Below are 279,038 nucleotides of genomic sequence, written 5' to 3'. Positions count from 1 at the left end.
GCTCTGTGCAATGCTGAATACACATTTTGGAGTTCCAGCAAGTTAGAACTGCAGGATGTGTTGCTTTGGGATGATAATGAGGATGTGGAGATTTAGGTTTTTAATTCATTTATTGAAAAGAGAAGCTTATCCTCTTCCATCTCTTCATTATGTACTGGTAACTATTTAGTAAGCTGTGTGTTACTTACTGTGCAGCAGAGGGATTGGCCTTAATTACCCCACTGTGCACTACCTTCGTACGATCTCAGGTCCCTGAGTGAGGCAGTATCTTGAATCATCTGTTGAAGGCTACCAACTTTGTCAGTGCTTACATGATAAAGAAATGAGCTGCTTCTGCTGCACCAGCACCTAAAATGCTTTGTTCCAGGCACAAACAAGCATTATGCATTTTCTGAACAGCATACAGTACATGTTCAACAGTTCTTTCCTACAACTGGAAGCTTGAACTGTTCTAGTGAAAAGAAGAGAGGCCAGTTCCCTTGAGTTAGTCTTCTTCAAAATTCCCATGCTCTCTATTTCAGAAAAATGAAGAATCAAAATCACAGGCTAGCATATCTGGGTCTCATGGAGTCTTCCACAGGTAACTGCCAAAAGTTGTTAAAATATTTCTATATTTGGATGAAATTATTATACAATATGTACCACAAACAAGTCAGAACTATAGCATGACCTGAAATGATTATGTTGTTTTTTTCCCTCATTTTTTAAATCCTGCTTTTGATCAAATAGTTGCGTGTTCCTTTAGGGATTTACATATCCCTGTTAGACTCAAGCAAATTTCAGTTTCTTCCCTCTGCCATAGATGCCTTATGGTTTCTGTTAAGAGCAGAGTTGCATTTTTTAGGGTTATTTTTAATTTGCTTCTGTGTCTATGGCCAAGCTAGTTTATCGAAAGTCATGCTGTCACAATTAAAAATAAATGTGTGACCTAATCCCAGAAGAGATGATTGCTACCAGTTCATCTTGGGAGCAAATTGCAACATCAGACTGCATGAGATTTGGGTTTTGTTTAGATGAGACCACCTGCCTTTGCCACACTGCTTTGCAGCTTCTTAGACCAAACCCCTCAGCTTAGCCTTCTGACCACTATTATTGCTCAAAACCCCCAAAATGATTACGGTTGCTCATTGCTCAGGAAAGGAACCAAGCAGAAGCTCCCAGACCCTCTTATGGTATGGTTGGAGGCAAAAGTCTAGCAAGTTCTAATTTTGAGTCACAGGAACCTGAATGTCTATGAAACCATTGCAGTTGGTTGCAAAAGAGCTACTGGAGCCATGCGTGAGGTTCATGCACAAGTAGATAAGGAGCATCAACCACTGCTCAGTTGCTGGTTGTGCCACAGTTCTATACTTGAGCTGAACTGGATCTTGTCAGCAGCATCAAGCTACCATCTCTATCTGATTTGGAAGCAGTTTTCCATGCCTGGGGTCAGCAACATATTGAGCTTCGAAGTTGAAGAGATTTCAGAGTCATAGCTTTGCCAGCCAGAAGCCCAGGAATTTGGCCAGAGACTAAGTCTTAGCTAGCTTGCCCCATATCAACCTGGTGGATCAATATGCAGGAAAAGAGGGTATCCAAAAATGTAACGAACCATTTTTATGTTGTCTTGGGACTGCCACTCGGGGCAGATATAAGTAAACATTCCCTCCATAAGCTGCTCCTTATCTTATGAAGAGCTCAATGGCCAAGTTGTGGGTGTGGAGGTTATCAACCTCCATCACAGCAATACTACTTGGTTCAAGCAAGGATCTTTGTGACTCCAGTCAACTTCAACATGCTGCCAGCAGCCCTGCTCTGATGGGCTACAGTTCATGTGCAAACTGAACACTGACAAGGCAGAGTTTATGCTTGAGTTGTGTTAAAGCAATGCACCTCTAGGGCTACTGGCAGATGAAGAGCAAGAAACAATTTCCATTGCCACTGGAACCACGAAGATAAATTAAAGCAGGCTTGCCTGTTCACATACATACATACCCCTGATATGTCCACATCCTTTTCCTCCACCCCCAGCACAAGGATGAATGCCAAAGCCAGTATTAACATCACCAGATCACCCTTGCAAATCATGAGCTACTGTGGCACAATTAAGGAGTCCCTTTCAAAAAGATGGCTAGCCACTCAACCCTAGGTGCTAGATTTACCAGTCAGGGGCTCCGGAGATAACTTCCTATGAACTGTGGGAAGATTAAGGCTTGATCTCTGAGACCATGGAACCAACAGACTGCTCATTATGTTTCTTGCCTTTCAAGATCCTTGTCCAAGCTAGCCAGTAGACCCTAGCATGCAACATTAGGGGGAGAGGGAACACATTTGGGGCACACCCATCCTTAGACTTATGATCTTATAGGCAGGGAAAGTACTTTTTTACATTGCTGTAAGCCTTATGAACAGGAACATCAGAAGTGGATTTCCCCATGGCTAACTGGCAATGGACTAAGCTATTGGGGTTGCCAGGTTCCTTTAAGCTGGTGCCACATGCTTCTGATCCTCATGTTGGTGATGTGCATCTGCAGCTCTGTGGCTAGCTCCACCCAGGCTTCCAGGAAAGTGGCCTTCACCCTCAAGTTCTCCCTCAACTCATCTCATCTGCAGCCCAGGGCTCTCCACACCTTTCCCATATCTGGAATCAGTGGGTCATATGCTGGACATGGTCCCAAGCAAACCATCCTCATTCATCACCTGGCTAACTTCACCTTTAAGTGCACATCTGGTATTGTGAGAGTAGGCTGCAATGATCTGTCAAATATGCAACCAAAAGGCCTCTGGTGCAGTCTGCCACAGCAAACTTTGCAGCTGCTTGTTGACATGGCTGGGTAATTGCAGTTAAGGGCACATCATGATGGGAAGATGGCTAGATTGTTGCCATCTGGCAAAGTTAGAGAGAAAGATAGGAGGCATCCATGCTGCTGTCTTTGGGAGTAGTTGCTAAGTGAATCTTTGGGCTTTTTTCACTTGACCTACAAAAATTAAATTCCTAGTATTCCTCTCCAAATGTTACACTTCACTTTGGGGGACAGAAAGCTACAAAGGACTCTGAGATACTATTGGTGCCACTTGTTGCAATCCATGTTAGTAACCTTATCAGCAGCAACAAAACCCAGCCTACTTATTCTGTGCAGCTCCCCCAGTGGCAGTTGCTCAAGATTTAATAAATTAACTGCTGCCTCATTTCTGCAGCTACATTGGTCTCAGGCTTCTTCACTGTTGATCCAAACCAGTGATGCTCAATCTTCTACTCCATGGGCTGGATGAGTGGGATCAGACTGTGGCTCAGATCCCAAAGGCCCTCAGACACAATCTCACACACCCAGGTCCAGCCATACACCAGACCAACCCCATACTGGATGAGGCTGCACAACCATCCTGACCCCACACATCTGGATCCACCATGCATTCAGAAACTTGGCAGCACCACTCCTCTTCCTGCCAGATTTCCAAACCTGTGGGGGGTCCTGTGAGGCTAATGTGACACAGCGCTGCTGGCCAGATCTACAACTCAGCACTTCCAGAATACAAACCATTGATTTGTCTAAGTTTGGATTTAGACATCAGAACATGTAGGCTCTTTCACCATGTTTTACATGCAAAGTATATTCAGAGAATGCAAAACACAAAGGATTGAACTGCAAAATTCTTTGCATTGGTAGTGCAGTCTGCTTAGGAATAAAAAGGCATAAACGGTCCATGTAAACCCACTACAGCTCTTGAAAACTTGTTTCTCCATTTCTCTAGTACATAACTGGCAAGTTATTTATTTCTATCACATGACCAATAGGGCTGGGGAGTAATCCTTGTTCATTATTCTTACCTGATCTTAAATTTGGCAATTGACTGTAATTGATGCATTGTTTTTCAATTGTTCTATTTGCATGAAGAGATTTTTTTTCTTTTATTAGCAAGTGACTGTTAGCTTTATATTCAGTTGCTTATCCTATATCCCACCATTCTCTTTCTACATCATTTGATGTTACCTTTCATGTGCTGAAGCAGTTTATTTAGGCTGTGGGGCTGAACAGGGAAACACCAGCAAGTTAATCCTGCCTACAACAAGCATACCTTGTTTTCTGTCCGAAGAGAAGTACCTTTAACACCAACAATGTATTTGAAAGAATGAATAAAGCTGCTGGCGACATGGCTTTACATAGCTATGCAACAAAGAAACCCAAAGCAGCATTAGAAGCTTCTTGACTTCTGTCTGATTAGGTATTACTGCAACTCCAGTTGTCCCATATTCTAGGACTCCGTAACACTGCATGGTCGTTCCGTTCATTTTTAAGTCTTAGAAACAGACATTCACTCTGTACACTTTTAGCCCTCTGTCATTGGGCAGGTATTAAATTACTGAAAGATTAGCTTCTGCTTGTTACAGGGCAGAGTATGCACATAAGAAGTTATCACAGCACAGCTGATGCACAACAAAATCCCTTGTTATTTTGTGGTAAGTTAATGTGTCCATACCCTTAAAATCCCCAGACATTCCAGTGCCCTTCACAGTTACCAGGTACAAGGAGTCACTTATTCCACTCCATGCAATATTCTGGCATAAATTAGCAAAATGTGTGACCAATACGTTGTTAGACTGCTTCATTCTGTGTTGGGGTAATACAGTCTGTTCTTCAGCAAATGTTGGTTACAACAGAAGCTCTGTACACAGTCTCAATAAGACTTTCTTCATAGTTTCATAGTTTCTAGGGTCCGAAGGGACCTGAGCAGATCATCAAGTCCGACTCCCTGCCATGGCAGGAAAGAGTACTGGGGTCAAACGACCCCAGCAAGGTGTACATCTAGCCTCCTCTTAAACACCCCTAGGGTAGGGGCCAGCACCACTTCTCTTGGAAGTTGGTTCCAGACCCTAGCCACCCCGACCATGAAGTTGCGCCTCCTGATATCTAACCTAAACCTACCCTCTGCCAGCTTGTGACTGTTATTCCTGGTCGCTCCTGGCGGTGCTCAGGGGAACCCAATGCCCGCTGATCCCCCCTGACAAGTTTATAACAGGCCACGAGATCCCCCCTCAGCCTTCTTTTGGAGGCTGAACAGGTTCAGGTCCCGCAGCCTGTCCTCATAGGGCCTGCCCTGTTGTCCCCTGATCATATGAGTGGCCCACCTCTGGACCCTCTCCATACTGTCGACATCCCTCTTGAAGTGCGGCGCCCAGAACTGGACGCAGTAGTCCAACTGCAGCCTGACCAGTGCCGCATAGAGGGGGAGGATCACCTCTTTGGACCTCCTCGAGATGCATCTGTGGATGCATGCCAAGGTGCAGTTGGCCTTCCTAACTGCCTCCCCACACTGCTGGCCCATGTTCATCTTGGAGTCAATTATGACTTGAAGAAGTCATAATTGTTCTTATGTTCTTGAAGAACCCTATTTACTTACATTCTGACAACTGCCACAAATTAGTGGGACAGAATATAAGTTAGTGCCAGGGTGTCTAATTTGGCTGACCAGGCTACTGACATGTCACTGGAAGTTAGGATGCAAAGCCCACCACAAAATCCAGTGCTCCAGGCCCCAGGTGACAATGCAATCAGCAACAGGACATAGTTGGTCACCCTCTGCAAGGTAGTTTTTTCCTGAAAACCAAACTGTATGTCTACTCCACTTTTACTAGAAGGGAAAGTTTGTTTACTTTGTAGTAAATGTCACGTCTCTGATTAAATAATTTAAGATGATTTTTAAACTGGGTCTCCAACATATGAAATAATGAAAGTAGGTCAAAATTTCATGCTGTAAAGTAAAACAGAATTTCTACTAAGCTTAGAACTTCCCAGTTCACTGTTTAAAAAAGAAAATCACAGCCCCCTAGATTTGTGCGGTTATATTCTAAAACCAACTTGTTTTAGGCATTGATTGCAAAACTGAATTAGAGGCTATGGCAAAGGACTAATCTTGAATACAGCATATTCAGAATATTACTCAACTATAAAAGTAAAAGCATGACCTTCACGTCCACATCATCAAGTCAGATGCAACATGTTATTTGAAGTATTTAGCTTCACAAGTTATATACTGCTCCCAACCACAGAAATATCTTCTGTGAAAGGATATTCATGTAATAGAAGTAAATCCTATTTTTAGATGAGGGAGGTCTCCCTACCCATTAAAGTTTAACTTTACTGGAATAAGATTTGATACTTACCAAATCTTAACAGATTTCAATTAAATTATTTTGGTCTCTATTTTAAAAGGGACTCCAGATCTCAAATCTTAGTTTCTCCAGTTAAGACTCAAGGTTGTTTCAATTTGCTTTGCAACACTTCACTACAATAAGGGGAAACTTTTGCCTTTGTATTTGTTGGCCTTTTGAAAATGTTAAGAATGTTCTGTTACCACATCTTGCATTCATAAAAAGATATCATGTTTAACCTTTGGACAATTACACTATTCTAAATAGGAGCTGGGTGAGTTGCCTGCTTCCTTCCCCCTATGAAAGAAGAAACGTTTTGGTACTTGATTATCAGGACTTGAAGGATGAACAGGGAAACAAAAAGCACATCTTCCCTCAAACAAGATGTTGTTTCAAGCCATTCATTTTATAGGTTTTTATCTCCAGTTCCATATCTGGCATGCCTTTTGCCAGTTAGAACTTGCCTACTTCCATTCCTGGCCAGGAAAACAAAAACTTCTCATACCCAGTCCTCATCACTTCCTTGCCCCTGCTGCAGCAGACTGTTCAAGGCAAAAATTGGGCTTACAAGTCAGCTACGTACCCATGCGACCTAGCCTCCACCCCCCACTCCTTTATTTTTCCTTTCTCATCTCTGTTTTCCCTTTTTTTTTTTTATCCTTTTCTCCTTCCCCATTCTCTCTCATTTCTTTTCTCTCTCAACCCCCACACTGCTGGATGCCGTCTCTTGGAAAGTCCATTCCAAGATCTCCAAGTTTACTCTCTCTCCCCCAAGATGACAGTACTATATCATCACGCAGCAAATAATCACGTCCCTGCCCATACAGCATTCTACATTCTTAAACATATGCAAAAGGATAACCAGAAGGATGCACTGTCAAATCAAAACACCACACTTTTGCTTCAAAGTTTTATTTTTTTTTTTTATGCAAAGCCAATCAGGAAGCAATCTGTAAAAGTGAAAAATCTCATTTTTACATCTTAAAACTTCTTTCATACTTACACTGTGGGAAGAGGATTTTTAAGCTGTCTTATTTACAGGGTCCTGCAAGCTTCTTTTTAAAAAATATAGGTACTGATATTAAGTCATTCCTATTTCCCCTAGTAACTAAGCTGTACATTATGCAGTAACTCACTTCAAAGTGCCAAAATAATCAGGGAGTTTCCACTGCATTAACTATACAAGCATTATGTGCTTAACAACAAATAAGCACCAATACAAGAATTACATTCAACTGAGAATATACTGAATGAGTATAGTAGTAAAAAACTTATATTAATATATTAGCCCCTTCACAAACACCCCATATTATTTTTCCTCATCAAAAATATTACGTTCCTTGGCCCTCCAGTTCTGCTGCTGCTATGTCTGTTTCTTCATCATTGTATATGTTTTCAGCCTAAAGACATAAAGTAGTTTATTACAGGTTCAGAAAAGTAGTGTGTGCATCTGATTAATGGTTTTCTAAACTTAGAGACAATACAGCCACAGACAGAAAGATTCAGAAATAATCCCCACCTTAAAAGCCCCCCCTGAAACACCCATCCTTCTTCCTTTACAAATGGCAAACAACTAGCTTTAAAGACTTTGTGAAATGGTTAACCTAACCACCAATACTAATTAGAGCATTATTTTACAAAATCAGATTATTCATCTAGCATACATAATCCTAACCAATTTAAACTCTTTATCCTACACTTCTCATATTTAGTTTCAGGCACTGCCCTTTTTCGGATGTTGCCACTTCCAAAATATATGGTATAACTTAAGTAAATGAAAAGGATAAATAGATGATCTGTATCTGCATTTAGTTGTCATTTAAAATCTTCTAGCTAAGATCACATTATGTGATTGTCAAGATCAAATATGAACTGTCCTGTTTATACAGGGACTCATAAGATTAGCTGTAGGATGCTGGTTGTCTTTTATTACTAGACAGGATTAACATATCAGCACATCTCACAGAACTGTCAAAATCTGCAGCTATTAGGTAAGGATGCAGCCAGAAGTTCTACAGTTTTTAAAAAAGTAAAACTTAAATTCTGGTTAATGCAGCAAATTTTAATCCAAAACACTGATGCCCATTCTTAAAGATACCAAAAATAAGTTAACACAGAATCAGACAATGTGTTCCAAAAATGGAGGGATTAGTCATTTCTAGCCTAATTTGTCCTTAATAAAAATACTCAGTGAAGTTTAAGATTTTTCAGCTTTCTTCTCCATAAGTTAGCTCTCCTGTAATGGCAAGATTACCTTTCCAGTGACACAACACAGCCTGCATCTTAAAAAGTGTGTGACTTCCTTTTCAGTCATCTAAATCTAAACACAAGAAGTTTAAAATGTTGGTACTCACCATTTGCCATACTTGCATTATGTTATCCTCAGATACAGAACAAATTACCCAAGGTTCATTAGGATTCCAACTGAAATCTGAAATCTTGGCAGTGTGTCCTCCATGAATGAACTGTTGAAAAATCTTAGCTTTAGCAATTCACATTTCAGACAACTGTCTAGAAATTATTTGAAACTTTAAATTCAGTTGACTAGCAAAAACATTAAATGCAAAAGTAAGATGTAACCAAAATAGAGTTTTAAGATGCAGCTTTAGGAAGAAAATTTGGTCACATACACCAAAACTAACTATCCATTCATTTCTCATTTGGACGGTTGATGGCATCATCTAAAACAGTACCTCTGCTCGCAGCATAACATTTATCAATAGTTTATCAATGCACGTACAATGATGATGGGTACACATAGGCTGCTTCCTGTCTTTTGAAATAGCTCCAGTGTGTTATATTTTACACCAAAACAAGATTAAGAGGTATCATTGGGCAGAGAAGCCAGGCAGTACTAACTGTTCTCACACAGTTGCACACAAAATGGAGTTTTACCATTTGCTGGAGAACCTGAATATGAATAAAAAGTATCTTTCACGTTACACTGAATTCTGCATTGTGTTCTAATCCACAGCTATACTTTTTGCACATCATCTGATCTTGAGTGGTTAACACAATGGATCTGCTAAAGCAGTCGTTGCAGAACACTTTACCCCCAAGGAACATCAGGAACCACAGCTTTACCAATCTGGTAACAGCTACTAAGGCACATGAAATGGGAGGGGAGGGGCACACAGAGGAGGAAGGTCATCTGTTCTGTTATTGTGTGGTTTATTGTAACAACATGAAATAAAAGTGATGCTTCCTAAGATGTAAAAATCTCCAAACTAAACACACCATACACATACCAAAAGTTCAGGAGGCCCGTCTTCAGCATCCTCTGCAGACTGCTCTTCTCCAATTTTACTGTAACAGGAATATATTTAAAATTAAATCTAGGAATTTGAGATAAAAAGGGGAGAGGTAGGAAATGACTTAACAAAACAGCAACAAAAAGGTAATTTTATAAGCAATGAAAAGTTAAGATTAGTCCTTTTATGTTTCCTTCTTCAATTAGGGACATTTACATCAATTTATTTCCAATTCCTCCTGCTGCTGTTTGTTCCCTGCCCTTAGTTTTATTCCTCAGGTGCAAGGCATCAATTCTTTGCTGCTACAATTATTGAAAAGAGGATCTGACTTTAACGTGACTAAGTAGCAGAACCAAGAGATCCCATAAGACAAAGCGGACTAGATGGCCCACTGAGGTCCCTTCCAACTCTATGAAAAGTTATCTTATTACTAATGAAAACAGAAAAATAATAATTGTTCAGAAAGAAAGCTTGTAACAGAGAGAAGCTTAGTAAAAAGACATTTTGGCATAATGTTTACTAGTTTCACAAAACATGAAGTCAGATGTATGTTTAAATCACTCCAAAATACAAGAGTAAGGCTGACTGAATATAATAAATTCCTATCTGCTACCTGAACTTGACTACAGATTTTAAATAAATAAAGGAAGGAATCATTGTTCACCTTAGATCCCATACATTAAGCCGACGATCAGTACCACTGGAAGCAAGAATTGTTTCATTATGAGGAGACCAGTGAACCTATTGGGAGACAGTACCTCTTGAAAATAGGACTGCAACATTACTGAGTTTCAGTACAAATTCTGTATTTTATTAGTCATTCTAGATTTGACCAATACTGCTGTTGCTAAGCAGCCAAGGAACTGATGAAAACTCAAAATATATCATTACTTCCACTTCACTGCTTCCCCCACCCACCCACCACCACCATTTAGGGCAATTTTCCAATTCAGAGGCAGCTTTTGAGGTCTTCCATTTCCACACACACAAATTAACCAACCACAAAAAATATGCAATTAAACCTCTCTAACACCATGATGTATCAAAGTCTTATTGGTTCTATTTTCTACAAAAGCAAAAACATGTCTGCTTGATTATCCACCATCTACACTCACTGAAAACGTCACTTACTTTTAAGGCAATGTTTGGCAGAAGAACTGCCTTTTGTTAGTACATTACTGTCACTCCTGAGAGTACACTACCAGTATACTTGAATCAAAACTCTCCTTTTAAAATCCATGCATCTTAACTCAGGATTGACAAATTCACTTCTCAGCATCACAATCTCTAGCTGCAGCTTCAGAACTACATTTCTACTGCTCAGCTACTGTGACAGGGTTAAAACTAATGCACTGTGTAGCAGAGGCCTATATTATTGCAATCAATCGTGCAATAAAATTTAGACAGGCCGCATATGCAAAGTAACTCTCACCATAAAAAGACTACTGAGCTACAAAGAGTCAACCAGCTACAAAGTTAGTGCTTGTAAATGTGTAACAACTTTATAGCTTTCTATCCAGCTTTAATCTGAACATGTAGCAGGGACCTAAAGGTGACCATGAAGGATACAAGTTGCCCCTCACTCCTAGGGTGAGAAGCCATGTAACAGCACCCATTAAATGCTTGTATTCCAGTGCAGAAAATCACCTTCCCTGCTTAAGACATGCACCCCCATTCTGAAGGGCTGCTTTTTGGGAAAAGGGTGCATATGGTATGCAAGCAAATAGGGTATCAAGCCTTAAAAGTTTAGGATCAATAAGGTTCACCCAGACCTGTCCCCTATTTATAGCAATCTCTGAGGTTCTTCAGTTGGAATTATCCCATACCGTCTTGAAGTTATTGTGCACAGAAAGATAAACACGGGTAGGTCATGTCTTTTTTCCACAGCTTTGTTTCTTTCTTTCTTTCTCTAAATACTTTTCTTCAGTTCATCTGAAGATATTTTGAGAAGAGTACTACTTAGACTGTTTATTTTATTCTAACCATATGGAGAAAGCATCCAGAAGAATTTCCCCACTGTTTGCCAACTTATTTAAAATATTTTGTATTTTTAAGGTTTTTTTTAATTGTAATTCTTTAGGGAGGTCAGCATACAAATCAAACATATGCCAATTTGTGTTTGCTTCTAAAAAAAACAAACAAACAAACAATGGTCTGTTTCATGGATATACTAGAAGAGAAAACCTCTACTCAGAATATGTTCAAATTAAGATTTATGTTTATATTAGTTCAGCAACTAATTCTTCAAAAGACCTCAACCAAATGTATTACACTCAAATATAATTCCAAATAATTTTCTAACCATTATACATCTTATTTTAAAATATCACTGGTTTTTAATTTTAACCCACCTGAAAGATTTCATCTTTATGAGACTCAAAAGAGTGGAGTTTTAATTTAAGGTTTCGTAGATCCCACAAAGCAACAGTCTGAAAGGGAAAAAACAGAAAAAATTTACTCTAACATCCATTGAAGTTACTGGCCAAAGTGGTGCCTAATTTTAAATGAGAATATATTGTAAGTATGTTAAAATATACATAAGCAAAAAACCTTGTCAGCAGAACCGGTTGCTAGAATGAACTCGCTGTAAGGATTGAAGGACAGGCAGTTGACCTCAGCAGTATGGGCATCTACAGAATGACTCGGCTTGGATGTAGTATTGGACCTCGTGTCCCAACTTTTTTTGGATGAAGGGTTGGGAAAGAGGGAAACATACAGAAAGAGAGACAACAATCAGATGGGAGAAGCACGTCTTATAAACATCCCTAGGCAGAGCCAATTTTTGCAGCAAGAACTCTGTTTAAGTGGTATAAGGACACTGGTCAGAGACTTAGTGATCATGTAAATAAACAACAACCACAAATGTTTTAATTTAGGTCCCAAAGTAACTTTAAGTAAAATATTTATTTCTGTCTGAAGAGTCTCACATATACTTTTTGGTGAGTTCAATTTCATACGAGCATAATTCCTTCCAACTCAAAGCTGACAGATATTCCACCTTTCAGAAAGTCATACAGGGTATATTTTCTATACTTTTATCGGTTCATTTTTAGAGGGAAAGTCTGTCAATTCTTTGTTAAAGAAACCACAATTTGATCAATCTCTGAAAAAGTGCAAGGAAATAATGAATCTTTAACTGTCAGTTCATCTGAGCCAATGTTATTTACTAGTTTGTTTTAATAAGATGTTAAGAAGGGGTCTTAGACATTAGTTTACAAATCATGTTATTTTAAATATGGCTTGTCTTCCTCAGGTAAAGGAAGAATAATAATTTTAAAACAGAAAAAAATGCAAGCCTGGAAAGCTTAACAGGAATACAATGGTTTAAGTTACACGTAAACAAACTTGGCTTCATATGCAGGTCATTTCATCTCCTTCCATCTAGAGGTATAGCCTGTATGTGGCTTTCTCCCTTACAAATACCAGAAAATTTTGAACACCTTGCCTAGGTTAGTGCATTTGTATAAAGGCACTGATAATTGCACAGAATTGTTCAGTTATTCTTCTTTTTCCACTTACATCATAAGTTTCTGATCATCAGCAACAGATCCAAATAAAGATTCATGGAGCAGATGCCATGCCACATCTTCTACTACCGCAGAATGTCCGGTAAAGACTGCTTTTGCATCAATGACTTTGCCTTCCGTTGGTCCTGCACTTATATCCCATAAGCAGACAGTCTGAAGACAAGATTCACATTTTAGCACATAATGTCATTCACACAGACTTGGAGTCCCTTTCTGACAATGTAAATAGGAACAACTAGACTATGGAGTTTTTCAAAACAAACAACAGCTTCAATATTCAGTTTTTAGAATCAGTTACATGGGGTTGTTAGGTTTGCAGTCACCATTTAACTCAATAAAATCCTAGTGTTGCTTTCTTTTCACTTTCTTGCTTTCTTTTAGCAAGAGTCAAGCTCTTTTTCACTGCTATCAAAACTGTTAAAAGAAAGAGTGCATATGACAATTTCCACTAGGGCCTCCAACCCAGGTAGTCCAGCCTCCACTCCTCAAGAAACCCAGATTTGCTGCAAAAGGCAGTAACAGGGAGCGAGAGGAAAGTATATTGTTTTTGGAAACGGTAACCCATGAATAGATTACATTATTTTTGCTGTTCATCTTTAGTCTTCAGTATAGGAGCAAGCATGTTTAGTAGCTTTCTCTGGGGAAAGCCACAACACTATTGAATACCACTCTGGCTATTGCAGGGTACATATTAACTAGCTATAAAGAAGCTGACTCCTTTAAGATAAAAATGTAGACTAAAAAAAATAGACTTCCAAGATATGCAACATTTTAAACATTAAGACATTCTGAAAGTCAACTGAACTAAACTACTGGGAAAGAAAAGATAGTCTCAGGAAGTAAACTACCAATGTTCTTTAGTATTCCATTGAAAAAAAAAAAGGAAGTTAGTTTCTTACATGGTCATCAGATGCACTGAGAAGGTGCCCACTCAAATTGGAGTTCCACGATAAGCCGTATCCTTCTTTCTGATGTCCCCTTAACCTCAGGTCAGGATTACACTCTCCACTTGGGTCTAGGAAAGAGGTTCTATTATTTCACTAGTATTCGGCTTGTGAAACTTTACATTTATCTAGCGGTGCTACTTCTGCATTACAGTCAGAGTACTTATTGTTTTGCTATTAGGAACGACAAGAAAAGTACATTTTTGCTTTTTCAGCATGACAGTTACAGGTCAGTCCACATGAGTTATTTACAGCTGCAAGTTGGTTTGTTTCACTACTTTAAACATGTATTACCAAGACAAACCTAAGATTAATTCCCAGCTAAGCCAATAACTTCTAAAGTAGTGCGCCAACACAGGAATCAAATACCCCAAGAAACTCAGAGCATCTATAAAAAACAGAACTGTACAGAGTATGAAAAAATGCTCTGCATATACTAGCTTCAGAACTGGAAGTTACCAAGTACACCCCAGGGAATTATGCATAGAAAAATTCAAAATGATGCACCGAATCCTAAAAGTTGCACAGGGCGGCAGGGAGTCAGCCTAGCCTGGCAGCACCTTCAGACCAAATTGGGCTGGCTCTGTGCCAGCATATGGGGCTTGTGGCACACAGGCAGCAGCTGCACGCCACTGGGCTGGGTGGGCTCCATGTTGCCACATGCAGCTTCCCACTGGAGTGCTAGATGCCCATATGGAGGCACGGAGCTGGCTGGCCTGGCCCAATAGCACACAGTTCCTGCCTGCAGTGCCGCAAGCCCGTGCTGGCACGGAGTCAGCCTGGCCAGGTCAAAAGTACATGTCCGTGGGCTAGCTGGGTTGGCTCCATGCCATATGCAGCCTCCAGGACTCAGCCAGAGCCATGTGCTGCTGGGGGTGGACAGGTGGGGGGTATTCAGGGGGGATGAGACTCTGCTTGCCATGGCCATGAGTACCCCAAGGACCCACCACCTGCTGCTGCAGAGGCTGTGCACCATGGGGAGGGGCCACACCCATCCACAAACCACCACAGGCAGGAGCTGTCTAGTCAAGTGCTACAATGCTCAGTGCCTCCACATGGCAGTCCCAGGAGCCCTGCAGAAGTGGAAGCACAGAGCCTGCCCAGGTTAAGTTAAGTTATGCAGAATTATGTGTAGTCATATGTTTTATGCACAAAACTGCACGGGCACATAACTGCATAATTCCCCACAGTGTAACAAAGAAACATTAGCTTGGCACTGGACTCACACTAACTAGCTCTGAACTCAAAAGCTTGCATTACAGAGTTTACAGAGCACAAAGAAATGCCACGCAGGAATATGACTGAATTAGCCCAGCTACCATACCACACTAATGCAAATATATAGCTCCTAGTCCTAGAGCTATCAAGTGTACAGCTAACTCCGGATATCTTCGCACAGCACTGTCTTGCATCTTGCAGATATACCTGCAGGTCCAGATCCTCAAAAAAGTATTTAGAGCTTGAAGACCTTTTAGAATCTGACCTTTCTGGTTTAGTATCAAAATACAATCAACCTGATGGCTATCAAAATCAGATTTCCACTTCAATCCTGGAAGAGACAACAAGTATTGCTTCAAATAGGCCAACTCACCTGGCTTAGAGGGATGTTTAGTATAATCAAAGACCAGCACATCTGCCGTTGGTGTTTTTGTAGCAATGATGCATGGGTTCTGGGGCATGTAGCGAGCACGATTTACTTCACCTTCATGGTTAATCTTTATTTCAGTTTCAATTTTGCCTGTTACTGATCCAAAACCGCCAAATTCTAGATGTTTTTCCATAACAAAGTTCATTAGTTACATCATAAATTATTCTGATATACTAAACCCATGTTCTCTAGGTTTTTGTGACGTTTACTCTTGCATGATGCTTATATTAGCACACCAAGCACAACAGACTCTTTAAAACATCCACCTCTTGAAAGTAATGCAAATTTTCAGCTGAATGTAATAAAAGGAAGGAATATTAAAGGCAGTAATTGTCCCCTGAAAAATGAGAAATCTCTTGCCCAAGCTAGCTGTGTACCAGGTTAGCCTACCAGATGATAGACCCAGTGAAAAAACCTTATTTAAATAATTCTAAAGCTACTAAACCTTGTTATCAATATAGTTAATACTTAGGTCTTGCAAGACATTTCTGCAAAATGTACTCTTTGTTTAGGTTAATACTAGATATGAATTGTTTAACATGAAAGCCATTTACAGTAAGATTTTTCTGTATAGTGTATGCTACTAAACAAGTTGCATATGTTAAAACCAGGCATTTAATTAAAAAAAATATTTCAAGTAAGAATGTAATTAAATAAGATGTGCATTATTTAATCGCTGTGGCTAGATGAACACACACTGAAAATGCCTACAAAACCTACCTCCCTTCTCACTATCATACTGAGAGACATCAAACTGATCATCATTAGGAATCTGGACTCTTGCAACCACCAAATGGTTCTGCTCATCTGAGGTGTGTGTTCCCAGCACTAGCCAGTGAAGGGCATGGTCTTTTCCTTCTGGCCTGCTCAATAAAACAATAGTCATACAAAATAATCAAAGACTTCAGGTTTTTTTAAAACTTATATTTTTTTTGCTAGCAGTCATTTGACACAAAGTTTGCCCGTGATACCCAATTGGTCTAGAAGACCAGAGATTAACTGAAAGAGTACTTTTTTTTCTGCCATATTAGGAATACTAGTATAAGAGCTTAAGCTGAACTGCAAAGGTTCACAGCACTGTAGACATGACAGATGTGTCTTTGCCAAAATTGGAACAATGCCAACATCATTTTATAATGTTTTTCAGTACTATGTGAACAGTAGAATTATGACTTTTTATTTGCACAAAAAGATCTTTTATGCTGTAACTTAAAAATGGAATCAGGAGACTTCTAGACTATTGTTTCTTCAGTAGCAAATGACAGTTAATAAACTGTGAAAGAAGGCAATGCATTAAGACTCATAGCAATTTCTGTATTCAAAAAAGCAAAGGCCCAGTACAGACCAAACAAAGCTTCTGGAGGAAAAAAAAAAACCCTAACAGTTCACAATCCTATTGCTATACCGCATCCAGTGCTCTCATCACCACTGTATGAATAAGCCTCCCATCATGGCAGGTGAAACTCAAAAGGGACCATGCTGGTTTTAAGTGACTTACATATTGTGACACTAGCTATACAATTAAAACCAGCTATTTCAAAAAAGCCAAGCCATCAATATGCGAGGTAAGCAGAAGCACTTCACACAAGGGCCTTAGTTAACCTCTCTCTCCCCTTCCCAGCCTCCTATTCTCAAGTCCTTGCAAGCCCAAATACTTTCACATGCTAAAATAACAACATACATAACACCATCATTTATACAAACTATGATTTTACAGGAAAAACAAACCCGTACCAATTCTCCAATGACCACACCCCAGTTGTACTGTAAAACACACGAGGATCTAACACACACACCTCCCCCCGCCCCCCGCAGCCTTTGACTGTGTTCTGACACCAAGTAGGTATCTTTTTCAAGATGCTACTTGGAACACCAAAATGTACAACCATTAGAGAAAATGGCACAGAGACGAGCATCCTCTTTCACAGCAGGGGAGGGCAACTGCTTTGGCAGGTGTATGGCAACATGAGTCCCAGTCCCTTTGCTAGCCCCATCAGCTGCTCCAAGATCCAACCCCTGTCTGAACAGCTGGGCTGCCATCCCTTTCCCCTTGTCCCTTCCCCAAACTAAGGGAGGCTGCCCACGTGTGGCAGGCATGGGGCAGCTAGGGTTCCCAGGCGCTCTCAGGAGTGCCCCAACTTCTTGACAGACACTTGCAAGGGGCCGAAGCCCCCTCATTACAAAGAAAGGCCAGCAGGCTTCAGCACCTGTGTCACAGCACACCTGCCATGGAGCGTCTGTCACAGACTGCCCTGGGGCACCTCTTGCCTCCTGCACGGGAGAAAGCAGTCCCATGTGGAACGGGGCGGGGCCGAGGGGCCCCCACTGGAACGTTCCCAGGCGAGGCCGTTAACTGACCTAGAACGCCCAGGGGCAAGACCGTTAATTGAGCCCTGCCTCTAGCGCCCGGGGGGTGGGGAGAGGGGCCCCGCCTCACCTGGTGACGTCAGGCAGCCATTGCACGGTGAGGCTGGGCCACTCCAGCGCGTGGGTCATGACCAGGTCGTAGAGGAAAGGCGTGTTCTTCTTCCACACGCGGTACTCCTCGCCGATCACCCGCTCCTCCGCCGGCTCCTCCGCTACTGCCGGCCCAACCGCCGCGTCAGCTCCCGGCCAATGGCCCCCCTCAGCCCGAGACCCCGTACCCTCCCCCATCCCACCTCACTTCCCCACTTACCCTCCCGGGTCGCCATCGCTCGAGAGGTGGAGGCGGGGCCGGCCTCGCGCACCCCGCCAGCCGCTGCGCAGGCGTGCCCAAGAGGCCTCGCTCTGAACTCGGCTCCCCCCCTCCCACCCGCGCGCATGCGCAGCACCCATAGCCTACTTCGACGCCAGAGCGCCGCTTGCGCATGCGCTCACCCCCCCGCCGCCGGCCTTAGCGGAACACAAGAATCCCCGCCCCCGCCGGCGGGCGGGCGAGCGTTGCCTGCGCACGCGCCAGCCTTCCACTCTCCTCCCGCCTGACGGGGCGTTAAGCCTATGCGCAGCAGAGTACACCGTCGTTGGAGGGCGGGGGGGAGCCGTTAACTGTGAACGTGGCAGCTCAGCGACCTCTAGTGAGGGGTGCTGGGCACAGCGAGTGTTGCCGAGTGTCTGAGAATTTACACTCTTTTCAACCTTTATACGATGTACAATCAATAACAGGAAAACTGTTCAAAATGTGCAATATCTTTTAAGGCAACTAATGGAGGTAGCACATGCAAAACCTGAGTCATGACTCACCGGGAGCCTTTTGGGCTTGTTGCTAGTACTCCTCAGTAACTGCTTGTCTTGAAATAAAGACATGTTTCAACTTGGACCCACACCTCACTCCCTCATCGTTGCAGCGAGCAATATAAAGTAAATAAAAAAGGCTTATCCGCATACTCGTTTGCATGTATACTTACATAATTTTCAAGTGTACAATAGTTTCTGAGCAAATACCATAATTTAGTATTTAAGAGCTGGCAATGCACATCACACTGTGGCTCCCGCTCACCTGCCCCTAAGTCACCTGGGCTCCTGCCCCCACAGGGCAGCATCACTGGGTGCTGCAGCCTGTCTCTGAGGGGGCACTTCGTTTTGTTTTGAAAGCGGTTCGTTTCTCTGGAGGCCACGAAAATCACAGACACACACTCATTAGATGGCACAAAAGGTGTATTTGCAAATAGGGTCAGAGCAGAGTCAAAAACTCAGATTACTCTGAACCCACCAAGGAATTTTGCAGGCTGTATTTATCTTTCCCTCCTGGGCACGTGTGCAGAAACAGGAACTCTTACCGCTCACTTCCGTTTCATACAAGCATACATGTGGTTACATCACTACATACATCGCATGTATAGTATAATTAACTACTTAAGTATGCAGGGCGGAGAGGTAAATATGCATCAGCTAATTAAGCATGCTCAGAGACTACTATAGGTCACCAAGAGTTCAAACCCCCCCACTTTCAAGGACACAGTCAGTTGAATTCCAGCTTCTGTAATCTGTATGAGAAAGGCTAGGGAGAAGCTGGGGGAGAGTCTGCGATTTAGTATAAGAAAAGCTGTGGCAAGGCTGGGAAAGGAAAAAAGTCCTTGGCAGTGTTTCTTTCTTATCGGGTGCAAGATGCAAGCTGTGCATTTCTAACAATACTCCATTTCTAACAATATTCCATTTCTAACATCAGGATGCTCTTTTTGTCTCTCTGGTGTTTGAAACCTTCCTGCCAAGGTTTCCCTCTTCACCACCAGGCCCAGCAGATGCTTGGCACTTCACTCCTCACCAAGCGAGGGCTGGGACTTGCCTGTCCTCCCCAATCCTTCCCAGTGTAGAGATGTGGAGCTTTCACCGAGCGCGTCCCCACTGTTGGCCATAGCACGCAGCCTGCCCCAGCCCCCTGGTTGGCCAGACTGCGCCTTGCCACCCCCAGAACCAGCTCAGCTCACACCCCAGCGGCACAAAAGCAGAGTGTGCCCCAACTCTTCTGGCCCTGCAGGCCACAGCCAGGCTGCAGAGTTTCCCTGGGCCCGGATGACCCAACTTGGCCACTTAAGGGTCTCACCAACCCTGCTGCCTTTGTTGCCGGTTTTTAGTGGCCAACAACCTCAATTTGTCAGCTGGCCAGGGGGGCAGGGGCTGTGGTGACAGCAGCATTCACCCATGCCCGGGTTGTGGAGTCACGCCAACAAGCTCTGCCGGCCACAATTTGACTGCTCCAGGCTGCCAATTACCCAGTCCTGTTCCATTGTGTGTAGATCTGGGTTTCATCATTGGTTTGTGACAAGGAAAAAAAATCAAGTTCTCTAGCACAAAGGAGCCACTACTGGTTATGTAGCCATAGCTATAGCTATAGATTAGATGTAGTCCGCAGACAAAACTACTGCTTACTTGTTTCTGATTGCATAGCCAGCTCTTCTACAGTAGAAGCAAAGCATAGGCCCCAGTTTTAGTCACTGGATGGATGAAACACTAACAGAAAATGACTGGTCTACAAAAGAGGTGATGAGCACATAGCCCTCAGGCTGCATCTGGGCTATGGAGCAACTTCATCTGGCCTGCTGGGCTACCAGAAGTGCAGGGGCATGGCCTGCTGCAGAATCCAGGGTCTTGTGCACCCCAGTAGATGTGGTCATCAGGGACAGGAGGGCAGCAAGGCTCTGTCGGCACAGTTCTTGATTGCTTACTCTGAAGGCACTGGTCCCACCACCACTTGCCTGTCCTACCTCAGTCACTGCCATCCCTGCTACTGTCTGTACTGGTCCCACTGCCCTGTACCTCAAGATGGAGCTAGTTTGTGAAGAAGCCCTCCAATCCAGATTTGACCCAGGGCATGAGGTAAATTTGATACCAGATGTCTACAGTTTCAGAATCACTACAAAACCCACATATTCTACGCACCATAGAGCACAGATTTCCCTTTTTTTTAAGTAAAAAGAAAGAGCAAACACCTTCTGATGCCACCTCCACTGTTAAAGTAAACTCTCTCTTTGCATTTGGGGAGCGAGAGGCTTACCAATGGCTCTGTAGTTCAGAGGAGGCTACAGGACATCAAGAACCAGTGGTGGCAAGCAAAGGCCAATGGAGATCCAGAGTTTAGCTGATCAACATGACATGAGAAGCTTCTTTCAAGCAATAAAAGCCATCCATGGGCCATATTCCAGTGATCCAGCCCCATTGTGATCCCAGGACAGCTCCACCCTTCTCACAGATAACATATCCATCCAACAACACTGGAACAAGAACTTCTTGATTTTACTCAACCATAAAGCTGAGGTCTCAGCTGCCACCATCAAGTCCATCCCTCAAGACCCAGTAATAGAACCTCTTGCTGATCCCCCATCCTCCAAGGAAGTCTGAAGTACCATCACTCAGACCAAGAACAGTAAGGTGCCAGGCCCAGATGGCATCCCCACAGAGGTCTTCAAAGCTGGCAGAACAGCAAAAACTTCACCAACTCCTCATTAAAATATGGGTTAATGAGGAAGCTCCACCTGACTTAAAAAACAACAACATTGTGACCATCTTCAAAAAAGGGGACAAGTCAGTATGTGGGAACTACCGAGGCATTGCTCTCCTCTCCGTTGCCAGGAAGATTCTTACTTGCATCCTTCTGAATCCCTCCTTACCCTTGCCAAAGATGTTTTTCCAGAATCCCAGTGTGACTTTAGACCATCACAGGTTACCCCCAGCATAATTTTTGTTACATGACAGATCCAGGAGAACGTAGAGAGAAATACCAGGAGCTGTTTATGGCATTCATTGGCCTAATCATAACCACCTAACCATATTGCCTTATGGAAGGTGCTGGCTAGGTGTGGTTGTCCACTGAAGTTCATCAGTGTCCTCAGGCTATTTCATGATGGGAAGACTGCCACAGTCCTTTGCAATGGATCAGAAACAGACCCATTTATCATCCATACTGATGTCAAACAGGGCTGCATCATCGCCCCAATCCTTTTCTCCATCTATCTTGCTGTGATTTTAATTCTCATTCATAACCACCTTTCTCATGGCATTGGGGTTCAGTATCAAATAGATGGTCAGTTTATCAACCTGCAGTGCTTTTCACAGCAAAATGAAAATTACCAAGACTGGCTTCACTGACCTTCAGTACACTGACGATTGTGTTATCCTTGCACACGCTGAGACTGACTTTCAGTCCACTCTTGACCTTTTTCAGGTGCCTATCATAGCCTGGGACTCTCCTTTAATATTGGGAAGACCAAGGTGCTCCATCAGCCTGGCCCAGCACAAGCTGCCCCCTTCTCCCCACAAACTACCTTTGGTGGAGAACTCCTGGAAAATGTTGAGCATTTTCGATACCTTGGCAGCCACCTCTCCCAGTCAGGCATTCTTGATGTAGAAATCAAACATAGCATTAATTGTATCAGCATACCCTTCAGAAAGCTGCTTTGTCGTGTCTTTACCAACTGAGATCTGCAGATGAAAACTAAGATCATGGTCTACAATGCAGTGGTTATCCCCATGTTCCTCTACAGATGTGAGATGTGGGAGACATACTGAAGCCATCTTAAGCACCTGGAATGGTTCCATCAGTGTTGCATCAGGAAGATCTTTCACATTAGATAGGAAAATCACTGCACCAATGACAGCCTCCTCTAGAGATAATATAACCAGTGTTGAGGCAAAGATCATGAAACATTAACTCCACTGGACTGGCCACTGTCTGCAGATGGCTGACACTCATCTCCCGAAGCAAGTCCTCTTCTCTCAACACAGTCATGGTAAGAGGAGGACACAGGAAGTGCTACAGGGATACCCTGAAAGCGTACCTTAAGAAATGCAGCATCAACCTTACAAACTGGGAAGTACTGGCTGGTAGCAGGTTTCAATGACTCTATCATACATCAAACTACAACCCACTTCAAAGAGAACCACCTTGCTCAGGAAGCTGGGAAACACCAGAGGAAGAAGGAAAGCACACAACATTTTGGCCAACAGCCCCACAAGGCACCACTGTCATACTGATGGAAAAACTTGGAGAGCACAGATTGGACTCTTCAGCCATCTTAAAACTCACCAATAATTCCCCTCCTCCCCCCTTCCCCCAGCAGACATCACCCTGATATCGAGGAATAGCCAAAAAAAAAACCTTGGCACATGCTTGGATACCCCTGAACATGCTTTCAAGGGTCACAGCCAGTGGAAATTAAAATGAGCAGCCAGGTTCTGGCCCCAGTTCTGCTGCCACTGCCACAGAGCAGCTGCCCCTATCCCCCAGATGGTGCAGCTCTGGTATGTATTACTATTTAGACAGCTAAAAAGGAATGAATGGTCTGTCAATGACCCATTGTTCTTTACAGGTATTAACAATCATCTCCCTTAGCTCCCTTAATAGTAATACCAGAGCTGCACCATGCTGCCCTGCCTCTGTCTGCGGAGCTGCACCAAGCCACCAGCACCCCACTGACAAGGGCACCCTGGGCAGTCACCCATGACACCCACCCCTAAGGCTGTCTCTGCCTCTTGGTTATAAATTCAAAAAGGAGAAACTGAAGAGTCAATGACTGGAGAAATTAAAGGGACTTTTCCAATAAAAATATCCAAAATATGAGGAAAAACTAAAAATATATTCCTTCCAATTATCAGACATAAGCATAGATTCTACACTAAAAGTTATGAGGAGACCCAAGAGATAAGTCTTAGAGAAAAAAAATGAGAAACAGACAATAACAGTAGTACTAATACTAATTAGATTAATGGAAGGAACCATAAAGGGGACTAACAAAAGAGGATGTCAAAGTGGACATGTACAAACAAGGAAAGTTTGCATTATGCATTTTGGGACTTTAGCCTCTAGGTGACACCACTTTGGTGTGCTGTGTATCAGCTGCTCAGGGAAGGAGGGAGAACAGTCAACTCAATTCCTTGTAAAAAGCGAATGTATTGGCCCAGAGTAATTTGTGTTTCTCTCCCCATTGCTCACTATATCCAGTATTGATCTTGTCTGTGCTCCACAGTGTTTGCAGCAATCTAGATTGAGATATTGGGAGTAAAGCAGAGAGTCCTGGGATATCAGAGTTCAGTTGGGCAGTTTCTCTGCACTTGAAATCATCTTCTGTTGGATAACAATGAATAATGCTTGGTACTTATGTTGTATTGTTTTAGCCAGTAAGTGCCAAATTCCTTTAAAAACAGCTATTAGACCCACTATACAAGTAAGGAATCTAAGATAAAGAGAGGTTAAAGCAGTCCCTTTTGAAATGCTAGTATTTTCTAACAGTTTTGTCATAAACGTATTGAAGATTTCACAGATTTCCCTACAATTAAAGAAATCACTGTTGAAACTGTATGTTATCTGTAATAAAGAAAGGAAAAAGATTGAGTTTTATTCTGTGGCTTCAGTCACATCTCACGGGTCAGGATTACACACTTTTAATATTTTCTGATAATTTAGTTTGGGGGTAGGCAACCTTTTCTGGTGGGGCTGGAATAACCCACCCTGGATCAGAGGTACATAGATAGGCAAGCACTAGGGTCCTGCCACCACTGCTGCTGGACCCCCTCCCGGTAGCACCGGGGGGGGGGGCATAGCATGGGGAAGGTGCCTCCAGTGAGCATTCATCCATATGTTGCATCCCCTGCCCTGCCCTGCACTGTGCTGCTGACCCCCTCCATAGCCTGGAAATAAGAACTCTTCCTCTTTCCTTCTTCCTTATTCTTTCCCCCTCCTCCTCTAGCAGCCACCTCCCTGTGTCCTTTCTCCATCCCTTCCTGGATGGCCTATGGTGCAGTGGGGTCACAAGCACCTGGCCCACAACACTAAAAATTTGAGCTTCACTGATCCAGTCAGTATTATCCATTAACTTCTGTGATGCCAGCTGTACCTTTTAAGCATAGCCAGTCCAAACTAAGCATTATTTTAGAGATTTAAAACTTTGAATTTCTGCTCTGTAAGACATTCTGAAATCTCAAAACATATTTAATTCCAAATCTAAGCAAAAATGAGTTTGTTTTTTTTTAATTTGCAAAAGAAACATTCTGGAAATTTTCATTTGGGAAAAAATAGTGTTTTTGTAATCATATTTTTATAAACCAAAGCTGACAGTCCAGCCTGCTAGGGATTCCTTGGGTTCCCCTGATTTCTCAGGATTCCTCATGCTGCCTCTGGCTAGTTAAAGCCAGCTTAGGTAGTCCAATGCCGCAAATCAGGAAACAAAAGTCCTGAGAAATCAAGCTCCAAGAAGCATTAAGAAGCCAGAAAGCCTGGAAAGACCCAATTATCAAAACAATACTCTTGGTATGCTGCAGACCTGGGAGCTGAGCCGTGGCTCAAGCTGGCTGTCTCAGGACTTCCAGGCTTCTAACCCTTCAGCAAGAACTCTGGAAGCTCTGTAGCCCCTACTACAAGATAGCTTATATGGCAAGGGTGCCCTGGAGATGTTCACCTTGGAACCACAGCCTTTGGACAGCCTGGATAACAGGGCTACCATGGATCTGGGAGGCCAGGCTCTCAAGCAGCCTGCAGTGTGAGTTGGCCAGAAACTAGGCAGGTAGAGCTCCTGAGTTTTGGTGCAAGTTCATCAAAACATTTCTGTTTTCCTGAATTAGCATTTTCCAAAACCCTGTTTCATCAGAAAATTTCTGACTAGCTCTATATAACATATACCAAGCTAACATAGCTGATTAATAATGTATAAAGTTGCCCTAGCAGCTTATAGCCTTTAGGGGTTGCTTCCTTTAGATGAAAAAACTGATAGTTGAAATCAGATTTTTTTTATACTGGTCAGTTTATTTAAAAGAAAGTAGTGTTCCCCTGAGCAGTAGCAGGAGGCATTTTCTTGCTTGAAATCCTAATGCCACCTTCCAAAGTGTGCAAAATTAACTCTGTCTCTTCACTTTCTCCATATGTAAGCAATGCATCCCCATAGAAATCCATCAGCCCATACAACTTTTCATCTCCTCAAATGTTGTCATGTTGCCCATGCCCTAAGTAATGGCTTCTTTTGTTTTTACTGTCTCTACACCAAGGGACATTTAATTGCTCCTTCCACTTAGTCTGAGTGAAGGGTGCCCAGCATATCTGTCAGCTCTCACTAGATCAGATACTGACCTCTTCAAGCACAAAAATACAGAGATAACTAGGAAAGACATATAGACACCATTACCCTGCCTGCTGGGTTCTCCACATGCCAAAGAACCTGGCAGCAGGGGAGCTGTTAGGTCTGTCTGCTTATGTCACTTGGTCTTGTGCCCAAGAGTGTATGTGTGTGTGTGTACGTGTGTGTGTGTGTGTGTGTGCGCGCGTGCAAGTTGTAGATCCTGCTATGAGTCTCTGTGCACTGTTAAGTACAGTGTCAAGCTTTTTAGTGTGACAACTTCTGAACGATGCAGAAGCATAGTAATCTGCTGAGGCATTTACTATTGCAAGTGCTATGGTTCTGAGTACTTTGAAGTTGAAAGCCTAAATGTCTAAAGGCAGCTACCCATCCAGAGACTTGACTGCTGACCTTCTGAATGTGATATTTATAGGTGATGGAATGGTCTAATGACTCCTTGGTAAGTTGGGATATGCTTATGGGAAAGGCTGTGGTTGCCTATTCTGATATTCAGTATCCTCCTGGCTCAGTGATTGTCCAGGTGGAAGTGATGATACTGATTTATTGATGCTCCCCACTGACCTCATACCTTTCAAACACTGCCCCCAACCCATGCCACTGGCCTGGAATGAAGCTGAGCTGCCAGGGTCGTTACCCGTTAGCAGTCTGTGTTACATTGAATGGGACCCTAAATCTGGTTAATTGACTGCTTTATCCCTCAGGGTTACATAGTTTTCCGAGAGAGGCCAGTGCAGAATCACTTAATGCAAATCAGAACCCAAACAGATGCTGAAAGGCACCGGAAAATTTTTTCGAGCCCCACAGCCAAGGAGTAACCAACAGTCTCAACTGATGGCTTATTTTGGTGTGCCTCATAGTACCACCACCACAGTGCCATCTGGCAGAGTACCTACATATGAACACCACTGTAAGTCACGTGCAGCAGGAACTTGAAAAATTTCCCCCTAACAAAACCTCCCTACTCTCTCCTTGCCTCCCTCTCCTCCTGGAGAACCAGAGAAGGCTCATCCCTCTGGACCCAGACACTTGGGTTCCCAGGCATCCTGGATCTCACAGCAGGGAAGTGGAACCCAGGCATCCAGGTTTTCCCAGCTGGGAGGTGGACCGCAGATGTTCCATGGCACAGTTAATTCTGGGTCATAAGCAGCTGCATGGGTTCTGGCTCCAGGCAGGGGACAGGATCTGGACAAGGGACTCATCATAGGTCCCTCAGTGTCTCCCTTGCCTGCGAACTCTGTATTTGTGTGTCAGAGGCCCAGTCACAGAGGCCAAGATGCTGGATCTAGGATAGACAGCTAGACACCCACAGAGCACACAAGACATGTGCATAGATGGTACCGGCAAAACAGGGACCAAATGGAACCCTCAACGTGGAGGGTGGGAATGGACAGGTTGGCAACTGTGCTGCTGCAGCACTTGAACAAAATGTCCAGGCCCAGGAATGTGCTGTGAAGGTCCAAGAATGAGGTCTCCAAATAGCTACCACTATCTGAGCAAGGCCACCTGTGCTGCTGTGGAGCTGAGAGAGTCATAGCACCAGGATAAGGAGTTTATGCACTGGTCAAAGATGGCTTGGGATCCAGTTACAATACCCCTGAGTCGCACCAGCACCGGCTCCTGCAGAGACAATGTAGCTCTCTTGGGCTAGAGTGTTGGGAAAAGCTGACGCCCAGCCCCCTATGGTATGGTGAGCCCTGCTCCAGGGACTCTTCGTTGAGGTGACATGACTTGGGGTCCCACGTAGGGGAGCCCTGAATGGTGCCTGAGAAGCACAGCTCCGCACTGCGCATTGCCTGGAATGCTGGGGAGCAGTGGGGCCCCAGAACAGAAGATGTGGTGCATGGGAGCTGCTAACCCATGGTGCAAGGAACAAGGAAGGTGTCCAGAAGGACCCGCTCTGGGGAACAGCAGTGGAGGAGGAGTGAGGAACTAGACTGACTGAAATCCAATGCCAGGCTCAGCAAGAACACCACCCGCCTTCCAGAGGTTCCAGACCAGTCCTGGAAGGGTACAGAAGTGCTCAGAAGGGGGGCAGCGGGGAGCTTGGCCCACTGGCTTGATGGGCCAGGCCACTCCAGGCCTGGGTCCCGCTACAGGGAAGCAGCACAGCCTCTGCAGGGATAGGCAGGCCCCTGGGCGTAGATCCAAGTTCTGGAGCAGGCAACTTTCCAGAGTTTTACTTCATTATGCTCATGAAAAATTTGGCAGCTGCAACATTTAATTAAACCAAGGGGCAGCAGTTTCACATACATTCTGCCTGCTGCTCCAAGGTTTCATGTATAAGTGAGTCCCTGCAGCTGCCCACCCTACTCCCCTACCAGTATCATAACCACCTGGCAGATCCAGGGTCTTTTACTACTCTTTCAATGTTAACTGAAAAGACTGTTTTAAGTTCCAGAGTGGGAGACGTTCCACAGTTTTTGTTTAATAAACACAGTAAAAGTTTGCCAGCTTCAACCTTTCATTAAAATGGGGCAAGTCTCTTCCTTGGGTCACATTCCCCTGCAGGCACAGCGTGTTCCCCAACCTTTGTGGGGAGGGTTGGAGAGGGAGAAGGGAAGAGGAAAAGTACCCAGCCATCCTAGGCTGTGGGCAGCACATAGCCAGAGGAGTCTGGGGCTGGAGATCCATGGGCTGGTGTCAGAGCAGGGGGACTTGAAGCCCTTTGGCTCTACTCATCTGGAGAGGGCTAGTCAGCTAGGGCTTCACAGATCTGGACAGCCTGCTGTTGTGTGGGGCCAGGGCCACTAACATTAGCAGGGGGGAATACAGGCATCTCAGACACACACATACACACACAGAAGCCAGGCATCCCACACATGCACATATGTTTGGTGGGCACAGGGCGTGTTGGGTGGCCATGCACAGGACAGCTGGCTGGTGGCTTGTGGCCTGTGGCCATGAGGGTACATGCCATGACAAGCTACTGCCATGTTAAGTCCAGGTAAGCAGCCGTGATGTCCCTTCCAGTGAATTGGGTAGCTCGGCCACTCAGCTCTACTCAGGAGACTTTGGCAACACAGAGAGCCTGCAGGGCCCTACACTGGGAGGCATGTGAGAGCTCCCACTACCTTCTGGGCTCAGCCTGTGTAGGCAGGCTCCAAGCCCTCCCCCACTGAAGGGCAAATATTTGTTATATTCGGTCCTGACCTAACCTTGGGTGCTTAAAGCAAAGCTCAAAAGTTAAAGCACTTCTGCGTCGGGCTTCTTGAACGCCTGTACTTAGCCTGAGAATCCAGCTAAGTTCTTAGTCACATTGTTAGTAATAACAGTTCTGCAGGATACATTCTGCCATTGTTATCCTGGGTATGCCAAACTGGGCCCTCAGTGACATGTACAATTCCATTTGCCTTCCTTCAGCTGTCAGCTTGACTTACACTCAATTGCTCAGCCAAATTTGGCTGTCAGTTATGTCTGTATAAATGTGTAAGTGACTCTACTGTCAAATACTTCCCTTATATTAGGATTTCCACAGCAAAGACTTTTCATGGACAGTGTAGTTATTGCCAAATGCACAACTGGACAGACTATTTATAATTCATCAGCATGGTTATATTTGTGAACACACACTTAAAACATATCTTTTGGTTCCCAGAGTTCGTAAGGAAAATATTTATTCAAGGTCATTGATCATCTGGTAGTGTGTGTATTTGGTATCTGATATCACTGTAATTGGTTCATTTACAATGGTTGCTAAATTATTTGTGAAGTACAACAGTCACTAGCCTCCAAGTTTTATTTGATTAAATTATACTTCTTTCAAACATATGCAAAGCAACTCCATTATTTTTGTTAGTAAAAAATCTACCCTTTACTTCTTTTATTGAATGCAGTGAATCATGAATCACTGTATCATATATGCAGTACTTAAAGCAGGGGTTTTCAACCGTTTGTAAGTTGAAACTTCCTTTAAAAGTTTCCTTAAAAAAGGTGCAGAGCCCTTTGGAAATGTTGAACAGAGGTCTAGACCCCTTTGAACTGTAAGTGTGTGTATTCACATACTTTTGATTGATCGTAGTCATCTTTCGCAGGCCCTTTAGACCCCCAGGGGTCCATGCACCACAGGTTGAAAACCAGTGTTGTAAATAATTATCTGCACTTGAATTTTAGTTGGAGGATATGCACTGTTTTGCTTTATTGCTCTAAGAAGAATAAGATGGCTTAGCTGAAGGTAGGCCTGTTATGCATTATGCAGGGTTGATTAATGTTCATGACTTAACTCAGCAGCTAGGCTTAGTTAAAACTGTGAATCACCATCTCCATTAAAAAGCCATGTTTAAAGAAAACTATGACTACACAAGTGCTTGAGTACAATTGTGAAAGCTGAAGTGGCTGGCATAACCTTCACCAGCCTTTTCTCTGAATGATTTCAATACATGGCCAGGTCCTATTTCTCAAGGGTAGTATTTAAATTCTCCTGTGGCCAAAACAGTGTTTTCATCACATATGCATACAAACCACACTTGGCTCAGATCAATGAACATGCAAATCTACTTAAAGCATGTTGAAACATGGGCATTTTTCACTATTCCCCCAGCTCTTTTATGCATTTATATAGCCATTTTTATCTTCTAAGTGCAAATATCACCTAATATTCCTGTATCAAGGAAGTGATTCTTCCGCTTTACTCAGCATTGGTGAGACCGCAGCTGGAGTACTTCATCCAGTTCTGGGCACTGCACTTCAACAAGGACATGGAAAAGCTTAAAAGAGTCCAGAGAAGAGCCACCCATATGATTAGTGACTTGCAAGGCAAGCCTTACGAAGAAAGGCTGTGGGACTTGGGCATTTTCAGTCCAGAAAAGAGAAGGCTGAGAGGAGACTTGTTAGCAGCTTACCGCTACATCAGGGGAATACATTAAGGGCTCAGCAAATAACTGTTCACCAGGGCACCCTTGGGAAAAATCAGGAGTAATGGCCAAAAACTCCTGGAAGACCATTTCAGGCTTAACACTAGGAAAAACTTCTTCACAGTTAAGGTGTCCAGACTGTAGAATAAACTCCCTCCAGAGCTGGTGCAATCATCTACCCTGGAAATCTTTAAGAGGACACTGGACAGTTACCTCACTGGGTTTACCTGATCCCAGTTGTCTTTCCTGCCTAGTGCAGTGGAGCTGGACCCAATGATCTTACAAAGTCCCTTCCAGCCCCTTACAATCTATGCATCTACGAATCTATTAATCAATTCCCTGTCATTGCATGGTCCTCGCACATTGGTGGCATCTTGGTATCTCCTATTCTCTGACTATGGCACACAATTTAGGGCTCATCTTCAAGCTAAGAAAATTTTTTCTAACTGGTTCACACTAACTTGTATGTCTAATCAGCAGTTCTTTCTCCACATTGGGTGTGTCAACACATTCAATAATGTGCTTTTGCTAATGTGCATTAAACATAGAAACTCCATTGTGAGGTACTAAAAAAGGTGTATTAACCTATTTCCATGTGGATTAGCAAAAGTGCAGGGTTTTTGTGACACTTTAATGCACATTAAAATGGGCTAATGCACATTAAAGCATATGTGTAGATGCACCCATTGAGTCATAACTACTACAAGGGGATTTTCCTGCCTGTGCATTATGAGTTGGAATTGCATCCTCCTTTTCACCGCTGCCAAAACCCAAGCTCATGGTGGGACATCTATCTGGAGAAAGGTGGAAGTCACTGAGTTGTGTGTGAGGGGGTGAACATTAAACCATCTTGTGATTTCTCACCTACCATCTCATAATTTGACCCTTTTAGGATATCCAGGACCCTATTCAGATTCTTTAACATACAATTATGGATGCAGCTGTGCTCCAGGAAGTGATACTGATAGTTAAGACTAAGCAATGATATTTGATGGAAAGGTACTGTTGCCAAGTATTCAGATTTGCCAATCCTCAAGACATTGGTGACATGTAGGGGGTGAAATTGGTGGTGTACCACCTGAAAAAAGCACCGCCAACACTGCCAGTAGTGCCTGCAGGCAGTCGCCACTCGCCACCCCTCCCCCTGTCAATGACAGTGCCGGCAATGTCTGCAGGCAGTCCCCGATCGCTGCTGGCCACCACCGACGCTGCTGGAGATGTCTGCGGGTGGTTGCTGACTGCTGGTTAGCCCTCGCCACCCCGCCACTGACAGCACCATGGCGACCTGTGGGAGCTCACTGCTTGCCGCTGCCATACTCCCAACACTGACAGCACTGCCACTGCCTGCAGGAGCTCACTGTGCCCCCTCAGCTTCCAGGGGCACGTGGCGTTCATACCTCAAGAGATTATAAAGCTCTCTAGTTTCATTCCCCTTTACACCTTAACCTGGAGTTCATATATGGTAAGGGGCACTTCTCTGTTAATTCTTTAGGAATTGGTGGACCATCATGGTAGATTTATCAGTGTTCATGTGGGATGTTGTGAAATTTTCGGAAACTCTTGCCACTTTTTGGTACTGAAGACAGGCAGATTTACCCACATGACCCATGTCAGTGCTCTTCATAGTCCACCTCTTATTCTGTGAGACCTTGCTTACCCTCTACTGCCATAGCTGACAAAGTCATTTACTGGCACTTGGATTGTAGGAAATAATTGTTTAATTACCACCTGCAAGCTGCGAGAAGATGGCAGCCTGTGTCTTTAGGAGACTGAAAGCTAGATAGCAGTTGCGAATTAGAAGGTTAGAGACTACTGAACAGTACTTGCCTCAAATTATTACTGCCTGCTGTGTGCTATATGGCATCCTCAAGAATAAGGGATTGAGCTTTGCAGAATGATGAGAGGAGGAAATTCAGAGACTTTCAGGACACTTTGAACAGCCCATAAGGTATTCTGTCCTAAATGACAGTTGCCAGGAGCAGGTTATCAGGGAGGTCTTGTGCACCTAGTACTATGAGGGAAGGTCATAATGTTTTGGATATATGCCCTGGGTAATTCTTTGAGCTGCTTGCCTTGGTTTGTAAGGTATAGCTGTGTTAACTCAGTACCACAAGCTACTAGGCTACCCAGGGTGTTTTTGTGATGGTTCACCTATTTTATACATTTATTAATTTTAGATAGAATGGTGGATATGAGCTCACTGGGAGGGAGGGTATATCTGTGTTCATTATACATGCTGTACACATCGTTATTAATTTTACATAAAACAGTGGTTATGGTTTCATGGGGGTGTTAAGTTCATACTGCCTAGGCCCACATCTTGCACAACAGAGCTGCCAGGAGTATGTGTTACTGTGTATTTTATTTTGTATGATTTATGCACCCTTATGAATTTCTAAACGGATGTGGAAGATGTGCTTTTACTAATGGCTTGGGGAGTCATTGTCAGCCTTCAGCCTTTGCTATACATGTTTTATAGACCTAAATGGAATTTGAAAAGAGGCTTCACTCAATGCTTTGGCTTCAGGGTGAAAATAAAAAACCTGCATCTTGCACCTTTATTTTTTTAAATGCTTAAAAACTGTAAAGAGTAGGAGCTTTAATGAATTAAAAAGGGACATTTCAGTTCAACCTTCCAGCTTTGGGTTCAGTTCAAACAAACTGTCAGTGCGGCAGGGCCCTCCGTGTACTTGGCGGTGAACCCAGAAGTGAACTGGAAGTACTTCCGATTCACTTCTGGGCCTGCTGGAGAATGTGCGGGGGGGCCCACAGAGGGACCCCAGGCCACAGGAGTCCCCCAGTTAGCCACAGGGGGACCCCGGGTGCACCTGCCCCAGACCCAAAAGGCATCAGTCACTGAGCCAAGGGGTGCAGGGGGGGCTCCCAGTACACTCTCTGGCAGACCCGGCAGTGGACCGGAAGTGCTTCTGGTCTGCTTCCAGGTCTGCTGCCAAGCATGCTGGGGAGCCCCCCATGCTTCTGTGGGACACTCTATGCTTCCCAGCATCTCAGCATTCACAGCCACCTGCTACCTAGAGGTATGTAGAAAAAAATATTTAAAGCTGTCACTATGTCCAAATCTCCGAATCTTTCCGAATCTATTTGGAGACTTCCAATTCAATTCAGAGAGATTAAAGGGTCCTCTGATTCAATTCAGATTTGGAGATTCAGCTACTGAATTGGGCTGAATCTCTGCTGAATTGAAGTGGGGACCAAAGCTTCACACAGCCTTATTTAAAAGCTATTCATATATCAAAGGAACTGAGGAATGCATAACTAAGGAAAAGGTAGAGGGTGAAACTCCTAAGTACCGCTGGCCAGTTATGTTACCAGGGCAAGAACAATTACCACTCCCAAACACGTGGCAGAAAGGGCTATTGTTGGGGTGGACATCCAAGATATTGTCTGCCTATCATGGGAAAAATCAGTCCCACAGTAATAATGGCATCTCAAGGAAATTCCAGGTGCCCCAGGAAGGAAAGAAGTTTCTGGAGAATTCTTAGACTTCTTATCAAATAAAACAGTGCTGAGGGTAGTGGGCACTTGAAGGTATTTAGACATTATCTGTGAGGTAGTGGCTGTCTTTGGATTATCCCTGGCCTTGGATGAGTCCAGGTCCCCAGCAGTTAGGACTGGCAGCATCAGCAGGAAGGCAGATCTCTGGAAATCTTGGTAAGAGTCTCAGAAGGAATAGGTTGTATCCAGATATGGGAAGGAGAAACTTTACTTGTCTTTTTGTTGTCCTCAGACTACGAGGTCATGTTTTTATGCACAATTCTTTTCTACGTAAAAAATCCTTTTGTTGTTTTTGTTACCTTATGGATTGCTTGTGGTAACGCATGATCTCAGGGCAAGTGATATTCTAAGCTAGCCCCTTCTATGGAGCAGGGGGGCTACAATTCTTTCACAACCCAAGGGGTAACCACCTGGAACTGACAAATAGTCCCTGCTGCAGCTACAGGGTCTATCAAAAGAGTAATAGAGCTAAAGCTTGAGGGAATAAAACATTGTCTCAGGGCAAACCTTGGTCTGTTCCTTGAGATAAGCAGTGGGACAGTGGAGAGAAACTTAGGGGCTCCAGGGGTACCCCCATGGTTTTTAACACCTAGCTATGCTCTCCAGAGCGTCTACAACTCTACCCGATTTGGCATCATATGCAAATCTCTTAAGTGTGCACTCAGTCCCATTGTCCAAATGATCAATGGGCCAAAGGATCTCATCCACAAACAAAAACAACAAGAAAACCCAGGTCCCAGCCCCAGAGAGTTCCTGCACTTCTCTTGTATGATAAGAGACAACAATCAATGACAAGCTATAGACCCACCACATCAGCAGCCTAACTTTTCACTGCTTTTTGTAGAGATCACACTGAAGGTTGCCTACAAAGAAAGCATTTTGAAGGAAAACAACGTAGTGGCTTTGTGGATAGTTAGAGGAGATTTTTCTCAGGTATGAGAAGAAAGCACACAAGTCTTCATTTGAAAATGTAACAAGTGAGCAAAAGATGCTTGAGCTGATCTCACAAAACTGAAGAAAATGTTAGATAGAATGAGAATAGGTCAAGAAGGAGTTTGAAATTGAGGAGAAGTAGCCTATGTCTAATATGATAGAAAAGGAGCAAATGGAAAGATATGATCAGGGCCACAGGCTAGGAAAATTTTGGAACAAGCATTCTGAATGGATGGGAGTTGGACAAAATTGCCTTTGTCAAAATGCAACTAATCGAGTCTGCTCCACATGTGAACTGATGTACACTGTGGTGCTTTGCTGTTACACAAATTGCCGATGTTCAAATCATGACAGAGACCTTATGAGGGACGGTAAGGCAAGATGCCACGTTTATTGATTGAGAGCTTAATACATACAAAGACACACACCATATTCATACCCCAATTTCTGTTCTGCACTGGTATACATTACCAGTCTTATCAGTGCTCAGATCAACTCAGTGGCCAGCCAAGTTGATCGTGAGTGGGAGCCGGGCTCCTGCCAGTCCATCTCATCAGACAAACTGATGCTCCAGGATAACATGCAGAACAAGTCCCAAAATCCATGTGTCTCAACCCATCTTTTATAGCCTTGTCAATTCACCCAGCCCTCTAGGCTTTTGGTGTTATCACTGTGTTCTTCCTTTAAAGTTGATTGATGTTGTTATCTCGCTGTTCTGGGATGGTTTCTTCTTGTTTTGGTCTTTTATCTGTCTGCATTCTTCACCCAATTTCCAGCTGATGTTTTCCTTTTCCACAGACAGACCCTCACCCATTCTCTCACACATACAGCATACAAAAGTCAAGCACTTACGTCAAGCTACAGAGCAATACAAAATGGAGTTTCTTAAGGCAATGCAAAACTCAAGAAAATACATAAGATTAAGGCAATAGGCAAAAGTCTATCTCCATGTTATTTACCTAATATAAAGCTGGTATTTATGCCATTTGCATAACATTGCATGCAGTTGTATAAGCAGCAAAATGCACATCAGTGTACAGAAAATAACAGTGGTGCAGTTTTGAACACACCTCCGATGTGTTTTAGTTCAAAAGCATGTCAGTGCCATTTTCTCAGCACTGATGTGCATTTCACCACTTACAAACCATATGTGCCATAGCACCAGGCACTTTTAAAAGTGCCCAGGGCTGTGGCACAAGCCTGTGTAGAAATACCCTAAGAGCTAGCATTTTCTGAGGAATTCCTTAAGTGTATTGGGGGTGTCTCAAATCTAAAAAAGGTTGAAAACTGCTGCTCTAAAGAATATGCCTGACCTAAAGGAATTGCTCAGGTGGCATATTGCTGCTGCAAAGGGATTTTGACACCTTCTGTTGCAGCTATGGAGTTCAGGGTGTAGAAGAAGACTGATTTACAATTCACTGCATAACAATGACTCACTGGCTAGATATGACACAGCAGGTTACCTTCCTCTGCTGTTTCCTGATGCAAAAAAAGGGAAAAGAAATCAGTATTCTCTTGAGAACAACACATCAGTTACTTCCTGGTGGTGCATGATTCCCAATGCACCAGCTGTTACAGGAGCTGTCTTAATTTTTTTTAACAGCATAGAAGTTGATAAATTCGGAAAGTTCTTTCTAGAGATTCAGTCAAATTTCAGGTTACCTAGTCTCAACTCACTTTCTCTGTCCTTTCTCAGAGACTCCTGCAAGAGCCTTTTCAGAGAAGGCATGAACTCCCACCTACAGCTGACACTCATAGAATCTGTATCCTCCTCATGGGGAAAGGGTTATATTCAAAATATTTCCCAGTTCCCAAGAAGAAAAATGGATTGGAACTCTTACTAAATTTCAGGAAACTGAATATTTTTGTTCATGATTCAAGAAGGATGTGGACAGTTTGGAAAGAGTCCAGCACAAAGCAACAAAAATGATTAGGGGCCTGGGAGGCAAGACTTATGAGGAAAGGCTAAAAGAACTAGGGTTATTTAGTCTGGAGAAGAGAAGACTGAGGGGGAAATTGATACCAGTCTTCAAATACTGAAGGGCAATTACAGACAGGATGGAGATGGGATTTTCTCTGTGGCTGTAGAACTAGCAACAATGGCCTCGAGCTGCATTGAGGAGATTTAGGCTGGAGATTGGGAGGAACTGACTATGAGAGCAGTTGGGCATTGAAACAGGCTATGTAGAGAAGTGGAATCTCCAGCCCTGGAAATTTTCAGGAGCAGGTTAGACAGACACTTAGGTGGAATAGTTTAGTCAGGGATGTTGCTGCCTTGAGCAGGAGGCTGGCCAGGATAACCTCATGAGGTCCTTTCTAGCCTTACTTTTCTATGATCTATTCACTCAATCATAGACTGGTCCAGGCAGACATAATTTTATGTGTTGATGGCTTCCTCCAAGCTATGTTCTCACAAGACAAACCTCTTTAAACTTTCTATTCTTATCAATATTAAGATGCAGATCCTACTGTTGAGCTTTGAAAAGCAAGTCTCAATTATTATGAAATTCTCACATGGAGTACCAATTCTGTGACAAAGGGTAGTTAAAAAGTTATAACTAACCAATTACTTCTACTACATTCTTTGATTTCTATTCCTCATGTAAAGTATGACTGGAGAATTATTGTGCAATTAACAAATTACATTTGCTCTCAACAGTATCTAGGGTTACCATATTTCCAGTTCCAAAAAAGAGGACACCTATCACGGGCACACTTCACTTCCCACCCACAGTCCCCTGGCCCTGCCAATGCCCATTATTCCCAACCTGCAGCCCACTGCCCTTGCTGCTGCCCCTCACCCCTGATCCACAGCTCCCTGGCCCTGCCAGTGCCCCTCACTCCCAACCCACAGCTCCCCCCTGCCCCCCCAAGCCATGCTGGTGCCTCTGACTCCCAACCCACAGCCTCTTGGCACTGCCAATGCCCCACAGTCCCCCTCCCTTCCTGTATCCTCACTCCCAAGCCACAGACCCACCCCAGCCCTGCCGGAGGGGGCTCCCATCTGCCTTTCTCCCAACTGGGCCGAAGCATAGACCCTCTCTGGCTCATGCGCACAGCAGCAGAGCAAGTCTGACCTCAGCACATGAGGGAGGGAAGGGAGGCCTGTGACACTCCCCCTGCCCTGAGCTGGGGCTCTAACACTGCACCAGGCAACCTGGCCATGCCCCGCCTTCCTCCGGGCACCGTCTCCTACCTGCCCAGCTCCTGCGAGCATGGGCACCAGCCCCTGTGCTACTAGCCCAATCTCAGAGTTCCCCCACTCCCCACTGGAGGGGCAGGCATCTCCCCCCATTTCTGCTGCCCTGCTGCAGCCCCAACCCCAGAACCACCAAGCACCTGCCCAGCCTCATACACCAATCCCTTCCATACACCCTTGTCATAGACACATGCACATGCACACACACCTGCACATACCTCCCCCAACTCCCACCAGTGGAACAAGGAAAAATTCCAGACATTCGTTCAGATTTGAAAAAAAAACCCTGCCCAGATAGAGATTGGAGGACCCAAAAAGAGGACACATCTAGAAAAATCCAGACATATGGTAACCCTAAGTATAGACAAATTCTCAAAAGTTTTCCATCTAAGATCATCACAAGTAGTTAACTTGGTAGGGCATCCTTTTTAATGCTCAGAAAATAGGATGATTAAAAATAAACTCAACAGCAAGCATTGTTTCCCAAAATCCCTCTATGCCTGGGGCCAACTAATGAATCTCCTTTCACAAAGGAACAGATGTATCCTGGAGCTTTAAACTGTTTTAACAACCAGCAAAAGAACTGGGTTTTTTTTGTTGTTGCTTTTAAGGAAATGTTTATTTAAATAAAACACATTTTCTGTCATCTAGACTGACTTTGTTTTTGAGTTTCTTCCTACATACTATTTCTTGTAGTAGCTGCTCTTCCTGCTCTAATTGTAGAGTGTGGGAGGAGTCTTTAAGAATACCATATTGTCTTGCCCTAACCTTTTTCCAAAAATCAGCTGCTCGAAATTGGGATGTATATTTTAGGTGAGGAAATATGGTAATAGCAGCAGCTTCTCCATAATTCTCTGCTTAGAGAAAAAGGAAGTAACACTGCATGTACAGCACAGGGGAATCCCTACCTGTTGTCTGTGGACACTTTGTCTTTCCACCAAGCAGAGGTTCCTGCTGCAGGCTAAAACCCAGGTGCCAGGGCAGAAGCTCCTACTGAATCAGCTGTCTCCCAGGCACTGCTGGCTGCCCGCCTAGCTTAGCTTAAGAAAAGAAGAGATCCATTCAGTTTGATTCAGCCAGCAGTACCTGTAGTATCCTGCAGCTAGATGATTAACAGAGCAGCCACAATGTTTTGCCCCCCCCACTGACAACTGCAGCTGCCTGTTGTTTTCTGGGGAAATACTGTACTTTCCAATATTTTCAAGGAAAGATTTTTTTTTCATTATGTCTTTCAAAAATAACGTGGGTGTTTGTAAGAGGGTACATGGCTCAGGAGCTGCAGCCCAGCTGCAGGTGGTTAAAAGGGAATAGCCTGCCTGCCTGGGACCTCTGGGCCAGCTGACAAGGATGATTGCCTGGCTCAGAGGAATTGACATGCTCCCAGGGAGGGGAGCTAAGGAAGAAAAGAAAAGAAAAGCTGTGGTGCCTAAGGAGAAAGCACAGAGCCGGGGTTACCCTCTCAGGTTGCATCCAGATGAGCGAGGATGTGCCTGTTGCGGCATCCCAAAGCAGTTTGAGACGCCACAGGAGGCATGCTAGGAATGAAAAAATGCAGTGCAGACTCTTAAGTTTGATACCAGGAAATCCTGGTATTAAAAAACAAAAACAAAAAACACACAGAGGAAAAAAAGCAGCAGAGGGTGCATTCCTGGAGCATGCCCTGAAGCAATCAGAATTGCATTCTCTGAAGAGACATGCTAGCACCCAGCCAGAGTGTCTCTATGCCTGCTGCATGCCCCTGCTGCTCCAGCATGCTACCTCAGCATGCTGGAGCAAATAGAAGTGGGACAAGGCTTACAGTAGTGGCCTGGACCCAGGCTCTGTCCCAGGTAAGCAGAGACATGGGAATGAGTGGTACTGTGGGGGCAGGGAGACACTGTGTGTGGGAGACTGTGTATGAGTGGGGGAATATGTGCCCCATCCACCCGCCTACACAGCACGCAGTCCCCCTCCACCCCCCGCATCAGCCAGCAGTGGGCCATTGGGGCACTTTTGGCCCACTCCTGGCAGAGATCCCTGGCAGCGTGCAGCACTGCCTGAGACCTGGGGGCTCTATGTGGCACATGGGGCTGGGTCCCTTGCCTCCCCCTTCCCCACATGGTGCACCCCCAACCCCCTGCAAGAAGCAGCAGCAACAACCACTGGGGTGCTCATGCCAACTCCTGGCAGAGACCCCTGGCAGCACAATGCCTCCTCAGACCGGCAGCTGCACATCGCACCAGTCTGGCCCATACACCCTCAGGTAGAACCAGGCTGTCTCCTGCTGGCAGGGCTGGGTCCTGCCTCCATGTGCCCCATGCACCATTAGTTGGGTTGACTCCATTCAAGCAGGACCTGGCCTGGCCCAAAGAAACATGGCTTCTGCCTGCAGTGCCAGAAACCCTAGGTGACAGCAGGAGCTGGCCCAGTTCTGCCCAAGACCACATAGGCCAGGCCAGGCGGGCGCCACGTTCAGCCACTGGTCAGGTGGTACCACACCACACTGCCAGGGGTCTCTACCAGGAGTGGGCATGAGTGCCCCAACAGCACACTGTGTGGAGGGGCAGGCAGGGGACCCACCATTTCTGAGTAGTCCCTCCCAACCACAGTTCCCCCACACCCACCCACAGTCCCTACTTACTAGGGACAGTGCCTGGATCCAATCCACTGTTGCTGCCTTGCCCCACTCCTATTTCCCCCAGAAGGCAACTTGCTGGAGCAGCAAGGATATGCAGCAGCCATAGAGACATTCTGGCTGTGTGCCAGACCATCTCTCTGGAGGACTCAGCTTCCAGTTGCTTCAGGGCACACTCCAGGAAGAGCCCTGCACCACCTTTTTTCTGGTATGTTATTTTTTGATACCAGGATTTCCCAATATCAAATTTAGAGGAACATTTTTTCATTCCCAGCACGCATCCTGCAGCATCTCAAACTGCTTTGAGACACTGCAATACGTACGTGCTCATTCATCTGGATATGGCCTAACTGTTTGTTACTTGTGCGCTTGCTTGTTTATTATTTACATTAGTTCCTGTGGGGAGCAAGTTTGCCTCAGGGAACATAAAGACTGTTTGACCAAACAATAATAGCCAGCTACAGAATTTTATTCAGGGGCATTTTGTATATAAGAAGATACAGTACATTTTTAGAGCCCTGCAACTTTTGTCATGTCAATGTCTTTTAAAGAAAGAAAGGAGTAAAAACTTTCCTTATATATCAATGTCTCTTCTCTCCACGGCTTAAAAAGAAGTAAAACTAGAGAGGTAATCTTTTCCTTGTGAAATAATCTTACATGACAGCTACTTATCATAAATTAACCAAGCCTGATGTCTTTTAATGAGGGTCCTGGCTAGACTTTTAAAGGAAATGTTTATGGTTTTCTAAATCTGTAGATTTATCAGGTCACTTAAACTAGTGTTCTGTGTCCTAAAGTAAATTCCTATCAAGCAAATTGGATTGTTTTCAAGTAGCAGTTTTTCTATGAGATGCTTTTTGCTTTTTTAAAAGAGACTTGTACTCTGTGGATCATTATTGAGGGATTTTGTACCTTATTTTCAAAACTTGTCTTTTTTGGCTGCAATTATAATTTCCTTTATCAATGTCAATGGCCTCAGATTTTCCACCAGTGAGTCAATATATAGCTTTATACTCTCTGCATTCCTTAGTAAAAGCTTTTCAAGTTTCAGCTTTACCATTTATTTGACAAGCCTTTGCTATTAGCAATTATTTTTCATACATGGTTAAATAGTATGTGACACATCTGGCTAATACAAGCGAACAGGTTGCCACATAGTGACTATCCCTGTTAGCTTTAAAAGCCATATGAATAAGAATCTTGTACTCATTAATATAATTTTCTCTATCTTTTCCCCAGTTGACTGCACACACACTGCATTGACTTAGATTTAAAATACTTTTATTTGATAGCAAAGAGAATGTCATATCAAGAAGCATTTTACTACTTTTCTTTGGAAAGAAAATCTGCAGTAGTAACATTTGTCTGTTAGATTCTCCATAGTTTTTGTACATTCACACTGTTTAAACGTCTTTATTAATGTAAATGAAGTTGCTTTTCTGATAATTCAGCAAAGCATACATGGGTTACAGATAAGTATATTTTAAAAGATCACTGTGTATGTTGTCCCCCATGTGATATTTATCTCCAATCCAAGGCACAATTATATGGCTGGTGCTGGCGCACCCACTGTTACATATCCTCCTCAAGGTCCCACAGAAGTTTCTTCAATAGGATCCGGTCAATCACTCTATCACAACTGTACTGCCCCAGGGAAGCCAATTGTTCAACACATCCATCAGGTGCTACATAAGGCTCCGAGGCCACCTTTCCTCACATGACTTATAGGCCCAAAAGGATAACCTATAATATTTAGGCATAATTTCTAGGTGGTATAAAATTTCCTCCTTTACTGTGTCAGTCACATGCCTCTTCCTTAGAGAGGGCACAGTAAGCCTCCTGTGCTTTGTCAATAACCAATGCCCTTAGCTGATGGACCCACTGGAAGCAATGCAGTGTTATCTGAAAAGCTGTTTGCTCAAATGCCTTTAGATAGGCCTCAGGGTCATCGTCTTTTGTCATGCACGGCATTTTAAACAATGATAATTTCCTCTGGAGCCACTCTTGCTGGTGAGCTCCCTGTCTCTGCTGCATTTCTAAAACTTGGCCTATGGCCTGAAGGGCCTGGCCTAGCAGGTCTGCATGCGCTATAGTTGCCGTTTGCATGGTGGCTATGCCCCAGGTGTGGACCACTGATCCGTTACCCTGTCCCTGGTCAAAGCTGCCGCTCAGCTGATAAATGATCTCATGAATACCCAAAGCAGGGACCTGCCCCAACTCTCCTGCCACATGTTGATGGTATCAAAAGAATTAAAGGAGAGGTTCAGTGATGTAATAGAGTTTCCCTTGTTGGGATTACTCACAGTTCAGATGCAGATGACTTGGGGCCCTGCCTCCCCTACAACCTGTTCATTCGCCAACCATAGGTATCATCACTTTATGACCTGTTGCAGCTGCTTCGACCTTCTGGACCCATTTGTCCATTGCTGACCGGTATTCTGTTATCTGGTTCCCCGGGTGGACTGACTCTAGACACAGTAAGATGTACCAAGTGTCCTTTCTGTTGCCTGCTTTCGCCCTACTCTCAGGGCCTCATGCTCAGCACTTTGCCTTCACTAGAAGGAATCTTAACTAGTTTTCCCAATGGGTCATACAACAGCAAATTAACGCCCCCCCCAAAAATGGAAAAGAAGATAAGGGCTGGCTATGAAAGGCTCAGCCAAACCCCTCTATTTATCTCCCTTCTAAACCTCCCTTTTATGGGGGCAATGAGAGAGCTCAGGCTGTGGCAGGGAGTCTGGCAGTGCCTCCCTAGGTTTCCCTGTCCCATCTCTAGTGGGGACCCAGAAGCTCGGGTGCCCCACAGCCCTGGTGTTCTGAGGAGTTCCCCACACCCAGGCTCAGTCTGCCTCATGTTGGGTCCCTGCCTACCCCCTTCGGAACTGCCAGTGCCTTTTAAATCCCCCATGGCAGCACCTGCAGCTGATGTCATCAGCCAGGCACCACTGAGCTTGATTGACAGTGAGCTCAACAAGCAGCATTGAGGCACCACGCATTGCACCGGTCCAGGCTTGCCCTGCTTTTCTGGTGAGTAACCACCAACCCCTGGGACCCTCTGCCCTCTCTCCACCTGGTCAGGCAGGGCTCCCAAGGGGTTGGGCAGGTGTGCACAGTCTTTGCCACTACAGATACCTAACAGATAGAACAGAATCTGGTCCAGAATGTCTTCAGATTGTTCTGGTCTTAACCAGCTTTGCTTGTATCACTTCTTCTTGGTGACACTTCTGGATGGAAATGCACTTATGTTATTTTGAGTTCTATAAACACTTGTCTTACGTGAGGGAATTTTTTGTTTAGATTTCCCTACCATATTGTTAGGTGTTTTAGCATGGAGAATACAGCCAATATAAACCTGTCAGGAGCAAGTAAAGTTTACACAATACTGAAAATGGTGTCAGTGGACAGCAGGCTCTCTACAATGATACTGGGCTATTATCACAAACTGTGTAATGCAGCTGCATGAGTATTAGGAATTGTAGGAGTCCTTCTGAAATTTCTTGACTGCAGACATGATTTAAAGTTGTTTCTTAAATGTTCAGTTTGTCTCTGGGTATCAAAACCTGATGTGACACTATGGGTACAGACAGAAGTTACATATGTTGTGTGATCAGCCCCTTGAAAGCGCTCTACAGCCATGACCTTACAGAAGCACACAGCTGCAGATTGCTTTAAAAGTGCTCAATCATGTGACAGTCTGAACTCTCATTACATGAGAGGTCAGATGAAGGCGCTCTGAAGTGGAGCACCTACATTAATTTCCATCAGTGTGTACCAGAAGCATTGGCTGCCCCCAGTGATGTCTTCAGAATGAGAGGGGGAGAAGGGAGGGGAGGGGAACTCCAGCTGGGGTTTTCCCTGCCTGTGCTGGAGGATGGGGCAGGTGGATTGGAGTCCCTTCTCCATCCAGCCCACCATCCAGCTTAAGGGGATCTAAGCCACCCATCCCATCCTCCAGTGCAGGCTGGGCAAACCCCAGCCAGAGCTCCCTACCCTCCCTTCCCACCCTCCCATTCTGAAGACAGCACTGGAGCTGGAAGGGGGCACTTAGGGGAAAGCAGCTGCTGACACACAGCTGCTCTAAACTAGAGCTCAATTCCCCAACCTCCCGGGACCAAACAGCGAATGTCTGTTGCGTCAGGGGGAATGATGCAACTCATGGCACTTCCTGCAAAGTGCCATGAGTTACAGCGGGGAGCTGTACATCTGTCAGCACCCTATGTGCACATTGAGGATCCTGCTAATTTTGATACATTTATGGTGATATCCTCTGACTTGATGCAGGGCAGAAGAGAGTATTTTTCTTTTCAAAGGTAGCTTTCCACTATTTTTTGGTTTGGAAGACTGCAAATGTATATACTGCTGAATAAGAAGTACTGCCCTTTTTTCTTTTGCTCAAGCACTACGATTTCTTAAACCTGATGCCATCTTGATTTTTTTGCATCTAGTAACATTTCATTTAAGGTACTTTGTGGCCTTTGCTTTCCTATCTATTACAGTTTATTATGCAATAGTGGGGCTTTTAAAAAAGGTTACATTTTAGTGAAGATATTAGATCATTTGTAGAATCAAAAGTGGGACCCATTAACTTTCTGGTTCACTGATCTTCTACCTTTTTCTCAGCAGACTTTTGTAATCTCAACATTTTGAATTCGAGGGCAAAGAGCAATTACCCATGTTATGGTAGCAGACTACAGTATAAGCTACAGTTCCTCAAAACCAAAAGGATTAAATGTGAAATCAAATATTGTAAATGATCATCAAATTACTTTGCCTAGATTTAAAAAACTATGGAATTTTACTAACTATCTGGTTGCAAGCTATTTTGATAAAGTTTAATCAAATAAGGCCGTCACTTACAGAGGTTGTGAAGGGGAAAACTTTCCACTTTTTGCTATGTAGTACTGCACATTTGGCTAGATTCATTTATCCTTGACTGCAGACAGAACTCTGTACTAGATGGATCCAAGCCAGCATGACAAATCCTGTTCCAGATGCAAAAAATATTTTCCAACAGGCTATAACACTGAAATCCAGAAACAGAAAAATGACTTGCTTTGTGAAATAGATCTTCCTTATACTGATAATTGCAGTCTTACTGCTAGTGTACATCAAGTTTTGAACTGAATATGGTAAAACACATATGTATTTGCAGGAATGAGGATTGTGATGGTAGGTTTGGAGGTTTATCACCTGTTTATATTTTGTAGTAACAGAAGCTACATTGTGATATAATTTTTTGATGACAGAGGAAATTAAGAAAGGAAGCAATGAACAATAAAGATAACATGCAAGCTGACTCCATGTTCTCTAGAAACAGAGTTTGTGGGGGGGTATCTTCACTAAGAAAAAAGGTAGTTTTTTTATATACTAACTAACATGTTAATATTTTGTTTTAACACCTTTTACCCCAGGGTAATAGTAGTCTAACTACATATAGCAAGGAGAAGCATCTGAGCTTGGCATTCAATACCCTTGGCATTCAAATGGCTGTTTTTAATAATCATTAAAATGTTTTTGTGTCTTTAATTACCTGCCTCTCAAAGCATTCAGAAAGACTCCAAATCCTATCCTTTGTAAATAATAGATAAAAACTGGTCTGGAAAGTAAGAATAGTAGCCCTGAATCAAAAGAGGAACATCTGGGCTCCAAATTGACCCTCAGGTTGCCCTTACTGCAGTTATTGTGAGCTAGTGATACTTGAACTGCTCCTTCCAAGTGAGCAGCCACACCAGAACTAACATGAAAGTTGCTGGGTCCCCACTAATGCTGCACTCACCCACATGTAATATCATGATTCTGAGCACTATAGTAAGATGATCTGTGCTGTGAATTATTTTGTAAAGAAATGTGGAAGGAGTGATGCTAAAGAGTAAAGAGTTTCTGAAACCTAAAACTGTCCTTTCCCAGTGAGTTGTATTCCCCCACTGCACACCAATGGCAACACAAGACAGGAACCTTAAAGACCACAGAAGAGATGGTAGCTGATATGGGCTTCCTCGCCCAGTATGCCCACCGCTGTTGAGGCAACAGCTCCTGCTTAATGCTAATGAAGACCACAGGTACAATTGGCCACGGGAACAGGTATGCAGCCCTGAACCCCCAGGAGGAGGCGGCAGAAGAACAGGTCCCCAGAGAAACAGAACCACTCGACCTACATCACTGGCTCAGAAGAGGCACACCCCAAGAAGAAGGAGACACAAAGTTCTGGTCATTGGGGACTCCCTCCTGAGGGGAACCGACGGTCCAATTCGTCGCTCGGAGCCCTGGTCACGACAGGTCTGCTGCATGCTTGGAGCAAGGATTTGCAACATCACAGAGACCATCCCTAAAATCATCAAGCCCTCTGACTACTATGCACTGGTTGTGGTCCATGTGGGTACAAGTGATGCATCCAAGGGCAAGCTGGATAACATCATGGAGGACTACAAGGCCTTGGGACACCAACTGAAGAAGACGGGAGCCCAGGTAGTATTTTCCTCCATTCTCCTGGTAAGTGGACAGGGTAGGCGTCATGAGGCCTGCATTGGCATGGTTAACCGGTGGCTTCAGAGCTGGTGCCATGAGGCAGGCTTCAGGTTTTTTGACATCGAGCCATGTTTTTGTAAGGAAGGCATGCTGGGGGGGATGGGGTTCACCTCTTCCCCTAAGGGCAGATGTATCTTTTCCTCTAGGTTGGCTGATCTCATACAGCAGTCTTTAAAACTAGCTTTGCCAGGGGAAGGGGCTGGTTCGATTGGTGAGGATGCTTCACCAGCATGCAGGGTGACAAGAGGAGGGGAAGCTCAGGTAACCATTAACGTCTGGGGAGCAGGGGGCCACAACTGTTCTGGGAGTGCGAGGGAGGCACATGCACCCTCAGGAGGCCTCAGGTGCCTCTACGTTAATGCTCATAGTATGGGGAGTAAGCAGGAGGAACTGTGCCTCCTGATTGCGAGTAAGAACCCACACTTAGTAGGGCTCACAGAAACCTGGTGGGACCCTACCTACGACTGGACGGTGAGCATTTGGGGATACACCCTATGTAAAAGAGACAGGACAGAGAGGAAGGGTGGGGGGGTTGCGCTTTATGTCAAAGAGCACCTCACATCATCAAGGATTAGCTTTGGGTTAGGGGAGGGTCGGGCAGAGACACTGTGGGTAAAACAAGGGGGGGGTGGCGAAAGGGACCTTACGATGGGGGTCTACTACAGACCACCCAACCAGGGGGAGGAGCTGGACCAGAACTTCTCCAGTCAGCTTATGGAGGTGGTTAGGTCAAGGAATATTATTGCCATGGGTGACCTAAACTACCCAGACATTTGCTGGGAGGAGCAGACAGCCAGGTCTGACCGCTCGCATAGGTTCCTGGCTGTTACAGGCCTTTCACCTTATCCAGGAAGTGCACAGCCCCACTAGGGGTAATGCCTTGCTGGACCTGGTCCTGGCCACAGGGGATGACCTGGTAAGGGGGCTGCAAGTCCTTGACCACCTGGGCAATAGCAATCATCACCTGCTGGATTTCACTATCGAACGCACGGCGTCAAGGGCTCACACCAAGGCTAAAGCCTTTGACTTCAGAAGGGCCAAGTTCAATGAGCCTAGGAGACTAGTGGAGGTGGCACTGAGGGCCGAGAAGGTAGAGAAGATGAGAGTTCACAAGGGATGGTCGTACCTTAAGGGGGCGATCCTCCAGGCCCAAAGGATAACAGTCCCTGAGAGGAGCAAGGCGGGGTAAGAGTGCTCAGAAACCCCCTTGGTTCAACAAGGGCATTCAGGAATGCCTGAGGACTAGAAGTGGGGGCGTACAACCAGTGGAAGGGAAGAGCTATCACCAAGGAGGAGTACTCCTCCTTGGCCCATGAGTATAAGAAGGCTATTAGGAAGGCCAAGGCAGAGGTGGAACTCAGGCTAGCGTCCAGGATTAAGGACAACAAAAAGTCCTTTTTCAAGTACATTGGGAGCAAGAAGAGGGCACCAGGCAATGTAGGGCCCCTGCAAGATGCAAACGGTAATCTTGTGGCTAAGCAAGACAAGAAAGATGATATTTTTAACAGTTTCTTTGCCTCTGTTTTCTTGAACAGGGACCGGGACATCCCACCTACCAGAGGTAGGGACAATCTTGGGGATTGCTCTGTCAGGACTTCAAGCAGTGTAGATGTAGTTAGGGATCTTCTGGAAGGCCTAGACATTTTTAAATCTGCAGGTCCAGATGCCCTCCACCCAAGGGTGTTGAGGGAGCTGGCAGGGGTTATCACAGAGCCCTAGGCCTAGCTGTATAAGCATTCGTGGTCATCTGGCCAGGTACCAGGGGTTCGGAAACTGGCTAATATGGTCCCAGTTTTCAAGAAAGGGAGGAAGGAGGACCCAAGTAAGTATAGGCCTGTAAGCCTCACCTCAGTGCTTGGGAAGATCTTGGAGAGAATCATCAAGGAGCACAACTGTGAGGGGCCTGCTGGGGAGATCATGCTCAGGGGCAATCAGCATGGGTTCATAAAAGGCAGGTCCTGCCTGGCCAACCTGGTTGCCTTTTATGACCAAGTAACTAAATCCCTGGACGATGGTGTCACTATAGACATAGTCTTTCTAGACTTTAAGAAGGCCTTTGACACTGTCTCTCACCCCATCCTCATCAATAAGTTAAGCAACTGTGGCATTGATGCCTGCACAGTTGGATGGGTAAAAAGTTGGCTGATGGGGCGCACCTAGAGAGTAGTGGTGGATGGGTTGTACTCAGCCTGGCAAAATGTGAGCAGTGGGGTACCCCAGGGCTCAGTCCTCAGGCCTGCACTGTTTAACATCTTCATCAGCGACTTGGACGAGGGGGTGGAAAGCACGCTGTCCAAGTTTGCTGATGACACTAAGATGTGGGGCAAGATGGACACACTTGAAGGGAGAGAGAGGCTGCAAATAGATTTAGACAGACTACAAAAGTGGGCAGACGAGAATAGGTTGGGGTTCAACATAGACAAATGCAGGGTACTGCGCCTTGGGAGAAGGAATCCACAGCATACATACAGGCTGGGGAGTTCCCCTCTTGAAAGCACAGAGGAGGAAAGCGATCTATTATTATTGACTCTAAGATGAACATGAGCCGCCAATGCCAGACTGCAGCCAGCAAGGCCAGCCATACCTTGTCATGCATCCAAAGGTGCATCACAAGCCTGTCCAGAGAGGTGATACTCCCCCTCTATGCAACTTTGGTCAGGCCACAGCTGGAGTACTGTGTCCAGTACTGGGTGCCACACTTCAAAAGGGATGTGGTCAGCCTGGAGAGGGTCCAGAGGAGGGCCACTCGCTTGGTGAGAGGGCAGCAGGACAGGCCCTACGAGGAGAGACTGAGGGACCTGAACCTGTTCAACCTCAGCTAGAGGAGGCTGAGGGGGGACCTGGTGGCTGCCTATAAACTCATCAGAGGAGATCAACAGCAAATAGGGAGAGCCCTTTTCTCCCCAGCACCACCTGGGGTGACAAGGAACAATGGTAATAAGCTGATGGAGAATAGGTTTAGGTTAGAGATCAGAAGGCAATATTTTACAGTTAGGGTGGCCAAAATCTGGAACCAACTTCCCAGGGAAGTGGTCCTCGCCCCTACCTTGGGCAAATTCAAGAGGAGGTTGGATGATCACCTGTCTGGGGTCTTGTGAACCCAGCATTCATTCCTGCCTGTGGCAGAGGGTCAGGCTAGATGATCTGTTCAGATCCTTCCTGACACTACTACTATGAAACTATAGAAACCCAGGCCCAGCTACACACTGCCTATCCTGCAAGGCCCACCCCTGGCTGCTTCCCTCTTAAAGTGACTGAGCCCACCGGCTCTCTGTCACAGTAGATAAGTTTAATTACTCCCTCTCTGCCCTGATAATCTAATATTTTCTACACAACTCTGTGTTCTGTAAAGTATACTTGGGGATCCTGGGGGGCTTATTCAGAAGAATTAGACATCCATTAAAACACACCAGGAAAACTCAGTTGCTCAAACCTCAACATTTCATCATTTTTATAATAGGTTCCATTATAATTCTTTTATTTCGTCAAACAACACTGGGCCAGATTCTATTCCATCAATTACTATTTGACTTATTAGGCATGTAAGTGGACTTATGTGCCAAAGTGCAATTCTATTCTATCCTGCTTGAATTGCTGAAAACAGTCAATACAAAAGATGGGTGGGTCCTCTTCCTCCTTGCTACTTTGTTATGAAGCTGTCTTAAGGGTCAGATGATGCTGGGATGCATTAATAGATTTTTAGGGACTTGAACAGGATCAAGTAGAATTTCACTCAAGTGCCTAAGTCCACTTAAACACATAATAGGTGTTAAACAATTAATTGAGTCCGCTCTGGTACACTGTGATTATAGCACATCAAAGCAGTCTTGCTGCATGTGTATAGGCTCCCTTACAGACTAACTGAATAAGATATATATCTAGAGCACACACCTTTGTGAACCCAAGTTCACTTTATCAGATTGTGAAAGGACAGTGTACCAGGTGGGGGCCCCTAAGGTTGCCATGCTCTCCCCTAGCGGTCCTCATTGTGTCCAGTTCGCCTATAAGGCACCCATCATTCTCACCCGCCACATCTCGATCAACAAGATGAGAGGTCTTGCTTTAATATATTTATGATCACAGTGATCCTGCTATCCAGCGTCTTGCTTCTATAATGGGGTTCCGAACACCCCAGCTTTATGGGCTATGCGTGGCTCCAACCACCCCTGTACCACGCCCCAAGCCTCACAGATATACCAGACGTTGTATGCCCTTGTCTCGCAACTGCGCTCCACAGGCACTCGGGCCCTCCGCTGACCTTGTCTCGCAGTGCTACCCCTTTTGTTCTGGGCTTCTCGCTGCCCCCTCACTCTGGGGGTTACTATGCCCACACTGGAGCTGGGGTCCACGCACCGCTATTGCTGTGCGCTCTCTGGCACCAGGGTTCCCACACTACTGTGGGTCCCCTATAAGGCCTCCTCCAACCCCTAATAGCCTCACCCAAACCACCAGTAGTAAAGCATCAACACAAAATCAAGTATAATAAGTTTGGCTATAATGTAAACCTAAGCCATCTGGCCATAATCACCTTCAAGCCTGTCACAGGGTTTCTCCATCTCTCACCCAAACAACTCCCCATGCATTCTAGCCTCTTCCTTTTTCTCACCCCAGCAGAATTCCTACACCTATAGCTACTGGCAGGCAACTGCCTGCCAAGCCTCAGCCTGGAAGTTATATAGGACCCAGGCCCTGCCCCTTCCGCTCAGCTGACTCCCACCGGTCACCCTGGCAACCTGTAGCTGGGCTCCTTACTTGCTGCTCTACAAGTAGCAGGCACCTCAGTGCCCTACTACAGACAGCATAGAGTATAGTGGAGTGAGTAAATACAATAGGTGGGAAAGCAGGAGGTGGGAAAAAAGGAAGTGCTGTAAAAGGCATACAAGCAAAAACTCCATAGGAACAAAGAGGTCACAAAAGCTAATCAGGTAATGGGGTAAGAATCAGTAGTCCCTGTCTAAACCATACTTAAGAAGTTCAGTTTGTGGATGAATTCTTGCTTCCCAGTTTCCCAGTTCATACTGGTTATTACATTTTTCTGCCTGAGAACAGCAATCCTCAGGTCAGTGATGGAGTATCTAGGGAGGCTGAAGTGTTCTGCCATAGGCTTTTTGTATCTTTCTGCAGCTGATGTCAGATCAGTGTTCATTCATTCTTACATGTAGAGATTGCCTTATCTGTCTGATGTAGACAATAGGAAGGCATTGTAAACAAGTGATGGCATATATGACACTGGCAGAGTTTCAGGTGAATGAACCTTGGTTGCCCTGTTCCTTATTATTTGGTCCAGTGATTATGTGGTCCATATTGATGGGGAGACACAGCAGGCATTTGGGGCCATTGCAAGGCCAGGAGCCTTGGTGAAGGTGGGAATTACTTAGTTTGTTGCTTGAGATAAATAAATAAGGATATACAAACAAGGAGGCAATGAGTAAGAGTAAGGAGGTAATTTTACTTTTGTACAGGCCATTGCTGAGATTGATACTAGAATATCATGTACTGTTGTTATGTCAACATATTAAAAACGTATATTAAACATTGGAAAGGATGCAGAAAAAAGCAACAAAAATGACTGAAAGGTTGGAGAAACTGTCTTTCAGTAAGAGACTTGAAGAGTTTAAATCTCCTTATTTTATCAAAAAAAGAAGATTCAGAAGTTACTTAATTGCAATGCATAAGTAGTATTATAGGGAGAAGATACCAGACACAGAAAGGCTCTTCAGTCTAGAGAAGAAAGGCATGACAGCAGACAATTCTTGGACACAAAAGCCTCACAAATTCAAATGGGAAATAAGACACAATTTTTAAAGCAAGATGGCAATTAATCATTGGAAGAAACAAACAGTGGAAGGCAAAGATTTAGCCAAGTGCAAATTATACTTCAGTTGCTTTATTAAAACACAAGTTTACTGGACTTAATAAAAGGGTGAATAGGTGTTATGGAAGAGGCCAACCTAGACAATTCAGTAGCTCCTTCTTTCCTTAAACTTTTTGAGTCTATTACAAAATCAACAGTGATCCTAAAGTAGAAAAATGTTTACTATCTTTTTTCCAAGGGGAGGAAAAAAAGCCTACTAACAATGACTATGAAAACTAACAGATATCCAGCAGCTATCCTGTATTCCAAATTACCTACAGATAACCCACATTTTTACATAAGGTTAAACAGAATGGGATATTGGTCAATACTGAAAGATAGTACATAAGTCTAGACTTTTCTTCAATGGTGTCCAAAGGAAAATCAGTCTTTAATTTATGCTCTGTCCTCATGTGTTGGTATTCACATGGAGTTATTTTAAAATAACTTCATGTGTGGGCACTCTTATTCTAGAGCAAGGGTCAGTGAGGCCCAGCCTGCAGAGCCATGGCTTTAGCACCATTTGGCAATGGGCGGGGGGCTCTGAGTGTGCTGCTTCACAGTAGCAGAGGGGGGCTTTCTCTGCATTGGGTAGCAGGGAGAAATGGCAGAGGCAAACAGGTCCTACCATCTGCCCTCCTCAGGCCTGAGTTAGGTCATTCTGGGCCCCTGCCAGAAAACATTGTTGACCTCTGTTTTAGAAGAAAGCCTTTTTCTCAACTGGTAATATTCAAATTGATCAAACTAAACTAGAAAAAGAAGGTGGCAGTTTTATTCTTAAATAAGAATGCTTACTCTGGGAGTTGTCCCAACATAGATATTCTGCTACAAATTCACATTCTACTTTAGTCTGAAAGAATTTGCATGTTTAGATAAGCACTCACAGTACTGCTGTCCCCAGGAGATGAACTCATTGTTTATTTTCTGTCATTCATGAATCACCTAGTGGCAAAGGGGCAATAATATGTGTTAGTACCAACTACAGGCAAAAGACACAATGATGTATTTTTTAAATACAGTGTAGGAATATGCAGTATTTGAAATCTAGGCAGGAAAATCCATGGTTCATTTATTATATCTGTTATAACTGTAGTCTGCAAAAAACATATTTGAGATGGTATATTTCTTCTACTTTATTTTCTTTCCAATGTATGGAACTCAAGTACTTCTCATACTTGCAACTTTGTATTATTACTATTTGGATATTTTCAAGATGACATTGGGTGACATTAATTTCCATCTTGCCACCAACTGTTATCAGCTAAAGCCTTGAGTAGTATCAATATTGTTTTCCTCCTAGAGGGTTCTCTCTGCCCTTGACAGGAGGTAATTTTATTTAATAAAGACACTGATACTTCAGTTTAAAGGTGTCAAATGCATAATTCATGAGCTGCTTTATCGCTAAAATGGTGCCATCTGCTTTTATCATACTGAAAATTGTAAAAGCAAAATTAAAGTTTTTTTTTTGTGGAAGTGCAGCTGCTGCTTTGAAAAGCATTTTGTTTACCAAGTAATATTTTAAGATGGTAACATCCTCCATTAATCCAGTCAGACACTAGCAGTAGCAACAGCATCCTGCTAGCAGCAACAACAACAGAGTATGAAAACTAGATACTTCCCTTGGTCAGAGGAAATAAGGTTGCTTTTCATTTTACCAAGTCTGAACATCAATACTGGGTGCATCTACATGAGCAATTAAGCTGACTCAACAAATTCTGGTGCAGTTTGCGCTGGAGTCAGCTGCTCTGGGTATATTATTTACATGTGCACTTGGGACCACAGCAGCCCGAGCCAGGGCACAGCAGCCCTGGGCTGGGAGGGACCCTGGGAAGTCAGCCCAGTGCTCTGGGTGGTGGAACTGGATAGCATTGAGGCTGGCTGGGGCGCAAGAGTGCTAAAGTGTGGGGGTAGGGAGCAGACGGTCCCACAGTGTAGCACCCTCATGCCCCAGACAGCCCCGGTCATCTTCTACACATGCGTTTAGGAGCAGTTATTTTTGCCACCGTAAGATAGTACTGTCCCTGACATTCCCTGATAGTACTATCATACAACAGCAAAAATTAGTTTGCTGTGGTCTAATAGTATTTCATGTGTAGACTGTGACACCACAGAAAATTTGTCTACTGCACAGTTAAGCGCATGTGTAGCTGCACTCCCTGTGTAGAAATTCATATACCAATATTTTTAAGTGCCTACATTTGCTCCTAGTGGAATAACATGGGCTTTGGATTAGATGACCTCCAGAGGTCCCTTTCAGCAACTTTTCTACGTTGGTCTGAAAGTTTGAGTATGTCACTCCTCTAATTTTCTCCTTTCATACACATATAACTTCCATTTGTTGTGACACATGTGAAGCTAGGCCTGTTCCCGCAGGGAGTAAGTGCAAGTGGAACCTTGGCTATATCATTAGGGCTCTGTAGGGGCCCAAAGGTCTGTACTCACAGGACTTAATCCTTAATCCACTCACAGGACTGGACCTTAGACCCACTTGGCTGCAATGATGCCCATACACCTATCCGGTTACAGTACTGGCACTTTAGTTCTTTATGCATCTAATAATTGAAATACATGCAAAGTAGTTGCAAAAGGGTTATGAAGTGCTATTGGTCAAGAACTGTTTTTATAATCATATTTCTTCTGCTACTACCTAACCTACATTAAAAATTGCACAAATTAACCATATGCCAGAGTGAGCAAAATGGCTGATTTGGCCAGCAGCTGGACTCCATTTCCCAGCAGCCCCTGCCTGCAAGGCTGGGGCTGGTCTCCATGGCGACCCCAGCCACATCTGCACAGGAAAGTTTAAGGTTGGGGTTGCCATGGAGACCGGTCCCCGCCATGCTGGCAGCATGCACAGCGGAGCTGGGCAGGGGCCTGCTCCAGACCTGCCTGGATCTTGCTATGGGGGCAGCTTGCACCGGAGCTAGGGCGCAGCCACAATCTGTAGCCTGTACACTCCTGGTAGGTGTGCACAAGCAGGGGATTGCGGCTCTGCCCCAGCTCCTTGCAGCAGTGACAGCTGGTCTGGAGGAGGGGCAGAGACACTTCTTGCGCATCCCTGCCCAGAGCATGCAGGCTACAGATCGTGGCGTTTGTGCATGTGTGTTTGTGACCCTGCCGGCTACAGATTGCCAGGCTCTGCCCTGACTCCAGAGCAAGCTGTCCCCCTCGCAAGATCCCAGCAGCTCCGGAGCAGCCCTCTGCTCTGCTATGCCAGGTGCGCTGCCAGCATGGCTACAGCTGGTCTCATAGCCAACCCCAGCCTTGAGCTTTCCCACCAAGCTGTGGTTGGGGTCTCCCTGGAGACTGGCCCTAGCCCTGCACAGGGGTGACTGGGAAATGGAGTCCACTGCTGACTGGATCCAGCCTGCAGGCCAGACTTTGGCCGTTCCTGCCATATGCAGTTAAATAATCAACATAATTTCTAAGTCAGACTGCAGGGCTCATGTAGCACTCCAGAGACACACTAGTCTCCTTCTCCAGCCAAATATCCTTTGTTGTTGGTAAAGATTTCTGGGTTAGAACCTGGAGCTTGTGAATTCTAGTTCCCCCTCTTTTCTTGACTAACTTTAAACATCCTCTGCACTTTACAATCTTTATTGCTAGGCATGGCCCCATACTCACTACAGAATGGGGAAAATGTATCTCTTTGTTTTGTTTTGTTTTGTTTCATTTTGTTTTAAAAGGAGGGGCTAACAAAAGCCCAGCGAGGTTATACCCATCACTGTTGAGAGAGAGAAGAAAATAACCAGGTTGCTTACATGACTAACCTGAAGCCTCTTACACCAAATAACAACGTTTGTTAAAAGGAATAGGCTTAGTGTATGCACATTGCTCTGCTGTTTATAAATTGAGACTCCACAGTGTTCAATGCTTTACATTATGTATGTCAAATGAGCTACTTTATCTAGCCCGTGAGGCTACTGGAAGTTAGGGACATGGCCTGCAAGAGAATCTGGGGCCCTTGGGGCCTGGTGGACTTGATGATTAGCAGCAGGAGGGCAACTGATGGCTGATACAACCCATGTTGACCTCCAGAGACTTTGCTTGTCACTACTGCTGCTTCCCTCCCTCCCTGGCCACTGTCCCCATGCTGGAGCTGCCACTGCTGGATGTTCCATACCAGAGTTAGAGCTGCTGGTATGGTGCAGGTTGCCCCAGATCAGAGCTGCAGCTGCTGTCATCACTACCACCGCATATCCCAGGGCTGGTTCTGGCCAGCAAGGAGACCTACAGTCCAGATCCAGCATGGGACACAAGGTGAGTTTGACACCCGATTTAGAGCTGTCCTTTTACAACCATCTTTTACTACACAATGACAAAGTTAATGTGCACCATAGAATAAGCAAATCATTCTAAATGAGAAACACCACACTAGCTCTCCTTCCCTTGACCTAACTAGGAAACTACCCTTCCTGTCCAGAGCTGAATCTAGAATCCAGGACCCTTCTTACCCAGTCTGTTTCTTCAGCTATTAGACATCACTCCTTTTTGAGGGCTGAGAATAACATCTAACAACCCTGATATCCTGTTTACTGTTAGATCATATGTTGATATGAAAATAGGAAGGGCTTGTGCCTTTTGTAGCACAGAATGTTTTGTTGCTGTCTAACAAGTAGTTTGCCCCTTATAGACCTGGGGTCAGCAACATTTTTGGGCAGAGTACCAAAAACACTGGCAACCTTTATTTTTAATTAGTGCAACTGTATTAAATGCAAATATACAAGAGGAAAGAAATAATGTTGCACCGGCTGCCTTAATTATCACTTCTTTATAACTCATTGTAACTTTTGAGTGCTTTATTTTATAATCTTAATATCTTTTGTCTGGAATAGTCATAATACACTATCAGTCATCCACAGATACCAATTTCAGTTATCAAACCTAAGAAACATTTTCAATTTTTTTTATCTCTTGAAAGGCTCAAGCATGGAGATAACAATAATCATAGAAACCATTCTCTTAGATCCAGAGCTAGATCCAGAGCTAGATTGGAGTTATTCCTAATTAACACCAGTCAAGCTGAGATCAGTATCTGGCTTCAAATCAATCACTTGACATTGAATGCAGTTTTCTCTGCACTCATAGTTAAGAAATGTATTCCCCACTTCTAAATTCACTAGTAACATTGAATTTGGCTAATAGTTGCTATGCTGATCAGTCATAGCAAATGTATGTTTTAATTTTGCTGGATATAACACACAGACTTTAGTCATAATGGGTACCTATACACATGCCAGATGTCTGCCCCGACGCATGCTAATTAGCTTGCACCAGAGCAGATTTAGTTAATTGAGTCTGCTGGAGTGTGCTAGTTAGCATGCTCCAGCAGCCTCCTCATCAAATCAGCTTTCATTAAAGTACCCCCACCGCCATTTTGAAGTGCAGGACACTGAATACACGTGATGCTGTAGCTCTAATTAAACCACCCTTCCTCCACTCCAGAGTATGTATAAAGATGCCCAATGTTTCTTAAGCTTGTTAAAATCCTTTCACATAGCTTATATAGCAGGACTTCTACATAGGAAAAAAGGAGGGGGCTGTTACATTTTTAGTTAATGCGCTTGATTGTTCACTGAGTTGTACTTTATGCAGTCATTTACACTTGGGCAAAGTGAGTGTCAAGTGCTGGTTAGTGGAGAATTACAATTTAGTTTCCACTTTGCCCAAGAGTAAATGATTTTATAATATACAAAAGAATGGAGAAGCAGGCCTAATGCCTTTGAATATCCCAGGAATAGCTTTTTGAATCAGGAACATTGACAGTTAAAGCACTTTTCATCTGTATACTCATGCTGAGTGGTCTCAAAATAAATTAATATGCTTTTTTCCACATATAAGATCCTCTGTCACAACAAGGCTTAATGGAGTTGACATTTAAACATCTGTGAAAAAATTAAAGCCTCACCCTCCCTAGAAACCCCAGTAAACCAAACATTTCTGTTACGGTGATGATTTTATAAGCACTCCAACTGGTAGACTGCATCTAGGTTGCCTTTCCCTACATTTCAGAAGGAAATTACGTGATACAGGTTTCAATTGTCTTAGCTTTGCTAAGTACTCATCCCGTACTTTTACCTTTTTACCTCTATTTTTTCCTGTGTAGACAGATTATATTAATTTAATATAAAGTTATTAAAGTCTGGCATCTTTTTAAATATTGATAGATTTAGCGGTCTTTACAATTACTCTTCCTGTTTATCTATTTCCTTAGTACCATATTTTCAGGCATAGAGTACATACATTTTCCCCAAAAATCAACCCCCCAGATTTGGTTATGTGTATTAAGTGGGGATGCTGATTTTCTGACTGGGATAAAAACACTTAGCTTTGATTCCTGCTCCACAGTGCAGCAACTGTTGTATTACTTTTAAGGCATGTGAGGGAGTCAATTGACTTAATGGCTTATTGTTCTTTATTCCAGAGGAGTAAAGATTGTCTCTCCTTTTTAATTATCTTGATGTTCTATTAATTAAACTAACTTTTCTAAGTGTTGTTTTGCTACCTGCTAGCTGCTCCTGATGTCTCACCTTCTATTTTACAGCCTTGGAGACTCTTTAGCTCTTTTCAAAATTATCCAACCATAGATATCACTCTTCAGCAGCATGTAGGGTTAGCATTAGTTAATCAGGAAATGGGGTTAAGTCAGCTGAAGATTAGGCTCTGTCCCTGCTTTATGCAGTCATAACTCTGAAAAAATCTTTATCTAAAATTCTGTTCTGCTTTTCAACAACAAGGAGTGTGTTGTATGCGTGGGGTGTGTTGTATTTGAAAAAATACAATATACTGTACAAAACATGGCTTTATAGTGTCTCTTCTGCTTGTATTTGAATTTTTTCTATAGTCTTCCCTATATCTGGAAAAGTCATTCATTCCTAGGGAAAATTAGACAATCACTCTTTTCAAATTCATATTGATATGTATTTTTTCAGTAAGGTTTCAATCATAATCCACCAAAGAAGCAAATTAAGGGTCAGATCCTATTCTAAACTACTATGCATCTAAGTCAGGGGTGGGGAAAATGTGGCCTGGGTTCCAGATGTGGCCCACCAGGCCATTCTATCTGGTCTGTGGAGCCCCTAAAAAATTTAGAAAATTAATATTTATCTGCCCTGGGCTGCCTATCATGCGGCCCCCGATGGCTTTCCAAAACTCAGTAAGCGGCCCTCTGCCCAAATTAATTGCCTGCCCCTGACCTAAGTAGATTAAGGTGCCTAAATGCAATCCTATTTCACCATGCTGAAGTCCCTGAAAAACTCTTAGTACAAAAGGTGCTTAGGTCGTCATCCTCAGTGCTTTTTTCTAACTTAAATTTAAGGCTGAGATGACAACATGTTACAAGAATAGCTGTATGCATAGATGTTAAGGACCCAAAAAGGATGGTATGGGATCACACTTAGGGGCTTATATGCTCAATAGGTAGAACAAGACCTTGTCCTATATTTTTAAAAAAGGGAAAGTACCCAATTTTTAGAGGATCTTATCTGGCGTAGTAGTATATTAAAAATATGAACTGCATAACCTATTTTTCTGGTACCATAAATCTGCATGTAAGTAACTTTTTTATAATTGTAAAGTCTCATTTAAATGAGAGGTACTACACATGGCATTCAAGTTGAGCATGTCCATATGTATTTACTATATCAGCACCTTAGAGCACAGAAATTATGTCTCCATGGGTCGGTCTGCACATGGCAATTTAAGGCGCATTAGCTCAATTTAAGACGCATTAAGAGCATGCATCTACAAATGGTAAATTTAGGCTAATCCTGCCTAAATTTGATACCTGCAAAAAGCAAGTATCAAATGTAGGTGCAACTGGTTAAAGCACATTAATGCACATGTAGACATGTTAATGCCCAATCATGTTAATGCCCAGGGCTCTTGGCTGGTTGCCTCTCCTTCTCCAGGGCTCTCTGGCAGCCCCTAGCTTCAGGCTATAAAAGCCTCCAGCCATTTTGTGCCTTGGGACACACATCACAAGGAGCCTAAAGAAGGCAGTGCCTCCAGGAGCCCATTTGGCCCTGTGTACTCCAGGCAGCCTTTGCCCATCCTGTCTTCTAACTGGAGCTGCTCTTTGGCCACAGGTGAGTGTTGCAAAAGGCTGAGGTCTGCTGTATCCCTTGCTCAGTCTTGAGATCCCGCCCCCCCAGGGATGCTGGCCCTGCTCTCTATGGAAGCAGGGCCAGCACTTGCTCCCTGCTGCCCCTCATCCCCACCTCTGTCTCTTTGCAGGCACTGTGGTGAAGCAGCTTTGCCATCCAGCTCCCCATCCCTGTCTGTTCCCCTGTCCAGGATGCTGCTGGCAGCCCTCCAGGGTCACCAACTGGACCTGCAAGGAGGCGCACAACCTCATGGTGCTCTGGTGTTGCGCTGACATCCAGAGACAGTTTGCACAGGGCAGGCACTCAAATGCCCACATTTATAAGGCCATTTGAGCTGGGATGCATGCCCAAGGCCACTCCCAGATGGCGCAGCAATGCTGTGTGCAGGCCAAGGTCTTGCAGGCACAGCGGGTAGCTGTGACAGACTTCAATCTTTGGTCTGGCTGTGCCCGTAAGACCATGCTCTTCATTCAGGAATTCACCCACATTTTGGTGCCCTGGAAGACAGCCCTCACCCCTGTGAATGCAATCAGCAGGGGGGGCCTGCCCTCACTAGCACCCCATTCTATCACCTCCAGTGACATGTCACTGAAGGAAGGGACCTTGGGCCTTTAGCACCCTGCTCTGCCCACTTCCCCAGCTGCTGCATCCACTGACAGTTTGGGAAGCCCTGCCCAGATGCTGAGTCACCCTTGGCCCAGCCCCACAACCCATCTGGAGGAATGACTGGCCATGCCACAGCCTGCTGCCAGCTTCTCCTCAGGCAGGAAACCCCTGACTGAGCACTGGCCTGCCGGTGACTGCAGGCTGTGGACACCGGGCATAAGCAGTCACCATCACTAACAAGGAGTCCCATGCTAAGCCACCAGCCTCACCAGCCCCTGACATGTGGTAAGTCCTGCACCAGGGGAGGGCCCTCCCAGTCCCTGGCAGTCCTGGCCCTGGCCCCTGCCCCTGCCCCTGCTCCCTGTATGCACTCCAGCAGTGCACCACAGACAGGACTCTCCTGCTCCAGTGGCTTGTGGTGTTGATAGAGAACTGGGTGGCGCGGGAGCAGCTGGCACAGGAGCTGGCCTGGCAGGATGAAGAAATCACCCAAGAGACCGCCCAGGAGGAGGCATGGGACCAGGTACAGTGGGTGCACTGGGCCTGGCTGGAGGATCTGGAGCAGCACTGTGTGGAGCTGCTCCACCAGCAACTGGCCAGACAGGGCCAGCCACTGGAGCCCACGTGTAGGCCCCCCCACACCTGGATGCTAGCCCCGGTCATGCAGGACCCCTAGATCCCACTTGCCACGCCGCAGCAGGCCCCTGCCTGGGCCTTGGAGTATGGCCTCTGTCACCTCCCATCAGCAGGAGTCCCTGCCATTTGCCATGGCCCCCAGACCCTCGGAGGAACTGTCTGTAGCCAGGGCCCTGGCCACCTACTTCGGCACCCTGGGTGCCCACTCCGCACGGCCACCAACTCTGGGACTCAGAGAAGGACTAAGACTGATGTATATAGTTTTCAGTTTGGGAGGAGGGTTTTTTGTTGTTGGCAAGTGGAGAGGGCGGCAGAGGGGCTCTGTGTGTTGGGGAAGCAGAGGAGAGGGGGCTCTGTTGGTTGAGGTGGGCAGGGGGAAGGGGTCATGTAGGCAGCAAGGGAGCCAGGTGTTGGTGGGGATGGCTAGGTGCTTCTCCATATCCTGGTGCTCCAGGTGGGGCCAGAGCTGGCACAGCAGGTATTCAAAGGTGGTCCGGATCATCTGGAATGTGTCAGCCCACTGGTTGTCATCCCATTCCTGCAGCATGAGCTGCTGCCACCAGTGCTGGCTGGTGCAGCGGGCCCAGAGGCAGTGGGGCTGGTGGGACAAGAGGGCCACAGTGGTCCAGTGGTGGTATCTTGGAGCCCACGGTCACTGGGCCTAGCAGGAATAGCTGCACAGAGGTGGGGCCCCTAGAAGGCCATGTACCAGTCATCCAGCAGTTGGCTGGAGTGGGTGGGGGAGTTCCACAGTGCTAGGTTGCACTGAAAGGTGGCATGAGCATAGTTTCATAGTTAGTAGGGTCAGAAGGACCTGAGGAGATCATCAAGTCTGACCCCCTGCCATGGCAGGAAACAATTCTGGGGTCAAACGACCCCAGCAAGTTGATTGTCAAGCCTTGTCTTAAAGACCCCCAGGGTAGGAGCCAGCACCACTTCACTTGGAAGTTGGTTCCAGATCCTAGCCGCCCTGACAGTGAAGTAGCGCCTCCTGATGTCTAATCTGAATTTACCCTCTGCCAGCTTGTGACCGTTATTTCTAGTCACTCCTGGTAGTGCTCGGGGAAACAGGGACTTCCCCAGTGCCTGCTGGTCCCCTCTGACTAGTTTGTAACAGGCCACGAGATCCCCCCTCAGCTTTCTCTTGTGGAGGCTGAACAGGTTCAGGTCCCGTAGCCTCTCCTTGAAGGGCCTGCCCTGCTGCCCCCTGATCGTGCGAGTGGCCTGCCTCTGGACCCTCTCCATGTTGTCCACATCCCTCTTGACGTCCGGCGCCCAGAACTGGACGCAGTACTCCAGCTGCGGCCTGACCAGTGCTGCATAGAGGGGAGTATCACCTCCCTGGACCTGCTCGAGATGCATCTGTGGATGCATGACAAGGTGCAGTTAGCCTTCCTGACTGCATTCCCACACTGCTGGCCCATGTTCATCTTGGCATCAATGATGACTCCAAGATCTTTTTCTGCCTCTGCACTGACGAGAAGGGAGTTCTCCAGCCTGTAGGTATGGTGCTGGTTCTTCCTCCCCAGGTGCATCACCTTGCATTTGTCAGTGTTGAATCCCATCCTGTTCTCATTCGCCCACCCTTATAACCTGTCTAGGTCCAATTGTAGGCTATTCCTTCCTTCTAACATGCCCACATCCCCCGGCATCTTAGTGTTGTGGCGAAATGCCGGGCTAGTGGCTCCAGCACCGCTTAGGGGAGCCGCGGGCTTTGCGGAGTTGTGCGAGCGCGCGGCTTGTGGAGCGGAATTGAGGTAGCTCTTAGCCGCCCTCGAGGTTCGCCGAGTTGGCACAAGTAGACGACTTAGAGTAAGTAGTTAGTGTCTCTTAATCTATAGGGTGTCCGTTGGTTCACGAGGTTCCAGAGCCAGCCCTTGCGTTCCAACAGTGGAACAAGTCCAAAGCTAGGTGCGGCTGCCGACTCCTTAAGTCCCAGAACTGGTCAACGGCTCATTGATATGGAATGTTAGTCATAAAAGTTATTACGGAGTAGATATAGAGTAAAATAAAAAGATTTATTCACTCACCTGGCCTCACCCTCTTACAAGTAAGAGGGGAGGCCGGTTGGAACGAAGTTGCAGTAAATACAAGTATAGCGAGCGTAGATATGCTGTCTAAGCTACGATGAGAGGCAGTCGAGAAGCGGAGTCTCCGATGTTTCTTCAGTTACAGTATGCTGGATACTAAAGGGGTCTGTTGGTTCACGGGGTTCCAGAGCCAGCAGCTGCCGACTCCGTAGTCCCAGAACTGGTCAACAGCTCATGAATGGGATATTCTATAGGGTGTCCGTTGGTTCACGAGGTTCCAGAGCCAGCCCTTGCGTTCCAACAGTGGAACAAGTCCAAAGCTAGGTGCGGCTGCCGACTCCTTAAGTCCCAGAACTGGTCAACGGCTCATAATTGGGAAACACAAAGCAATACTGTAACACAGTGAATCGTTGTCAGTTGTCGGATTTCTGAGGCCTTTATCTTCGCTGGGATACGCCCAGGCGGGGAGGCTGAGAACCGGTCTGCGGGGTGATCAGGCCCACAGAGTTTTCCAGTTGTCGTCTCTGCTGCTTCCTGCTTTTTTGCCTCTTTTATAAATGTTTGTTGGACTGCCTCTATGACACTAACTATAGTATACAGATAGGATAATTTTCTTTTACATAATTATTGCTAGGCAGATTTTCTACATAAGTTTCATTTCTGCAGAAATGACACTTTTAGATAAGAAATGAAATTTACAGAATGCGCATGTGTAGCTTAATGCCAGTGGAGAGAAGTACAAAGCGTTCATTTTGATTAACAGTCTACTTCAAGGTTACATAAATGTGAGAGTGCCGCGCGGCAGTTACACAAAAAAGGAGAAAATAATATAAAGTCTTTGCTAAAAACTATAAGACAGTTACAAGTGTCATCAGCAAATTTGAACAGGGTGCTTTTTACCCCCTCGTCCGAGTCACTGATGAAGATGTTGAACAGTGCAGGCCCGAGGACTGAGCCCTGGGGGACCCCACTGCCCACATCCCTCCAAGTTGAAAGTGACCCATCCACCACCACTCTCTGAGTGTGGCCCTCCAGCCAGTTGGTGACCCATTTGACTGTGTCGGTGTCGACACCACAGTTTTTTAATGAGAACGGGGTGAGAGACAGTGTTGAAGGCCTTCCGAAACTCCAGAAAGACTATGTCCACTGCTACCCCTAAGGACATAGTTCTTATCCATATCTAAGGATTTGGTAACCTGGTCGTAGAAGGCCACTAGGTTGGTTTGACAGGACATGCCTCTAATGAACCTGCGTTGGTTGCCCCTAATTATAACCTCCCCCGCTGGCCCCTTGTGGACATGTGCCAGAATAATTCTCTCAAATAGCTTACCCATAGTTTCCTGGGTCCTCCTTCCTCCCTTTTTTGAAGATGGGAACCACACTGTTCCTCTTCCAGTCTTCTGGCACCCCACCAGAGCACCATGAGTGCTTGTAAAGCCGTGCCAGGTGTCCTGCAATGACCTCAGCTAATTCCCTCAGCACTGGGGTGGAAATCATCAGGACCAGCTGATTTAAATACATCCAGTCCCTCCAGAAGTCTCCTAACTAGATCTTTACTGACCCTTGGCCTAGGTGCACCTCCCCTGGGGGCTGAGGGGGGCCCAGTGGGGGGGGCTGATTTGGTCTCTGCTCAGGAAAATGGAGGCAAAAAAGTCATTAAACAGGTTAGTTTTGTTGTCTGGTGTGATGACCAAATTTCCTAGCATGTCTTGCAGGGGCCCCATGTTACCCGGTACCTTCTTTTTGCCCCCTATGTATTTAAAAAAGGACTTCTTGTTGTCCTTGATCTGGGAAGCTAGTCCCAGTTCCAGCTCTGCCTTGGCCTTCCTGACTGCCCCCCTGGCTTCTTGACTCCTGCTGGCTGACACCAGCCCGGACATAGTGGGGATTACAGAAGCGTGGTGGGATGAAACGCATGATTTGGCGGTCAATGTCAAGGGCTATAGACTGTACAGGAGGGACAGGATAGGAAAGAGAGGTGGGGGCGTAGCGCTCTATATTAAGGAGGAATACACATCCTCGTTAATTAGCAAGGAGCCAGGGGAGGGACACTCTGAAGTGCTTTGGGTTAGAGTACAAGGCAGTTGAGGGGAAAGGGACTTAACAGTGGGAGTCTACTACAGACCTCCCAACCAGGGAGAAGAGCTTGACCAGGAATTCTTGGATCAGCTCACAGAGGTAGTGAAGGCTAAGGATGTGGTTGTCATGGGGGACCTGAATTTCCCGGACATCTGCTGGGAAGAGCAGTCAGCCAGGTCTGAACGCTCATGTAGGTTCTTGGCCAGAGTGCAGGACCTCCATCTAACCCAGGAGGTGCACAGCCCCACCGGGGGGACGCCTTGTTGGACCTAGTGCTGGCCATGGGTGATGAGCTGGTGAGGGGGCTGCAGGTGCTCGACCACCTGGGTGGCAGCGATCATCGCCTGCTGGAATTCACCATCCAGCACAAGCTGGCAAAGGCATGCAGTAAGGCAGCAGCCCTAGATTTTAGGAGGGCAGACTTCAATGAGCTAAGGAGGATAGTTGGAGAAGCGCTGAGGTCCCGGTGGGGAGGGGAGCCAGGTGTCCAAGGAGAGTGGTCGCTCCTTAAGGAGACGATCCGCCAAGCCCAAAGGGAGGTAATCCCAACGAGGATCAAAGGGAGCAGGAGAGCACACAAGCCTCCGTGGCTCACCAAAAGCATCCGGGAATGTCTCCTTGCTAAAAAGGAGGCTTATACCCAATGGAAAGAAGGGGTCATCACCAGGGAGGGCTATTCTGTAGTTGCTCGGGGATGTAGGGGGGCAGTTAGGAAGGCCAAGGCAGAGATGGAACTGGGGCTAGCTTCCCAGATTAAGGACAATAAGAAGTCTTTTTTTAAATACATAGGGGGTAAAAAGAAGGTCCCGGGTAATGTGGGGCCCTTGCAGGACGCCATGGGAAACTTTGTCGTCACACCAGACGGCAAAGCTAACATGTTTAAAGATTTCTTTGCCTCCATCTTCCTAAGTAGGGACCAGAACAGCCACCTCCCTGCTGGGCCCCCCTCGGGCCCCGGGGGAGGCACACTTGGGCCACGGGTTAGCGAGGATTTAGTTAGGGAGCTTGTGGAGGGGTTGGACGTATTCAAGTCAGCCAGCCCAGATGATCTCCACCCTAGAGTTCTAAAGGAACTGGCCGAGGTCATTGCAAGTCCCCTGGCACAACTTTACGAGCACTCGTGGTGCTCTGGTGAGGTACCAGAGGACTGGAAGAGGGCCAACGTGGTCCCCATCTTCAAAAAAAGCAGGAAGGAGGACCCGGGAAACTATAGGCCGGTTAGTCTCACCTCGATCCTAGGCAAGCTGTTCGAGAAAATTATGCTGGCACACATCCAGGAGGGGCCAGCAGGAGACTGCATGCTTAGGGGCAACTAACATGGGTTCATCAGTGGCAGGTCCTGTCAGACCAACCTGGTGGCCTTTTATGATCAGATCACCAGATCATTAGATGCAGGGGTAGCAGTGGACATAGTCTTCCTGGACTTCTGGAAGGCTTTTGACACTCTCTCTCACCCCGTTCTCATTAAGAAACTGGGGGGCTGTGGTGTAGACACCCACACAGTCAAATGGGTCGCCAACTGGCTGGAGGGCCACACCCAGAGGGTGGTAGTGGATGGGTCCTTCTCAACCTGGAAGGACGTGGTCAGTGGGGTCCCCCAGGGCTCGGTCCTCAGGCCCGCACTGTTCAACATCTTCATCAGCGATTTGGATGAGGGGGTAAAAAGCACCCTGTTCAAATTTGCTGATGACACTAAGATGTGGGGGGACATGGGCACATTGGAAGGATGCAACAGGCTACAATCAGACCTAGACAGGTTACAAGGGTGGGCGGACGAGAATATGATGGGTTTCAACACAGACAAGTGCAAGGTGATGCACCTCGGGAGGAACAACCGGCACCATACCTACAGGTTGGGGAACTCCCCTCTTGTCAGCACAGAGGCGGAAAGGGATCTGGGGGTCATCATTGACTTCAAGATGAACATGGGCTGGCAGTGTGGAGAGGCAGTAAGGAAGGCCAACTGCACCTTGGCATGCATCCACAGATGCATCTCGAGCAGGTCCAAGGAGGTGATCCTCCCCATCTATGTGGCACTGGTCAGGCCGCAGCTGGAGTATTGCGTCCAGTTCTGGGCGCCGTACTTCAAGAGGGATGTCGACAGCATGGAGAGGGTCCAGAGGAGGGCCACTCGTATGATCAGGGGACAACAGGGCAGGCCCTATGAGGACAGGCTGCGGGACCTGAACCTGTTCAGCCTCCACAAGAGAAGGCTGAGGGGGGGATCTTGTGGCCTGTTATAAACTAGTCAGGGGGGATCAGCAGGCATTGGGGAAGTCACTGTTTCCCCAAGCACCGCCAGGAGTGACCAGGAATAACGGTCACAAGCTGGCAGAGGGTAGGTTTAGGTTAGATATCAGGAGGTGCTACTTCACGGTCAGGACGGCTAGGGTCTGGAACCAGCTTCTAAGAGAAGTGGTGCTGGCCCCTACCCTGGGGGTCTTTAAGAGGAGGTTAGATGAACATCTTGCTGGGGTCATTTGACCCCAGTACTCTTTCCTGCCATGGCAGGGGGTCGGACTAGATGATCTGCTCAGGTCCCTTCCAACCCTAGAAACTATGAAACTATGACTGTGCCCCTGAGCAGGACAGCTGCAGTAGCCCTGAGGAGTGGAGAACCCTGTCCCTGGGCATCAGGGCCAGGAGCTGGGGCAGGATGGGAAAGGCAGCTGTGGCAGGAGCAGAGCAGGCATGTGGTGCCTGTGTCTCTGCCACGCTGCTGCTCTGACACAGGAAGCATCAGTCCAAAAAATGTGATACTTATCTGAGCTGCAGTATAGTAATTGTCAGAAGGGAACTGATTCTTTTGTAACAATAGTAATGAACATCTTTTATAAAGAATTTTCTTGCTTACCTTAAGCACATCAGACTTTAAATAACCCAAGAACCAACCTCCCCCCCAAACCTCCTTTAAATCTAGGCTTTTGGATCAATACACTTTTATGAAGGGTCTATTAAACTACAACAGATACACTTTAAGTATCCCTGCCTGTAAGTCATTGACAGTGTCTGAGAAGGGAATACTTGCCAAATGTATACAGCATGTCTGTATTATTTAAACTATGCTGAAAGCACAGCAGTATTTTTAGTTTTAAAAATGCTTGTCAACAGACTCAAAAAATATAAGTATTATAAATACAATCCATGGAATGACAATAATGAGGGCTTTATATCTTACTTTCTTCCATTTTAAAATGGTTCCTTCATGGTTTCATCAGATCTCTTGTTTCCTACAAGATTATAAGGTATAGAACTCGCAGCTTCCTAAGATAGACAACTGATGTAGAGAAGTAAAGCTCCATAAGCTCTTAGGATTCCTCACCTGGACTAACAATATTTTGGGAACAAGCCCATGGCCATATTTAAAGCTGCTAAGGACAGAGTAATAATTGTATTACAGGGTTCTTGTATCAGGAAGATAAGAGGTACAAAATTACTTATGACAATAATGTATAGCTTGCAGGTTGTGAGAGAACTGTTTTACTCAATGTGGCCTAATTTTTACCTTTTTCCTTACATCAGGGACACAGACTGTTGATGCAGCATTCCTTGAAAGGCAAAGAGTCAAGGTTGCTTCTGTTTTGCCTTTTCTGCCTTTTTCTGTAGTGATGAGAGACAGCTAGGGACATAGGTTTACACTGAAGTGTGCAGAATAGTGTACCTGAGCCAGCTTTAAATGCCAGTTTAAGTTCAGAAAGCAGTCTAGCGGCAGCAGGATGGAGAGTAGCACGGACCAGTTGAGGGGTGGGCAATTATTTGGGTTGGAGGGTCACTTAAGGAGTTTTGGTGAGCTATTGCTGGCTGGGTCAGCACTCCTCAACTATTCAGCCACTCACCTAAAGGTCACCAAAACTCCCTAAGTGGCATTGTCCCAGGGCCCAGCCCTGCACTGTCACCACCTGGAGATCCCAGCCCTGGCCCTGGGGTCTCCATGGAGACTGGTTGGGGGCTCCTGTGGGCAGGGTGTGCTCAGCTAGGCAGATGGGATGGGGCTGTGGGTGGGTGAGGCCAGGACAGGGATCTGACTATGGAACCAGTGCCTATTGCACGGCCATGTGGGCAACAGATCATAGCTCTGTCCCAGGCCCCAGCCCCGTGCTGTCACTGCCCCAAGATCCTGGCCCTGGCTCTGGCCCCTCCCACATGCCCATCATGCTTTTCCCACCCACCCACGGCCCCATCACATCTGTCCTGCCTGTACGGGGCCCAGACCAGGCTCCATGGAGACCCCACTCACCTGCTCCATCTGGGGCCCCCTGTGCTGGGTGTGGAGCAGATGGGCCCGGGTGCCCAGGTTCAGCTGTGGTGACACTAATGGAGGCAGCCAGAAGGAGCCACCACTGCCAGGGCTGCTGGGAAGCTGAGTCCTGCCGCTGTGCCATCCCAGCCCCACTGTGTGCCCAGGGGTGGCAGGACTGGCTCTACGTGCCATGGCTTGGGCTGACCCCCATGCCTGGGCCAGGTGCTATGGGCAGGTAAAATCCTTTGGCAGATTGGAATCAGCTCATGGGCCATTTTTGCCCACCCCTAGATACCCCTGTATTTAGTTTAGAACTTCCTTAATAAAGTGCGAACTAAATGTACAATACCTAAAGTTACTGCACGGTAGCACTAGAGAATCATTATTTAGTGATGTTTACTGTGCATTAGCCTAATAAAACTTTGCAGTAGGCTATTAGTACAGTTTTTGCTGTGACACATTACTTCACAGTGTTATTAGGCCAATGTGCAGTAAGCGTCTTGCATAGCCGCACTCTGCATCCTGAAGTTAGCTTTAACCACAAGACCATCTTTCTTCTGTCTGACACTGCAATGAGTTTTAATATCGGATCTCTACAGGATATAATACTGTATTTTATATATATACTCTCAGGTTCCACAAATTCTCACCTCATGTGGAAAAACTAAAGTAGCAATAAAAATGGTGACAAATTTTAAAAATTCTTTGGTCTTTATTGACGGCATTTGAAACATAAGTACACTTTTAAAAAATATATAACTTTCTTTTCGGTTTTGGCCTTTCAAACTAAAATGCAAATGCAAATACAAGCATTCCTACCAGGCTTTATAGTCATATGATTCTTTTGTTTTAAATTCTGATTTCATATGTCTTCTTGTAAAGTTACAGAAAATAAAGGCTGTGATATTTCTTCCCATTTGCACTAGTATAAACTGAGATCAATTTTTAACCCAATGTCAAAGTGATCTGTGAGAAGAGAATCAGGCCCATTCTATTTTGTAACATGTAAGCTACAGTCATATTCTTCTCTGTAGTCTATAAACAGGAAACAAATATCTTCTTAAAGCTTGAAGAAGGTCCATGAAAAATTATTTTGATCACTCAGATATAGGAGTCACTGTTTCCCCGAGCACTGCCAGGAGTGACCAGGAATAACGGTCACAAGCTGGCAGAGGGCAGGTTTAGGCTAGATATCAGGAGGCGCTACTTCACAGTCAGGGCGGCTAGGATCTGGAACCAGCTTCCAAGAGAAGTGGTGCTGGCTCCTACCCTGGGGGTCTTTAAGAGGAGGTTGGATGAACGTCTTGCTGGGGTCATTTGACCCCAGTATTATTTCCTGCCATGGCAGGGGATCGGACTAGATGATCTGCTTAGGTCCCTTCCGACCCTAGAAACTATGAAACTATGAGTAGGTTTCCTAGAATAACAGTTTCTCAGGAATGTATAAAAGCATTTTGTGCTCTAGAGTTTAGGTCAGGCTATTTATTCCATGATGAAACCCTCTGTGTTTGGCTCTTCTTCATTGTGGTCTGGGACAGACATTGCGTAAGCTGGTTTGAGCCAAATCAGTTAAGTCTGATACTACATTTAAATGGTTTATCTCAAACCAGTTTCAGCCATTTTCAAACTGGTTTATGTGCACTGAACATCTGTTCTGTTACAGGTTTAAACTAGTTTCTGATCACTTAAACTGGTTTATGTGTAATGTCTGTCCCTAGCCTGTGTGAAAGAAGGACCTTGACTGTTTCTGTGGCATTATACCCTCCCCAGTGCTCAGGTTAAGAGGCAGGAAATAAAGATTGGTGGATAAGAGAACAAACGGGTCAGCTAGAGGTCATGGTAAGTGGGATGCAATCTCCCCAGCACATGACAAAATATCATTGAGCTTTAGGCAGCATTTTTTTCTGTGGAATCTCACTATGAGTATTTCCTAAATGGAGTTCATAACTTGATTATAGGACAATTTGGAGACTTTGCTTCATTAAAAGAACAGAAATCTAAAAATAGTATTGAGGCATAGTAGTTTCCTTAAAGATACTCAAGTGTTCTGGAACTGCATTATTATACTAGAATATTTAAAGGTAACAGTGTTAGTGAAACTATGTGTTATCTTACTCTGTGAAACAAACAAACAGACAAACAAAAAATTACCAAATAGTCAGAATTTCTGTACTTTCCTAATGGAAGTCATAGCTTGTGTGTGGAAACTGAATTCAAAATTACAAAACTAAGTAAAGCTGCTGGGATTTTTCCTTTGTCTAGATATATTTCCTATGTTGATCTTTACGGCTAGGGTTATACATTATATATAAACTGGTTTAAGTAATCAGAAGCCAATTTAAACCTGTAATAGAACAGAAGTTCCGTGAACATAAACCAGTTTCAAAATGGCCCAAACTGGTTTAAGATAGACCTGAATGGATGTAGTATCAGACTTAACTGATTTAGATTAACTTCTGTCTCATATCCCCTCATGCATCAAGTTACTTTGCCGTCCTCTAGCATCCCACAATCCTTTGCATGCCTGCACTGCATACTCCATGAAGCCCGGCTGCAAAGCCTCTGCTCCCCAGCCCTGTGTCATGTCTGCACCTGCCAGTGGTGGTGCAGCGGGGAAGTGGGGAGTGTCACCCCTTCCCAAGCTGTGCTTGCTTGGGTCTGGGGTAGGCTGAGGCTGGGCTGCAAGATGGGGGCTTCTGCTTTCCACCCTTCCCCTGCTGAACCCCCAGTGCTGAGCAGTTTGGCTGACAGTCCTGGGGTGGCTCTCAGCCCCGGCTCCTGCCTGCTTGTCAGGAGTTGTGCGGAGTGCGGGGCTCTGCTTTCCCTCATCCCCTAGTGCTACCCGGCTCAGCTAACAAACAACTCACTCAGCTCAAAGTCCCGTTCCTGCCTGCCCATGTCAGCTGAGGGGGGCAGGGACAGGGGAAGGGTGGGGGAGTGCAGGCTCTCTCAGTGGTGCTTGCTCAGGTCTGAGGGGGGCTGAGCCTAGGCTTGTGGGGCAGGGGCTTCCTCTCCCCCTTCCCCCATCCCATTCCCTCTCTTCCCCTGGCACTGAGCAGTTTGGCTGACAGTCCTGGTGTGTCTCTCAGTCCCTGCTCCTGCCTGGCTGTGTCAGTCGAATTGGGCATTGGGAAGGGGCAGGGAGGAGCTGAGTCCCCACCTCACAGGCCCAGCTCCAGCCCCCCAGAACCGAGCAAGTACATCTGTGGGGAGCTCATACTCCCCTGCCTTTTCTCCCAGCCTGCCCCACATGGCTGACACCTGCAGGGAGAAGCATGGCTGAGAGCTGGTCAGGCTGTTAGCCAAACTGGGCTGCATCAGGGGAGTAGGGGAACAGAGTCTCCTTCACCCTGTGGCCTAGCCCTGGCTCCTCAACCCCTCCCCACTCCTTCCCAGAGAAAGCATAGCTGGGGGCTGCTCCCATGGGGGAAAGAGGCTGCACTGGGAGGCATGCCAGAGTGCATGGCAACTGCATGTCCCCCACCACCCAGAAGTAAACATGTGTTCTGTTCACTCCTGGTTCAATCAATGCATCTTAGAGAAACCTGGGTAGACCAAATTGGTTCCACTTCAGGCTTTTTGAATGTCTGTACTCAGCCTATATGCTGAACAATTTTTTTTCGAGTCTGAATAAAACATGTTGATGAGCATACTAGATGTAGAACATACAGCAGAGCAAACATATGATTTATGTTTTAGCTATTCTTTTAATGGAAAAGATGTTTTCTGTTTTGCGTTAATGCCCTCCTTGTAATGGTTAATGCATCTATATGGCTGTATGAAGTGTTTTGTTGTCATTAACAGCTTATTACAAGAAACAAACTAAAGAACATAAGCAAGCTAATCCCCACTGAGAAATTTAACTTAGTTATAATTTATAATCAAGTCAAAAATGAGAGAGAACTGTTAACAGGATCCTCTTTAGAGAGGCCCCTTTGGTGGTTGGGGTGCATTTCTCCCTTGGTCCACAAGAGTGCAGTTCATTAACTTTCTAGCTGTAATGCTAGGTTCATTTTTCTTCCTAGGCACTTAGGAGGATATCTGGAAAAGAGGTAAATTCTACTTTGTTACTTCTAGCTGTGTGTGGGTAGGTGGGGTGGGGGATGATGTTAAAACAGTTTTGTTATTTTATACTTTGTAAAATTGTTCAGAAAAGGCCCTGAGCTATAGGGTGACACTTTTGAATTGCTTGGGTTACTGAATGACTTCTTTGAACATGGAGAAAAATGTAAATAATGTTTCAAAATGGAAAAAAACCCAACACAACATACTGTTTTTGGAATCTCTTGTAAAACTTTTATTTAAAGAAGACAATGGTCAGGGGAAAACAAAGGCAGTGCAATTGAAACGAGGACATACTTTCTTGGAGGTCTGCCCAAAGGTTATTAAAATCATCACAATACTTTGGCCTTGTTTCTGCAAAGATGTATGCCTGAGCTTAACTTCATGCACTATGAGGAGTGTCATGGACTTCTCACAGTGTGTAAAAAAAATAAAAAAATAAAATAAGTGGATTCATAAGGTTTTGCAGGAGGAGGATCTTAGTTTGCAGCTAGCTAGGAAAATATAAAACGAAAATCTACCAAATATGAGAATATACTGAACTAATTACTGTGTAATAAAGAGGGAAACATGAAAAAAATAACTTACTGGGAAAACTGGTATGGACCACATTTTTAATGATCTTTGCTAGAAAGGGAGCTTCATCATTTAAGCTATGTCATTTTTGGAAAATGAGAAAAAAGTTAAAACAGAAATATTCTTTATACAAGAAATCCTTGCCTCTTAGGGTGATATCTGCTATTAGAAAAATGATGTTGCTGGGATAAAGTTAGACAAGTGTTCTAATACAAGACATTCTTCATCAGGTGTTTGATCACAGGAACCAGGCACAACATAACGGTGTTTTTAATAGGTGTTTTTCACGTTTAAAAAAGCAGGCAAGCTACAGTCTATGTTTTCTTAAAACCGGAAGAGGTTCATGTATGAAAATGCAAGCAACCCATATAAAGTGTTTACTCACTGAATTGATAGATACAATGATAAGCTTGTCAGTTATATTCCACGCATGCCTGATACAATGGATATAAAACCTGCTCGTCTGCTTACTTCTCTGTTGCTATTGTCTTCCTTAGCATCAGCAAAAAAAAAAAAAAGATTGTTATTATTAAGAACAATGGGTCAGATTCACTTCTGCAAGGAGATATAAAGTACAGTAATTACATTTTCCCAGCCACTAATTTCTTTGTGCCTCCAGGAATTCATCCAGTGGTAGGGAAGAAAGCAGTATCGTAACTGGTTTCATTCGGGGTTTTCTACTAAGAGGAAAAAATTTGCAGAGCCTCTCCCTTAGCAGCTACTATTTTTAAACTATGTTGGTTCTAAACTTTTTTGGGATATGATGGGTCAATGATGATGAAGGTCATATAAGAGCATAAATGGACTGTTTAAATAAATGTAAAAGTTGTATTTATTTTTTCTATTGGACTGTGCTGCATAGATGTCAAGGAATATTCTTAAGAAGCCATTACATTTTACTAGAGTGAATTGTTTATATGCTAAAATTTTTACTGCTAAAAATTAAAGATGCGTGTGCCTGTATTCAGTCATGATGATGTTATTCCTGTTAATAAATCCTGGGGAAAAGCATCTCTTTTGCTGATGCTTCCTCTCCCCACCTTTTAGCCCTGTCAAACAGTGATTTGTGGGGCTGGTATTAGCATTTTTACTTGTTTTTAGAAAAAGGCATTGAGTTATTCATTTTTAGGAAGGTGATACACTTGTGCAAAAATGGGCTTTGATAGGTCAAATTTTAGGCTGACTGATTTAATTAACATGAATTTGAACAGAAAGGGGTCAATAGATAGAAGACTTAGAAGACGTGACTTGCTGACAAATAGAATTTTAGGAAATCAGAACATAACTTCTGAACAGACAGGAAGAAATAGACAATCTACTTATGGTAATATTACCACTGAAGTTTGCGTGCCACTCAGTACTAACATAGTTATCCTTATGACCTCCTTCTGAGACACAGAATTACAATCACCATTTTACAGATGAGGAACTACGGCACAGAGAAACTAAAGTAGTATTTAGGTGCCTAGATTCAGGAGCATAATTAACAAAACCTCTGCTTAGATGCTCACTATCCCTTAAACATCTACTTTTTGGGGCAAAAACTGAAACTGAAAAGTGATTAAATGCCTAAAGTTCAGCTACTGCATGTATTCTGCATTGCCTGTATCTTGGCTGAGTTAAGCATTTAGGTGCCTGTGTCCTGTGTAAGGTCATTTGGGACACACATATTATGGCTATGTACAGACACTAAACTCAATGTTTAAGCATTCAGAAAACATTATACAGCCATAACAGAACAGATGTTCATGGCACATAAAGTGCTTTAAAAATGGTGGATCTTGCTTTAAGTTAACCCTGGATGGATTTGTACTAACCTACAGTGCTTTGGGCACAGATGGAAGTGACAATTTTCACCTGATCTGGCCACAAAAAGAGGTTTATAGCCATGACCAAACACAAGTGCATGGCTCTACACAGCTTAAGACATTTCAAAACAGAGCGTCTTCTATAACTTGTGTCTATGCTGTCTGCCAGCTTCAAGCTGTTTTCAGAATGGGAGGGGGGAAGGGAGTGGAAGGAGTTCAGTCTGTGGGTTTTTCAGCCCTCTGGAGTGTGGGGTGAGTGTATTAGACCTCCCTGAGGTTGGAGGGGCTCCAGTTCACACACCTGACCCCCCCAGCACCAACTGGGGAACCCCTTATAGGAGCTCCCTCTGCTCCTTTTCTCCCCTCCCATTCTGAAAACTTTGCAGTTTCACAGGGAAGAGGGGCCATTGCTAGGGGAAACCCGCTGCAGGCTGCAGCCAGCAACTAGCTTTCCCTCTCTCCTACAACCAATAGTGAACTTGTGTTTGGTCTGAGGGATTGTTGTAACTCAGAAAGCTACCTGCAAAGACTCCTCAGTTACAGTGTGGAGATGCACTTCTGTCTGCACCCTTTCTGTTAGACCTCTTCATCCAATGTCTGTGCCAGATCACATCAAGGGTTAACTTGAGAGATCGTTGCTATCCCAGGCAGCATTGTGCAGGGCTGTGCTCTAGCCTAGGCTGCCCTCCTCCAAAGCTGTCACTGACCAGAGTTGTGATAGCCTTTCATCTCAGCCCTGCCTGGGGCCTGGTGGGGGAAAGGAGTTTCTGTTCTTGCAGCTGCTCTAGCTTTGTGGCATGCCACAGCCTGGGTGGGGGAGGTGGTGCCGTGGGGGAAGGAGCCTGAGGTCTTTCTCTGGGCAGCCACCTGGGCTGGACTAGGCTGGGCTGAGCTGTAAGTGTGCTGGTGCTTGGCTGCAGTGGGGACTGTGGGGGAAGGGCTCTGGGGTCACTCCCCATGTAGCAGCAGTGCACCACTGCCTGGCTGGGGCTGCTGGGGGGGAATGGCTTCAGGGTCTAAGTCCCTGCAGCAGCATGCCACTGCCTGTCCAGGACTGCTGCAGGAGAAAGGCTCCAGGGTCTCTCCCCCTGCAGCAGCCCCAGCCAGGCATCAGCTGGACAGTCACCGGCTGGCAAGGGGGCAGGGCTGGGGAGAAGGGCCACTCTGGCAGCCTCCTGGGAAGTGTCGGAGCACCCACAGCAGCCATTGTGGGCAGGCTGCAAGTCCTCCCAGGGAACAGCTAATTTTTGTTTGATTGGCCTTCATTCTAACTTACAGCTCTTTATAAGTTATAGCGCTTCCTCCAGGGGCTTTATGAACGTCTGTACTTAGGCTGTATATCTGTGCGCCTAGTCAGGGCCCAATTTGTTAGCATCTCAGAACACATCAGCAATAACTGACAAAACAGAGTTCAGCACTCACAGCCACTTCTCATAAAAATGCTGGAGGACAAAGCAGCAGCAGTCCTGCCATTGCCTCCCTTCTCACGTAATAGCCTACTGATTAGAGCCCTTACTGAGTTAAGCAGAAGACCTGGGTTTAATTCCCTCTTCAGCTTGGCAGGATTCAAAGCAAGAGATCCCCCCTCCTGTAGACTGTCTCCTGTAGACAGGCTAGAGGTTCTTCTGGGCTGAAGGCCCCCTCTGCCTAGTCTGTCGAAGGTGGGTTAAGGCACAGAGTGAATTTCGGACAGAAAGTAAACATGAGGCTGCCAGAGTATGTAGCTCACTGATGAGGCCACTCACCTGATAGGGAAGGAGTCCAAGGATACAGTCTCTGTTTCCACAGCTGTTTATGCAATGAGTATTTAATGCAAAATGCATAAACAATCCTTGGAGCAGGGACTAGACCCTAGGGGAGTGCCTTCTTTACTGTGCTATAGAGCCAGAGTTCTTGTTTGCTCCATGAATCTTGCATTCCTTTCTCCATTACTTTTGAGTGGGGGTTTTTAGGGGAAGTTTGTTCTGTTACATTCTTTAAAATATTGTATTCTGGTTTTGCTTTGGGTTTTTGAATGTGTTATTAGAAGCTGTCTCAAGCCTTTTTTTAGAAAGGGTGGCCCGTACCTCTAATAAATAAATAGCGTGTCATTTTCCATGAGGCAGGTAGAAAGTGTCTTCAGCGCAGCCTTGCTTTTAACCTGGTCATTAAGACACTATTTTGGGATCTTGGGGTTTGAATACCCTCAGGGTGAAGAGGGGAATTTAACTCAGATTTCCTAACTTTTGGGCATATGTACTAACATTCTGGAGTGTTTTTTGTCATGGATTCCTTTGATATATACCTTAGCTTCTCACCACCATGGTCCTATTTGTTTCTTTGTTTTAAAGAAGATGCCATCGAAGAAATTTGCCTTGCACTTGAAACAGAAAGTGGTAAGGATCACGATTTTCAATAGTTTCCAAGTGAGTTCTTTTCTCTATCTAGGACTTGTTTCCAAGAATGTTTTTCTTCCTGCACCAGTGACCAGGTCTGTCCCTAGTGGGGGGCAAATTGGGGCCCTGGGCCCCACACCTGGGGGGACCCATGGAGCCAGGTGAAGTGATGCGATGACTCCATGCTGCCGCTGGCTTCACATCTGGCAACTCAGCACTCCCACCCCCACCGCTGCTAAATCCACTGCTGAATCTGGTGCGACTGGCTGCTCATCAAAACGCTGAATCTGCCACCAGCTTCTTTGTGTCTGGGGGCAAGGCCCCACACAGGCTGATTTGCCCTGGGCCCCGCACCCTGCTTGGATCTTCTCTACCAGTGAGATTTACATTTAGTTTAGAAAGTTTCATTGCACTAAAGGGGAAAAGTTGTCTACACAATCTTTATCTGGAGCTTTAGTTTAACTCAGGGCTGTCCAAATATGCTGCAGTCAGGGAGCACAGGTGGCACCGACATGCAGCCACTAGGCTACACAGTGTATGGGCCATGATGTGGAGGGCTCCCCTCAAGATCCTTCCCTCCTACAGGCAGTTGCTCCACCCTGGGTTGGCGAGGCAAGGCCCCCTCCACTATGTGGACTACATCTGCCACATGGACTGTACCGGGGGCGACCATAGAGGACATTCTGGTTTTCTGCTACTCTGGTCCTCTATTGATACAAAACCCTACACCTTTATGTCCTCTCTTTTTCTCTTGAAGAGATAGAGGACATAAAAGCATCCAGTTTCGTATCAGTAGAGGACAACCAAACTGTTCTCTATGATGGCCACCCTACCAGTATCACAGGCCCTTTTAGCACATCATAATGTACCTGTGCTCAGCTTCCTCAAGGCTCTCCTTTTCTGCACAGCAGTGGGAGAATCAGCTGCTGGGGCTTGTGGGCTGCATGCTGGCCTAACTCCAGGGCTTTGGTCCTAGAGTGACAGGCATATAAAAACTGAGACTTGAATTTGATTCAGTATTCTATTGGAAGCCAGTTTAAAGATTGGAGGATAGGTCCAAGATATTTAGAGCAGCCAGTATTGCTTGGGATATGTAGAGTGCAGTGTCCTGTGTTGGGTAGAGTTTTCTAAGACTTGAAGGCATTAAGCCTGTTAATATTGCATTGTTATAGACTCAAATCAAGAGATGACTAAGGCACAAAAATCCAAAGCCAGGTCATCATCAGCCAGGATGAGATGGTATCTTCTAATGTTTTTACCACCTGTAGTTGACTAGTTGTGAGACCTTGGAGTCTGTGAGGAATCCAGAGGCACTCCTATACACAACTTAAATTTGACCAATTGCAAGTATATACTTTCAATTGAAAATGATTGCATTTTGGAAAGTATTTCCCTGTCCTCACCAGCATAGCCTCCTCCATATCACTTTCTGCTTCTGTCAGGTTTTCTTCTCATGTGAGCTGAACAGTTTTGGTGCAATGATAGGTCAAAGATAAGTAGGGAGCTGTTTGTCTTCTACTGGCACTTGAGTGCATGTCCTCTGTCCATTTCTCCCACTGATTGCCTGAAGATATAGAAAAGGACCAGAGCGAGAACTGATCCTTGTCAGGGGTTTAGTTGTGGATGTGCAGTTTATCGTTACTACTTGTTTGGCGGTCATGATGAGCAGGGATCCAGGTTTTCTGTTTTCCACGGAAAAACGGAATAAACCATGAATTTTACCTTTTAACAGAGGTAAATGCAGATTTCTCACTTTACCAGAGAAACCCACGGATTTTGCAGTTCTGCAGTGAGCTCCCTGCAGGCTGGCAGAGTCCTAGCCTGCAGGGGGCTGGGGGGAGCAGGAGGAGGGTGGTCAGGCAGGGGGCACCATGTGCATATATATGCACATGGCCCCAGGCAGCCTGGAGAGCAACTCCTGCAGGTAAGTGGCTGGGGGAGGGTGGTAGGGAGGGAGTTGGGCAGGGCTAGGGCTAGGGCTAGGGCTGTTGCCCAGCTAGGCAGTTTCTGGAGCTCGGGGCCCAGGGCCACGGTGTGTGGCTGCAGGGCTCCGGCAGGGAGCAGGACAGGGCCACGGTTGGCTTGTCTAGGGGGGTAGGGGGTGAGGCTCGCTGCTGTGTGCACTCCTGGGGGGCAAAGGGGACCCACATCCTTCATATTTGTGCATGAGGTGGAAGTGGGAGCAGGCTGTGTACTGTGGGCTCCCACTCTGCTGCCCTCCCCTGGGGCCTCCACAGCCCAGTGGGCACCACCCGCTGCTGCAGGGCAGAGTATGGCTGCACAGAAAAGGTACTTGCAGCTGCTTGCTCCACGCTATCCTGGCGATGTGGCCCCTGCATGTGTGGCAGCTTTGAGGGGCACAACCCCATGCTGCTGCCCTCACTGCAGCTGTGTGTGCAGGGGCACGTTGCCAGGGCAGCATGGAGCTCATAGCAGTAAGCAGTTTTCCTGCATGGCCACATTATGCCCTGCAGCACCGGGTCGTACCTGCCAGGCTGCAGAGGCGCCAGGGAGGGCAGCAGGGCCAGGAGCCCACAGCACGCAGCCCGAGCTTGCCCCTGCCTTGCACACAGATCTGGGGAGTGTGGGTCTTCCTTGCTGCTCGGGAGTGCATGCTGCTACAGGTAACTGTCCCTCTCTCCCTGCCAAGCCTGCAGCAGGTAGCAGGGGGGAGCCAGGTTCTGCTCTGCTGCAGGAGCCACCACCTCCTGCCAGGGGCATGGGGCTGTGGATCCTGGCCCCCCTGGCTCCATAGCCCTGGGAGCTGGGGGCCCCCTTCGGCAGGGCTGGGGGAGCAGGGGCTGTGTGTGGGTCAGTGGGGGGCACCAGCAGGGCTGGGGGAACTGTGGGGGACCTTTAATTTTAATCATGGATTTTTGGGGGGGGAGGGGTGTTATGATAGAATTTGTGATTTTGTGATTTTTTTATTTTTGTTTCAATCAGAGAAAACCAGGATCCCTGGTGATGAGTCCATAAACCACAGATGAGTCCAAACCTTATTAGGGTATCATAATGGACCTGTGCCACCTTAACTCTCACTACAAAACCTGATCTGTGAAAAAGGTATTATGTTTCCTCATTTCAAAACAAAAATAATGCCACAAGCAATGATTTTTCAGACTGATATAAACCACCATCAAATACTTTCCCTAAAACAGGCAATCAATTCTATACCCTTAAATATAACTGTCAACTAAAAAACCCTATATCAACTGACAAACCATCTCACCTCAACATTAACTGAAAACATTTAGAAAACATCCAGCTGTATGCACCACATTTTAACAAGAGTTCAATGCTGTCTGGTTCATGAAGAGTAGAAGGGGCTAATTTTGTGTGAGGTGAGGTGGTTATGATAGTTTGGAAATGAAATAATTGCAAGGGTTGGGTGAGGACTTATTTAGCAGGTTTTTTAGCTTTTTATGTGCTTGTTGGTGGCAGTTATGTTAGTAATCTTAAGAGATCTTAAAATATTCAATTTGCTGGAATTTACTATGGTTTTTCCTTGATATTATGGCAACAATAGAATACACAATCTCCTGCATGCTTTTCTTAATATCACTTGTTCCCTAACCTCCTAATGATTTATGGGGAAATGAGTGGTGGTGTCCTTTTTACCTAGGATTAACATGGAATAACAAATCCTTATTTGTCTGGAAGTTTCTAAGAACAGATGAGATTGCTAACTGGAAGGCAGATCATCAACATTTGTAAAGGTTATCTAAGATGGCATCTAATTTAGGTTCATAGTTAAATACCTCATCCCCTGACTTACACCTAGAAAAACAATTGCTGGATGAAAATTACAATGCTTGTGTGTTGACATAAAAACGTCAAAGGCCTGCAGACATCCTTCCTGCTGGATTCACCATCCACCATTCCCCTGTAAGGCCTACCAAACATAGCTTAGCATTACTCCCATGATAGTCTCAGCAGTCTAATAGAAGATTAATGGAAACATGTTTGCTGTGGCTTTGCAAATAGCCTGTAGCATGACAGTTCCAGAAATATATACAACAGTGGAATTGGCTCATGATTCTGCAAATGTTTACACGTATGCTTAAGTTAAGATCTATTAGCACCCCTAAATGCTCATAGAAATAAAGGGAGTGTTGTCTGACTGAAGAGTGCAGAATGATTGTGTGTCATTGCCGGTAATACTTAACATGACCACCAAACCGGGGAATATTTTTCTGTTAAACATTCAGTGTTTAATGACTTTTCTCATGTATAGCACTCACCTGGCATGTTTGGCAATGAGCAAGACTGTTTTGAAAAGGATTTTGGCTACAATATATATCTAATGAAGAGAGAGCTTTAAAATACTGACTAAAGTAAAAATCTAGGAATGCTTTCTCCAAACAGAAACAGTGGACAGAGGAAACATCAGTTCTTTGTCAGGAACTCCCATTGGTTTTTATTTACAGTGGAGGTGATAGCTCTGCAAGGCTGTCTGGCGCAGCGCTGCCAAATGTGCCCACAAAACTGCTCTCAGCACTTGAGTGGTAGAACTGGGTAAGATTTATTAGCACTGTTAAATCAGAAGAGTTTCAGAAATGCTGAGACAGGAGGCCAATGGGAAGGATAGCTTGTCAGCCTCCTTCCGCAGATGGGCAAAGGTTAATCTTATGCTTCAAGTGTTATGTTGAGGCTGCGGGAGATCTGTTTCCAATTCCCTGTTGCAAACTTTCTTTGTCACCTTGTCTCTCCAGAGTCAGGCCCCTGCTACACGTTGTATGTATTATGGGATTGACTGGTCAATGGCACAATAAATTTAGACCAGCTACAGGAGCGAAGTGAGATTGGTCACAAATGCAAAGGAATTATCACACAATTAACGGGGCGATTGTGCAATAAATTTAGACCAGCCACACGTGCGAAGTAATCATCACACCATCCAGCTATACGAGCCAACCAGCTACAAAGTTAGTGCTTGAAAATGTGTAACAACACTATAGCTGTTTCTATCCAGATTTTACTTGAATGTGTGGGTCTCAGTCCCCCGAGGTAGAAAAGTGGGAATAGCACTGCCATACTACCTCACAGGAGTGACTGGGAGGGGTGTACAGTACAGACCCCAGGGATGCTTTGGGAATGGGAAGGAGCCACGTTGGTATCTAAGGGCATGAATGCCGTGTGTCCCCAGAGTCTGGGGGGGCACAGCAAGTTCCTGCAGGCAGCAGCGGTGCTGTCGGTGGTGGGAGTGTGGCAGCAGTGAGTGGTGAGCTCCTGCAGGTAGCTGCGGCCTGGGGGGAGTGGGTAGCTGTCAGTGTCAGCGGTGCTTTTTGCAGGAGGTTCACTGCCAGTCTCGGGGGGTGCATGTGCATCCCCTATGCATAGCCAATGCCTAAGGGCTTTTTACACATTACATTTGAAGCTTCTCAAATGTTGCATGGTGCTAGTTTGAGTGCATTCAGGCTAAAAACCTTCTCTGACTGGCACAGCTGTGACTTGACAGTAGAGGGGCTGGAGAGCAGGGCCTGGGCTAGGAGCTAAAGCTGTGAGATGTCCACACAAGAGCATGGGGGTGGCGGGGGGGGGAGGACACTGCACCCTGAAGGACTGAAACTTGGGTAGCTCATCTCTGTGGGGAGTGGCTTCACATTAGCAGCACACAAGGCAGGTAACATGGATCAATGACAAACCTGCCCTGAAGTGGCCTCACTTGTGCGGATCTGTACTCCTCGCTTGCTGTCTGCAACGTGTTTCTGTAGTTGCCATCCCCATTATGATAGTGTCCGGTGCTTGTGTGTACTGTCTGCTGTTGGTGAGTATCAAAATTGTCCTGTAAAAGTGGTAGAAATGGGCTTGGGGGTCAGTGCAGTTGAGGTCTTGGAACATATCCCTATTTGTTACATTGTAAAGTGGGTTCCCTTTATGCAAATCTGAAGTATGTACTGTTTTCCAAGGATGCACGTGTAGCAAAAAGCGAGGGAAACCTTTATTAAGACAAACCTTCTTAAGAGGAGAATAGTAAAGCACTGCAACCAGCTACGCAGGGAGGGCGGGGAATCAACATCCTTGAAGATTTTTAAGATCTGGGCCAAAGCCTTGTCTGGAGTGATCTGGTTGGGAGCAGTCTTGCTTTGAGCAGGGTGCTGGACTCAATGACATCCTGAGGTCCCCTCATTTATTTTAATTTATTTAGTTTAACTCTTTTCCACCCATATTCTAGGACTCTACGTGTGGACAGCCCAGGGGCTAGTACAGGCAGGTCCAGTGCTTGCTTTGTTCCCCCACGCCACCTTTTTTTACAGGCAAGGTGGTCTCACCCTCATGTATAAATACTGTTAGTGCTGGGTGATCTTTGGGGTTGTTGGTTGTCACCATGTGGGTCTAAAGACATAGGCAAAGTTCTAAGATGCGATATCTTTTATTACACCAACTGAATAGTTGGAAAAAAATGTTCTTTGCAAGCTTTCGGGCACAAACACCCTTCCTCAGGCAAAACATGAGTGACTGGTGCCATCTTTGTTCGGGGGGGCATGTGCCCCCCCCAGTGACCAGTCAGTGATGGAAGGGGGTGGGGGGGGTCCCTCATGGCTAATTTTGCTGACCAGGGGTTGGGGATCCTCTTGTGGCTGATGGCATGGACCAGGAAGTGGCTGTGGTGTTTCCAGAAGTGCCGCGGTCCTTCATCCAGCAGCCCTACTCCCTGGCCAATGCTTGCAAGGGGGCACCAGCACTCCCGCCTGCCCGTCACCTATGTGGCCTGTCAGGGTGCAGCGGCGCTCACGGGGGTGCACGCGCACCCCCTACACGTCACCACTGAAGCAGAGGAAGCGTCTGCCTGTGTTTTTCAACCTGTTTTGCAGGATGTGGACAGCCTAGGGGTTAAGAGCTCCTTGAAGCCCTAACAAGAGAGGAAACCAGGCAGTGGAGGGGGCAGTCGAGCTGTTCTGAAGCCCAGGGGCAGGGCTGCACCCCTGAGGGGTGCCTACAAATGCGCAGGAGACAGCGGGCAGATGTGACACCTTTGATGCGACCGGCTCATCAGCAAGCGTGGGGGCACGAGCACCCTTCCCGAGGCGGAGGCGGAGGCACCAGCCACCAGGGCAGCCGCGGCTTCCCCGTGGCGGGCCGGGCCGAGCCGCGTGCCCGGCGGGGAAGGCGGCGGCCACTGCAGAGCCGCGGGGAGGCGGGGGAGCGCCGCGGGCTGCACCTTCCCCGTTGCATCGCATCGCATCGCATTGCATTGCAGCGCCGCCGCCCTCATGGAGCCGGGCGCTGCGGCGGCCCCGGCGCTCCTGCTGCCCCTGAGCGAGGCGGAGCAGCAGTGCTACGCCGAGCTCTTCGCCCGCTGCCGGCCCGGCCCGGCCCCCGAGGCGGCGGCGGGGGGCAGCGGCGTGGCCGAGCTGTTCAGGGCATCGCAGCTGCCCGCCGACGCGCTGCACCAGGTAGGGGAGTGCGGGGGGCCGGGCTGCGAGCTCGCCCCCGCGCTGCTGCCTGCTCCTGCGCTCCTCGCCTCTCGGGCCCGGGGGGAGCAACTTGGGGAGAGAGTTGCAGAAGTTGCCTGCACTGGGGTGCCGAAGGGGGAGGCGAGGGATCTCCCCATCCCCCAGCCAAGCCGGCTCTTCCCATCTTCATAGGATCCGAGGGACGCAGGGCTGGAAGGGACCTCACCGGTGCGTCTGGCTCAAGGCAGGGTGGGCAAAGCGGGAAGGCCTCCTGTGGCCCCTCGCTCCCCGCCCCCAGCCCTTCCTTTCACAACTTAGTTCCCCCTCCCACCCTGCTGCCTGGGTGCCAGCCTTTGCTGAGCTTGAACCCATGCCACTTATTTTATGTTATTTTTTTACAGGCAAGCCTCCTGTGTATAAATACTGTTAGTGCTGGGTGATCTTTGGGGGTGTTGGTTGTCACCGTGTGGGTCTCGGGACGTAAGCAGACAAGGGGAGAGATGTGATATCTTTTATGAGATGAACTCAGTAGTTGGAAAAAATTGTTCTTTGCAAGCTTGCAGGCGCAAATGCCCTTCTTCAGGCAGAGGGAGAGGCTGCTGGTGTCGTGTGCACTCTCCTGGCTGCAATGGAAGTCAGTATGCAAAGTGGGGTTTTTTTTTTGGGGGGGGGTGTTGTTTTTGTTCTGGGTGGACGTATACTGGGTTTTTAGTATAGCAGTGTGAGAATTTGTAAAGTTTGTTGTTTCTAATTTGTGGAGATTTTGAAGACCTGGCTAGATAAAGTCTCGACTGGGGTCATCTTGTTGGGGGTGGTTCTGCTTTGAGGCGGGGGGTGGGATGAGATGACCTCCTCTGGTCCTTTCCAACCCACATTTTCTAGGATTCCGTGCAGCACTGAGCCAGGGCACTGGGGAAGACCTGCTGCAGGGACAGGTGTGTTGCGAGGCCTGAGGACTGGGAGGTTTTTATGCCATGCAGGGGCCATTTGCTGGCTTCAGTGTATTGGCTCCTTCCTCCTAGACTCTTTTACTAAGCTGGACTGTGATTGTTTTAGTATGGTGGGGGCTGAAGGTGCAGCTCTTGGGTGTTACCTGTTGTCTAACCTGATTGAAACCAAGCTATCACAATAAACTTCTTGAGGTGTGTTACAGCAATAAGTAGCAGCTTCTCTCTCTCTCTCTTTTTTCTTTCTGTTTTGGAGGGCAGGGACAGTTTTGTCTTTGAAATGTTCATGGCAGTTCATCGTTGAAACTTAAGGTGGTGGTAATGTTGCTGAAATTGTTCTGGGAGGGTTGGTGGTAATGGAGGGACTTCAATCTGAGGAGAGGCTTCAGAGGCAAGTCCTGTTCAGTTAAGGAAAGAGAGGCTGGGGCAGGGGACGGGTCAGGGACAGACACACAAACACATGCACACGTGAGATGGGTTCGCACAATATGAAATGGCAAGGAGCAAAGTCAATCATGGTTTATTCTTTACTCTCTTCTGCAGGACAAGAATGGGGTCACAAAACCAAGCTATCAGCGAGTAAGTTTAAAGTGAACACAAGGCAGTTCTTTTTTCACCCAACACATCATTCTGGTGTGGAGATCCTTGCCATCAGGTGTTAAGGAAGCTGCCAGGTTAGCTGGCTTCAAAAAGAGACTGGACAGATTCTTGGAGGAAAGGGGCATCAGGAGCTATTGAGCACAGGACTTAGGGGTACTGCCTCTGAATCGGAACCTCTTGGTCCTTAAATGCTGGAGGCTGTAAGTGAGAGAGGAACGAAAACCTGGTCATACCTTCTTCATGCTCCCATTCAGCATCCACTCTCTGCCACTGTGTGACACAGGCCTATTTTATGTGCATTAGGGAGCATGGGCTGTTGCCCACTGAGTAAAGCTAAAAGCCCACTTTAATCTGGGAGAGGGTGGCACTAAGTGCACATTTGGTGATTATGGGAGACAACTAAAGAAAACAGGGACAGAAGTGGGGGTCAAAGGTTCAAAATATGTTCACCAAGGGGAGATACCCGTGTGACAGGCCTTTTGATATGTCATTTGGGACAGTGGGCCAAGTAGAGCTATAAACCCCCCTGGGTGATATCACTGATTACTTGTGACCAGCAGAAAAACAAAACAGGGATGGGAGGGTCAAAGTTCATAACAAGTGCACCATGGGGGGAGACTTTGCTACTTTGGGGATTCGTGCCCATCGTGGGGAAACTATAAGCCCTTCTTGGAGAATAAGGTTAATGAGAAAGTAATAACTCATTGCTTGGGACAAATAGTAAAAATCAGGGATGGGAGTGAAGGTCAAAGGCTCATAACTGTACCAAGGAGGGACACCTGTGTGACATGCCTTTTTGTTGCCTTAGGGCAGGGGTTCCCAATGTTTGCAAAGAAAAAGCAGCGGGTGCCAATATGACAGTATTTTTGGTTGGAATAATGATTTTTACTGATCATGAAAATGCATGCGGGCACCTGAATAAACCTTAGGGGGTACCATGGCACCCATGGGCACCGCATTAGGAACTGCTGCCTTAGGGGACTGTGGGCCCAGGCCCACCAGGTAAACTATCAGCCTCCCAGTTTAAGAAGTCAACAGGTGATTCCTTGGGACAAATGATAAAAAAAACCAGGGACAGGAGGGATGGTCAAAGGTTAATAACTAGTGTGACAGGATACTGGACAAGATGGGCCTATTGTCTGACCCGTAAATGGCAATTCTTATGCTCTTAATAATAGTTACAACACAGTGTGCGGTAGTTGCTGGTTCATCCTCCGATTTGCATAGTAGTGGAGATGTGATCTCTCTACATATTGTTTGCATATCAGCTTACAGTCATCTGGGATCCCTTTGGGTGAATGCACTATTATCTGTAGTCCCTTGTGAGAGGCACAGGCAGTATCGTTCTTATTTACTTTTACATATTGTCTACCTTGTTAGTAAACACATCCAGGGGTATCATTAATATCGCAAGACACCTTCTTACATTGATTTGATCAGTAAATATTCTAACAATGGCTATATATTGTAAAGTTTATGGATTATACTAAGTATGTTTTATTATCATCAGCAAATTCTTGGTATTAGGACATTAACTTACATAAATATAAAGTATATGCAGTGATATAATGTGCAGATGTACATTTAGGCTGAAAATTACAAGGTTTTTTGCCATCAGTGGAATTAGGTTTTGAAAGAGCCTTCTTATGCATCTGATGAGTTTTTTATTTTTATATTTTTTTGCTCGGCTTCTAACTAGTTTTAACATGGAGTTTGATTAGTGTAGGAAGAATATGAAGTTAGTTGACTGTGACAAGATAATCTTAATGGTCACCATCACCTGCAGTCTCCATGTTGGAGGATAGAGGTAATTTGCAATGTAGTAGGTGTTTGGCAGTCACAGGCTTCAGGCCATCTGCTGAGAGCCAGGAAGGATATTTTTTGGGGGGGGGCCCCCTATCATGAAGACTGCTGGACTTGGGGTTTTTTCCCTGCTTTTCACTGATGCATTCGGATTGTCCACAGTTAAGGCTGGAATTTTTTGATCGGGGTGTGGTTATACTCCTGCTGGTACTTAGAAACCCAGTAGTTTTTGGCATGTGGGTTGTTCTCTTCTGTTTGTGGTCTTACTAGTCACCAAATTTGGGGTCAGGAAGGAATTTTTTTCCCCTGTGCACTGTGAGAGCATTGCCTTCTGTAGCGTGGGGCACGGACCTCTTCTTGAATCGTTTTAGCGTATATTAACCAACCACTTTCCTGTCGTGGTTGCGGTAGAACATTGACAGTGCCTTTGTTTCCCTTGTTTTTGCCTTTTGTGTCCGTTCTTGGTGTTTTGGGGCTTGTTGTTTGTAGATTTGTGCTGGAGTTTGTAGTAAATCAGTGACTGCAAATGCAGGGGACTGAACACTGTGGTTCAAGAAATCCCTTCCAGTTTCAGGCTCTTAAATGATGAAATTTGCCTTGGGCATGTTAAGCACATCTTAGTTCTCTTCCTTCTGTGAAACAAAACTTTTGATTAACTCATCAAAGTAACATGCTAGTAATTAATTAAACTGAGAGAAAAATACTGAACTCTTATTTTGCTCACAAGAATTTAAAAATACTGTTGTTCAGAAGTTCTTGTTTTATTTCTCAAAAAGGGTCAAGGCTAGGGTGAGGAACAGGTATAACTGGCCAAGGCATGAAGGCGCTAAAAGTCCTGTTGCCCTGGAAACGGCCAGTCCTTTTACTGAGCATATTTAGATTTACATAATATGCAGGTTGAACTAAAATAGGGGTAATTATGTGACCAAACCTTCCCCCACCTTCTGAAGATGATGTTTATCTGATATGCGGAGGGAGAATGTTGCTAGTCACTATAGTAACGCTCTTGGGAATCAAATTGTCGTCCTGATCTGCCATAATTCAGGGGGGCTCCTTATGAGCACAGGAAAGGATTCATCTGCACAGATCTTATCATAGGATGAGGGCCTTAAATTTACTAATGTTGGAAAGAGAAGGAAGAGAACTAAAAAAGTGGTTAAGGAACTTATTTAAAGGCTCCTATAGGTTGATTCATATTTGTAAATTTTTAATACTATCCATTGGGTAGTTTTATTCTATAGCTCTTATTTTGACATAATAAATTACTTTCTGGCACAATACTATTTTTACTGTAGAATGTGGCTATAACCTGATGATATTTTCTTATTTTCACTTGTTTGCCGTTTCAGGATTTCTCCCATGTCCTTATGATGCATAGGGAGACTTTATATCTACTTGAGCAGTACTGAGTATTTTGATTTGTGTTTTGTATAGCACCTCACATAATATTGTCTTTTGCGGTAGGCAGGGTTTTCAGGTGATACATTAAAATGGATAATAATATTCAGGTCATTCAACTTGCATCATGAAACTGGATCTGTGCAAATAGACCCTAAAGCCTTTGATGACCCTTCTTGAATTCAATACAATGCTTGTGTCTGTTTGCTAACTTAATGCCTGATACTGCTGCTGGAATCAAACTGTTATGACTGGTGGTCTTGTAACGGTGATTTATGCAACCAAGCTTGGAACAATTCAGACCAGTTTTATTTTAATTCCTAAGATTTCTGGGGCATTTATAGAGTTTGAAAGGAAATAAAACTACCCCAAACTTAAGAACTTAATGGGGAAGGGAGCCATCTATGTAAATGTAATTGGTTCCCTTGTCTTTATCATATTTGTTTACAACAACAACTAAAAAAGAATTAAGTAAAATAATCCCTAGTAATAACAATGTCAGCTTCATTAAGCCACAAAATTAAAATATGATGCAACTAAAAACTAAACTTGGTAATCAGTTTGGAATCAAACTTAAATGTAGCTTTTTGTGTTTTAAGGTATCTTTCCTCGGAGGTCTTCCTCACTTTCTTTTTTTTTCCTTCAGCCAATGACAATACATTCTAAATGTCAGAATCCTAAATTTCTGGACATTTTATTCTTCTTATTGTACTATCAGTTCCATCTGTGTTGGTGCTACTTGAAGCCACAAGCATCAAAAGTTTTTAACAGCAGGGTGCAACTGTAGGGAAAAAAAATATAAAGAAAAAAATGTCTACAGGTTTTGTTAGACCTTCTTCTGAAGCAGTTGGTTTTGTTCACCACTGGAAACTGGAATTCATGTCACAAGAAACCTCTCTACTGTTGTTTCTCTGAATTATTCACTTTTTAAATCATCTCTGCCACATGTAGTCTGATCAGTTTTTATCCGGAGAGTAGAATTTTAGCAATGCTTCAAATGTAAGATAACAGTGGTACACAAAATCTGCTTGCCACTGATATAGGAAATACCTGTTCCAGGAAGAGGTGGCTAGCTTGAATTTGAGATAATTTGCTTGTTTCCAGTTAGTTGTCTGAGCACAGGAGTTTTTATTTAAGGAAAAAAAAAAAGAAATGGAAGCCCTTTGTGATTAGTGCTTACTTTGCCAGAATCTCTGTGGTGCTGCCTCAGTGAGTTAGTCTGGTGGTTGTCACTGCTTGGAGTCTTGCAGAGTTGAATTCACACTGATATGGCTTACAGTTAAGCTGCACTTAGCCCAGACCACAATGGGATTGTCCAGATTTTGTAGGTAATCTTGAATGTAGAATTCCCTAGCTTGAGTTTGAACAGCCTGAGGGATTGCTCTAGTTTTTGCTGTGGTAACCTCAGAGATCTAGTCCAGACACAAAGAATAGCTAGAGCGCTATTTCCTTCCCCCTTCTCTGAGGATGCCAGTATGCTGTGGACTGTGGCAAGTGGCATTAGGGGCATTTTGGCAGCTGCATGCCACCTAGAAATCCCCTGTATGCTGAAAGCATTCCCTGCAGGAAATGCAAAACTCTGAAACTCTTGGTTCAGAGACAATGCCTTTTATTAGACCAACTAAGAAAGTGCAAAAAAAAAATGAAAATAATAGTTTTTTTGGGGTATGTGTGTGGTTTTTAGTTGATCTAATAACAAGGATCATCTCGGAGCCAAGAGTTTTAGAGTTTTGCATTTCTTTTGGTCTCAGACCAACACGGCCAAATACCAAATACATTCCCTGAAGTATGCTTTCACAGTCCCTTATATCAATGTGAGCTGCCATGGGGGTCACAGCTAAAGTACATCTGCACCTTAGTTTCTTCTTTCCAGGTCTGTGTGGGATCGTAGGGATGATCCTTTGAAGGAGAATGAAGCTTTATCTTATACAACAATGACTTTTTCTGGTTAGTCACAGAAAAAACATACATGAGTCTAAACAGAATTCTTTTCTTGCCTGGAATACTGTGATCTGTTTAACGGGAGACCAAAAAAGAGGTGTCAGATGTGTAGGGCTAAGCAAAACCAGTAGGAAAGGCATGATACATGTGCTCCAAATCATCAGGTAGGAAAGAAAAACTAGGGTAAAATGGCAGCATTCAAGTTCTCTATTTTTTTTTTTAAAAAAGAAAAAAGTAGGTAGCAGAAATGAAACGGTGCCAGAGAATGAAGTGCCAAAGAGGAAATGCTGGAATAAACTTCAGAAATCCAAGAGCAGCAAGGTCAGTATGACCAGATGGTATGCACCCAAGAGTTTGGAAGCTAGCAGTAAAATCTCTCATTAAAATCAGCTACTCTGCTGGGGAATAGGAGCACAGCAAATATTGTGCCTATTTCTTTAGCGGTTGGTAGAGATGGTCTTAGGAATGAGACCTGCAAGTCTTATTTTGTCACTAGAAAAATGGTTGACACGATAACTAAAAATAGAAAGAATCTAGCTGAACAGGATATGATGGGAACAAAACAGTGTTATTTATGCAAACTTCAATCATGCCTCTCTCATTTACTGTTAATCTTTTAAAGTATGTATGAAGTGTGGCTAAAGTATATTTTTATGCAAAAATGGAGGAATATAGTGATGGAACAGAATTTGAAGATGGAACACAAGGAGGAGGTTTAATCGAAAGGGGACACTGAAGAACATCAGCTGTCTCTAACAAAACTAAATGAACAGGGCGTATAGTGTTGAATAGAAGATATTCAGGAATTACAAATGCAAAGTAATGTTGGGAGAAATAGTACAAATTATTCCTATGTGCACATTGCTGAATTCTAATTTAATTGCTTCCACTTGAGAGAGAATCTGGGTATTATTGTAGGGAACTCAGTACAAGTCTTTCCCACCACCCGCCAAAAAAACCACAACCCCAAAACCTCCCAAATGCCCAGTGTTAGAATGGACTTACTGTGTTCAGCTCTTCTCGTTCTATCTCAAAAATGTAAAATATTAAAAAAATTATGAGACTTGTGACAAGTGATAAAAGCAAGACGAGATTTCTGTATCAGGAAAGATAAGAATTTATTTGTAGAAAGCAGCTAGAAGCATGGAAAACAGTGCATGGAACAGACAAAATTGTTTCAGCATCCTTTTTTTCTCTTGTCTCACATTAGAAGAATAAGGCATTATGTTTAATCTTGATAATTTCCCCCCCCCGCAATGTACAGTTAACCTGTGGAACTTCATTCCACAGAATTATTGAGGTCAAGTTCATAAGAAAATCCCCCAAAGGGTATTTTATAGGTGTTTTATTCAGAACATTGGTAGTTGGTGCTTGTCAACGAGAGAGAGATTATCATGCTTCTGAGCAAAAGACAGCTACTAAGTGATACCGGTTTGGGGATATTTCCACTATAGGTAGTTGGTTCCATTATTGTACTCTGTGCATTTTGCTGCATCTGCTTTTGGTAATTGGTTCTGTTCACCATTGGAAACTGATATTAGACTAAACTGCTTTTCTGGTTTGGTATGACAGTTTAAAAAAAAATGAATGATGGGGTTTTCTAAAAGTATGCATATGACTAAGTTTGTCAAAGTGTCAATAGCATTTCATCAGCTTTATCCTCTCTGAGTGTCGAAATACAGATACCATGCATATTAATTGCTGTGCAACAGGTGGCTATTACAACTGTTCTGCAGTATTTCATTCTTGACAGGTCAGTCAAGTGTGACCTGATTTTTTTATAAGTAAGCAAGTAGTGAATATGGTGTCTGCTGTTTGTATTGAGCCAAAAATGTTACTAGTTCAACATGTAAAGTAATAAGACTGTTGCATTTGCAGGGTGTTAAAAGCTATATAATTTAATAGGGGTGCACCAGTAAAGATTTTTTGGACTGATACTGATGGCACAGATCCGATTGCTGATATGCAGCCTGGCAGCTTGGAGAGCAGCATCTGGCTAATAAGTCTGTTGGGGGGAAAGGAGGGGGAAGGGGGCAGATCGAGGGCCCTGCAGTGAGGGAAGGAGTGGAGCTGGGGCAGGCACTGCCCAGCTGGGGCAGGGCAGGACATGGGATGGAGTTGCCAGTGACTCGTCCGGGGGGCATGGGGAGTGGGGGGCTGGATCCTGCTGCTATGTGCACCCTTGGGGGAGCGTTCCCTCTGATCTGTGTGTGGGGCGAGGGTGGGCTGCTGCTGTGGGCTGGGGCCAGGGGCAGGACTGGGCTTCTCCTGGTGGGGGGGAAAGGGCTTGGGCCAGGCCTGCGGGCAGTGGAGGTGGTGGGGTGCTACGGGGGGCTACAGCCATCCCAAAATTCACTGTAGCCCTTGCATGGCTCCTCCAGGGTGCACACAGTGGTGGGATCTGTCCTCGCACCCCCTGCGTCCTCCAGACAAGATGCTTACATATTCGTCCCATGCCCTGCCCTGCCCTGGGTGAGCAGCGCCTGCCCCAACCACACTTCCTTCCTCACCTCAGGAGCCTCGATCTGCCTCCCCCCCTCTCCCCCCATGCCCCGTCCACACGGCATTTATTGGCAACATTATTGGCCACATGAAAAAAAGCCATTTGCCAATAATGTCAATTTTTCTTTCATCGGTGCCAATACGATATGGACCAATGTATTGGTGCACCTCTATAATGTATACAGTGCTACATAACGAGGAGGTGTGTTTTAATAATTATCAGTATTAGTTAGTTTGAGGATTTTGATTAAACAGAGAATCTGGAAGATGGAAAGATGCGAGTCAAATATGCGTAAGAGTTGCCATGTCTGTTCCGAGAGACTCAGAGCAACTAGTGTGATTCACAGGACAGTCATAACAGCTATTGGATGTGGTTTCATTTTGGACTGGTCTGAAATTTTTATTTGATTTCTACTAATTTATACTTTTATTGTTCTACATGATAAATTAAAAATTAATTTTAAATCTAATTCATAATTTGTGAGTAGTTTTAGATGTAATCTATTTCTAATACATAGGTAATAGTTTACAAACAAAAGTCCATTTTTTCATTTCTGAATTGGCATACGGGATTATTTGAAACTCTAAGGATGTGGGTGCTGATTGTATGAAGTTGTGGCTGCGCTCGCAGTGCTTTTTTAAGTTGTCAGTGTCCTGTTTCCATATAAATAACAAAGATTTTGGACACTTCATTTTATTCTTCTTTGACTTGCCCAGTGAGTTAGCTTAGCTTTATGTTGACTTGTTGTTACAGTCACTATGAGATGTTTGACGTATTATTACAGTCGCTATGAGATGTTTGATCATGTACACTGTCACTAGCAGAAATGTGAAAAAATCTTAAAAAATATTCCTAAATTTAGTATTTCATCTGAAAAAGTATCAGTAAAGCTGAAATGCCAGCCTTAGGAATAATTTCCTAAGTGAAAATGAGTAGTGGTGTGGATGTTGGTTTTAAGACAGTTTCTTGAGAGAGAGAAAGCAGGTGTAGTGGGAACTAGAATGCAAGTATTCTGACTGGGAAAAATGAGACTTGATGTGTCTTTTAAACAAGCAGAACTACTTTCTTTTTTCTGGCCAAATTGTATCTCATACTTGATCATGAGCACTGTACACATGCATTTATAAGAAGAATATAGCTTTAGGCTTCTCTTGGCATTGAAAATATAATATAGCTAACTGGCTTTGGAACAATCAACAAACCATGTTAGTGTAGACAGTTATGTTGTTTAGAAACATGGAAAAACTGTATCCAAAACTGAAATGGTTATGTTGGTAACGTCTCCCCTGTAGATGTAATTTATATTAGCAAAAGAGTCCTTGCTGGTATAGCTTGCATTGTTACAGAAATTCAGGGAGGTGGTTTAGCTGTAGTCACAAAAGAGCTGTTATCGTAGATATTAGTGGCATCTCCACTAGGCTTTGTAAAGTTTACCAGCCCTCTGAGTAGATGCAGGATTGTACTTATGTACATGTTGTCATGTAGGAACATTGCTTACCTTTGTTTTCAGGAATCGGAAGCCTTTAGTTTGGAGGAATAGGAATATTTATGTCTTGTGGATATCTGTTCATTTTATGTCTCTGTAAATAGAACTTCCTGCTTTTCATAAAACTATTGCTGGGGAGAGTTTTCAATGAGATGTTTTGTGCCCAGGAAGTAAAAGTCTAATAAGGTGTGACACCTGAACAGTGTGTCAGGTCAAGTATTATCATTTGAATGGCATAAGTGTACTTTGTTTTGTATAAATAGGGAGGAGCAAATGCATATCTGATTAATTTAGATGATGGAGTTCAAATACGTGATAGACCAGTGTTTTTTTTCAACCAGGGTGCTTGGGCACTTTAGGGTGATGCCAGATCCTTTGAAGGTGCCTCAAGGTTTGAGGAGATAAGCACAGGCCTGGACTTACTTCTGTTCTGGATGATCCCCTGCTTCTAATGCCCAGCCCCTCTGCAAGAAGGTGATCACTGTAATTAGTTTTTGAAATTGGTGCCACTCAAAAGTTATGGAGGGGTGCTTCAAGTCCAAAAAGGTTGTGAACCACTGTGATAGATGGGTAAAGGGTGACACTTCAAATAGAGCAGTATTAAAAATGTGTTTTATAAAAACAGTCATTTGAAAGCCGTAATACACTTTAAACTAACTAACTTTTTAAACTAAGTAATTCAAAAGTGAATAATGGTTTTGGTTGTCTTAGGTGAGATGAGACATCTTAAAGCAGGGGTGGGCAAAATACAGCCTGTGGATCATATTTGGCCTGCCAGTTGATTCTGTCTTGTCTGTGGGGGACATGAGCTCTGGCTCTGGCCTCTGGCACTGCAGGGGACACTGGGCAGAAGCAGCCCTGCCTGCCTGGCAGACCCTGGACAGGCTGTGCTCAGGCCCTGGTAGCTCTGGTTCTGGCCTCTGCTGCACTTGGGCCACAGCACCCCCACTCAGGCCCAGTGAGAGCTCCTCTGGGTGCTTAAACCATCTGGTGGGCGCTCTGCATCTGTGCCTGGAGGTTGGCAGAGCTTCCCTGGTCCCGGTTCTGGCCCTGCCTCCTCCCTTGCCCCATGCAGTGCTATGAACCAGCCCAGCCACCTGGCGCCACCTGGCTGGAGTGCATCTCCTGTCAGGTGATGTTGCAGCAGAGAGCTGGGGCAGGCTGGAGGGGGTTGGTGGACTTCCCCAAGCTTTGTGGGGTCAAATGCAGATGAGGAGGGGTGGGAAGCAAGCAGGTTTTAGATGCAGGTGGCTCTTGAGAAGTGCGTTGTGGGGGATGGGCTGAAACGAGCTGCCTTGTGATTTGAGGAGTGTGGCTGGGCAGTGGCAGGGCTCTTCTGGGGCTAGGGCCTTCCTCCCATTGCAAGTATCCTGCTGGCTGGTTGTGGTTCCCTTGGGAGAGGGACTTTATTTTGAGCTATTATGCAATTGCCTGTATACGCTCTACTAAACCCCCCCCCATAAATTGGGGAAAATTTTTTTTTTAATAGAATTAAAATGTGTTACAATAGATTATGTTTGATTTTTAGCATATGAATTTTTTATCTATAATTTGTTTAACTGATATTTCCACCATTAATTTTATGTGTGCAGCCCTCAACAGCTCACTAACACTCGTTAAGTGGCCCTCCAGCTGAAGTAATTGCCCACTCCTGTATTAAAGAGATCTGATTAGTAAAAATTCACAGCACCCTGCTTCTGAAAACCTGGCTTCTTTATGGTAGCTCAGATTTTCACTCCAGAATTGAAGTCTCTGAGATCATTAATCACTTCTGCAGAATTAGGCCAATGCATTTCCAAAAATGGCATTGGGGATTGGCATAACCAGGCCAGCCATTATCCCCTTGGATAGGATAACCATTGGCTAGCCAGGGATTTAAATAGCTACATGAAAGTGCAGAAGGTCCAAGTCCATTGGGATAAGAATAAGGGAGCATCTCAAATCCTTCAACAGATGTGGTGTTAGATGCTTTCGTTACAAATATTCCTGTTTTGGATATATTTAGAAAAGTGGAGGTCAGTGTGTAATTGTGTAAAGCATTTTAGTTTTAAATGTTTATATACAGTACGATGAAAACATTGTTGGGTGTGTGTCCTTGTTCTAAAGCTGTTCCATGGATTGACCCGTGTTCTTTTTGTTAAAGCATCGTCTGTCTGTTTCCTACGGAAAATATTGTTTATCCAAACAGAATGCACTTTTACATATTGAGCACATAAAAGAAGTTGCATAAAATTTGGAAATGTATGTGGCATATAAGGGCTTATGGAAGGGGTGAACCTTGTTGATTTCTAACATACTCAACTAGCTTCTGACCACAGTAACCTTTTGAGCAAGTGCAAGGAAAATATTTATTTCAGGTTATTCAGCTGGGTCAGCTCAATGACCGCTTCCTTCACACGGAATAGTTAGGAATGGAAAAAGCAGGAAATCCTGTTTTCTTCCTCTATTTTGTGAATAATTGTGAGTTGTAAGTGGATGGAATCTGCCAGTTCTAAGAAAAAGTGTAGAACATGGTGACCAGAAACATGTCAGTTTAAATCACAGGCTATAGGTAAGTCTTCATTTATTTTAAAAAAATCTGTCAGCTGTAAATACAAACTGTATTCTCATAAGTTTATTCTTACTTATCCAGCTCACTTTTATGGTGGTTTTATTTAACTAATAAGAAACTGTTTTAAAATCTGTACCCTTTGCATTCCAAGTTCCATTCAAATGCGGCTTCATGCAAGTCACAATTGATGAGGAAATGGGGGAGGAGAGGGGTAAGAACATAACAACTGTCATTTACTGAGTCAGACCATAGGTCCATCTTGCCCAGAGTCACACAGTGGCAGAGAGTGGATGCTGAAACAGAGAGTTTTTTTTTCCCTGGGGGTTTTTTCCCCACTATTCCTCTCTCTTACTTGCAGCCTCCAGCATTTAAGGTCCAGGAAGTTCTGGTTGAGAGACTGTATCCCTAATTCCCATGCGCAATAGCTACTGATGCCCCTTTCCTCTGAGAATTGTTGAATTCCTTTTTAAATCTGGCTAATTGTCAGTTTAGGGTAACAAAAAGGGTTTCTGTAAGTGTGTCAGCAACAAGAGGAAGATCAGCGAAAGTATGGGTTCCTTATTAACTGGGGAGGCAACCTAGTGACAGATAATGAGGAAAAGGCTGAAGTACTCAATGCTTTTTTTACCTCTGTCTTCACAGGCAAGGTCAGTTCCCAGACTACTGCATATAGCAGCACAGTTTGCGGAAGACATGAACAGCCAACAGTGGTGAAAGAACAGGTTAGGGACTATTTAGCAAAGCTGGATGTGCACAAGTCAGTGGGGCCAGATGCGATGTACCCAAGGCTGCTGAGTGAATTGCTGATGTGATTGCAGAGCCAGTGGCCATCATCTTTGAAAACTCATGGGGATCAGGAGAGGTCCCAGACAATAAGAAAAGGACAAATATAGTGCCCATCTCTAAGAAAGGGAAGAAAGATCTGGGGAACTAAAGACCGTTCAGCCTCACCTCAGTCCCTAGAAAAATTATAGAACAGATCGTCAAGGAATCCATTTCTAAGCACTTGGAGGAGATGGTGATTAGAAACAGTCAGCCTGGATTCACCAAGGACAAGTCCTTCCTGACAAATCTGATTGCCTTCTATGATGAGATGACTGGCTCTGTAGATGTGGGGAGAGCAGAGGACCTTGACTTTAGCAAGGCTTTTGATATGGTCTCCCACAACGTACTTGCAAGGACACTTAGGAAGTATGGGCTGGATGAATAGACTGTAAGGTAGGTAGAAAACTGACTGGGTAGTCAGGATTAATGGCTCAATGTCCAGATGGCAGCTGGTGTCAAGTGGAGTGCCCCAGGGGTCAGTCCTGGGGCTGGGTTTTTTTCAATATCTTCACCAATGAGTGCAACCTTTAGCTAGTTTTCACTCATAGATGACACCAAGCTGGGGGAGTAGGATACGCTGGAGGCCAGGGCTAGGATTCGCAGAGATCTTAACAAATTGGTGGATTGGACCAAAAGAAATCTCATGAGGTTCAATAAGGAGAAGTGCAAAGTCCTGCACTTAGGATGGAACAGTCCCATGCATAGGTACAGGTTGGGGACTGACTGGCTAAGCAGCAGGTTTGCAGAGAAGGACCTGGGGATTACGGTGGACAACAAGGTAAATATGAGTCAACAGTGTGCCCTTGTTGCAAAGAAGGCTAACAAGCATACTGGGATGCAGTGGTGGCAGATAACAGAACAAGGAGCAATGGTCTCAAGTTGCAGCAAGGGAAATTTTGGTTAAATATTAGGAAGAATTTTCTCACTAAGAGAGTAGTAAAACACTTGAAAAGGCTACCCAGAGAGGTGGTGGAAGCTCCATCCTCCTCCTCAGGTCCCTTCCAGCCCTCATTTTCTATGATTTACATCACTTTTATTTAAGTCACTCTATCCTGTAAGGAAGAGAAAGGGAAAGTCTGATGCTTTATTCAGGAATTTGTTTATAGTCTTATTAAAGAGTTTATTTAAAAATAACTTTGAAAAGTTTACAGTAGTAGTCTTAACCAAAGTTTGTGGTTAGATTTTCATTTAGACCAATCATTCCTTAGCATGCTCACTCCACTGTAACTTCAGTTTTTTTTGTGAAGCTATACTGACCTAAAGCCACAGTAATCAAGGGGATTAATGCACTTTAACTAATGACCTTCACTTGATCCTGTATCATGTGATTTGAAAAGAAGAGGAAGATGTGGAGGTTAACCTTAACAGGGAGCAAGTGGCTGAGAGATGAGTAGTAGGAAATGGAATCTTTTTGTGTCCAGTCTGAGCCTAATATAGGTAGAAATATACTCTGTGACTGTGAAGTAGACTCTTTTGTAACTGGTTGGTATATTCACTAAAGTTCCCAGTTAGTAATTGCAACTGTAATACATTTTCTTCCCCTTCAAATAACTTAACTTTTGTCTGTCTGTAAGGAAAGTTGTAAGTTTTGAGAGCCTGGTTATTGTAATGAGATCATTCTCAGCACACTCTACTGTTACCAGCTTCTTTAATATCTGTATTTGTTATCACCACAGCTTTTTTTTTACTCTGAGCAGTCTCCAGGTTCTGAGTAAGTTGCAACTGAATTATTAACCAAAGTACTTCATTCCCTTACTATTTCTCCATCCAGTCACTTTTTTTTTTTTTTTTTTTTTTGCACTTTAGATCAGCAGTTGGCAACGTTCTCAGGCCACAGGCCGGATTGACCTCACTTGGTTTGTTGCTCCTCCCCCTGTGGCATAGGAGAAGCTCCTGCTGCCAAATGCTCCTGATACTCCGTACCTGTGGGCTGGATTGTTTATGAAGATACTGAACAAAATTGGCCCTAGGACAGACCCCTGTAGCACTCCACTTGATACGGGCTGCCAGCTAGACACTGAGCCATTGATTTCTACCTGTTGAGCCTGACAATCCAGCCAGCTTTCTATCCACCTTACAGTCCATTCATCCAACTTGTACTTCCTCAACTTGCTTGCAAGAATGCTGTGGTAGATGGCTTGAAGGTCCACAGCCCATGTCTAGCCTTGAACTCACACCCTTACATTCCCCAGGGCATCACATAACCCTTCACACCACAGAACAGAGGCTGGCATGACAAACAAGAAGTGGGTCATTTGTGTTTAAGATGCAGTTTCTTATGAATAGGGACCTACCTAAATCACAGAAGTTTGCAGCACACCAGCACCTTTAATCTCTCTCTTTTCATCAAGCAGCTTCTCCTGCTGTTGAGTGGCCAAGAGGCACAGATGGGATCTGCTAGGCTGGGCTGGCCCTGTGCCACGCCTTGCAATCCCTGGCCTTGTAGCCAGAACCATGGTGTGCCAGGCTGGGCTGTGTGCTGGCCGGGGCCAGCGGAGCTGTTTTGCTTCCCTCGCCTCCAGCTGTGGCTGCTGCTGCGGCTGTCCCTGCCCTTGCTGTGCGACATCATTCTGGGTGAGCAGGCAAGCGGGAGGCTTCAGCCAGAGGCTCTTACCCAGCGCATGGAGCTCTGGCTCCAGCTCCCAGCTGCCTTCCACCCCCTCCATCTGCCTGGCTCAACAATCAGCACCTGCAGGGAGGCGGAGCGAGTGGAAGGGGGACAGGATCTCCATGAGCTAGGCAGGAGCCTCCTGCTAAAGCTTTCCCTCAGCCACCTGCCTGGAGCGGTGAGGCACAGTGTGGTACAGCAGGAGCCACAGCTGGAGGCAAGGGGAGGAGAACTGGCTGCCATCCCTCGTCAGCATGCGCAGCTTCTGACGGGGCTCTTCCTGGTGTGGCTGCAGTCAGCCAGGTGTTGCTGTGCTCCCTTTGCCTCCAGCAGTCACTTCTCATGCTCCTGCCCCCTACTGTGCTGCCAAGGGTGGTGGTGGTGGGGGAGCTTCAGTCTGGCTGCTCCTGCTAGAGGTGAGGGGAGCAGAGGAACATCTGGCTGCCTGCAGCTGTACTGCATGTGCAACTCACAACCCACCAGAAGCTGCAAGTTGGCTGGGGCTGGGGCTGGGGGGAGTGGAGGCGTGGGCTGCCCAGGTGGGAGCAGGTGGGGCTCAACCCCATGTGGAGTATTGCAGGGGCAGCTCTGGGCTGAATCCAGCCAGTTGGTCAGCCGTATTTTGCCCGCCCCTGTATTTAGCTTTTACAATATGTTTTCTTCCATATTGTGTTAAGTAAACCACCAGAAAAGGTTGTGTTGGAAAGCCACCAAGATTATGGCACTGTAAGTCAGCTGCTGTAGTACCGCTGGCTCATTTAGTCCTGTTTGACAAAATAGCTAATAATTGATCTGGTTTTTCTCTGATAGGAACTTGCTTAGTGAGGAAGGTCAGATCCTACTGTTTTGTGCATTTGTAAGGTTTCACATCTTGGTGGTGGTGGTAAACTAGAATTCAAAGGTCTATCAGTGAATGTATTTTTGCTGTCAAAGTTAAACACAGATACATATTCGTAATGCCTTGATGGGGTTTCTTATGCATGAAGCCTATCATTCCATTTTGTAGAAGGAATGTAACTCAATTATGGTCTTGTTTATTATTGTTGAATCTCACTTCATTTTTGTGAAATTACATTCTCAAATTTGGTAGCTTCCTTGATAGAAGTAGAGAAGATGGTTAAGGATTTTTCATTTTTTAGAACTAAATTCATGTACAAGGTACGGTGATTTTTGCATCAATTGCTGCCCTTGAGTGGAAAAGAAAACACAAGGTGAGTCTTTTGTCATTTGCCCTGTGGAATTATTCTCCTTCCTGCACACTTGCAGCTGCTATTGGTTGGTTGTTCCATTTCATTCCAGCTGGCAACATCAACAATCCTAGGTAGTTATGAGTGCAGCTGTTCTCTCCATCTGCCAGGAAACAAACCAGAGGCAGGTAGAGAAATGGAAGGGATTCTGTATCTTTCCATCAACTTTGTACAGGGATTTTTATTGTGTATACTGAGAAATTTAGTGTACTAGGGTTTCCCTGAGTTCAGTGTTGCTGTTCATCTTTGCCTCAGTTTCTTTACTTTCCTTGTGCACTGGAATTGTGCTCCCCTTCCACTGTGTGGTTTATTAACGTGCAGTTATTTTTTTAAGTTAATCTTGCAGCCTCCTTCTCAAGGGTGACTATTTCTTGTCTTAAATTCTGTGAAGGGATTTCACTCCTCCCTATACAAAAATACATTAATCTAATCCATACCCCCAGCTGGGCTAAAGAATTTCTTCCTTTGTCCCACCTAGATCCCCCACAGACACATTTTGCTTCCTAAATAATCTTCCTAGGAGCTGTATAATGTGCTTGACACATACCCAACCTTCCTAACTGGTTCCTGGCACTTAGATGGGAGCTATGGAGAGCCCCTCTTTGTAGAGGTTTTTTTGGTTTGTTTCCTAAATTCAGTGTTCCAGAGGCCTAGTTCTGAGTCACTGTCCTTTGTGGGTGACTTTGGGACTCATTCCCTTCACATTAAAAGGTGAGTTGGCCCATTGTTTTTGATTGAAAATTTCATACAAGAACTCTTCGTGAAAATGAGTTTTTGGAAGGGAATGGAAAGAAAGAAGGAAGTACAAATATGGCTTAATTTTTTTTTTGTACAAATGGAACAGGGAACATGTCTTTTTCCCCATATTCATTTTTTCCCTCACAGCTGATTCAATTCATTTATCTCTAACATCTTCATGGTATCTTGAGACAGTTTCTACACCATGAGTGTTAAGAATATCTCAGCTGGAGCGTCGGCCATCTAGAACAGATTTTCTCCATCTGCATTGTATCTTCTACATTCAGATCTCACCTTTAAAAACAGAATGTCTTCATTGCCTAACATATCCCAATTTATTTTCATATACTTGAAAAAGAACATAGATGACTTTAAAAATAAATTAACAAAATACGTTTAACCTTAAAACCATTAAACTATTACAACTAAGTTGTAAATTTAAAAACATATTAAGTATCTAAATAAGCTTTGATAACTAACTCTGTTTTCATTATCATGATGACTGGTTAGACTTCAGTGCTGCAGAGAGGGACCGGGGTATTGCAGGAGTAGACTGTAAACTGCATATAAGCTAATAATACGACCTTGTTGCAAAAACCACCAGCATATTAGGCTGTATTAACAGGAGTATCTTTTGCAATTTGAAATGATTCTTCCACATGACACTAAGATGTGGGGGGACTTGGGCACACTGGAAGGATGCAACAGGCTACAATCAGACCTAGACAGGTTACAAGGGTGGGCGGATGAGAATAGGATGGGTTTCAACACAGACAAGTGCAAGGTGATGCACCTCGGGAGGAACAACCGGCACCATACCTACAGGTTAGGGAACTCCCCTCTTGTCAGCACGGTGGCGGAAAAGGATCCTGGGGTCATCATTGACTCTAAGATGAACGTAGGCCAGCAGTGTGGGGAGGCAGGAAGGCCAGCCGCCCCTTGGCACGCATCCACAGATGCATCTCGAGCAGGTCCAAGGAGGTGATCCTCCCCCTCCATGCGGCACTGGTCAGGCCCCAGCTGGAGTACTGCATCCAGTTCTGGGCGCCGCACTTCAAGAGGGATGTCGACAGCATGGAGAGGGTCCAGAGGAGGGCCACTCGTATGATCAGGGGACAACAGGGCAGGCCCTATGAGGACAGGCTGCGGGACCTGAACCTGTTCAGCCTCCAAAAGAGAAGGCTGAGGGGGGATCTTGTGGCCTGTTATAAACTAGTCAGGGGGATCAGCAGGCACTGGGGAAGTCCCTGTTCCCTCGAGCACTGCCAGGAGTGACCAGGAATAACGGTCACAAGCTGGCAGAGGGTAGGTTTAGTTTAGATATCAGGAGGTGCTACTTCACGGTCAGAGCGGCTAGGGTCTGGAACCAGCTTCCAAGAGAAGCGGTGCAGGCTCCTACCCCGGGGGTGTTTAAGAGGAGGTTAGATGAACATCTTGCTGGGGTCGTTTGACCCCAGTACTCTTTCCTGCCATGGCAGGGGGTCGGACTAGAAGATCTGCTCAGGTCCCTTCCAACCCTAGAAACTATGAAACACTGTTCAGTGCTGGTGAGTCCTCACCTCAAGTACTGTCTCCTGTTTTTGGTCCTGTACATCAAGAAAGATGTGGACAGATGGAAAATTCATTGTGTGACAATAATGATTAGAGGCTTGGGAAATGTGACTTGTAAGGAAAGGCTGAAAAAGACTAGAACTGTTTAGTCTGGAGTCTTCAAATACTTGAAGGGAGAATAGCTTTTTTCTCTTTGGCTGTAAGGGACAGGATAAGGAGTACTGGCCTCAAGTTGCAGCAGAAAAAAATAGTTTAGAGATTAGGGAGAATTTTTTTGGCTGTGGCTGCAGTTGAACATTGGATCTCCATACCTGGAAATTTTTAAGAGCAGGTTAGACTTGATTGGGATGGCTGGATCTGGCCCACCAGGAGATTTGATCTGGCCTGTAGATGCATGGCCACCATTCATTGGATCTGGCCCACAGGCAGCTGGCAGCTCTGCTTCTAGCCACCAGCTGGTGCTGGGTGGTCAGGGCTGTTTCCACTCTGCTGGGCAGGCAGGACTGCTTCTTGACATGGTGGCATCAGCTGTGGACTCAGGCAGGGCCTTCTACCACTGCAGGCAGATGGTAACATCAACCGTGGGCAGTGCTGGCAGGTTCATGACCCTTGATGCTATCCTGTAGCCATGCAGGCTACAGATCACAACTCTGCCCTGGCTCTGGAGCAAGCTGCCCCCATTGCAAAATCCAGGTGGCTCCAGAGCAGTGATCTGCCGTGCCGTGCCAGGGCAGCTGAGGCTGGTCTCTGTTGTAGCCCCAGCCTTGCTTTCACAGTGCAGCCACAGCTGGGGTCTCCATGGAGACTGACTGCAGCCATGTGGGCAGGGGCTGCTGGGAAATGCCAGCTGGATCAGCCATTTTAGCCACCCCCGCAGTAGGTATTGCTCCCATCTGAACCCTGGATGCCATGCTCTACTACCCAGCAGTAACATCACAGGTGGCCTCATCTACCTTACCATTGCCCTCTGTGGTGACTTACCAGCCTTTATAGTTTCATAGTTTCTAGGGTCAGTAGGGACCTGAGTAGATCATCTAGTCCAACCCCCCGCCATTGCAGAAAATAATACTGGGGTCAAATGACCCCAGCAAGATGTTCATCCAACCTCCTCTTAAAAACCCCCGGGGTAGGAGCCAGCACCACTTCTCTTGGAAGTTGGTTCCAGACCCTAGCCGCCTTGATATCTAACTTAAACCTACCCTCTGCCAGCTTGTGACCGTTATTCCTGGTCACTCCTGGCAGTGCACGGGGGAATAGTGATTCCCCGAATGCCTGCTGATCCCCCCTGACTAGTTTATAACAGGCCACAAGATCCCCCCTCAGCCTTCTCTTTTGGAGGCTGAACAGGTTCAGGTCCCCTAGCCTGTCCTCATAGGGCCTGTCCTGCTGTCCTCTGATCAGGGGAGTGGCCCTCCTCTGGACCCTCTCCATGCTGTCCACATCCCTCTTGAAGTGTGGCGCCCAGAACTGGATGCAGTACTCCAGCTGTGGCCTGACCAGTGCCACATAGAGGGGGAGGATCACCTCTTTGGACCTGCTTGAGATGCATTTGTGGATGCATGACAAAGTACGGTTGGCCTTCCTGACTGCCTCCCCGCACTGCCAGTCCATGTTCATCTTGGAGTCAGTGATGACCCCAGGATCCTTTTCTGCCTCCGTGCTGACAAGAGGGGAATTCCCCAACCTGTAGGTATGGTGCCGGTTGTTCCTCCCGAGGTGCATCACCTTGCATTTGTCTGTATTGAAACCCATCCTATTCTCATCCGCCCACCCTTGTAACCTGTCTAGGTCTGATTGAAGCCTGATGCTTCCTTATAGTGTGCCAACATCCCCCCACATCTTAGTGTCATCAGCAGATTTGAACAGGGTGCTTTTTACCCCCTCATCCAAATCACTGATGAAGATGTTGAACAGTGCGGGCCCAAGGACCGAGCCCTGCGGAACCCCACTGCCCACGTCCTTCCAGGTTGAGTAGGACCCATCCACTACCACTCTCTGGGTGCGGCCCTCCAGCCAGTTGGCGACCCAATTGACTGTGTGGGTGTCGACACCACAGTCCCCCAGTTTCTTAATGAGAATGGGGTGAGAGACAGTGTTGAAAGCCTTCCGGAAGTCCAGAAAGACTATATCCACTGCTACCCCTGCATCTAATGATTTGGTTATCTTATTATAGAAGGCCACCAAGTTGGTCTGACAGGACCTGCCACTGATGTTGGTTGCCCCTAAGCATGCAGTCCCCTACTGGCCCCTCATGGATATGTGCCAGCATAATTTTCTCCAACAGCTTGCCTAGGATCGAGGTAAGACTAACTGGCCTATAGTTTCCTCGATCCTCCTTCCTCCCCTTTTTGAAGATGGGAACCACGCTGGTCCTCTTGCAGTCCTCTGGGACCACACCAGAGCACCACGAGTGCTCATAAAGCCATGCCAGGGTCCTGCAATGACCTCAGCCAATTCCTTTAGGACTCTAGGGTGGATTGTCCAGGCTGGCTGACTTGAACACGTCCAGCCCCTCCAGAAGCTCCCTAACTAGTTCCACATTAACCTTTGGCCCAGGTGTGCCTCCCCTGGGGCCCGAGGGGGGGCCCAGCAGGGAGGTGGCTGTTCTGGTCCCTACTTAGGAAGACAGAGGCAAAGAAATCGTTAAACATAGCTTTGTCGTCTGGTGTGATGACCAAATTTCCCAACGCATCCTGCGAGGGCCCCACGTTACCCGGGACCTTCTTTTTGCCCCCTGTGTATTTAAAAAAGGACTTCTTATTGTCTTTAATCTGAGAAGCTAGTCCTAATTCCATCTTTGCCTTGGCCTTCCCAACTGCCCCCCTACAACCCCAAGCGACTGCAGAATAGTCATCCCTGGTGATGACCCCTTTCCATTTAGTATACGCCTCCTTTTTAGCAAGGAGACATTCCTGGATGCTTTTAGTGAGCCATGGAGGCTTGTGTGCTCTCCTGCTCCCTTTGATCCTCACTGGGATTACCTTCCTTTGGGCTTGGAGGATCGCCTCCTTAAGGAGCAACCACTCTCCTTGGACATCTGGCTCCCCTCCCCTCTGGGACCTCAGCGCATTCCCAACTATCCTCCTTAGCTCGTTGAAGTTTGCTCTCCTAAAGTCTAGGGCTGCTGCCTTACTGCATACCTTTGCCACCTTGCACTGGATGGTAAATTCCAGCAGGCGATGATCGCTGTCACCCAGGTGGTTGAGCACCTGCAGCCCTCTCACCAGGTCATCACCCGTGATTGTGGTCATCAGCTATGTGGTTGAGGTCAGTGTCAGCTTGGCTGTGAATGTGAGCCATTCTGAGGAACAGACATCGTGATCTCATGCCATGGCCCCAGTAACTGTCTACTTTCACCTGCAAGTGTGTCACCAGTTGGAACTGGGGTGAAATAGTGGACCTGAGTGCCTTCCCGGCAGAGTTGGAGAAGCAGTGGATGCTCTGTTCCAGCCACTGCAACTAGGTGGTCTCTGAATGGATTGCTGTGGAAATGGAAGCCCATGCATGACAGTCCATAGTGTTACCTAAAATGCAAGTTGCTGAGGCAGCAGTTCATGAAGGTCTTTTACATCAACCATGTGTCTTGTGTACTCAGGGCATCATGTGCCTATTGTATGAATGAATCACAGTACTATCATGTGGTACACAAGGCCTGCGTCTCCCAGGTTTCATATGTGGGCTCAGATGGCACAGCCATTGCAGGACCCACAGAACCATGTGCTCCCAGGGTGACATAAGAGATGACCATGGAACTGACTCAGGTTGAGGAATTGCAGCCTCAAAACAGTGGCACAGATGTGGAGATGGGTCTTGTAGCTGGATAGTGCTTGGCCTGAGTCTACCAGACCCCCCCACTATTGGTTTGCGGTGTACATCTGTCTGCATAAGCTCCCCACCACTGCCTGCATCACTTCCAGTGAGGGAACACAGTGGAATCCCTTCCATGCCTGCATATGGTGAGTTTACTAACATCAGGGTGGGAAGCCCAAAACTCAGGCTGTTTATTGCCCTTCCACAGGTAGCAAACAATATGGGTGATTGGCTAGGAGCTGAAAATACTCCCGGGAAAGAAGGGGGAGCCTTGCGGCAAACCAGTACCTGCTATGGGCTCTGTCCACAGTGGAGATCATGCTATCATCATATGCTATGGAATCATCTCCTTTCCCTTTCAGTTCAGTAATGTTTATGGGAGCCATCTACTTGACACGTCATGCAGTCCTTCTGTTCATTGCTCAGTGGCTTAGTGACAGGTACCGAGTGTTTCCTGACTGAACTTGGCTTCCCACCTGGAACTGGAGATGAGGGCTTTGTACCAGTGATGATGGCAGCTTGCCCAGCTCCTAATCCTGCCCTTCCAATACATGGTGCAAAGCTGTCAAGTCGCTGGATTCCCAGCCCTCACCAGCTCTTCCCACCTTCTTATTCCCACCATTGTGTGAAAGCTGACTCGATGACCTTCACTCAAATGTGAAGTACTTGTTAGGAAAGATGAGAACACTTTATTAAAAGCAGTAGCAAGTGGGTGGGCAACAAAGAAGGAGGAAATGGAGTAGGGAGATGGCTGGGGCTTTTTTTTCTCAGTGCAGACACTGGGTCACTGCAAGGACATAGTTTAAGTCCTTCAGCATTCCTGGTCTTTCTCCTCAGCAAACACAGTTCATAAGCCCAGTGTGGTAGGTGGTGATTTCCCGGAGACCCGCAGGTGAAGACCTTGAGTCGTATGTTTTTCTCTGTTGCTGCTTCTGCCTGCCCTTTGGTGCTGTTCCTGTGCACCCCCATGCACAGACGACTCGGGAGGGGAATGGGGAGCTATCTCAAGCCAGGCATTCTGAGTGGTGCTAACTAGGGGCATCTGTTTGGGTGCATGTCAGGTGAGAACCAGGCCTATGGTGGCCTTGATGGCAAGCCACATTGTAGCAGACAGGTGCCAGAAAAGCAAGTACCTCATGAGCTGTGGTCTCGCATTTTAAAGTAGGGCTATCCTCCCTAGAGCTGGCCTGACCCTTCCACATGAGTTATCTGGGACTATCGTGTCTTCCAGTAAAATGGCAGCAAAGACTGTTCAGCTTCCTTCTGTGGCAAAAAGCAACTCTTTCCTCTGCTGTGGGGTCAGCCTTATCAGGCTTCTGTTGACTGGGTGAAAGGGTACTGCAGCAACAGGGAAATGAGCATTTGGGATCCTGCTGCCACGATTATTTGCACTGTCTTCACTCCTCTCTTCTCCAGCCCACTGGCTACAGTTGGTAGCATTGTTGCAGTGCCCTGCAGTTTAGGATGGGATGGGGGACAAATTGGTGAGAGTCCAGTGGAGGACAACAAGCATAGTTAGGGGCCGAGGGCATGTGACTTTTGAGGAGAGGTTGAGGGAACCGGGCTTATTTAGCCTGAAGAAGAGAAAACAGAGCAGGGATTTAATAGCAGCCTTCAACTACCTGAAGTGTGGTTCCAAGGAGAATGGAGCTTGTCAGATGACAGAACAAGGAGCAATGGTCTCAAGTTTTAGCAAGGGAAGTTTAGGTTTGATATTAGGAAAACGTTTTCACTAGGAGGGTAGTAAATCATTTGAGCAGGTTACTTAGGTTGTGGACTTTCCATCCTTGGAGGGTTTTAAGACTTGTCTAGACAAAGCATTGGTTGGGATGATTTAGTTGCGGATGGTTCTGCTTTGAGCAGGAGGTCATCTAGACGTCTGGAGAACTAGATGTTCTAGGGGGAATCAGTTTACCAAAGTGAGAGTCACTGGGGAATGAGTAGTTCTGCAGGCAGGTTGGCCTTTAACTTAAAACATTTGGTAAAAATGTTTGTTATCTGGACACTGGGTGCTGATTGAGTTACATTGCCATTGGTTTGCAATGCGGAGATGCAAAGCTGCATGGTTAATTTGAGTTACCTGCCTTGAATTAACTCTTCTTGAGGTAATCTAATGTGGATGAGACCATCCATACTACAAAATAACACTGAAGCAGCATGGAGTGATTGTGTTATCAACAGAGGAGTTGTCCTAACTCAAGCTGTGTAGCCTATTCCCTTGCCTATGCACAGACTACTTAACTTAAAATCACTACCAGTCTTGGGCAGAGCACTTGGCCATGAGGATGGGACATGAAATAGGGGCCTCACTTAAGTTAGCTCTGAAGGGAAACATGCTTCACAGCTCTTTTTGCTATATCTGTTTCTGCTCTGAAGCATAATTAATTTTTATATGTGTTAGGGCCTAAGCTGTGAATATTTTATAATATCTGGTAGGAATCTGTCATTTGCTTTATATAGTATGACAGATCATTTTTGTTAACAATGGAATTTAAGTTATTGTTTGTGACTCCAGTATGAAAGGATGTTCACCTAACTATATATGCACAGAACTTTACCTTCCTTTTGTTTTGGGCAGCAAGTTCAGAAAATAGAATAATAAAGTCAGTAAAGCTGCTTCCATCCTGAATTTTCCTCTAGTGCAGAGGTGTTCAGCCTTTTGGCCTTGTGAGCCAGATGAGGTGTGGAGGCATCTGTGGGCTAGATCAAGTTTGCGTCCCATAACTGGACCTTGTATCCGAGGACTGCCGCTTTTCTGCCCTGTGCACCAGGATTGGGCCCCATGGGCCCAGTGCCAACCCCTCTCATCAGGAATGGGCCCAGAGGCCCTGGTGCCACTCTTGCATGTTGGAATTAGCACCCAGGGACCTGGTGCCACCTTCTCTTGGACCTTCCTGCCAAAATTGGGGCCCAGGAGCCTGGTGCCACCCTGCCTGCCCCTAATACTGAGATTGCGCTCTAGGGCCTGGTGTCACTCCTGCCTGGCTCTGTGTATACTTCAGATAGCAAGTATGCATTCATACTATTACATTGTTGGTTTATAACAATGGTGCACAAATTTCTGGTCTCAAGGGCTGGATGAGTAACACCAGGTCATTTTATGGGCTGGATCCTGCACAGAGTCAGTCCATGGTCCTGATCCCCTGCACCGCTGATCTGGCTGCATGCCACCCATGTTCCAGTTCTGGCCAATGTGATCTTATGCTTAGGGCCATGTTGTCTAGCTCGTGGGGCTCCTCATGGGTCTGTGAATTTGGCAGCAAGGGAGCAGCAATTAATGCTGCCACTACTCCCCTGCTGCCAAATTTCTGGACCACTGGGGCAGTCCTGTGGGCTGGATGACTTGGCTCCATAGGCTGGATCTAGCCTGAAGGCTGGGGTTGAGCACCTCTGATTTATAATAATAGGGGTACTAAGATGGGCTGTGCCATTAAGTTGTTTTTAGTGCTACAATGATTGTTCTGAAGAAGAAAATCTTTCCTATTCAATAAAATGGGGAGTCTTTCAAAGTAGCCCTTAAATCTAGTTAAATATTTATGGAACAATTGAAGCACAATTCATCACTGAGGATTATATTAGAAGCCATCACTTTGTAGTAAAATAATAAAAATTGTGGGGTTTAGGGGTTGGGGTTTGCTCCCAAGAAACACAGAATGGTAGTTGCAAGTGAGAAATGCTCATTGCTTTCCTTTTTGAAATGATGCATTCAAAACTTGCAAATTATGCTTGTGGTTCTGCAAAGCCTGGAATTCTGGCCCCACTGAAGTCAACAGGAATTTTGCCATTTATTTTTAGCCAGGATTTTACTTACAGTAAGGAAAGCCAGGTGTGTGTGTTGGTGTTTGCAAGTTTGGGGCCTTTGTCTCTGATCAAGTATGGCTCATCAGTTTTCCATGGAAGCATTTTAATTTCAGCCTACACAGGATTTAACTTGAAGGTCTTCCCAAATATTCAGTGTTTTAGTAGATTTGTAAGACTTGCTAGATTTGACATATTTTAATTTTTACAAGACATTAGGAAAAAAAAGACAATTTCTAATGCTTTGTCGTATGTAGTCACATATGCTCTGTTCACTCCTGAAACCAGCCTTGGTTGCAGTCCAACATGACCAACACTTATCGTAGGCTATCAAAGGAGTGTAGCTGAAAAAGTTGGCATTGCTTTGCAAAGCAATCTGTTTTGTAATGGAGTGAAGCAATACTACATTTCATCCATTGGATAAATGCAAATATTTCTTGGGCACTCTTTGGGGAGGGGGAGCCCTAAGTTTAAACTTACTGGGGAAAGCAAAGGTTAGATGATTGCCATTTCACACGCTTGTCAAGGTGTATTCTACAGAAGATGAGCAACCACTGTGAAAAATAATATGAAGACTTAAAAAAAGGTTAAATTCTTTAAATGTATTTGCTTTTTTGTTTTGTTTTAATCTTCCATTCTGTTTTCTTGGGATCCATATTCTTGAGAGCTTGATTTTTTACTCCAGTTTGTTGTCTATGTTTCCTGTACTCTGTGCTCTCCCATGTGTGTCACATTACATGTTTGGACTGAAATGGAATGTAAATATCTTACTGGCCTAAATCTGAGTGTAATCCTTTTCATAGCTTTTGTAGAAAATCAATTTCCTGTGTGCAGCGTCAAGATTTTTGAGGTCAGTAGAGTCTGGAATGCTCCCAATATTTTTTTTAATGAGTTAAAATATCGTGTTTTTGTTATGCAATTCAAATGAAGTATTCCTTTGCTACTGATCATGAGCATGATACCTCATTGCAATTTCCTTTTCTGAAAAATATGGAGGGAAATGTATGAATTCCTTCACTATTTATGCAGTTTAGGATTTTGAGTGTTGTATTTTTATGAAAGCAATTATAAGAGATTTAAAAATGATCAGGAGCAAAGCTGGAGTGCCAAATTATTGGACATTATAAAGAAAGATATATGAAGTGCAAGCATCTTCCATTAAAAACTGCATGCATTTTTTTTGACCATCCTTAACTCAGTAGAGGCTAGCCTTTTTTGGTGGGTGGGCTACAATTAGCTCTGTATCCTCCTTGAATGCCACTCTGATCCCGTTCCCTAGCCTGATTTGCTGCTTTGCTTCCTGTTTTCTGTCTTATCTGCTGCTGTGCCTTCTGTCCCCTCCACAGTCTGCCATGGGTCACACATGGAGGCTGCCTGTGCTATTTGTGGCACACATGCTGCAGGTTGGCCTCCCCCGATTTGATTTACTCATTCTGGACCAGACTTCTCTCTACCCTTACTGAAATGAGGGAGAATAAGCCAGTAAGTAAACTGGGCATGATAAGTCCTTTAAAAAGTATATTTTAGGATTCACAAAGCATTTATTAAAAAGTCATTTTGGTATCAAGCTTTTGTGGCATTTTACTTGTTCTGCTACTCAATTGAATGTTCATAATCGCTACAGCTTTTCTAATGACTATTTCCCTAGGAAGCTACAAATAAACAGATTTCCAGATTCCTCATTGTTCCTTTAACAGAAAAATGGGAACACATTCTACAGTTCAGCAGCACCAAAATCATCATATTCTTTTTCAGAGTGGAAATTGACTCTATCTCTCGCTAAACACTTTCTCTTTTTTAGTTTGCACTTTAACAATCAAATGTGGTGCATAACTCCCTTCATGTCAATAAAATATTTACAATGCAGGGACTCGATATAGAGTGAGAGAGGCAATAATCCTTTAACAATCTGGAACAGCATCCAACCTTGTATAGATTTTAAAGGTCTTTGTTTTCACTTGGACTACAGAAAAATAATAGAGCAATTCTTCTGTTTGAAAGAAATCAAAAAGTCTGCAACAAATTTGAATGTTTTTAACACTATGGATTCTTATTTGAAATATCTAGATTCATCTTGTGAATCGCATTTGCACACCTAACAGTACTCACCTTGTGTGACATCTCATGGCACCCTCGAAAGGATCTCAAGGCATCCTACGGTGCTGTGGCACCCAGTCTGAGAATCAGTGGTTTAAGGCATTGAACATGCACTAAAGGAGCTGAATTGATCCTTACTTTTCAGCATCCATTGTTTCTAGATTCTGAATCACCCAAATAGTCTAAAGAGTTCTTGTTCCAGAATAAGAAAATAATAACACTAGAGTAAAAGATTCCTGAAAGTTTTATTAAAAGGACTAACACACTGCACATCCGGTTTTAAAATTTTCAGGCTGCTTTTATATTTTGTCCCAATGAAGGAGAAACAATAAGATGCTTGTTTTAAATGCTTAGCAGCTTAACAAGTAGAGAAACAGTAAAGATTAGACAGCTTTTAGTGTGTCATGAACTCCTGCCTGCATGTAATCAATGCTGTTGAGGGGTGGGGAAAGTTCTAGTAGTGGCGAGGGGTGTCTCCGCAACTTGTTTGGCCTGTTTTGCAGGTCCATTTTTCTAAGAAGCAATAGTGGGCAAAGCCTGTGTATGACTCCTCTTTTCATTGTATCCTTGCCAAGCTCTCTCTTCCTTGATGGATCGAACCATGTGGAATATTTTTTTTAAGTGGCTGCTGGAGCTGATAGTAAATATTTTTTTCTGTCATGAAAAGCTTTATGAAGAGAAACTAAACTTATCTTTCTATGACAAAAGCAGCTTTAGGGCCCTGATTCAGCAAGATACCTTAGAGCATGTCAGTACAGCTCAAGTCTTGTGCTGGGGAAGTAAAGCACTCCTACTTGGTGTATGCTCTCCTTCAAACTGGAAGCAGTGTAGACACGTTTGTGTGTTGTTACCTACATACCATATACATGTCTGAGAGACTGAAAGGCAAATTTCAGTTCACAGGCACAAGAGTGAATTTCACAAGCTCAAAAACTGGCTGTAGATATTATTATATCCTGTAATATACTTAAATTATTTTGCCTGGGGAAGGAAATAAATTTAATCTGGCCAACATTAAAAACAGTAAAATGTTTTTGCTTTTATTGACCTTGAGAGGAAAACTTGTCACAAACCCAATTATTTTGTGGAAAGAATATTCACAATATTTGCTTCATTAATAAAACTTCAATGATTTTTTTTTTCCAGAAGTCAAAAAATATTGCCCATGATTTATTGTGATCTTTTTCCTTTATTCTCAAACACCACAGTTCACCTACTCTTCCAGTAGTGATAATCAACCTTCCCTTTTTGTACTGCATATACAGTCCTAAAAATATAATCTGCCACCCATTCTTTCATTTTGTTATTCTGTTCACAGGAAATGCATCAACATCCTTCTTCTACTCCCTGTAGAGTATTCTGCCCCATCTGCTGTTCCACTCTCAACAGTGGTTGAGTTCAAAGCTGAGTAAGAGAGATTTAGGCACACAACTCTCATTAACTCCTGCAGGAGTTGTAAAATTAAATCCTGTACGCATCTTGAAAATCTCAGCTGTCAGCTTTATCCACTCTCAGAAAAATGGCTAGAAATCCCATGGTTTCTATTCTGTTTCGCCAGACAGCTTCCTTATAAGATTCAGAAACTCCACAATCTGGGACAGACCTGTTATACTGATATGGTCTGCTTCTGTGTCGTTTTTAAACAGTGGTACTCAACCCTGGGCCTGTGGAGCCATGTCACTTGGCTCTCAGGGCTACCCACAGGTACAGAAATTTGGTGGTGAGGGAGTGGTTGGAACATGAATTAATTACTACTGCTCCCCCCGCAGTAAAATTTTCAAGCCTTGTGGGCCAGATAATATGGCCTGTGCTGAGCTGGCCTTTTTAGATTAGGCCTACAGAACAGATCCTGTGTGTGGGCCGACCCTGGACCACTAATTTGGCCCGCAGGGCCAAAATGTGAGGCATCACTGGTTTAAAATGTATAACTTAACCCTGTAATGTGGACAGTTATTGAAATCAAAGGCCTACCTGAGCTAAAAGCCGCTGGGCTAACGTGGTAAAAGTGCAACAATTTCTGTAGGTAAATGCGCAACACGCAGGGGTATTATGTGGGCAGCATTGTATTGGGCCATCCTTGAGTCCCTAACCCAAATGGCCACGTACCCTTTTCCAGATGAGTTAACTGGGGGCAGCCTTTGGCATGAGTCCAAAGTAGGGCTTGAACTCATGTCTTTGGGGTCACAGTGGGACACCTTAGATCTTCTGCAACCATTCCCCAAGATGGTTGTTGCTATCTTGATTTCAATTATACAAAAGCTGAAGCACAGCCTGGGTAAGTGCCCTATCCAAACTGATGCATAAAATCTGTTGCTTGGTTTGGGAATGCACCAACAACAATAAGACATTTCATTGTTTCCGATAGATGAGGACCTTAGCTACGACTACTCTACATAAACTAGCTGTAGACACCGGACTAGTACAGTATGCACAAGGAGGGAGAGGGTTTAAATATTAACTAATGCCTTTTTTCTTTAGATCCTTCCTTCCCATGTGTATTAGAATATATTTTGTTTATTACACTAGCTGGTTTTCATAGACGTAGCAATCCTGCTGGAGAGCCCGGCCCTGCCCCGGCTGTCACGTCAACAACCCTGCTGACCGGGGATGAGGGCAGTTTGGAGGTGGGGGAGACAGGGGTCATTAACGCCTCACCCATCTCCCAGCTCTCAGAGACGGGGGGCAAGAAGACATATGCACAATGTGTCACCTCTGGAGGTCTGACCCAGGGAGCAGCAGAAGAGTCTGCTGACCTCTTGGTCACGTCCCAGGCCGCTGAATTGGATGAGGAAGCTTGTGAGATGGAAATCCAGCTTTCTGAGTGTCGCAAACGACCTCGAGAGCAAGATGACCTCTCCCCCCGAAGGTGGGGCTTGCTCTTCAAGAGCCAGACCTCGACCTGGATGATCAGAGGAGGTTGATGGGCTTGGATATTGAGGGTGTGGATGTAGTGCTCCCAGCCAGTGTGTGCCCTCGCCACTCCTCTGTGGGAAATATGCAGCCCATGTTGGCAGACCCCCCCCGGTCGGTCCTGACTATGGGGGGCTCTTGACCTTTCTAAAGCAAGGCTGCCAGGGCTGCGGCCAAGCTCATGCAGCAAGATCTGGGCACTAGGCAGATGGCCTATCGTTTAGAGAAGCTCACCCAGCGGGTGAGAGATGAGTGGGGCCTGGCGGGGTCCCTGGACTAGAGTAGGGCACGATAGGCCTTTTCTTTTCGACCTGTCTCTGCCTTGCTCAACTTTTGGAGGCTTGCTTTTTATCTATGCCTTACCTCGCTCTTCTTCTCCCAAACTCACACCTATGGCGGCCACAACCATTGGCACCTTCAACATCAACGGCTGTCGAGATCTGGTAAAGCGAGAGGCCGTGCTGGAGCTCCTGCGCCAGAAGCGGCTGGCTGTCGCCCTCCTCCAGGAGACGCATTCCGACAGGCACAACCAGTTGGCCTGGCGCGCTGCCTGGCAAGGCCAGGTGTTCTTGAGTCACGGCACCAACCTTAGTGCCGGGGTTGCGACTCTCCTATCATCACAACTGCAGCATGACACGGCGGTGGCACGAGAGGTTGTCTCCGGCTGCCTGTTGACCGTTCGCGTCGCCCTAGCGCAACACCATCTGCTGCTTGTCAACATCTATGCAACTTCTGATGGCCAGGAGAGGGTCACTTTCTTTGCGACCTTGGCCGGCCTTTTGCGCCAGGTCGGCGAGGACGATGACCTGGTTCTTGTAGGCGGGGACTTTAATTGTACCACCGATACCCTGCTCGACCGTACGGGGCCCGAGCCTCACCTGCCCTCAGCCCGCAAGCTGCAGTCCGTCTTGGAGACTGCAGGCCTCGTCGACGTCTGGCAAGCCCTGCACCCCGACGCGCTCCAGTACACCTGGGCCAGGATGAGTGCCAGGGGTCTCACTATGGCCCGCCTCGACCGCATTTATGTCACCAGGCACCACCTGCCACTCCTAAGCAGCGGCCGCATCGTTCCCTCGGGCCTGTCAGACCATGGCCTAGCTTTTTGTGAACTGAGCCTGCCAGGGAGAACCTGTGCATGAGCGCCTTATTGGTGCTTCAACGTCAGCCTGCTTCAAGACTCTTACTTCCGGGACTGCTTTGCCAATTTTTGGCGGGGCTGGGAGGCCACAAAACCGAATTATTCCTCCTGGAAGCTGTGGTGGGATGTGGGCAAGGTACAGATTCGGGCCTTTTGCCAGCAGTACACGCAGCTGGCCACAAATGAACTGCGCCGCCGTATCAGAGAGCTGGAGGAGGACATGGTGAAGCTCGAGGCTGCCCTGCTGGGAGCCGGCAGTGATGCGGTGCTGCGTGAGAGCCTCCGGTTCCGGAAGAAGTGCCTGCGTGACTTGGCGGAGAGTGCGGCTCGTAGAGCGAGGATCCGCGCCTGCTGCCAAGAGCTGGCCGAAACGGATGCCCCGACCCTCTTCTTTTTCAACCTGAAGCGACGGCGGGCAGCGAGCAAAGTCTTAGATCACCTCAAGACCTTTGAGGGCCAGGTCATCACTGACCCAGGTGAAGTACGTGAGCATGCTGTGGCTTTCTATCGTGACCTGTTTGCGGCTGAGCCGTCCTGGCCTGACGCCGTGCGGGAACTCCATGCGGGCCTGCTGTGCCTTGGTGCCTTGGAGGCTGGCAAGCTTGAGCAGGAGTTGTCTCTGGTGGAGCTGGCGGTGGCCGCCGCTGGCCTCACCTTCGGCAAGGCCCCAGGCCTCGGCGGGCTACCTGAGGAGTTCTACAAGGCTTTCTGGCCTCTTCTCGGCCCCTGCCTCCTGCACATTTTCCAGGAGGGTCTTGCCGATCAGTTGCCGCCGTGCAGTGCTCACGCTGCTGCCCAAGAAAGGAGACCTTGGCTGCATTAAGAACTGGCGGCCGGTCTCCCTGCTGTGTGCGGATTACAAGATCCTGGCCAAGGTGCTGGCCACCCGCCTCCGCACTGTCATGGCCTCTGTCACTGGGCCTGAGCAGAGCTACTGCGTGCCGGGCAGAACCATCCAAGACAACGTGTTTCTGCTGCGTGACCTACTTACAGCCAGCAACCTCTTTGGCCTGGACGTTGGCCTTCTCTCCCTGGACCAGGAGAAAGCCTTTGACCGGGTGGACCACGCCTACCTCTTTCGGACCCTGGAGGCCTTTGGCTTTGGGCCCCTTTTCATCGGTGCCCTCCGGGTCTTGTATCGAGACACTTCCAGCCTGCTCAAGGTGAACGGCGTGCTCTGTGCCCCGTTCCCCGCACGCAGAGGCATCCGTCAGGGCTGCCCCCTGTCGGGCATGCTCTATGCCCTGGCCATTGAGCCACTGTTGCATGCGCTGCGGCACCGCCTGAGCGGTGTGGCCTTGCCACCAGTCGTGGGCCTGTCCCTTGCCCCTCTGGTGCGGCTCTCAGCATACGCAGACGATGTGACCATCTTCCTTAACACCCAGGAGGATGTGGAGGCCCTAACAGCCTGCCAGCGAGCCTATGAATGCGCCTCTTCGGCCCGTATCAACTGAGCCAAGAGTGATACCCTGCTGCTTGGAGAGTGGATCACCACAACCCCCCCAGCCTTGCCCGGGGGCCTCAGCTGGCACCGCGAGGGCCTTAAGATCCTGGGCGTGTTCCTGGGGCCACCGGCCTTCATGGCACGCAACTGGGATGGTCTCGAGGAAGGAGCGAAGGCCCGCCTACAAAGGTGGCACTGGCGCCTTCCCAGCCTCTCCTACTGTGGACGCGTCCTCATCGTGAACAACCTAGTGGCGGCAAGCCTGTGGCATCAGTGCGCCATACTCGATCCGCCGGAGGACCTGCTCGAGAGACTCCAGTGCCTCCTGGTTGACTTCTTCTGGGACAGGCGCCACTGGCTCCCACGACCTGTCCTTTACCTACCTGTGACTGAGGGGGGCCAGAGTTTGGTTGACCTGGCGAGCAGGGTGGTCTCCTTCCTCCTCCAGGCCCTCCAGCGACTCCTGCACAGCGAGGAGCGCCCACCTTGGCAACACCTGGCATGCCGGTTTCTGCAGAGGGTGGGGGCCCTCGGCTTTGACCGAGCTCTTCCTGCTGGACCTCACGCTTTTGAACTGGGCCGTGCTTCCAGCCTTTTACCGTAGCGTGGTACGAGCCTGGCAAGCCACGTTCCACCTCCAGTCCCAGGCCCGTCACCTCCAGTTCCCGCGGTTGCTGGGGGAACCCCTGGTGCACAACCCAGTGCTGAGGCACCCCGGGCCGAGCCTGGCCTCTGCCAGTCTCACGGCCGCTCTCATTCAGGCGCGTGTTCTCCGCCTGGGCCACCTCCTTGACCCCGCTCGGTCAGCCTGGCTCTTGCCTGAGGCCTTGAGCAGCCGGCTGGGCATGCGCTCTGTTCGCAGCGTCGGCCATCTCCTGTGTGACATCCGGGCTGCCCTCCCATTGGAGGCGGCAGCCGCCCTGGAGGACCATCTCCGGGCGGGCCAGGTCCCCTGCACTGAGGATGCCCAGAGCGAGGCTTTCCCTGCGTTACCACTCGCCCCAGCTGTGGCCGACGATTTGGCCGGCGGCCCTGGCACCCTGCTGACGCTCCCTGTGCCTCCTGACAGTGACACAGGTTGTCCTTTTGCTTCTCTGTCGCGTAGAGGTTTATACGCCTGGGTGATCCACGTCCGCCACGCCCAAGTGCTGGCGGGCCGCCCCGACACACCGTGGCGACGGCGCCTGGGGACACCAGGTTCCCCACCAGCCCACCTGGCGTGGCGCACATTGTATAAGCCGCCAATTGCCAAGAAGACTGGCGACCTGGAGTGGCGGTTGCTGCACGGCATCCTAGCCACTGGCACGTTTGCATCCCACTTGGACCCAGCCGCCTCGACAGCCTGCCCTTTCTGCCCGGGGGGTGTTGAGGAGACCCTTTTTCACGCTTTCCTTGACTGCCCCTGCCTGCAGCCGCTCTTTGTCACCCTCAGCCTGCTGCTGCGGGCTCTGGGCAGGAGCTTTTCGGAGACCACCTACGTGTGCTCCTGCCCATACCGGGCGGCTGAGAGGGGCCCCGTCTGCCTGGCCAACTTCGTGCTGGGTCAGGCCAAGTTGGCCGTCCTCAAGAGCTGCCGGAACCGGCTTGCCGGGACTGGCTCAGATGATGACCTGCAGCTTTTCCGCCTCCTGGTGCAGGCACGCCTCTCGCTGGAGTTTGAGCACGCTGTGCTCCGGCGGGCGGTGCCCGCCTTTGAGGTGCGCTGGGCCCTTGAGGGTGCGCTGTGCCAGGTGGAGGATGGCTGTCTCAAATACGCACTCTGATGTCATGACCGGTCTGGGCGACGGGGCTGGCTCGGTGTTGAACTGCGACTTCCAGCTCTGCCGTGTCCTGGGCCCTCGCCAGGGTGCTTTTTTGCTCTCTGTTGTGTGGAAGTTGAAGGTTGTGTGACATGTATGATGGGACGGAGCAGGGTCGGAATTGTTTAGGACTGTGTGACCGTCACGCCGACCGCGTAACATGTGAGACACGACGGGAAATGCAGTGAAGGGGTGTGTCACGGTGTGATGTGTTGGTGGTTTGGTTGTTCCGGGGATTGTTTGTGCTTTTGCTTTGCAAGCGGTCACCATTGTTGTATCCCTGAACCCCTGAATAAAGTAATTAAAAAGTCAAAAGTCAAAGTCTTTCTTTCTTTCTTTCTTTCTTGGAACACCAAAGATGCATGCTGGAGTGACTGTGCCTCTCTATATAGTTAAATCTATGTGTCTTTTTTGTGCAGAACTAGCCAAGAATTGTTTCCTATTGATACAAAGCCATTTTGTTGTAACCAAGTCGATATAATTCTTACTACCTAGTTTAAGCCTTATTAAGTTGTAAAAAGTTAAGAAGAATGTTTATGCAAAGAAATATAAATTCAGTGCTGTTAGGTATTGAAGTAAACTAAAATTCAAAACTGTATTGTGCAATAAAGCAGTGATGAAAACTGAGGGGAAGACAGGGGTTATTGTATTGAATTAGTGTTGGTTTTTTACCAACAGTGGATTGTCCTTAGGGGAAGGAGGGGATGAGTAGGTTTTGGGGACAGCCACTTTTCTGAGAGAGGGATGTATAACTTAGAAGGGACAGTAAGGCAGTGGTGACTCCCCTGGGTGAGGCAGGCGAATGGTATTGGGTAGAGAAGGAACGTGAGTGGTTGGGAATAGTTTTGTCTTATGGTGTTATTGAATGAGGGTTGGGAAGTGAGGTGGGGGGTGGGTCAGGTAGAAGGGGGAAGTAGGGACACTTTCTTTAGTCAGGGGCAGGGGAGCTGCAGGGTGTGGATTCCTTTTATATTTGGGAGGAATGCTTATTTTGTTGAGTCTTCTTATTTTTAATATTTTATTCTGTTTATATAGTCTTTTATTTTAAGTTGCCCTGAGTCTTTCGGGGGAAGGGTGGCATATAAATCTAATAAATAAGTAATTTACTTTAGTCAGCATGTTGTACTTTTGTTTTTTCAATATCAGAGCCAAAACTGTTTAAACATAGACTAATAATTAGCTAGGGTTTTTTTTGCATTTTGTCTTACAGGAAAACCTTGGTGTAGTCTGGCTGCATATAATTTGAAGTCAGGGTATGTGTAGTTCAGTTTCATGTGTCATGCCGGTATCATTGAGCTCTGCGCATTTTTTATTAATAAATTTGGTGGCTACACTCTTTGATCAGTTCAGCTGTCCATCAGTCTGTGGGATGGTTTCCATGATACTAATATTCTAGCTTTACTGAATTAAGGTAATGGTTCGTGGCTTTATACAGTGTAGTAGGAATGGAGAAAACTCTAGCTGATCTTCTGTTGCAAAACGCAGCATTTCCACGTGAGATAATGCAGATTTTTGCATTAGGTGTTAGTAGCAAAGATTTATACTCTCTTTCCAGTTCAGCATTAGAAAATGAGTTTTACAAACAGATGAACACTTCAATTAGTCTGACCTCAGAGCTTTGGCTCAATTCCAACTCGGATAATTATTTTCTTTCAATTTCAGTTGGGTGGTGAAAAGACAGGATAGTTTAGTAGCTTAGATACAAAGCTGATAATCAAGGGATCTGGATTCTATTGACAGTTATACCGCAGATGTTTCTACACTGGCCCTATCACACCATTGCAGTTAAGGGGCAGCTAACGTACTTAGAATGCCATAAGCAATATCAGCGCTACATGTTCAGCTGATTTATGACACCATAAAGTGGCAAATCAGCCTCAAAGTTATTCCACCAAAAATGTGGATATCTTTGTGGCTCCTCTATATGGCTCCTCTATAAATTGAATATGTAGCACCCTCATGCGGATGCTAATAATCAGCTAATTCTCAACATTGGCCATGACAAATGGAACTTGGCATCAAGATTGGGACAGAGCATAAAAATGACTGCTGGGAGACCTTGTGCCTTTTAGACATTCTCAGGCACAGGGACTCTGGGGTTAGGAAAGAGGCTCCCTGATCCCCAGGTCCTAGTGCCCTGGCACATTCAAATACCGTATATATAGTTGGTTTGTCCTGCGGCTGGACTGACAATCAGCTGATTGTCAGACCCAGCCCTAACAGTCCCAGATCTGGGCCTGGACCCAGAGCCAGATCCAACAGTCAACTAATTGTAAGAGCAGCCCTGATCGCTCCAGGTCTGAAACCTGCTAGGGGCAGGCTTGGGTCTGGGTCAGAGTGGCTCCCAGGCCAATCTGTAAGATTGGGCTGGGGACAGCACAGCAGCATTTTATGCCCCCTCCCAAACATCGCTCCTGGGATGCACATATTTGGGATGCGGCATAAAATTCTTTCGATCCCAATCACACCATTGTTTGAAGGTCCTTCAGGGGTCATTGTTACATATATAGATGTTTGAAAGAGTAGAAGATAATGGGGGAACTGAGCAAAAATCTTTAGGGTGATATTTAATTCATTCGGAAAACAGAACTTTTTAAACTCGCATTTTAAAAAATAAATCCTACCCGGTGTTAATGAAAATGAAATACTGCTAGCGCCAGATTTGCACCAGACAACATGGAGTGCTCTGTATAAGCCAGATGTGCGGGAAAACAGACACACATGGACGTGACTGCTTTTGATACAAACAATTGACTCTGATGCAGAACTATTCATGGTTTATTTAAGAAAAAAGCCTTTAGAAATATACTGAAGCGTTGCTTTCATTCATTCCTATGGGCTTTTCACACCATTGCAAAAGCATGTGTTAGAAAATTTAGTTCTGTGAAGACAATGGTAAATCCTCTTTTTAAAGTAAGCTTAAAATCAAGCATCAGCAACTGACATTTTTGGAAGCAGCCATGAGGGGAACCAATATTATTATGAAAATAACATCCTGTTGCTTCTGTTTAGAGACTTGCTTTCAAACAAGTTTAGTGTTGGATGAGATGGTCCCCTCAGTAGCAGACACAAATAGGAAAGAAGGATTTGTTTGTACCATGCTCCTATTTGGGAAACAAAGGGTTAAACACAGGGAACTGGGTTGCTTTTATGAACAGCTCAGTGAAAACAGCTTTAAAGATTATAATGTATTAACAGTCTTTAATGAATGTAAATTAGCATAATATTCATAGCCAACCTTGCCTAGAAATATTTGAAATCTTTTCCTCAACTCTCCTGATTCAAGTACCTGGGTAGCCACACAATTTAAATTATTTTCAATCATTATAATAATATTTTATAGCACTGTCTATATTATGCACTTGCCTATATCATGAGACCTGGATGTAATCTTTGAATGATTAATTGCAAACGTTTTTGATCTTTAAAATTATACATGGTATTTCTTCTAAGCCACTTTTTCTTGACAGCATTTTCTCTAAAAAGGTATACCTTGTAATATTTGTTATTAACATATTTTACAATGTTTGGATCTGTTCAAACACTGTACTTCTCCTAAAATTATGTAATTGTGCATGGCCTTAGCACAGTCAAATATGGATTGTAAAATGAGCACTTTCCTTCCTGAGGTATAAAAATGAAAGGGTACACAGTGCATCTGCATTGACACATGTCCATCCTGTTTTTTTACGAATAAATTCCCACTGACACTGCAGTTACTTTCAGCAGACATGCTGTAGGCAGATGTTTGTTAATTCCAAGTGTTTTCTGCCATTGTTTCGTTAAATCTGCTGAAAGTGCTTACAAGGGCCTGCAATACAACATTTAAACAACAACATCATTCTTTAAATTAAAGCTACTGATCTTGTAAAGCTTGATAAGCAAGAACATTTTGTAATTATTTCTTTGTAAGTGCACTATTTACATGTCATCATTTATTCCACAAAATAAGCCTTTTTCAATTGCTGTATAGTAGGTGCTGGTGTCGAGTTTATTCAGAATGAATGAATGAATACCCTCGATTTGCAAGACCAAAATAGATCAATCACTTGTTCTTTAAAAACACAAGGTAATTAACACAGCAAAGTCCCTAGTTAGGGAAACTATACTTATATGTTGTTTTGTCTCAAATGTAAAGAAAGATATGGCAGGGATGGATTGCTATATAGTTTGATCTCTAAGTTCAAAAATGTCCCCTTTTAATTCTTATCCTGGCAATTCCCAATCCCCCAGGATGTAGGATGTGTGGCATTTATTATTTCACTCTAAGTATTGAGCCTTACCCAGGCTCCATGCACTCTGACAATAATCCATGTAAAAAGAATTAACCACCTATGGTTACTGAGAGATGCTGTGGGACCTCCATCCTGGGGGTTTTAAAGACCTGGGTAGAGAAAGTCTTGGCTGGGATGATCTAGTTGGGTATGGTTCTGCTTTGAGCAAGGGATTGGACTAGATCAACCCATGGGAAGTGACCCAAAAGTGGGTTGCAAGAATATATGAAAGGGTATTGAACAAACTTTAAAGAATGGATCAGCAAATTTTTCAAATGGATTCTTCTTTAAAGGAGAAAATCATGGAACACCACAGGTTCCCCCTTGCAGGTTGGCAGAGTTCTAGCCTGCAACTGGCTGCTTGGGGCTAGGAGGAGTTGGGGGAGGGCAGTCAGGCAGGGGCACCATGTGCATATGCACACATGCACGTGGCAGCCAGGTAGCATGGAGAGCAGCTCCCGCAGCTCCTTGCAGATAAGTCTGTGGGGAGGGGGAAGGGCACAGACAATGCATGTGGGGGTGGGGCACAGGTGACACTTCCTGCCACCCCACCTCCCCTCTGGGGTAGAGCTGTGGCTTGAGGGGAGTGGCAGTGGTAGTTGGGCCATGGCAGTGGAATACAGCAGTGACCCAGAATGGGAGTGGCTGGTGGCAGGAGGAGGTGAGGGCAGTGCACCTTCCCATCTGTTACTTCTTGCACTCTGGCAGCATAGCTGGCATGGGGTCCTGGCAGTGACTGCAGCAGTGAGTTTTACTGCTTCACTCTGCCATCTCACACTAGATCCTGCCTACTGGGCCGCAGAGGCAGCTCCTGCCTGTGTCGGTGCAGCCAGGCTGCAGCTCCATGCTTGCTGTGGGTACAGAAATCTTGGGGGGCACATGCCCCCCCCCCCACACGAACTGGGGGGGGCACTGGGTCCGGAGTAAGGGGTACGAGCAGGGCTGGAGGGGTGGGGGGCTGTGGGTTGGGAGTAAGGGGCACTGGCAGAGTCAGGAGGCTGAGAACCGCTGGACTAGATGACCTCCTGAGGTCCCTTCCAACCCTCATTTTCTGTGATTCTGGGAATCTATAGAGTACCTATGTTACTGCTAATACTGAATTTTAGTCCATTTCAGATTACTTATGCAATGCATACTCTTGTGCAGCTAATACACAGACCGTAAAGACTGTGCTATGTTCACCAGCATGGTTAATCTTAGCCAAAAAGGCAACCAGAAGAAACAGACTTATAGGATTGCTTGTCTCTATCCTTTAATGCCAGTGCTGCCCAGGCAACAACTACTTGAAATTTTAATTGGAATTTCTTTTTCCATGCATCTTCCAGTCTATTCACTTCTCATTTCCCTCCTTTCTTAATAAAGTCCCCAAGGCCTTTATTTCTGGTGGCAAAGCGATACTGCTATCCAGTATGTCTGCACATGGTGGATAGAGAAATGACCTTCAGGGAAGGTTAGCTGTGAAATAAGAGGGTAACTGATGAATAAGCAGTCATGGACCAAGCAGCTGCAGCTCCACCAGTAAGCTTCTAGTCAGAGTGGAGGTAAACTACCAACTAGAGGGTAAGCTGTTTAATCTCAGCCAACTCTGAGCCAAAACCAAGACCACCCCACCTCAATCATTGAGTTCCAGTACGCTAATGGCAGTAGGCCTTCAGGCAATCATCTTTACCGAGGCATGCAAAAAATGGAACTGACGCTTAACATTTGGAAGACTAAGGTCTTCCATCAACAAGCTCTTAATGAGCGGTTCCCAGCTCTGGTAATTCACGTTCACAGTGAAACTCTGGAGAACGTTAGTATTTCCCGTACATCAGAAGCCACCTCTCACAGAAGGCTGACATTGACAAAGAACTCCAACATTGCCTCAGTCAAGATGGACAACATACAGGAGGTACCTCGAGACATTGTAGAAGTACCATCAGTGCTGCCTGTGGAGGATCCTTTGAATCCAGTGGGAAGATAGGCCCGCCAACATTAATACCCTCTCTCAAGCAAATGCCATGAGCATTGAGGCGATTATCAACTTTGACATCAACTTTGCTGAGCTGGCCACGTCACCCAGATGTCCGACTCCAGACTCCTCAGGTTTTCTTCTCCCAGCTCAGTCAAGGCATAACCTCAGGAGGAGGGCAGAGAAAGTACTTCAATGATGTCCTCAAGGCCAACTTCAAAAAATGCAACGTTGACATCAACTGATGGGAGACTCGCTCACACCCATCCCAAATGGGGAAAGAAGCTGCTGCAAGCAACTCAGTACTTTGAAACCTTATGATGACAACAAGAGATGGAAAAGTGGGACTGGCAGAAACTGTGTGTCATGGAGCCACCCACCCCACACAGAAACACATGCCCAAGTTGCAGCAGAGTCTCTTGATCCTGGATCAACTTTGTCAATCATCTTCGGACTGGCAGATAAGACAATCATGGAACACAATCATCCTCAACTGTGAGGGACTGCTGAAGAAGAAAATCTTTTTAGGATCACATTAGGCATGTATACACATGCTCTAGGAATTGGGAGAGGAGGGGGACACTTCTTAATTAAAACGCCCAGAGCATATCATGTATCAGTGTCCCCGCACTTAAAAATGGCGGTTGGGGCACTTTAAAGCTTGTTTGACAAGCTTTAGTTAGTCAAAGCACCCCCACTGCCATTTTTAAGCATGGGGACACTGATACATGAGACATTGGAGTCTTCTGGAGTGCGGTAATTATCATGCAACTCGATTATTGAGTCTGCTCAGATGTCCTGTAATTACAGTGCATTGGAGCAACCTTGCTGTTTGTGTATAGGTGCCCATTATAATATACAGGGGCCTTATTAAATCGAAGATTTGAATATGAATTGAGGATCTTTGAAACATTTTCTTTTTATCGTATAGCCTTGTGGTTAAGCAGAAATCTGTACTATAGCTAAATCCTCTCCATCAAGGTGCTTTCAGTAGATGGGCAGATGAAGAAAACGCTTATTCAGTGTGAAAACCAGTGAATGTTCACATTCACAAGCCACTTTTAGCAACACTGTTGGAACTTACTTATTTGCATTATGGTAGCATCTAGGAACCCCCTACAGTACTAGACCCTATAGTGCAAGATACAGGTAAAGAATACAGTCCCTCTTTCAGAGCGTTAATAGTGTGTCAGCATGCAATAGGTGGGCAAAAGAGACCCACTATTGGGTGCTGGTAAATGAGGAGGATGAAGTAACAAAACTAAGAGTTGAGTAAATAAGCAAAAATCAAAGCTTCCCACAGTGATCAGTCCTGCTCAGCCAGCCAGCCTAGTACAGTTCAGCACATGTTTTCTGTTTCTGCCTGTTCTTGCACCGGCTGGTCTCCATTTAAAAAAAAAAAAAAACAACTTCTAGGCTCTTGTTCAGTTTCTAAGATGAAGAATTGAACTAGACATGCCCAGGGTATTCAAGAGGTCAGTTCTCTTGGAGATTACAAGTTGGAAATTTGGAAGAAACAGAGGAGAGATGGAACAATTTCAGACTGTGCTGGGACAATCTGCTTCATGTGAGATATCTTCAAGGAACAATTATAGGGATAACGTTTGCTGTCAGCTGATAGGATGGAGTCAGAGCAGCAAGTGCATAATAAATCCACTTTTTTTGTTTCAGGACCTCGTGACATAATTTTTCTGTTCAAACTAAGCCTGGAGAACAGTTATTCAAACTGGCTTTTCTTTCAAGCAGTGTTAAAGCCTTCATGCAACCCATAGCTAAAATATCAATTTTATTGTTTCTATTAAGAAAATATGCAGATTCCAAAACTTACTGATTTTATTTTATTTTATTTTTTTTTTTACAACTTTAGAAATCTCTTGGCGCATGGGAACAGACTTTACATATGTTCATTTTTCTTTTCCCATTTTCATAGCTGCATGACAGAAATGTGATTCATGTACATTGTATATGTTATAAAGCCAAAGTCATCTGGCATAACTCCATTGAAATTACTGATGTTACCATAGGGTTGAATTTGGACTGACACTGTGGAATTCAACCATTCTGTGAAAAAATATTGTGTCCACATGTTGCTTGAGATAAATTTTACTTAAATAACCTAATGATTTATGGATGTTTTTGATTTCTGCCAAACTACAGAACAGTTCTAGCTTATGACTAGGGACCTACCAAATTCATGGCAGAAGTGGGCTGCGTAGCATCTCATTTCATCTTGCAGGTTCCCCTATTCCCCTGCCCCCACTGCTGATTGGCTGAGGGGCCTGGGCGGTGACCCTGTTGCTTGATGGTGACTGGCTGGGAGGTAAAAATGGCACCATATTTAAAACTGTGGTTTTTAGCTCCCTGTTGATCAGGAGTGATTGTCGGGGCTCCTTTGCCAATTGATGCATGGGGGAAAGCGCAAGCTTAAAGGAGCTGTCGCACAGCCTGCTTCAGCCATGAATTCAGTAAGTCCCGATCTATGAAGCATAACTGACTTCAGTTTGTGCATTTATTTCACTGAGGACCTATGATACCAGTTAATAGATCCTCTTTTCACAAATTTTGCTTATTATTCTGGGGCCAGGGTTGGTAAGCTACAGAAATAACTGGCCACTATGAAACATTACCTGTACCATGCCTCTGCTTAAACATTCTTTCCTCATTCAGTTCTCTCCAGAGGATTAATATTTTTTGCATAAGAGCTTCTAAAAATTATTTTTCAGGGGAAAATGATTACCATTATACCTGCATTAAGAACTCATGCTGAGAGAGACGACGCATCCTGCATTTTCATCTGTTTAGCAACAGGTGGTAAAAACTTCAACCTCTTCACTGGTTTGTTGAAAAATCACCCAAACTTTTATTCTGCTGCTTTGATAATAGGAAAAGGATAGCATTATTCCTTTTTCAACCTCACTTCAATGAAATAAAAAATGGGAAGGATTTTTCAAACCTTTCATGAGGCACAGTTACCTTTCATGAGGTAAATATATCCTAGTTCCAAAGTGCATCTTATCTGCTGAGGAGTTTATTGTGTAGCTCATTTGAGACTGAGAAATAAGCTAAGGATGCCTTTGATTCAAAAAAGTAGCAAAGACATTTTAATGTCAAGTTGTACAAGTTACAGTAAATTTGATTATGCCCAGTCTGCCCACAGGTTGGATCTGGCCAGAGATCCTGATCCTGCACTCAGAGTGGGGACACAGTGGGGCACCATTGGGCTGTGTAAAGAAGGGGGAGGAGGGTAGCCTGACCTCGATCCAGTTGCATGGAAGGGGATTTGGCCTGGTTGCAACTTGGCCCTGCAGTGGGGGAGGGAAGGGGTATGACCTGGCCACAATCCAGCTGGAACCAGGTCATATCCCCTTTGGCATGGGGAAGGAGACTTGGCCTAGTTTGACCATGTGGGGAGAGGGAGTGTGGCCTGGTCCCAGCCCAGCTGTGCAGAGGGAATGGGGTGTGGTCCAGGTCCAATCTGTTCACAGGGCTTGGGAATTTGGCATGTGGGAGGGTAGGGGTATTAATTGCCACATTCCTCTGTCCCCATACTTCCTAGCCTGTGGGGAGCCCCTTGGACTGCATGCCATGACTCCTTGGGCTAGATTTGAATTGTGGGCTGCAGGTTAAACACCCTGAATATATATGATCAAAATGAATCTGCCCACCAAGAAACCAGGAAGTGAGGAATATAGTGCCCAAATTTAAACTAGTCTAGGAATTTAGGGAGGCAACCCATGGGTATTAGTTTAATCATTTTGATAGGCTATAGAGCAGGAGAACCATGCAAAGGAGGGTTGTAATGAGGTGTGAGAAGAGAGTGCTCATCCACAAGAACAGTTGTTGAAAGCCCTTCTCTGATACTAAAGTTCTGCTGACCATGCCTGTGGCAGTATAGCAGGCTCTCACGTGTAGGTAGTTTCTAGGTCATGTAGGGCTTCAGAGGTTAATGCCTCCACCTGAGTCATTGTAGGAACTGGCCTCCAATTAGAGTAGGTTATGGACCACAGATGTTATGCTGTTAGAAAAAAGTGCTTAACAAGTGGAGTGTAGATTTCTGTATTAGCCTCAGTTTCCAAAGTAAGTTTAACATGTAGCCCATGGCTAAGTACAGACACTCAAAAATCCTGAAGCTGAATCGATTCAGTCTTTGCAGGTTAGTCTAAGCTGCGCAGATTAAAGTGAAACAAGTGAACAGACCTTTGATTCAGGAAATGCAGTGACATGCCTGCACCGGCTCAGGCCAGAAGCCGGGGGGGGGAGGCACTAGAGCACTGCTGTGTGGCATGACCCAGTAGGGGCTGTGTTCACTTCTTCCTGCTACCTGCAAGGTCTCTGGGATCTGCAGTCCAGAGCCACAGAACCAGGACTCTGCAGGGTTGCTCATCACTTCCTCTTCCTGCTTCCCAGGTGCCTTTGAGATTTGTAGTCCACATTTGCATCCAGCAGTAAGTTTGAGTGGGGGAAGGGATGTTTAACACCCCCTCCCAGGCCCCAGCTAGGGTTTGCTTGGGTGGGGGCAGCCCCTCCTCCCCCTTGGAGACTGGGCTGCATCCCCAGCTGGGCTTGCTCCCACCTCCCCCATCTCCTGTGCGGGGACTATGATTTAACCTGAAACAGGAAGGGGTCTTGGGCAGAAATGTCATAAACTAGTTTGACCCAAATCAGTTAGATACTATTCAACCAAGTTTGTCGTAAACTGGTTTCTGCCATTTTGGAGAACTGGCTTATATGCTCTGAGCTTCTGTTCTGTTATAGGTTTAAACCAGTTTCTGAACACTTAAACTTCTTTCTACCTTTGGTAGTTTCTCAGAAGAGTACATTGCTTAAATAGTGTTAGGGTACTGTTATTATTGTTCCATTATTTTGCAGTCACAATAATTATTTGAACTGTTACAGCACCAGCATAGCAATTAAGCCTTATGTATATGCGGCAACTTACAGAATGCAAGTGTTTTAATAGACTCTGTGTTTGCAGAGATCATTTCCCTTACCACTGAAATGCAGCCACAGTGTTGAAAACATGTTAATTAAATACACTCAGTGGCAGATCCAGAGTGTGGTATCATGGTTCAGTTGCACTCCAGCCAGTATGGGACCTTTGGAGTAGGCAGAAAGCCAGCAGAGAAGCAGGCGTAGGAAAGAGGAACCCATTTTCTGCCACACTTCTTTGGCTGCTTACAGACGTGTAAAAAAACAAAACAAAACAAAAAAGAACAGCACTTTACTATAAACTTGATGTGCCCCCATTCTGAGCCCAGTGCACGCCCAGAAAAGGCATAGTGTTAGTTGGACCTAGCTCGCTGAGATCGGGCACTTTAGTGGCGCTTTTTTGGAGCTTTTATCTAATAGCTAAAAAATAAATAAAAGCACCAAAAAGCCCTGCTGAAGTGCCCAATCTGCTGCAGAGCCAGATCAGACTAACGTGATGTCTCTTCTGTGCATGTTCTGGGCTTGGTGCAGGGACAACTTCTTCCAATAAAGCACTTACTGGAAGCTGCTTCTTCCAGTTAAGCCCCCTCACCCTTTTTTTTAACGTTGGTCTGCAGCCTTTGTGGCTAAGCCCGACACCCTGTGCAGCTGCTCCCTGCAGCCACACCCCCTGCCCAGCAGGTGATATGAGCAGCTATATAAGGTTCCCCATGTGCCTGGGTCAGCTGGGAACAGTGGCAGCAAGGGCCAGGTCCTCCTTCCTGTGACTGCTTCCTACCTCTGCTCCCCTGCACCCTCCACCCACCCCCGAAGGCTCCAACTGTGCCCTGCCTTCACCCCTACCATGGTCTGAGGGGGGTATTGCACACCCCGCTTTATAAATCTTCTACCTGCCCATGTTTATGCTAACACTGTGCAGCAGTGGAAGGAGTAATAAGTAATCAGGTATCTATTTTACATTAATGGGCATGTAAGTAAAGAAAATATACCTGATCAGTTTTAACAGAGAGTTGTAAACGTACCTGAGAGTTTTCAGTTCCATAAAACTTCTTCACTTCATTACTCAATGCGGATTAAGTTGTCTATAATGAACCAGTGAGACATTTTATACAAAGGCTGTGTTTCTTCTCTCCTAGATTACGGAACTGTGTGGTGCAAAACGTGTGGGTTACTTTGGTCCTGCTCAGTTTTATGTTGCTCTGAAATTAATCGCTGCAGCACAGTCTGGCCTCCCGGTACGGCTAGAGAGCATTAAGAGTGGTAAGCAGCTCATTTTGCTTAGTTTACTTACAAGGTTGTTCTTTAATTTCTTGCATGTGTACTGTATGCTGTTTGCTTTGTTTAGTTTTATCTGAACCTGCGAGTAAATCAAAATCCTGTCAGAGGCAGGGAGAGACAGGTGAAGAAGATAATTTTATTATGCACAAATTATGGATAGAGAATTATAGTGAACTCATGGAGAATAATTTGTTTCTTCCTGTAGAAAAGCAACAAGCCAACAGGGCTGTCGTGATTATGGGCTCATTTCTGCCACCATAACTCATCTTCATTTCCATACTTTAAAGTTTTTCTGCTCAGGCTGACTGATATATTTGCATGGAGTAAATATTACTAGGATTCTTGAGGAATACGGGAATTTGGCTCAACTGGCAGGACTTAAGCATTCCTTTTCAAATGGAAATAAATGGGCATTAAGCACAGTGGCAAAACCTCACCTTATTATCAAGTAATGTTAGTGTTTATGTTGAGGATAATTGAAACTGCATTTGTTTAACATTGTCTGTTGAAATAAATGTTCAGTGCACCTCTGTGTGAAAAAATGCTTGCTACAAGAAACTTAAAAAAAAAGATTCTAAGTGGTCAATTTGAAACAGTGCTTTTACCTGTAAAACTTTTAATAGCTAGTATGTGACTATAACTATATACTGCCACATGCCAGACCAGAAGCAAAAGACTCAAACTTCAGATTGTTCTGCTGGGGTGATAATGTCAGTCTGATATAGGAAAGAGAGAGTGACAGTCTAGCTAGCATAACTTCTACGGCACTCCCACTAACTAGATGGCCAACCAAAGACAACTGTAGTCAGAAGCTGATTTTAATACTTAAATGTAGAGTGCTTTAGATAGAAGATGAAGTTTTAACTTCTAGAGCCATCTTGTGCCAGTTTGTCATTTTTTAGTCATTCTATGTATGACTGAAATCCAGCAAAGGTTTCATCTATAAATCAGAATATAAAAATATTAGTGAGCATAGGTTTTCAGTTGCACTGGACATATCAGGGTATTAATACTATCCTTTGACAAAATCAGCCCAAGACAGGGAATTCTACAGTATGCCAGTACTATATTTTGAAACCTTGCTGTATGTTTTCTAACAGAATAATAGATGGGGTCCAAGAGTGTGACATGTTCTAACTCCAAACTAAAGTTTCCTATTTTTTAAATAGTTTTTAATAATTTCTTTTTTATATATATTTTCTAAACTGCACTGGATAAGGTCCCAGATTCTAACCTTTATGGCCATGACCAGACAAGTCCGGTATGTAGCTCTGCAGACCTGTCTGTGGTGCCACATACTGCATGTTCAGTTGTTCTTTGCACTCCAAGAGAAGTTTTTTGACCCTCGGATATACAGGGGTCAAAAAAACCCATAGGAAAAAAAAAAGCAGAGCACCGCATATGGGGGCAGCATGCAATGCTCAGAAGCAGAGCTGGGCTGCCTGGAGCTGCACTGCGGCTACTGGCCAGGCTCTGCAGAGCAGAATCTCTACTGGTGCAGTCCAGGAGGCCCCCAGAACCCCAGGTAAGGCTGCTGGGTAACTTGGCATGTGCCAGAGCACATGGCACAGGCATTCCCCGGGGAATAGTTGTCCCCGGGGAACCAAATGTCCACACAACGTTTCTGAAAGCATCTAAGAACAGGATCATAGATAGATTTGATCATCAAGCTCAAGTGCAGCGGCAGAGAGCTCCTTTACACATGCAGGCAAACGCAATGGGATCTAATGCATGGTCCCACAGTTGTGCCTCCTGCCATGCACGTGTGGCATAGCAGGAGGTACAATTGTGTGGATCAGGCATTAGGTCCAATTGGGTATTATTGCTGGCTCAGGGGGAGCCTGGGAACACCATCCTAGGCTCCCCCTGCTGTGAGCCCCACAGCTGACGGGACTTGGTGGGGCTCACAGTGGGGGGCAGCATTCCCTGCACTGCCCACACTGCGAGCCCTGCTGCTAGTGTGGGCTGCGGGACTTGCAGTGGGAACAGCACTGGGAATGCTGCCCACACTGTGAACCCCTAACCTCACAAGGTTTGCAGCCTTCTCCCCACTGTGAGCTCTGCAGCTGAAGACACTGTCCCTGCTACAAGCCCCTCAGTTGATGGGGAGACATAGGGGAGCACTTGGCCACATGTGCAATTAATGGTATGATTAGAACAAGTTACAAAGTTATTACACACTTTTGTGGAATAATTTTGTAGCTATTGCTTGCTTTTTCACACCATGAATTGGTTGAACATGTAGCTGGGTCACAACTTAAGGCGTGATTACCTGGTTAATTGCTCCTTAAATGTAACATGTAGAAGGGGCCATATAAACCTTGTATTTCAAAGGGTTGTATTTAAACAAAGAGCAGCAGCAAGGTGCAAAAACTAAACCGTAGCAGTTATCTAGGAGATGTTCAAAACCAGAACATTTCTTTTGGACTTTGGGTTAGCGTGACTGTTTGGTATATCTGTCCATCTACAATGTACACATTCTGGTAGATAGTTTGAAATCACTACATCTCTGAAGGGATCAGCAGATGGCTGACTCCTCTGCTCTCAGGGCTAGTGCAACATCCTTTCCGTACTGGGGAGACCATGATTAGCTTCTATTCAGATTGGACTACTTACGGCCAGTAGAATAGCTGAAGCTAAAGGGAACCTGTTCTGACAAATTTATCTATGGGAAGGGGAGTTAGACCAGTGGAGTTTGCCCACTGGGGAGCAAAAGGAAAAACAGCCGAAACAAAACAATGTTTTTTAGCATTAGCATTCAGAGTCCAGAGGGGCTCTACGGTGCTTACCTTTTTCCTCACTCTCACACCAGAAAACCTGTGTTATTCATGTTCACCTTTCAAGATTCCTCCATGCTGTGGAGCTGTACACAGCTGCATTTCTATACCCATAACTATACTAGCGCTTTGGTTACGAGTCACTAGGGTTGCTGGGAGGATTGTATATTATTTTAGGTGACCCAGCTTACCCCCTACTGTTGTGGCTCTGGAAATTGTACCCTGATTGATACAGGCTTATTTATGCATTTAGCAGTCGGAGGATGGTGATGGAATCCATATTTGAGAGCAAGATAGTTTTTCCAGCAAAACCCATTTGGATGCCTCTGAACAACATGTGAAAGGAGATGGATGAAAATTGTTACTAATAATTAGGGGATGGCATTGAGGACTAGCTGAACTTGAGTTTAGTTGCATGAGTTTTAATTATATCGTCATTGCAGAGTTCTTGAGTCTCTGAGTCTGCCTTAATGAGAAATGTGGACTGTAATCCATAGCCCCAGCTGTGCAAGTGAGCATGGGTTCACAGTGGAAAAAAAGCATACGCCTAAGGGTTTGCACTGTGAATGGTAAGAGGTATGGGATTAAAACGCACATGAGCACTTGGGATAAACCTGTTGTGTAAATAGAGAGAAAAAAGAGTTGTGCTTTTCATAAATTTCATAGATGTTAGGGCCGGAAGGGACCCTGAAGATCATTAAGTCCAGCCCCCTGTGCTAGAGGCAGGAAGTCAGCTAGGGTCGAAGGATCCCATCAAGATAAGCATCCAAGCGTTTCTTGAAAGAGTCTAAAGTAGGTGCCTGCACCACTTCTGAAGGGAGTCTGTTCCAGGTCTTGGGGGCTCAGACAGTAAAGAATTTTTTCTTATGTCCAGCCTGAAATGGTCTTGGAGGAGTTAATGACCATTGGTCCTTGTTTTACCTTGGGGCACTCTGGTGAACAGATGTTCTCCCAGATCCTGATGTACACCCCTTATGTACTTATAGGCAACCACCAGGTCCCCCCTGACCCTGCGCTTTTCCAGGCTGATGAGTCCCATAGCTCTCAGCCTCTCTTCATAAGACCTGTTCTCTTGTTCTCTGATCATGTGCATGGCTCTCCTCTGCACTCTCTCAAGCTTCTCCACATCCTTCTTGAATTGCGGAGCCCAGAATTGGATGCAGTACTCCAGCTGCGGCCTCATCAAGGCTGAGTACAGCGGGAGGATAACATCCTGAGAAGCATCCATAGATGCAAGACAGAGTTTGTTTAGCTTTACCAACTGTGACATCGCATTGGTGGCTCATGTTCATCTTGTGGCAAGTATAGCACTGCCGAGCCTATAAGCATGCTGCAGGTTCCTCCCACCCTGAGGTGGATTACCTTACGTTTCTTGGTATTGAACGTCATCATGTTTGTATCTGCCCACTTACTAAGTTTACCCAAGCCAGCCTGGATCACTAGCCTTGGGGCATAGCCTCAGGTGTGGATGCTATGCCCCAGAGTTTAGTGTCATTGGCAAACTTAGCCAGTGTGCTCATTGCTGATAAAGATGTTAAAGAGAACCGGTCCAAGGACAGAGACTTGGGGGATGCCACTGGTCACGGAGGAGGAGGCCTCCCGCAATGCAAGACCCCTCTCCGTCCCGATGCTGCCACCTGCTGGTAGTGGGTCTTGAAGTAACGTTGCCAGGTTTCGTAAGAAAAAAACCAGCACTGCCTTTAAAAACAAGCCCAACGCATTTCCAAGAGAGGGGACTGGGTGTTGGAGGCGTGTGTGTCGGGGGGAGGTTGTGAGGGGGTGTGGCTGTTGCGGTAGGGCAATAGGGTATGTTGGAGTATATATGTGGGTGGGGGGAGAGGGTGTGGGAGGAAGGGTGGGGGGGTGTGGAGACCCCACCCCACACACAGTCTCCCCCATGATGCACAGCGTCTGCTGCCAGTGCCAGCTGCCTTTGGGGCCTGCACAGACACCAGTGCTCCGTGATGCACGGCACTGGCTAGCACTGCACAGTGGTGGCGAAGAGCACAGCTCTACCCATTGCCTCTCTCACACCATGCTCCATGAGCCCACATGCACCTCCATGCTACCAGGGGGAAGAAGTGTGGGCTGGAGCCGGCTGCCTTTCTTGCCCCCTGTTTCCTTTTCCTGTGACCTGCACAGCAGGGGGCAGGAAAGGCAGCCAGCTCCAGGCTTTCCCTGGTAGTGTGGAGCTGCACGTGTGCCGCATGGAGCTTGGTGCAAGAGAGGTGGCTGCTGGGGCTGTGTTCCACCATGCAGCACTGGCCGGAGCTGCATGTGGGCTATGAATGAGTGCCCTGTGGGCTGCCACTGCTAATAGCAGGAGCTGTCCACCATGTGCACCCCAGCTCTGCACTCCTGCCAGCCCCCTGCGTGCAGGCTTCATGGTCCTGCCCATCCGCAGATCCCCCATCCTGGCACCCACTCTCTCCCTACCCGTTGCCTAGGGCAAGCTGGAGGCTGGGTAGGCTCGTAGGCCTTTGGGGCGGCAGCTGCAGCAGCCCTGCCCAGAAGCTGTGTGCTGGCAGGGCCGGGCTCTTACACGACCCCATCTTGTTTCTACAGTCGGGACCCACAGTTTGGGAGCCACTGTATTACAGAAAAGCCAAAAAATAATCAACCTCTAAATAAAAAAACCCCCCAAAACCTGAAACCTGCAGCTCTAAAAATCAAAGCAACTTTTTGAAAAAGCAAGCCCAATTTTGCTTATTATAAGTGGACTTGGCAACACTGGCTTGGAGCCACCGCTAGGAAGTGGCCTCAGTGAGACCAGCTCAGGAGAGCAGAGGCGAAGGGAGGCGGATGGGGCCATTCGTGCCACTGCCATGGAAGGGCTCTAGGCATGTGCCTAGTGTGCCTATGTGTTAATCTGGCCCTGACAGACAGAGACAGAGATGAGCTGCCAAACTGCTGAAGTGCAGTCAAGAGGAGACTATACTGTGGCAGGGAGGAGACAGGCTGAAAGCCTAGTGCATTGGTTCCTAATGTTTTTAGACTGCGGGCCGGCAAACTGCAGACCAGCTTACTGCAGTTTGGAAGTGACCGGCATACTGTGGACGAACAGCCAACTCTTTCTTATACTCAGTACTGTATGGGGCCATGGCTCAGAGGGTGGGAACCTCTGTCCCCGTGCAGTTACAGAGGCCTTAACGCAGATGGCTCCACTAGAGAAGTGTGACTGTGGGAATGCAGGTAGCTCACCTTGTTTGAGCAGTTCTGCATGGTTTCAGACTTAACAAAAAGAACACAGGAATACCAGGTAAATGCCGTCTGTGGAAGAAGCTGTGGATGATGTAAGGGAGTGCAGATCATTCAGACTGGTAGAAATAATTCAGGAGGAGAAAATGTCATCAGATGACAGTGAGCCTGTGCTACAAGGAACTATATCTTCAATAGAAGAATCAATAACTTTGTACATTAATACAGACCTCAGAGGTCGAATCATTAAATTCAAAATAGACACTGGCATTGCAGTTACTGCCATCCGTGCTAAAGATTATGATCCATCCTGGGATGGAGATCTGCAAAGGTCAGACGAAATTGTCAGAAGTGCAAATAATACTGCATTAGGAGGGTGTGGCCAATTTAAGGGGATATTGGCTATCTCTGTCCAGAGAGAATCGTACAGCTGTTCGGGTTGGATTGAAAGGAGGTATTGGATACTTGCTTATAGGTATCTAATATAACTTCTTAGGGAAGAGCTAATTCACCTCCACAAGAAATCCCCTGGAACAGCCATGCACTTCATATTTGTGCCAGGAAAAAAAGGCTTTTCTCTCAGCACAAATATAATGTTTGTTTGTGGCACTTGTGTCCTTTTGCCTCCATTAGCTGTTGTTTCTCCTCAAAAAGCTAATCTGTTAGTCCAGAATACACACTTGGTTGAGGTCTGGGAAAGGGTGTGGTAAACTACTAAGGAGGCTGGCAGAGATGGCATAAGGCTCAGGGTAAAGACAATTAGGCTGTACAGTCTCAATTCTCAGTGGAGGATCCGTGCTCCAAGAAGTGTTCAAAGAGCCAAAGCCTCTGCCTGCACTGTACTCAGACTTAACAGGCAAAATCCACATAGAAAGGCATGTTGGGATCCAAACACAGCAGCCTGGTGAGTCTCCAGTAGGGTGTTTGATCAGGAGTGAGACAGTCAGAAGCTGGGTCTATTAAGATTATCCCTTTTAGGTGGTCTGCTGTACTGGATTTCTTTTTAGGATACCAATGTTAATTTGAAGAGAAATCAACTCCTTCGGAAGTTTTATTAGGACTTACTAAGCATGTTTTACCTATAAAGTACCTGGAAACACTACATAAATATGAGTAAACAAAGCTCTTTACAGTCCTTAGACTGATATCCCATTATTTGCTGCTGTTGAAGTGTTTCCAGGGACGAAAACAGTGCTAATTACTTCTGAAATATAGTAGGTCTTTTGAAGCAGATGAACAAATGAGCAGTATAGCTGCATTGATTTCTCTTGTTCGTGGCAATAACTGTATATATAAATGATTACAGAGCTGTTGTCATGTTTTACTTGATTTCTAGAAGCTTTATTCTGTTCGTTTGGTTGCAATGATCTTGTAAGTTACTATGTGGAGACATAAAAGCTTCTAACAATATGATAAGTTTCCTCAGAGCAATATTGAATTTTTGCAAGAAGCATTTGATTATAATAAAGTGTTATTTTTCATCTCTTTTGAGTTATGATAAAGGATGGCAATATGACAGTACAGTCTCACTGGGCTTTGAAGCAGTCTCTGGAACTCAGTATTTTATCTTATTTCTGTTATGAGGAAGTGTGGAGAGCAAAGTGATCTTAACTCCATAAACTTATTGATCCCACAGTTTATGTTGGAACTTGCTATGTTTTTCTTTAGATCACCCTGAGTAACATAAGTAATGGCGATAGCGAGGGATAAGATACATTTCAGTTTGAGACTTTGCTGCACATTATACAAGTAGAACCTCCCTCTTCTCTGTAGTGCTAAAGTATATCTACAGTTAGTGAATATACCTTTGACTTAGCTTCACATTTCATTTCAAGACTAAAATCATTCCAGGACTTCCATAGGATGGTATTGTGTGTTCTGGTAATTCCTAGTCTATTAAAAAAAAGAAGAAGAAAGAAATAGTATAACTGTTGATTTTGTTGTTGTTGTTTGTTTTCTTTGTTTTGTTTTGGGTTTTTTTTGCATTATGATGCTGCTTGAAAGATTGTCATTGCACCCTAGTTTCATTTGAACTTTTCTTTCTGTTAATGAAGAATTGCCTCTGCCCCGGTTTGTGGCATTGAAAAATGACAGTGAAATGAGATATGGGACTCCAGCAGAAATCCTTGGAGCCAAACATCAGATTCCACACACAGCTTTGGATAAAAATTCCTTCAAAAGAGCAGACGAGGGAGATAAACAGGTAATATGTCTCTAGTAAAAGTAAACCTGTTACTGTGTAAGAAGAACTTTGGGCCCAGTCCTTAAAACAGGTAACTTCAAATGTATGCTTACTCCATTAATTTAATGGTATGCTTTGCAAAGTTGATTATATACATGTGAAAAATTGTTGGTCAGATTATGCCCTTGTTTTGATATGCCTTCATACTGGCTATAACCCCAAAGGATTTTATTCGTTCATTCAACTCTAATAATGTATGATACATAATTCTATAAGAGTTAAATAATTGTTTAGAAATATGCCTATATGGCATTTTCCTAACATTTGCTAGAGTGGGTTCAGGGGGAAAGTAAAGATGGACAGTTAGAAAACTCTCTTTTTAAAGAACAGAAAAACTACCACATTCTTTTTTCCTCTGATCTTCTTGGAAGTATTATAATAGGCTACTTTTAGAAACCCAAGATTTTCTTTAACCTTCAGTAAAAAAAATTCACCCAGACACAATCTCTGTTGCCACTCTGACCTTCTGAATTCTTTATTTAAGTGTGTTATAAAGAGGTCTATATTAGCTGTATTTTTTATGGTTCAGGATGAGTATGATGTTACACACACACACACACACACACACACACACACACACACACACACACACACACACACACACACACACACACACACACACACACACACACACACACACACACCATACTCGTGTGTGGGTATTTTTATTTATATACATATATAAAAAAGTCTTTGTCTGTCTGTAACGCTTTATTCACACTCTGGTTGGTTGTCTGAAACAACCAATCAGAGTGCTTCAAGAGCATTCCAGACAGGAGGTGGTGGTGCTTTGCTGCCGTGATGGCAGGCAGGGCCAGTGTGTGTGTGTATGGAGAGGGGTGTGGCAGCACTGTGTATATATACACACATGTGTACATATATACACACTCACATATATGTAACTGTGTGTGTGTGTGTGTACACACAAGACTGCCACACCTCCCCTACACACACACTATATATAAAGCTAATAAAAGATATCGCATCTACCCAAACAACTTTGTCTGTCTACACGCACATGCGCACACACACACACACCACTGCCACACCTCCCCTCCACATATATGTGTGTGCGTGTGTGTGTGCATGTATATATATGTGTGTGTGTGTGTGTGTGTGTGTATAGACAAAGTTCTTTGGGTAGATGTGATATCTTTTATTAGACCAACTAAATAGTTGGAAAAATTGTTCTTTGCAAACTTTTGGGCACCAATACCATTTAAGGATGTTTGTGGCCACAAGCTTTCAAAGCATTATGGACAGACAGACAAAGGTTTTTATAATGTTAGAATGTATATGTGCGTGTGCATGTACATGTATAGCCTCCAGAGTTATTTATCTTGTGTTGACATAATACAAGTATGGGAATCCTGAGTTTAATGCATCTGTTTTGTATGAATAATGTCATTATAGGACAACAATGCCATCAAACTTATAACTTTTCCTAGTTTACAATTCTTGTTTTATCTTTACACTATAGAGCATTATTATTATTTCTGATAAGTTATTTCAGGTTCATGTGTTCTACAAAAGCTGTCTGTATATATCAAGGAAAGGGAACAAACTCTTATTTGGATTTGACACACTAAGTATTCTGCAGACTTCTTATAACTTTTGAATTTGGACTTTTTCTAGCTTCTTGCCTTTTTTAAAAATGGAAAAATATGTTCTGAAATGTTGAATGCATTTAAATCTACTGAAATGCAATTTTTAAATCAAAAAATGTCCAGTAACATGAAAACTTAATAAAAAATATTTTTCTAGACACCTCTGAAAGAAAAAATGTGTTAAATTGTTCATTCTGATGATTTGTTATAAGCATTGACATCTGTATTTCCTCAGAAGCAGGCTCAACACCAAGCAGTCACTTCATAATCATCCCCTTTTAATGACTCTTCTTTTAGAAATGAAGGTCATGGGGGAATTATCAGTTATTACTGTCTTGCATGTCACTCTGTATGTGATATACTGGCTTGTACAATTGCTTAACTTAATGCTGTTGCCTTTTCGGAATTTTGTTTTGTTTTTCTATTTGTTCTTGAAGCAGGAAACCAAGTCTCCCCCTGTGTCACCAGTCGGTTCACCTCCTGCTTCTCCTTCTAGTTACCAGAGAGTGCCCTTGAGTTATGGATACAGCAAATCAAGGAGTGGGCATGAACAGAAGCATGGAGGTAGGATAAAATCCAAGATGCAGTAGTTCTGCATTGTTCTTTTTGTTTTCTTCATTCTTCAGTGCTTCTGAGTCATGAATGCAGTCAAGGAACTAGTCTAATAATTTCTGATTTGAATTGTATCTGTCCTTAGGAACATAATCTGTCTTTATTTTATTTTATGCAGCTTTGCTGCCTTATTATTCAGTCCTACGTTCCTGTTTGCTTTCCTGTAAATTAGTTATCATGAGTAGATTTGTGTGCAACTGTCCATAAAGGAAGGTTAACACAACATTTTTGGCAAGCCTACACACAGTATATCTTAGCAATTGAGTCTTGTGAATGGTTTCACTATGTAAGTATTTTTTTTAAATGAAAAGAACAAACCCTACTCCTGATCTCAATGACTGCTGTACCAGATTTATAGTGAGGCTTTGTTTGCAAGGAAGGACAGTAATCTCCCTGGTTACATAACAAAAATAACAGGGAGGCATGAATGAAAAAACAAGAACCCAATGTAATGGGAACCCAGAGGAAATGAAATACAGAAATATATATAGGCACTTTCAGCTTAATCTTAACACTACTGACGTTAGTAGTACGTCATTTATTTATTTATTTTTGAGGGAGGTGACTTTTAGGCCTTAAACCAGAGGTGAGCAAAATATGGTCTGCAGGCTGGATCTGGCCCACCAAGGGATTTTTGTCTGGCCTGCGGTAGGTCTCCTGGTCCAACCCAGCCCAGGCACAGGGCAGCCCAGGCTATGCTGCATGTGGCTGGTCCTGCTGCTTCGGGCATGCAGTGGAGCTGGGATGGTGCAGCAGCGGATTCACTTCTAGCAGCCCTGGCAGTGGCATCTGTTTCTGGCTGTTGCCACTGTTGGACCCAGTGCTGCCTCCCAGGCATCCCAGCCCGTCTGCCCCACAGACGGGGATTGTGGCCTGTGGTGTGGTGACAGTGTGGGGGCAGAGTCATGATCCACCGCCTGCGCAGCCCTATGATGGGTGCAGGTTCTTGGGCCAGGACATACAGATGGTGGATTGCAGCTCCGTCCTGGACCCTGGCTCTGCGCTGTCTCTGTCCCAAGATCCTGCACTTGGTCCCAGATGCAGCTCTCTGCCTGCCCACGGCCCCATTCTGTCTGCCTAGCTGCATGCCCTGCCCATGCAGATCCTGGCTGGTCTTCATGGAGACCCAGGATCGTGGGGTGGTGACAGTGTGGGGCTAGGGCCCCGAGAGAGAAATGCAGTCTGTTTCCTGCATGCCTCTGTCTGCAGAACTGGCACCTGTTGCAGGGTCATGTGGGCAGTGGATCATAGCTTGGCCCTGGGCCCTGCTGTGATCCCAGACCTGCCCGCCTGTCCCACTGCCAGATGCCACTCCCCGCCGGCCTGTGGCCCCATCCCAGCTGCCTGCCCAAGTGCAGAACAGAGCCACTTAGGGAGTTTTGGTGGGTTGTTGTGTGGGGAGCAGGGGGTGTTGACCTGGCCCCCAACAGCTCACCAAAACTCCCTCTGTGGCCTGTGAGCCAAAGTAATTTCCCACTGCTCCCTTAAACAGTTACATACTAAACTGTATAGTGGATTGGGAGCTACGGAGGCACCTTGAGTGGGGAGGGGAGGCCATGGGGTCTCAGCAAACGTGAAACCTTGGGGAGGCAGAGGGAATGTGATGTCAGCTTCACAAAGTTAATCTTTTTAGTCCATTTCATGTTTAATATGATCTGAAATTAGGGATCTTGGCCCATAGAACACTGTAAAATATCCTTTCTGCATCAGATTCCTCAACTGGGTTTGTGTGTTAGTTGTTTTTGTTAGTTTTGACAGTTCTGTTGCTTGGAACCACAAAGCCATGTGGTCTCATCTTCTAATTCAGACTCTAAGTACGGTAGTATATTTCACAACTTCCTTCCTGCCTCTTCCCTGACACTGAAGCCTATTTGCAAAGGAGAAACCTAGATACTAGTACAGCAGGAAAAAAGAGCTTAGCAGCTTGGTTTTTCTTAGAATTAGGTTTAATTATTGCAAGTAGAGCAGGGAGTAAAAGCAAGTGGGTTGTTTTTAAAAAAAGAGAGAGGTTTTATTTATTTATTTTTTAAAACCTGGACAAGTTTTGAGGTTTTCTTGAATACAGCTTTCATCAGGAGAATTTGAAGTTGTGTGTGACTCATAGTGGTCACCTTGAAAAAAGTGCTGTTAGGATACTCTAGCAGAATAAATTAGGTTTCAAAATCAGAGGTATATGGAGGAGTTTCAGGGTTCCCTCCCTTTATGTCCACTTACTTATTCTACTTTAAAAATATCCTTGTTCTTAAACATGCCATTATGTTTGCTGCAATGGAATGGGAGACTCCTCACTTTGTGTAAATGGAAATAATCATTCCTCTTATTCCTTAATTTGAGTTCAGATTCTGAGAGGTGCTGAGCCCTCTCTTTGTTTCTCAGTTAAAAAGTGTATTCTAAAAAAAAAGGTATTTGCAAGGTTAATAACTGGGCAAAAGTCACCCCTGGAATATGCTTTATAAAAAAAAATGCTTAAATATAAAATATGGCTTCAGCGTAAGTACAAGGAAATTAGCAATTTTCAAGTCAACTGTCTGGACATTTGTCATTATATTCTGTGCAGTATTTGGTATTCTGGCTTGCTCTGTGGTTGCTTAACATGGATGAGAGAAATCTAGAAGACGGCAGATATTATAGTTTCATAGTTTCAAGGTTTCATAGTTTCTGGGGTCGGAAGGGACCTGAGCAGATCATCTAGTCCGACCCCCTGCCATGGCAGGAAAGAGTACTGGGGTCAAATGACCCCAGCAAGATGTTCATCCAGCCTCCTCTTAAACACCCCCAGGGTAGGAGCCAGCACCACTTCTCTTGGAAGCTGGTTCCAGTTCCTAGCCGCCCTGACTGTGAAGTAGCGCCTCCTGATATCTAACCTAAACCTACCCTCTGCCAGCTTGTGACCATTATTCCTGGTCACTCCTGCTGGTGCTCAGGGGAACAGTGACTCCCCCAGTGCCTGCTGATCCCCCCTGACTAGTTTATAACAGGCCACAAGATCCCCCCTCAGCCTTCTCTTGTGGAGGCTGACCAGGTTCAGGTCCCGTAGCCTCTCCTCATAGGGCCTGCCCTGTTGTTCCGTGATCATGCGAGTGGCCCTCCTCTGGACCCTCTCCATGTTGCCCACATCCCTCTTGAAGTGCGGCGCCCAGAACTGGACGCAGTACTCCAGCTGTGGCCTGACCAGTGCCGCATAGAGGGGGAGGATCACCTCTTTGGACCTGTTCAAGATGCATCTGTAGATGCATGACAAGGTGCGGTTGGCCTTCCTAACTGTATCCCCACACTGCCGGCCCATGTTCATCTTGGAGTCAATGATGATTATACCTCAGTTTAACTTTTTTTTCCTCCTCATTATTTGCAATATCTTCTAAGTATTCTAGACACGTTAACCTGTATAGCCTTTTGTGTTTTCACATGGCAAACATGCAATTTCTTTGCGATATATGGGACTATTGTGTTTCAAAGTAACTTCAGCCTGGAACAACTTATCTCTCGAAAGCATCCATGTTTGGATATGAACGTGATGGTTACTGATGCCAGCATGCTTCCTAGCATGAGCTTTAATTGTTTCAGGTAGAGCAGGGAGCACAAAACTTATTTTTTGAGAGTACTTAAAAGCATGTGGGTTATTTGTATTTATTGTATAACTATTCTGGTAATTGAATGATTAGTGACTAAAAACCTTGGACATTCAAGAATCTTCCATATTTAGATTTCAGTCAGTTTCGTGGCAGAAAAATGTTATCATCTAATTCTGTCTTTGATAATGTTTTCTTAAAACTGTTAGATTTAAAAAAGAAAGTGAAAAATAAACTCCTTGAATACAACAGTTGAGAATTTACCACATTCATTATTTATTCAGTTTACTGCAATAGAATCTTGCAGAGCTGCTGCAGGTGGTTGTGTAGATATGCATTTCAACAACCACCTTTAAAGCAAGTCTTGTTAATCTGATAGGATGCAATGACAACTCCTACTATTAATGCTTGATGAGTAACTATGAAATAATACAGGAGGCAGGCAGAATTTGGTTCAGGAGATAAGACTGTTCAGTTTAGCAATCCTCCATCTTGTAGTGTTAAGTTGCTATTTTAATCATATGCAACCTAATTGATTTTTCTTTATTTTCATTTAAAAAAAAACCTTATAGCTTCCTATGAATCCAGACATTCTGCTCATCAAGAAGATGGATCAGCAGCAGGGAATTATGGAGCCAAATCTGCGCATGGGCAACTTAGTAGGGTAATGTCTTACATGTGGGTTTAATAATAATCATAATAATAACAATAATGAACCCAAAAGAGTAACATGCATGAAGGTCTAGTTGGCTGCTTACAGATGTGAAAAAAACAGAACAAAACAGAGCTTTACTTTCAGCTTGGCATGCTGCACACCAAGTGCAGCACATGCCCAGAAGAGCATCACAGCACTTAGACCTGACTTGTCCAAAGTCTTTATAGATCGTGCACTTCAGCAGCACTTGAATTAGCTTTAGATAAAAGCACCAAAAAGCCCTGCTGAAGCAACTGATCTATACAGACAGGTGAGCCAGATCAAACTGACACACTTTCTCTACCGGTAAAGTGCTTTTTTTTTTTTGGGGGGTGGGGTGGGGCGGGGGTGGTTTCCACATCTGTCAGCAGTGATTCTTGTTAAAGTAAAGTGTACTCAGGGAAGATGCATACCATTGTAAGGCACACAGCCATCCCCAGTGCTGTCTGGGAGGGATGCTCTAACCAGGATCTGCTTACTTGCTTCTGCTCATATGCCAAACTTGAAAATATATCAGTGAAGCAGCTTTCGGAGTGCCTTCTCCCACTCTTGGAGTAGTTTCATGGGCAGATTTTTAGGTCTGGCATGTGAGAGCCAGGAGCAGGGGACAAGCAAGATGTGTTCTAAATAGCAAATGAAAAAACTCCAGAGATTCATTTACAAGAATTTAAAATTTGTAAAAGCTAGGTTATATACAACTTAATATATAGGATTATTTTCAGAAATTAAAAACAATCTGTGAAATAATTTTTATTTTTAATATTCCCCTCTGGTGTTTGCAGCCTATTGATCAGACCAGTCTTGTAGTGCAATGGCTCTCAACTTTGTTAGACTCAAGCACCCTTTGGAAAATGCTACTTCGTAGCTTTGACTTGTTTCTTGCCTACAGAAAAATAACAGAGCATTTCTTTTGTTGCACAAAACTCAGATCACAACATGTTAGAATGTTTTTGATGCTATGGATTTTTATTTGAACTCTCTGGGTTTATTGTGTGAATTACCTCTTTTTTTAAGTGGCTGTTTTTTTGTAGGTGTTTTTATCCTTCCTCTACAAGGAGAGACATAGATTAGAACGTATGGAAATAGACTGTTTTTTTTCACTTGGTGTTGATTCCCTTCCTTCTCCATCCACACCTCTGCTCAGTATTCCAAAGACTGGAGCTCCTCAAGAAGTATTTTTCTTTTCGTTTGGCATATCGATTTTGTATTTATGTTTTCTACCAAGAGGGGTGAACATGGTATACTGTAAATCCTATTTGTCAATGTTTCGTTTATGCATTAGTGTTTTTTGCAGCAAAAGAATTCAAAGCTGTCCTGATCTGAATCACATAATAGCTGGAGAATAGTTTTAAATACTTGCTTCTATTTATCACTTGGCAACTATATTCCTATTAACTAGTTTTGCAAGTAATACACTCAGAATGAACAAAATAGTTTGATTTATAATATACAGTTTCTTCTTTTTTTCTGCTACTTGCATTCTATTTTAAACTTTTTGAATAATTTAAGAGAGTATTTGCTCACTCGGCTGATTTGAATAAGGTTAGTAGTTCTCATTGTTTAAGTGCTTTGACACCTTTTTCTAGGATTATGTGAAAATGAGAAAATGCAACCTGCGTGTTCAGCTAAAGTATTATGAATAGTAGCATGGCAGAGTGTGGGTATTGTGAAGATTCATACACCTCAGTGCAATCTGATAGGGTGGGTGAGCCTTTAGTTTTGTCAGATTTACAGCAGCCAAAAGTGGAGAACCTTTCTCTTTCTTCTCTGCTTGCTTTTGTTCTGCTTCAATTTAAGGCAGTTAGCCTTTTCCTAAAGCTCAGCTGCGTCAGGAACTAGGAAAACACCACTCCATAATAAATTCCTGCCTGGTGAATATTTGAGTTCAGATGGAAGATGTGCAGGAGAGAAGGAAAATACATTAGGAGCCTGTCATTTGGCTTTGGTGATGATTTTTTTGTATCATTCTCCAAGTCTTTCGGTGTCAACTTTTTAAAGAGATTTAGGAAGTTGGGTTTCTGGACATGATTAGGTGTTTCCCTGAAACTCTTTTTCAGTTAAAATTGGCTTTTTTGACAGAATGATTGTATTTCAGAAAAGGTGAGGTAGGAGGTCAGATGACTTGTTAGGGAGGTGGAATCAGAAAGATTTAATGAAGTAGAATAGAGGATGTGAATTAACCTGTGTTTTAACGAAATGTGTGTTAAGTGGTTATTCGTGGTACTGTCTATGCCCCCAGTGATTGTCACACCAATACAGTCAACTGTGGAATTATGGTACTGAGTTTGATTTGGTGGAGCATTATGTTCTTCTTAATTTTTGTAACAACTTTATCATCTTTCTTTTAGGATTTTGTAAAATGGGAATTGTAAAGAAAGAGGCTTATAAAAGGTTCATTTCCCCAAGTGTGCTTTTATTTTAGTAAGTGGTAAAATTTTACAGACCACTATACATGGGTAAAATATACCTACTTTATCAAAATACCTACTTTATCAGAATAAATAAATCAGTCCAGTCACAGCAGATCTGACAGACAAAGAAACATTACAACAGTTGCATGAACCCTAGAAGAGACTGACAGCTGAGCCTGTTTAAAATGACTCCACCAAAAAGTCTAATCAAATAAGCCATTAGTAGCCTTATGATGCCTTATTTCTGGTGCCCAGACCAAGAGCCCTTTGTGGTCTGTAAATTCCTTTCTAAACTTAACTGCCTTTGTTCAAGCTCAAAACCTATCACTTCTCTATGCAAGGAATTATCCTCTTATTTCACAATGACCAGTACCCAGCATAAGCTCTTTGTCCATCAAGAATAGCCATGTGAGAACAGAATCAGAAATATAATATCTTCCTCTGGAGAGTTCGTTCCAGGGCTAAAGTTAGTAATGGGAGAACTGATGGCAATGAGGGTGAGCCTTGGTGTCTGGTTGTAGTAACACAGGTTCAAATCCTTCATGAGCTGGCAGTACAGTAGTGTTTCTTAATTAGTGTTGGTGAACAGAGATGCTGTAAAGCCACTCTGACTTTATGCAGAATCCTTGAGCTCTGAGATTAGAAGTATAAAATATTCAAAGGATATTAACCATTCAAACAGTATACTCAATTTTGAGGCTAACAATGAAAATGTCAGTCACTGCAGTGTTTCCAATAAACACTCCATACTGGAGGAGCCAATAAATATTTTGATTTTTGCAAGTATTTAAGGCTGAATTTTACACAGTTTCTGTTTTATGTTGTTGGTTGTGCAGTTGTCTCTTGAAAATGTGTCCCCTAGCAATCAAAGGCTGTCAGTAACTTGTTCAAGTTAAGATTGAGCAAGTGGTAGCAATGGCAGAGAATTTTAAGGATGAAAAGTAATTCATTATATAAAGTCACTGCTAATTAATACGGATGTATGTTTGTTGCTGATATTGTTTCCATGATCAAGTCTACCAGTGGGCGGGGCCCGACTCATTTACAATAAGGACTGGTTATAGGTCCTGTAAAGGTGTTATGGGTGCAACACTCACAGTTTTGTGCTTTGTGCTATTATTATGCAAGATGTCCTCAGCAAAAACAAGAATAAAGCCAAGTGACTTTTAGTTGCAGGGGGTTTTTTTTTTCAACAAGTAGTCAACATCTTATAACAGTACTTTTTTCCCCTCTGATCTATCTATTATTGGCAAAACTTATCAATTCAATTTTACAAACTTTACTATATTGGAAGAAAAACAGAAGTTGCTTTTTTAATTAGTTTGAAAGTGTGATTTGTTTGTTGAGTTTTGAATAATATTTGCTGACAAATACAGAGAGTTTACTCAAAATTATTAAAATTCTATTTTTTCCTACACTTTCCAGTATGTAAGTAAATACAAGCAGAAAACAGCCCCCCACAACTCTATTAAAATATACCTGTTCCAAGCAGAGATTTTTCATAGTTTCATACTTGGTAGGGTTGGATGGGACCTGAGCAGATAGAGTCCGACCCCCTGCCATGGCAGGAAAGAGTACTGGAGTCAAACGACCCCAGCAAGGTGTTCATCTAACCTCCTCTTAAACACCCGCAGGGTAGGAGCCAGAACCACTTCTCTTGGAAGCTGGTTCCAGATCCTAGCCGCCCTGACCGTGAAGTAGCGCCTCCTGATATCTAACCTAAACCTACCCTCTGCCAGCTTGTGACCATTATTCCTGGTCATTCCTGGTAGCAGTCTGGGGAACAGTGACTCCCCCAATGCCTGCTGATCCCCTCTGACCAGTTTGTAGCAGGCCACAAGGTCCCCCCTCAGCCTTCTCTTGTGGAGGCTGACCAGGTTCAGGTCCCTTAGCCTCTCCTTGTAGGGCCTGCACTGCTGCCCCCGATCATGCGAGTGGCCCTCCCCTGGACCCTCTCCATGCTGTCGACATCCCTCTTGAAGTGCGGCGCCCAGAACTGGACGCAGTACTCCAGCTGTGGCCTAACCAGTGCCGCATAGAGGGGGAGGATCACCTCTTTGGACCTGCTCGAGATGCATCTGTAGATGCATGACAAGGTACGGTTGGCCTTCCTGACTGCCGCCCCACACTGCCGGCCCATGTTCATGTTGGCATCAGTGATGACTCCAAGATCCTTTTCTGCCTCTGTACTGACAAGAAGGGAGTTCCCCAGCCTGTAGGTATGGTGCTGGTTCTTCCTCCCCAGGTGCAGCACCTTGCACTTGTCAGTGTTGAATCCCATCCTATTCTTCTTCGCCCACCCTTATAACCTGTCTAGGTCCAATTGCAGCCTATTCCTCTCTTGTAGCATGCTCACATCCCCCCACATCTTAGTGTCATCAGCAAATTTGAACAGGGTGCTTTTTACCCCCTCGTCCAAGTCACTGATGAAGATGTTGAACAGTGCGGGCCCGAGGACCGAGCCCTGGGAGACCCCACTGCCCACATCCCTCCAAGTCGAAAGTGACCCATCCACCACCACTCTCTGGGTGCGGCCCTCCAGCCAGCTGGCGACCCATTTGACTGTGTGGGTGTCAACACCACAGTCCCCCAGTTTCTTAATGAGAGCGGGGTAAGAGACAGTGTTGAAAGCCTTCTGGAAGTCCAGGAAGACTATGTCCACTGCTACCCCTGCATCTAAGGATTTGGTGATCTGGTCATAGAAGGCTACCAGGTTGGTCTGACAGGACCTGCCTCTAATGAACCCGTGTTGGTTCCCCCTAAGTATAATTTCCCCTGCTGGCCCCTCGTGGACATGTGCCAGAATAATTCTCTCAAAAAGCTTGCCCAGGATCGAGGTAAGACTAACTGGCCTATAGTTTCCCAGGTCCTCCTTCCTCCCCTTTTTGAAAATGGGAACCGCATTGGCCCTCTTCCAGTCCTCTGGCACCACACCAGAGCACCACAAGTGCTTGTACAGCCGTGCCAGGGGTCCTGCAATGACTTCAGCTAATTCCCTCAGCACTGGGGTGGAGATCATCTGGACCAGCTGATTTATATACATCCAGTCCCTCCAGAAGTTCCCTGACTAGATCTTCACTGACCCTTGGCCTAGGTGTGCCTCCCCTAGGGTTTAAGAGGGGCCCAGATGGGGGGGTGACTGTTCCAGTCCCTACTCAGGAAAATGGAGGCAAAGAAATTGTTAAATATGTTAGCTTTGTCATCTGGTGCTCATGACCACATTTTCAAATTTTCTCTGAACAGCAAGAAGTGCTAGAGACTCCACATATTTCTTTGCAGACTTCTCTCTTTCTGTATATATTGGCTGCTTGCAGCCATTAAAAAACAAAAACAAAACATGCTTTACTAGAAGAAGTAATGTGTTACTTTGACCCAGCTGCACAGTGCGTGTATAGAACAGGCGCTTCACCAGGGCTTTTTGGTGCTTTTATCTAATGGCTGATTGAATTAGCTATTAGATAAAAGCACTACAGAAGCCTCACTAAAGCGACCGATCTATACAGACACTGGCCAAGCCACGACCAACTAAAGCACTGCCTCTTCTAGGCATGTAATGGGCTTGGCGCGGGAACGCACCGAGTTTGAAGTAAAGGATCATTTTGGGTTTTTTTTTTTAATTTTAATGTCTGCAAGCAGCTTTTTGTGCTAAATGATTGGTTGTGATTGATGTCAATTTGAAATCCTGAGAAAGATGACTGACCTGCTGGAGTGGCATGTCTGCCTTCATTAGTAGTAGCATTTTTGTTTTTTTAATTTCACTTCATTCATGTAAATCTTCCTGTAGTTGTCTGATCCAGGGGTGCTTATAGTAAGCTACAGCTGTAACAAATAATCAGTTTGATCTTTTCTTTCTGCTTGCCTTTTAAAAATGAGCCTCCTGGAAGTGCAGAATGAATCTGACTTAAAATTTTGGAGAGTGCTGCTTTTCCTCCCCTACTTCTAAAAGTGACCCTTTGCCCTATTTTTGAAGTCTCTTTCAGCAGAAAAGGAACCACAGAACAGCAGCAGTAATTACTCAGATGACCCCTGGAGGATAACTGAAGAACAGCGAGACTATTATCTTAACCAGTTCAAAACCCTTCAGCCTGACCTGAACTCCTTCATTTCAGGTAACATTAACCACATAATAGCTACATGTAGCAGAAAGATCAGTGTGAAAGACATAAAAGGTACAGTAGAAAAAGTGAAAACTCATTCATTTTTCTTTGGATCAGATTTATAATCTATAGAATTGATGTCATGAAACATGTCCTGTATAAAGGGAAGATCTGGCTTGGGATTCCCCAAGAAGTTTTATTTGGTCTCCCTCTCCTGAAGGATCATATGGTATGGTCTCTCAAGGGGCAAGTGTCTGGCTCAAGAACCTGGCTCTTCTATGACCCTGGCTTCTGCTATAGCAGTCCCACCCCACTCAGCCCCTTGGAAGTTGTGTATTTCCCACTTCCAAATGTGGGAGGTTCATCGTGCAGATATCCCAAATAGCACAGCTCACAGCTCCACTCCAGAGTCTTTATTGTGCCATTGCAGTTCCATCTGTCCTCCCTGGGACTACCCTTTCTCTGCCCCCAGCTCTCTCAGCCTTACTCTTTCTGATAGACAGCCACAGACGCAACAGAACTGTTACAAAACCCCATAGTGTTTACCCAGAAACTATAATATTAACCCAGACTGCAATCTGCCCCTGGGATAAAAAGGGAACATAGGTCTCCTGTGTATGAAGCTATTCAGGAACGTTTCATAGTAAAGCATGCTCTCAAAATGCTCCCCACAAGAAGTGCAGGATAGAATTCAGCCACTTAGCTTGTTTGGTCACAGCTGATTACTTCTTTTTAATAAATAGAGCAACTGAAGTATACAGCCAATAACATCTTTTCTGTGAAGATTTTTGTTGTTGCTCTTTAAATCATGTTTCACCTCTTAAGGTTCACTCCGTAAAAATAGGGTAGAGTTTATTATCTTGGTTATTTTAATAACAGATGTTCTCTGCTTACAGATAAAATTATTTTTTCTTTTAATTGCCAGCTCTGCAAAACCCATTCTGGAATCTGAGAATCAAGCAAGGTTAATTCTTCCTTGTGTATCATTACCAGAAATAAATGTTCTGTGGACTAAGTACTGCCCTAACTTACACTTCTGCAACTCAAATGTCTTTAATAAGCTGACACAAATGTAATTACTTGGAACTAAAAAATGCAAAAGCAATTGAAGATACATTTGGGAGAATTAGAGTCCAGCTGCTTTTCTCTTAGATGTGCAGAAAGGTGTGTGTTCATCCCTAAAGTTGGAAGATCCAAATTCTAGGAATACACCTGTTGACAGAGAAGATAGTTTTACATGCTCTCTTTTCAAAATAGAAACATACTCTAAATATTCAATGGGGATTTCAGGAAAATACATGCCTTCATAGGGCACAATTTTACTCTCAAATAAAAATAATTAGAGTAAGCTGTCTGAATATAAAGGCAGTGTTTGGAACTGCATCCTGTAAAGTGTTGCGTTTTATTTTTGTCTAGAAGAAAATGAAGCATGTGCTTTAACTTGCCCATTAAAGTCAGTGGGGCTGTGCATAGGGTTAAAGTAAAGCACATATTGAACTGTTTTGGAGAGACAGGCTGCAGTGCCCATAGCATTGCAAGGTTGAGCATTTGGTCTTTAAGGTTGGGACTATACTCGTTTCTCCCCACACTTCCACTCCACCTGTGAAAAACACAAAAATGAGGTAGTAAAGCTGCCCCTAGGGCTCCCCTGCCACTGCTCTCTAACCTGACAGACAAAGAGAGCTTGAGAGCAACAGAGATGGAGGTGTGGGGGGGGGGGATTGGTATGTGCCCCCCTGGGGTAACTTCCCTGCTTTGTTTCTGACTGGTGCAAACAGAGCATAAATAGGTTTCTGTGGGTGTACTTCTCAGTGGTGCTCTCAGGCATGTTATGGAAGTGGTATAGATGTACCTAATGGTTAAATGTAAATCCTATAGGGTATATATGTGGTAAAAGTAGTGTAAGAGCTCACAGAAATCACATTGTCACACCGAATGCACAGATCCAACCTTTTGCAAAAGGAATTGTTATCAGTACTAAAAGTTTGGCTGTTATGGAGGAGCCACCCATTTTGACTAAAGGCCATTTGACTTGTTTCTCTGAGGCACTTACTCTTGCACTGCGTTTCGGATTCAGAGGTTCTCCAGCCAGGCTCAGCGGCAGGGAAAGTCACTATGAAAGTAACCCAGGAGAAAAGCACTGCTAGCACCCCATGCAAAGCCCTTTGCTTCCCCATGTACTTGGTGCTTACATACAGCCAGCTTATCTTTGAGAAGAAAACCATGCATTTCAATTTTCCTTTTTTTGCATGCATGCATAATGGTGGTGAGGATTGCTAGTCATATAGAAGCATGTTTTCATCTATTAATTTTTCCCTTGTTGAGAGGAGAAATGGGGGAATGAGGTCAGTAGTTCTGCCTGACTTTTCCAGATTACTTACTTGCCAGGAGACAAATGGCCAAACAACTATATTGGTACCCAGTGATCTGAGTGGCTGTTGATATATGAACTAACTAGCTGCTGTGGCAGCTTTGAACCAGATAGTGTTTGTTCAGCTCTGTTGGTTAGAGCATGGTGCTAATAATACCAAGATTGCAGGTTCCTTCCCCAGTTGGGTTAAATGATCTCTTGAGGTCCCTTCCAGCCTTACTTCTCTGTAAAACTAAACCTAAGAAAAAATGGATATGGGTAGATGAATACTGAATGTTCGTTTCATTGCTTATTAAGGAATGGTTCTTGACAGGTACTGTGGCTAAGAATTTCTTCACAAAATCGAAGCTTCCTATTCCAGAGCTTTCTCACATTTGGTGAGTACAGTAACATAATTCTGTGTGTGTGTGTAAAAGATCCTAGTTCAAGAGTTTTTTGTTTGATTAGAAACGTGTCTTAGAATGATTGTGATTATTGCTTATATCTGCAGAATCACTTTCAGGCCCAAACAGCAGGGGGTGCATTGATCTTATGTTATGCTTGTTATCTTTAGAGATGCTCTTGTACTCAGCAGGACTATAGAGATTTAAATAGCAGTATAAATGAGAGCTGTTCTTAAGAATATTGTAAGTAATGTGATTAGCTAAAAAAAACCTGACATAGTTCATGAAACAGTGTAGAAGAGAAAACACACTTGGAACATCTTTTCTTGTGTTTAGTTAGATTTATGTTTCTAGCTGAGTTTTGTCAGCTGAGGCCTAATTAACACCTATTTTTTTTTATAAATGTAGCTGCATAATTCATCAGTGCTTTACTAATGAGACAGCACCCTTGCTTTCATTAGCTTGCTTAGACACCATTGCACATTGTACGCAATAAAATTTACAAGAATTCTGTTATATGTCTGTAAACAAAATGATGCTGTGATTCAGTATCAACCTCTTATCTAGATATGAACAACAAACTATTCTATGCATTTATTAAAAATACTGATAAAGAGAGCCTTTTATTTTACTTTTACATTTTACTCTTCTTGAAGGTAGATGCTAAGAAAATCTTGCAAGAATCTAAACATCTGTTGGGGGTCAAAGAAACTGTCTGGAACACTTTCAAGTCTAGCCATGAATCATGAAAATAAAAAGCTTAAGGAAATGTTCCCGTGGGGAAAATGAGGACTGGAATTTAATTTTAAAGGTTGTTTAAGAAAAACTGGTTAACTCACAATGATAACAAAACACATTACCAACTTCAGTGGTTCTCTGCGTAGGATTTAAAAGAGGATATTATTTTCTAGTAGCTAATTTAAACATTACTTGATATAATCTGTCTGGCTGTGCCCCTTATGCTAAAAGCATAGAGCTTTTCAATCTTTTTCCATATAACATTGACTGTTTGAAACACTCAAACTTCTGATGATGGTGAATTTTATATTGCTCCATTTTAGCTGTTATATTAATAGTAATAGAGTTCTTATATTTTCCAGAGGGTATATAGTTCATGAAACCGTATTCTTAGTCTTTTGAGATTGAGTATTGTTATTCCACACATATTGTAAAATTAGACAACAGTGGTGATGGGCTCTTCATATGGTAGCCAAAAGTAATTAATTCAGCTTTTCAGCTTTTCTGGTGAGTCTATACTATGTGCTTAAATATTTACTGAGACCCATTTTCATTGATGTTTCTGCCTGAACCAGTGTGGAAAATTGTTTAAGCATTAGGATAAATCAGCTAAAGCTATTTTTAACATCAATGAATGTGGCTACTCAAGTGAAAATACTTAACAAATTTTGGGTCTGAAAGGCTGGATAGAAAATATTGTACGATTTTGTACAAAATACTTCATTATTCATAGAATAAATCTTTTCAATAGAATGCCAGTGTACTCCACTTTTCCAAGAGGCATTTTTAAAAATCACAATTTTTTAGAAATACCATCATGCCCGGAAATTGTTACATTCAGAATCAGAATAAATGTTTAACAGTGGCATTTTTTAAATTTGCTTAAAATTCTCTGCAGCTAACCATTGTCAAAAATAACTTTCCTATATCTGTTATGTGTCTGCTTGTGTGCGTTCCATTTCTGTAATGGATTTGGAAACAAGTGAATATTGTGTTTTCAGGGAACTAAGTGACGTTGATTGTGATGGAGCGCTGACACTAGCAGAGTTCTGTGCTGCTTTTCACCTCATTGTTGCTAGGAAGAATGGTTACCCATTACCAAACAAGCTGCCAGAGACACTACTGCCAGATTATCTTCAAACAGGTGAGCCCGTTGTAGTTCTGTAACTGTCTAAAGAGCTCTGCCTTCATTAGTATATGAATAAATATAACATATGAATAAAAACGTCTTACAACACTTCTAAAAGATAGCTAAGCCAGGGCTCTGGTGGCCCTCAGAGGGGCAGGGAGAAGTTCCAGACCTGAAGAACAGCAACCATAAATGACCTCCTGCATGTTTTGGCCAAGCACTCTTTGCACACAGGTGGTACTTCAGGTGAATCTTTAATGTTGCACGTGAAATTTTAGTTGGAATTTTCTGTAATTCTCTTTTCAAGACTCACCATTTCCACTTTAAATTAATTATGATAACAGCAGTGAGATTGCAGAGATTGTATCAGTTTTTGTGGGACAGGGATAAATGAGTCCAAAACATGTGATGTTCCTTATTAATGAGGTGCAATTGAGAGACATGTTCCCTTATTCATTCTTTTCAATGATGTATCTCGTAATTATACATGAACCCTGAATTACATACCATTCAATTTTTTAAAAATGTGCACAGCTTTCTAGGGTGAGGAAGATTAATCATAGATAATGATTACAATTCTAAGTGCTGGTATTTAAGACTTAATAAAATCTCCATTCAGCCTGCTGACACTAGCCATTAAAAGAGAGAAAAAGAAGAAATCAAGCTGTAGTTAGGACAGTTCAGTGTCCATTGCAGTTGTTTCTGTAAAAAATATATTTTTTTTACAATTCAAGTCCAAGTATAGGGGCATATTGTGAACTAGCCACCTTCCAATTGTACATTCTATTAGCCTTGTAATATTATGTCCTTATGAGCAGGAATCCTGGTTTTCTCTGATTTAAAAATATCAGCAATTTTCAGGTTAAAAAAAGTAACCCCAAAACCACATTTTTCCATGATCAAAATAAAACACCACTGTGTGTGTGTGTGTGTGTGTGTGTGTGTGTGTGTGTGTGTGTGTGTGTGTGTGTGTGTGTGTGTGTGTGTGTATTAGTGGTGTTTCATTTTAATCATGGAAAAATGTGGATTTTGGGTTATTTTTTAACCCGAAAATTGGGGACTTTTTATCAGGGAAAACCAGGATCCCTCCCTATGACTGCTACCTTATCCTCCTTTCTCCAGGACCTGTATTTTGTTATGCTTCCTTCTAAACTCATCTTAAATTAGTGTAATCTCCTCTAGGGCAGGATTCTTGTCCTTCTGTATATATTTGTACGGTGCTTAATGCTTTAGCACCTTGATCGTGATTAATTCTCTTGGGTGCTACTGCAATAGAAATAGCTGGTAACAGGTATAGGAAGACATGGTGTCCTTAGGAGTGTAGTAAGCAGGTTCACCTGAGAATTTTCTCTCTTTAAATTTTTCTGTTTGTTCCCTTTTTTTGTTCTAAACCCCCCTGTTTGAGTTCTAGTTTTCTTTCATTTTGTTAAATGGCCTCCTGTTTTATTTCTTTTACGCGACAGTCTTTTGAAGCTGATATGTATAAATGAACCACAAGGGCTAACCATTCGTTCTAGCAGTGATACTTCTGACCTTAAAGTACAGTAGTTGAGGTTCCTAAAATTTCTCTAATGCTTAGTGCACTTTATAGTCACAATAACCCTGTACTTTTGGAACAGAGATCTCTGCATTAAAGACAATTGTGAATTATAGTACGGGTTTCTGGATCAGCAACATCGGAATAAAAATAAATTAAAAATCAGTATGGTGGGTCATGGGCAGAACCAAGATTGTGTGGCCAGTGCTGCAGATGTGGCTGCACTTCCAGCTCCACCCCCTCTCACTGAGCATAGTCAGGCTATGCCACAAGAGTGGCAGCAGGGACTTTGTCCCCAAAAAAATAAGAATCCCATTCTCCCTGCCCACTGTCCTCTGCTGCTGCTGTCCCCACCAGATCCGGGAGCAGGAGTGGAAGACAAGCTCAAAGCCACTCCTCTCCCGCTCCAGCTGAAAACAGCAGTGGTAGTGGGTGGGTTCCTCTTTCCTGCCCATTCCCTCCTGGCTGTGGTTTAGAAAGGTTGTGGGGCTCTAGAGCTGCTCTGGCTTGTAGTGGGACAGCAGTGGTGGTGGCAGGTAGGTTCGCCCCTCTGCACTTGCTTCCAGGATGGTAGGCAACATCTGGAGGGACAGAGCGGAGAGAAGTAATCCTCTTGCTGCTGCAGCTGTTCCCAGCTGGAGCAGGGCAGGAGTGACTGTGGAGCCTCCTCCGTCCCACTCCTGGATCAACAGGGAGGTGGGGATGTGCTGAGGAGGGAGGGAAGGAGAGAAGGTGCCGATAGTGGGGGAAAGTGGGGCATGGGATTCTATATGAAATAGACTCTTTAAATGCTGACTTTGAACTACAACATTTCTTTTCTTTAAAAAGAAACCATTTTTTCCTTGTGAGACACCACATAATACAGTTTGCTACATGAAACCAAGGTTTTATTTGTCTGTTCAGGAACGTCTTAAAGACTGAAGTAGGGTTGTGGTCCAGGAAATGTACAAGGGCCATGTACAAACATGAAGAGCTGGAAGACAAAATGATGATAGAGAAGAGTGTGAGCTCTGCTAAATTTAGTTAAATTACTTAGCTCAGCTGGGGTCTGCCTCTTCCTACTATACAGTTGGTCCAATAAAAGATATGACAGAAAATCCTTGCCTCTTGAAGATGGAAAATACTTTTCATTAATTTGACATATCGACCTCAGAATGAGATTGAGGTGTTACTGTCTGTGTTGTATGTCCATTAGGTTCAAGCACGATATTTTACATTTTATTCAATTGTTAGAGGGTGAGTTAATGTTGCTGCTTTTATGTTTTTTTTTTAAATGCATGACAAATGAAGAACAAGCTTAAAGATGGCATAACTCCATTAAAATCTGACCCTCAATTTTTTGTTTTGAAAGCTTGTTGGAAAAAAAAATCTCTGATATTATTAGCCCTATTTACTAATCAAACTTTAAAAACTCCAATCAGTAAAATCTTTATTTGTCTGAGGGAACAAGATGCCAAATAAAACAAGTAGCTGGCCCTGTGAAAGGGTTATTCTGCTTTCAGTATATTGATCTTAATAATAAAATAGGTTTTTCCAGCTGCTTATACAGGTTTCTTTCAGAAAGACTAACCCCTGAGAGTATTAGCAGAAGGATCTGTGTACACAGAACAGAAATAAGGCTAGTGTGATTATTACGTTAATAAAGTGGTTAGCTGATTAGTTGTTCTTCATACCTGTCTGGTTGAAGACTACAAAGGTTGGAATGAAAGTAATGTTTTCTTTTGATTAATATTAAGCTTTTCACTGGCCATTTTTGTAGGTTCTAATGGGTTTTTCACTTCTGGATGACCAAGTGGGGAGCTGAAGGCCTGCTGCTAATATTTTACCTTTATAGCACTCCATTACATGAACTGTAAAGCCTTCTGTAAATATATTAGTTCATATGGCAGAGAAGAACAAATAAAATATCAGCCAGAACTGTTCTAGGGGTCAAGTATTACCAAATGTCCCACTGTTGTTATTTAGATATGCTGTAGTCATTCACATCTTCACATGGCATTAATTTTAAAGCTCTCAAAAATACAAAAGAAACCCATTTTTTGTACAGTACTTGTCACATTGATATATAGATCAATTGCAATATGAAGAGATGGAAGACAAAATGATGATAGAGTACATGGAAAATGTATGTGTTATTAATGAAAGGTTTGGTGTGTCTCTTTGCTTTCCCTTCAGCTTCCCTTAAGCCTATACGTGACTGTGCATTATTTGATTCTTATTCCGAGTCATTGCCAGTCAGCCAACAAACCAGGGACTTCAATCGAACTGAGGTAAGAAATGTACCTAAAATCTGTGGTTACATTGCAGAATTCGCATATATGCAACTTACGTAGCACTGATCTCTAGAGGAGTTTTAAAGGTCTATATGTCTTGCCTTTTGTCAATCTTACTGTCTTTTTTTAACAGTTTGTTCAGTGACCTGGAAAGAGAAAACATCTCTTTTGAAAAGAAAAATCTATGATAGCCTCAAAATTGTAAATGTGGGTCAAATGCAGGGGAACAATTAAATAGTCCTATTCTTTTAGGCAGGATCTAACCTTGCTAAGGCTGGAGAAAAAAATAGGAAGACAATTCTGTGCTTCTGTGGAGGGCAAGGCTCTACAACAGGGGCTGGCAATTATTTTGGGCAGAGGGCTGCTTACTGAGTTTTGGCAAGCCATTGAGGGCCGCATGACAGTCAGGCAGGGGCAGATAAATTTAATTTTCTAATTTTTTTTAATTTTCTAAATTTTTTTAGGGGCCCCATGGGCCAGGTGGAGTGGCCACATTTTGCCCACTCCTGCTCTAGAAGTATGTAGGTTGTTTGGGGAATATGAATGATGTTGCAGTCTGGAATGGCTAAAAGATGCAAGAACCTTTCTGGCTGGGATCCCCTGACACGGACTCTTTCACAGTTTGCTTTGTAGCAAACACTAGCTTTCATTTTCCAAGCCCCGCAGAAGTGCGTTTCCCTGCTGTAACTGAGAATGTTTTGCATGAAGCGCTCTGAGTTGCAATGATCCCCCAGACAAAACAGAAGTTCACTGTTGGTTCTACGGGGCAGGGGAATCTAGCTGCTGACTGCCAGCCTGCAGCTGGTTTTCCCTAGGAACTGCCTCTCCTCCCTCCTAGCCTGTCCTTGTTTTCAGAATGGGAGAGGGAAAAGGGAGCTGAGAGAGTTCGTTCTAGGGGTTCCCTGGCTGGCCCTAGGGGGCACTCAGATACACCTGCATCCATCAAGCAAGACCTACCCGCAACAAACCTGTGCCGGCTATTCCTCAGGGTGTTGACATCAACCAGTCCATTAAGGATGGCCTCTTTAATAAACTTTTTTAAGATCTTCCCCAGGATAGAAGTCAGGCTGATGGGCCTATAGTTAGCCAGATCCATTTTCCTCCCTTTCTTGAAGATCGGCACCACATTGGCCTTCTTTCAGTCTTCGGGCACTACACCAGAGCGCCAGGAGTTCTCAAAGATCCGTGCCAGGGGCTGGGCTATGACGCTCGCCAGCTCCTTGAGTACCCTGGGGTGCAGATTGTCAGGGCCAGCTGACTTGAAGGTATCCAGCCTCTCAAGGTGTTCCTTCACAAGGTTGGCATTTATGGAGGGCAGGGAATCGCCCTCACCCAGACCTCCCTGTCCTGTAGTAGGCATGGGCATCCTATAGTACTGATGAAAGACCGATGCAAAGTACCCATTTAATAGGTTGGCTTTTTCCTGGGCGTCAGTTGTCAGTTGTCCCAACTGGTTCAGCAGGGGTCCAATGTTGCTCTTGCTTTTCCTCCGGCTCCCCACATATCTGAAAAAGGACTTTTTATTGTCCTTGATGCTCGAAGCTAGTTGGAGTTCAGTCGCAGCCTTGGCTTTCCTGGTTTGCTCCCTGCAGGACCGGACCAGTGCAGAATATTCCTCCTTGGAGGTGAATCCCATCTTCCATCTTTTGTAGGCCTTTCTTTTTAGCCTCAGGAGGGCTGCTAGATCCCTGTAGAGCCAGGGGGACTGCTGTGCCCTCTTGCTGTCTTTCCTCCGAGATGGAATAGAATTAGCTTGTGCATTAAGGATCGCTCCCTTGAGGAACAGCCACTCTTCCTGAACTCCCGGGGCTTCGCTCCTGCAGTTCCGCCATCCCGTCTCGCATGTTGGCTGGCCCCCAGCCGCGTCTGCCTGAGTGAGGTGAGCCGGGGACAGTGCCCACTTTTACTTGTCTCCAGCTCGGCCCCTTGCCCCCCAGTGTCCCGCCCATCTCCTGGGACTCGCCAGGCTTGGTGGCCATGGGGCAGGGTGGGAACAGGGTGTGGTTTGACCAATCTCATTTCTTTCTACAACCAGGTGACCTATCACCTTGACAAGAGAGAAGAAATTGATGTCATATATCTTGGCTTCAAAAAAGCCTTCGATCTGGTATCCCGTGATCACCTCTTGGTGAAACTGGCCAGTTGTGGCCTTGGGTCCACCACGATCCCCTGGCTGAGAAATTGGCTCCGTGGTTGGACCCAGAGGGGTAGTAATTGATGGAAGTAATTGATCATAGAATCAATGAGTCGGAAGGGACCTAGACAGATCATCGAGTCCAACCCCCTGCCATGGGCAGGAATGAGCACTGGGGTCATAAGACCCCAGCCAGGTGCCTATCCAGTCTCCTCTTGAAGATTTCCAGGGAAGGTGAGAGCACCACCTCTCTGGGAAGCCTATTCCAGGCTCTGACCACCCTTACAGTGAAGTAGTTCTTCTCAATATCTAACCTAAATCTATCCTCCCTCAGCTTGTGGCCATTGTTCCTAGTGACTCCAAAGGGGGCCCTAGTGAACAGACTTTCCCCAAGTCCCTGCTGGTGGCCCCTGATAAGGTTGTAGGCAGCCACAAGATCCCCCCTCAGTCTCCTCTTGCAGAGTCTGAAGAGATTCAGGTCCCTCAGCCTTTTCTCATAGGGCTGGCCATGGAGGCCCTCAACCATATGAGTGGCCCTCCTCTGGACCCTCTCCAGGTTCTCCACGTCCCTCTTGAAGTGCGGCGCCCAGAACTGGACATGGTACTCCAGCTGCGGCCTGACCAGCGCCACATAGATGGGGAGCAAGACCTCTCTGGACCTGCTAGTGGTGCCCCTGTTGGTGCACGGCAGGGTGCTGTTGGCTCTGCCTATTGCTTCGTCATGTTGGTGACTCATATTCATCCTGGAGTCAGTCATGGCTCCAAGATCTCTCGCTGCCTCTGTGCTGCCGAGAGGGCAGCCTCTAACCTATAACCATAATGCTGGTTCCTTCTCCCCAGGTGCAGCACTCTGCACTTGTCCTTGTTGAACCACATCCTGTTCAGATCCACCCACTTCTCCAACCTATCCAGGTCTGCCTGGATGCGGTCCCTGCCTCAGTGTATTCACTTTACCCCACAGCTTGGTGTTATCAGCCTTGTCCAGGTCGCTAATGAAGAAGTCAGCTTGTTTGGTCATGGCTTTTTGTGGCCAAATCGGGCAAAAATTGTAACTTCTGTCTGCACTCATGTTGTTTTGAAACCCCATCAGTAAGGAAAAATTGTACTTATCTTGGCTGTCTTGTCTTTTGTGCCCTCCTTCTCTGATGACAGATGATATTCCAGGGTTCTTTTTTGCAATATCTTGCAGCAGCTGTGGCCTACATTTGAGTAAAAACGTGCCTATTGTGTCATCATTCCTCTGATCACCTTTGGTCTATAGCAGGGGTGTCCAACCTCTTTTAATGTAGGGCCGGATCATGAACTTTTTATCACTCAGTGGGCTGGTGAGCCATATTCATATTTTATTACCCTGCGGGCTGTATGTTGGACAGGCCTGAAATAAGGCAAAGCTGGCATAAACCCCCACCTGTGCTCAGCTAGTGACAAACTACAGAAAATGATGTCCTGGACCAGCCATCCCAACAGCTGAGGTCCCTCTCCTGCCTACTACGACCACCATTTGAAGGCAACCCCATAAGATATTTGACAGCTGTGTTAAAATATGTGACCAAACCAATGTAGCTGGTGCTGTCACGCAGGCCAAGGGGCCGCCTATGCCACTGCTTCCCCAGGCCTTGCCCACACCAGCAACACCGCTGCCCAAAGTCTTGGCAGCGCTTGAGCAAACACGGCTGGGGCCCAGCCAACATGTGAGACAGGGGACCGTGGAACTGCGGGAGCAAAGCTGGTTCCCAGCCTGGCAGGGTCTCAGGCCTGGTGTGCCCAGGGCGGCTCCTGGCAGGGGAAGGCCTTGGGAACACGGGCTGCTCTGCTCCTCCACGCTTCCCTGCGGTGAAGGCAAACAGACCCCGGGAGGGCGCAGGCAGCTGCTGCGGCAGGAGAGCAGCACCCAGCCCAGCTGCAGGGAGCGACATACCCCCCCACCCCCCCGGCTGCCCCAGAGCAGTGCAGCCCCACGAGCTGGCGCTGCCCAAGGGGGACCGGAGCAAGGCAGCCGCTGCACTGCGGCCCCTCACCCGCCTGTCTGCATGGCCCCGCTCACCATGGTACCTGGCCACCCACGTACGCAGCCCCGGCGGCCTCAGTGGTGCAGGCGCAGGACCTGGCAGACACCGGCTCCTGCTGCCTCACCCCGCAGAGGTCATGCCAGGACCCCACCTGCTGAGGCCCCCCCGGGGCTGCCCTGCCAACTGCCTGTGCCGGGTGCCGCGCACCGTTCCCACCCAATGGGACACCATGGCGCAAGGGGCTGAGCCGGAGACAAGTGAAAATGGGCACTGTCCCCAGCTCGTCCCATCAGGCGCTGCCAGGGCAGCCCCATGCCGCGTAGCCCTCGGGGCAGTGGTGGGACCTGGCTCCCATGACATGGGAGGTCACACGAGCCCGGCCCCGTGGGGGTGAGCAGCTTCCCTCTCGTCCCCCACCCGCCTGTCCTGGGCAAGGGACCTCGGGGCTCAGAAAATGGCTTGGTGGGCCGCATGTTGGACAAGCCTGGTCTATGGCATGATCTCAGAAGGAGTTGGAACTCTTCCCTTTTCCAGTCAAGCGAACAGATTTTCCAGAAAAAACCTTTACCTTCTATATAGGAACCTAAATGAAATAGCTAGTTCTTCAACATTGTCCCAACCCAGCAGCTCCCACTGAGAACAAGAGACAGGTCAATGACTCAAGTGGCAACATTTAACTTTTGTATGGCTCAGATTTGTTTAACCTCTGAAAATAAATAGGTACTGCTGTTAAAGAGGCATCCAAATGACAGTAATGGGTTGTCATACCAGCTTAGCTACATCAGTGGGTAAGACTGTTCTTCAGGCACTTCAACCCCTTGCCTCTTCTTATGGGAAACCTCCATGATCCGAATGCATCACTTCCCTCATCCAATACAGCCGCAGAACAGTACCAACAGACAGTAGCTCAGGGTGCGTGTGTTTATAATATTGCTGAGTATTGTTTTCATTTTGACACATCTCACTGCAGTCAATAATATGAGCATCCTAACTATGTCATAGGACTATTGGGCATAGTTATACAGATCTTGGACATACCTTTCTTACTTTGTCATATTTACACGGCCATGCTTGTAACCTTACTTGTTGGACATTGCTCTCAGTGCATCCACTTAATTCAGAATAACTATACCATTTATTTTTACAACTGGAACTTTTATTTTGGCAGTGTAGTAGGACTTTTACCACAGCAGAAATCCCTCAGTCTTTCCTCATAGGGCTTGTCCTGTAAGCCCCTAATGAGTGGCCCTCCTCTCGACCCTCTTGAGTGTATCAACATCCTTCTCAAAGTATGGTGCCCCAAACTGGACACAGTACTTCAACTGCGGTCTGACCAATGCCGCATAGAGGATACTTATCAGCTCCTTGGATCTATCTGTTATGCATCTGCTGATGCATGATAAAGTGCAGTTAGCTTTGCTGATGATTTCATCACACTGACAACTCATGTTCATCTTGGAGTCCACTATGACTCCGAGATCCCTTTCCACTTCCATGCTGCCGAGAGGGTCACTTCCCAGCCAGTAGGTGTGCTGGATATTTTTGTGCCCTAGGTACAGCACTCTGCACTTGTCCTTGTTGTACTGCATCCTGTTGTGTACTGCCCACTTCTCTAACCTGTCCAGGTTTGCCTGCAATCATTCCTTACCCTCCAGAGTGTGCACTTCACCCCACAATTTAGTATCTTCTGCAAACTTGGACAGAGTACACTTCACACCCACATCCACGTCACTGATGAAGATATTGAAGAGTACAGGTCCAAGGCCTGAACCCTGCAGGACTCCACTACCCATATCCTTCCAGGTCGATACTGACCCATCTACTACCACTCTGGGTGTGACTGCTAAGCCAATTTACCACCCACTGGACCACGTAAACATCTGTCATAGCCCCCTAATTTATTTATGAGAATAGGATTAGATACTGTATCAAAGGCCTTGCTAAAGTCCAAGAAAATGACATCCACCTCTACTCCTGCGTCTAAGCATTTTGTGACCTTGTCATAAAATGAAACCAGATTGGTCAGGCATGATCTACCTGCTACAAATCTACGCTGGTTTCCCTGCTGCATTATTTTTCCTGCTAGACTCCCACAAATATGATCCTTCATAATCTTTTCAAAGACCTGTCCAAGGATGGGGGTGAGACTGACTGGCCTATAGTTACCCGGATCCTCCTTCTTCTCCTTGAAAATAGGGACCACATTGGCTCTTTTCCAGTCCTCCAGGACCTGACCCGAGTGCCACGAGTGCTCAAACAGCCGTGCCAGTGGTTCTGCCATGACACCAGCCAATTCAGTATTCTCGGATGCAGCTTATCTGGCCCTGCTGACTTAAACACATCCAGTCCATCCAAGTGACTCTGCACCAAATCAGCATTGGCAGTTGGTAGGCTGGTGTCCCTCTGATACCTACCTAAGAACCCATTAGGAGACTTACCTTGAGCCCTGTTCAGGAACACTGAGGCAAAAAACTCATTGAATAGCTCAGTCTTGTCCTCCCCTCTCTGTCACTGATTGCTCCTCCTTGTTCAGTAGGGGTCCTATGCTGCCCTGCACCTTCCTTTTACTCTCTATATGCCTTTAAAAAAAAGACTTTTTGTTGTCTTTAATTTGTGTTGTCACTCTGTAGTTGCTGAGGCCTTTCTAACTGTCTCCCTGCAAGTCCAGGCCAAGTAGGTATACTGCTCCTTGGTAGCTTCCCCCTGCTTCCACTGCCTGTATGCCTTCTTTTTTGACCTTAGGCTCCCCTGGAAAAGATTTGGAGAGCTTTGAATTGATTTGGATTTGGAGATTTGGCCACCAAATCAGGCCAAATCTTCTCTGAATCGGATCACCACCCAAAGCTTCACACAGCCGTACTTGTTAGCTGCATTAGTGTGAAGTCAGTCAGAAGGCAGGGTAGGTATGCACCTTTATAGACTAACTCGGGGTGCTCAACATCTGGGTTGCAGGCCAAATATGGCCTCCAGAACCTTGGAATCCAGCCCATGGGGTGGGAAATTTGGTGGTGGGGAGCAGTGGCAGTACTGCTACCCTCCCCAGTGCCAAGAGTCCAGTCCCCATGGGGTGAGTCTGAGCTGGGCCATGAGACCCCTTTCCTCCAGGCCGCCAGGTTGTGGCTGGTCTGCATCTCTTTCTGCCTACTGAGCCAGACACACCTCCTTCCTTTTGTGGAGCCAGGCTATGCCCCCTCCCCCATGGGGCTGGATCAGAGTCAAGTTATGGCCTCTTCCCTCCCATGGGGTCAGGTCAGGTCTGGCCCAAGCCCCTTTTCACTGCACAACTGGATCAGAGCCAGGCTACTCCCCACCTCCCTCTGCACTGCCAAATAGGCCTCTCCAGATCAGATCTGGCCCATGGAGGTTTCAGGCACTGTCCATCCAGCCAGCCAAAAAGGTTGAGCACCACTGAAATAACTAATTAATATTGTGCGGAACAGCATCATTTTGCTTCGACAGTTGTTTCGACATTTTGACAGAACAGTATTTCATTTCGAGTTTTGTTTAGATTCGAAAACACTGTTCCGTTCAGTTTTGTTGCAATGGTTTTGGTGGTTTGTTGTTTCAATCAGGCTGGGGAAGGGAATTCAGCCTGGTTGAGTTCCCCTCCCCAGCGCTAGAATTGGGCTGGGGAAGGGAACTCGGCCCAACTTTTGAAATGTTTCAACTGTCCTCATTTTGTTTCGAGGCTGCTTTGAAGCCCTTCATTTCATTTCGATTTTGCTGTTTCAAGCTCAAAATGAGTCAAAACAGTGGCAATATTTTACACAACCCTAATATATATTGATAGATATATAGATAGATACGTGTACATGATTTAGTTTATTTAGTTACATGTATGTACGAAGACGTAGAACAGTGATTCTCAACCAGGGTGCCACCAGGTCTCCCACCAGGTGGGAGGAGATAAGTGAGATGTGATGAGATGAGCACAAAAGATAAGCTGATAAGCACAGGGTCAGCCTTGTCCCTGCCTGGCCCCTCCCCCACCCCTACTCCCCAGCTTCTCTGCAAGGATTTACAGATTGTAATACATAAATTTGCTTTTGAAATTGGGTGCCCCTCAATTCACACAAGTTATGGAGGAGGTACCTCAAATCTAGTGAAAGATGCCTTGAATCCATAAAGGTTGAGAATCACTTATGTAGAATGTCAAACTAGTAGTATTTTTTCCAAAAAAATATACTGCATGCATGAAACAAGTTGCCAGTAGTGAAAAATCAGGGTGAATTATGTTCATCCTCTCTAGGTTCAGGTATAAGAACTCTGAATCAAGACCTAGAGTAGCTACTTCTGATTCCTTTTAGCAGATAGATCTAGTTAACTCCCACCAGGTTATAAAAGTGATCAGGGTCTCTGAGAAGCAAAGCAATAGGGGCCCAGACAGAGGAGGGTGTACAGGGCAAAACAGTAATATTTTTGCTATTTTAAAGTAATAAAGAAAAACTCCAGAAAGAGCGTAAGTTTGTACCGTATGTCATGTACATGTACAAGTTGGGAGCTTCTGCTTGGTTAAATGTACAGGTGTGCTTAAGGCCTAGATGAATCCCACTGAAGTCGATTCTTGTTGTTCATTGGACTCTGAATCAGATCCTTGAAACAAAAACATAAGTGGATAAGTAGAACATACTGCTGCATTGATTTGTGGTGGTAAATAGCTTAGTAACTATCTTCAAAAGAGTAAAGTTAGACTAACATAAAGGGGAATACTGCAATTGAACTAGCTAGTATAAACTTCATGGATCCCTGTATTTGAGGCCATAAACTAATCAGCAACCAGAGTTATAAGAAACTTCTTTTCACAGTGGAGTATTGCTCAGTTCCATGCAGAGGCATCCGGCATCTGACAGGGATTGTGGTTAGAAGGGAGACCTCCAGATGCTAGGTCAGGGCCGGGCAATTATTTTGCTTACTGAATTTGGGCAAGCTATCAAGGACTGTGTGACAGGCAGCCAGGGACAGATGAATATTAATTTTCTAAATTGTTTAAGGGGCCCTGCGGGCTGGATAGAATGGCTTGGTAGGCTGCATTTTGCCCACCCGTGTGCTAGATTGGTAGCTGATCTGTTTTAAAGTGCCCTGCATGTTAGCCATATCCCTCAGGTGACACTTTTATTCTTGTACAAAGAAAACAGTCTCATGTTCACATAACTTCTAGTTTCTCTATCTATTTCCATATCTATGAGGTTCTTACTTTTATTTTTTAAGCTCTTAGCTTCACAAACTAACTCAGACTGTGGAGAGGATTGTTCTTTCTTCTGTTCAGTTAAGATAAAGTTTGTTCCTTATGAGCATAAATGCTAGGACCTGTAAAAGATGCTTTCATGTTTCTAGTAATTCCCATTGGAGTAGGGGTAAGAATAGTAATAAAATATCTTCTCTGAGTGTGCAACAGAAAATTTTCATAAGCCCCCAAAATTGCATATTCATCATTAATTATAAATTTAATTTATAAACATATAGGTTTAGGCTTCTATCTGTGAAAGACACTCTTCTGCTCTATAAACACCTGTTTTCCACAATCACAAAATTATCCCATACTTTCTACTTATGGCCTATTTATTTATTTTAGTAGAGAAGTCCTGTTTTTAGATAAGTGTTCATTCTGATTCTTCATTTCTCCCTTTTACATTGTCTGGTGTCCTATTGTTCACCCCTTCCTTTGATATGTACCATAAAACAATTTTTCTCCCTCAATTAATTGTTTGAGGAATAGAAGGGAATGCATAGAATAAATATCTCTTAGCTATGATAGAAAGTGCCACCTAAACTCTATTGTAATTGATTGGATTGTTTAATAGTCAACAGCATCTCACGCTTTTTTCCCCCACACTTTTTTTTCTCTGGGCCCTAACAGCACTGACAGATATGAAAAAAGAAACCCAGACAAACAGTGCTTTACCAGAAGAGGAAGTGCATTAGTTTGACTGGGATCTGCAACTCCTGCATAGATTAGATGCTTCAGCGAGGCTTTTTGGCACTTTTATTTAATAGCTGACTCAATCAGTATTAGATAAAAGCGCCCAAAAGCCCTGCTAAAGTGCATGATCTATATAGACATTGGGTGAGCCAGGTCAAACTAACATCATGCCTCCTCTGGGTATACGTTGCACTCAGTGTGGGGGTGTGCCGAGATGAATATAAAGCGCTGTGTTGGGTTTTTTTTCCATGTCTGTAAGCAGCCTAAGGTTTTAATGCTAAGATGTAGCAGCGAGTGCTCTCAGAGTTTAGCTGTGCTTCATTATCCAGGATTAATGAGTGGTAAAACCTTCTCAAAACTGACCTGAAATGGTTTTGGCTGCAGTGTAGTTTTCATCATAACTAATGTTTTTATTTTCAAAACTAATATACGATGTAAATATAATTTAGAAAGGTTTCTGTGGGAAGTACAGTCATTCACTTCTGTAATTTAATTTGTGGCTTGGCTATTCAAGAACTGTAGTTTAGATGTGATCTCTAAAGATTAGAAATATTGTATTGCTAATGCAGTCAGTTATGTGTTCTTGCTGTCTCCTGCACTTTCCATATGTCATAGATTTCATAGACATTAGGGCTGGAAGGGACCTCGGGAGATCGAGTCCAGCCCCCTGCCCAAAGGGCAGGAAGTCAGCTGGGGTCATAGGATCCCAGCAAGATAAGCATCCAATTTACTCTTGAAGGTGTTCAATGTAGGTGCTTGAACCACCTCCGCTGGCAGACTGTTCCAGACCTTGGGGGCTTGGACAGTAAAGAAATTCTTCCTTATGTCCAGCCTGAAACGGTCTTGCAGGAGTTTGTGACCGTTCGACCTCGTCATCCCTTGGGGCACTCTGGTGAACAAACGTTCCCCCAGATCCTGGTGGTCACCCCGATAAACTTATAGGTGGCCATCAGATCACCCCTGAGCCTACGCTTTTCCAGGCTAAAGAATCCCATGGCTCTCAGCCTGTCATCGTAAGATCTGTTTTCCTGACCTCTGATTATGTGCGTGGGTCTCCTCTGGACTCTCTCAAGCTTCTCCACATCCTTTTTGAATTGTGGAGCCCAAAACTGGACGCAGTACTCCAGCTGCGGCCTCACCAAGGCCGAGTACAAGGTGAGAATGACGTCCCGGGATTTGCTCGAGGAGCATCTATGGATGCAAGCCAGCGTTTTGGTCGCTTTATTAGCTGCAGCATCGCATTGCAGGCTCATGTTCATCTTGTGGTCAATGATGACCCCCAAGTCTCTTTCTTCTGTAGTGCTATCCAACGTAGCACTGCCAAGCCTATAAGGATGCTGCAGGTTTTTCCTTCCAAGGTGGAGAACCTTGCATTTTTCAGTGTTAAACACCATGAGGTTCTCGTCTGCCCATTTGCTGAGCTTGTCCAGGTCAGCCTGGATCACCCGCCTATCTTCTGGCGTGGATGCTTTGCCCCAAAGTTTGGTGTCATCGGCGAACTTGGCCAGTCCACTCCTGACTCCAATGTCCACATCATTAATGAAGATGTTGAACAGGATGGGTCCCAGGACAGAGCCTTGAGGGACCCCACTGGTCACAGGGCACCACGATGAGTGACTGCCATCGATTACAACCCTCTGGGTCTGACCACGAAGCCAATTTCCCAGCCAGCGGATTGTGGTGGACCCAAGGCCACAGCTGGCCAGTTTGGCCAAGAGGTGGTCGTGGGATACCAGATCAAAGGCTTGTTTGAAGTCAAGATATATGACATCAATCTCTTCTGTCTTGTCCAGGTGATAGGTCACCTGGTCATAGAAGGAAATGAGATTGGTCAAACAAGACCTACCCGCAACAAACCAGTGCTGGCTATCCCTTAGGATGTTAGCCTGGGCCAGTCCCTCAAGGATGGCCTCCTTAATAAACTTTTCTAAGATCTTCCCCAGGATAGAAGTCAGGCTGATGGGCCTGTAGTTAGCCGGATCCACTCTCCTCCCTTTCTTGAAGATCGGCACCACATTGGCCCTCTTCCAGTCTTCAAGCACTACACCAGAGTGCCAGGAGTTTTCAGAGATCTGTGCCAGGGGCTGGGCTATGACGCTCGCCAGCTCCTTGAGTACCCTGGGGTGCTGATTGTCAGGGACGGCCGACTTGAAGGTATCCAGCTTCTCAAGGTGTTCCTTCCCAAGGTCAGCATTTATGGAGGGTAGGGGATCCCCATCACCCGGATCTCCCTGTCCCATAGCAGGCATGGGCGTCCCATGGGACTGATGAAAGACTGACGCAAAGTACCTTTTTAATAGGTTGGCTTTTTCCTGGGCATCAGTTGTCAGTTGCCCCATCTGGTTTAGCAGGGGTCCAACATTGCCCTTGCTTTTCCTCTGGCTCCCCACATATCTGAAAAAGGACTTTTTATTGTCCTTGATGCCTGAAGCTAGTTGGAGTTCAGTTGCAGCCTTGGCTTTCCTGGTTTGCTCCCTGCAGGACCGGACCAGTGCAGAATAATCCTCCTTGGAGGTGAATCCCGTCCTCCATCCTTTGTAGGCTTTCCTTTTTAGCCGCAGGAGGTCCGCTAGGTCCCTAGAGAGCCAGGAGGGCTGCTGTGCCTTCTTGCTGCCTTTCCTCCGTGTTGGAATAGATTTGGCTTGTGCCTTGAGGATCGCTTCCTTGAGAAGCAACCACTCTTCTTGAACTCCCATCTCCCTGGGGTCACGGTCCCTGAGGGCCTGACCGACAAGCCTCTTGAGCTTGTCAAAGTTAGCTTTTCTGAAGTCAAGGACTTCTGTGTTGCTGACTGACTTGCCAGCTTTACGGCGGATGGTGAAGGTGATCAGCTCGTGGTTGCTGTCACCCAGCTTCCCATCAATCACTAGGTCGCCGATTAGGTCGTCCCCCGTAGCCAGTACCAGGTCGAGCAGTGCTTTGCCTCTCGTTGGCCCATAGACTTCTTGAGTCAGGTAGAGCTCATCCACGCACGAGAGAAAGCTTTGCGACTGCTCGGATTTTGCTGAGTGATCTTCCCACAAGATGTCCGGGTAATTGAAGTCACCCATGACAACCAAGGTCCTGGAGCAAGCGGCCTCAGTCAGTTCCTGGGCGAACTCCTGGTCAAGCTCAGGACTTTGAGTGGGAGGTCTGTGGTAGACTCCCACCGTTGTGTCCCCTGTGCCGTTTTCCCCACAAATTTTTACCCAGAGGGTCTCTAGCTGTCCATGCCAGTCGCCAACGTCAGCTTGCAGGGACATGTAGCTTTCCTTCACATAGAGAGCTACGCCCCCGCCCCTTTAGTCAACACGATCCCTCCTGTACAGGGTATAGCCCTCTATACCCATGGTTCAGTCATGGGTGGAGTCCCACCAGGTCTCCGTTATCCCAGTGACGTCATAATTCTTTGCACTGAGCAGGAGGACAAGCTCCTCCTGCTTGTTGCCCAGGCTCCTGGCATTAGTGTACAGGCAGGCAAGTGTCCCCTTGGGGGCTCTTGCCTTGCCCACAGATTGTACCAGGGCTAGGGCAGGGGTGGGCTCCCTTAAGTGCCTTGGCCTGCTGGCTTTGCAAGGGTTGCTCAGCGGGCCAGCAGTGGCAGTCGTCCCCCTGTCCCCCAGCGGGCATAGTTTAAAGCCCGGTGGAGCAGGTCAGCCAGCCTGGCTGAGAAGAGCCTCCTCCCCAGTGGGGAGAAGTGGAGGCCATCTCTTCCCAGCAGCTTGCTGCCTCTCTCGCCAAAGAGCGGGCTGTGGTCATGGAAGCCAAAGCCTTCCCGAAGACACCAGCTCCGCGGTCTTTGGTTCACTGCGTGGATCCTCCTCTCCCTCCTCAGCCCATAGCCCGAGACTGGGAGGATTGACGAAAACACCACCTGAGCTCCCAGACCCCGAAGCCCCGCTCCCAACTCCCTGGAGCGCCTCATGACCTGGCTGGTCATATATTCACATTGTTTAAATTCATTTTAGGAGAGCATCTCTTATTATAATTGCTGAAATATGCGAAGGCAGTTTCTTGGAGTTATGAAGAGTTATGGTAGGAAATGCGTCACCTGGAAAACAGGCAGTACTAACCCTCAAATAGCAGCAAACTGTTTCCATATGTTTTGTAAAGGATCAATTCATTTAATCGTTTACTGTGGAAGAGTGTTCTTTTCCCATATATTTTTTTTATCCTATTTTTTCTCCAGTTTTTGCATTCCAAAAGCCTTGCCACTCTCCTTTTGGTCCCATGTTTTCCTTTTACTCCTTTTTCCACGCAACCTTTACCCTCCCCTGCTAATAGCTTAGAGATTTGTATTGCCTTCAAAAACAAAACAGAAGATACCCCATAATGTCCATGGAACTCCTTGTGGTAGGGATGGGAGGAAGTGAAATTTAAGCTCCTCTTGGGAATAGCGCCTGACCTTAAGTCCATCAGAGTCAGTGGCTGTTTTTCCCTCTTTCTCGTAAAATACAAGGACCCTATCTCAACATTGCAGCTAAGCTACTGAGGCGCCATAGCTAGATTCTTGAAACAGGCTGCTTGCGGACATTAAAAATACTCAAAAAAATGAGCTTGACTGGAAGCAGCAACACAATCCTTTGACCCGGCTCCACGATGGCTATATAGATTGGGTGCCTCAGTAGGGCTTTTTGGCACTTTTATTTAAAGCTGAGTCAATCGGGTATTAGATAAAAGCTCCAAAAAGCCCCACTAACGTGCCCTATATATACAGATGTTGGGTGAGCTGGGTCCAGTTGTCTCTTCTGGGCATGCACTGGGCTCGGCCAGGGAGCATGCTGAGTTTAAAGTAGGCGTGTTTTGGGGTTTTTTTCCAACATCTTCAAGAAGCCATCACTATTATCAAAGTATGAATCTGAATTTCACATTAGCTCTTTCTGAAAAGGACAACTGAAGCTACTGACCTGTTAATACACAGAGATTTTTCTTTGTCTTCCCACCAACATCTTTGCTTTTTTTTCTTTAATTCAGCTTGAAACTGTTTGTGAAGATCCAACCAACTCAGAGCCATTGATTCTCTTTGATGTGATGACCTCTGTTATTGAGCCAGTTGGTGACCATTTTTTATTCTACCATACCCTTGTAATTACAGTACTTTGTCATACACATAAGATAGCATGGTTAAGCTGGATATTAAGATGCTTGCCCATACGTTTTCAAAGTATGCACAATGGTTTTTCTGTGCAATTGCCAGCTAAACAGCTGCTGAAACCTGCTTGCCACTTCCTAAAATGGATTTCCAGGTCCTAACCTGAAGAAGGCTTTTGATTTTTTTTTTTTTTTTTTTAAATTCAAAACTTAAAAAAACCCTATCAAACCTGAATATTTTTAAAGCCCTTTTGAGAATTTTCAGCTGGCATACAGTCCCTTGAGACATGTGTACGCTGTGCCAAACTTTGCTAGGGAGTGCTGCTTTGAAAGCATGCCCTGCCCACTCATTCCTAGTCTGCATGTGGTGCATACTTGAAAAAAGCCATATTCCTGCCATCAGAATGACAGTGGATGCTCACTTAGAAGCAACTACATTATTTTTTTTGGCATTCGGAATGCCCAGAGTGGGAGTGTGTGTATGTTTTCACAGCAGTGCTCCCTAGGAAGGTCTGGCACAGTGCAGACGTGCCCCCAGGCACCATCACACACTGACAACCTGTCATGAGTTACAAAAGTCCCAAGGCCGCTCTATCTAACTTCAGGAGTAAGGAGCTCTAATTGGATCCCTGATGGCCCTTTCCACATCTCTTACACCAAGCATAACTTCGTGCAGGAGAGACTATATATTTACATGTAACCATTTTAAATATGGGAATATGTGTGTGTATTTATTGTGTTGGCTTGTAGAATAAATCAGTTTTCTTTCTTTCTCTGGTAAGAAGACATCAGCTGAGGAGGTGCCTGATAAATCTGCTCTGACGCAAGCTGCAAATAGTGATGACAAGCAAGGTACTGGAATCAAAGTATCTTGCCTTTTTCCTTTATTGGTTATGTTTTAAATGTAGATGGACATTTTATGTTTGCTAACATAATCTGTGGACATGTCCTGTTGCTGATTCAGTCATGCGTTACCGCACATCTTAAAGACTTGTAACAACAACAAACAAAACCCAAATTGGTAGAATTATTTTAAAATTTGCCCTAGTATTGTGACCCTTGGGAAGCTTTAGCCTGCCTGTTCCAACAGTAGTCAACCTGCAGTCACAATTCTTGGAAACCCAGGTTCCTCAACAGTTTATCAGATAAGCTGGAAGGAAACCCATCTGTGACTTTAAAGAAGTTTGCAGAAACCAATATGTTTCTGTGAAAAGTTTCAGCTGCAGTGAATCAGGATTTTCAAGTGAAATCATGTTTCATCAAAAAATTCCCAACGAGCTCTAGTAAAGATGGTAGGACATGTACTATTAAGGTAATAAAATAACCAATGATGATTTAATATGCATCCCAGAAAAGTCCGTTTTTTTTTAAGTGTAGATCCATCTCTGACTGCAGATCTACTGCTCATTTTTTGTAGCCCCATAAAAAGATGAGGTTTTGTCATATAATACTTATAAATTAATGGACATATGCCTATGGAAAAGGTTCTGTTTGTTACCAAAGCATGGTTTCAAGTATAGCTGCTGTGCTTGTTCCTATTTTATAACAAAATCAAAACAGAAGAGCTCCTCCAGTTGCTGTTTTGAAAAACAACTTCTAAGGAATCGGGAGGCAGGGCATTGCATTTGAGAATGCAGACATAAATTCCTTAGATTTCCATAATGATGCATCTGGGGAATCAGACTTTATGCACGTAATGTCCATTTACTTGGCATACAAGGAGGTGAACTGAGTTTTACCAAAATATACCTCCTGCATTTGATGACAAAAAGCTGTCTTCCACCAAAGTATTGGTGGAAGACAGATGTTGAGATCTCAACCTGTTCTAGAGGAATAAACACGGGGTGCCGACAGATGTAGAAACCTTTGCCCAGCGCTGTATTGAAAGAGGAGTTGTGTCAGTTTGACTCAGCTCCCCAGTGTATGCTTGTGTGCTTCAGCTGGGCTTTTTGGCACTTTTATCTAACAGCTGATTGAACCAACAACTTTGGCTTAAGCTGATTGAATCAGCTATTAGATAAAAGCACCAAAAAGTCTAGCTGAAGCACATGAGCTGTACAGATGCTGGCTGAGCTGGGTCAACCCGCTGTGATGCCTCTTTTGGGCATTGTACTGTGCTCAGTAACGGGGCACACAGCTGAAAGTAAGGCACTGTTTGTTTAGGGTTTTTCCCACATCTGTAAGCCTGCAAGGAATCAGAAACTGGAATTCTGATCCATCAGTGACTCACCATGTGTCAAAAGGCAGGTAAGTGGCTTAAGTCCAAGTTGTTTAAAGTAATTCCAAATGTTGAGCATGCTCAGCTTTAAGGTTTCCATCATGGAATTGATAAGCTTGAACAATTGAAGTTGCTAACTGCTGAGTTTTAACAACCTCCCATTCTCTGGATTTGAGAGGACTTCATCCTTTTGAAAATTATGTCCTTGCTGGCTCAGTTAGGATACCCAAATACAGTGCTTACTTGCCAACCTTGACCCAAACCACTTGGCTCCTTTTTTTTTCTTCTTTTCTGTTTTAAATAAAGGAAATAGTCACTTCCCAAGCTGTTAAGAGAATATATAAGCTAATGGAATATATAAGCTAATTATTTTAAGTATCTGAAAGGTTATGTGACCATCAAGTATTAATAGGATTTTAATCAAAGCTTGAAAATTTAGACAGTTAAATTCTCTGGTACATAATTTAATTTAAAATAACTCTTTAATGTTTTATTTTTTTAATTAAGCCTTGAATATAAGCACTACTGTCAATACAATACCAAAGGAATTTCAACACTTGGCTATCAAAACAGGTAAGAAGAGAAGATACTTCTATCTTTTCCTTAAAGAATTTACCATTCTGATTTTTGTAGTATGTAATCCAAATCTTGTTTTATTTGACTTCAAGTGCTTTTTTGCTTCACTCCAGCAGTAATGTTTAATAATGAAATTATTTTAACCTGAAAGGTTAAAGACCATATATTTGCAAAATGTGTCCCACTTAATTTTTTAACTTGTCAAAAATGTTCAGTTTCTTTACCTCTCCTTTTATTTCTTTTAAATTTCTTCTAAAGATTTTTTTCTGAAGAATTATTGATGGTTGTCCTTCCCAGACACAGAATAAATTTTATATCTTACCTGTAATTAGAGGGGACTGGATAGGCACCTGGCTGGGGTCCTATGACCCCTGCCAGCACCAGTGCTCATTCCTGCCCATGGCAGGGGGTCGGACTAGATGATCTGTCTAGGTCCCTTCTGACTCATTGATTCTGTGTTTCTATACCTGGAAGTGGCCTTATTTTCTGAAGAGCTAAGGATCCATAATCCTGGAGGAAGCTAATGTACATTGCGGAGAGATGTCATCTCGAAACTCTGGCCTCTGACAGGAATTGTGGCTGTAGAGCAGTGACTCCTTAGTCCATGCTGTAGTTCTTCCATTGTAAACCTATAATTTATTTTTCTTTTTTCTGTTTAGCCCCAGTCTGGCACCGCCCCCTCCACTCCCATCCCCCCCCAATTTTAGGAAGTTCTGAAATGGTGCATCTCAATGCTGCCATTTCCCAGTTTTTTTTCCCTTTGTTCTCTCCCATACATTTGGCAGTCTCATGATTTTCTGTCTTTGGCCCCTGCCCTTTAGTGGTTGCTTTGTCTCCTACACCTGCACTTTCCTGTAAGAAGAAGAATTAGTGGCAGAATAGAGCCTTCAGTGCTCCCATCCCTGTCCTTGGATTGTAGATTTTCATTTGAACAATGGACAAGTTATATTGTTCTTTTGGTGATAGTTATTTATTCCACCCAAAAAAGTTAGAGGCAGAATGTACGTTTCCAGTCCCAACTTCACAAGGTAAAAGGCAGAAGTAAGAAACCTGGCCATGCACTCTCAATCCCTTTCACCTTCTCTGCCACACCCTTTTTTCTCTCTGTTTTCTTTACAATCGACTGCCTGTCAGCTCCTTTGCACCTCATGCGGGGATTCCTTTGAACACTGAGAACATATCCAGACATGCAGGAACATGTAGTTTGTGGTGTTGCAAACTGCACACGGCAAATGTTAAAATGTACCCTGCGATGCATATTTGAAGAGCAGGGCCAAAAATTTTGCTACTGAAACTTCCTGGTAGGAAAAAAAAAAGACACAAAAAGTGGTGCAAAACATATTAAAATAGCATGCACCGGGACAAACGTGGAGATGGGGGAGCAGGCAGGCAGAGTCCCTGCACTAGGGTGTGTTGTACTGTTGAGACACGTGATGCCCTGGGGCTGCTGCATATAGCCCATGGCTTCTTGCTCCTCTGTCTCAAGGCACACTGCACCCCAGTCAGCTGCTCTGCAGGTGGCTGGGATTCAGTGTGCCTCAGCGCAGGGGCTGCATGTGCCTTCACAGCAGAGCCCCCTCACTGAGGCACCTGGACATGGAAGCAGCCAACCCAGGGCTGCCTGCTCCCCAGTCTTGAGGCATGGAGTAGCTGGCTGGGGCACAGTATACCTCAGCTTGGGGGCTCCGCAGCATGCGGAGGCAGGGGAGCAGGCAGTCCCCGTCTCTGTGTGATGCGTCCTGGCCAGCTAGCTGCACACTGATGTGCCCTGTGCCCCACCCAGCCCTCCTGCCCTGCAGCACATGGAGCCCATCCGAGAGCCAGGAGGTAGGCACTGCCCATGACAAGGGGCATGTATAGAGGCATGTACTGCAGCACAAAGTTGTGGCACAAATTTGTGCCATTACTGTTTGAGCCACTGCAAGTGCATACCTCTGCTCATTTGGATAAGAGAGGAGGTCAGCATTGTATACCTAGACTTCCAAAAGGCCTTTGATCTGGTATCCCATGATATTAACACAGGAAAATTGGAATATTGCAAGCTTAACTGCTCGACAGTTAGGTGGGTAGGGAGCTGGTTGTGGGGTAGGACCCAGAGATTCCTAATGAATGGATCTGTGTCTTCCTGGCAAGAAGTGGCCAGTGGTGTCCCTCAGGGGTCTGTGTTTTTCAACATCTTTATCAATGGTTTGGATGTGCCAGTGAAGAGTTCACTGGCCAAGTTTGCAGGCGACACCAAGGTATGGGGAAGTGTGGTCACACTTGAAAATAGACTGCAGATACAGGTGGACCTAGACAGGCTGGCAAGGTGGGCAGATCGGAACCAGATGAAGGTCAACATTGAGAAGTGTAAAGTGCTCTATCTGGGGATGAACAACCCCCAGCATACTTACAGGCGTGGTGGTGCTGTTTCAGACTCAACACTAGGAAAAATTTGTTCACAGTTAGGGTGTCCAGACTGTGGAATAAACTCCCTCCAGAGGTGGTACAATCACCACCTGGAAATTTGTCCTGGAAATCTTCAAGAGGAGTCTGGACAGTCACCTTGCTGAGGTCACCTGACCCCAGTTGTCTTTCCTGCCTAGTGCAGGGGGGCTGGACCTGGTGATCTTGCAAGGTCCCTTCCAACACCTTACAGTTTGTGAATCTATGGAAGCAGCCCAAGAGGCCAAATAAATTGGTTGATATTAAAAAAAAAAAAAAAAAAAAGAAAAAAAAAAGAGCAGGTTCCAAATATCAGAGAAAAATACTAGATGATCAGTTGGACTGTGGTATAATTTGCCTAGGAGTTGATGGCAAATCATCCCGTGAATTCATTTGAAGGAGGGATGGATGAATGGATAGACAAATATCTTGGGAGGAGTATAAGAATATTACTTGGACATGCAGGGATGACGTCAGGAAGGCCAAAGCACAATTGGAGTTGCAGCTAGCAGGGGGTATGAAGGGTAACAAGAAAAGTTTCTATGAGTATGTTAGCAACAAGAGGAAGGTCAGGGAAAATGTGGGTACCTTACTGAGTAGGAGAAGCATCCTAGTGACAGATGATGTGGAAAAGACTGAAGTACTCAATGCCTTTTTTTACTTTAGTCTTCACAGGCAAGGTCAGCTCCCAGTCTACTGCACCTGGCAGCACAGTATGGGGAGAGGTGAGCAGCCCTCAGTGGTGAAAGAACAGATTAGGGACTATTTAGAAAAGCTGAATGTGCACAAGTCCATGGGGCTGGATGCAGTACATCCAAGGGTGCTGAGGGAGTTGGCTGATGTGATCACAGAGTCGTTGGCTGTTATCTCTGAAAACTTGTGGTTATAGAGGGAGGTCCCGGACAATTGGAAAAGGACAAATATAGTGTCCATCTTTAGGAAAGGGAAGAAGGATGAAACTACAAACCAGTCAGCCTTACCTCAGTCTCCGAAAAAATCATGGAGCAGATCCTCAAAGAATCCATTTCTAAGCACTTAGAGGAGAAGAAAAAGGTGATTAGGAACAGCTGGCATGGATTCACCAATGCCTGACCTACTTGATCGCCTTTTACGATAAGATGACTGGTTTTGTGGATGTGGAGAAAACAGAGGACGTAATATATCTTGACTGTAGCAAGTCTTTTGATACCATCTCCCACAGCATTTTTGCAAGCAAGCTGAGGAAGTAGGGTTGGATGAATGGACTGTAAGGTGGATAGAAAGCTGGCTGGATTGTCAGGATCAACAGGTACTAATCAGTGGCTCAATGTCTAGTTGGCAACCCGTATCAAGTGGCCCCAGGGGTCAGTCTTGGGGCCAGTTTGGTTTATTATCTTCATCAACAGTCTAGAAGATGGCACAGAGTGCACCCTCAGCAAATTTGAAGATGACACCAAGCTGGGGGGAGTAGTAAATATGCTGGAGGGGAGAAATAAGATTCAGAGAGGGACCTAGACAAATTAGGATATTGGCTCAAAATTAGAGGTGCACCAATACTTTGGTCCGATATCGGATCAGCACCGATATAAAGAAAATTGTCTGTATCGGAAATTGGCCTGATGTGATAAATGGCCCATGCATGTGCATGGCTGCAGCGTAGCATGTAGGCAGTGAGGAGCACAGCCAACAACATGGAAGGCTGTGTACTGCTGGTAATTTTAGTGTGGTAGAAGGCGAGGGGGAAGGGGAGAGGGAAGGGGTGCGGGGGGGCAGTTCAAAGCCCCTGCAGTGAGGAAGGAATGGAGTGGGGGGTGCCCAGCTTAGGCGGGGGAAGGGGGCGCGCAGGATGGAGCTGTGGCTCATATGGGAGGTTCGGGGGGTGGGGAAAGGTGTGGCTCCCACCGCTGCTCCCACTGCTTGTCCGGGAGAGCATGGGAGGGGCATGTGCCCCTAGATATGCGCAGGGTGGGTGGCAGCGGTGCTCGGAGGGGGGCTATGGAGATTATTGGGGTGGCTGCAGCTCCCTTCTAATGCCCTGCGGGGTGCACACAGCAGTGGGAGCTATGCCCCCCCCCCCCCGTGTCCCCCAGACAAGTCGCGGCTCCATCCCATGCCCACCCTGCCCAGCTGTACAGCGCCTGTTCCAGTCCCAGCCCCCACTCCCTCCCTCAGCTCGGGGACCTTGATCTGCCCACACCCCTTCTCTCCTCTTCCACTACAACAGACTTAGCTGCACGCAGCTGTATCAGAAATCGGATCAGTATCAGCTGATATACCTCCTTAAAACTCAGCTATCAGTATCGGCCCCAAAAATCTCTATCAGTGCTTCCTGCCAAAACAAATCTCTTGCGGTTTGACAAGGACAAATACAAAGTCTTGCACTTAAGATGGAACAGTCCCATGCACCGGTACAGGCTGGGGGCTGACTGGCTGGGCAGCAGCTTTGCAGAAAAGGACTTGAGGGTTACAGTGGACAATAAAAAGAATATGAGTCAACAGTGTACCCTTCCAACCTTAATTTTTTATGATTTGAAGGAAGAAAGGAGCAAAATAATTACTTAAATAGTTTAATTTTTTTATCAGGTTCCTGAAACTTATTTATATTAATCTGTTGCAGCAGAAATATGCATGTATGACAGGATTCAAATAAATTTAATTAGTAATTTCATAATGACATTTGTGTATGTGATATGGGTGAATATCAGATTTATATGCAAGTATTTCATTGAGGAAGTGGACCAAACTATTGGCACACTTTCTGGAGGTCTGCAGCCAATGCTTGTATAGATCATGTATTGTCTATTTTAAGAAAATGTAACTGATTAAATTGTTAATCCCAAAGTTGAGGTGCCATAGAATCCTACCTTTTGGAATTCCTAACTTTCAGTTGTTTAGATTATGATGTTACATTGTTGTAATTCTTTTATTCAGTATATAAAACATTTGAAATATGGATTCTATCTTCCTTGCATATCTTCCTGTTCATCTCAGGAAACTTCATCAGAAGAGTTTGTCACTTTTTCATGTAGTTTTGTGAGGATCTCTGAAGAAGCACAACCAAAATTCTTCTATTAACAGAAAAAGGGATAAGAAAAGATTCTTAAACAGGGCTTAGAATGATAGATTAAAAAATGTTCATATGATTTCATAAATGGCAATTTCCGTATTGGCAAAATTGGGTCATTTGACCACAAGGAAGCAGATAATAAAGTTTATATTCTGTGGGTGTTTGACACCTACAAAAGGGGATTATCAGTAGTGTACATTTTTAATGAGAATTCCTCTTCTCTTTTCCTCTAGTTGTTAGTAAGATTTGACTACATGGGTATCCAGAAGGTCTTCAAGTCAGTTTGCGGTGACAGTAATCTTCTGAAAGATTTGTTTATAAATACTTTTTCTTATTGTTAATCACTGCCAGCTGCATTTGCATATCTTCTAAAAGTGTGTGACCCAAGCAGACAGCTTCTCTTATCCTGAAAATGTGTATAGTTCTGTATCTGCTTTAGGGTATTTGCTGCTTCATGTGCTCTGCGTGCCTGTAAGCCTCCTACCTGATATATCTATACAACAGTACAATGCAAGCTGTTACAAAGTCAGTGTTTGCCAACTACAACCCTGGATATCTACTGTTCTGTATATAAGAAGATCTGTGGTAATTGCAGATATCACCATCTGGCAACTAACTGTTGGCAGAACTGCTAGCATTGTAAGGGGTAAGCATCTCAAGGAAACAAAAAGCATGCTGAGGATCTTTCTGCTCCCATCCCCCTGGGCTTACTTAGTAGTCTAAGCTAACGAAATATAATAAAAAGTAAGGGCTCACTTTTAAGAGACTTTAAGATTTTTTTTTATACTGGTATAATTCCTCTTTCAGGGAACTGGATTTGAAAGCAATCACTAAGTTACATTTCCTCAACATTATTTGAGTTGGAAGAGGAAGCTAATGTGAAAAGAATGGCTCAGCAGAAATAAATCAAGCATTGTGATTTTTCCCTTTTCTTATAAAAACAAAAATGGGGAGCATTCAGATAAACTGAAAACAACAAATTAAAAGCTAATAAATAATATACTTTAAAAACAATTATTAACCTTTGCAACTCATTACTGCAGAAGATGATAGAAGCCAAGAATTGGATTTGTTTGTTCTAGTTGCATTTTAAAAAAGAGAAAGAGATATGGCTAATGAGTCCATGCTTACATTGGCTGGGGTAAAATATTCTGAAGGGATGTGATCTCATATTTAAATATGCTGAAGACACTTTCTCTATGGGAAGATTAAGCCAATGTGGTTGCACTATATGGTTTCATGTTCCTTCCTTTGAAGTGCCTAGCATTGGCACTATTGTATCCTGAACGCTGAAGTACATTTGAGCTCTTGATCTGACCTAACCTGGCAGTTCCTACACTCCTATGTTTAAATAAATGGGATGAAGGTCTGACTTGATCTGGGCTTTTGAAACATTCTTACCATGCACCCACCTACCCAGCCACCTTAGGAAGGGGGAAGTGAAAGCACTGGTGTGTGAAGGTGAGTGCCTTATACCCAGATCTACATGTCTGTAATACCGAATTCTAAACTAACTCTGATGCTGTAGATAAAAACATTTCTCCTTTCTTCAGATGTATTTTAACAAATAAACTTTTGTTTCAGTTGCTCATGAAACGAACACACTCAAAGCAAGACCCAGATCCAGGTACTGCTTTTGTTTCTATTTCTGACAACAACAAAAAAATCCTTCCATCTGATTTATCTTCTGCATTAGTTAAGCACAAGTGCATTTTATTAATTGTGCTGGAAAAGTAGACCAGATTAGTGTCACAGAGATGTCACTATCCTGTTTTGTGATCAATCTCAAGACTTCACCTAACTGACACGTGTATGCTACCTATGAATCCCCACACTGGACAATCTAGACAATGTAAATAATGGTAATGCTGTCAGGTGTGACTAGGTGGATCTGCCCTGTGAATGGATGTAATATCCCACTCTAAACAGTGCCCATTGGCAAGTTGTGGGAAGATTTGTATGGAATACTAAACTAAAAATGAAAGCTTCTAAGGCAGATATTAAAGGAAAGAAAAATGGAGGCCCGTGTTATGTGTAACTGAGTTAAACATTGTTTTAGCTGTTTAACATTTTGATATACTCACAGATCTTTGAGCTAGTCAGATTAACTGTGTCAGTTTTTAATTTCTTTTTCTTAGGTTATAGGTATGTAATCATGGGGCAGCTATACACAAACATTGAGGCTGCTCTGATGCAGTGTAATTAGAGCAGCCTCCAGCGCCTTGTTTATCGGCGTCTTCACAATTCAACATGGCGGTGAGGATGCTTTAACTAAAGCTTATTCAATGAGCTTAAAGCACCCGTGCTGTGATTTTTGAAGTGTGGGGATGCTGATACATGAGACCCTCTTCCCCCCAAAACACATGAATAAACGCCCATGATTTTCCTTCTTACAAAGCATATAATTAATCAGACATAAAAAAAATTCTGTCCGTAGGAGAGGATTAGCCAAAGAAAGGGAGAAACTGAAAAAAAACAAACAAACAAAAAAACACTTTGAAATTCAAGTGAAGGCTACAGACAACAAAATTATATGCTTGCTTGTTCAGTATTTGTTTCAGGGGTTCCTCTTACATCCTGTAAACAGATTTCTCTGTAGCAGACATTGTGTAGTTAGATCCCTAAGGGGAATTTGATGGGACTTCTACAGCAAAGCAGTACAGTGGTACTGTAAGTTCTGTGGTATGTGGGGACAAAAGTTCAGGGTTGAAAAAAAATACTGAGTAGGGAAGGAATATGTAGAAATATTCTACTAGAATTGTTAAGTGAGTAGAAGAAAATAAAGTAAAATGTTCCCTTTGGATAACTCTAAAAAAACTAGTAAAGCGTCCTTAGGAGGAGGGGCTATGAGGTTAGTGCTTTGTGCTGTGAAAGCTTATCAGTCAGTTTTGCTGTTGGAGGTCTGATATTATCTTAGCCCTCCAGCCTTTAAAATACTCAGTTTGTTGGTGTTATCTAAGTATCTGCTTAGACACATCATAGAATTACTGCATTATAGGCACAGTGAGATTTTTTTATCATGGGGTATGTAGGAGCAGGGTGGTGGGTTGGGCTGGGCTGGAGATGCACAGCTCACAAAGAAGATTGCAGCAGCACACAGGGAAACCTGAGTGGCTGACCCAGACTGCCCATGGTCATCCTGTATTTCTCTGCAGCACAATGTAAGGAGTGTTTTGGAGCAGCAGAGTCCAGTGAGCAACACATATCTACATGGGGGGGAGATGCTGAAGGACTGTATTTTCTTTTGAGAGAAGCTATGGCATGTACAGACATTCACTCTTAGAGGAGAAACTCTCCTGGGAGTGATTTAACGTTGGTTGTTCCCAGGTTATTTTTCTCCTCCTGGAGTGGCCATTTTTATCCTGACTCTTCCAGGAGAAACTGAACATCTGTACGAGGCCCTTGGCACTGCTGCTGTATGTGTTGTGTAATCTGCAGGACTCTCTGTATGTGTTGTCTCTTTCCTCCTCCTCCCCTGATGGGTTGACAGAGTTTCAGAGTCTCTTAGAGCTGTCAGCTGGGGAGCCTTGATCTTCAGAACAAAGCACAGTGGTTCAGGCTTTTAACTCCTGAAGGCCTCAGTTCAATCCCTGGTGCCTGCCATTGTCCACTAATTTAATAGTGCCAAGAGAGGGACATTTTTGCCTCTTAGTTGCTACTTTTATGGCTTCTTTACAGCATGAATTTATTACAATGCATATTTTTTCAGTGCATCTCACCTTTCAGTCTGTGAAGGGTATGTGTTTGAAAGATAAAACCATAAAGTTTTGATCCAAAGCCCATAGTGGGAACGTTTCCAGGGCTTCAAGGGGGGTTGAGTCAGGTCTTAAATGAATTGGGGCTGGTGGATTTAAAAAAAAAATCTTACCAGAGTGAGAAATTAAGCAGCAGGAAATGTATCAGGTTACTTGTAAAGCCTGAAATAAGTTTGGCTTTCATTCATATTTTTAGTGGCTACCTCAGAAATACAAGATGAACATTGCCAATGTCCAGTCTGTTAAAGAGTTGTCTTCTAACGATTTGGCAAAAACTGGTCCCTTTTCCTGTCATTGGGTGGTTTGGAGGTGGGTGGAGGTTGTATTACTTTAATGTTTTTTAATTAGGCCTTGCTTATCATGCATAATATATTACAGAAAGTGTAACACCTCATGTTGTCAGTACTGATTTGTGCAAAGCCTAGAGCCTTGCAGAAGAAAACGGCAGAAAAATATTGGACTCTGCTCAGCAAAACTGAACTTGCTACAGCTGTCTGGAAAGTGCACTGCATAACACATAGGCAGTATCATGACTTGAAAGTGGATAACTGTGAGGGGTGAATGTGAACAGACAATTTAAGACGCATTCAAGGAATTTCAAAAAGTCTTGCCTTCATAGCCTGCTATTGAATTAGCAGTTTGGGCCTCTAGGTTACCAACAAGTGAAGCTAGCTGACCAAAAGATGTCATATAATTCAAACGTGGAAACCTCAGTTTGGGGTATGTCTACAGCCACCTGTGTAGGACAGAAAGACTATGGACTTGAGTCAGGCTTGCATACTCAGGGGCCTGAAGATTGTTCCTCCCCAGTGAGCCCCAAAAGCAACACATCTCAGAGCAGGAGAGCAGGCAGCTTTTCGGATGCTGCCCTGCACCAACAAACTGGCAGCCTTAATTTCTACCAGAGGTTCATTTGTGCCCCACCTCTTTCACTACCACACAGCAGGGATATTTGGTGGGTGTACTAATAGGGCTTCTTTTGGTCCAGGTATGCTCAGCTGCTGCTACCAAACCAGGAACTGGACTTGCAGGTGGGCACCTTACACTGTCAAAGACCCATTATGTGGACTTTACATTGCCAGCAGTACCATGTATTAGATTATGCTGCCAGAATCCTTCATAACCCAAGGCTGAAAGAGACTCCCCTTTGCAGGACCTGGTATTTGAAGCATTATGATTTATATCACAATCAATGCAGTGCTTTGAGTACATTTCTGTATTCTTAATGTGCTTGGTGGGATGCAGCCATATTGTAAGAAATAAAAATGAGTAAAGATGCTTTAAAAGCAAGACAACATGCTAATATACTCCTGGTGACAGCTGGAGCCCACCGTGTTACACGTTAGTTTACAAAGAAGGTGAGGGACAGAAAGCATAAAGAGAACAGAAATTTTAATTCATGTTCATTCATCTTAGTTGCTATAATTATTTTGTTGGCTAAGGTGATGTGACCCCCTGAGCTAAAGATGAGAAGCCTGAAGCTAGAACACATGTGGCATACTAGTTCTGTGGGTTGAAAAGTCATCCTTTCACTCCCTAGACCTAGAGCAATAATATCCTCAGTCTTAGCTATCAAACACTATACTTTCCACCCATGACGAAGGAGGTTTTCCCACTATAAAGTGCAACGCTGATCAATAGTTATTATATTTGTTTAAAAGTTAAAGACTTTATTTTTCTTTACTATTTTTTGTTTCCCTTTAGGTCATATTCTAGCACATCTATTGAAGATGCCATGAAAAAGGGAGAAGAGCCCCCTACTCCCCCACCAAGGCCACAGAAGTCACATTCCAGAGCCTCCTCCTTAGATCTGAACAAAATCTTCCAGCAAAACACTCAAGGTAAAAACCTGTGTTTCCCTTCTTAACCTTTGGATTTCTGCTTTTCAGTGTTTTCCAAGCAATTACATGTGTGATATACTAGCACAAATGTGTGATTAGATGTATCCATATGCAGTTTTGACAGAAACTGATCCCAGAGCTAAAGAAACTGAACTTGATTCAATTACATCACCCATGGAACAAACCATTTTCTCTTATTATAATTAAGGTGGTTGTTACGTGGTTTTCTAGCACAATAATTAGAGTTTATGTACACAAGTCTGTCATCAGTGACCATTTATTACTGGTCTCAGTGTAAATACAGTTGTTACCAATGATAATACTGCATTCAAGATTTTATGTGTGTGCATGTTTTTGAGGGGAGGTAAACTATACTGTTTTTCCAATTCAGAAATAGAAAAATAAAACAAATATTTGAATTGGGGCAAGTGAAATTAGTAGTATGTAAACTTTTTTAATGTTAAAAGCTTCCACCTATGTGTTTATACTTATAGTTCTTATTGAATAAAAAGAAAGGGCAATTTCTTTCAAAGTTAGTTTGTCAAGAGGAAAATAGCTGTACAGCATGGGTTGCCACACCCGGCACAATGTAGCACGCAAGCCTCAAGTACTAAGTAAAAAGAGGTGCTGGAATGGAAATTGGAGGGGGGTGCTCAAGGCTTCAGCTGCATAGCATGGGGTTTTCATAGTTTCGTAGGGTCAGAAAGTTGGGTTGGGAGGGTGCCCAAGAGGAGATGCCACTGGCCAGAGCCAGTTTAACCCAGCCACTGCTGATTGAGGACTTTGGATCTGCAGTACACATTAAAACGTTTGCAGGGCCAAAGAAGGGTTTAACTGAATCGTGGTGGTGACACTGTTCCTACAGTAGCATCTTGTCCCCCCTCCACTCCACTTGGCTAGAGACTTGAGCCCTCCAGCTTCCATTCCAGTGTCTGACAGCACAAACTGTATCCGTGATGCCTCTGCAATCAGAGCAGTACTGAGGGAAGCAGCAGGGCTTAACTTGTGGCACGCCTGTCAGAAAGGTTGACCCCCACTGGTGTAGAGCAATGAGAGCATTATAAAAGGTTATTCCTGCATTGCAAAAGGAGTGGAAGAAGGAGCTGATTTCAGTAGATAAGTTGCCCAGCGCTGTTTGGTCATGCAACGTAGACAGAAGTGAATTGTGTTTTAACAGTGCCCTTGAATTAGACTGCAACTTTGGAGAATCCACGGCAGCTTTCTGATTCAGGAACTAGATTAAACATGATTGTGTTTATGCTGTCCAAGATGCTACATTTTAACAGCGTCAGAGGAATTTTTAATTCGGTTCACTAATGAGGTTATTGGAATTGAAAGGCGGGTTTCATCTGATGCGGTGTGGCATGGGGTTTGTGCAAAACCCCAGACTAGACAGTGTGTGGATCCTGTTGTATGTGTTAAATCAGAAAGCCAAGCAGGAATCAACTGAAAGTGGTGGGTTTTTTCTGCCTTGCACAGCGATGCAATTCCTGACCTTCAATGGCAGTTCCTGATTGGGAATATGACGCACTGACTTCTAATTACAACATAATTAGAACATAATTATTTTTGGCGGGAAAATCTTTCAGTGGTCATGTTTATAGCAGAATGTATAATTTTAAAGAAATAAACTTAGATTCAGGTTTCTGCTGGAACACGAGGGAAAAGAGACTGTCGGGCTAGGAAACCACATTAAACTAGGTCTGCAATTGGCATAGAACAGCTTGTATTAGATGGATTCTCCTGAAAGGCAGAATTCAGATTTATTAATATAATGATTTCTTCTACAAGAAGTAATAACATGAAAGATTCATGGGCTATGGATAAAGGAAAGGAGAACTTTTACCAGTGTTTGTGGAAGGAATTCTCATCTTGAAGAATGGGTTGTTTAATTGGATGCAAGCAATTTTGGGAAGGTCAATACAGATTTTGGTCATCCTAAAACTATTTGTGATTTTTGAGTTGTATAAATCACTTAGCTTCAGCTGGAAAAGATTTTTTTGTGTTTAGATTGATGAGACATACAAGGTGGTGTGATGTGTTTTCCCCAAATGGTTCAGGTGGTTACTTTTATTTCTGCTGACATTAGAAAAAGAAAAGTTTGAATCATTTTCAGCTGCCATTCCAATTTAGCTAGCCATTACTGGATAAGTCAAAGACTTTCAATATAGATGAGGTAAGAGTAGAAAACTGTTTATTGTTCTCAGGTAGTAGGAAAAACAACCAAGTGCAAATATTTAACACTGTTACTATACACAGATTATTTGCTTACTTTTTGTTTTCGTGCACTTTTGGAACAATTTTCTGTACATTTTCCTTTCTACTTTTGAGAAGTAAAACTAGATCAATATTTTTGCACCATTTTGCTAGTGATGAGCAATACAAATTAGTAGCTGGTATGATATCTTATATGGTAATATGGATTGCCTAGTTACAGGATCTGACATTGCAACATAAAGTCCAAGATGATGAAACTTCCATTGTTTAAGACTTGGCAGTTTATATATAAATGAAGCAGATTTGTCAATCCTCAGAGAGAAGCCTGTTTTTTCTACTTGTGCTTGCTTTTAGTGCAGCTACTCACATGACTAAGTTCCAGTATGAGTGATGAGGGTTGTGCATTGTGGCTGTGTGTGTATAACAAAAGTTAAAGAAAGCCTTTGTTCATAAGGGGGATAGGAATCACTCTTTGAGAAGTAGACAGCACCTGCATTTTCCTAGAAAACATTGTTGCCTTTTATTTTCTAAGTGAAAAATTGCCACAGCTTCATAACTTTTGACAAGTAAAATTTGAGTGTGCTATTTATTTTGATCTGCTGCAGTTTAAATGCATCTGACAATAACATATAACATAATTTCTTATAGAAATGTGTAACTAGATTGAAAAAAAAATCCTTTATCTCCTCTGTCACAGCAGTGGTGAAATCACAATTGATAGATTCATCAATTCATAGATGTTAGTGGCTGGAAGGGACCATACGAGACCATCAGGTCCAGCCCCCCTGCACTTGGACAGGAAAGACCACTGGGGTCAGATGACCCCAGCAAGGCGGGCGGCAATACATAATTGTTCTTGAAAAAGTTCTGTTTCCTATGCCAAGCCTGCATAATAGAGGTCTTACATCCTTGTACTGATTGCAGTGGAAAATTCTTATCCTAATTTTCAGTATGCAGCCCCTCAGCTCCTGCAGTTTAATTCCATGCGTGTCACAAACCTGTCCGCAAGGGACCTCCAGTGCCCTGAGCTTCTTGCCACTGTGCTGCCACTCATCTCAAAGAACAGACTGAGGTTGCCCTGGGATAGCTCCCTACCCCAGCAAGTCTCAACTCCTCTGCCCTTCAACTGGACCTGCAAACGCAGCAAAGACATTTCTGCCAGCTCTAGGACTAGGACCCCTTCACCCCCACACACACTTTTGGGCTGAGAAGAAATGAAAGGTCCCTTCCTCTCCATGGAGAGAACTAGCCTGGAGTATCATTTGCCCAGAAATCACCCTTTCTGCATTAATCAGTAAGGAGACAAACAACAAAAAGATTTATTACAAAATTTACAAGCAAAAATTGACTGCAGGTTTGGAGGCAAAAAAAGTAAAACAGTTTCTTTTCCTTTTATCTAGTCAGAGCTCAGCCATCCTGAGAGACCTGTCAGTGTGCCAGCTTACTTGGAGATCAGCCTTCCTGATGATTCTGACAGTCCTGGTTACTGTGGTCATTGAACTCCCAAAACCTGAGAGTCAAAGACTTTTTTTATTTTATCCTAGCTAGATCCTAAAAATTATCCTAGCTAGACCCTAAAAATCCTCGAAGGCTCCCCATCAAAATTATTCTAATAATGAGTCACCAGAATACTCAGAAGTTTCTGGCTACCTGGCATTCCTGTGGCTTGATAGACCATTCCTCTCAGGTGCCTTTGCTATCGGGAACTGATTTCTCCATTATGGACAGTGCCTTGGGATGCCCAACTCAGTGATGTTTCCTTTTGCCTGTGTCTGGGAGGGGTGATGCTTCCCTCAGTCCCTTGGTTGAACCATATCCAAAATTGTAAAGATATACATAGAGCATACAGCATAACATAATCTATGCAGTATCATTAATGTATGCAGAATAACATTGGCTTTGCAGTGAGACCACACATGCCATGTACGACAAAACACTAGAAAACATTCCTGACACACCGCAACCCCCAAAACATAATGTTGTTCTTGTCAGTGCTCAGCATATTTGAAAATCAGCCCTTAACATTTGAACCACAACTGATTAGAAATAGCTACATTTGAAAATGTGCCTTCATGCATGACCCTGGAGATAGCTTCACTCTCTCAAAGTGCAGCTAATACATAAAGGAAGACCTTGTTTTACATAATGGAAGACCTTGCTTCGACTCAAAAATCCCAGTATGAAGCTTTACTGTTTTTTTTAATGAGATCATTGTCTCCTTTTGCCTTACAATTTGACCAAAAAAATGATGCTTACAGCTAGATTCCTCAGGTATTTTTTTTTAGCGTGCATATATATATTCCTTACAGGGGTGTAGGTTGTAGCCGTGTTGGTCTGAGGATATAGGCAGACAAGGTTCTTTGGGTGAATCTGATATCTTTTATTAGACCAACTTAAATAACTGGAAAAAAAATTCTTAGCAAGCTTTCAGGTTTATATATATATATCAATGTATATTCTAATATATATACTATATAATATAATGTATGATGTATATTATTATATAATACATATTATATAGTATATTATATTACTGTTACATTTCATGTTATTATATATAACAATAATATTATAATTATATATAATATATAATTTTATATATATATTACAGAGAGTGTGTGTGTGTGTGTGTGTGTGTATTCCTTAGCACTCAGCCTCTGCTTCCTCAAGACAAGGAAGTCAATCCTTCAATTTGCTTGTGCTAGGCTATAAAAATACATGTATAAACATTTTTGGTTGGGCTTTTTCTTTTAAGTCCTTTATTTTCCAAGAAGATTTGTATAAAATGTTCCAAGGGTGACCTAGTCACCTTATCATGTAAAGTCTTGTTTTTCAGGTTCATAGGAGAGGGGAGGGGAGACAACATGGAGAAAATATTCTTGTTTTGGAGCTGTATGGGAACTTTTTTTTGTCGTAACTTTTCCAACTGGCCAGTTGGGGTAAGGAGTAGTGAAAAAGAGATTTCCTGCTTTCTGATTGTTTCTGAAGAGCAATTTGTGGTGGTTTAAGGAGGAATGTTGGTGTTCCTGCTAATAATTTTAACCTGAAGCAGGAGTAATGTCTGATTGGGAAAAGTGGTGGGTCTGAATTAAAAAGGGATTCACCAGGATTGACTTCACATCTTTAGAAGTCTGCCATGCTTCTGCTTGGCAGAATATTTCTGGCAGGACTCCAGAAATAACCTACAAGAAGAAGCCTGTTGCAGCACTGGTAAAGATACCTAGTAGATAGAGTGGCTTCTTGCTCTTGTGATGTTGCACACTACTTTGGATTCTCTTAGTGGACTTAGATTTGGAAGGAAAATATTAAAAATAGTGCAGATTGATATGGATAGAAGTGTAAACTTGTAAACTTTTTCAGGCTCCATGATTTTTGAGGAGTTGCGGAGGAAGGAAACCTATCCCAACTATCTGCTGGCAAGTCTCTGCTCAAGATTTTTTGGCCAAGAGTCTATTTCTTAGTTGCAGCCTTGGCAAACATTTCTGTTTTTTTAATTTGTTGTAAGATTCCAATACATGCTATAGCACTATGGTTACTTTTGAAATGTAATTTAAAAAAGAAAATAGGCTGCAATGTATTTTATTTACTGTTCAATTTCAATTTTGCATTGCAAAATTCTTTTAATCAAAACTTTTTTTTGCAATAAATGTTATTTGTTTTGGGAACAAAAAACTGCTTTGGCCAAATATTGAAGTTGCCATAATCAGTCTAGTTTCCTGATTATATGGAAGCAGTGAAGACTATATAATTACAGATTAAATGCTTCTTTTATCATTCATCAAAACAGCCACATAAGTATTTACAAACGAGTTTGTGACTGGTAGTTTCAGTTGCCCTTTTACTTTTGCAACACATGTCCCACTGAGGATATTCTTGTTGTTCAGGGAATGTGCAATGGAGGCACCATTTCATTCATGGGGAAGCTCTCAGTGTAATTTAGACTCACTTCTTCAAGGCTGTCAGTTCCAGCCATGGAGACAGCATTTTTCTTGTTCCTTTCCCTCCCTGTGAGTAAATTGAACACCGTGTTTTCTTAGTAAGATGGAAACCTGCTACTTCTTTATCAGAAACATACAATGTTTTCTAGAATGGATTTTATTTTCCTAATTGCACTTGGCTTTGTAAAAGTTACTTACATCTTCCATTCTTTTAAAAGCTGCTGGACAAGAAAGTGTTGTCACTGGGTATGGTGTGCATCTGAAAAAGGAGCACAGGAGAGATCAGGGTCAGGTCACTGCTAGACCCCACACTGGTACTGTTTCACTCTGTCTCCATGCCATTTATTCTTTCCTATAAACATGTCGCACAGAGTTTAAACTGGCACATTTAGCATGAGGCTGAATCAGTCCTGACCTGTTTACTGCTGTGACCTTTCACTCCTAGTTGTAGTGGGAGGTCCACTGACACCGAGTATCCAGTTGGTCAGTGAAATGCCTCTGGACTTCAGACATGGAGTGGCTTTGCCTTTTCCTCCCTGCTTGCACTCAGAAAGTTTGCACTATCTTTACTTTGAACTCCAGGCATTGGTCTTGTTTGCATAATTAGATACATTTGTCATGTCTTGAACCTCAGACACACCTTTTGAATGCTGAAAGTGCATTGAGTTACTATCAGGGATGCTTACATATGCCAAATGAAGGGCAAACTAAATATATTGCTGGCTGTTTTGCCAGAAGGAACTTACGTAGTTCTGCTGGGGCAGGAGTGGGAATAGAAAAAATCTGGGATTTGAAAACTGTGGTAGGTGTGAGGCACATGCAGTAGAAAAATGGTCCCTCTTGAAACTATTTACAATCTAAGCAAAGAATTGTCTTAGATGAGCTCCTCTGTGGAAAACGGAATTAGTTGTCTTCTTATGGGGAGGTTTCTGCAGGACTATAAATCCATGAAAAGGGAGAGAAGTAGTGGACAGGACTGGGAGATGATCATTGGAGCCAGGGCTGGGCCACAGATGTGGATTTCTCATTGTTCATGATCAGCTATAAGCCAAACTTGCCCTGAAGTGTTGACTATAGAAAATTTAATACAACCATATTTACTACCTTTCTATGCTCCTTCAACATCCTCATGTGACGCTCTGAGGCAGTGTTTCTCAACCAGTGGGTTGCAACCCAAAGAGGGTCTCAAGAATATTTGAAAGGGTCATGAGCAAGTCTCATAAAAATATTTAAAAGTGCAGGTTTCCTGTTGCTGGATGGCAGCCTTCTGCAAGGGGCTGCTTGGGACGATTGGAGGCAGTGGGCACATGTGCATGTGCACACACAGACACAGGTGGGCAGCATACAGTGAGGCCGAGTTGTGGGAGCAGCCCCAGCTGCTGGACACAGGTAAGTGTATGGGGAGCAGGAGTTGGAGGTCCAGGGGAGTGTCTGGAGGGCTGGGGGGTGTGTATGTGTGCTTGCCAGCACTGGGGAAGGTGGCTGGGTGCAGGCCTGCGGCTGTGCAGGAGAGTGGGGGGGAAAGGCGCTTGGCCCTTCAACCAGGGAAGGGGGCAGTCCTTTGTGGCAGGGAGCTGCGTGCCTGGGCCATCAGCATGGGGCCAGTGCCCCTGCACACAGGAGCCTACGTTCACTGCTCGGGGGGCGGGACCGGGGCAGCACTTACTGCTCGCACTATGACCTAAGCAGATCGGGGGCAGCTGGAGGGCCCGTCTGGCAGGGCTTGGGTGGGACGAGAGACTGCAAGTCGGGAGTGAGGGACCCCAGCGTAGCATGGGGGAGCAGGGGATTGTGGGTCGGGCACCAGCAGGGCCAGTGGATGTGGGTTGGGCAAGCCATTGATCTTGGCAAATGGGTCCCAGTACGAAAAAGGTTGAGAACCACTGCTCTAAGGGCAGCCCCAGCTGGAAAAGCTCTGCCATCTTGGTTCTGTCAGAGTCATGGAGGGGAGCATGTCTCCATGTGGCACATAATGGAGGTAAAAAAGCAAATCGGCATGCCATTTTAAAAATTAGAAAATAGAGAAGTTAAAAGAGTTAGAGATGTTTAGAAAATAGACATGATTTGCAATGAAATTATAATACTGTATTTACTTGAATAGAAGACAATCCTGATATATGAGATAACCCCCCCAATAATTAGATTCTGTACCTAGAAAATTTATAAATTTGCTTTATTTTCCAGGTATAGAATCTAATTACTGGAGGTTTGCATTGAATTTGTCCCCTTCCCACTGCTATAACAGGGAAAATAAATCTGACACTCAAGTAGCCTCTTTACTCTCTGTTTCCCCCTCCCCCAAGTTTTTCTCCTGGCAGCCCCATCCTCCACTCCTTATTGTCAAACTCTGCTCTCCCTGAGCACATGAAAGTGAGGAGCAAATTTGAAAACAATAACCTTGAAATTAAACACGGCTGTAGCAATTTGCATATAGTACCCATACACTTCATCCAGAATCGAGGCATATTACCTTTTTGCAACTGTTGCATATTTTAGCACAGGTACTGCATAAACACACTTTTGATTGACACTTTAACACCTACTTATATCTAATGTAAACTTTTTAGCCCAAAGCCAAAAGGCTCGTGATTTACCATATAGTTCACTGGGCTGGACTACACCAGAGGCAATATCACTTCAAGCCTATGAAACACAACATTGCGTACAGTTTACCCAGTATCCCTCTGTTGTGCCTCCTCTGTCTAGTCCATAAGATTAGTGTGGCCCTGCCCTCCATGGTGACCCCACAGCTCAGCACTGCTCAGTTGTGTATATACTCCAGATACCCCACAAAAGATCCATGTGCTAATTAGTGGTAACTCATGACTGGAACCAGGTGTTCTCGCAAGTCTTAGGATGCCCCAGAAATTTATATGCAGATGAAGCACCGAGCAACCTGTCTTAACAAAGAAAAGATGGAAAAAGACTAAACCAGTGTTAAAACAAGTAAAAGCGGACATAACCTGCCTACAAGAGTGTGGTATATTGGAGGAGAGGGAATATAAATACTTGGAGAAAAGGTGGAGATGGGGGCCATCTTGGTAGTTGGGGACAAACGATAACAAAGCAGCAGGTTTAGCAATACTTTTCAGAAACCCAGAGTGGTGAGTGAAGCAGGTGGGAAATATCATCAGTGGCAGGCTACAAGAAATGATACTGTCAGTTGGAGGAACAGAATTAGAAATTTAAATATATATGCACCACCAGAGTGGTAGAAGAGGAAGGCTCTGCTTACAAAACTAGCAGTATATGCAGTCAGAGGGAGACCACGGATAATAGTGGGGGTTTTCAAGTGTGTAATAGAAGCAGTTGACAAAATGGGAAGAAGGAGCTGGGACATTAGACAGTTCTTCCAGATTGGTAACACAAATAATGTAAGAAGAGTTGCTAATAAATGTGTGGTCAGGGGAGAAAGCCTTCACTAGAGCGCACCCCAGTAGAAAGAAGCAATCGAGAATTGACTTTGTGTTTGTATCCAAAGAAATAGAGATAAGAAGAAAAAAAAGAAACCATAAGCATGGTATTTAGCAGACAGTGGATCTTGAAGGTGGAAATAGGTCTTGGTAAGAGCCCGTAAGAGGAAAGGGAATGTGGAAGACAACTGCCTGAGACCAAGGTGCAGAGGTGTGTCAAGTATGCACAAAACAGTATAAGAGGTGGAAAACACTGAAGAAATATTTTAAGAGTACCAAAGAATGCTTGATGATGGTGAAAAAGAGGACAAAAGAATTTTTCAAGAAAACAGGCCAAAGTAATGCAGGGAAAAGAACTAAAGAACAGAGAGCTGCAAAGAAAGATGCAGGGTCTGCTTAAGGAATCTGCAGAAGGGAGGCAGCAAGTATGAGAGGAACTGGAAAGGTAGTTTAACAGTAAGAGAAAAGAAAAAATATACTTAGCACAAGCACTGTGGGTGGAAGAACACAATGAGTGGTCCCGATGCTTTTTGCCCAGAGTGAAGAAGGTGAAAAAAGAGCTAAAAGCAGTACACATAGAAAGAGGGGCCTGCAGGGAAAAGCAGGAGGAGGTGCTGGAAGCAACGAGGAGATTCTATGAAGAACTATATCAGAAGAAGGAAACAGAAAGAAAAATGAAGAATTTCTTGGAAGAGATTGAAGAAAAATTAGAGAAAGAGGAGATACAGAAGGATGGAAGATAAGCTAAGTTTAAAGGAAATGGAGGAGCTTAAAAACTTGTAAAAAAAAAAAAAAAAGACGACGAAGACTCTCCAGGAGCAGATGGACTACCCATGGACTTTACAAGAAATTCTGCCCATGGGTAGGGGTGAATTTAGTAGAGGTTCTAAATCAAAAGAGTATTAAAACATACAGTGGAGTATGGTGAACTGACTTAGGGATAAATTAAAATGAAAAGCACTATAATGGGAGTGGGAAACTGGAGGGACCTAGAGAAGTTTGGACTACAAGTAGTGGTGGCATAGATTAAAGCTTTAGGGATCCCAATTGAAGCAGAAGGGAAAGGAAATTAAGCATGGGAAAGGTGACAGCAAAGGTACAATAAGTATTATGGTTGTGGATGGGAAGGACACTGTCGTTTTCTGGAAAAGTGATGGGAAGGACACTGTTGTTTTCTGGAAAAGTGATGGAAGTTAAGGTGTGTTGCTGACGATGATTTTGTACACTAGAACTGTGTTTCTACTGTCATGATGGCAGTTAATGAAAGTAGAAAAGGAATTATGTGTATTCTTTTGGAAAGCAAAAAGAAAAAGGCTAGCCATAATGGAAAGAAAGATGGGGAAATGCGGGATGCTAGACATAGGATTGTTAGTTAACACAAACTACATAAGTGCAGTGTGTAAAGCAGGAACAGAAGGGGAAGGGACAGCAGCATGCTTTAGCTGATTTTTGGCAGGTCTGAGAAGACGGGAAATGTATGGAGGCTCTTGGAAGAAGCCATGGACATGGCAATCCTCTGTTCATTGCATAAGAATGAAAAGTTTTATTAGGATGTACAGTGTAGGAGCTGTGGGGCTGGAGGTCTTAAAGGATTTCAAGAGGCTGACAACAATTGTAAGAAAAAGAGACAGGATGGCATCAGTGGTGCACCTTAAAGAAGGACAAGTGGAAAAAAACGCGAAGGGAAATACCTGCCACACAACAGAGAGGAGAGCATGCTGATCTAGCATGGCTGATCATATGAAATATCTTGCCAGTAAGGGAGGTATAACATAGATGGAGCTTGGTGAAAACAGCCAAGTGTCCAAGGGAGAGGTGCAGGGATGAAAAAATGGGGGGGACATCTGTTTTGGGAGTGTATGCAAAGTTTGTGTGGGAAGGGATGCATCATTTTTTGAGTGTTACAAAAATAAGCCAGTCTTTAACACACAAGATGCTATTGTATGGGCTCATACCAAAGTGGCCTGAGGAAACAATATTAAGGGCACTGTTAGCCAATTAAAACCAGTTTTAAAAAAAAAAAGTTCCCATCAGCATGTTTGGCCAGTGTGGGCCATGTGTTTTATAGTCATGGTAAGTGTTAGCTTAATCAGTTTCATGGTTGGTTTCCATTGCTGACCACAAGCTGCATTTGGCAGCAATTTATTGATAGTGTATTTTAGTGAGATTTTATTGTATGCAGTTATAAGATGAGGGACTTTTTGCCTCATGACAGTTGGCGGGGGGTGCTCACCTTCTATTTGTGTATATGTACATGAAAATATAATATTATAAAATAGACTAAGTATATAGGTCTTAGATTTAAAAATAAGGACTATTGAATGAGAGGTATGCCTCAGCATAAGCATCTTTTGTCCTGTATGCTTGCTTGTTCTTGATTTGTCATTTAGGGTCTGATGCATAAAATACGTTAGTGAATAATTTTCCTGTCATCTGTGTAGCTTTCTGTACACTTGCTTAAGGTGCTTGCAGATTCAGGCCCCTTGAAATGTGAATGCTTCATAGCTGGTATTGTCTTCCTTTATATTTGGGAATGGCTTAGTTCATTTTTGGACACTAATGCAATACAAATGATAATATATGTGACCAGTATATGCAATGTATATGTCTTTATCAAGAGCCTTTATGTCAATAACAGTGCAAGTTCATATCACGTGGTTGGATTCTGGATGAGGAGTAAAGTGTTATATGTCAGAGTCATGTATAACATTTAGGTTAGATAAGCGAGAAGATCCTTTTCAGTCCGACAGCATTAACTCTTTCCTAACATAATGGAGTCATGATGGATGGTACATAAAACCAAAAAGAAATGGAGCTGCAAGGGGATGTAATAAACATCATGCTAAAGTTTTCAAGAGTTTTTAGCATAGATAATGATAGTCCTCTTATTTATTAGTAACAGTATGAAATACAGTTATTAATAACAATTGCTTATGGCACCTCACAAAATAGTGCGTTACAGCAATTTAATTCAGTTAAAAATAAGTGAATGTAGCTCATCTGGCTGCTCTTAAATGTTGAGTGAAATGGATGGTGACTGCCCAGCACAGAATGAAGATAAATTAAATCTGTATCCATAGCTCTGAACATTACTTATAGAAGCTCAAAAGTAGAGAGGAAAAGATCTGTTTGACCATCTGGAGTTTGATTTTGCCAGGCACAGAGAATCTTCTCAGTGTAGTGGGACTGTCACTTGGGTTCTCCTGAACTCTGACTCCTATATTCAGAGGAGGACTGTGTGCATATGCTTACTTCCAGGTAATGTCCCAAAGCTCTGCTTAAGACCCTGATGTGGTCAGGCTGGACAGTTCACATACATCTACTTGCATATACACACACACCGGAAAAACAGCCCCTAGTAATGCAGGTCTGTTGCCTACGTAATATAGGCTTCTCTCTAGTTTCAATTCTAATGAATGATTTTAAATGGGAGCCTTTTTGCTATTTAGGCAGTTGAAATTTTCACTGTGCTTTCTGGAATGTTGTATGTGTTGCATTCTAATGAATATAAATGTTAATGCTGACTTGTTTGCTTGATAACATAGAAATAAAGTTAAAATGGACTTTATCATTGAATTATTATTGTTTGTATTCCTCTAATACAGATCCTCTAGTCAAAAGGAAAGTAAGACTTTCCTTTTCATTTTTTCTTGAGTAATATAGGAAGGAAGGAAAGGATGGAGGGATGATTATTAAAAGATTTATTATTAACGATTTGCAAGGATATAGTACGCTTGAATTATTTTTTAAGACTTCTATGTAAACTTGATGACCCCTTTGTTTCTGGAGAATGTATTCATAGTGAATAGTCTATCAGCAGTCTGTGGCTGATTATGTGCAGGACTGCAAAATGCTTTGAGCATGGAAGGTATCAATGTATGTTAAGGTGAGGCAAGAGGGAGGGGAGAAATAAGTGATCATTTTTGCAAGTATGTCTTAAGCTAACAGGACTTTTACCTATAAATTTCAAATTATGTATATTGGGTTTTAGCATGCAAATTCCCATCAAGCTTGCTAGTTTGAAAGTACAGTAGTTACTGGAATGCCATTCTTTGTCTGTGTCTGTTCACTTCACAAGGTGTGATAGTTTTGGGTACCATTGCTATATGTAGTAAGAGCTGGGTGTAATTTTTTTGTGTCCAATCATTTGTCTCTGATATCTCCCACCTCACAAAAGAGTACCCTCACCACCAGCCTATAAAGTACTCAAGGGTAGTTAGCTCTCAATTCTTCCTTTTCATACCATTCTAATTTCCATGGCTTATTTAAGTATTCACTCAGTCAGAGAGAATGAGAGAATTAAACTCTAGCCTGTTATTAGGACTCTCTCCTGGCATGTGGAAGGTGTTGGATCAGATCTGATCTAGGCCCAATATTTCTTATCTCAAAAGACTACCCAGACCACCAGCCTATAGTGTTGTATTCGCTCTCTGGTTAAATTAGTTCTTAAATATGCCATGCTAAGTGACACACCATAAACAGGTTAAATGAAGAGGTTTTCATCTGAACCATGAAATTGGTTGTTATTCATACTACCCTATGGGTGGCCTGAGTGGAGAACAGCCTCTTTATGAAGCATAAACACAAGCCTAAAGACTCCCAGATTCATGTCAAAGCACCTGAGCCTTTTCTATACTGCAGTTCCCACTGTGACTATGACTGATGTTAGCTGCTGCTGTCCATCAAGGGAGCTGATTTTTCACTATCAGTAGCGGTCAGCCTGGATCCCAGCTGCCACTGCTGAATGCCCTGTGATTCTTGCAGCTCTTCTGATGGAGGAGAGTGCCCAAGGAAAACTAGCAGGGCACCACAAGTTTTGTGCAAAGAACTGATGACTTGGAAATACAGTTAAGAAGTGTCCTGAAAACTTGTTAACAAGTAGAAAATAAATTGAGCGAAAATAAATTGGTGCGTAGCATTTTATTTTTTCTTTTGGCTGTACCTAAGAATGTGCTGAAGATGCATATGTTTAAATTCCCTCAAGCTAGTGGTATAATGTATCTCATATTTGTGAAGGCCAAAATAATAAAAGCTCACACAGTATGTGTGTAATGGGCAGTTCTCAGGGTGTAGAATTAAGTGTTAATCTAGCTTTCAGACTGGAGAACTTACTTTATCTAGTTTAGCATCCTGTTGGCATTAGTCAGCCTTTTTGATTGCCAGAATGAGGCTAAGAAATAGCCTTGGATGACTGCCCTACTGATAGTTCACCAGGAAGTGTAAACATGCTCAGTGCAGGGCGATGAGTTTGTAATGAAAGCACTATCACTTTCTTTGTGAGAGCAGTCCAGGCCTTAAAAATGCTTTCACGCTGAACATTTCATTTGCTATGATACAAACACCCGAGTACTCGAGGCAGTTGAGCTTCTCTCACTGATATCCCCAAGCTATTCTGTGTATGCAATTTGTTGTCCTCATCCATTTATGAAGAATATATGTGGACTCAATAGCTCTGTTAACGGCACAAAAGGTGTTCTTTTCCTTGGGTGTAAGTCCAGGTTCATCTCCTTGCTGCTTTTTTGTACTGCATAGCTTTACTGTATGCTGGCTCACTTTGCCTTAATTCACAGAGACACTTCTAAAGTATGGAGGAGGGAAAACCTGGCCACAGGCCAGAGATAGGTGCTTGGGATAATAGAGTTAGTAGATTCATGATTGTGCAGATCCAATGGCCATTTCAGCCCAACTGCTACCAAGGAAACATAGAGGAGGAAGGGCAATACACTTATGGGTAGGGTCAGCTATGCTTCCAGTGTGTGAACTAGCATCCTCAGAGCAGCCTGGAGTAAGGGTTACTTCTCCATGTACTTGAACTGGTTCCTATGAAAGCAGTTTGAGATTTATTTTCACTGTAGCAATAAATCATTTGCTGTATTTCTGTTTATTTCCAAAGCCTTCAGAACAATACCATTTTAACAGACAAAGCCAAACACTGACAAGCCTTGTGTAGAACAGTTTCCAAGAAACGCAGACCTTCCAGAGTCGTCTGCAATTATAAGGCATCCGCTGAGATAGACAAAAAACTGTTTGTGTTTTATGGCAAGTTCTTTTGTTAAGGGATTGATAGCAGAGAAGGTTCAAGTATGGATCACCTGCCATGAGCACTATTTTTCATGGCCCCCTTTAGAAGAAAAAGTTTGTGTTTGTTATACTGTAGTTGTTTTTACTCCTCAAAAGTCAGCTGTCTCTAAAATCTTGTCTGGCAATTGTGCTAACATAAGCACAATTTCTTTCTAACAACAGGTCAAATATATTTGGAAACAGTGGGGAATTTTATGAATATTTCATGAAAAGCTTAAGTTAGAATTGGCAGGATTAAAAAAAGAGGAAACTGGGTCAACTACATGGCTTTTAAATATCTGACTTGTTTAATACTAAATTTGCAAATATGGTATATTACAAAGGCTGAAATAAGATGCAATGAGTTTCAGGATAAAGGAAATTTTAAGGAACATCATGGAGAACATTTTGAGTGGATTGTGGTGATTCAGGTTTGGGACTTGGATGTCATTTTAGGATACACTTTCAATTTGGTTAGCCCTGCCACTTACCCCTCTGCCCCTGACTCTCAGGGGATTGTATTAAATTCAGCATTGTCTGGTTTGGGTAAATGCAGTACTATGGACTGTATGTAGCAGCTCACTTGTCCTCGGCCAGGTCAGTTGCTGCTCTGGGCACAAGCGACAGTGTTCAGTCAGTAGCTACTGCAGATTGCTTAGGGGCTGTGAGAGGGTTAACACTGGACTCTGCCCCTCCTGCCTGCTAGGCCACGGAGAAGTCGCAGCCATTTTGACAGCCATTAGAGAGCTGTGTCTATATAATTCTATTCTTATATACTTTTACTGCAACAAAGAGAAATCTTCCTCCCCATTTAAGCTGCATACCCCTGGAGGGCTGATTTTGGGAGGAAGGGTGCATAGGCTTCTGTACTCTTGCTTTTGTGATATGAGTAGTCTGACTTCTCAGCACTCTATGCAGACCAGTATCCAGTAGAGTACTGAACTAGGAATGAGGAATCTTTTTGGTTCTGTTTTGACTGTGACCTTAATTGTTTATTAATGATTTGCATGGTGGCATAGAACGTTTCTTGAGTGGATTTGCAGATGCCATGAAACTGGGAAGGATTGTGAACATGTTGGAAGATACAAGTGCAATTCAGAAGAATCTTGAAAGATTAGAAAGTTCAGCTAGAGCTAACAGGATGAAGTTCAGTGCAGACAAATGCAAAGTGCTATTGCTTGGGAGGAATAATCAAAAACACAGATATAAAATGGGTGACACCTGGCTGGATAGCAGCACTATGGAAAAGGACTTGTGAGTCTTGGTGGATCACAGAGTCCATATGAGTCTGCAGTGTGATGCAACCACACAAAAAGTGAACGTGCTGCTGCATCAACAGAATGTGGTTTTGGGCTGCATCATCAGAAGCATTAGGGCAAGATATGGCTCCCCCGTGGTTAGGCCTCATCTAGAGTACTGTGTGCAGCCATTTAAAAAGAACGTGGAAAAATCAGAGAGGGTCCAGAGATGATAAAGGGCTTGGAAAGCAAGTTATATGAGGAGAGACTGAAAGAGCTAGATATGTTCAGCTTGCGGAAGAAGCGGGGGACATGGTAGCGGTCTTTGCACTTGAGTTGTCATCAAGAAGAGGGGAAGCACCTTTTCTCTCTTGTTGCAGAAAGTAGGACATGGACCAATGGCTTGAAGTTAAAGCAAAGTAAGTTTAGATTCGATGTCTGGGAAAACTCTTCACCGTTAGAATAGTAAGGCAGTGCAACAGACTGCCTAGGGAAGTTGTGGGGTCTCCATCACTGGAGGTATTCAAGAAAACATTGCACAGCCACTGGTCAGGGATGATCTGGGCATAGTTAGACCTGTGTTCTACTGTAGGTATTTCCCAAGCTTCTGGGCTTTGCTATTTGCCCCTGTCCCCCCACCCCTTTCTCCTTTATGCTACATGTCAGGGTGTTTTTAAGCCATCCTCAGGCACTGGGTGTAGGCTACAGCCAAGGCTGGGGACTTTGACTGGGATGTGCCAGTGCTCTTACTGGGAGCAGAGCCAGAGGTTCCTGGCTAAAGTGTCTTGCCCCTTTATTCAGGATCAGACTGATGGCCATATTTGGGGTCAGAAAATAATTTTAACCCATGGTCAGATTGGTACAGGCTGTGGGGGTTTTTGCATTCCTCTGTAGAAGGGGGAGTGGCCCTCTACCCAGGATCTCTGGAGTATATATTGACAACATTTCATAGAAGCAGGATGTTATTGGCTGCTTTACTTGTGACAGGTTAGGGTGTTAGGTCTGTGTTGTGTCAAGTTTGACACTACGTTTATATAGAGTTTAGATTATGGTTTGAATAGGATGGTTTGCATAGGAATGAATGATGCTGGCTCAGGCCGGGGGTTGGACTAGGTGTCCTCTAGAGGTCCCTTCCAGGCCTCCTTCTGTATGTTTGTGTGTATTCATCTGGTATTGTAATCTTTTATGTCGGACCTAGACGGTGCTTCAGAGAAGAGGCATTGCCTGTTTCAAGTTCAGTTATGAATCTGCAGTTGCAGCAGACTGCTGGCACTCAAAAATCAGCAGAATAATCAAGAGGTTGGAACTGGGGGTCAGTTTCTCACCCTCTGGGCTACCATTTTAAGACTAGTCAAATGGCTGAGATGGCTGATGAGGGATGAAAATCTTACAAATATGATATATGGCTTCCTCCAAAATAACTAAACATAGGGTAAAAGGTACTGGCAACTTAGCCTATAATGAATATGGTTAAGTACTGGGTATATACCACCTGCAGATATAACAGTGACTTCAGCAGTTAACCTAACCTTCAGTACTTCTGCATTCCTACTTGGCACTGTCTGAGGTGACGTATGGTTTCCCTGGTTATCTAAAGGATAGGCTTTTCATTTTATATATTTTATATATTTTATACCTTTTTGGAACTGTTTATAACAAATAGAGCTGTATTCAGTACTTTTCCTGTGAATTCTTACATTCATTTCTTGGTGCCTTTAGTATTTTATATCTTTTTAAAGTAAATGAATAGGTTTGTATTAAAGAAAGCATATGGAAATTTTCAGATGGAGCTTGCTAATAATTTCCATGGCTGTGCTGTAACAGGACTTATAATGATCTATGTAACCTTTTAGAAGATGCATAAAAATAAACAATGTGTGTATGTAAATACTTGTTTATCACTACTGTGGTAAAAGGGCCATATTATTTTAATGCACTGGTTTAGTGATAGATTTTATTCTTTGCAAATAAACACAAATCTGAGATCGGTTGACTTGCATCTTTTCAAACGCAAGTCCCGGGATGGCTTTGTAGCAGGGGGCCTCTGGAAAGGTAACTCGCTAAAAACATCTATCAGTCGCACTTGATATCTATGTGTTAATCTAGTCCTCCTCTTCATAGCTGCCTTTAGAAAGCCTCATGTTCCCTGCAGTTCTAGCCTCTGATGTGTTTCACGCATTTAACTGGAGCCAGATTGAGAAGTATAAAGGATAGCCCACATGGCCATTACTGTCTCATTTTGTTGGATCAGAATTAAAGGCTACATTTTATTATATTATGTTGTATTACTAAAACTGGCTATTGGGGTCTGTATTTTTTTTCCTCAAAATATACCAAAACAATAAAAAAAAAAAAACCCCACAAAAAACCCTAAAATTGATCTCTGTGTGGTTCATTTATGTATCTGTCCTTCTAATTCCATGGCAGATGTTTTCTTCTCAGCTGTGCTTTGTCATATCAGCGTGTTTGATCTTGAGTGAACTCTAATGTCTATGTTACACATTTAAAGCATTACTTTTCTTTAAAGGCAAGAATGCTAATGATGAAGAACAGAGTTCTAGGAATGGAGTAAACTTAAACCCTCAGCTAAAGTTGCATTGTTTTAATAGTGTCTTCTGTATCTGGCTGACTCTTATTTTTAACTTTTACTGTAGCGTAAGTTTTTTATAACAATTGAGTCTGTTCATTTGTTTTTAAGAATGGAAGGTGTAGAAGGAAGAGTTGCAAACAAGCTGCTTGAATGTAACTTCAGTAAAAATCAAGTTGAATTTCATTATTAAAAAGTTGAATGGAACCTCTTCACTGACAGTCATCAGAGAAATAGTCTAGATCAGATTTCAGTAACTTTAATTTGTTTTCCTCTCTCATTTCAGCTGCTAGATCAGGCTGGTTACCACCACCACCTGCCCTGCCACCTCGGCCTCTTGTATCACAGGTATGTAAAACATTTTGAAACTGTGGATGTGTATTGTGCATTATTTCTTCTTTAGATACTACCGATGCTATGTTTTGTCACATACAATGCACATCATTCTCCCCAGAATTAAGCTGCCGGAAATTGGGGTGTGCATTATAAGTGAGGAAATACGGTAATAGTTTCTGCCTCTGACCAAGAAAGTGAAAGCAACACTGCAGAACTACATGTGAGGCCCTCACTGCTGGCTGTGTACACTTTGTTTTTCCACTTGTTGTAAAAGTTGTACTCAGTTACTGCTACTTATCAGTATTTTCAAAGAAAGGGTTTTTTCCCTTCATTCTGCCTTTCAAAAACAGGGTGCATGTATTATTTGGGGGCACATTGCATGTGAGAAAATATGGTGATAATAATACAATAGTTGGCTTTTTCATATCCTGCCTATGCTTATTACAAAGCCGTTGCATATCTGCAAAATTCTCCACACTTTTGTTTTTGAATGATTACTGGATAATGTCAAATTGACTGTTACAAACTCCTTTTCTTTGTGGAGCCAGGATACACACTGTAGACAAAATCATAAATGAAAAGCCTGGTGACAGTCTTCCCTGGCTGAAAGGCAGAGGTTTAATTCACTTGCTTCTCAAGCTATAAATGCTGTCAAGGTAGCAGTGCAAGGAGCAGCTGCATATCATAGAACATGTCACCTATCAGTGTGAAATAGTCATACTAAAAGGAAATAAATCCCACATTAACTACATTATTGAGTGGCACACTGTGATTTAGTGGCATACTTATTTCATCAGAACAGCACACATCCATTGTGTAAAGCAAATGGATCTAATCATGAACAATAATCCCAAGTAATGTACTATAGACGAGTTCTTCTTCCTTCATAAGGAATGATAAATACACAAAGGCTGCATGGCTCGACAAGACCTGTCATAACTGTTGCATCTTAACGTCCATCTTTTTCTACCTTTTTTTAATCTCTTTCCACAAAAATGTCTGTATAGATGTCTTATGCATTTATGTTCTTGACTGCAGCTGGCCATAGCTGGCAATTCGTACTGCGTATTAATCTTTTATACTGAGAGTTGAAACTGATGCCCTGACCATTATCAAGTGATCAGCCCACCTCTCAAACAGAAAATACTAAGGCACCTTTAATATCCATGAGCAATCAGGACTTGAGTTTGAGGTCTGATGTAAGAAGTTAAGCACATCTTCCCTAACATTATACCCAGGCACTTATTCCTGAAAGGGAGAACTGAGTTCTTCATAAACAGCAATTCTCTTTTCAACTGGGTTTGGAGTTGGTAAAAATATTCAGTTTATGAGGATGGTATAGGATGCTGCTTTCTACCGACACACTTCCATTGACCCAGCTACAAACTTAGCCACGTGCACTTTAACATTGTCATCAGACCATTCCTTTTTCTCAACCTCCTCTGGGCAATGTCTCCTTATTGCATCTCCTCCAACTCTGAATGATTTCTTCTTTGTCTGCCTTATTGCTGTCATAAGCCATTCTAGCTCTACTGTATCCTTTCACATGCAAAATTTCATCATTGTTTTCTGGACAGCAAAGAAGCAAAACAAAACCTATTATTTGACAAAAATCAGTGCTACAGGCAAGAATTTTTTGGGTTTTTTTTCTGTGTTTAAAATAGATTTTAGTCCCTCAACAAGGTGATGGGAGAGTAATACATATATTCATGTCCATTAGGTGCCTCTTGTTGCAAATACTGAACCAGCCACCCAACCCAAATCAAGCTATGTAGACTTCAGAGTACCGGAACAGGTATGTTTTAGCATTTTAAATATGGTAGTCCCACAAAAAAATCCAGCCTTCTCTTCTATTTCAGCACAACAGTCTTTCTGGAAAATAAATCAATTTTATGTACATAATTCTTGGAGATGTATTTTTTAATATATGTTTACTTCTTTTAAAAATACTTTTTAAAATTTGAATTGAAAAACAATTGAAATAGTATTTTAGACCACACAAACTGTAATCTGCCACGTCTTATGTGCCCTTGTCATCAAAACATGCCTTTAAACGATCAAGATATATATGTGTGTGTGTGTGTGTGTGTGTGTGTGTGTGTGTGTGTGTGTGTGTGTGTGTGTGTATATATATATGTGTATATATATATATATACATATATATATATATATTAGTTGATGGGGTTCATAATTCAGTTTAGCTGGCCATTAAGTCTAGCATGCATTGCTATAATAAGCATATGGATTACATTACCCAAATGGGGCCCTTGATGTAAAGAGCATGAATATGTTCAAGAGTAACTGATCTGTTTTCAAAATACTGGCAGGATTAAGAACTGAAGAAAAATAATTATTCTGGCATGATGCACGCAGCTTTTTCCTGTTTTTACTACTAATCTTGCTCTTTTTAAGTTTCAATTTTAATTAACTTTCTACAATGCTGTTAAAAGCCTTTTTTATTTCTTTGCCATTTCAATAGATGCATGTGGCTAAGCACAAAAGTAGTTTGGGGGTTAAAGTGTACCCCAAGTATTTAAGGTTGCTCTGCACCATTCGTGCATGTTTATGGTGTGCTTTATTTTGGCACTGCATTGGAAATCCATTGATGGAGGAGGAGAGGGAAACAATTTATTGTGAGACCCAGTCACCCACAGAAAACTGCAAAGAGAGCCAGGGTAGATTGAGTATTTAGAGTGAAGTTAAAGTGTTTATTAGGCTCTACAGGCTCTTGTATGTCCACAAGATGTGATAGGGTAGAAGTTGTTTTAATTGGGTGGAAGGTTCTATGCGAGTTTAATCAATGACAAAGTACAACTAGAGCATTAGTCTTGGTCCCATGCTTCTGTCATGGTCATTACAATTTTTTTTTTGGTTAGACGTTGTGCTCTTTCTGCCAGATTCTTCCAGGCAGTCAAACTCAGTGTGCTCTTGAAACTGTAGTTATTCACAATATTAAATGTTTCCAGGTTGGTGGGTTTTTGGTTGTAGCTGTTTTGGTCTAAGGACATAGGCAGAAAGGACTGCACCCAAAAGCTTGCCAAGAAATTTTTTCCAACTACTCAGTTGGCTGAGTACAGGGGTTGTCAACCAGGGTGTGCATACCTCTGGGGGTACTTTAAAAGGTCCCAGAGGTTATGTGGGGGTGGGCGGGGACTAAGTGCTGCCACCCTGTGCCAGTGCCTCACAGGAGCAGGCAGGGCCTCTCTACCACTTGCCATGCCCCTGCTCAGTGTCTAGCCATTCATGCCCATCCCCACCTCAGCTCCACATCTGGATGTTGCCCCTCCGCCCACCCTGTCTTCACATCTGGCTACTTACCACCCCCCCCCTCCTCCTGGGAGTACGCTTATTAAAAAAGGGGGCTGTTGGGGGTACACTCATTAAAAAAGTTGAAACACCCTGGTCTAATAAAAGATATCACATAGATTCACAGATTGTAAGGCTGGAAGGGACCTCAGAAGATCATTGGTTCCAGCCCCCTGCACCAGGCAGGAAAGACTACTGGGGTCAGGTGACTCCAGCAAGGAGACCATCCTGTCTCCTCTTGAAGATTGCCAGGGTAAATGGTCTTCCAAGGAGTTTGTGACCATTACTGCTAGTTTTCCCTGAGGGTGCCCTGGTGAACAGTTGTTCACCGAGCCCTTGATGTATGCCTCTCATGTAGTGGTAACCTGCTACCATGTTCTCCCTCAGCCTTCTTTTTTTCAGGCTGAAGAGTCCCAGATCCCTCAGCCTTTCCTCATATGGCTTGCCATGCAAGTCTCTAATCATACAGGTTACCCTTCTCTGGACTCTCTCAAGCTTTACCACATCCTTGTTAAAGTGCAGCGCCCAGAACTGGATGCAGTACTCCAGCTGTGGTTTCACCAATGCTGAGTAGAGTGGGAGAATCACTTCTTTGATTTTGGTGTAGGTGCATCAATTGATACATGCCCCAGGGTATTGTTGGTCCTGCTGGCTACAGTGTCACAGCTCATGTTCATACTGTGCTGTATTATTTCCACCAGGTCCTTTTCACTTGTGGTACTGGTCAGGTTGGCATTGCCAAGCCTGCAGGTGTGCGGAGAATTTTTCATCCCCAGGTGGAGCACTTTACATTTCTCAACATTGAAATTCATCTGGTTCTGGTCCACCCAACTTGCAAGCCTGTCTATGTCCGCCTGTATCTGCACGCCTATCAAGCGTGACCACACATCCCACATGACCACATCTACTTAAACAACCTTGCCTGCCTAATATTTCCAGTTATACCAAAAACTCATTATACTGAACTTGCATCTGGCCCTCCTTGTTGCATTTACTTTCTTGAAGCAGTCATTGTCACTGCCTGTGAAGAGAAGGGAATCCTTGCCATTGTTACTCTATGCAGGGCAGGGTGTAGCCAGGGACAGATCTGGGAGTGCTGTAACTTTACCTGTCTTCAACAGAGTAGCTAACCTGTAGCCAGCAGTGTTCACTGGGTGCTGGACTCAGCAGTGGTGCCAACCAGTCCCTTCTCCCTGTCCCCTTCCCCAGGTTTTGCATTAGCCTGGGGGCTCCAGATGTGGGGTGCAGCTCTGCAGAGTGGCAGGCTGGGTTGGAGATGGGCAGAATTCATGGACAGCCCCCCTTCCAGCCCCTGCTCCCAACTAGTGGAGGACACCTGGAGTCTGCCAGTTGCTATTGCTGTCTGAAGCTGTGCCCTATGCAGCTGTTTACCACAGCCCTTGACTGGAGTGAGGCATGACTAGCTCTGGGACTCTTCCTGCCCCTGGATCAGCTGGGGACAGTGGTGGCAGTAGGTGGGCCCTCATATGCTTAGAGGCAACCCCTATGGGAGAGCCCTGGAGGGGGTGAAGGGCTGGGGAGTCGTACCTACTTTGGGACTCAACATAGTTTCTAGTAGCTGCTGACATGGTGCAGTCTACCCACAGGAGGGCACCAGTTGTATCTCCAGGCCCCTCCTGTTTTGAAATCCTAGATCCAGTCCTAAATGTAGCTGGTTGCAGGGCCATGAGGGTAGATTCATAACCTGTGAGCTAAATGATGTGCATCAGAATGATGGCTGTGAAGAATTGGGCTAATGGGTAAGTATAATATACATAATAAAACATGGAACTGACAAAATGTCATGGCAGTTCTGCTTCCCTTTTGACCACTGAGAACATATGCTGTTGTCTATTACATAAAGCTTATGTATTTTCAGTCAGGGCGATCTTAAGGCATATTCCTTAATCCCCAGCTCTTGACATTCTGTGATTTTGGGGGTTTTTTGATTTTTTTTTTTTTTTGTATCTGATTTTTCCCATTCATCGAAGTAAATAAACGTTAGTTTGTAGCTTTTGAGATCATGAAGAAGAATATGAAATTGTGCTCCCCAAGCATAACTCATGCCAAAATGTCTGCCTAAGTCCACAGACAGCATGAAGCTGTACCCCTGAATGCTCCATGCATAAGCATGGGGCATTGATGCTAAGAGCCTCTTCTCTCAGGGTCCAGCAGAGGAGTCTACATGTAGCAGGAAGAGAAGAGCACTGTGCACTGACCAAAGCAGATACAACCTGACAACTGGATAAAATATCAGAGACTGGTGCATTGCTGCCACTTTTGGCGTCAGACAGGGGAAACTTCTTGCTGTTTATAGGGCTACTGCTGCATGTTACATATTACACAATTAACTGATTAATCGTGCAGTAAACTTACACTGGCCACACATGCAAAGTAAGACCAGCCACAAGAGCAAATTATCACACAATAAACTGGTTAATTGCACAATAAATTTTGACCAGCCACAAGGGCAGAAAAATTATCATAGGATAAAAATGACTGTCAACTATAAAAAGAGCCAACAAGCTGTAAATGCAATGATTGAAAATGTGTAATAACTCTGTAACTGGTTTCTGTCCAGCTTTTACTTGAATGTGTAGCAGGGGTCTAGGATATAGAAACAGGCCTTTTGCCATTCTTACTGTGTGGGAAGGGGATCTTTGCCATCATTACGCTCTGTAGGTAGGGATGTGAATGAGTGCCGGGGGGTGGAATCATGAGCTGTGAGTTACAAAGCATGTGCCAGAAGTATGATGGTGTCTCTAGGGTGCTGGCTTCCTTTAATCCAGCCCGGTTCCCCCTTCCTTCTCTTGGAACTAAAGGAATCGACAGTGTTGTCTTAGAATAAGCCAGTTCCCAGGAAAGCAGCAGCTGGGCTTCTTCCTCAGAACTCACTCCAGTGCTCATTCCAGTCCACACTGTGGGTGTGCGCACATCCCTGTCGGCCATTTCACTTTATATGGAGGATTTTAGGATTTGGTTGATCAGCCATGCCCCGAAGGACTGTTGCAAGGCTGTTTCCTCTGCGCTGTGTTGAGTGTTCAGCTGTATGGGTCCCCAAAATGGACTACTATTCCAACATTATATTCACTAGGATTTTCTAATTCAGTGACATTTTAACCTGGGGTCCTTGTGGTAACAGGAATGAACCCCAGGTTAAAATGTAACTGAATTAGAAAATAATCCTAGTGAATATAATGTTGGAAGAGCAGACCATTTTGGGGACCCATACAGCTGAGCACTCAACACAGTGCAGAGGAAACAGCCTTGCAGCAGTATATATATATTACAGTTACCACAAGGACTCTGCGTTAAGGTGTGTCTGTCTGTCTGTCTCATTAGTGCTTAAATATTGTAGATGGCTCTCTAGATAGACAACTACCTAGTGTTTATGATCTCTCTATCCAGTTTACAGTCCACATTTCTGTATTTCTGTGGAAACCAGTTTGAATTAATTTTCTAGTAAAATTTTGTAAAATAGTATTTCTCACATTTCACTGAAACCCAAATATACTGGTATTACGTCTGCTGTATTCCTTTTGTTCAGTAATGTGGTGTTTCTGTTTTTAAAAAAACAATCCAGGTTTGTCTAAGTTACTGCAAAAGACAGATGAAAAGGCTTCTTTTGACAGAAGTAGATTTTCACAAAGACTAAAAATCTATTTGTCCAGGAAGTTATTCTGAAGTATTTTCCTTCCATTACCATTTTTGGATAGTTGCACTGCTACTATCTGGTATCATTCCCACTGGTGTTTTTTGTAGCTCGCCTGTAGCATGATAAATATGCTTATTTTGTCATTTTTCCTCGTCCTGATTATATTTGGAGTCCAGGGATCAGGATTAGGGCTAAATAGGAATGAAATCAATCTTACTTGACTCTCTAAAACATGCTGCTTTAGAAGATCAGTGTACAGGTGCAAAATCTGTGCGACTTAGTGGCAGTAAGAATTGTGATGAAAAGATCACAAGAGAGTCTAAATATTTAACTTGTAAGAATGTTAATTTTATATAGGACCTGACTTTGGATACACATGAATAAGATTCCATTTTCACTGAGGTTTAGCTGAATATGATCCCCCCAAAGCTCAGACTGAACCTGTATTTTTATGGAAAGCAAAAATAATGTGTTATTACAGTTGGTTTTGGGGTCTACAAAAACTGGTGATGGTAGCGGCATACTGTAGGAAATTTATTATAACATTCTTAATGAGAATTATGAATTGATACTGAAGGCAATATATGACCCCATAAAGTTTTATTCAGCATCAGCAAAATTTTTGCAGCATAAACCCCCTGAACTAGCAGTCTGTATATAAATTATGTTGTCTAGTGTCTTCCATCCCCAAAATCGCTAGCTGTCTCAAGCTATGCCTATACTATATAAGGAGGGATTTGGAAGATACTGGGAGTAGAAGAAAACTATGTGCATCTTGGCTGAGAAACAGATTACTTCCAATCTCATTTCATTTATAAGAATGGTTGGTTTTTGTGGATTAATGCTGATTTCTACTATAATTTATTTCTTGAAACTTGGTTACCAATTTTCCTCGTCGACTCTATGCTGGCAGTTTTAGTGTGTCAACAAAAATGGCACATGCAGGTAAAATCTTAAATATAAATAGAAAAGTTAAAAAGTTACTGACTCCTAGGAGAAAAGTATTACCAGTGACCTGCTGAACTTCAAAATATTCAGATCCTGAGTCGTTAATAAAGTATTCTGTGCATGGATATGTGAGGTTAGCTTGTGCAGTCCTTATAAATTTTTGGTGAGACTGCTCATGTCACTAAGGTGTCAATGAGGTTAACAAAAGTTACACGCCGAAGTCCTAAAAATTATTATTTTCCAACAACTTGTTACTTCCATCAAAGGCCTTTTCAAAACCCTCTGGAAATCAATGTGAGAATATCCATTGTGGGTATCAGTGGATAGTATATTGGGTCAGAATTTGCTTCCTGCCTTGTTTTGTAACTTAATTGAAATTTGAGCTAAAAAATAGCTTTTACAGTCTTGGTTGCTCTTTTAAATTGAAACCGTTGACAGAATTCTTAGGCTCTCAGGCTCTGGTTTTAGGTAAGACTAGGAAATTCCTCTCCTGGCCAGCTGAATTTAACTCTAGAACAGGGCTTGGCAGCCTGTGCCCCACGGGCCAGGTCTGGCCTGTGAAGAGAGTAGATCCATCCTGTGGCAGCTTAGGAATATCAGTAGCATGCTGCAGCCACAGTAGCAGAGGTGGTGGCCCAGGGTCCTATTACCTGCTAAATTCAAATCATTCTCTCTGCTGCAGCAGAAGAAGCATCCCTAGTGTCTCAGCATCTGCCATTGTCTATGTATTCACTTTGCAGCATCTGATTGCTAGGGACATGAGGGGGGGTGGCCCATGGTGGGGACTAGGTCACAAGTAGCAGCCTATAGTGGCAGAAGTTGCCAACCTGTGCCCTAGAAGAAGCAGGCAATCTTTCCAGTCTCACCCGGTTGTCTAGCACCGCCTCCTGGCTGCTAGAGGACAGAAGCTTGTTGTTTTTGCCTGTAACCAGAATCTGAGTAGCTTCTCAATTCAGTCTCTTGGGGCACCTATACACGTGCCCAACGCCTGCTCCGACACGTTCTACTCAGCATACACCGAAGCATACTGAATTCATTAAGTCTGCTGGAGCCTGCTAATTGGCATGCTCCAGCAGCCTCAGCATCACTTGTATCCTGCATCCTTGTGCTTCAAAATGGCAGCAGGGGAGTTTTAACTAAAGCTTATCAAACAAGGTTTAGGTAAAATGCCCTCACCATTTTGAAATGCAGGACGCTGAATACATGAGATACTGGCAGCGCTTTAATTAAAGAGTCTCCTGAAAGCCACACTTAAAGATGCCATAGTGGTCTCCTGTTTCAAATTATATTACTTCAGAGGGGTGTGCTTTGATGATTTAGTTCACTTCTTAGTTCATTGCTCGGCCATTGGGCAATAAGAACATTGTAGAGACAGGTGATAACCCAGACCTAAATATATAAGAAGTTTGTGCCTGTATTTTTTTTAATTAAAATATTTCAAACTCTACATTCTTTGTCAATTTACTGCTAAGAGCAGAATCCCAGGTTTCTCACAGAACCGCTCGTAGTATCACACAATGTAAAACTTTGCAGATTTAAACTCAGTGTTTGTCAGGAACGCTGAGTGAAGAAGAAACTGATTTTCAGGTATTCCATGTAAAAAAAACCCCTAAGATATTACTACTTCTAAATCTTTCTGAATGAACTTTTAGATCTTAGATCTAAAAAATTATGACCTGGTACTGAATAATTCTTTGTGTCTCTCTCACACAATTTACCTTTTAATCAGTTTAGATAAACATCTCAATTCATGTCCTTCAGTGCTGTCCTGAACCAGGGCCTACCTGAAGATTTAATCAACTAACAGAAAACTGTTCAAGTCAGTAGAAGTCTTATTATTGAATGTGTAGTGGACTTTGGATTAGGTCCTTTGGGAAGACTTCTGTTGTCTTGTGATGGGTGTTTGGCTCAAGCTCTTTGTTACTATGAGCGTGCTTTTCTTGAATTTCATATTTTGTTTCAATACTGCCATGGATAAATGAGAGCTGACAACATGATTGTTTCTATGAGGAGCCCCTTTATTGTGGAATACTTTTTCCCTACTCTCGGCCTCAGATAGCAGAAGCCTGCTGATCTTCAGGACATGTGGCAAGGCGTATCTGGTTTCACAGGTATTCAGGAAAAGTCAGGATACATAGGAAATGGGAATGGGTTTATTGATATGTTTATATTAGTTTATTGAAACTGTTTTTTGGTAACACAGGCTGATTGGGGTGCTTTTTTACATCATTTTACAGTATGAGTGATTTTAAGTGCTGGCAGGACACCTAGAGCTTTAGAGAGGTAACTTTTTGTTCTAGAAATAAAAAGAAAATAATGTATTTAGTTTATGGAAACCTGCTCATTGCATCTAGAGTGGAATCACTACCACCAGTGTTTTCTTCAGTTAAGCTAAGATAGCCTCTTTTCTAGCTAGTATATGTGCTAAAAGAAAAAGGTAATTGTCGGATAAAGAATTGCTGTAGCCTACCATAGATGCTGCGGATTAGCATATGCTGTGTAATCAGTGCATTAAATACTGAAGAAGTCAATGCCTGTAATAAAAATATTAATCATCTATAGTACAAAAGAGTCTGCCATCTGTCTTCCTAGCACAATACAAGTGGATAATCCTCCTCTGTCAGAGAAAATTATTTGTTAAATCCAGAATGGTCAAACAAATAAACAAAAATTATGCTTTAAAGTATTGGAGACTGGTGCATAATTAAAAGGTATTTTGGAGCCCTTTGATGGATGCAATAAAGACTTTTCCAATGAAATTCTTCTAGAGGGACAAATATCTTAGTTACAGTACATTTTATATTTTTTATAGTTTGTTAGTTTTTTTTAAATTAGATTCATATCCATGTATCTGTAGCAGAGGGCACATATCCCCTTCTAGCTTACATTAATCTGGTTTTATGAAAGTGAAGTATTAAAGCAGATTGCTAATGTTTCCGTCTGGGTCCTCTTCATTATTTGTGAATGGATTTGAGCATCATGGCAGTTTGTGTGTATTTGCTGCCTTTTCCCCATACCTTATCACCAGCTCTCAGATATCTCAAATAAATAAATAAATAGCTTATCAAAACTTTGGGATTGCACAGTGCTGGGAAAGCAGTCAACACACCAAAGTCTTGGCAGCTTGTTGCATTTGCATCCCTATAGGTTTTCTTTCTGCCTTATCACTTTCAGTTTTTATAACAAGCTGAAAAAAGAATTGGCAGTTCAGCGTGGTTTTACACCAGACTTAGACACAGGAGGGGTTGGACTTGGCTTTCTTGAAGACTGCTTTGAAACACAAAAATATGAACCCTTAGAAAGGAAAGAAGATTCTCTCAAATTTAACTTATTCGCATAGATGATAGGAAATCATAATTGGTATATCTGAGTGTTAAGGAAACAGCCCACCTTTCCTTACAGATGAACCCTTTTTCATGACCCTTGTGTCAGTTGGAAGTGGCATTGGAAATGGTTGTTGATACAATGAGTACGGGTAATTTCACTCATGTGAACTACATTGGGATTGTTCAAATGTAAAATCTTACGTTACTCTTGGGCATAAATGTTGGCAAGAGCAGGCCCTGCATGTATGTTTATCTTCAGCTGACCTGTTTTAACCTACTTGAAATATGATGTCAGGATCTGTTTTGTAGTGAACTTCCTTTAAACTTAAAGGACTGTCACAATAGGGAGGCTGTCACTGACTGACCCAGGGTTATGTAATGAGGTCATGAGTGTCTGAGATGGAAATAAAAACCAAAGGCCTTTATGCTGTCCCCCATTCTAACAATTGGGAAACACATGAACTAATACTAGATTTGAGCTACAAGTTCACTCACTTATTCTATGAATGACACTTGCAGCCCTGGTAGTCCAGGGGACCTTCATTAGTTGGTTTAAATTGCTGCCTGAAGAAGAAAAAAATTCCCAGTAAATGTGAATGTGACATGCAACATAGGAGGTATAAGATATGATACTGAATTATTGGGTTATTAGGAGGGACTCCCTGCCCCTCCTTCAAATGTTCTTGGATGATCACCTTCTCCTTACATGCCATGACAACTGAGTTACGGTGTACTGTGGTGCAAGTCACGTTAAGCCTACAGCAAGAAGGGCAGGTCACAAAGTGCCCGAAGTGCTGAAGTTAGAGGGAAGGGTCATCCAAGAAGAGCCCCCACCCCATCAGAAGAAAAATAAAAACCAGCTGTCATTACAAATATCCTACTATTTTTAATAATTGTATATTAGGTTGGTCCTCTGAGGAGCATTTTCCTCTTCCACAGTATTTACATGCTTTCAGTGACAAGATGGACTCTGTGAACAAAGTGGTTGGGACCTGAAATCCCATTAATTGCCTGAGATCCACCAGGAGGTGCTCTGTGGGTCTTTACAGATAAGTGCAGATGGATGGCTGTCCATGGGATCTGCCTTAAGGGAGGATTCCTTGGAACAGATGTGGTTTATGGAAAAATATTAGTTTCTGACTATCTTTTTAAAAAATCTGCATGGGGAATGTATAAGATTTTTAAGGCCTTGCCTATACTAGAAGAAGTTTGCCAGGGAGGTATAAAGGCAAACCTTCCTTATAGCCATGCAAATCACACCAGCACAAAAGTGGTTCTGTTGAAGTAACAAAAACAAAATAAGTTATAATGGCAAAAAAGAGGTTTTTGCAGCTATAATGACTATGTCCTCACTAGGACTTTTGTGGGCATAGGTATATCTGTCATGTCCCCCCCTCCTTCCCAACTCCTAACTGACACGGTTGTATCCGCAAATCTTGTATGTGTAGATCAGAACTAAGAAAAGTAGGAAATAACAGTTAACTCTGTTTAAGAAGAAGTAGAAAGTTCAAGCAAGTTCATATATATTCTGTATGGTCTAGCCTGTTGTCTGCCTGTCTCATGAATGAATTCAGACCCACCAGTTTCATCTGCACATGTATATGTAATGCACTGTGTTCTCGGAAACAGTGCTCTGCAGTGGTCTGTTTTACATGCCACTAGGTGGCACTTGAGGGACACAGCAGTCACTTGGTTTCATTCATTATACATGAGCTGCTGTACCAGCAGTGATTCCTTTCTCGTTGTGAAAATGGAGTTATGTATTCAGTTTACCATCTGACCTCTCTGGCCAGCTGTGCCCAATTGGATTTTGAGATCTGTCTTCTGTGGAGGAGCACAAGCCTCATGATCACGGCTTACCAGGCAAGGCAGTAACACCAGGACCAATGGTTCTTGACACAGTAAAGAGCGCAGTGTAGCCTGATACTACCACTGTCAATGAAGGTTGTTATTTTAATGACTACCCTACCTCCAAGCTGCTCAAATAGCTAATACAAATTTAAAAAGTGCTGTGTCTTTCAGTACTGAGATATCAGACTGCAGGGAGTTCTGAAATATTATTCTTCAGCACTGGGATCAGCACCTTGGGTAGCATTTGTCTCTGGTGGGTTCCAAAACTTGTACTTCTCTTAAAAATGTACAGTAAAATCTCTGTTATCTGGCATTTAACTAACCAGAGTAGTTAACTAGAATTTCAGTGGCGGGACACACCGTTCTGTGCTGCATTGCACCACTTTGCCGCCTGCTGCACCACTCTGAGGGTATTGGAGTACACACATCATGCCGCACTGCTTTCCTGCCTGCTGTGCTGCTCTGAGGGTATCTGAGTGTTCACACCCCTTCCCCCTGCTGCAGCAGCCTGTGGTTGGGCTGTCTTGGCATTTGGAGTGGCTGACTATTATGGCATTTTCATCTGTATGCCGTTTTAGTCTTTATACAATTGGGAAACACAGTATGTTATACTGTAATGTATTGAACACTAATTCTCTGAAAATTCACACTACAAGTATGGCACTGTCTTCCTTGAGTATAACTCTCAGATAACCAGAATTTTTAGATAACCAGTGCCTCCCATTCCCCACTCATGCTGGATAACTGAGATTTTACTGTAATTGTACATAGCATTCTTCTGTGGTGAGGTCTTCTTTCTACCAGTTTTTCTATGACTATTCTAAATCTTTTTACCAGGTCCCTTGCCTTTTTTCTTTCTGTTGCTTGCTTTTTTGTGGGTAGCATGTATGGACCGGGAGTCTGGATCAGTTATTTTGACTTGTTCAGTCCCTCAGTTTCTCAGGAAGAAATGGCACTACGCAGCCACATGAATCAGCGCAGGGGCCACCTATTTAGCCTTTTTTGTTTCGAAAGGTAGGGAATGTAGATTGTGATTTGATTCAAGCACAAGTTTTACCATTGATTTCAGTGGGAGCAAGGTTAAAACAACACCAAGAACATGAACAGATAAACAATTATATTACTTAAAAGTGTATAGTGGGGAGATTTACTGTTTGTGAGTGCACCTCAGCTGAACTGTTATAACTGATTTGTCTGTCCACTCCTACTTTCCAGTAAGTGAAGCTAAATTAAGGTAATTTAACCCTGTTCATTCACTTCTGAAACATATGAAAGCTTTTTGGCATTAAGATGTTATCCAAATGATTTACTCACTGACAAATTACAGTAAGATGCTTTTCAGCATCAGATTACCTTGTAAATGTAGCAAACTTTAAAGAGGAAAAGGGGAGAGAAATCCTATCAGCCAGGATATTTTTTCCTTCCTCAGGAAAAATTTCATGTGTTTTAAAAGAAATTCACAGATCACTCTGCTATCTGTGTAAGTTCAATATTTTACAGTTTTAGAGCACTAGCAAAACTGACAAAACTGCTTTTCCCTTCAGCTTCTGTGCAGCTCCTATTGTTTTAATTGTGAAGGGAATAGAAGCGGTGTAATAGACTTTCTTTTTAGATGTATTTATATATTTCTGTAAATGTTTCATTTATGGTTTGGGCTAAATCAGGTGTTAAAGTGTGTTCAGCTGCTACACATTTTGAAGACATAGAGACAGTTGTTGGTTGCAGAAGTCTTTCAGCAAAAATCTGCCGGTAATAGCAGAATAGTTTTTTGTTTTGTTTTTTCAGGGCTTCATAAATTATTATTATGAGACTGGTTAAAATCTTGGCCTGGTTGAAGTTAAGTAGGATTTTGCAATTGTTTCCTATGAATCAATTGATTTTGCTTTATATGTAAACCTTATGGAAATGTACCATTTTTTTGATAAAGGAGCATATTATGGAGCAGTAACTCTTTAGTTAGACAGAAGGCAAGGTAGGGTGGCACCTTAGAGACTAAGTGGTTCAGCAAGGCATAGGCTTTTATAGGCAGCAGCCTACTTTATCAGATGCTATGAATGGACTTCTGTCTGACTTCAGATTAATAGAGCTAACTGCTTCTCTTCAATCAGGAAGGCAAGATGAGGCCAGCCACATTGCTGCCCCATAACTCAGCTGGCAGAAATTGGGAGGCAATCTAAAAGGTAGTAACTGGGAGTTATTACTCCACCTTGGAGAGCAGGGAATTTAGTAGTCTCTCCACAGGAGCCAGGTGTATTATTTTGGGGGTCTACATGATGTTCCCTGCTCAAAGAGACATGGCTTCCAACACTGCCTACAAAACTTAGCAAAGCTGCTTTTGAATTAGCCCAGTGTTTCCATTATCCTCCTAGCCAGACATTGTTTAAGGATTTTTCTCCTGAAGATGTACAGTCATATGTTGATTATTCTATTTGTTTCCTATTTGGGACTGGCTTAGAACAGGAAGGAAGATTATTTGGTTTCCCTCAAGTCCCCTGGTTAATATTGGTTGATCTCAGATGATTATTTAACATGTTTTCATTTTTTTTTCTTTAATTGGAGTCTTCAAAATCAAGTGACAGTTTGCAACTCTGACTTATATGGTGTTTCCTGGGTCTTACCGTACCTCTAAATAGTCAGGCATTAAGTGCAACACTGTATAAGGTAACCCTACTAAGGTTTCTGAGTAGCAAGTCATTTGTGTTCAAAAAAGGAAGCAGTTACAAAAAATACTCTCTTGTCTTCTTTTTACTGTAAAGGGAAAATGGTTTAATTAAACATCTACTAAAAACATGTATGTCATGCATTCAGATATCACTCTGTAGTTTTATTTCCTTCAGAGCTGAATTGCTAGAGTAACTTTCCTTTTGTGCCTAATGTTTGCTTTCATTGTCCTTATTGTACATGACTGCTAGTCATTTTCTGGGTGCAGCAATGACTGATTTGTTGTTACAGACAGAACAAGTATCTGAGATTGAATTACACCCTCAGATGAATAGAGTCCCGCCACAGACAGAAGAAAGCAGCCCAACAAAAAAGGTAAGACAAGTATGTCTACCATCATTGTTGAGTGATCTGCTTTATACTCTTGACTTCATCAACAAATCAGAGTTGTTTTAGGTTTTAAAGCAATTACACTGAGGATTAGTGTTACATTTTTACATATTTACCTTTTCTGGAGGTTTAGGATGCTAAAAGGAACTGGGCTCGTAAGTGACATTCAGGCTCAGCTAGATAAATCATTAAGAAAGCTCTCAGTATATAGACACCAATACACACGCTTCCCATTTGTTTAGAATTAGCAGGGACTTGGGACCCTTAAAGAAGTCTGGAAAAGGGATTAGTGGTATCAGGTCTTTCCTCCACTCTAACCCTTGGAAACAGTGAATATTTTGATAAATCTAATGTTAAGGATTCAGTTCTGGCTGGCCCATGATAAATACAGTAACTATTTGTTAGCAAGCAAATATTAGTATTAAAAGTGCAAAATTTCTAGGGACATGTTTATTATATATGAATTACAGGTTTTAATGTGATTACATATAAATTAACCACTGAAACTCTAGTGATGCTCTCCCACATGGCTAAAATCAGAGCCTTCCACAGTGATGAAATCCTGATTTCACTGATGTCAGTGGGTGTTTATTATGGATTTCAGTGGGGCCAGGATTTTGCCCTGTGGACTTCATGATTTCCCTGGCCTGTATTGGCTGGCTGGCTTGTTTATTTCGATTTATGAAACAAGAAGCACTTTGAACATTTCAGATGCCTCTGTGATTAAAGCATGTCATGTGTCTTTGCAGTGGATGCAAAGATGACTGGGTGTGTTAGTCTTTATAGGTGGCTGGAAAAGAGTTAGAATCATAGAAAATTAGGGTCAAAAGGGACCTCAGGAGGTCATCTAGTCCAACCCCTGCTCTAAGCAGGACTATCCTTAACTATCTTACCCCATCCAGGACTTTGCCTAGCCAAGTCTTAAAAACCTCCAAGGATGGAGAGTCCACCCCCTCTCTGGATAACTTTTTCCAGTGCTCTCCTAGTGAGAGAGTTTTTCCTTATATCTAACCTAAATTTCCTTTACTGCAACTTGAGACCATTGTTCCTTGTTTTGTTGTCTGCCACCACTAAGAGCAGCCGAGCTCCATCCGTTTTGGAACCTCTCTTCAGGTAGTTGAAGGCTGTTATTAAATCCCCTCTCAGTCTTCTCTTCTCCAGATTAAATAAGCCCAGTTTCACCAGCCTCTCTTCAGAAGTCATGTGTTCCAGCCCCCTAACCATATTTGTCACCCTCCAGTGGACTCTCTCCTATTTGTCCACATCTTTTCAGTAGTGAGGGGCCCAAAACAGGACACAGTACTTCAGATGTGGCCTCAGTGCCAAATAGAGGAGAAGAATCATTTCCCTTGCCTGCTGGCAACACTCCTACTAAAGCAACCCAGTATGTCATTAGTCTTCTTTGCAACAAGGGCACACTGTTGGTTCATATTGAGTTTATTGTCCACTGTAACCCCAGGTTCTCTTCTGCAGAGCTGCTGCTGCTTAGTCAGTCAGTCTCCAGCCTTTACATCGGATTGTTCTGTCCCAAGTGCATAACTTTGCAGTCCTCCTTATTGAACCTCTTAAGATTTATTTTGGTCAAATCCTCCAATTTGTCTAGGTTGGGTGGGTCATGTGCTGAGAGAGAGGACTACTAAAAACACTCTCATAGGACCTTCAGTAGAGTTTTTTCCCATTTCTTTTCTTGCCCCATCTCCTAAAATATTTAATAATTTATTTGATGGATATGCCACCCTTTCCAACAAAGGCTCAGGGCGGGTTACATATAAGAGAACAAAGTAACCTATAAAACAGGTGAGAACCAAGAGAAAAAAATGAATTCAGAGGGACTTAGCTTAAGGGATATGACCTAAACAATAGTACACCCTGGCTTTTGTTTGATAAATGCCTACCAAAATAGGAAGGTCCTACAGTAATTCCAAAAGATGTTCAAGCCTGGGTTCTGGTGAGCCTCAAGGGAGGGAGAAACAGAGATCATGAGCAACTTCTGAGAATAACCTCACATTTTTGCCAAGCCGACTTGGTGTAGTGATGGTACTTGCAGGAGGTTGCTCTCAGGTAGCCTTAGGACTCATGATAAGGCCTAAGAGAGAGGGTGTTTCCTTAGGTATGCAGGGCTGAGACCATTTAGGGCTTAAGAAGTCAGAATCAGCACCTTGAATTGTGCCCCAAAAGTTATTGGGAGCCAGTGGAGAAGCTGGAGGACTGGAGCTATGTGCCTTGGCATCCCACCCCCCGTCAGAAGATGATCCATCACATTCTGCACTAGCTATAGCTTCCAGATAGTTTTCAAGGGCAGTGCTATGTAGAGCACATTGCAGTTGTGTGGTCTTAAGGTTATGAAGACATGGATGATGGTGACCAGATCAGATTTTGAAAAAGCGAGTTGCAGCCTTCTCCTTGGATGGAGTTGATGGAAGGCACTCCTAGCTACTGCTACCACCTGAAGAGCCAGGTGCAACAAAGGAGCACCCCAAGGCTGCAAACCTGAGTCAGAAGGGGAGACTGAACCCCATCAGTGATAGGTGACTCAATTGCCTCAAGTCCAGTGGTCTGCCTACCACCATCGCCTCTGTCTAGTCTGGATTCAGTTTCAGTTGGTTTCCCCACATCCAGCCCCCCTACAACCAGGCACTGGGAGAGGACTGAGACTGCAGGGCCAGAGGAGAAGGGGAGATATTGCTGGGTGTCATATCCCTGATCCACTCCCAGCTTCTCCCCATGCTCCTCTTCCTGCAGACCTCCTTTGGTTGCATTGCAGTTTTAGCGAGGAAGGGAAACACGCAATGGGTAGGAAGGGTTCCTACACTAACAGATGCACCTTTGCCGTTGGTACAACCGCTGACATTCAGGAAACAGTTCCTTTCCTTCTACAACCACTAGCAATGCTCGTGTCCCTCAAGCCTAACCCAACCCACCACTGTCCCAAAAGGTCTTAAAAGAATACTATTAAAAGAACATAATATAAAGAGCCAGCAGGCAAGTGCAGACCTGTGAGACATCCTTCTAAAGTTACCACTGGACGGGATACACGCTTTATTTTAATTATGGAAGGATGTCTAGCTTGCATCTAGAAAGTCTGTCTGACCCATATCTTTAAAGAATTGATTTTCTTGACAGTAGCTTCCCTAGGAGTTTTTCTAATTGGGTATTCTCAAAGTATCTGCCTGGGATGGTCCAGTGCCTCTATTTTTTGTTATCTAACAAGCGTCTTATCGGCTAGTTTCCAGGTTCACTTTTCGGGTAATAGTGGTGGTATTGTCTCAGCCTAAAAGAAATCACAAAGCAGCAGAACCAGTTTTGGTTCAATTTGTACCACTCAACTTTCTCTTTATTTCTGAAAACCTGGCTCTCCCCCATCACCCTCCTAAATAGGTCTCTGTTTTTTTCATATATCTGGCTTTCAAGGCAGGGATTTTTTTCTGATATCTTTTGTTGTATAATTGAGAAAGCTTTGGACAAGCTTCAAGGCATCAGGTGCCCTTCAGGTCTGAAGGAGCAGCTGGCAAAGGCTAAGCTAAATATCAGAGAAAAAAACTCCATGCAACTGCAAACAAATAGTGCTTGGTAGGATGGAGAAGGGGCATGACCTGGGGTTGAAGAGATAAAAGACAAAAGAAGTGCATTAGAATAGGCAATCTAGTAAGACCATTCAAAACAGCAGTTGTTATAACCTATGAAGTGCAGGAAACTATTGGTAGTATTAATCAGGTTGCAATTAGCTGTAACGCCGTGGTCTGAAACCAGGAAGCTCAGTATTAATTCAGATCTGTAATCACACAAAACACACGCACCCTTGTCTTGATATTAAAGGAAATGGTAAACATAGATACCACTACATTTTTTTTTTTTTTTAAACGAAACAAACCCAAAGAGGAACTGGATGACTGAATGTTGGAAAGGAACTTTTGAGCCTTTTGCCTGAAGATGAATGGTTGAAAATCTGTCTATACTGGCAATAATGACTGACTGGTAATTCCCATTTAATGACTATTTAATGACTTCCTTGAAATGAAATCTTACTTCATTCCAGATTCTAGTTCCCTTCTTTTTGCACTCTCAATAACAGGATCACCAAGGGTGCTAAATTGTGGGTTAGTACAGAGGCTGAACTAATCTTTGCCCGTACTGGTAAGCCCTTTCTAGATCTGGCCATGCTGATGAGACTTGGTGTAGGAGATGTTGGTGCTGCTAGTGACACTGTACCTATTTTATATAGGAGTGACTGACTTGGCCACTGCTTCTGTTTAACCAGCAACTACCTAGTGCCACATTTACTCAAATTAACAAACACTAACAGCAGGACTAAACAATAAGGGATTCATCTCCTTTGTGAAGAGATGAATGGAGCACGGTCAGAAAATGTCTGTTTTTTTTAGAGCAGTAAATACTATGTGAAGATTTGGTGGCTAGATGTTATCTGTCTAGGCCTATGGGTACATTTTTTGCACAGCAAATCCATTCATTGTATAGCGTAATATGAATTTGGGTGTCATATTCCACATGTTTTAAGGTTAATGTTCTGGCATGCTGGGGGAATGTAATGGATAGATCCTGTAATTCATTTAAATTATTTTTAAAGTAGCCATGGAACTATTTGTGATTTGTTAATGTTAGAAAGCCCTTCACTCTAAACTGTTACCCATGTTATTTATCTTATTTGTATTGGAAAACACTCATATAATCACTTCTGATGACTCAAATGATATAATGTAACTTTTTGTGCAATTTACTGGTTGATTTAAAGACATTCTATCCTGCTTAATATTGTGTTAATAGGTTCACAGAATGCAGTGAGGAAGGTAGCCTTGCCTGGAGAATAGGACAATAGATGGTGATACTGCCTATCGCCAGGTTCTGTTCCTGGCTATGGAATGTACCTTGAAACCTTAGGCCGTGTGTAGACAAAATGACAGGCGTTTGTGCATGATATTGTAAAGCAAGGTAAATGCTTTTGCACTGCTTTAATAGTGTTGGCATTTGCAAGTCTCAGCAGCATGTTGTACATTATTTCCAGCCGCTGTAGGAAATTCGGTGGCGTAATGAGCCTTAAATGACTTGGGGCACAGCAAACTATTTAGTTTTAGTTTGCTGCCCCTACAGCCATGGAGCAAAGCATTGGGCTCCTGCTCACTTGAGCAAGAAAAGTGTTGAGCCTGATCTTTTTTTTCCACCCCCTGGAGCTTGCCTGAGCTGCATGGGGGCCTAGTGCTTCCCTCCATGGCTGCAGTGCCCCCCAAGACTGCCCGAGCTGGGTGCCTGCAGGTGGGTGTTACCTGTGGAGGAGTGCAGCTGCTGCGGAGGGAAGCACCAGCATCCGCCTGCCCACCCCCCAGCCCAGGGACTGCTCCACCCGCTGGCAGCTCACCCTCCTCTCCCCACCAGAGAGACAGGTAAGTCAGCAGAGTGTGTGCACAACACGGGGTTTAATCAGCCCTAAATTGAAGCGGTGTTTTTAAAACCCACCACTTCAATGTAGGGCCCCCATTTTGTCTACACATGCCCTTAATCAAATCCTTTCTCCTTTTTGTGCTGTAAGTTCTTTCCTGAAATGGGCATTTCTCTTTAAAACACTTTGAGATCTACAAATGAACCATACTGCTGAGTATAACAGCATGCGAGTGTGTTCCTGTAAAGTTTCAAATCTGAAAACATGTTTTTTCTTGTGAAATAAAGGTTATTTTGGTTTTTAAATGATCAGTTTTGTCATTTTCTATTATGAACTCAAGCCTCCTGGTGGGTTTTTTTAATGCAGGACCCAGGCCATGTCCTTTTTATGCCAGTCACCAAGACAAACTACTAGCCTCACATGCATGTGTTCTGTAATTATGATTTACAAGCAGATTGTTTTAAGCCAGTTTCAGCGCTTCCTCTAAAAGAGGAGGGGTTTTTTCTGTGAATTTCATCCCAGGATAGAAAAAGGCTGGTTTTGTGGTTGAGGCATGCTCTCAGCCTCTATTCCTGACCTATGAAGTGAGGAAACCAGTAGTTATTTTTCTCAGGTATTGAGAAGTTAAATTTATTAATTATTTTTACAGAATTCAGATACTGTAGTAATAAGAGCAAACAGCAGATAGATACTTCAGAGTCTTTATGTAGAGAGTCAGCATAGGTCACTGCTCCATACCATGTCATTCCTGAGAAATTCAAGAGGTAGTATCCTTCAAATTCTTATTGATCATGATTATGGCTTATTTACATAACATTTCCTTTACAAAGAGTGTAATTTTTAAAAAATTTTCTTCTGTTTTTAATGCTCAAAGGCCTAAGTTGGAGTCAAAGCTCCTTTGTATATGGTACTTGCACACAGACACACGCACACACACAGGACTCATACAGTTCACATTACGGCATGAAGAAAGGCTGGAAGACAATTAAAGGATGAAAGGAGAATACACAGACAGACAGCATAGAAATATAGGTAACTGAGTAAAAAAAAAATTGCAAGGCTTTTTAAAAACAAAACCAAAAAAAATCGACAACCCGGGTTATCACTGAATTGAATTTAAAACAATGTACAGTTTGTTACAGATTCTTAGTTCAGCCTTCAGCAAATTCAGTATCCTGATTATTCAGTAACTATGATCTTTTCTTACCCTGAGTTGTCATTTTAGCATATAGTTGACACTCTTAGTTATGGAAGGACTGACTTGATCTTTGTCTGTTTTTTTCCCCAAAGGAGATTCTGCTTACTCAGCCACCATCCAAACCAATCCGCAGGAAATTTCGCCCCGAAAATCAGATGTTGGAGAACCAGGAGCTTTCTCCCACTATAAGTGCAGCATCTTCCTTGTCTGCTGTCAAGTCCCACCATCCAGTCCAAAAGTAAATAGCACATTTAAAAACCAAACATACCAGGCTGCATCATGAGATGTGACTTGGCCTATGTTTGGGTTTTTTGCCTCTCTCTCTCTCTCTCAGCTCTAGATTGCCATTTCAAATGGGGGCCAGGTCAGTTGTTAACTTCTGATGGCTGATTGGCAGTGGCCTCTTTAGAAAGCACTTGGTGATCCCACTTCTGTACCCAGTAAACATGTGGGTCATATCAGAAAAGCTCCCATTTGCCTATTACCACCGGGTGATGGAAACATTTCTAAATCACTTTGGCCTCATCACGGAAATAAGGTGACAGTTCTCTTCACTAAGAAACATTTAAAGTCCAAACACCTGGCGTGCACGTAGTTTTCCTGCATTCACAATACTGAGCACTCCCACTGATCACAAATTTGCAGTTGTGGTAGATAATTAAAAAAACAAAAATAACCCATAGTTTTCTCCGCTGCAGCCTCAACCATAATTTAGGAATGCAAAAATTAACTGACCCAGCCACTCAAACTAAGAACCTCTCTGCAATCCAGGCACTATGAGTCACTTTGCTGCATCACCTGTTGCACATTCTTCATCATGGTGGTATAAAAGGATGATGCAGAAGTAGCAAATGTCCTTCTATTTGGTTATGTGAAAATTCGTACATAGTCTTCCACACTATTGAAGAGTGGCCACTGAATGAAAAATAGTATTCCACCAAGGGATGCTGGGACCATATTAGAAAGGCTGCATTGTAGAAACAGATCTTCAAGCCTAACAGGAGCAGCAGAAGGCTCTGCTCTCAGCCAGAAGGAGATGTTGATTATAGTATGATTATGATTTAGGGTCTACTCAGTTTGTGATTCTGTGGATTTTGTGGAAACCACTTAATCTAGGATTGTCTGCGAAATGAATTAAAAAAAAAATAACAAAATGTTGGCTCCCCAGTGGGAGCTAGTGGTCCTCGCTGCTGCTACAATCCAGCCTCGCAGCTCGCCTGGGGGGAAAAGTGCCAGCTAGCGGGTTGGAACAAAGGGTAGTAGACAAGATGGCAGCTGTTTCCTCATCCCTGCTGGGGCCTCTGAGCCAATCAGTGCTGAGGGGTGTGCCCACTGGAGCACATCTAGGAAATATCCACATAATTTGCTATTTATGCCACGACCTACCTGTAAAAATTGTTTAGTTTCTCTGTGATTCACGTAGACCCCTAATTATTATATATGTTTAATGTCTATACCTATATCCATCCAAAACGGTAGTGCCCAACCTTTTCACCACATGGGCCAGATGGGTGGTGCCTGGTCCTTCCACTGCCTGGATCCAGCTTGATGGGCTGGATCTGGCTGGGGGGAGTGCGCCGTCTGATCTTGGTCCATTTGCTCAGGGCACGGGTGGGCCAGAGCGGCCCCTTTTCAGACACGTGAGGAGGGTAACAAAACAGCTCATTCTCAATCCCAATCCAGATGTACCAGGCGGGGGTGAGGCAGGGTGGCACATGGCATGGCAAGGCGGCTCCAATCCGCACACACCCAGGGAGAGGGGTGTGGGGCAGAGTGGCTCTGATCTGGATGTGCTGGGGGGGAGGAGAGGCTGGGTGGATCAGCCCTAATCTGGATATGAGAGGTAGGGAAGCTGCCTGGTCCTCTTCCTGATCAGGGGGCCTGAAGCAGCCCCAATTCAGAGGTGGGGCAGGAGGGAGAAGCAACTCAGGGGTCAGCAGAGCAAGCCTTATGAGGAGAGGCTACGGGACCTGAACCTGTTTAGCCTCCACAAGAGAAGGTTAAGGGGGGACCTTGTGGCCTGCTACAAACTGGTCAGGGGGGATCAGCAGGTATTGGGGGAGTCCCTGTTCCCCCGTGCGCTGCCAGGAGTGACCAGGAATAACAGTCACAAGCTGGCGGAGGGTAGGTTTAGATTAGATATTAGGAGGCGCTACTTCACAGTCAGGGTGGCTAGGGCCTGGAACCGGCTTCCAGGGGAAGTGGTGCAGGCTCCTAGCCTGGGAATTTTTAAAAGGAAGTTAGATGAGCACCGTGCCGGGGTCATCTGACCCCGGTGCTCTTTCCTGCCAAGGCAGGGGGTCGGACCAGATGATCTTCCTAGGTCCCTTCCGACTCTAGCTACTATGAAACTATGAAACTCAGCCCCGATCCAGGCCTGCAAGTTGGCCAGTTCACCCCTGATCCAGGCGTGTGGGGAGGGGGGAGCAGCCCAGCTTGATCTGGACATGCATGGGACAGGTCAGCCTGACTCTCTGTTGCATGGGCAATGGCCCAAGTGAGGATGGATCCAGCTGCATGGAGCTTCTACCACTCCCTGCTGCTAAGTTTTTTGACTCATGGGGGTCTCCATGGGCCAGATGACATGGCTCCATGCGCTGGATTTGAGCACCCTTGATCCAAAAGGAAAGAATGCAACCTTATCAGTTCTGTCATAAAGTGCTTGCATTTGTCATACAGCTGCCATGAGCTCTAACAGGACTAGAATCAACAAACTACAGATATTGAAGTCACCAGAAGCGAATGATCTTATGTGTTCATTCCAGAAGTACATAGCTAGCACTTTCTTCAGGCCATCCTAGGAGTCATATTGTATCTTCTTATTTTCTGCTTAAGTTGCACAGATTTGTGCTGCTTGTAAATACTTTCATAGATTTCATAGCCATTAGGGCTGGAAGGGACCTCAGAAGATCATCGAGTCCAGCCCCCTGCCTGAAGAGCAGGAAGTCAGCTGGGGTCATAGGATCCCAGCAAAATAAGCATCCAATTTGCTCTTGGAGGTGTTCAGTGTAGGTGCTTGAACCACCTCCAATGGCAGGCTGTTCCAGACGTTGGGGGCTTGGACAGTAAAGAAATTCTTCCTTATGTCGAGCCTGAAATAGTCTTGCAGTAGTTTATAACTGTTCAACCTCGTCATCCCTTGGGGCACTCTGGTGAACAAACGTTCTCCCAGATACTGGTGGTCACCCCGATAAACTTATAGGTGGCCATCAGATCACCCCTGAGCCTGCGCATTTCCAGGCTAAAGAGCCACATGGCTCTCAGCCTGTCGTCGTAAGGTCTGTTTTCCTGACCTCTGATCATGTGCGTGGCTCTTCTGTGGACTCTCTCAAGCATCTCCACAGTCTTTTTTTAATTGTGGAGCCCAAAACTGAACACAATACTCCAGCTGCAGCCTCACCAAGGCCGAGTACAAGGCGAGAATGATGTCCTGGGATTTGCTTGAGAAGCATCTACGGATGCAAGCCAACATTTTGGTTGCTCTACTAGCCGCAGCATGGCATTGCAGGCTCATGTTCATCTTGTGGTCAATGGTGACCCCCAAGTCTCTTTCTACCATAGTGCTAGCCAGCGTAGTACTGCCAAGCCTATAAGGATGCTGCAGGTTTTTACTCGCAAAGTGGAGAACCTTGCATTTTTCAGTGTTAAACACCATCAGGTTCTCGTCCGCCCATTTGCTGAGCCTGTCCAGGTCAGCCAGGATCACCTGCCTGGCTTCTGGTGTGGATGCTTTGCCCCAAAGTTTAGTGTCATCAGCAAACTTGGCCAGTCCACTTCTGACTCCAATGTCCACATCATTAATGAGGATGTTGGACAATATAGGTCCAAGGACAGAGCCTTGGGGGACCCCACTGGTCACAGGACACCATGATGATTGACTTCCATCAATTACTACCTTCTGGGTCTGACCACGGAGCCAGTTTCCCAGCTCGTGGGTCATGCTGGACCCAAGGCCACAATTGGCCAGATTTGCCAAGAGGTGATCATGGGATACCAGATCGAAGGCTTTTTTGAAGTCAAGATATATGACATCAATCTCTTCTCCCTTGTCCAGGTGATAGGTCACCTGGCTGTAGAAGGAAATGAGATTGGTCAAGCAAGACCTACCCGCAACAAACCCATGCTGGCTATCCCTCAGGATGTTGGCATCAGCCAGTCCATTAAGGGTGGCCTCTTTAATAAACTTTTCTAAGATCTTCCCCGGGATGGAAGTCAGGCTGCTGGGCCTGTTGTTAGCTGGATCCACTTTCCTCCCTTTTTTGAAGATAGGCACCACATTGGCCTTTTTCCAGTCTTTGGGCACTTCACCAGAGTGCCAGGAGTTCTCAAAGATCCGTGCCAGGGCCTGGGCTATGATGCTCGCCAGCTCCTTGAGTACCCTGGGGTGCAGATTGTCAGGGCCGGCTGACTTGAAGGTATCCAGCCTCTCAGGGTGTTCCTTCACAAGGTCAGCATTAATGGAGGGCAGGGGATCTCCCTCACCCTAACCTCCCTGTCCCGTGGTTGGCATGGGCGTCCTATGGGACTGATGAAAGACCGATGCAAAGTACCCATTTAATAGGTTGCTTTTTTCCTGGGCGTCAGTTGTCAGCTGTCTCATCTGGTTCAGCAGGGGTCCAACGTTGCCCTTGCTTTTCCTCCAGCTGCCCACATAGCTGAAAGTGGACTTTTTATTGTCCTTGATGCTCAAAGCTACTTGGAGTTCAGTTGCAGCCTTGGCTTTCCTCATTTGCTCCCTGCAGGACCAGACCAGTGCAGAATATTCCTCCTTGGAGGTGAATCCCATCCTCCATCCTTTGTAGGCCTTTCTTTTTAGCCTCAGGAGGGCTGCTAGATCCCTGGAGAGCCAGGGGGGCTGCTGCGCCCTCTTGCTGCCTTTCTTCTGAGATGGAATAGATTTAGCTTGTGCATTGAGGATCGCTTCCTTGAGGAGAAACCACTCTTCTTGAACTCCCCTCTCCCTGGGGTCATGGTCCCTTAGGGCCTCACTGACAAACCTCCTGAGCTTGTCAAAGTCAGCTTTCCTGAAGTCAAGGACTTCCATGTTGCTGACTGACTTGCCAGCTTTACGGTGGATGGTGAAGGTGATCAGCCTGTGGTCACTGTCACCCAGCTTCCCATCAATCACTAGGCTGCTGATTAGGTCATCGCCAGTAGCAGGTCAAGCAGGACTTTACCTCACATTGGCCTGTAGACTTCTTGAGTCAGGTAGAGGTCATCCACGCATGATAGTAAGCTTTGCGACTGCTCGGATTTTGTTGAGTGTGTGGCAGAAAGCCACCTTGGTTTCTCCCCAAAATCTCTGCCCTGTGACAGTGTGATTAGATGGGCCAGCACAGAGGAGTCACACCTCAGCCTGTCTCTTTAGGTAACCTGAGCTGGCTGCATTCCTGTGGGAGGGGGGAAACCTGCTCCCTCTGCCTACGTGACTGGCATCAGCCACCTGGGTGAGGGGCATCTACCGGGGGAGCTGGAATCTGCCTGGTAACAGGTGATGTATTTCAAATTGGTTGGCCTCCACTGGACCAGGTGAATGAGGTCACAGGGGCTATATAGGTTGGGGGCGGAGGAAGGCTCTCTCTTCGGCCATGAGGTGAAGCAGCAGCAAAGCAGGGGAGACAGAGAAGCCTTACCATCTGAACCTAGCTCTCTCTCTCACCCCAAGACTCCAGAGGGGAAAGTCAACCAGCCTCTGGAAGATGCTTGTGAGTAAGCTACTCAATCGGATTAGATATTTAGCTGGCAGTAACACAGGTGCGTGATCAAAAGGCTACCTCAGCCACACTGTTTGCTCTTTAGGATTTCTAAGATATTGCTCAACCCTGTACCCTAGTTTACCCTACCCCTTGTAATCAATAAAGTTCTCCTTTTTGACTGGTTAACAGCTATCTATACCTGTGGTCCAGTCATGGGTGGAGTCTCACCAGGTCTCCGTTGTCCCTGTGACGTCATAATTATTTGCTTTAAGGAGGAGGACGAATTCCTTCTGCTTATTCCCCAGGCTCCTGGCATTTGTGTCCAGGCAGGCAAGTGTCCCCTTGGGGGCTCTTGCCTTGCCCACGGATTCTACCAGGGCTGGGGCAAGGGTGGGCTCCCTTAAGTGCCTTGGTCTGCTGGCTTTGCAAGGGTTGCTCAGCGGGCCAGCAGTGGCAGTCGTCCCCCTGTCCCCCAGTGGGCTTAGTTTAAAGCCCAGTGGAGCAGGTCAGCCAGCCTGGCTGAGAAGAGCCTCCTCCCCAGGGGAGAGAGGTGGAGCCCATCTCTTCCCAGCAGCTCGCTGCCTCTCTTGCCAAAGAGCGGGCTGTGGTTATGGAAGCCAAAGCTTTCCCGATGACACCAGTGCTGCAGTCTTTGGTTGACTACATGGATCCTCCTCTCCCTCCTCAGCCCATAGCCCGAGACTGGGAAGATCGACAAGAACACCACCTGCACCCACAGACCCTTTAGCCCCGCTCCCAAATCCTTGTAGCGCCTCATGACCTGGGTGGGAGCACCCCGAGCTGTATCATTGGTGCCCACATGAATAAGGAGCATGGGATAGTGGTCTGTGGGCTGGAGGAGCTTAGGGATCTTCTCCGCAATGTCCTGGATGTGGGCCCCCAGGAAGCAGCAGACTTCCTGGTTTAAGGGGTCGGGGCAGCAGATTACACCCTCAGTCCCCCTCAGGATGGAGTCTCCCACAACAAACGCCTTATGTTTTGTCTTGGGGAGAGGGGGAGCGGTAGCTGCAGTTGAGCCTGTGTTGCCTGCGGGAGCTGGCAACTGCGCAGGCTGTGCTGGGGCTGCAAGAGGTGCGAACCTGTTGCTAAGCTCCAGTGGGGCAGGGACCTTGGTGCAGCAGGCCTTCGGGCCCTTGACCACCTTGGTCCATGCCCCTGACTAGACAAAGTGGGAGGTCCCGGAGTCCTCCTTTGTCCTGGAGGGAGACCGTGGTTTACCCTCCAAATCCCGGGGGAGAAGGGCCTGGCAGTAGGAGTCGATCTCCTGCTCACAGTCCCTGATGGCACGCAGTCTCTGGACTGTGGTCTGGAGCTCCTCCAGCTGGCGCGCCAGAGACCCCAAAAGGAAGCAGACTCCACATGGGGAGGTAGCCACGTTCCCGGCCGCCAGAGCCTGAAAAAGCAACAGGCAGCCCGTGCAGCCGAGAGCCAGGGGCTCCGTCTGCATGGAGCTCGGAGCCATGGGCTCCATCTGGGTGGCCGTCTCTGAGGTACCCGGGGGGGGGCCGCAGAGCCCGTACTTTGTTTGTACGTGTATTGGAACAAAGTAAGGGATGACTCTTAACCGCTCTGGTTTCAGCTCAAGATTAAAGTGCATGATTGGCTGGTTAAAAATGACTCGAGAGGGATTTGAATGAGGCATGGATGTATGTTTGCTATGTTATGTATATCTACTTTGGTCAGCCTATAAGGTTACCCTGCCTTCTACTTCAGAAAATGAATATGGAAGAGAACAGGCCTTTTCCCACCTTATCACTTGGGTTTGTATCACTGTTGATCTCATTCTTGGAATCACTAGTTATTGGAATCCGTAGGGGCTCAAAGGAAAATTTCAGGATTTGTTAACCCTATCTTAGCAGATGTTGCAGCTTTCCCAAAATACTTAAATGAGCACACACTGATATACATGCATTTTTATCTTTGATTTTTTTTTTAACCATAGTATATAAAGAGTGGTTTGAAGAAAAGTGCAGTAAAACAAACTGGCAAAAAGTGTCAATTCAGTGGAGAATAATAAGGACCAGCCAATTCTGAGACAGAGGTTTTGTTGCAAAGATCACTGCTCTGAGTTCTGTTTAGAGAGAGAACTTTTTTCAACTGTGTGCCATTATATGCCTATTTAAATAATGCATCTGTCTTGGATTCCAGTGTCATTTAAAGAGCTGATGACGCCTCATGTAGAACTTTAAAATTGTCTATTTAGAAACAAGTCTGCTTATCTACCCAATGTTTTACATATTTCCCTTTATTATTATTATTACTTGCAATATTTACATTTAAACAAATCTTTGGTTTCTTAAGCAGCCAGGCTGATCAATAATGTCCATAATTCATCCACCTGAAGTCCCATTTCTCTTTGAGACATAATTTAATGGTGGTGGAAATGAGTGATATGCAAAATGAAAGATGAATTTTTCAAGTAAAGCAGAAAAAGCAGCAGAAGCATATATATGTATAGGCAAAGGCTACATTTCCATACAGACATCCTAAATAATAATAATGAATAAAAATGCTAAACAAACATATAAATTTGGTCCTACATAAAATTTACATAATATTTTCCATTGCGCATTAATGAGTCTTGCCTGTTAAATGTTTGAAAACAATTATACCAAAGGTAGTGCAATAAATACTGTTTTGTAATGCTGGTTCTTAAAATAATACAATAAAAGATAGTAAAAATAAAACAACTGAAATAGCTTAACATGTATTTATTGTTTGGATTAACAAATGAGACTATTTTACCTTTGAATAAACTGCCTGATTCAGTCATCTCTTTTTTATAGATTATATTTTCCTTTTGCCAGTTTAAGGGTTGTACTTTTTCCTTTTGGGCAGCTTTAGCATTAAAGCCTATGGAAATAAAGAGGTATCCATTCTTCTAGGATCAGATGCTGTGGAAGTTCTTTTAATTGAAATTTTTATTCATCTCTCTGGCAGACAGTCTTCCAAGCAGAAGAGAGCTATTCAGACTGCCATTCGTAAAAACAAAGAAGCCAATGCCGTGCTAGCCAGGTTGAACAGTGAACTCCAGCAGCAACTGAAGGTGAGGAATACACTGAAAATCAAAATGACAAGGCTTGATGCAATCAGTTATTTTTCACCACTGGCCAAGATCTCTACTACTTCCTCATCTGGCAAAGATCTTTACTGCAAGGGTCCCCCACTTGCTCTGCTGCACCATGCAGTTGTCCCTATGCCATGCCTTTGGGGCCCCTGCTGTATCATGCCATGCCACATGGGGTCTCTGGAGGCCCCTAATGTTCCAGCTGCAGGCTCCCACAGCCCTGTGGACTGCACACACTCCCTGCCATCAGTGTCAGGAGCAGGCAGTGGAAGCTGGAGAAGGAAGGGGGAGAGTGGAGTCTCCGACAGCAGGAAAGCAGTGGAATAAGTAGTGTGGAGTGGTGTCTGAACAGGGTGTCTGTGGGCATGGGGTCTAAGAACTCTTCGGGGGTTGGATGCAGCCATGGACCACAAGTTGGGCAGCCCTGCTGTACATGCAGGGGTGAGCAATCTTTCTCAGAACGTGTGTCACCTAAGTGCAAAGGGCTATGTTAGTGACTGCAAGGATAAATTCTTGTATTTCACATTCTTCTAGATAATTGAATGCTGTCTCATGCAGGACAGGGACCCATGCTTTCTTTTGATGAAATGTGTTCTTTAGTTGTCTTCAGAGTTCAGTTGTTTAATATACAAATCACTGGCTAGACAGCACCTTAGATGAATCTTTTTAGCACTGTCTACTTGACTTGTATTTGGAAACTTTCTGGAGTATTTAAATTGGTAACTTTCTAATGTACATTTTTGCATTTTTATAGATTGAATGCATTATTTTATGTGCTTTATATGATGATGAACTCAGTAAAATCCTTGGGTTTCTTCCAGCTGCAGCTTAGTATTGCTTACATGCTTCATCATATTTTTAAATGCAAGGAAGACTAAACGCATCAGGACCCTTCAGAAACCATCAAGCCCACTCAGCAAACATGTGACCTTTCTCAGTAAGGTGTTGAATGTGCATCTCCTCAATACATTCTAACAGCTTAGAAATACAAGACTATAAATGACCAGAAATCGAACCTTGCTATCCCGCCTTATATTGCAGTGAGTTGTCACTGAGTTGACCTGCATACACTTTAATCTTTTCTGTAGCTTTCTGCATCCCTGACAGAATCCTTAGATATCCTGTTCTGTGCATTTCCACTTTTTATGACTCAGCCCACCCCATTCAACACCCCATGTCACACCACTGCCTTTCCATCAGGACTAAAGTATGACTGTATAGAGGAGCTTATCAAATCTACCACTTCTGAATTATGTAGCACAGGGGTGCTCAACTCCCAGCCTGTGGGTAAGATCCAGCCCCTGATGCCATATATTCTGGCCTGTGGGGCTCTCCACAGGATCATGGGAAGCTGGATTGGACATGCAGGGTGGTGCTTGGTCTGATCCTGGCATATGGGGGGCCGTGGCCTGGAGTCTTAGAGCCTGGTTCTGGTATGTAGAGCCAGGTAGAGATGGCACCCAGAGCCTGATCCTGGTGGGCAGGAGGTACACAGCAGAGCTGTGCAAAATTTCACCAGTTGTTTCGTTTTTAATGCTGTTTCGACTCATTTCAAGCTCAAAACGGCAACATCAAAACAAAATGAGTGCAGTCAAAACCTTTCAAAGTTTTGAAATGTTTTGAGGTTCTAAGCTGGAGCAGGGCTTGCCTGCAGGGAAAGCAAAAGTAAGGCAAGGGTGGGGAAAGAAGGGGGAAGGACTGCTCTCATATTGACTGTGACAGTTTGGCTGCCTGAGATGCTGCTGTGCTGCTTGCTAAGTTACCTGTTGTTATTTAAAGTGGTGGACCGGACTGAGGCTGTAGGGGAGGAGGAGACCTCACTGGAGCACACTGCCATGTTGTGTAGAGGCCCCAGCGCCAGTGAGAGCACACCTTAACGAGCACACAGTCGCACGTTACGAGTTTTGCTTGTCAGCAGCTTGAGGTGCAGTTTCCTAAAAACCCCTGCACCTATCTCCTTGAAAGCTGGCAGGCTTCATGGCCTCAGCAGGGGCTACCATGTCTGCAATTTTCACTAGAGCTATGTGAAGCATCAGTTGGCGATTCGATTTGGAGGAGATTCGGCCCAATTTGGTGGCCTAATCTCCGAATCTAAATTGAATCAGAGGACCAATTTAAAGGTCCGAATCAATTCAAAGCTCTCCAAATCTTCGCAAAAGATTCAGAGAGTTTTATAAATTTGGGCAGTCCCCAGTGACTGCAGCAGGGAGCTGGTAAATACTAGGGTCAGGGGAGGGGAGGCTGGGGAAGGGGACCATGTTGCCATGATATCTGAACACTTCACAATGTATAATGGCCTTATTTACACAAATAGGGCTATGCCCACTTAACAGGTGGGGAACTGAGGCAAAGAGGAAATAAGCAACTTGCCCAGGGTTACACAAGACATCTGTGATGGAGAATGGAATTGAACCCATGTCTCCCAGGTCCTAGAATTGGTTGAATATTTTCAGAGAGCAGGACTTTTCCTGTTCATGGAATCTGAAATGTTCAATGAGCTTTCATCAAATCACAGGCAGATTTCCAGTGGAGATCTCCAGGTTTGCTATTGGAATGCTGCAGAGCACAGGCATTCTTGGTAGTGTATTTGGGGCAGCATTGGTAGTCAGGCAAGGGTCCATACTTCACTTGAGCAAGATTGCTTCCCGTGTCACCCAGTTTCCAAATGAGGGTGTGGGAGCCAGCTGAGCCTTGGGAGTCTAGGGACCACACAATCCTCAGCCCCAAAGCAATTTTTATGCTGGGGAAACTCTATAAGCCCAATCAGCTGCCGGCAGAAATTCATATGCCCATCAGTTTTGCTGCAGCTTTCTCTTGTTCTGGCCCTCAGACACTTGTTGCTTTGTAAACACCCTATAGTGGTGATTTCTGTAATTAAATATTTTTTCTGTCATTTCCTTTTTGCAGGAAATTTTGAGAAACTTGGATTTGTTCCAAATTGGAGTGAAATCAAATTTTGAAATAAGATTTCCCAGGAACGGCAGAGCAAAACCCAGATTTCTTTCAGCATTATTAAATCCCTGACCACTGGCCCATCCTCCCAATTCCTGGTCACCTTGAACAAGTCACTTGACCTCTGTTCTAGCTTGCCTGTCTAAAAAATGGAATAATTCTATTTTCATCATTTGGCTGTTGTGGGGCCTCATTATCTGTTGTTCATGCACTGCTTTGAAACCACATGAAACAGTATGTAAGTGGTATAAATTTGAGATCGCTACTAAATGTGACGAGCTTACCAAACTACTTTTTAATGTTTCAGGATTGTATATGTGGGTGTTGCAAAAATTACAACATTTCTCTTCTTTCCCATGCTCCAGGAAGTTCACAAGGAACGAATAGCATTGGAAACTCAGCTGGAGCAGCTTCGTCCTGTAACAGTTTTATGACCTTCAGCACTTTATTCAGTGGTGATAACTGAGTCTTCATGCCAAGAATCTTCTGACTTTATTATTTGTGTAAAGTTTTCAGTTAGGCCATGGCTGAGGGCAAAATAAAACATTGGGTTTCTCTTGCCTATAACTATGCACGTTTTTCTTCACAAATGAAGGCGGTACGCGAAATGAATGTCATACAGTAGGGAATCTCTAAAAAGTGGAAGTTTTTTCCCCACTGGTCCTTTTCCCCCCATGGATTCCTTCCAGATGTTACAGAATGCACATTACCACCAAATTGTCTAAACTCTGAAATGATCAGTATTGTATTTATTTAAAGAATTCTTGATTTATATGCATTCCTGGGGAAAAAAATGATTCATGGTTACATGCTTTCAGAACTCTTGTTTATATTCAAAGCTCATTTTCTGAAATGGTTTCTTGGATGTCTCTGATTCAAAGAGGTTTATATCCTGGCAGATTGTCTATGCTGGTAAAACAAGAGAGAATGAAAAAGATTATACATATGGACTCCATAACCACAATCACATCAGATAATTATCTTTTGTAGTGCCATTTAAGATTCATTTTTTCATGTTTATTAATGTTATAGCATTTGTATTTTATAAGTTAAAAAGCATGTAAAGGGCACTTTCAAGAAGTAAAAACTGTTGAGACTTGTTGATTTTGGAAATGTAAAAAACCCTTCATTTCTGAGCTCTAGGCAGCAGGAAAGGTTCAAAATGAGCAGGGGTGTGTGGGTGTGGGGTGTATGTAGAGGAGGGGATGTTTCTAAATCAACATTGTAACTTTATCAATGGAAGTTAAAGCAAACTATATATTAGAGATTTTCTCATGTTTGTTTGTATTGGCCTACATTGCATTTTGTTGAGAACCCAAACTAGACATGTTTCCAGGGTAAGTAAATTATGTATATGCTGTAGGTAACTTTTTTTAAATGATTTTAAACAAATAAATGAATCTTACACGGGGCTGCCATAGGAGATGCTCCTGCAATGATCAAAGCTTCTTAGCCCATTTCCATCCCTAGATAGAGAGCTAAAGGTCCCAGTGCTTTGGTCCTGGATTGGACTCAGATATTTGAAGTCTATGGAAGTCTTTCCGTACACTTCAGTTTTTATTGGACTAAATTCTCTATAAGCCTTTCTGGCAACAGGAGCTTTCTAACTATTCTTTATTTCTTGGACCAGTTCTCTTATTGCATATAATTTTTGAAGTTAAAAAATCATCCTGACTCTCTTCATAGGCTTGATGTATGCTTTCTTACAAGAGACTATTGCATGCATGTTTCTGTCTCCTTCCCCACTCAATCTTATATTTAGTGCATTTCACATCCTTCTGTTCAATGCCATAAATGAAGTATAGTATATGCATTGAGTTTGAGAAAGCTGTGCATTGATTTTCTTTCATTATTTGTGATACTATCCATCTAGCTATGGGTTGGCCCCTGGGAGGCAGGTTAGAAATAACTAGCCAGTCTTCTGTCAGGATATAGTGTGAAATGGATAAATGTGAAAAAGCTGCAGTGGGATATGAGAACAACCAAAAGCTTTATCAGAATGTAAAATAAGAATGACATTAATGTAAATGTTTAAAGTTGGCATGGTGACTAAATGGACTGCTTTGGCTGAAATTTATATAGATCAAGAGTTGATAAAACTTTATTCCAAAGGTAGGGAGGGGCAGGCATTTGAAGAATAAGGTTAACTGAGAGTGTGTGTTTTGTAATACATTACTCCCCAGCTCACTGACTTTTGTTTGCGTCTACAACAAATAACCACCTTTTGTGATTTTTGAGTTGCTTTGTGTTAATGCGCCACAGTTTGAGTTAAGAAGTTGTTCTGGGCAGTGATAAAAGGAAGTTAAAATCACAAATTCATCTTAATCTTCATTAATCGTCTATGAGACTCCTGGGAAAAAAATCAAAACTGTCTACATTCCATTCAGTAAGACTCCTAATTAGAGCTGGTTGGAAGATTTTTTTGTCTTTCCTGTCAGAAAATGTTGATTTCTTGAGATGGAAACTTTTTCTGGGAAGATCTATTTTGATTAAACGTATCTTGGGAAGATTGCTCAAGTCCAGGAGGGAATTTTGGCTAAAATAGGAGACACTAACCCCAGAATAGCCAATAGTCCCATGTCAATGAGTTAGGATGGGGAAAAGCCAATTTCAAATCCCTGTTCTGATCTGGAGCAGCTGCTAGAATCCGGTTGTCCCAGATGAGTACCCTAACTGCCAGACTACAGAACTGTTCTCTCTCAAATGCTGTCTTTTTCTTATCCAATAATATTTAAGCAAAATGAAAAAACTGCACTGGAAGAAGTTGAGAGATGCTGGTTCAAAACAGGGATTTAAACCTGACTCTCCTGTATCCCAGGTGCATATTCTCATCACGAGGCTGTAGTGTCCATCTCTAGATTTCACTTATTGGAGCAGATGTGTATAAATAAATAGTCACTGGGCCAGAGAAAATCGTGTGGAAGAGGCCATGGAACTTGACCCTCCCACATCTCGGAGAATGCCTTTACTACTGGATAATTGGCTGTTTGAGGGAAGGGAAAGAATTTGTTTTGTGCCCTGGTGCTCATTTAGACAAGATATTCCATCCTGAACCTCATAAAATATAGTCAAAACCGATACATTGCTGTGAAAAGTTTTAGTTTGAACAAACAGCAATTTACTGAGCTATCATCAAAACTTTTGCAACTACTGGTAGCACATCCCTTTTGAAGATTAGGCCACTTTTTATTCCAATGCCTAAAGTAACAGCATAATAGCAGGTGGAGAAAACAGGTTTCCATTCAGGGGAAGGACATCCTAGGACAATCTGCCTATGACATTTGACCGTAAAAATTAATGTCCCCTGTTTATTAAATTAGTATTAGCATTAGGGCACAATGAAAACTGTTATGATCTCCTTCGAGAGGGAGATCTTTGCTGTTGTAACGTAGATTTTCAGTCTTTGGCAAATTCAGTATGACCAACAGTAGCCCCTGAAATTTCAATTTTAACTTGAAATGCTATATCCAGACATATTTGTATATGCTGGTTGTAATGCTGTGAACTCTCCTACCACTTCAGTGAGAGGAACTGGTACATCCGTCTTCTCAACATTAAAAGCATGCTACCTAAACATTACTGGAAGATAATGGCTTGCATTACAAAACTCTCCCTGTGGTGTGTATAGGATTTGGAACTCTATACGAGAAGCTTTAAAATGGATGTAATATGGAAATAAGCCTTTCCTATTGTAGAAACTGAGTTTAACTCCTGATGCAGGACAGTGTAGATACGCCCCACCTTAGCCCAGAACAAGCAGGCTTACTGGGCTTAGGTACTGGACTCAGTCTAGTCTTAGTAGCTAATCTACCCTACTTCTGAGGTGAAGGGGGAATGTTATCACTTCTCTAGCTTGGCCTGTTATTTAGCCTTTAGCATAGGCACACCTTAGATTGCAAGAAGTATCTACTGTTATAAAAGTCAGGATGGAAAAGAGGGGTAATGGATCCACATGTTTTATCAACTAAAGTGAGAACTTATTTTTTCAGGACATGAATACTCCAAATGATATAATGAATTTGAGAAGAAATTATATATTTTGATGTTGTTCTTTGTTTAATTATCTTCACAATAATATACTATAAAATATGTAATGCATCTTATTCTACTATTGACCATTTGATATACAATATGGTGTTGGGACCTTGCTGTTAATCTAAAATTTAAAAAAAGTACTGAGGTTACTCTATATTTGTATTTTAACTTATTACAGTGTAGTATTTCTCCATATTCAAGCAGACTTATTTTCACAGCTGCAAAAATGTGAGTGTGGTAGACTACAAGATAGAATATTCTCTACTATGCACATCCAATTTTGGAAAATGTACATGATGTAAAATGGGGTGCTATGTTAAAATAAAAATTTACATAACTTCAAATATCTGTCTTCTTGCATGTTCAGGATTTTGCACATACAGATGACATGAAAAGAAGCTAGAAACTATGAATTAATATGAAGAGGGTTGAAATAGGTGACCTTTGAACATAAATCATAAAAACACTTTTATGCCAAGGCAGTGTGTGAGTGTCTGTGTGTGTGAGAGAGACGCATAGAAGGTCAGAGACATTAAAAGGTTTAGAGTGAAGCTGTGACCCTGCTGACTTCAGGTAGGAATTCCCTTCCTCTGCAAAACTTCCCCTTACCATATTTAACAGGATCAAATAGAGGCAGTTTTAACCCTCTATGAACAGAATATAGGATGAGGAACAGTATGCAGTGGTTTGAGAGTGCACAACTAGGAGTAATGGAAATGGTAAACTATATTAATGATAGGGTCTTGTCTCATTCAGACTTAATCAGGTTCCTTTGGGCTGGAAGGAATTGTTCAATGCCCCAGTATTTGAGACGGGCGTCATCAAAGTCAGCAAAATACTCCATAATAAATAGTTTCACATCAGCCCTTGATTGACAAGGAGCTACAGGAAATGATAGAGGATTTTTCCAACTCTTAACTACAGTGATTTCTAGGAATTAGTTACTGCTATTCAAAGATTAGCCTTTTAAGAGAGGAAATAATTAGTGATGAGGTATACATTAATTCTAATAGCATTAAGCTATGACGAGATGTTTTATTGGCTCAAAAATATGCCCCCAATGAATGTGAGGCACAAGGCCAAGGCATTAAGAACTTGTAAATATACTATAGGGAGCTATTCTTCATTGGCAACAGGATGGATTGAGATGAGTTCCATCCTTAATTTTTATGATGATATGATACTTGAAGGTATCCTGAGGCAGTTCTGGTTTGGCGCTCTGCATTTAAATTGATATGTTTCACAATAACTTAAAAAAATCTATTTAATAGTTTTAAAAATAGTGCTGTGTGAAGGAAGACAAAAGTAATGTAAGTTTTAAAAAACATTTTACCAATTTATTGCAATAAAGAGAATTCTGTTTGCATGTTCCCCTCCCTCTTGATGATGGGTTTCTTGCTTGTTAACCTATACCCATTTTCTCTCTGTTTTTCCCTCTTGCAGGTCAATGGTATTTTTCCTCAGAGAGATTTGATCTCCAAGTAGTTCCTTAATCTCTAAAGAGAATGGAAGAAACCAAAAAAGAGCAAAATTCAGTTCTGATCAGACTACAGTGTGTAACTCATATGTAGCAACTGATTGCAATATCATATAAGATCCAGAGTGTAGACATATATAAGAATTGAGCCAGAAACCACATAGGCTAATTACTTGCCATAGTGGCCATACAATAGTATGTATTGTGAAGGTTCAGCACTTAAAAGTTGGCATCGTGCAGAACAAAATAAGCCAGGGTTCTTCCACCCCCTATTTTGGACCACTGTTCCCTTAAGAGAAAATGTGATGTACAGCTGAGTGGCTTTTGTACTATCACAATTCCTGTTTTGACTCTGGCCCAGACTTGCACATAAGGCATATGCACTCAGGCAAACTAATTTTGGAGTGGATGAACAAAATGTAGGATCAGATGGCAACTGGCATGCTGACTCTCTCCACTCATCCAGTGGCTTTTGCTGCCCAGGATGTACATCTGGAAGCTGTTGAATTTACAATGTCCAGCTGTATCTTCTTACCAGTTCTTTGTAATACATGCCAAATCCTGGACCATATCCAAGTTAAACTGGGGATTGGCTAAATGTATCAGTTCCTATCTTCCATTAAATAGCATGACCTTCAGAGTCTTGAGAAATATCTTGTGCTCCAGAGAGATGGCACTCCTGATCAGACCATTAGCACTGGTTTAAATGCCACAGACTTGCATCTGGTCTGTTCTTTCAGCCTGTACATCTTTGGCAGGAAATGCCTCCTATCCATTTTCTCCATATCCACACCAGTGATGAAAGGATTTAAGCTTACAAAAAGTTCCCTTCCCACTAAATTTTAATGCAATAAATACAGAGTGAAATTCATGCCCAGACATTGGCTCCCAGTCAACATTAAAAAAGCTATAGTTAAATGGTGATTGGTTGTCTAGTCACTTGGAAGTGGACATTAGGTTTGAATATTCAGGGTCCATAGGAACAATAGGAGGTGGTTTCTCCTTTTTGTCCAGAAAGATAGGGCTTGAAAAGAAATGAGAGATGAAATATTGAGAAGTTGCAGTAGTCACATTTCTTAGGCAGCTGGAAAAGTTTTCCATCTTCACCATCTTGTTCCACCTTCCCCAGCAGCAAAGCATGTTTTAAAAAAGCCTTGCAGGGCACAACTGTATAAGAACAGTTAGGTGAAGAGCTGCCACTTGATACCCAAATCATTTTTTTTCCAAGGTCATTTAAGCAATCAGGCAGTTCTTTCCATTTGTCATAGATTTAGGATATGTTAAGTCATCACTACCTGTATTCAACAGGCTGGTACAAAGCTTGCATTGTCTACTAGAAATTCCACGTTCTTATCCCAGAGATAAAAATTAGCACGTGACCTCACCTGTGTCTTATTTCACAGTCCTTTGCATTTTCTAAAGGGCATTAAACCTCAGTTTTATTAATGGGTTGTGTGAGAGGAGCTCTTTTCACACAAAATAATCAGGTTGAGTGTCTGACACTTAATTGTAAATGTGTTTAGCGCTTGTGGAAAGCCCAATGTAAGACACTGTACCCCACATTCTGAAAAACAGGGCTGACAGATTGGCAACCAAAACCCAGAGTACTCAAAATCACTAGTCACTCTTGAAAACATAAGTCACAATTTTTTGTGACGTGTAGCAAAAATGGCTCATAGGTCCCAGGCCAAAGTGTTAAATCTAAGAATCCAGCTCTAAAGCTCTGGGAAAGATCTGCAGCTAAATGTTATGGCTCTGGCTCATCCCTGTTAGGTACCTTATTAATTTCCCAGAGGAACACTGATATTTAAACATGCTATAAAAACCTCTTGTCTTAATTTTGGCTCAGATCCTGGAATTGATAGTGCACTGGCAGATTGCTGGGCCTATGTGGAGCCTCAGTGAGGTTATCTGCATCAATCAGTCTACACAATATCAATTGCCAGGTCAAGGCCTTCCATTGTAAGGAACAGGGAGTAAGTATCCTGTTATTCTCTGAGTAGCACTCGGTACAACACGGTCTTGATCCTGAATAGGATCTCCGTTGTTGTAGGATCTGCTAACATCCTGTAACCAGGTTTGGGCTCTGGGGTGACTATGACACCCCCTGGTGGAATCACCAAATCACTGGTTAAAACTGGTAACCAAGGAGTAAGCCCTGTGGCTGCAACACAAACTAATCTCCTCTTGGTCCAAATGTAAACAGTGACTACTTGCCTCCACAACCAGATTCCCCTTACCCCAGGGAAGGTTTCCCTGTAGGGCAGCAACATTTGTTTGCCCCAGTGCAAGCTAGGAGTTCTGCATTCCCCCTGCCCTGGAGCTCTTGCCCCTGCCCCTGCCGGCTCGCTCGGGAGTTGTTTGTCTCCCTGACACTGCCCCCTTCCAGTCAGGTGCTTCCCTGAGCTGTCGCAGGTGGTTTCTCATTCAGTTTGCTGGCTCAGCCCCAGGATGACTTCTTGCTGCTGGTCTCTTTGTGCTCCTGTCTCATCTCCCATGCAGGGCTCTAGCCCATGCTGTGATGGCGGCACAGCTCATTCTGCATTAAGTGCTTATATCAGGTAAATCCCCAAGTACCTGTTCCCTGGCAGCTCGTAATGAACAGCGTTCCACGCCTGAGGCTCTCTGCTGCTCCTTCACCCTTAAAGTATCAGAAGCCTTTGGCTCTCTGTTACAGATCTACATTGCTGTAATATTAAATAATAAATGCTTAGAGAAATGAAGGACTTGTCATGTGGAAATTTAAATTGCTCATCTCAATTTGGATGGTGAAAATTATGTAAAGACCCATAGATGCTTACTTGTCACTCTTTCTGGTGATCCAGAGCCTGGGAGAATCAGGCTGCAGCAGCTTTACCATATTAGCTGCTCATTTGGGTTCAAGATACCATTTTTCTAGGATCTACTTGGCGGATTCTGCTGAAGTATCCACATTGACTGGGTTCAAACTAGGTTGTACATCAGGAATTGTCTGGACTTTTGTCCTTGACCTTGGTATAATTGAAATATTTGTAAAAACACCTAAAGCAGTGATTCTGACTCAGGGTGCCATGAGATCCTTTTAAGAGTGCCACAGGGTAGTATACAACGGTACTAGTAGTAGGTATACAAATGCTTACACATGAATCGCAAGATAAACCATGAGATTTCAAATAGGGATCCATAGTACCAAAAACATTCTGACCTGTGTTAGGATTTCTTAGGTCTTTGCACTAGAAGAATTGCTCTGGTATTTTTTCATAATCAAAAACAAGAGAAAGCTAAGAGCTGGCATTTTCCAAGCAATGCCTTGAGTATAACAAAGAGTGCCCTGATTTTAAAAAAAGATTGAGAACAACTGATGACTTGACTGTAATACAGAGTTTGGAAATGAGCAAACAATAAATAAGAATAATTACAAGATTTGGAAGATATGAATTGTCACAACTGATTGATCCATCCACTCCAGTGTGTTGTCTCTGTCCAGTACCTGACTCATCAGAGGAAGGTATAAGATCCCTGTTGTTGACAACAGTGGGATTACCTGCCTAAATGAAAGTTTCCTCCCATCCATCATCAATTATTCGTTGGCTTTTACTCTAAAGCACAAGTCAGCATCCATGATATTTAAAGTTTATTTGTATCTTGCCTAATGGAACTGGATATTCTCCTTAGCTAAATAAATTCTAACGCTTTCTGAATTCTACTAAACTCTTGGTTTCCATGATATCAAATCCAATGAATTCCATAGAGCAATTGGATGTTACTTTAAAAAATTCGTTTTAATAATTATTTAACAATTACTAAATTTGGTATCTTTCAATTTCATGTGTTACTCCTTCCGAAGGTTATTTATGTGAAGAGAAGGAATTTATAATGGAGTCAGAGATATTGGATGCAATGCTGTTTATTTACAAAAACCATACAAAGTTCTGTTTCTCTGAACACAGGGGAAATCAAAATAACAAGAGTTAACAAGAGGGTTTTTTGCATACGGCTTAGAGCACCTTTCAGCCAGCACTTGACCCAAAAGCTGTGTCTAAATTTTTCTCAGATCTGGCGCTGATGCACATTCAGGCTGCGTCTTGAGCTTTTCTCTGAGTGGCCTTGTACATGCCTGTTTTGACTTGGAGTCTTCTGTGTACAGGTCTCTAATGCTTGTTAGCTTCAGCAACACTTCACCCTCCCCTTAACAAGTGGAATGCCTCAGTACTACTACTTAAACCACTTAGTAGTTTAAGAAATGGTAAACCTTCTTGGCCAACACACCAAAGATTCAATTAGGGAGCACAAGTGCTGAAAACAGGAACTGCTACAGTTGAGCTAAAGACACAAGATTCCTTTGTGTGTAGGTCTAATAATTCCTCAGCAGAGCAGCACAGAGAGTGACCTGTAATTCTTGCTAAATAAGGACATGCAGGAGGCCCTGCTTTACTTTGCATGGCCTATTCATTATTTGACAGAAAAAGTGCATCAGTAGCTACTGAATATGGGACGTAGAGGTACAGCCTGTAAATCAGAGTTACCTAGACTTAATGGAAGCAGCAAGTGGGAGAGGAACAGGGAAAAAAGCTTGGTAATACCCTATTCACTTTCTGTTTCAAAATCCACTCTGTGCCAGTGTGTGACACAGGATATTGGGCAAGATGGGTCTTGGATCTGACCCAGTAAATGGCATTTTCTATGTTATGTTCTTATGGCACATTGCTCCCACCATCATTCCTCTCTAGTCTAAACAAGATAATTGATCTCTCCACTTAGGGAAGATTTTCTAGGCCATGCGTTTATTGCCTATTTCTAGACTTCTATTTCTCTTTTAAAAACTGAGCACAGCAAAGCAAGTATGTAAAATGCATTGTCGCAAGATGTGGTATTTATTGATACTCAGTGATCTCTAAATTACATGTGATCTCTAACTCAAATCAAATTGTATCCTTTTCTTGCTGTATGTCATTTCCAATAGTAAAGGTTTGTGCAGGCCAAATTCTATATGTAATCATACTTGTTCAGTATTATTAAAGTGGGTGTCAAATTCTGCTGGCCTTGCAGGCCATATGAGTGGCACAGAGCCAGTCCATGGGCCAGATCTGACCCATGGACCCTCTCTTTCTCCCTGCGTCCCTTCTGTATGACAGATCCACTACATATGGTATCTATTTCAGCCACTCCAGGAGGTGGGCTACACATGGCACTTGCTCCAGTGAGTCTAAGACCCTTAATGCATGCAAAACGGGCCCCACACATAATGCCTGATGTCAGCCACATGTCCAGCATCCGTTCCAGATTGATTAGAACTTGCGTTGTGTGTGGCATTCATCCCACGCCCTGCCTGCAAGGACAGGCTGCGTGCACCATGTATGGTACCCAAAGGCAGCATTGGGGCCAGGTGACAGTACTCCACAGGCTGAATTGGACCTGCAGCCCATGTCTTTGGCACCCCTGAGCTAAAGAATTAGCACAAGTCTAATTTGTTGGCCCTTAGTAAGTAATTCTGTGCAATTAATGTGCAAGGAGAAGGAGAAGGAGAATCCACCTCTCTCCCCAGTAGCTATATTGGTTCTGAAGGGGCAACAGCAGTTACTGTTTACAAAGTAGGAAAAAAAACTCATTTGAGTCATCAGTGGCAAGAGATGTAGATGCAGCATACCTGCTGACTAGGCAGGTGCCGTTTGTATAGAGACACTTTTCAGAGAATTGCATTGTAAGTTTTCTGCCTGCATTGCAGAGGCTGTCCCTATCCCTACTGATTGAGAGCCCTTATCTTATTCACTGAAAAACTATTAATAAGAAACTATTTCTGTGTTCATATAAATAAAGATTGTCTTCTGCCCTTGTGCTCTCTGATTTCTTCTGCCTCAGCTAGCAGGATGAGAATACAAATCCCAATCATGGGAAATATTTTCAGCTTATGCTAATGGAAAATCAGAGCTACAGCTTAAAAAATTCTTGGAATGAACAACATTTTTGTAGGTAATTTTACTTTGTAATGTGTATATCCCAGTAACAGTCCACTCTATTTAGTCTAAAGGGGAAGCGACAAGATCGAAGACAAGAAAGGAGCAAGATGGCAGAATTAGTAAAATAATAAACAACCCAGGTCCTATTTCTTTAATTTTTATATTCATTTATTGCTTTTTTTTAATTTTACAAAGTAGTTGGAGCCTCACTCTTGATTATATAGTTTGATATCACCTTGGGGAGCCTTGTATGATTAGATTAGACAGGGAGGAAATATAGCTATTGTACAGAAATGTTAAAGATTTTAGAAAATAATTGACTATGATGTAAGAGGTAAAATAGTTCATTCTCTCACCTGTTTGGAGGGTTTGTGTCATTGATCCTAATCTTCATCCTAGATATTTTTATTTTTGATTATTGTTTGGGTGGTACTAAGTTTTGTTTTGCAGAGTTGTAATATATGGTTGTTACAGCTACCTTACATATTGCAGGATGCTGATCCTTCTTCCCATGTCATGTGATTGGAGCCAGTACTTCTGTGTTGCACTAGAATCAAAAGAGAGATTAGCTCATTTGTTTTCATTGTCCAAATAAAGATGACATAATTACTGCAGAGTAATTAAGCTTTAAAAATTCTTCTGAGCTTTAAGAATGAGGTACGGGAACTTTATTTTAAAACACTTGATTTTTCAGATTGGTTGTGTTCCTTAAGTTGCCCAAGAATTGTGAATGTAGGAGTTTCTTTAAAAATACCCAATAATGTATTTAATGATCTTTTTATTTGTCTTCAGCATCTTTACTATTGATCTGGGCCACAGTTTGAGGCTTTTTTTACCTATAACTATAGCTTCAAACTTTCTATGTCATTACCTGATTCCAGCTGGGACTTTAAGACAGACAGCATTTTAAAACTAAGTTGTCAATACTGAAATTAGGAACTCAACATTCACTTAACATTGACTTCCATAGCGTATCACATAAACATATCAGCAAATAAAATGTGAAAAAGTCTTGATGTTTGTGAAATTTATAATCACCAAGAGGAAAAGGACTCACTGAGCATTTAGTTAATCTTTGAATTAATTTTCCACAATTAAAATACTTAGTTAATTAAAATAATTTTTCCACAATTAAATAATTTAAGTTTCACAATCACCAGGAATTCCTTCAGGCTTGTCCTGTCTTTGGTTTACTTTAAGTTTCGTGTGTATGAAAGATATCACAGTGACCTCACTGGAAACAGAACATCTATATTTACATGCAGAACAGAAACAGAGGAAATGCTTCCTTCCACTGGTTCACTGAATTGCCTTAATGATAACCTCAAAGAGCCCTCTTTAAGGGTGAGAGGGCAGAGCAGCTAAATTTTCAGACTGATCCAATGCCTGCTGTCTTTGCTAAAATTGTCACCAAGGTTTTACAACCAGTTCCACTAGTTGTATTGATATTGTCCTACTAGAAACCACACTGAAAACTCTACTTCCTTATTAAAGAAAAATTCCAACTTAAGCAAATAATCAGAAAGTATTCCTTTCTGTATTTGTACATATATTGTATGTTGGATATACCAGACATTTCAGATATGAATTCATCGAAATAGTGAAGTGCGCAAATCACTTTAAACACATAAGCCTTCCTTCTGAAGTCAAAGCTTTAAAGCTACACAAGTGTTCAGTCCCTTGGTAGACTGGGACCTTTGTTGTCCAGCCACTTCTTTGGCAGCTCTAGTTCTGTTCTGCAAATGCCATTATACTGAGACAGCTTCCATTCTCACAGATCTCTGTTGGACAGCTTGGATGTCTGACAAAGCTGTTCAGTTATTTCTACTCTTGCTTATACCAAAAAATCCCTCGGCCAACAACTTTTGTATGGCCTGTACCCTCTTCTCATCTAGAATCAAATGGCAACAGCTTGGTCCCCATGTCTAACCCAGTTTCTGAAAAAGCCGTCACTCCAGAGTAGTCAAGCTATTTAATCACCAGTGATCTAATAACATTTCACTGGTGTGTGCAACAGAACTCAGCAAACAAGGTACTCATGGACAGAACCAGCTCTGAAGTCTGGGAGATGAATCATGGAGATAATACAGGGATGAACTAGAAGAAGGGGTTATTGCCTACTGTGGTTAATAGGCAGAGCTGCTGCAATCTCATGAATTTTGAAGCTCATGAATTTTGCTCTCTGATCTTCTCTAGTTGAACGGGGGCCAAAGTTTTTGGTAGGCATGCCACAAATTTCTCCCACACCCTTCCCAAGTACCATTCTGATCCCCTTCTCTTACCCAATCTGCTGCTCTTTCTGCTCCCTGCCCTATCTGCTGCTGTGGTCCCTGATCTGCTCCATACCACATAGAGAATGCCTTTGCCTAGGGTTACCATATGTCCTGGTTCTCCTGGACATGTCCTTTTTTTGGGTCCTCCCATCTCTGTCTGGGCGGTGTTTTAAAATATCGGCAAACATCTGGGATTTTGCTCTGCTTCTGCTTTCCTGGTACTCCCTGGCTTGCCCCAGCAAGGAGCTGCTTGGGGCTCGGGGGAGGAGGGGCCAGGTGATTGGAGGCAGGGCCATCGTGTGCATTGCGTGTGGGCCCCAGCAACTGCAGGCAGGCGTGTGTGTGCGTGTGTGTGTGTGTGCATGTGTGCATACCTGCCAGTGCTGGGGCTGCAGGTGGGGAGGCAGGGAAGGGGATGGGGCAGTTCTTCAGGGACAGCAGGGAGCTGCATGGGCAGCAGGGCTGGGGGGCAGGAGTGAGGGGCAGCAGCAGGGTTGGGGGTGCTGTGAATTCGGAGCGAGGGACAGGGGCAGGGCATGAGCATATCACTGCTCCCCCCCAACAACCACATACCCCCTCCCCCCCTCCCCCACACACATACACACACTTTCCTCTTTTTGGAAACTGGAAATATGGTAACTCTACTTGTGCCACTTGTGGCATGCACATTGCAGGCTGGCCTCCTCTGCTGTAGCTGTTCTTGGGGACCCAAGATGTCATTGTTCCTCTTTGTCAAGGAGCAAAGAGAGGCTTTGGCTCTCATATTGTTCTCCTGGAGGCAATGGCAAAACTTTCATTCTGCAGTGGAGGCAGGATCCAGGCCCCTTGAAGGTCAGGATAAGGTTTGGCAAGCCTTAAAGAAACAAAATTGGCAACATATAAATCAACATGTCTGTACAAAAGCTTAGATCTGTGACAGTCCAGCAGCTTGTAAACAACTCTATTAATGTAACTGATTACCATGGCCTTACTTTATGAAATATAATCCTAGGTAAACAATCTGATTAATTCTGAAAGCAAAAAATGACGTGAGTTACATTTGTTCTGGCATTTTGTTATTTACTGAGCAGGGCACTGTGCCTGGCACTTGGCTAAAAAAGAAAGACATGATTTCTGATACCCAGGTGATCCTAGCAACAGAGGAAAGATAGTCTAGTGGTTAGGGCACAAGACTGGGACCTGAGTTCAAGCCTTTGCTCTGCTGCAGAATTTCTGTATGGCCTTGAGCTGGTCATTGAAGGATCTTCTACATCACCTCCAGGCTGATCCTTGAGGGCAACACTGTCAAGCATTCTCCACCCACTCTTCATTGTGTCAAATCCCAGAAATGAGGCAGTGTAATCTCCTTAGAGCAACTTGGAGCACGTGCTACCTCCTACCTTTCTGTCTCAGGTGTGCTTATTGGCACATGACCAAGGCTATTCTACACTGCCTCATTGCCAGTACTTGGTGTATGTAGAGTAGGAGTGAGTTTATATAATGTGCTTCGAGCTTACACTCCTGACCTGGAGGTGGCATAGACCTGCTTTAATGTCTGTACTTCTCTTGCTCCAAAATATGGATAGTAATACCTCTACCTCCAAGGCTATTGCAAGTGTTAAACACATGCAGCAGCGCTCATATAGTGGGCACATCTATACGTTCATTAATGCTCTTTAGGTAATGCGCATTAAACCTAGTACCTCCATTGTGAGGTAAAGGGCATGGGTTTTTGTGATGCTTTGATGTGCATTAAAAAAGGCTATTGTGTACTAAAATACCCTATGCAGCGAGCAGGTCACAAGCATGATGCTAAAATAATAATTCCTTTACCTAAGGCCAAATATTACTCCAACTCCAAAACTATGGGAACTCTTAAACATAATAAAATCAAGATGGAAGCAGGCTAGAGGACCCAACATTACACAGAGCAGCAAATCTAAAACTACCCTCAGCTGCTGCTAAAGTAATGGACTGGATTTGTTTGTAGATTTGTACAGAAGCATTGTAAACTGCTGAGAGAGACTTGGGGGTCATGACTGACTACAAGATGAACATGAGCCACCAATGTGATGTAGCAGCTGGTAAAGCAAACAAAACTCTGGCTTGCATCTATGGATGCTTCTCAAATAAATCTCAGGATGTCATTCTCCCGCTGTACTCAGCCTCGGTGAGGCCACAGTTGGATACTGCATCCAATTCTGGGCTCCACAATTCAAGAAGCTTGAGAGAGTCCAGAGGAGAACCACAGGCATGATCAGAAGGCAAGAGAACAGGTCTTATGAAGAGAGGCTGAGAGCTATGGGGCTCTTCAGTCTGAAAAAGCACAGGCCTGGGGGGACCTGGTGGCTGCCGATAAGTACACAAGGGGTGTACATCAGGATCTGGGGGAACATCTGTTCACCAGAGCACTCCAAGGGACAACAAGAACCAATGGTCATTAACTCCTACAAGACCATTTTAGACTGGATATAAGAAAAAAATTCTTTACTGTCCGAACCCCCAAGACCTGGAATAGGGTCTCTCCAGATGTGGTGCAGGCACCTACTCTGGACTTATTCAAGAAATGCTTGAATGCTTATCTTGCTGGGATCCTTTGACCCTAGCTGACTTCCTGCCCCTGGGGCAGAGGGCTGGACTTGATGATCTTCAACATCCCTTCCAGCCCTAACATGTATGAAATCTATGAAACCTGCTCTACTTTACATTACTGAGTAGAGGGAAATTTCCATTGCTCTCGTGAACAGCTGAGACTCAATGAGAAAAGCCCCTTGGATTTTGTGGAGGGAGAACAGGTCAGCATTTGCCCTGTAAGAAAGTAATCCATCAGGTGTATATAGTTATTTTTTTGGATCCAGCAATGGTAACATTTTTTTGAAAAGTAAATATAAGCACACTGCTGAAAATCCATGCACTTTCAGTAATTACTGGCAGCACAACTGACCATAACAGCAGCCAGCAACAGTGACACGCCTTCCGTTACGACAGCGTGACCTAGAATCTGCGACTGAAAAACCGTTTTGCTGAGCCAGTAATACGTTGGCAGGGAGCCTCACCTGGGAAACAAAAGAACTTTAGTTGGAGAGGTGGGCCATCTACAGTATAAACATAACCAAGATGGGGAACCTGGTTACAACACAGTTATCATTAGACATACCAGTAGTTAAAGCCAAGTTTGGTCTGGTAGTGTAAATGGAGACTTAACAGTGTCCCTGAGCTATGTTAAATCCTGGATCATGGCTCTAGTTCCTGGAGGGCAAGCACATGAGGATTAGGAAAGTGAGAAGGCTTGCTATGCAGGCATAAGTTTTTAAATTCTTTAACCCCAAGAAGGGTGGGATTATCTTTCTTAATTACGTGATATACATTGATAAGCAGGGATCGTGTGTGTGTGTGTCTGTGTGTGTGTGTGGTGGTATTTCATTTTAATCACAGAAAAATGTGGATTTGGGGTTACTTTTTTAACCCCCAAATTGGGGATTTTATCGGAGAATACCAGGATCCCTATAGATCAGACTGGTTTTGTTTCCCATTTACTAAACCAGCTGCACCTACCTATATGCAGAGAGAGCAGCCACCTGGTTAGCGTTGCTAGAACTTCCAGGGGCATCTATCTATACCTCTACCTCTGTCTGTCTGTCTCACGCATATGCTGTCTTGTGGACACTACACTTCGATTCATTTCCTTTTCTTTCCTGCATCTAAATTAAGTCATCTTAAACTGAGGGTACATGGTTTACTCTTTATGTATAGAAACAAAATAGATTTTCTGATGAACAGGTTGGTCTTTTATTTCTTTAATTAGTACCTTTTTCTTAAATGGTGTCTTGGTTCCTGGGCACCTGGCCAAAATGATATTTTTTTTGACACTGAGACTAAGTAGAGCAACTGGGTCCTCAGTTCCAAGGCAGCATCAGAAGGAAAAGAGGGGCAAAAAGAGTGCAGGCAGTGCATCCAATAATCTTGGGCTATAGTGACTGATGCTTCTGTAATGACCTTTGCAAACAAGCTGTAAATTCTAGACTCAGGGGCTCTTCTCAGTCTCTCGTAGTAACACTGAATAGCTGCATACCTTTCTTTGCAGGTCAACCTACTGATTTGTGACTAGGTATATGCAAACAGCATGCCTACAGCCTGGAGAGGATTAATAAAAGACCTAATTACTGCACTGGTCCCGTCCTGCAGGGAGCAAACCAGGAAAGCCAAGGCTGCAACTGAACTCCAACTAGCTTTGAGCATTAAGGACAATAAAAAGTCCATTTTCAGATATGTGGGGAGCTGGAGGAAAAGCAAGGGCAACACTGGACCCCTGCTAAACCAGATGGGACAACTGACACCCAGAAAAAAGCCAACCTATTAAATGGGTACTTTGCATCAGTCTTTCATCAGTCCCATGGGACGCCCATGCCCACTACCGGACAGGGAGGTCTGGGTGAGGGTGATTCCCTGCCCTCCATAAATGCCGACCTTGTGAAGGAACATCTTGAGAGGCTGGATACCTTCAAGTCAGCCGGCCCTGACAATCTGCACCCGAGGGTACTCAAGGAGCTGGCGAGCATCATAGCCCAGGCCCTGGCATAGATCTTTGAAAACTCCTGGCGCTCTGGTGTAGTGCCCAAAGACTGGAAGAAGGCCAATGTGGTACTTATTTTCAAGAAAGGGAGGAAGGTGGATCTGGCTAACTGTAGGCCCATCAGTCTGACTTCTATCCCGGGGAAGATCTTAGAAAAGTTTATTAAAGAAGCCATCCTTAATGGACTGGCTGATGCCAACATCCTAAGGGATAGCCAGCACGGGTTTGTTGCGGGTAGGTCTTGCTTGATCAATCTCATGTCCTTCTACAACCAGGTGACCTATCACCTGGACAAGGGAGAAGAGATTGATGTCATATATCTTGACTTCAAAAAAGCCTTCGATCTGGTATCCCATGATCACCTCTTGGTGAAACTGGCCAATTGTGGCCTTGGGACCACCATGATCCTCTGGCTGGGAAATTGGCTCTGTGGTCAGACCCAGAGGGTAGCAATTGATGGAAGTCAATCATCATGGTGTCCTGTGACCAGTGGGGTCCCCCAAGGCTCTGTCCTTGGACCCATATTGTTCAACATCTTTATTAATGATGTGGACATTGGAGTCAGAAGTGGACTGGCCAAGTTTGCTAATAACACCAAACTCTGGGGCAAAGCATCCATGCCAGAAGACAGGCAGGTGATCCAGGCTGACCTGGACAGGCTCAGCAAATGGGCAGATGAGAGTCTGATGGTATTTAACACTGAAAAATGCAAGGTTCTCCACCTTGGAAGGAAAAACCTGCAGCATCCTTATAGGCTCGGCCATGCTATGCTGGCTAGCACTACGGAAGAAAGAGACTTGGGGGTCACCATTGACCACAAGATGAATATGAGCCTGCAATGCGATGCTGCGGCTAGTAAAGCAACCAAAACTCTGGCTTGCATCCATAGATGCTTCTCAAGCAAATGCCGGGACGTCATTCTCGCCTTGTACTCGGCCTTCGTGAGGCCGCAGCTGGAGTATTGTGTTCAGTTTTGTGCTCCACAACTGAAGAAGGATGTGGAGAAGCTTGAGAGAGTCCAGAGAAGAGCCACGTGCATGATCAGAGGTCAGGAAAACAGACCTTACAACGACAGGCTGAGAGCCATGGGATTCTTTAGTCTGGAAAAGCGCAGGCTCGGGGTGATCTGATGGCCACCTATAAGCTTATCAGGGGTGACCGCTAGTTTCTGGGGGAACGTTTGTTCACCAGAGTGCCCCAAGGAATGACAAGATTGAACAGTTATAAACTACTGCAAGACTATTTCAGGCTGGACATAAGGAAGGATTTCTTTACTGTCCAAGCCCCCAAGGTCTGGAATAGCCTGGCATCGGAGGTGGTTCAAGCACCTACACTGAACACCTTCATGAGCAAATTGGATGCTTATCTTGCTGGGATCCTATGACCCCAGCTGACTTCCTGCCCTTCAGGCAGGGGGCTGGACTCAATGATCTTCTGAGGTCCCTTCCAGCCCTAATGGCTATGAAATCTATAATTACCTTCCCTAGAAGAAGGCAGCACACATGGAGAAGCTGTATTGCTGAGGCTATAGAGAAGCAATGTGGGGAGAAAGACTGGTAAGTAGGCATGATAGGAAAACACCCCAGGGAAGTGGTAAGAGTGGGGGATGGTCCTGTGCTGCCTACCAGGGACTGAGACCCAAAGGGAGAGGGTAGGCCAGAGTTTCCTTAATTCTCATCCACTGTGAAAGGGGAAGTGATGTTCCTAGAGGCCAAGGCCTAGTAGCAGGGAACACCTCATTGCCATGGCCAAAAATCTCTGGATTTTGGGGAGATAGGAGCTTGAGCTTCCTATTACCCTACAGGAAGGAGCCCCTAAACTATATGGAAAGGGTTAAAGTAACAAAAGAACAACTATGCTTATCTTGGTTGCAACAGTTAGCACAAGCACAGATGGAGTCTGTGACTGTGCGGGGGTGCATCTGTTCAATCTCCTTAACTGCATCCCACTGATGTCTGGGTAGTCTTCTCCACTGATTTCAGACAACACAGCCCACTGGAGTCTTGATCCTATGCTCAATGCCTCAGGCCTCCCCTGGGGTCTCCTTGAAGACATCTCAGAATTCATTTATTATTTCTTCCAATCCCTCCTGTTGGTTTCTTTCTAGAATACCCTCCACCACTGGGCACCTCCCAACCTCTAGGGACAGCTCTGGACCTTCCAGGTCATCCATATCCCTGTCTTGCTGCATCAACCACCCCTCCTGTGGGTGCCACTTTTTCAAAAGGTTGATATGATGAATTTATTTCCCTCATTTTGGTTCCATTCTCAGCACTTCATAATTTACTGGGCCCACCTTCCCAACCACCCAAAAGGGCCCTTGCCAGCGTGCCAACAATTTGGGGGTATTGTCTGGTAACATCACCAGTACCTGGTCCCCTTCTTGAAGTTCTCTTTCTTGGATGTGATGGTCACATAAGCATTTCTGCCTTACCTGGTTCCATCCCAGGTTCTCCTGGGCGATGCTCTTAGCCTTCTCCAGTCTCTCCCTAAAATCGGGTACCACATTTGGGGTCATGGATCTTCCTGGTTCTGATTCAATCTATCCTTCACATATGAGGTCAATTAGTCCTCTGGGCTGGTGCCCGTAGACCAACTCAAAGGTTGAATATTGTGTGGATGCCTGTGGGGCCTCTTACTGAAAACAACAAAGGTGGCAACATTTCCTCCCACTTACTGGGGTCTCCTTGTATCGCAGCTCGAACCATGGCTTTGAGGGTACAATTAAAGCACTCCACAAGGCCATCTATTTGTGGATGGTATACCGATGTTCCAAGTTGTTTGATTTTCAGTGTCCTACAGACCCTTCATAGGACTGCAGACATGAAATTTTTTCTCTGGGCTTTCAGGATTTCTTGGGGAATTGCTACCCAGGATACCCAGTTCATAAGTGCTTTGCGCTGTCACTGATCGTGGAAATTGGGTTGCATAATCTACGATAACAAGGATGAACTGGTATCCTGCCTGGATCCAAAGAAAGGGGCCTGCTATGTTCAAGGCTATCTAGTCAAAAGGTCACCCAGCCAACGGGAGAGGCATTAGTGGAGGTCAGGGTTCTTTCACTCCACCAGTTCACTCCACTGGTCTTTTGGCAAGCTGGACACTCTTGGCAGTACTGCTTGACCATTTTATAAATCCCAGGCCAGAACACCCATCTGGTTAGCCTGGCCTCTGTCTTATCTCTCCCCATAGGGAGGGTATGGGCCACTCAGAGAAGGGTCCTCCAATAAGATCAGGGCACCAGTACTTGGGTCTGTTCACTCCCATCCATTCCCCTTTCCATGCAGTATAGAACACCATCCCTCACCTTGAATCACAGATTCTGTGCCATCATGTTGGGATCTAGCACCTTGCCTTCTCTGTTTGCCAGCTGCTCCCACAGAATGTTCTGATAGAGTGGTTCTTGGGTCTGTTCTTCCTGGAAGGTGTTCTTTCTAGTTATCCAATTTTCCAGTTATCACCAAGGCCCACCACACCAAGGCCCCTGCCCTGCTGGAGCTTTGCAACAGGTACAAACCTCTTGCAGCCCCAGCAAAGACTGCTAAGTCGCCAGGTCACACATACTCTACTATAGTTACTCTATACCCCCGCTCTCCCCAAGACAAAACACAAAGTGTTTGTCATGGAAGACTCCATCCTGAGGGGGGACTAAAGGGGTAATCTGCTACCCTGAACCCTTAGCCTGGGAAGTCTGCTGCTTCCTGGGAGCCCGCATCTGAGACATTGCAGAAAAGATCCCCAAGCTCCTCCAGCCCACTGACCACCGTCCCATGCTCCTTACCTATGTGGGCACCAATAACACGGCTTGGAGTGCTCCCAGCTTTGGTCATGAAGCGCTACAGAGATTTGGGAGTGGGGCTAAAGGGTCTGGGGGTGCAGGTGGTGTTTTCTTCAATCCTCCCAATCTCGGGCTATGGGTTGAGGGAGAGGAGGATCCAATTAGTGAACCAGCGGTGCTGGTATCATTGGGAAGGCTTTCGCTTCCATGGCCACAGTCAGCTCTTTGGTGAAAGAGGCAGTGAGCTACTGGGAAGGGACGGCCTCCACCTCTCTCCGCTGGGGAGGAGACTCTTCTCAGCCAGACTGGCTGACCTACTCCACTGGGCTTTAAACTAAGCCCGCTGGGGGATGGGGGGACTACCGCCACTGCTGGCCCGCTGAGCAACACTTGCAAAGCCAGCAGGCCAAGGCACTTAAGGGAATACACTTCTGCCCCAGCCCCAGCCCCAGAATGAACTGTAGGCAAGGTTAGGGCCCCCCAAAGGGACACTTGTGTGCCTATACACAAATGCCAGGAGCCTGGGGATTAAACAGGAGGAACTTGTCCTCCTGTAAACGCAAATAACTATGATGTCATAGGGATGACGGAGACCTGGTGGGACTCCACCCATGAGGGCCACAGGTATAGATGGCTATACCCTGTACAGGAGGGATTGAGTGGACAAAGGGGATGGGGGTATAGTTCTCTATGTCAAGGAAAGCTACACATCTCTGCAAGCCAACATTGGCACCCATGGTGGACAACTTGAGACCCTCTGGCTTAAAGTCCACGGGGAACACGGCACAGGGGATACTATGGCAGTTGTCTACTACAGACCCCCTACCCAGGTTCAAGACCTTGACCAGGAGTTTGCCAGGAATTGGCTGAGGCTGCATGGCCCCGGTGTGTGGTTGTCATGGGAGACTTTAACTACACAGACATCTCGTGGAAGGAACACTCGGCCAAATCGGAACAGTCGCAAAGCTTCTCTTGTGTGTGGATGACCTCTACCTGAAGCAGGAAGTCTACAGGCTGAAGAGAGGTAAAGTGTTGCTTGACCTGGTACTGGCAACCGGGGATGATCTAATCAGTGACCTAATGATCAAAGGGAAGCTGGGTGACAGTGACCATGAGCTGATCACCTTCACCATCTGTCGTAAAGCTGGCAAGTCAATCAGTAATACAGAAGTCCTCAACTTTAGGAAAGCTGACTTTGACAAGCTCAGGAGCCTTGTCAGTGAGGCCCTAAAGGGCCACAATCTGAAAGGGAGGGGAGTTCAGGATGAGTGGTTGCTTCTCAAGGCAACAATCCAGGATGCACAAGCAAAGTCTATCCCATCTTAGAGGAAAGGCAGCAAAAGGGCACAATAGCACCCTTGGTTCCCCAGGGAACTGGCGGACCTCCTGCATCTTAAAAGGAAGACCTACAAAGGATGGAGGACTGGAACCACCACCAACAAGGAATAGTATGCTTTGGTCCAGACCTGCAGAGAGCAAACCAGGAAAGCCAAGGCTGCTTTGGAATTCCAGCTAGCTACAAATATCAAAGACAACAAAAAGTCCTTTTTTAGATATGTGGGGAGCCAGAGGAAAAGCAAGAGCAACACTGGACCCCTGCTAAACCAGATGGGACAACTGACAACCAATGCCCATGAAAAAGCAAACTTTCTAAATGGGTACTCTGCGTCACTTTTTCACCAGTCCCATGGGACGCCCCAGCCCACTGTGGGACAGGGATGCCCGGATGAAGGAGATTCCTTACCCTTCATCAAAGCTGACCTTGTTAAGGAATACCTTAACAGGCTGGATACCTTCAAGTCAGCTGGCTGTGACGGTTTACACCCAAGAGTACTCAGGGAGCTGGCGAGCGTCATAGCCCAGCCCCTGGCATGGATCTTTGAGAACTCCTGGTGCTCTGGTGAAGTGCCCAAAGATTGGAAGAAGGCCAATGTTGTGCCTATCTTCAAGAAAGGGAGGAAAGTAGATCTGGCAAACTACAGGCCCATCAGCCTGACCTCTATCCTGGGGAAGGTCTTGGAAAAGATTATCAAAGAGGCCATCCTTAACAGACTAGCTGAGGGCAATATCCTGAGGGATACCCAGCACAGATTTGTTGTGGGTAGGTCTTGCTGGATCTATCTCGTTCCTTTTATGACCAGGTGACTTGTCACCTGGACAAGGGGGAAGAGATTGATGTCATATATCTTGACTTTAAAAAAGCCTTCGATGTGGTATCCCACGATCACCTCTTGGCTAAACTGGCTAACTGTGGCCTCGACCTCACCACGATCTGTTGGCTGGGGAATTGGCTCCGTGGTAGGACCCAGAGGGTGGTGGTTGATGGAAGGCGTAAGGTGCGGATTAACAGGGAAGATGGCACTGGGGAGGGTGACCTGTTACATTGGTGCATTGGCCAGGAAATTTCTTATGGTATTGTGTACCCTGAGACTATAGTTGATCTGAATGAAAGAAAGAACTCTTGAGTCCAGGAAGAAGATGGGACAGACCCAAATCTCAGATTTAAAGGTGCTACAAATGAGATTGGAACTCATGTGCCAAGTGGTCCAGGTCTGCAGAAACAAGCAGAAAGACAGCAAGCATTGCTTGAGAGGATGGTGAGAGACATACTGACAAACCAAGACCCTCCCGTGGGCATTTGTGGGCATGGTGCCTGGGTTTACACTGAGCCAAGAGAGGAACAGCCCACACAGATGTGCAGCTTGAGGGACAGAAAACAGAGGGTATGTTAGATTCCAGTTCATCCCACATGACAGTGCAGGGAGACATCTTACCAAGAGGGGAGAGGGAAGTGGCGGACCAGATCACCATTCAGTGTTGGTGCGGGGAGTCACTAAGACAAGACCGAGTGTAGGCGACTCTGTAAGTGGGTGAGAAAGTATGCTGAATGCTGGTGGGAGTGGCTGAGCACTTACCCTACCCGGTGATGCTGGGATGTGACTGGCCGGAGCTTTTGACAGTCATAACCCAGGCATACAGTTTGAGAGGGGTGACCCCACAATGCTACCCTAGTCGCACTATGGGGGAAGCCTCTGAGGAGAACACTGAAGTAGAAGGCCTCAGCTGGAGACCACTTGGAGCAGGGAAAGGAGGGTGTAAGACAGTGAGGTCCGAGGTGGTATCTGGGGATGCTCATACTATAGAGGCGTTCACCGGTGAGCTTGAACGACCTCTATCAGATGAAGAAGCAGAACAGGAAGTGGACGTGGCACATTTGTGGGAGGATGAACACTTCAGGTTGGAACAGAGCAGAGAAGAAGGGTTTCAGTATGCCTTCCAGGAACACCTAGCCCAGCAGAATGGGGAAGTGCTGGGACCAGAGTTGATGCAGACCACCCCACGATTTGAGGTGATGAACGATGATATAAAGTTGAACAGGGAAAACATGGGGAAGAGGAAGTAATACAGTTGTTGGTACCTCGGCGATACCAAAAGGCCCTACTGAAGGTAGACCATGAACTCCCTATATGCAGACATTTGGGGTGAGACAGGACCGAGGCTCACATCAGGGAAGATTTTTTTGGCCGGGGTTAATACGGGAAGTGGCCAAGTACTGAGTATCTTGCCCTGTGTGCCAAAAAGTAGACCCCAGTCATCCTCCAAGAGCTCTGGTAATACCACTACTGTTGGTGGAAGTCCTCTTTGAACCGGTGGCTGTGGATATTGTGGGGCCACTGCCTAGAAGCAGTGCAGGGCATCAATTTATTTTGGTCCTCCTGGACTATGTGACAAGGTATCCAGAGGCTGTACCTATGCAGGTGGTATCTACAACCAAGCTGGCAGAAGAGTTATTAAAAATATTCTCCAGAGTGGGGCTCTCTAAAGAATTGTTGATGGACCAAGAAACAAACTTTACATCTCATGTGTTCAAGGGAGTGGGCAAAACACTGGGCATTAAACACCTAAAGACTACAGTATACCATCCCCAAACCAACGGACTAGTGGAGCAATTTAACAGGACCCTGAAACAGATGATGAAGAAGTTTGTGGTAGAGAGCCCCCAGAAGTGGGATCAGGTGTTACCACCCTTGTTGTCTGTGATAAGAGAGGCGCCCCAAGCCTCAACAGGATTTTCCCCCTTCGAACTGTTATACAGGCAGCAACCAAGAGGAATTCTTGATTTGGTTAAAAAAAGCTAAGAAGAACAACAAAGTAAAGACCAGAACCTGGTTCAATACGTGATACAACTTAGAGAATGCCTGGAGTCGGCCTGGAAGGAGGCTTTAGGAAATCTGAGGGAGGCCCAAGAGCGGCAAGCAACCCATTACAATCGAGGGGCTCGAGAGAAGAAGTTCGAATTAGGAGACCGTGTGTTGGTTCTGTTACCAGATCAGGAGAACAAGTTACTAGCATGATGGCAAGCCCCTTATGAAATAACATGCCAACTAGGGCATGTAGATTATGAGGTATATCAACCAGACAAGCAAAAGAAAAAACAGATATGCCACATTAACATGCTGAAGCCATGGCAAGAACGAGAGTGCCTGTACTTGGCCCTCCAACCAAATGAACCTGAACTAGAACCCTCCCTGGGGGAGAGGGAAGGGGGTAGTGAACTGGAAGTGGCTCTCCGACTCTCAGAAGAGCAGAGACAGCAGGCAAGGGAACTAGTGAGGGAATATGGAGACGTGTTCCAAGAAGTCCCTGGGGTGGCTCGGGGTGTGATATATTGAATAAGGACCCCTCCAGGCCAGGTGATCTGCAAGAACTGGAGGTGAGTCCCACAACAACTCCAAGCCCAGATAAAGGACGAACTAGGGATGATGTGAAAGAAAGGCATAATACAAAAGTCCCAAAGTAAGTGGCGCAGTCCCGTTATGGCTGCGCTGAAAACAGATGGAAAAATTAGGCTCTGTATTGACTTCCGAAGGTAAACGTGGTATCCAAGTTCGATGCTCATCCAACTGAATTCTGAGAACTTAAGAACTCTGGAGCTTACTGTGGGGCCCCTGCCTCGGCAGACCCCATGACATTCTCCACCACACCACCTTAGCAGGCTGGGAGATCTCAATCATAGAATCATAGAATCAATGAGTCGGAAGGGACCTGGACAGATCATTGAGTCTGACCCCCCGCCATGGGCAGGAAGGAGCACTGGGGGTGGCAGGGATCATAAGCCCCCAGCCAGGTGCCTGTGCAGTCTCCTCTTGAAGATTTCCAGGGAACGTGAGAGCACCGCCTCTCTGGGAAGCCTATTCCAGGCTCTGGCCACCCTTACCGTGAAGTAGTTCTTCTCAATATCTAACCTAAACCTGTCCTCCCTCAGCTTGTGGCCATTGTTCCTAGTGACTCCAAGGGGGGCCTGGTGAACAGACTTTCCCCTAGTCCCTGCTGCTGGCCCCTGATAAGGTTGTAGGCAGCCACAAGTTCCCCCCTCAGTCTCCTCTTGCGGAGACTGAAGAGATTCAGGTCCCTCAGCCTCTCCTCATAGGGCTGGCCACGGAGGCCCCCAACCATATGAGTGGCCCTCCTCTGGACCCTCTCCAGGTTCTCCACGTCCCTCTTGAAGTGCGGCGCCCAGAACCGGACACAGTACTCCAGCTGCGGCCTGACCAGCGCCGCACAGAGGGGGAGCAAGACCTGTCTGGACCTGTTAGTGATGCCCCTGTTGATGCATGACAGGGTGCAGTTGGCTCTGCCTGTTGCTTCATCGCATTGGCGACTCATATTCATCCTGGAGTCAATCCTGACTCCAAGATCCCTCTCTGCCTCTGTGCTGCCGAGAGGGGCAGCCCCTAACCTATAACCATAATGCTGGTTCCCTCTCTTCAGGCACCTGTCCTTGTTGAACCGCATCCTGTTCAGATCCGCCCACTTCTCTAACCTATCCAGGTCTGCCTGGATGCGGTCCCTGCCTGCCAGTTTATTCACTTTACCCCACAGTTTGGTGTCATCAGCGAACTTGAACAGGGTGCTCTCCACACCCTCGTCCAGGTCACTAATGAAGAAGGCACCGGGTAATGTGGGGCGCCCGCAAAGTATGCTGGGCAATCTGGTGGTTGCGCCAGAGGAGAAAGCAGAACTCTTTAACCAATTCTTCACCTCCATTTTCTTGTGCAGGGACCGGGACTTCCCCACTGTGATGCCAGACAGACTCAAGGGGAACACCTCCAGACCTCAGGTTGGGGAGGACTGGGTTAGAGAGCTTCTAGAGGGGGTGGACGTGTTCAAGTCAGCGGGTCCAGATGCTCTCCACCCCAGGGTGTTGGGGGAGCTAGCTGGGGTTATTGCAGGGCCCTTGGCATGGCTTTACGAGCGCTTGTGGTGCTTGGGCCAGGTGCCAGGTGACTGGAAGATAGCTAACATGGTCCCCATCTTCAAAAAAGGGAAGAGAGAGGACCCGGGCAACTATAGGCCCATCAGTCTTACCTCTATCCTTGGGAAACTCTTTGAGAAGATGCTCAAGGAGCACATCTGTGATGGGCCGGCTTCAGGGATGATGCTCAAGGGCAACCAGCATGGTTTCATTAAGGGCAGGTCATGTCAGACCAACCTGATTGCCTTTTATGATCAGGTCACAAAGGCAATGGATGCAGGTGTTGCCATGGACATAGTCTTTCTAGACTTCAGCAAGGCCTCTGACACCGTCTCCCACCCCATCCTCATTAAAAAACTAGGCGACTGTGGCATTGATGCCTACACAGTCAGATGGATTGCAGATTGACTCAAGGGTCGTACTCAGAGGGTGGTAGTGGATGGGTCATATTCAACCTGGGGGGAAGTGGATGGCAGAGTCCCCCAGGGCTCGGTCCTGGGGCCTGCGCAGTTCAATTTCTTCATCAGCGATTTGGATGACAGGGTGAAATGCAACCTGTTTAAATTCACTGATGATACCAAAATTTGGGGTGAGGTGAGCATGCTAGTAGGGAGGGAAAGATTGCAGCAAGATCTGGATAGGTTACAGCAGTGGGCTGACATAAACAGGATGCATTTCAATACTGACAAGTGCAGGGTGCTGCACTTAGGCAGTAGAAACCAGCAGCACACTTATAGAATGGGAAACTCCCTTCTTGAGAGCACGGAGGCAGAAAG

General features: G+C 44.4%; 2 protein-coding genes across 8 annotated transcripts; one reads left to right on the top strand and one right to left on the bottom strand.

Moving 5' to 3' along the window:
* Nucleotides 1–7,009: 7,009 nt before the first annotated feature.
* RBBP7 (RB binding protein 7, chromatin remodeling factor) lies at nucleotides 7,010–18,286 on the bottom strand. 2 transcript variants are annotated; one of them, XM_090063031.1, is made up of 12 exons: nucleotides 18,178–18,286; nucleotides 17,938–18,082; nucleotides 16,221–16,363; nucleotides 15,444–15,617; nucleotides 13,808–13,923; nucleotides 12,901–13,061; nucleotides 11,932–12,058; nucleotides 11,733–11,810; nucleotides 10,046–10,122; nucleotides 9,379–9,436; nucleotides 8,485–8,595; nucleotides 7,010–7,530 (listed from the first exon to the last, which is right to left on the bottom strand). In XM_090063031.1, exons 1-12 carry the CDS (start codon nucleotides 18,191–18,193, stop codon nucleotides 7,462–7,464), a joined length of 1,275 nt encoding a protein of 424 aa, XP_089919157.1. In that variant the 5' UTR covers nucleotides 18,194–18,286; the 3' UTR covers nucleotides 7,010–7,461. The 2 variants fall into 2 exon arrangements, with proteins under 2 accessions (XP_089919157.1, XP_089919165.1); XM_090063039.1 differs by having other exon boundaries at nucleotides 17,938–18,079; nucleotides 18,178–18,279.
* A 56,946-nt stretch (nucleotides 18,287–75,232) lies between these two features.
* On the top strand, nucleotides 75,233–254,334 carry REPS2 (RALBP1 associated Eps domain containing 2). 6 transcript variants are annotated; one of them, XM_090063020.1, is made up of 20 exons: nucleotides 75,233–75,280; nucleotides 136,931–137,054; nucleotides 145,102–145,250; nucleotides 147,334–147,460; nucleotides 151,650–151,741; nucleotides 158,153–158,291; nucleotides 160,964–161,027; nucleotides 162,773–162,915; nucleotides 166,613–166,707; nucleotides 181,727–181,837; nucleotides 182,626–182,695; nucleotides 184,569–184,634; nucleotides 191,692–191,734; nucleotides 195,567–195,703; nucleotides 215,443–215,504; nucleotides 217,213–217,287; nucleotides 231,531–231,614; nucleotides 238,312–238,457; nucleotides 246,877–246,982; nucleotides 250,321–254,334. In XM_090063020.1, the coding sequence occupies exons 3-20, from the start codon at nucleotides 145,146–145,148 to the stop codon at nucleotides 250,387–250,389; spliced, it is 1,734 nt and encodes a 577-aa protein (XP_089919146.1). In that variant the 5' UTR covers nucleotides 75,233–75,280; nucleotides 136,931–137,054; nucleotides 145,102–145,145; the 3' UTR covers nucleotides 250,390–254,334. The 6 variants fall into 6 exon arrangements, with proteins under 6 accessions (XP_089919146.1, XP_089919121.1, XP_089919112.1 ...); XM_090062995.1 differs by lacking the exon at nucleotides 75,233–75,280 and adding an exon at nucleotides 86,873–87,446 and having other exon boundaries at nucleotides 147,337–147,460; XM_090062986.1 differs by lacking the exon at nucleotides 75,233–75,280 and adding an exon at nucleotides 86,874–87,446 and having other exon boundaries at nucleotides 182,629–182,695.
* The last annotated feature ends 24,704 nt before the right edge of the window (nucleotides 254,335–279,038 follow it).

Source organism: Crocodylus siamensis, chromosome 1 (assembly GCF_052110815.1).
Source record: "Crocodylus siamensis isolate JL-2025a chromosome 1, ASM5211081v1, whole genome shotgun sequence".
Lineage (NCBI taxonomy): Eukaryota > Metazoa > Chordata > Crocodylia > Crocodylidae > Crocodylus > Crocodylus siamensis.
This window is presented reverse-complemented; position numbering and strand designations above follow the sequence as displayed.

Coding starts and splice junctions, on each gene's coding strand:
- RBBP7 (XM_090063031.1), bottom strand. Junction 13,924..15,443: donor TAAACATCCCTCTAAGCCAG/GTGAGTTGGCCT, acceptor CCTCTTTCCTAG/ACCCAAGTGGAGAGTGTAAT. Junction 9,437..10,045: donor CTTAATGTATGGGATCTAAG/GTGAACAATGAT, acceptor TTCCTGTTACAG/TAAAATTGGAGAAGAGCAGT.
- REPS2 (XM_090062977.1), top strand. CDS start 87,264: ATGGAGCCGGGCGCTGCGGCGGCCCCGGCGCTCCTGCTGCCCCTGAGC. Junction 137,055..145,101: donor GCTAGAGAGCATTAAGAGTG/GTAAGCAGCTCA, acceptor CTGTTAATGAAG/AATTGCCTCTGCCCCGGTTT. Junction 151,742..158,152: donor CGCATGGGCAACTTAGTAGG/GTAATGTCTTAC, acceptor CTATTTTTGAAG/TCTCTTTCAGCAGAAAAGGA.